Raw genomic sequence first — 288358 nt, 5'->3', positions numbered from 1 at the left:
AGAAAATGAAGAAGTTTTGGAAATAAAAGCTGAATTCAAAAATTCTGTACTCCACCAGCACTCCCATTTTCTAAACAATGCTCAAAGGAAATGCAATCAGAGATCAAAACCCTCACTCCAATCCCACGCATTGACTGCAAATCACCATTGGAAATTTTCTTTTCTTTTAACAGTGAGACACACAAAACATTACATTTTTAAAAAACAATTATGAAGAAAGAAATTAGTAGTATACTCAGCCAGCCTGTCATTCTAACTCAGTCATTTATTATAATCATGGCTAATTTGATGATATTTCAATTCTTCATTCCTATTGACCCACAATGACTTTCACCTCCCTACCTAATTTATCTCTGCTGTAAAAATATTTAAAGGTTCTGCTTTCCCTACCCTTTGAGGAAGAAAGTTCCAAATGCTCACAGCTCTCAGATTAAAAAACAGGATAAAACAAAAACAATAGGCAAAACCTTCTTATGAATTGTGACCACTAGTTCTAGATTCTCCCACAAAACATTCTCTCCATATCCACACTGTCAAGACCACCTCAGTATTTATATGTTTCTGTCAAGTTCCCTCTCACTCTTTTAAACTGCAGTGAAGACAAGCCTAGTCTGTTGAACTGTTACTCAAAGAAAACCCATCCATTCTTGATTTTGGTAGAGTAAACCTTCTCTAAATTGTGTTTATCACATTAACATCCTTCCTTAAATAAGGAAGTCTATACTATACACAGTAGTTCAGATGCAGCTCACTAATACCCAATAAAACTGAAGGTACTTTTCTATTCATCTCATTCCCATCCAATTCAAAACTATTTTTGGGATGTTGCTTATATCCTTCACAGTGAAGACAGATGCAAAGTATCAGTTTTATTTATCTTCTACCTTTTTTTCCCCATTATTAATTCCCCAGACTCACCTTTCCAAAAAAAAAATCAGAAAAGTACTCACTTTAACTCTTTTCTTCAAATAACATTTGAGATTAAATGATTCTTCCCTTCCATTGCTCCTGCTCTTCCTCTTCATAAGGAATGATGGAAAGAGTGACCATTTGAAGCATTTAATAACATGATAGCGACTGTGTCAAGAGTTGAATGAATATTCAGCAACAAATCCATGGTTTATACATTTATATTTATACAAAAAGGATTTGATGTTCCTCCATTTGATGGAAAAATAATATTATTATGTGCGATAAGATATTCTGTTGAATGGTCACATGCCTGAAACTTAATTCTGTTTTTCTCTGCAAAGATGTTGCCCAAGTATTTGCAGCATTTTTTTTGTTTTTCTTTTGCAAACTGTGGTATTTTTCTTTTGCAAGATGTATAAAATATTTCTACCCGAAGCAACAATGATATCACACTTTTGGTTCTCTCCCACTCTACTTAATAACATCGTGAATCCAAAAATATAGTAAAAGAGTGGTTGAGCCTCCCTTTTGCTCCTGGATTAAGGAAGAAACAGCACAAACTATTTTACTGATCTTTCGAAAAACAAATTCACCAAGTTTTAAATTTGAAAATAATTAGCATAATTTTGTCTCATCTGGCCAAGCAGTTATAATATTGCTACAACACAAACTTCTACCTGAAAATGTGCAAAATTGCCTACATTAGTCCTATCCACTAAAACAGGACAAATCCAAGTGAGCTAATCAGTCAGCCTATTCTTAATCATTAGCAAAGTGTTATGAAAATGGCAACAATAGGACAAATGATATTAAGCAGCATTCATTTAACACTGCCCTGACTATCTATGCTTACAGGAGGACCATTTGACACCAGACCTGCCACAGCATTTGCTCATGTACAATAGTGGAGATATGGAGGAGAATGACAGCCTTTGACAGCAAAGTAACTTGTCTGTTTGGCACCAAGGAACCCATGTAAAACTGACTCCAAAGTGAATGAGGGGAAAACTCCCCTGTATCTGGAAGCAGAATAGAAATGTTGATAAATGTGTAGAGACTAATCGCAATTCAAAGCTACCATTGTCAGAATTCCTTGGGGCAGCAGTTTTTGTTGTTTTAATTTCAGATGCTTCAGCAATGATCTTCCCAGACAAAAAGCGAGGCTGTCCACTGATAACTGCATACCATTCAGCTCCATTTTGCAGTTCTCATATAATTAAGTAGTCTATGTCCACATAAAGCAAGAGTAAAAAAATGTGTATATTAGCACCATACAAATATTAGGAGATTCTCACGTCTAACAAGTGCTCCTTGAAATTCAATAGCATTCAGTGCCATCACTGAACACCTAACCGTCAATATCCAAAAAATGCAATGATTATTACAGCAGGTTAAAGGCAAGGTATTCTGCAAAGTCATTTACTTTTTTTTTTGCAAAACAGAGCCTTTTACCTACAAAGCAGGTCTGGATTGTAAAGGATTGCTCGCCACTTCTCTGGATCAGAATCAAGTTTATTATCACTGACTTGCATGTGGTGAAATTTGTTGTTTTGCAGCAGCAGTACAGTGCAAAGACATACAATTACTATAAATTACAAAATAAATAGTGCAAAAAAAAAAGGAATAGCGAGGTGTTGTTCTTGGGCCATTAATAAATCTGATGGCAAAGGGGAAGAAGCTGTTGCTAAATTGCTGAGTGTGGGTCTTCAGGCCTGGATGGTACCAGCTGTAGCAATATTCAACGAGCTCAAAATCATTTGGGACATGAGTGCTGCTCTGTCATTAAGCAATCAACTAACTTGAACATCTAGTCTATTCACCTTTAGAAAAACTGTCCAAATCTATAAAATGAATAAATAAGAAAAAGCCATCTTCAAGGGTATTGCATGTTGGCCTTACCAATTATGGCTACATTCCAAAAATGAATTAAAGACTAATCTAAATTCACATTTTACAAGATATTAAGCAGATGAAATAGTAATACTTTAAACTATTTCTCAGAGTAAAATAACAGTCTTTTAAAATTCTTACATTCTTCATTTTATTTCACATTTCTTTAATTGAGCTTTGGAATGGCATCACCACAATAAAGGCAAATCAAATACAGAATGGGCCAAAAACAGAAACAGTGAATATACAACATGTGCAAAGTTAAAGTCATAGAGTTATACAGCACAGAAACAGGCCCTACAGCCCAATTTGTCCATGCCAACCAAGATGCCCATCTAAGCTTGTCCCATTTGCCTGTGTTTGGTCCATATCCTTTTAAACCTTTCTATGTACCTGTCCAAATGTCTTCTAAATGTTGTTACTGTATCTACCTCAACCATTTTCCTCTAGCAGCTTATTCCATATACATACCACTTTGTGTGCGAAGAAGTTGCCCCTCAGGTCCTTTTAAATCTTTCCCCTCTGACCTTAAACCCTCTGGTTTTTGATTCTCTTTTCTAGGAAATCGGCTGTGCATTCATCCTATGCCCCTCGTGGTTTTATGCACCTCTATAACATCAAATACAAGGTCAGTTATGATTTATAATATTACAGATCCTCCATTGTAAGCAATCTTTTGCTGCTCATTCAGTGCTAAATTTGGATAATTTCTTTAGAATTAAATGATTTTAACTTAAGGATATTTATGGATCTCCAGAATATTTTGCTTTACTTCGGACTTCTAGGCTGATACTCTCAAAAACTGTTAATATCAGTTTAAAAATGTAAGGGCACATATTTAAGTTTACATATTTGACACCATTCAACGTGCAATGTTACTCACCTGATCCATTTGTAGAAACCCAGCAAGTGCTCCAAACTGTACACAATATGTACATCACTTGGCCTTTCTTTAATTAGCAAATCAAAATATCTAGTTGTTTTTTGCTTTTGAAAGGAGCTTAAAATTGGCCCCAAAGGGACAATCAAGCATACCTTATTACATGGAATTTATAGTTAGATTAGAATTTTGGTTTCTTAACTTGTACTGATCCTTGCAGTGGCAAAGCAACAAACTTCATGGATTGCTTTCGTCTTAGTTGATAGACTATGAAAAAACAAACTTTTCAATTCTACAACAAACTATTTAATCCATTAAGTCTGCATCAGTGTTCTCTACTTAACCAATAGCCTCATCTCACTTCCCTTCTCACACGTTGTACATTTTATTATTCTTGTATTATTCTAACAGAACTTCCTATATAAAACAGTACCAGAATGAAGATATTACTTCTTCCAGATGGTAACATTTTCTGAAATATACAGGATGTCATTGAAGGATCCTAACAAACCAGTGACCTTTCTCAACTTCACCAAGCTGCACGGTGTTTCTAAATAAATCCAGAATCAAGCAATAGTCATCTTACCATTCTTAGTATAATCAATAAATGAATGATTATTTTGCTAATTACTTATAGGAGAAAATCTATAAGTATGTAATGGTTTACAGAGCAGGAAGAGAACAGTCAAATATGGAAAAAAGCTGAACAGACAGAAATCTGGTTTTCTTTGGAAGGGGAAATAAGGAGGTTATCTGATACACCGCTTTAAAATTATAGAATGGGCTCATACAATAAAAAAGTTGTTGAAAATCAAAGAAAATTGCAGATGCTGGAAATTTGAAATAAAAATAGAAAATACTGGAAATACTCTGGAGGTCAGGTAGCATTAATGGTAAGAGTAACATTAACTCTTCCCTCGGAGAAAAGCAGTTTCCAGTTGTAGGCGAATCCACAACTATCAACTATAAAATATACGATAATCACTAATAAGCTGAATACGGATTTCAACACAAGCATTTACAACGTGAATCAGAACAGGCTATTTAACTCCACGCCCGTGTTCTCCACTCAATCGCATAACCCATTGTCTACCTAGCGCTTTTTTTTAAGCAGCAAACCCTCCTCGGTGAAAAAGGGGAAGACATCCGAACAAAACACTCAATGGGAAAACTCATTCGCTGTCGGACAGCAACGACTGCATCATTACACGCAACACTTTCAGTGGAGACGTAAATTGAATTAACGAGAGCCCTTAATGCAAAATGCGAACACGCAAGACAATTATAATCCCCTCGTTAGATGCGCAGCTTCGCGCAGCCCTTATTCTTTTGTGTGGTGGTGGTGGTGATGGTACCAATGCCCATCTCCTCCACACGTCCGATACACACCCAGCTTCCCAGTGCGCAGACGCGCAGGAGCCTGGCAGGGTGCGGTGCCGGTGACGGAATTAGCGCGGGACGCGTCACGTGCCGGGAGACGCAGCGGACGCTCGTGCACCCTGTCCCGATCTCCGTCTCGCTCCGCACCCGCCATCTTGCTCACCGCGTGTTTCCCTCTGGGTCCCGACAAACACAACAAGGTTCGTGACCGGGCGAAGGAAAAGTTTCCTGTCACTGTAACCGACCGCACGGTCGTCGGCCCGATAAAATCGAGTTGCGACCCCTCCCCCCGCGTTAGCGGATTACGCGCGGAAGCGGGAGAGGAATCGAGAAACGCTGTTAACAAAAAAATAGTTTGGAGGTGGGATTTTAAAACCGGGTGGTTTGAGCTAATTTTGCGGCTGGTGGCTGTTCAAAGGCCACGCACGTTAGGCCGCGACCAGACTTAAGTGGAAGAGAAGTGTAATAACCTTGTGTCAGATCGATGTTGTCGTTTTCTGAGCTATCGGAACTGGTTGTATCACTGCTGTCGGTGAAGCCAGAGCGGAACTGAAGTTTTCGGTGTGCACCGTCCATTTGTCATGCCACTCAAATGCCTACCTCTCAGTTGGCTGGAAAATTAACTTTAAAAGTAAAGCAGAGCTGCGATAAGTAAACATAGGAGTCATCTATGTTTATGAATGAGAAGTTCTACGTGTGCAGGTGTTAAAGTTACTTAGATAACAAGTTTTGAGTGGAAATTAATCTTCAATTAACTGGCCTAGACAGCATGTAATATTTGCTATTTTGCAAAAAAATAATGCAAATGTAGAAACTTTGAATTTAGCATGTTTTTTTTTGCCTTCCCCTCCCCAGAGTATACACTATGAATCAGGAAAAATTAGCAAAACTGCAGGCTCAGGTCCGGATAGGAGGAAAGGTGAGATCATTGTTATGTTGTTTATCTAATGGAAGTCACTTGTTTATTGTCATGAGAAATTGTTCAGTTTTTGTTAGTGTTTGTGACACCATCTTATGGTATAATTTTTAAGTGCTATCACCAGGTTGTTGCCTATATTAATAAGAGATGTTACATGTAATCCTTGCCTTCGAAGCCTAGAACTGTAGTTACTGTTCCCAGTATTTACTGTTTTGACATCTACAGAGAGAGAAATAGAAGGTGTGTTTCATATCGTTCATCCCTTTTCAGTTCTAGGTGAAGGTCGTTGACCAGAAACATTAAGTACCATTCTCCTCAGATGCTGTTTGGCTTTTTGCATATTTCCAGCAATTTGCTCTTGGGTCAGATTTCCAGTGACCATGGAACTCTGCTTTTGCACTGGAGTTTTAAAGACAACTGTCATCAATGCACTGTGTCCTAACTGAGCTTCCTTTCTTACCGATCAGGAACATTAGTTTGTTCCTTTGTGTGTTCATGTATTTTGAATGTTGAATTTTTTTTGTGTTCTGGGCATCATGAACAAGATCAGCACTTATTGCCTATTCCTAGTTGTCTCTTAGAAGGTAGCAAACTGTTTTCTTGAATTGCTGCAGACCATGTAAAGAGAACTCTTAAAATACTCTGAGAAAGGCATTTCCAATAACTTTATCCAGTGATGATGAAAGAATGGAGTTGCGTCAGTTTGGTGTGTGACTTTGAGGGATATTTTTGATCTTTTTATTAGTTTAAATCTTGAGGTTATCCTTGCCGTTCATATAATTTAAAATAATATAAACTCTAATGATATGATAGATTTGAATGTAATGAGTATTTATAAGGTGCCTTTTAGGACTCTGCATCTTCTGAAGTGTTTCTCAGTCAATGAAGGTTTAACTGCTGCTGTCAGGAGTGGAACTTGACAGTTAATTTTCACACAAGTACAACAGACCAAGATAAAGGTTTTGGTCACATTGGTTGAGGAATAAATAATGGCTGGGATGCTGAAGGAATTCTGTTTAGGTTCAAAACAGCTAAGAGATATTTTAAGTACATTCAAGGGGACCCTCAGATATTTTTCATCTTCAGAATTTCATATGCAACAATGTAACTCTATCAGGGCTGGACTGAATTAGCTGGATTAAGTCCTCAAGGCTTCTGCCTTGAGCGTGAGCTACCATTGAGCAAATCACGTTTGACTTGCATGAGTTATGACAGGGCTCTACTATGTTAGATACCCACAGTCAAAAAGCGTTGTGGAATCATTTTTACCTTATGGACTGCAGTAATTTAAAGCACTCCACTGACAACTTCTTGACAAGGAGTGATGGATAATAAATGCAAGTTTCCCAAATCCTAATAATTACATCATAAAGCTACATAGAAGTGGAACACGTTGTGTTTTTTGACATGCTACAAAAAAATCTGCCCATGTATCAAATGTGACAACAGAAGAGGCTTTTTATTCGCTTCTGAGGTAATACTGCTGAGAAGGCCAGCACTTAGCGTCCATCTTTATAATTAAACAACAATTTGGAGGAATACATTTTCTTTATCAGAACAGTATAGTTGCCCTTGGACTAAGAATTGAAGACACAATGGTAAGACTCTTTGAAAGGAAATTTAATTTTTTGGCAGTATGTTAACCTGAATGACCATTCCTTTTCATTACTATTACTTCATACAAATAGATTCTGTTCTTAACTTAATGAAATGTTTTCTTATGGTGACTTGAGAGGATGTTACCTGTAAATTTAACAATAGTTAAAGCTGAATTAATATTATTTCCACTTTTTCAATTTTAGCATTTTTCCATGTCTATTTATTGACTAGAAAAGGGTTTCGTAGCCAAAAATACAAGTATTAGATTGAGCCTTTGGAAACTGGTGGCATTATTGTATAAATGCAGTTTGTTTTTTTTGCTAACCTGCACAACTACAATGAAAATTCACGTACAGCCCACACTGATGTGGCTCTCCAACATTTTGGGGACATGGTTTTAGGAATGCATCTCTATTGAGTTTATAATACATTTAACTTTTTGCCCTATATCTTCAGATCATTAGTGGGTTAAAAAATAATTTGTGTTTGACTCAATTTCATTGCTTTATATTTTGTTTGTAAAATTTCAACAAAGATGGAAATAGAAACATCAACAAATAGTGATGTTTATGGTAGTTCAACCATGGTAGAACTATGATGTCTGTAGATATGGTTCTACCATACCTATCTTCATTAAACAAACCAATCAATGTACAAGTTTCACTAGTGTAAATTTTTTTATCCAGCTCATGCCTGCCCAACATCAACTCCCTTGTAGTCCTTCCCAAAAATACCCACAGACATATTCACAGTAAATTTCTGTGTTCTGTGTTGTATATTCTGTTCTTGCAGTGATCAAGGTTACAGGAAATCACCTAAGATTCTTAAACATGCTTACTACCCAGTGATCTTAGCCAGAAAGTGTACATGCAGACTACAGATTACAGTAGGATTCGGGTTGGCTTTAACGTCCTGTATTTGAATTATTTTGTTAGCTCAGACAACAATTGCTACTTTGTTCTAGTATAAGATCGTTATGCATTGACTGCATCTACAGCCCAGTTTGGACCATTGTATGTAGTAACAGAGTAATGTCAATCTTGTGTAAACAAAAACATAACTACTCTGTTGCATGTCCACATTATAATTTGAATATCTTTCAGAAAGTTGAACATGTGGGATTCAGTTTGTAGTGCCAGTTTTGGAGTCTGATCAGATTGGGTTTGGTCAAGGAATGTTGACCAAATGGTTTGTTTTACCATTAAATATTATTTTTTAAATGAACTTACACGAGAATTTTGACATTTTTCATCTTTCTATATGTCTGAAGAGCCTTTTGCAACAATAAACTTCCATATTTTATCTACTAACACTTAAATAATTACTGTTTTTTTGTGAGTGTATCCCTTCGATAGATTCTTCCTTGTATTTGTTAAATTGCTTTCACCCAGCCTTGCACATAAGGTGAAGATGCAAGTAGAATGGGGTTAGGTGTCGAATCTGCTCTCTATTAGTACTCTGATGTAGGGTAGCACATTTTCCATTAAGTAATGGATAGTATTTGGTTTGATTTCTGCCATTTCACAAAGACGCGGCTGTTAAAATGCATCATAAATTTGACTGTTCATTAGCAAATGTGTTTTGGCTCTATTGCTTTGCTACTTTTAAAGTCTTTTACTCCTAATTGCAGCAGTCATGTTGAAAAAGTAGGTGTCTACCAAATAAATACCTTGGCTCTGCCCATTCAGAACTTTAAAGTCAAACTAAGCATAAATATTTTCCATTTTCTCTCCCTTGATGCAATTCAAGGTGTTCAAAGGTAATTCATTGTCTTTGTTACTTCTGGACCCTGGCAAGCCTTGGTAATTCATTGCCTTTGTTACATTACCCTCCTGGCAAGCCTTGTGTTCTATGCTATTTAAACTTTAGATTGTCCAAAATTTCAGTTCCCCTCCATGTGTCATTTTGCTTGATAACTTGCAAAGTGGTAAGCAACAGTGCTTTTAAAATTCTGACGTTTGCTTTCAGATTTCTATTTCCTATTGTCTTTTTCTATCTCTGTAATGTCCTCAAGCCCTACAACCCTTCTGACCTCTTGAACATTCAATATTTTAATCACTCTACCATTTACAGCAATACCCTCTACAGCTGGTGCCATAATGTATTGAATTTCCTCACTAAATATCTCTTTCTTTCCTCTTAAATGCTTCTTAAAGCCTACCTCTTTGACCAAGTTTTTTGTGTCATCTGCCCTACTATCTCCTCACATGACTCGATGCTAAGTGTTGTTAACGTTCTTCTGATCACCTTAATATGTTAAAGAGGCTACATAAATAAACTGTGTGCATGAGAGTATATTCAATATTTCTGTCAGTTTAAGGAGCTGGTTCTGTTTTCCCAAACCCATGTCCTACTACTCCATCTAAGGTTGTGAATTTTGTTTACTAGGCTGTGTTTAGATTTGACTTTTGATTTCTGCCTTTCAAAGTTCTTGACTCACTAAATATTGTGTTTATTTTATATTAAAGCTCTCCCTTTTATTAAATTAATCCAAAATTTCAATCTGATTAAGGATCTATTAATGATAATTACCCTGTATTATGAATAAGCTACAGGCATCAAAACATTTTTCTAAATGGAAGGTGATTGGGTCCAAATTTATGGGATGTGATTTTTTTTTTGGCAGTGATAACCTTGTTATCTTAACCTTGTAATATTTCTTATTGTTAAAAATCATGTATTCTATCTATAATCCAGAGAAGCTTCTTATATTTTTGTGAGTTTTTGGATGTGTTCTTTTGACCAGGAGAATGAAGTATGTGCAGTGTAAGAGAACTTGGAGCTATTATGCAATCAATAGATTGAGATTGCTGCTGTTCAAAATAGTTAAGTTCATATCTATGATTATCCGCCTTTTGACTTTTTAAGCTATGTCCTGTAAAGAACATTTTGTGGATGGCATTGAATATGGTCAAAGCGGCATTGGAAAAAGATTCCATGCAGCTTGTTAGGCTAAGGTAATTCTGACAGTTGCTGAACAAAGAATCTTTAAAATAAATGACTTCTTAATTACTCATACACCAATTCATTGCTATGCCCACTAAAACAAAATATTATTTTCAGTTTGCAAAGATGCTTTGCTTTAAATATATAATAATTGTGAAATGAACTGTTTGAAATTGGATATGAAGTTAAAAGGGTCTGCTAATTTTTAAACATTCAAGTGCTGTCCAGCTTGATTAATTTTCCATTCATTGCATTTTGTCAGGGCACAGCTCGCAGAAAGAAGAAGGTAGTGCATAGAACAGCTACAGCTGACGACAAGAAATTGCAAAGCTCGCTGAAGAAACTAGCAGTTAATAATATTGCTGGCATTGAGGAGGTAAGTTTTACATAATTGATTATCGGATCATTTTAGTGTGTGTGTATACACGTGTATAGCATATAATTCAGTGCAACATTAGGATGCTTTTCTTAACCTTATGCCTGTTAAGTAACTATTTTCCCAAATAAACCTATTATAAGTTACATTGATATTTCCTCTCTCACAGCTCTTACACTGAGGAGCAATGCAGCCAGTAATTTAGTATCTGCAATTGGTTCCTTTGGAGAAGCACTCAGCCCCCCCCCCCCCCCCCCCCCCCCATTGTAAGCTATTCCTGACATTGTGGTTGAAATGAGAACTTAAGCTCTTGCAAAAGCTCACATTTTAAGAATATACAAAAAAACTTGCAGCATCTGTAGAAAGGTGAAGCTAGGGTTAAGTCTCAGGTTGGTAAGATTATCTAGCAACAACCTGAGCTTTGCAGGTCAGGAAGTTTCCAAGTTTAAACTTCAATGTATGAGTTAGCTCGTCTCCAATGAGGTGGTACTGGAGTTATAATTTTATTGACTTCTGTGTTGATAATAGCCTATTCATAGTTTTCTTGCAGCCGTTCAAGTTCAGCTACGTAATATGTGATCGGAGTTGTATATAGACCAGATTTGGCTGTAGTTCACAAACTAAATTGGTTTCGTGTAACAGTTTGGCATTTCATAAGTAATTTTTTTGGTGCTGCCCCACAGATTACATTCCATGTATTCTTCCTTGAAACACATTGAGAAATGTATGAGTGGACAATTGAGTGCAGTTGAGCATTGATGTCTAATTGAGTAGCATACTGAATCATGGCCATTTGGCCAAGGTGCTTAAGGGTGCCTGCTATTTCTGCAACAGTACCCTCGCCAAGAATTTTATGCTTTCCAAAAATGGATTGGGAGAATATGTTAATTACTATGGCACATCTAAGAAATCAACAGTACCCAGAATTGCATTAACCTTTAGATTATCATAACTCCCTTCTGGACTCTTTTTAAAAATTTCTCCCCTTGGAGTGGAGGGTGATTTCTTTCACAGGGTTTTTTTATGTGGCAAGAGAGTCCAAGATTAGGATACCTCACGGTCTTCATCTTTTGTAGCCTTTCAAAGATAGGCCTGCATCCACCTGTTCTGCTCTTGCAGTCTTTTGTTGGGCAATGTTTTGTCTGGTATTTTTCCTTCAACTTTTCCTTTATGACTGACTCTACCTTGTGTGCAGATTTCTGACAATATTGCTTTTGGAATCTTCAGCATGTTGTAGTTTCTCTATTAAAGGCTTTTCTACATAGTAAAGTTTAATCACACCTGATGGCATTGATGAATCTAATGAAAATGAGTGCTTGTATATTCAGTATTATATTTGGGTCATTTATTCAGTGCAAACTCAGTGTCCTCCTAATTCTGCTTTCTGTCACTGTTCTGGACTTTAAGGGCTCCTCTGAATTGTAGACACTGATGTTCACACATCATCCCTTAGTGAGCTGTTGAGATCTTGTTTTAAATTGGTAAGCCCATCAAAGTTTTGAAAAGTACCTTGCACTTACACACTGGCAAATGCAGACAATGGGAGGAACTGATTTAAGGAATGAAATAATTAAAGGCTGTTAATTGGATACAAATATTGAGCAGTTTGTAAATTATAAAGAAATATAACTAGTGCTAGTCTCTAGTATTAGAGGAATAGAAAGTCAGGTTGACTAAGATTTCTTTTCTCTTCTGCAGACCATTGGCAATAATTATACATAGTAAAGCAGAAGATTGACATTTCCAATAGATATGGGGGGAAAAAATCTCTTTTTCATTACTTTTGATAAAGTATTTGAAATTCTGCAGTTTCACTTGTGGTAAAGTAGATTTGATTCAAGGGTTAGGGGAGTTATTAACAATGGTATTGTGGTTGGAGAAGGACATTGCTAAGAAAGATGTAAGATTGCTAAAAATGGAGACAAGTCTGAAGCATTCCAGTTCATATTAACCATTACCCCAATCCTCGTAGGGCTCAAATGTAATTGTCTTTTGCTGATGGCTCAGAAGAAAATCGCCAGCAAGGTCCTTATTATGGGTCAGCGCTTTCCTGGCTTCACCACCTGTGCATTGTATTGATTTCCTGTTGTACCTCTAGACTTGGCGCTGAGTCCAGAGGCAGAGCTTAGTCTCAGTGAGCTAACAGGACAGACAGATTTCATTTCTGGCCCCTTAGCTTGGTGTATGTGGCGCATTCAAATGAATGGGGTTAACAGCCTGGATGGAAAAGGTTTGTTTCTTTATTTTAGTTAATAATATCAATTGACTTTTTAAATTTATTTTTTTAATTAATCTATTTAATCTGTTTTTAATATCTCTGCTTATCAGAGACAATTAAAGTAGCTGAAAAGGCCTTTGTAAAAGCCATCCAAGCAACCTGGGGACTGAACCTTGGGCTGCCTTGCCAGTCAAGGACAGCTTTGTGGGATATCTGCAGCAACAAGGCTTGAACTTGATTTGGACCAAAGGAGTGAAAAGCATTTTAGAAACTGGGAGATGAACACATAACCAAAAAATAAACTGAAGTTACTTTGGAGTTTAATCATGTGCTAAAAGTCTTCATTTGTGTCAGGTGGTCACTGGAGCACAACTTGTGATAAAGATTTGTCCAGTTTCCTTCAATGACTTTTTTCTGACTACTTCCAGACAGGGTCTGGTAGAGATATGCTATGATGCCATTGTGGTCCCTTGTGAACCATATCTTCTCTGATCATGGTTAACTACCTCTTTGAGGTACGATATCAGGATGTCCTCTTGTTCAATGAAGTCCAAGCTTTAGAATACAAATACAGAATTTGTTCTGGCGAATGAGCTAGAGTATGGCCATGCAGTAGATAGGGTGGTAAAGAAGGCATATGGCATGCTTGCCTTCAGTGGTTGGGACACTGAGTATAGAGTAAGGAAGTCACGTTGCAACTGTCTAACTTTGGTTAAGCCGCACTTGTAGTATTGTGTGCATTTAAGACCTTCCCATTACAGCAAGGATGTGGAGGATTTGGAAAGAGCACAGAAGAGGTTTACCAGGATGTTTCTTGGATGAAAGGGTATGAGCTCTAAAGATCATTGGAGGCTGAGGGGGGAAGACCTGATAGAAGTTTATAAAATTAAGAGAGGGGTAGAAATGTCAATTTCTAGAAGACATGGATTTAAGGTGAGAGGAGGAAAGTTTAAAGATGTGTGGGGCAAGTTTTTTTGCACAGAGTGGTAGGTGCCTGGAAAAGGCCGCCAAGGATACTGGTGGAAGCAGGTACTGTGGTGACATTTAAGAAGGCATATTTTAAATAGATACATGAATATGCAGAGAACGGATGTGAGTCATGTGCAGGCAGAAGAGATTTAGTTTAATTTGGCATTGTGTTCGGCATAGGCATCATGGGCTGAAGGGCCTGTTCCTGTGCTGTACTCTTCTATATTATATATATAAACAGCTGTTCTGTTAACTTGTGTAGTAAATCCACTGTTCATTGTGCATGCTGTAATTTGGCAAAATTAGCTGTTAATGACCTGGACTTTGTTGTTAATGATGACAGAACTATTGCCATGAAACATACAGCAACTTAAAAATATCAAAATTGCTGTCAGTTATTCACTGCAGTTTAAAAGATTGTGCAGACCTGTTCCTTGTCATCAAAGGAAGCTGGTAAATTAATTAAAATTTGGATGTATTTAAGAACAATTATTGCTATAAAAGATCCTGAAAGATGCTGCAGTTTGTTATGTGGTATGACCGCATTCTTAATGGGCATTTAGTCGTAATTACTGTGTAGGAAATGCTCTGGCTCTTAATATTCCACAACTATTTTATGTCAATTATTATCTCCTGAGATAGATTTCAAGTGGATTTGAAAATTAATATGAATTTAAAATAATGTAATTAGTATCAAAATAGTTGAGATTCTATCAAAGTTTTAGATCATTGTTCTCACCTTTATTTCACACTCTCCAAAAAAAATGTTAAAATGATTGAAAAGTTGTTCTATTACTTTCCTGGTTTACTCCCTGAAAACTGCTGAATGAGCTTAATGACATCATTGTTGAATGAGTGTCAGGACTAAGGCATAAAACAAAGGCAGGTCCTTGAGGGTAACCTCTATTGCCTGAGCCACATGCAAAGTGACATAAAATAGAAATATTAGGAGAATTGATACATAGCTTAAAGCCTGTTGTGACCATCAAATCTGGGTTGAAAAGGAAGTGTACCAATGGAACAGGCTGTACCTGAACTAGTTTGATATCCTTGTCTGAGCAGCAGGAGTGTACAGAGATTCTTCTCAGCAAAATTATAAGGTCTTTATTAGTCACCCACGTACATCGAAACACACAGTGAAATGCATCTTTTGCGTAGAGTGTTCTGGGGGCAGCCCGCAAGTGTCGCCATGCTTCTGGCGCCAATGTAGCATGCGCACAACTTCCTAACCCATACGTCTTTGGAATGTGGGAGGAAACTGGAACACCCGGAGGAAACCCACGCAGACACGGGGAGAACGTACAAACTCCTTACAGACATGGGCCGGAATTGAACCTGGGTCGCTTGCACTGTAATAGTGTTGCATTAACCATTACACTACTGTGCCTGCCCCCAAGCAAGTAAGGGGGAGGAATCTATAAGAAATGTTAACTAGCTAAAAACAGGAAAAGAACATAATGAAGAGTAAGGTAAGAGAGGAACATTAAAAGTAAAGTAACAAATAGAGTTGATGGAGCAGGAGTCTAAAATAATGGATAAGCATAAAGTGAAAGGAAATACTATAAAACATGAATTAAATTGCATAAAGCAATGCACATTTGTGTCTGTATTAGAACAGGAAACCAGACATAATAGGAATACTGAGAAATGGCTAAAGAAAAACAATGAGGATTAAACATCGCAGATAATAAAAGGACAGGTAAAAATGGGAAGGTGGAGTGACGTTACTAGTCAGCAATAATAATGGCAGTAGAAAAAAGGAAAGCAGCTATAAGAAGGAGAGAATAGAATTCATATGGCTAGAGACACTTAATAATAGAAGGGAGGTGGAGGAAGAGGTATTGCAGACAACTTAGGGAAATAAATAAATGAGAAGAACAGTAATAAAGGGAGATTTCAAATACCCTGATATTAATTGGATAAAAGAAGTGGGTAAAGGGCATAAGTGAATAGAGTTTGCACACAATATACAGAATTCTTTCTATCTTGGTAATAGGAGTGAACCTTAGCAGATAAGAGAAGCAAATGTAGGGGACCATGTAGGTATTGTGACCAATGTAGCATGCTTCGAGATGATACTAGAGAAGGATGTAATTCTAACAAATACCTGGTTAGATTTTGATGGGGTGAAGATAGAAATTGGGGCAACAAATGAACAACAATCTTAGTAAATTGTGGTGTAGCACGATAATGGGAAGCACTTAAAATGATGTTCAACAGACTGCAGGGAAATATCTATACTATATTTATATATATTAGTTCATTCACTTTGGAATTTACCAGGGACATAGGACAGTTAGACATGACTTTGTCTGATGAGATGAGAAATGAATTTAAAATAGAAAGGCAAATTGTATCACATAAATTAATCCAGCTCAGAAGATTAAAAATTCCTGTTCCAGATTGATTGTATCCATACATTTAGAAGTAATCTGAGACTAAATTGTCAGAAGAAGCCTTGGTGCCAGAGGAATAGTTGATAGAAAACAAGGTAATTGTTTTGGAGAAGGGGGATAGGTCATGGCTAGGCAAATACAGATTAGTTAGTATAACAGTAGTGGTAGGATAAATAATGGAGATCCTTTTAAAGGAGAGAATAGAACATCAAAAATGAAAGTGAATAAGTAGCGTAGATTTCAAAAGGGAAGTTCTTGTTTGATCAAAGTCAATTTCTTGAAGATACAGAGTAGGCAATGGCCCCTGATAAGATGCCCCTTAATGGACTAACAAGGTCAGAGAATGTGGAGTCAGAGGAAATGTCACAAATTAGATTGCTAGCTGGCAAAAGGTAGCTGTTCACTGGAAGAAAGTAGATATTGTTCCACAAGGATCAGTGCTGGGATCACAGTTGTTCACAGGTTACAGGAATGATGTAGACTTTGGAATCAAAAACACAGTTTCTAAATTTGTGAGTTGGGGTGGGATTCACTGGATAGTCGATACTGAGGAGGACTGCAACAGATTACAGGAGAACATATTATAAGAAAGATACTTGAGAGGGTGCAGAAAAAATTTACAAGAATGATACCAGAAGTTGGGCAGGGATGAATGCACATCAGACAAGGATGAACAGCTTCGGTCTGAGGAAAGAAGATTGAGAGAAATTTAATGGGGTAGGTGCAGAGAGGAAGATTCCACTTAAGAGTAATGGCATAACTAGTGCCATCATATAATTGTCACAAAGAAATTTAATAAGGAATTTGGAAGAAACTTTACATAGTGAATGGTAAGGATATGGAACTAGCAGCCACAGAGTCATTGAAGTGAATATATGGAAGCATTTAAGGAAAAGCTAGACAAGCATGAAGGAGATAGAATAAAGACTTGCATTCAACAATTTGGATGAGGAAAGACAGGTTTAGTGGAGCATAAAATACTGGTATGGGGTGGTTGGGGCAAATCAACTGGTTCTATGCTATCTATTCTGTATAGTTGTGGCTGGCAGCAAGGATTCTGATGAATTACAGCAGTGCCAGAAAATGAGAATTCTACGCCACAGATTGCTTGATTTTTCTGGACAACTTAGAACGTAGAACAATTACAGCACAATTCAGGCCCTTTGGCCCACAAAGCTGTGCCAAACATGTTCCTACCCTAGAAATTACTAGGCTTACCCATAGTCCTCTATTTTACTCAGCTCCATATACCTATCTAACAGTCTCTTGAAAGATCCTATCATATCAGCCTCCACCACCGTTTCCGGCAGCCCCTTCCACGCACTCACCACTCTCTGAGTAAAAAAACTTACCCCTGACATCTCCTCTATATCTGCTCCCCAGCACCTTAAACCTATGTCCTCTTGTGGCCACCAATTCAGCCCTGGGGAAAAGCCTCTGACTATCTACCCTATTAATACCTCTCATCATCTTACACACCTCAATCAGGTCCCCCCTCATCCTCCATCTCTCCAAGGAGAAAAGGCCGAGTTCCCTCCACCTGCTTTCATAAGGCATGCTCCGCATTCCAGGCAGCATCCTTGTAAATCTCCTCTGCACCGTCTCTATGGCTTCCACATCTTTCCTGTAGTGAGGTGACCAGAGCTGAGTGCAATACTCCAAGTGGGGTCTGACCAGGGACCTATATAGCTGCAACAATACCTCATGGCTCCTAAATTCAATTCCCCGATTGATGAAGGACAATACACCACATGCCTTCTTAACCACAGAGTCAACCTGCGCCGCCGCTTTGAGCGTCCTATGGACTCGGACCCCAAGATCCCTCTGATCCTCCACACTGCCAAGAGTCCTACCATTAAGACTATATTCCGCCAACATATTTAACCTACCAAAATGAAACACTTCACACTTATCTGGGTTGAACTGCATCTGCCACTTCTCAGCCCAACTCTGCATCCTACCTATATCCCTCTGTAACCTCTGACAGCCCTCCAAACTATCCACAACACCCCCAACCTTCGTGTCTTCCGCAAACTTACTAACCCACCCCTCCACTTCCTCATCCAGGTCATTTATAAAAATCACAAATAGTAAGGGCCCCAGTACAGATCCCTGAGGTACACCACTGGTCACTGACCTCCACTCAGAATACGACCCTTCAACAACCACTCTTTGCCTTCTGTGGGCCAGCCAGTTCTGGATCCACACTGCAATGTCCCCTTGGATCCCGTGTCTCCTCACCTTCTCCATAAGCCTCGTACGGGTACCTTATCAAGCGCCTTGCTGAAATCCATATACACTACATCTACTGCTCTCCCTTCATCGATGTGCTTAGTCACATCCTCAAAAAATTCAGTCAGGCTTGTAAGGCAGGACCTGCCCTTAACAAAGCCATGCTGACTATGCCTAATCATATTATACCTCTCCAAATGTTCATAAATCCTGCCTCTCAGGATCTTCTCCATCAGCTTACCAACCACTGAGGTAAGACTCACCGGTCTATATTTTCCTGGACTATCCCTACTCCCCTTCTTGAATAAGGGAACAACATCCGCAACCCTCCAATCTTCCGGAACCTCTCCCGTCTCCATGGACGACACAAGGATCATCGTCAGAGGCTCCGCAGTCTCCTCCCTCGCCTCCCACAGCAACCTGGGGTCCATCTCATCCAGTCCCAGCGACTTATCTAACTTGACGCTTTCCAAAAGTTTCAGCACCACCTCTTTTCTAATATCTACATGCTCAAGCTTTTCAGGCCACTGCAAGTCCCTACTACAATCTTCCGGATCCAACACACTTTCCTACTGCTGCACTTGATAGGCCCTATCCTTTCGCATTTCATCCTCTTACTCTTCACATACTTGTAGAACGCCTTGGGGTTTTCCTTGATCCTGCCCACCAAGGCCTTCTCATGTCCCCTTCTGGCTCTCCTAATCTCTTTCTTAAATTCCTTCCTTTTAGCCTTGTACTCCTCCAGATCTCTAACGTTACCTAGCTCTCTGTACCTTTTGTATGCTTTTCTTTTCCTTTTGACTAGATTTATTATAGCCTTCGTACACCACGGTTCCTGTGTCCTTTCATGACTCCCCTGTCTCACTGGAACATGTCTGTTCAGAGCTCCACACAAATCCTCTGAATATTTGCCACATATCTTCCGTACTTTTCCCAGAGAACGTCTGTTCCCAATTTAATCTTCCAATTTCCTGCCTGAGACCCTCATAATTTCCTTTACTCCAAGTAAACACCTTTCGAGCCTGTCTGTTCCTATCCCTCTCTAGTGCTAATGTAAAGGAGATAGAATAATGATAGAATTCTTTCAAGTTCATTGCCAAGAAGTGAAATAATTAAATATATTCGAGAAAGAGTTGGATATTTTTCTTGGGGGCTGGGGGATCAAGAGATGTAGGGAAAATTTAGTATGGGGTATTGAATTTGAATGATAACCTGCAATCATATTGAATGGTGGAGCAGGCTCAAAAGGTCGAATGGCCTAATCCTGTTCTCTTTTCTATGTTTCTATGAACTGTTGTTTGGTCACTAACCAGAAAGTGCATACCAATCAAAACTGCATAATGAACAGCAATAGGCTTAGCCTGTGGTTCGTAAATCCACCAGTTGGAAAGAATGGATGTTTAGATGTTAGAAATGAATAGAATTGAGAAATAGTGGAGCTGCATGGATTTTTGCTTTTGGAAGAGGGGCTGTAAACTTGAAATATTGTGTACAATAACAAAAAAGGAATTTTATGCCATCCTCAACAATTGTTTCCCCTGACTAGCCCATAATATTGAAATTTATTATTTAATGCAAAAATTGAAAATAATGTATTTTCAGATAACTGCACATTTTATGAATATGTTTGTTTTTGTGCATACAGGTGAACATGATAAAAGATGATGGTCAGGTCATTCACTTCAATAATCCCAAAGTGCAGGCCTCATTATCTGCCAATACATTTGCAATTACTGGCCATGCTGAGACAAAACAGATTACAGAAATGCTTCCAGGCATTCTCAGCCAGCTTGGAGCTGACAGTCTAACAAGTCTTAGAAAATTAGCTGAGCAGTTGCCACGGCAAGGTACGTCTAAGAATTTTTCTAAATGGATTGGTATGCACAGTTGAATGTATTGTTGGATGCAACCAAGATCTTGATCCTACTTGAAAACACTTGATGGGTTTTCCAATTAAAGAAAGTGGTAAAAACTAGCTTTCTTCCAAAGAAGTACTAGATTTGTCCAAAACATTAGATCTAGTCTGTTTTGATGTACACAGTGAGCAAGCAATTAATTAAATTTGCAGCTTCAACTACTGGCTTTAAATAGGGAATATTTAATAAATCCTGGTGAATTGCAATAACCATTGATATATTTTGGGTAATATTTGAAGAGAACATTGGAAGTAAAGAGCTTGCATTTATATAATGGTTTTCACTGCCTTGGAACATTCCAAAGCACTTAACTACCAATTAAGTACTTTTGAAGAGTTGCTGTGTGAGAAGTGCAACAGCTGGTCTGTACTCAAAGTTGCAGAAACTGCAATGAGTTAATAATCCAGATGACCTCTGCAATTTAAAACATGTTTGATTTCTAATTTATCTCACTTCTGATGAACAGTAATTGACCTGGAATGTTTCTCTCTTGACACATGCTGCCTGTTTTCTCTGTATTTCCAGTAATTAGATTTTATTTAAGATTTCCAACATCTGGACTTGTATTTTTGCATTTAATAATCAGATTTGTTTTTATGAAGAAGGATAAACATTGATCAGGACACTGGGGAAACCACCTACATTCTGGATTAGTGCCACGAGATCCAAAGTCTAGCTCAGAAAGCAGACACTACCTCAGTCTAATGTTTTGTCTAAAAGACAACTGATTTCCCCCTCCCCTTTTTGTTATTTACCCTTTTATTAGTTTAAAAATAAAAATAAAGCAAGAGGCTACAGTCTTAAACTAATAAAAGAGTAAATTTTGAATGGGTTATGAAAAATTCTTCAAAATACTGCATCACCAGAGTCTATTGAAATGTTTTTCATTGTTAAGCTGAGAAACTTGGAAACAAGAAACCAATTAGAGTTACAGAGGCATTGAGTTATACAGCATAGAAACAGGCCCTTAGGCCCAACTTATCCATGTTGACCGTAGTGCTCACCAAGCTAGTCTCATTTGCCCACGTTTGGCCCACATCCCTTTAAACCCTTCCTATCCATATACTTATCCAAACATCTTTTGAATGTTGTATTGTACCTTCCTCAACTACTTTCTCTGGCAGCTAATTCCATATACACACCACCCTGTGCATGAAGAAGTTGCCCCTTGAGTCCCTTTTAAATCTTACACCTCTCACCTTAATCCTATGCCCTCTAGTTTTTAGTTTCCTTTCCTGGGAAAAGAACTATGTGCGTTAACTGTCTATGCCCCTAATGATTTTATACCGCTCTCAATTTCCTACGTTCCAAGGGACCTCTCCCCATAAACTCAGCCCCTCAAGTCCTGGCAGCATCCTCGTAAATCTTCTCTGTTCTCTTTCCAGTTTAATGATATCTTTCCTATAATAGGGTGACCAAAACTGTGTACAGTACTCTAAGTGCAGTCCCACCCAAGTCTTGGACAACTGCCACAAAACGTCCCAACTCCTATACTCAATGCCCTGAATGATGAAAGCCAGTGTGCCAAACGCCACCTTCACCATCCCCTATACCTATGATGCAGTTTTCAGTGAACTATGTACTTGTACTCCTAGGTCCCTCTATTCCAAAACGCTCCCCAGGGCCTGACCATTCACTTTATAAGTCCTACCCTGGTGTGACTTCCCAAAATGCAACACTTGGCACTTACTTGAATTGAAAGCCATATGCCAATGATCGGCCCACTTACCCAGTTGATCAAGATCCCTCTGTAATTTTTGATAACCTTCTTCACTGTCTAAATGGAATGATTTTATGATGGATTGGGATGGATCAACCTAATTGACTTTTCTTTTACTTGATTGTTTTGATGAGAAAAAAAGGATGGATTGATGATGCAAGATAAATTTTACCTTGATGGTATGCATTCTACAATAATGAGAGTAGTAGATAGGAAATCACAGGTCTTGAATGGAATATTTTGAGTTTCATTGGATGTTAATATATTGGAGACTGTAAGGCTGCCAGAGTAATATTTATGTTCAAAGAGGGGTAAGAAATGGTAATTAATATGTGAGATTTTATACTGATTTCTTAATTATTTCTCAATGATCTTTAATAGAACAACATTATTAAGAGAATTCCAGGCATGAAAGGCTTCAGTAATAAAGATAGCTTAAGATCTGTAGCTTTCTTCATTAAACCAAAGAAGCTGAGGAGATCTGATTTGAGATATTTCAAATTATGGAAGATTATTGGAGAAATGTATCTGCATTCATTGCTGACTTAAAAGCTTGTGGTTATAAATTTAAGTTCATTGCCTGTAGAAGAAATGAGAGGTTGCATGTTTTTTCATTAAATAAGTTTTTGACATAAAAAACCCAATTAGTAAAAAATGTAATGGGAAGTAGAAGTCATTATGAGTTTTACATGGAAAGTTCTTAAATCAAAAAATATTTTTATAATGAACTCCAGACATCACAAAGTTTTTTTTTATGTAGCCCGTGGATCGCTTTTTCTAGTTACAACTGATGAAGGAGAATATGTAGCTCTACTAAAGTCCACAAACTGTGGTGTGACGTTGGCCAAATAGTTTGTTTTGATTGAGGAATAAATATTTGTCAGGACGCCAGTGCATAACTCTCTTGTCCCATCCTTTAAAGTAGCACCATGGGCTCTTTGACATCTAATTTCATCAGAAGTGAGACAAAGAGACACAGATGTATTAAGTGGGTGGGCAAAAATCTGTAAATGGAGTATAATATGGGCAAATGTGAAAAGTGCCCATTTTGGCAGGAAAAATAGAAAGAAGCATAATATCTAACTGATAGATCACAGAACAATCTACGGGTTCTAGTGCATTATTCATGAGAGGCCCGTGTGCAGGTACACGGTCATTAAGAAATCTAAGAGAATGGTATTGTTTAATGCTAAGGGAGTTGAATGCAAAAGAAACATGTATTTCAGGTACATAGGGCACTGATGAAACCACATTTGAAGAAATCTGCAATATTTATTTCCTTAGAGTCATAGAGCTATACAATGCAGAAACAAGCCCTTTGGCCCAACTTGTCCATACCAACCAAGTTACCTATCTGAGCAAGTCCCACTTGCCTGCATTTGACCCATATCCCACCAAGCCTTCGCTATCCACGTACTTGTCCAAATGTCTTTTAACCATAATTGTACCCACCTCTTCTACTTCTGACAACTCTTTCCACATATCTACCACCCTCAGTGTAGTCTTATTTAAATGTTTCCCCTCTCTCCTTAAATTTATGCCTATTTAACTTTTTTTCTCAGGGGACAGTGAGCCTTTGGCACTCTTCCTGTAGGGCAACGGAAAGAGAGTTTTTGACTATTTTTAAGGCAGAGTTAGATTATCGCAGATAAGCAGAGTAGAGGTTGCGGTCAGATTAGCCATCATTTTATTAAATGGTGGAGCAGACATGAAGGACAAAGTGCCTACCAGCCTTCCTAATTTGAGTCCTCTTACGTAATTTAAGAAATGACCATGAAAATGCATTGTTACAATTCATAATGTCTGAGACATAAATGCATTTTGTTAATGTGTTAAGTTTGGTGAATACTGTTGAGTTAAGCATTCTTCTTTTATTTCTTGTATTTAGTTCTGGATAACAAAACGCCCAAAGCTGAAGACGTTGAAGAAGATGATGACGATGTCCCAGGTAGATGTGAATTAGAATTTACCTTGAACAATGCCTTGAAGTTATGGACCAGAGTACTCTCTCTACCTAGACAAATTTTGAGTTAAATTATCTTCCGTGTACATTAAGAATACAGAAATTCCTGGATATGCAAAAGTGTTATCTCTGGGAAGTGTTTTGTTAGGCAAGAAAGTGTTTGCATTACTTTCAGTATAAAAGCTTTGCATGAATTTCAGTTTTAAAAACTTTTGTCGTCACAAGCATTTGAAATAATAGAATATTTTTAACATTTAGGTACTAAGCTAAGATGATAAATGCATGAGGGGTTTTGACAGGGTGGATATGGAGCAGACGTTACCTCTTATGAGAGAACCTAGAACTATAGGTTTACTGTTCCAAAGTAAGGCCTTGCCATTTAACAGAGAAATGAGGTGAATATGAGAGAAATGAGGGTTGAGAGTCTTGGGAATCTGTTCTCTGAACCTTTGCTGAGGCAGATTTTGGATTAGCAAGTGGGTGAAAAGTTTCCATGAGTAGGCAAGAAAGTGCAGTTGAGGTTACAATCAGATCAGCATGATTTTATTGAATGGCAGAATAGGCTCATGGGGCTGAGTGGTCTATTCCTGTTCCTAATTTTCTCATTTTTGAGTAAGTGGTACTGGTTCCATTGGATGTCAAGCTGGTAGCTAGGACATCCTTTCCGTTGATGATAGCAGTGATAAATCTGAGCTTGATTGAGTTTGTTCTGTTCACAGCAAGGATTCCTGTTATCACTGTTCCTCTGTAGCTGATGAATGAGAATTAAAGATGGAAATCTTATCAGCTCTCTTCTTCTCGTAAAGCTGCTTAATACAAAGCAAAGAATTTTCTATCATGCAGCCACACCTAATAATGTGCTCCATATTGGTTTGTTGTCTTATTTCCTTGTAGTAGGAGAGCACCTCTGAAACTCTTCATCGTGATCTATTTTGGTGAAGTTGGTGCTATGTCATCTTCTTGCATCTCTTGTATGACTACTGTTATTAAAGCTCTAACAAATCCTCGTTTGTAAGCTCTTCACCAAGAGATTCCAATAACTCTTCCATGTTGTTCAGGTCTATTTAATCAAAGCCCAACTTCATTTGCCAGCATGACAAAATAGACTAGGGGATTTTTCAGGTTCATAAATCCGTGGAAGTTGTGTGAGTATTCTTTCCATATTTACTCCATACACCATATCCCAAACAGCAAAAAGACCGAGTACGGAAAGGAGATGGAGAGCCTAGTGGAATGATGAAAAGACAACAACCTCACCTCAATGTCAGCAAAACAAAAGACCTGGTCATTGACTTCAGGAAAGGGGGCAGAGCACACACCCAGTCTGCATCAATGGTGCTGATGTGGGGATGGTTGAGAACTTCAAGTTTCTAGGTGTAAATATCACCAACAATTTGTCCTGGTCCAGCCACATAGATGCTATAGCCAAGAAAGCACACCAGCACCTCTACTTCTTCAGAATGCTAACGAAATTCAGCATGTCTTTGATGACCCTCACCAATCTTTACAGATGCACCATAGAAAGCATCCTATCTGGACGCATCATAGTTTGGTATGGCAACTGCTCTGCCCAAGACTTCAAGAAATTGAAGAGAGTTGTGAAAGTAGCCCAGTCTATCAGGAAAATCAGTTTCCCCTCTATTGAATCTGTCTATATTTCCTGCTGTCTCGGAAAAGCAGCCAACATAATCAAGAACTCCTACCCAAGTCATTCTCTCTTCTGCCCCCTCCCATCGGCCAGAAGATAGAAAAGCTTGAGAATGTGTATCACCAGGCTCAAGGACAGTTTCTATCCTGTTGTTATCAGACTCTTGAACGGACCTCTTGTATGATCAAGATGAACTCTTGACCTCTCAGTCGACCTTGTCGTGGCCCATGCATTTAACTTGTCTATGTGCACTGCACTTTCTCTGTAACTGTAATGCTATATTCTGCATTCTGTTTTTTCTTCCTTTTGGACTACCTTGATGTACTTATGGATGACATGCAAACAAAAGCTTTTCACTCTATCTGGATACATGTGACAATAATAAACCAATTACCAATTGTTTCGTGGTTGCGTCAACCTAAGAGGCATTGATCTAGTCTATGGTAATTTGGTATTATACCTCTTCTAGATTTTCTGATTGGTGTGTTTGTCATTGTTGCTTGTCTTCAAAATGACTTGCCTCATTACACACTGCAAGTGGTGAACTTGGAGTGAAAGCATGCTGGTCCATGGGTTGTAACAAACTAGAGGTGTTAGGATGCCGAACCTGCATATTGTCAGCCATGCCGTCAGTGTTAACCAGGTGACAGGGCCATTGTTGATAATGAACACGACTCGGGTTGAGGTTATTCCTCAGACAATATTCAATAAAGGGGGAGAGAATATATAATCTTAATAGAGGTGCAGTCATCCAAGCTTTCTTTTGTTCATCACAAGGCTGGAAGATTGGGCTTTGAATATCCCTTTAGAGCCCTTAGGTCCTCTAGGTGGTAGATTAAGAAAAGCCAAAGGGTTTTCTTAATCTGGATAGGGTAGTTAAGAAAGTTTATGGGACATTAGCTTTCATAAATCGGGGGATCGAGTTTAAGAGCCACGAAGTGATGATGCAGCTTTATGAAACTCTGGTTAGGCCACACTTAGAGTACTGTGTCCAGTTCTGGTCGCCTCATTATAGGAAGGATGTGGAGGCGTTGGAAAGGGTGCAGAGGAGGTTTACCAGGATGCTGCCTGGATTAGAGAGTATGGATTATGAGGAGAGACTAAAGGAGCTGGGGCTGTTCTCATTGGAGAGAAGGAAGATGAGGGGAGACATGATAGAAGTATTCAAGATATTGAGAGGAATAGATAGAGTGGACAGCCAGCACCTCTTTCCCAGGGCACCACTGCTCAAAACAAGGGGACATGGCTTTAAGGTATTGGGTGGGAAGTTCAAGGGTGATGTCAGAGGGAGGTTTTTCACCCAGAGAGTGGTTGGTGCATGGAATGCATTGCCTGGGGTGGTGGTGGAGGCTGATACATTGGACAAGTTGAAGAGATTGTTAGATAGGCATATGGAGGAATTCAAGTTAGAGGGATATGTGGGAGGAAGGGGTTAGGTAGTCTTAGATGTGGTTTGAAGGGCGGCACAACATGGTGGGCTGAAGGGCCTGTATTGTGCCGTATTGTTCTATGGTTTAAAGCTTACAGTCACCCTGGGAATTTCCTTCAAGCGAATGAGTATCGTGAACTTTGCCATGCAGTCTGGTACAGTTTTTTTAGTTCTCAAGAGTAACATGTGTGAGCGCATTCTCATTCAAAAAGTGCTCTCTCATCCATGTTAAACACTGCTGAGGATGGTCGCCAATTTCCTTAACAATTTGTTTCAGCTCCTTGGGAAAATGTTCTGACTCCCTTGCAAGATGAATATTATGCAGGTTTGCATGTTCCCTGAAATGTTCAGGCTAACGATGGCTTGCCTTGACAATATCAGCCCTTTCAGAAAATTCATTACCTTCCTCACGTTCTTGTCATTTATGATCTTGCACTTTCCTGGATCTTCATTATACTCGGTGATGCATGCTGCTTGGACCTTCTGACCAGAAGCTAGCACCTTTAGTTAATATCTTCATTTCAAAATCTTTGCCCCAATAACATTTTATGCACTTCCAGGACAATATTTTGAGCACTAACTTCTATTTTGTCTGCATGTTTGAGGATTGGTTATACCATTGATGTCCACTAAACACTCATCATTTTCACTTCTATAAATTATATCCATCTTAGTATTATTGCTTATAGCTTGCCATGATTTCTTGTGTGCCATCCTTAGAACTCCAAGGGTATTTTGACACTATCTTGAAGGATGCACAGAATAAATTGCAATGAATCCCAAGAGCAGTCTGTGCACCACTATCTCAATGTAAATGTGATACAAGATGCATTAGAGAGAAGATTGCCACACTTCTGTTATAGCAAAAAAAAGCTTTGAGAACACATAGCCCAAGGAATGAATTGAGTTATTGCAAGCAGTTACAGGTTGAACGTTCATAATCAACGGATGCCTTTATCCTTATGTTTATATAATTGGCAACAGCCAGAAAATTCTGCCTTTGATCATTTTATTTTCTGTTTATTTCTGCATTTGCTGATAGCCATCTGAATTTAGGCATTCGTAATGCAAATTCAGTTTATTTGGGCTAAGGATTTAATTTCTGCTGTTTCCAGATAGAAATAACATACTTCATTCCAGCCTTGTGCTGTGATATAAGATGGACTTTTTAAATCTATTAGTTGAAAAAAGGGCATTAACGTCTTATAAAGAGCAAGACTAATTAAAGATGCAAGTAAATAAATGTTGGTGCAAGCATCTTTTGAGTGTATAAACTTGTATATTGACATTGAAGGTAATACATGGCACATGCAGCAAGTACCACCACATCCAAACTAGTGGGCATTTTGATTGGTCTTGAATTATGAAGATTACTTGGGCTTATAAACTATTGTAGTAAGCTAGGGATCTTATGTTTATGGTTGCTTTCTCCCAGGGTGGAGTTAAATCTGAGAATGGAATCTTGTCTACACCTAGCCCTTGCTTGATAAATGTGTATGTATGTTTGAGAAAGTAAGATGGTGAGTGTGCTGTAGCATCCTGTAGCTGCCAAGATGAGTTGCCCTCGCTTGTTCAGTTGGTAATTGGGGTGAGCGACCCCACCAAATACCAGTAATCTTTTTAAGATCAGGACAGCCAACCAAAATTGCAATCGCAAGTCATGGAGAACACTGATTTTATGTCTGCTGGTCTATAATCACTCTTGCATGGATTTTTGGTGGTTGTGCAGGGTTAATTGGCTATCCTGCATACTGCTGCTTGATGTTCATGTTTTGAGTTCATGCAATTTGTCACTTCCAAATGGTCAATCCATGTCTTATTTCCAAGTGTCCTTCAGAAACTTCGAGCTGGTGGGGTGGAATAGTCTGCTTTGTTCTGAGGTGCTGGTATTTCCTCAGTTACATAGAACTCTCCAGCCATCCACAGTGCATCTAACTAATTTTCCATTGAAGCTTTTCAGAGGAGCGTTACAACCCTGCTTATTTTCTTGCTAAATCTCCACACCACAGGCATTTCATCGCTTAAGCGTTCTCTAGAATCTCATCATCTTATGCCATATATTTTCCATGAGAAATGCAACAGTTGCCAGGTGTTGTCATGGCTGTTTTGATAGTGAATGCGGATGTTACCCAGATGCTGACTGGTTAAAAGAAGGAATTCTTAGACATTGGGACATGAGCTCAATGTTATATGATTCTGCTTTTATAAACTAGTGATGTTTGGAGCTGCTTAAAATTATTATTAATATATTTAAACATGTTTTTCAAATTAGACTGAAAAAGCCTTGATTATTGTTTTAAACGTGTATTTTTGTTTTGACAGATCTTGTTGAAAATTTTGATGAAGCATCAAAGAATGAAGCCAACTAAAAGCAGCTGGCAGACCGTAGACTGGGATAAAGACTGTACCAACGAGGAAACTTATTCCAAAGTTTTACTATATTAAAAAGTGAAAAATCACAAGTTTGCAAATACAGTGAACTAAGGCATTTTGTATTTTAATGATGCTGAATGTTCAGCATCTTTCAATTGGTTGAAATCACTTGTTTGCATTTTGCACTTAAAAACAAAATCCTTGGGTCTGAAGTTTGTAAGACTGAGATTTCATCAAAGCAATCGAAATAGATTGCAAATGCAATGGGGTGAGCAAGCTGGCGCAAGTCTTATTTAAGGTTTTCCCTCATGACATGCAAATAAAATAGATTGATTAACTTCTTGTTGTATACTGTGTGAGTAATTTCATTCTTTATTTGAACTGGACTTGCTGTTTAAGTTGCAAGCATTGATTTATTTTCTTCATTTTTAAAATGGTATTTTTAATTTTGATTATTCGCTAAAGCACATTTTCCTGCTGATCCCCAGGAATGATAAGGCAGTTCTATCTGTCATTCTGTTATTTTCATTCTGTCAGTTTTCAGATTGGTGAATGTGTATGATGACTTGCACGGCTATGCTATTGGCATTGTATCCGAGTCTCTGCCTATGTTCAGGACTCCATGGAATTTTCTACATTTTGTTCAGGAAATAACTCGCTATTCCATTGGTTGTATCCTAAAAAGCTTTCTATTTTTGATTAGTGCTAAATGGTACACTCTTCAAGGACATTGCCTCTGAGACAGATCTTAGCTAAGCATAGGCAGCACGGTAGCGTAGCAGTTAGAGTGACGCTATTACAGCGCCAGCGATCGGGGTTTGATTCCCGTCGCCGTCTGTAAGGAGTTTGTACGTTCTCCCGTGTCTGCGTGGGTTTCCTCCGGGTGCTCCGGTTTCCTCCCACATTGCAAAGATGTACGGGTAGGTTAATTTGGGTTTAAAATGGGCGGCGCGGACTCGTTGGGCCGGAAAGGCCTGTTACCACACTAAATAAAATTTTAAAAATTTAAAATACACCTGACATCTTTGGAAGTGCAGTCAGGGGTGGTGCTTTTAATGTTCTAGATCAGGGAAGCAGACCAATTAACTGATTGCTCAACCTGAGATCAATGTATTTAGAGTGATGGTGATCAAAAGTGATGATTATCAGTTCCAGGTAGTGCATTTAAGCAAATTTCAGGTAAAGGCTTGCATTTTCTTAATACTGGTTCAGTGAAATGTTGTAGTCAAGAACAATAAGGAGACAAGGCAGCTGCAGTTATTGGTCAAATGAAATAACAAAGCACCAGTGCCTTTCAAATGCAGACTTTTCTACTGTAAATGATTCACTCTTGTTCAGTCTCCAAGTTGTCATTTGACACTAATCATCTAATTCCCATTCATTTTTAGTATTATCCTGTATGCGTTATAAATTTTGCACAATTTAACTAAAGATTAAAGATATAAATTATGAAATGCATGGGGATTGTATGAACACATGGATCTCTAATCCATATTCATATATTTCTACACAGGCTGAGCTCAGTTTTGCAGGTCAGTTGTACAAGAGTGAAATGCAAATTAAGTCACATCAGTAAGGCTCATCTATAAGATTGTCTATTAAACAGATTGATTACTACTTTTTCTAACTAATTGATAAATCATTTCCGACTAAAGCTATTACTGTGAATTATGCATTGCATGTCATAATCTGAGCATAGTAAATTGACTTTGAACAAGTCACCTGATTTGTCTCTTTTATATTGGATTTAGAAGAAATTGAAATAGGCTTGCAGATGAGTTGCAGAAACTTATTTATGCTGTAAATTTGGTTTGGGCAGAAAATAGGCCTTTGGTACTGAAGTAGGTGTGACTTTGAAACAACATTTTAAAAAAATTATGTGTAAATGAATTTGATAACATGAGCTTTTGTATAAATCATGGCTGATGAACGTTACACTTCGTTGAGGAGAATGTCACAGTTGTGTTTGATTTTTGGGATCTCAGGAATGTGCTTTGGTTCTCATTGAGCAATGTTCCTTTGTATTCAAGTCCAATAAAAATATTCATCTAAGTAAAGGTAAGTTTTTAAATGCACAGTGCATATTTGTATTTAGTTACAATACATGAACAAAATACAATAATTTATCACATCATATATGCACCTTGCTACAAGTGACAATAATAAACCAATTTATACTTGTATAAAGGCTGACATTAACAATTAGCAAATAGTGCTGTAATTTCACTGTGAACAATTAGTATTGTTTAAATAAAATTGTTAATTTGCCTTGTATTTCCTACATAGTGCCTTTTACATCTTTTTCCGGTCTTATAAAGGATTACAGCCAATTAATTACTTTTAAAGTGCAGTTGTTTTGTCAGCATGTTAGAAGGCCAAAAGAAGAGTTTCTCAAACAGGGAAGAAGACAACTGATAGTTAATTTGTTTTAATAATTTTGGTTAAGGAAGGAATGTGGGCCAGGACCAGGAACTTCCTCTGAATTCCACCAGGATGGGTTTTCCTTCCTGAATAAAGATCTAGCATCACGGGTTAACATACCTGAAAAAAAATGCAATACTTTTTTAAAAATAAGGTTCCTCACATTGTCACAGGGTAGGGGCCCTTCAGCTCACCCAGGCCATGCTGACCATCTATGTTAATGCCAGTTACCTACATTACGACTATCTTTCTATTCCTTGCCTATTTATACTTGGGATTTAGGCAAACAGATCAGAGCATTACATTTGTCTTGCCTGCATATTCCAGATTTGTTTGTATACATGTCTAATTTTTTAAAAGTATATTAGAAGTAAGAGTGTAGCTAAGGAAGGACTAGGTCCCCTTGGGAATCAAAGGGGTAATCTGTGGAGAGGCAGAGGATGCAAGCGAGGTCCTAAATTAATACAGTTCATCGGTATTCACCAGGGAAAAGGATATAGAGGCTGGAGAGTTAAGGCAGGGGTATGCTGATATTCTGGAGCATAACTATCAGGAAGGAGGAAGTGTGAGGAATATTGGCACACATTTGGGTTGATAAAACCCCAGGGCCTAATGTGATCTATCCCAGGATGCTAAGATTGGGGCTCTGACAGATTTTTGCATCTGGAGGTAAGCTAATATCCCCTTATTCAAAAAGGGTAGTCAGGATAAGCCTGGAAACCACAGGCCAGTGAGTCTTGTATCAGTGGTAGAGAAGTTATAGAGGATTCTGAGGGACATGATTTATGTTCACTTGGTATAGCAAGGACTAATGTGGAGTCAGCATGGTTTTTGCAGGACAGATCATATCTCCCAATTCTTTGAGAAGGCAACAATGAAAATTGATGAAGGCAGAGCAGCAGAGGTAGTTCACGTGGACTTTAGCAAGGATTTTGACGAGGTCCCCCTCAGTAGGCTGGCCCAGAAGGTTAAGGCACAAGGGATTTGAGGTCTGTTGGCAAACTGGATCCAAAATTAGCTTTGCAAAAGGAGACAGTTGGTAGTAGTGAATGGGTGTTTTTCTGATTGGAAGACTAACAATTGATGTATTGCAGGGATTGGTGCTGGAAGCAACTTACAGTTTCATGCAAGTCTAAGTGCTCTAATTAGTAAGTTTGCAGATGACATGAAAATTGGTGGAATTGTAGATTGTGAAGAAAGATGTCTAAGAACATAGCAGGACATGGATCAACTGGAAAGTTGGGCAGGATGGTGGTAAATGCAATTTAATCCTGACAAGTGTGGGGTATTGGTTTATTCTTGTCACTTGTACCAATGTACAGTGAAAAACTTGTCTTGCCTACTGTTTGTACAGATCAATTCATTTACACTGCGTTGAGGCAGTACAGGGTAAAACAATAATAGAATACAGAGTAAAGTGTTACAGTTGCAGAGGAAGTGCAGTGCAGGTGGACATTAAGGTGCAAGGTCATAACAAGGTAGATTGTGAGGTCATGAGTCCATCTTATCATATACGGGAACCATTCAATAGTCTTATAACAGTGGGATAGAAGCTGTCCTTGAGCCTGGTGGTATGTGCCCTCAGGATCCTGTATCTTCTGCCTGGGAGAGGGGAGAAGAGAGAATGTCCTAGGTGGGTGGGGTCTCTGATTGTGCTGGCTGCTTCACCGAGGCAGCGAGAAGTATAGACAAGAGTCCATGGAGGGGAGGCTGGTATCCGTGGTACTGGGCTGTGTCCACAACTCTCTGCAGTTTCTTGCAGCCCCATGCAGAGCAGTTGCCATACCAAGCCGTGATGCATCCAGATAGGATGCTTTCTATGGTGATCGATAAAAGTCGGTGAGTGTCAAAGGGAACTGCTAAATTTCTTCAGCCTCCTGAGGAAGTAGAGGCGCTGGTGAACTTTCTTGGCCGTGGCATTTACATGGTTGGACCATGACAGGCTATTGGTGATGTTCACTCCTAGGAACTTGAAGCTCTCAACCCTTTTGACCTCAGCATCATTGATGTAGGCAGGTGCATATGCACCACCCCCTTTCTTGAAGTCAATGACCAACTCTTTTGTTTTGCTGACATTGAGGGAAAGGTTGTTGTAATGACACCATGTTACTAAGCTCTCTATCTCCTTCCTGTACTCCAACTCATCATTATTTGAGATGTGGTCCACTACGGTGGTATAATCTGCAAACTTGTAGATGAAGTTAGAGCAGAATGTGGCCACTCTATAAAGAGTAGAGTAGGGGGCTGAGGGTACAGCCTTGTGGGGCACCAGTGTTGAGAATAATTGTACTGGAGGTATTGCTGCCAATCCTCACTGATTGCGGTCTGTTGGTCAGAAAGTCAAGGATCCAGTTGCAGAAGGAGGTGTTGAGTCCCAGGTCTCTGAGTTTGGTGATGAGTTTGCTTGGAATTAGAGTATTGAAGCCAGAGCTGCAGTCAATAAACAATAGTCTACAATAAAATGATAAACAATAGGACACAGCTAGGGACACCATCTAGACCAGACCCTTTCTGCGTGTTCACTCTCCAGAAGTCTGATCTTGCATCCTCAACAGTGACCATGGGTTCAGGTGCATTGGAGGTTGTTGGGGTGGGCAGTGACAAACCGATCCCTTTCTGTTCAAAACAAGCATAGAATGCGTTAAGCACAGGTAATGCACTTTGGGAAGTCAAATTCTGGTATGACATATACAGTAAATGGCAGGGACCTTGAGGTGGAAGTTCATTGCTCCTTGACAGTGTGACGCAGGTGAATAGGTGAGTGTAGAAGGCATTTGGTATGCTTGCCTTCATAGGCCAAGGTAATAAGTATAAGAATTGGGACATCACGTTGCAACTGTACAAAACATTGGTTAGACGACACTTGGAGTGCTGTGTAGAGTTCTGGTTGTCACACCACAGGAAGAAAGTGGTAGCAATAGAGAGTGTGCAGAAGAGATTTGCCAGTATGTTGCCTGGAATGGAGAGCTGTAGTTATAAGGAGAGATTAGATAGGCTGGGTATATTCTCACCAAAATGTAGAAGGCTGAGGGGTGACCTTACAGAAGTTAATAAAATTATGAGATGCGTAGAAAGAGTCTGTTTCCCAGAGTAGGGGATTCTGGAACTAAATGGCACATGTTTAAGTTGAGAGAGGAGAAATTTCAAGGAGATGTGGGGTTATTTTTTTCACACAAGGGATTTGGACTTGGACCCCAAGATCCCCCTGTTCCTCCACACTGCTAAGAATCCTGCCATTAACCCTGTATTCTGCCTTCAAATTCAACCTTCCAAAATAAATCATTTCACACTTTTCCGGGTTGAACCCCATCTGCCACTTCTCAGCCCAGCTTTGCATCCTATCAATGTCCTGTTGTAACCCTTGACAACCTTCTACACTATCCACAACACCACCAACCTTCGTGTCATCCGCAAACTTGTTAATCTACTTTTCCACTTCCTCATCCAAGCCATTTATAAAAATCACAGGGCAGTGGTCCCAGAACAGATCCCTGCAGAACACCACTGGTCACCAACTTCCAGATAGAATGCGCTCCATCTACAACCACCCTCTGCCTTATATGGGTGAGCCAATTCCGAATCCACACAGCCAAGTTTCCCTGGATCCCATGCCTCCTGACCTTCTGCATGAATCTATCATGGGAAGCCTCATCAAATGCCTTACTAAAGTCCATGTACACCACATCCACTGCTCTACCCTCATCAATGTGTTTTGTCACATTCTCAGAGAATTCGATCAGGTTCATGAGGTATGACCTGCCCCTCACAAAGCCATGCTGACTATCCCTTATCAGACTATGCTTCTCTAAATGCTCATAAATCCTGACTCTAAGAATCATTTCCAATAATTTGCTCACCACTGAAGTAAGACTCATTGGTCTGTAATTCTCAGGGTTATTCCTACTCCCTTTCTTGAACAAAGGAGTAACATTTGCCACCCTTCAATCATCTGGTACTACTCCTGTGGCCAGTGAGGATGCAAAGATCATCACGAAGGACTCAGAAATCTCTTCCCCTGCTTCCCATAGTATCCTGGGATATATCCCATCCAGCCCCGGGGACTTGTATATTCTAATGTTTTTCAAAAGTTCTAGCACATCCTCCTCCTTAACATCGACGTGTTCAAGCTTATCAGCCTGTTTTATGCTGTCCTCACAAACATCGAGTTCTCTCTCACAGTTAAATAGTGAAGCAAAGTATTCATTAAGGACCTCCTCTACCTTCTCCGACTCCAGGCACATGTTTCATCCTCTACTCCTAATTGGTCCTACCTTCACTCCAGTCATCCTCCTGTTGTTCACATACAAGTAGAACACCTTGGGGTTTTCCTTAATCCTACTTGCCAAGGCCTTGTCATGCCCCCTTCTAGCTCTCCTAAGTCCATTCTTAAGCTCCTTCCTGGCTACCTTGTAACTCTCTAGAGCCCTGTCTGATCCTTGCTTCCTAAACCTTACATAAGTTTCTTTCTTGTTCTTCACTAGATATTCCACATCTCTTGTCAACCATGGTTCCTTCACCCTACCATCCTTTTCCTGCCTCAATGGGACAAACCTCTCCAGAACCCCATGCAAGTGATGTCTAAATAACCTCCACATTTCCATTGTGCATTTCCCTGAGTACATCTGCTCCCAATTTACACTCCCAAGTTCCTGCCTTATAGCATCATAATTCCCACTTCCCCAATTAAATACTTTCCCATACCGTCTGCTCCTATCCATCTCCAAGGCAAGGGTAAAGGTCATGGAGTTGTGACCACTGTCTCCAAAATGCTCACCCATGAAGAGATCTGACACCTGACCAGGTTCATTGCCTAGTACCAGATCCGGAATGGCCTCTCCTCTTGTTGGCCTGTCTCGATAATCATGGTTGTAAATGTTTCAGTCTTACCCTTAGCACTGGGCCCAGCCATCATGAAGGACGTGGATGTTCATCCCATGAGCTGTTTAATTATTCACCACCATTCACAACTGACCATGCTAGGACTGGAGAGCTTTGATCTGATTGTCTATTCTAGTGTGATTTTGCTTTCAAAAACATATTAAGTCCTGTGCTGCTAATAACTCTTCATTTTTTGGTTAATTTGTCAAAGGGAGTTTGAAAGAATTACTTTGTTTGAATAGAGGGGCTCTGAAATACCCTGCCTGCAAAAATGGTGGATGCAGAAACCCTCATCATATTTTAAGAAGTACCCAGATGAGCACTTGAACCATAATCTGTAGAACTATGGACAAGAGATAAGGGGTTAACTATAATTCATTTTTGGCCAGCATAAACAGAATCAGCCAATTGGCCTTATGAACAGTAAATTTCTGTGTTTCCATGCATTACCTACAGTGTGGCCTTTATAATCAAATATTGATTTCTCAAGCTATGTAGGAACTGCATGTTAATTCATGAGTAATTCTAATCTAAATGCAAAATCAAAACTGCAGAAATAAGAACAGAAAATGCTAGAAATTTTCAGCAGGTCAGGCAGCATCTGTGGAGAGAGAAATAGTGAACATTTCTTTTGGAAGTAATTCTAACCATTTATGCCAAAACTTAGTTTATATTCCTGAGCCACAGTAGAAGATTAATGCAATACAAGAAATGCACTATTCAACTGTACAAAGGCTCCAAAATCCATCCTAGATAGCATATTGACAAAATACCTAAGCAATCCAGAAGTAGCTGCCAAACTGAATATTTCCAGAAGCAGGAAAGTCTTCACTTGACACTGTTATAGCTTGAAACTCTTAGAAATGTTGTGGAACTTAGGCAGATATTGAAATGTAATTGTTTGCAAATCAAGAATTATAAACTGTACATTGGAATGATTGGATAAACCAATACATATTACTCAAGATCCAGCTGAGTTTCTACCTGGTCACAATCATGGCACATTCCCATACAAGGCAGGACCTCTCCTTTTATCTCCACACATCACTCCAGCCCCAAACATTCCTTCAAATCTGGATATGTACTTTGATCAAATGAATGTAAATTATTCACCGCTGTGTTGATGACACTGTTGTTTATACCAGAGGTGCACCACTGACAACTGGTGCTAGGCATAATTCTTAGCTTTGTTTGAACTATTAATTGCTTGCGCAGTGTATTACCTATCAAGGCACGAGGTGACCGGTCTCAGTCATCCGCTGGCGACCCAGGTTCAATTCCGGCCTCTGTCTGTAAAGAGTTTGTACGTTCTTTCCGTGTCTGCGTGGGTTTCCTCCGGGTGCTCCGGTTTCCTCCCACATTCTGGAGACATACAGGTTAGGAAGTTGTGGGCATGCTACGTTGGCGCCAGAAACATGGCGACACTTGCGGGCTGCCCCCAGAACACTCTATGCAAAAAGATGCATTTCACTGTGTGTTTCGATGTACTTGTGAATCCATTTATTAATCAATTGAAAAAATTATCTGATCTCATAACCTACTTGTTGACCAAATTGCAAGTTATGAGATCTATATACCAATAGTTCAGTTATAGGAACATAAGAACTGAAGCAAATGGAGGCCAGGTGGCCCATCGTGCCTGTCCTGTCATTCAATGAGATCATGGGTGATCCAGCCTTGGCTCAGCACCTCTTACCTGATCTCCCTTTCTCCCCACTCCCCTGGACCCTCTTGTAACTTAAGTGTCTGCCAGTCTCCACCTTGAAATTTTCATTGATGTTGCTTTCACAGCTCCCTGGGATAGACAATTCCAAAGAGTCACCATCCTCAGAAGAAATTCTTCTTCATCTCATCCTGAAATGTGTACTCCTTGTTGTGAAACTATGTCCCCTAGTAGTGGATACTCCCACGTGGTGAAATATCCTCAGCACCTACCCTGTCAACCCTTTCAGAATCTTTTGTGTTGCAATAATCAGCTCTCATTCTCCTACAATGAGTAGAGGCCTAAAATTCTCATTTTTACTTATGTCAACCCTTCATCCCAGGATTTAACTGAGTGAACCTCACTACACTGCTTACAATACAAGCTCCCTTAAATGTGGTGACTAAAACTGCATGCAGTACTTGAAGTGTAGTTTCATTGAACGACTTTTCTACTCCACATCCCTTGCAATTAAGGCCAAACGTTCCATTAGGCTTCCTGAACCTGGAAATTAACTTCTATGTTTTGTGCACTACATTCGTCAAATCACTTTGAAGTGCATTGTTTTGTAGGCTGGCTCCATTTAAATATTAATTTGCTTTTTCATTCTTCCTTTTCCCATATTATCTGCCAACTTCATCCACACTCACTTAATGCTATATCCTTTTGCAGGTTCTTTGTGTCCTCCTCATACCTGCTAATCTACTTATGTTTCATAACATCAGCAAATTTGACTACTCCACACTGTCCATTCATCCAAGTCATCAGCATTGATTATAAATAGTTGAGGCACCAACATTGATCCCTGTGGCACAATCTGAAAGTATCTCAATTATCCCAACTCTGTTTTCAGTTGGTTAACCACTCCCCTAACTATGCCAATGTATTACCCCCAATCCCATGCACTTTTGTGCAGTAACTGAAGGCTATACCTTTTAGAAATGCAAATGCATTATACCTAGTGGTATCCTTTTATCTAGCCTGTTTGTTACATCGAGCAAATTTGTCAAACACAATTTCTCTTTCATAAAACCATGTTGACCCTGCTTGGTTGTCCTTTGATTTTCTAAATGTTCTATCATGACCTCAATAATAGATGACAGTGTTTTCCCAATTACAGATGTCAGCTAACTTTCTGCTTTCTGTGTTCTTCCTTTCTTGAATAACGGCATTATGTTTGTGGTTTTCCAATCCTTTGAGACCTCTCCAGAATCCAGCAGATTTTGAAAGATTGCAACCAATAACTGCAGTCTTTAAGATCCTAAGATGTAGGTCACCAACTCCAGGGGAATCAGACTAACTTCCCTGATACTTTTTCTTTCATGAAAGAGATTAAGTTCCTCCCTATCCAAAGCCCTTTGAGTACTTGTTATTATTGGTAGGTTATTAATATCTTCTACCGTGAAAATCAGTGCTAAATAATTATTTAGAATCTCTGCCTTTTCTCTATTTCACATTAATTCCTAAGTCTCGTTCTCCATGAGACCAATGTTTATTTTAGCCAGTCCCTTTTTATATACCTGTAGAAGCTCTTAATGATTTTATATTATTTACTAGTTTGCTCTCATACTCCCTGTTTATAATTTTTTTTACTCATCCTTTGCAAATTAGTAAAAATTTCCTAATCATTTGACCCACCACTAATCTTCATAACATTTTATGCCTTCCACTTTGATGCTATTCATAACTTTCTTAGTTAATGACAGATCCTCGTCATAGACACTTTCTTCCTTCCAGGAACATACTTTTGCAGAGATTTATCTCTAAGTATCTGCTATTACTGATATTCTATTTTACCCTTTCATCCACTTTAGCCAACTCTGTCCTCATGCTATTGCAATTGCCTTTATTTAAGTTTAACATACTCATCTCACACACCAGTTTCTCTCCTCAAATTGAGTTCAATATTCTATCATGCTATGATTACTTAGGAATCCACGATAATGAGATCAAATGGAGCTTAAAAAACCTAAAGGTTTTATGATCTGCCACAGTCACTGTGGCTCAAATGATTGTTGTGTGCATTCAATTAGCCCTTTTATTCAAATGCTTAGTAATGCAAAAAAAAAATCTGGATTAAAGTCATGTCAGTAACTTTCATGGAAAGTGATTCAAATGTGCTCCTAATCTGCATTGATTACACTACCAATTTTCAAGTATGTTCCAATACACCTTTCAGGATTCTGGTTACTTAGAATAATTACATTTTATGGTCTTAAAGTAATAGCCATTTCTAGGCAACTCCACTGTACAGGATAAATTTCATATTCCACTGTATAATGCTGTGAGTTTTCAATTATTATGATAAGGGATAGAAATCTATGCAGTTATATCATCTGCTATACATTGAAAATTTAAGTACATATTAAAATTAAATTAAGTATACAGATAGCTATCAGATTACCGACTGCGAGTTTGACAATTTAACCAAGTAAACAATACCAGTGCTTTTCTTGCATTTCCTAATTGAATTGTTTTGTAAAGACAGTTGCAGCAGCACTTCAGTCTAGTATGATCATCTGAGTCCTTTACATGTTAATCTAATCCTTCTCCAATGACTGCTTGACCTGCTGAGTTCCTCCAGTATTTTGTGCGTTGCTCCCGGTTTCTCTTGTGTCTTCTCCAATGAATATTTGATCTTGGTCAGAAAGCGAGTCAAGGTCAGGGAAAGAAAAGCTAGGATCCTGCTACTTATTTCCTGACTCAACTGGGCTGCTAACTAGTTTGAGAATCAATGAGATTGTGAATACAAGTAGTCAGGTTATTTACCCCCTTCCAATCCACTGATTCATTGATTTCCTGCTATTCATTTTGAAGAAGATTCACAAGATCACAAGACAAGGGAGCAGAAGCAGGCCATTCGGCCCATCAAGTCTGCTCCAAGGAAAAGGGAAAAAGAAATGGGGTGGGAAAAAAAGAAAAAAAAGAAAAGAAAAAGAAAAAAAAAGAAAAAAACTATTCTAATCCCATTTTCCAGCCTTATCCCCATATCCCTTGATACCTTGACTATTTAGATATCTGTCTATCTCCTCCTTGAACACCCCCACTGATCTGGCCTCCACTGCTGTGCGTGGCAAGGAGTTCCACAATTTCACCACCCTCTGGGTAAAGAAATTTCTCCTCATCTCTGTCTTGAAACTGTACCCTCTAATTCTAAGATTGTGCCCTCTGGTCCTGGACTCGCCCACCAAGGGAAACAGCCTAGCCACATCTACTCTATCCTTACCTGTCAACATTTTAAATGTCGCTACGAGGTCCCCTCTCATCCTTCTGTACTCCAGTGAGTACAGTCCAAGAGCCGACAAACGCTCATCATACTTAAGCCCTTTCATTCCCGGAATCATTCTCGTAAATCTCCTCTGAACCGTCTCCAACGTCAGCACATCCTTCCTAAGATGTGGGGCCCAAAACTGCGCACAGTATTCCAAATGAGGCCTCACTAGCGCCCCGTAGAGCCTCATCAACACTTCCTTACTTTTATACACTATACCTCTCGAGATGAATGCCAACATAGCATTCGCTTTCTTAACCACCGATCCAACTTGGTGGTTAACTTTTAAGATATCTTGTACGAGTACCCCCAAGTCCCTTTGTACTACCGCACTATCAATCTTCTCTCCTTCTAGATAATAATCTACCCGCTTATTTCTGCTTCCAAAGTGTACAACTGCACATTTCTCAACATTGAATTTCATCTGCCATTTCCTTGCCCATTCTCCTAAACTGTCTAGGTCCCTCTGCATTCTTTCTATTTCCTCTATGCTCCCTACTCCTCCACTTATCTTGGTGTCATCCGCAAACTTAGCCACACAACCATTTATTCCATCATCCAAATCATTGATGTACAAGGTAAAAAGGAGCGGCCCCAACACCGACCCCTGCGGCACACCACTAGTAACCGGTAACCAACCAGAACGAGATCCTTTTATTTCCACCCTTTGCTTCCTGCCAACCAGCCAATGCTCCACCCATTTTGCTACCCTACCCATAATTCCATGACCTCTCATCTTATTAATCAGTCTCTTGTGAGGCACCTTATCGAAGGCCTTTTGAAAGTCTAAATACACAACGTCTACCGCCTCTCCCTTATCCACCCTACCTGTGATTTCTTCAAAAAACTCCAATAGGTTGGTCAGACAGGACCTCCCCTTCACAAAACCATGTTGACTAGGTCCAATCTTGCCTTGCGCCTCTAGGTATTCGGTAACCTCCTCCTTGAGGATAGATTCCAATAATTTTCCCACCACTGACGTCAGACTAATAGGTCTGTAATTGCCTTTGTGCTGCCTCCCACCTTTCTTATACAACGGAACTACATTCGCTATCCTCCAGTCCTCCGGAACCATGCCAGAATCTATCGATTCCTGAAAAATAATCGCCAATGCCTCCGCTATCTCTACAGCCACCTCCTTCAGAACCCGGGGATGCACCTCATCCGGTCCGGGAGACTTATCAGTCTTAAGCCCCTTTAGTTTTCCTAGCACCTTCTCCCTATTAATCTCAACTGAACTCAGTTCCAATTCGTGAGACTCCTGGCTAACGGGCACATTGCTTATGTCCTCCACGGTGAAGACCGATGCAAAATATTCATTCAATTCCCTTGCCATCTCACTATCATCCATTATAATACCTCCTGCACCGTTATCAATTGGTCCTATGTCAACCCGTGTCTCTCTTTTATTCCTTATGTATTTAAAAAAACTCTTAGAATCCTTCCGAATGTTGTCCGCCAGCTTCCTTTCGTAACTCATCTTTGCTTTCCTAATGACCTTCTTAGTTTCTCTCTGCAGATTTTTAAAATCGTTCCAATCTTCTGTTTTCCCACTAATTTTTGCTACTTTGTACGCCGCCCCTTTTGCTTTTATTTTATCCTTCACCTCCCTCGTTATCCACATCTGTGCCTTTTTTCCATTCAAAACCTCCTTTTTTCTTGGAATATATCTGTCCTGCATTGTCCTTATTTCCTGTAGAAATTTCTTCCATTTTTCCTCTGCCGTCCCTCCAGCTAACTTACTCCTCCAATCAATTTGGGCCAACTCTTCTCTCATACCTTTGTAATTTCCCTTATTCCACTGAAATATCGATACACCAGTTATCAGCTTCTCCTTCTCAAACTTGAAACTAAACTCAATCATATTGTGATCACTTGTTCCCAGTGGTTCCTTTACCTTTAGTTCCCTAATCACCTCGGGTTCACTACACAGCACCCAATCCAAAACAGCCGATCCCCTGGTGGGCTCCTCAATAAGTTGCTCCAGAAAAACATCCCTTAGACATTCCACAAACTCACTCTCCTGAGTACTACCGCCTTGCTGCATTTCCCAGTCCACCTTCATGTTAAAATCCCCCATAATTATCTTCACATTGTCACTCTGGCACACTTTTTCTATCTCAATCTGCAACTTATGGTCCACTTCCTGACTGCTGTTTGGGGGCCTATATATGACTGCTATTATTGTCCTTTTACCCTTGCTATTTCTTAGCTCCACCCATAAGGATTCCACCTCCTCTGACCCAATGTCCTTCCTTTCTATTGATTTTATATCGCTACTAACCATCATGGCCACACCTCCCCCTCTGCCTACCCGCCTATCCTTCCTATATACTGTATACCCCTTGACATTCAGTTCCCAATCACATCCATCATGAAGCCACGACTCAGTGATTGCAACGATGTCATATTTATTAACCTGTAGTTGTGCCACTAGGTCATCTACTTTATTCCTGATGCTACGTGCATTTAAATATAGTACGTTTAGACTGGTATCTGCTATTGATTTTATTGTACTTCTATTGTTCAGCAGATTATCCTGACTATCTACCTGTCCATCCTTCTTACTATCTTCGCTACCTACTATCTTAGACATGTTCGTGTAGACCTCATCCCCTATCCTAACATTCGGTATCCGAACATCCTCATCCCCGATCCTAACATTCTGTATCCTAACATCCTGATTTGTTGTACTTCTATTATTCAGTAAATTATCCTGACTTATCACCTGCCTGTCATTCTTGCCATCCTCAATGGATTCGTTTCTATACACTTTCTCCCTCACCTTAGCATCTTGTAACCTAGCATCCTGGTTACCATCCCCCTGCCAGATCAGTTTAAACCCTCCCCTACAACTAAATTAAACATTCCCGCCAGGATATTGGACCCTTTGGAGTTTAGATGCAACCCATCCTTAGCAAATAGGTCTTGCCTCCCCCAAAAAAGGTCCCAGGTATCCAAGAATCTGAAGCCCTGCCCCTTGCACCAGTCACTCAGCCACGCATTTAACTGCCAGAGCTTTCTATTCTTCCTGTCATTGATACGCGGCACGGGTAGTAGTCCTGAGATTACTACCCTTGAGGTCCTACTTTTCAACCTTCTCCCTAATGCCTTGTATTCCTCCTTCAGGACCTCTTCTCTTTTTCTACCTACATCATTGGTACCTACATGTACCAAGATTTCTGGCTGCTCACCCTCCCCTCTCAGAATATTCTCGACTCACTCCATTTCTTGTTGAAAAAAAGGTTTTTCAGCATGAAATGCATCTCTTATGTATCGCTGTCGCTAGAAACTTGCTCTATGACAGATTCTGGACATGAATTGTAATAGTCCTGATGAAGGGTCTCGGCCCGAAACATCGACTGTTTATTTCCCTCCATGGATGCTGCCTGACCTGCTGAGTTCCTCCAGCACTTTTTGTGTATTGCCCCAGATTCCAGCATCTGCAAACTTTTTTGTGTCTCAATTGTAATAGTATGTTAATTTTGGTTTTCTCAATGGCTCAATATTTTAAAATAGTATCCATTTCATAACTTCCCATTCTTTGGTGTAACCCCATCATCTGCGTCCTTTGCAAAGACACATGCTCAATATTCATTTTATATTTCAGCATATCCTCTGTCTTAACGGATAAAACATTTTCCCCTTGCTTACTGCTAACCTTTTATACATTTATAGAATATTTTAGGGTACAATGTAATGGCATTGCTAATATTTTCACGTATTCTTGCTTTTCCTTTCTCATTAACTTCTTCATTTCCTTCCCATAGTTTCCACAATCTTAGTAGTTATTAATTGAATATTGTTCCTGACATTTGTTGCAATCTTTTTTTTTCTGATGTCGTGCTCATTCTCTTAAGGACATACAATGTTCATGTTTTATGCTGAATTCTTTACTAAACATCTCCCACTGTGGTTTTATCTGAGATCGGTCTTTCCTCCTAGCATTAAAGTTAACTTCACTGAAATATAGCATATCAGAAAAGCTACTAAGTTTCTCTCTCTTAAACCAAATAGATAACTTGATTATGCTATGATCTCTGTTTGTTAAGGGGTCCTTTTGTATTGTATTATTAAATAATTCTGATTCATTACTCACTTAATATCCAGAATGATTTGTCATTCAATCATTCTGGATCTATTGGTCCAGAAAACTATCTTGAATGCTCTCCAAAAATTTACTACATTTCTGACTTAATGCATTCTTTTATTTCTGATCTATATGAAAATTAAAGTTTCTAATTGGAAGATTTTTGCTTTTTCTGTAGGTGTCTTTAGCATTTCATTTATTCATTGAATGTGGGCATTACAGGCAAGGTCAGCATTTACTGCCCATCTCTAATTGACTTGGAAAAGATGGCAATCTGCTGCCTTGTTGAATTGTTACAGCCCATATTTGTACATTGCTGTTAAATAGTTACAGGGATTGGACTAGGTGATGATTAAGGAACTGTGGTGTATTTCCAGGTCTGGATTGTTGCAACTTAAAAGAAAATTTGAAGAGCATGGTAATATGGGTTCTTTGTCCTACCAGATAGAAGATTTTTTGGGTTTGGAAGGTTATACTGAAAAGGCACTGGAGAGTTGCTATAGTGCACCTTGTAGGTAATAAATACTGCAGTGGAGGGTAAGGACATGAATAAAAAAGATAGCTGAAGTGTGAATCAAGCTGAATGTTCCACTCATTGTTGCATTGAGCCATCAAAATGGCACTAGTAAGTGTGATGGCTATGGGGAATCAAAATTTAGTCACTCATCTCAGAAAACCTTAGATCCTGCACAGATCAGCGGGCAGGGGTATTTGCAGACATTTTTAATCTCTCCCTGCTTCAATCTGAGGCTCCTACCTGCTTTAGGAAGACCATAATCATCCCGGTACCTAAGTAAAACAAGGTAATGTGCGTTATTGACTACTGTCCGGTGGCTCTGACATCCACCATCATGAAGTGCTTTGAGAGGCTGGTCACGGCACACATTAACTCCAGCGTCCCAGAAAACCCTGACCCACTGCAATTCACCTACTGCCAAAACAGGTCTATGGCAGACACCATCTCTCTGGCCCTACACTCATCTCTGGAGCATCTGGACAGTATAGACACCTACGTTAGACTATTGGTTATTGACTACAACTCCACCTTCAATACTATAATTCCAAGCAAACTCATCTCCAGACTCCGACCCTGAGACCTGAGACTTAACACCCAACTTTTCAACTGGATCCTTGACTTCCTGACCAGCAGACTGCAATTAGTGAGGATAGGCAGCAACATGTCTGCCATAATTATCCTCAACACTGGTGCCCCACAAGGCTACATCCTCATCCCCCTACTCTACTCCCTATACACTTGCGATTGGATGGCCGGATTCTGGTCTAACTCCATCTACAAGTTTGCAGATGATACCATTGTAGTGGGCCGTATGTCAAGTAATGATGTTGTCGGAGTACACGAAGGAGATAGAGAGCTTAGTGACATGGTGTCATGGCAACAACCTTTCCCTTAATGTCAGCAAAACAGAAGAGCTGGTCATTGACTTCAGGAAGTGTGTGGGGGGGGGGGGGGTGGTGCACCTGCTCTTGTTTACATCAATGGTACTGAGATCAAGAGGGTTGAGAGCTTCAAGTTCCTGGGTGTGAACATCATCAATAGCCTGTCCTGGTCCAATCATGTTGGCGCCAGGGCCAAAAAAGCTCACCAGCGTCTGTACTTCCTCAGGAGACTAAAGAGATTTGGCATGTTCTGTTTGACCCTCACCAATTTTTATTGATGAACCATTGAAAGCATCCTATTCGGATGCATCACAGCTTGGAATGGCAACTGCTCTGCCTGTGACTGTAAGAAACTGCAGAGAGTTGTGGAGACAGCTCAGCACATCATGAAAATCAGCCTCCCCTCCATGAACTCTGTCTATACTTCTCACTGCCTCAGTGAAACAGCCAGCATAATCAAAGACCCCACCCACCCACATCATTCTCTCCTCTCTCCTCTCCCATCGGGCAGAAGATTCAGGACCCTGAGGGCACATACCACCAGGCTCAAGGACAGCTTCTATCCTGCTGTTATGAGACTATTGAATGGCTCCCTAGTACATTAAGATGGACTCTTGACCTCAGAGTCTACCTCTTTATGACCTTGCACCTTATTGTCTACCTGTACTGCACTTTCTCTGTTACTGTAACTCTTTATTCTACACTTTGTTTCACCTTGTATTACCTTAATACCCCAACAGTATGCAAGGCAAGTTTTTCACTGTACCTCAGTATATGTGACAATAATGGACCAATTTACCAATTTATAAAAAACCAAACCACTTGTGACCACAATATTTATGTGTTTAGTTTAGTTTCTGGTCAGTAGTCAGCCCTCACTCAGGATTTGGCTTTTGTGGTATTTGGTGATGGTAATACCTTTTGAATGAAAAGGAATGGTGGAGATGATCATTGCCTGGTACTTTTAAGGCATGAATGTTACTTGCCACATTATTTCAAAACCTGAAAGTTATCCACTTCTCGTTGCATGAATCATGGATTAAGGATTTGCAAATGGGATTTCATGTTCACCATGTCAGCAAAAGTCCCATTTGTGGCCTGATATTGGCAGGGAAGTTTATTGACAAATCAACCAAAGAGGTTTGACCCTAGGTTGCTCTCCTGTGGAGCATCTGAAGCAACATCCTGTCTCTGACCATCACTTGATTTTTTTGGATATTTAGGCAATCAAGGGATATGGGATTAATGCAGGGAATCATATCCTTGTTGAGATTTAGCATGAACACATAGAGACAGGTGGAGGCTGTTTTTTCCACTTTGCAGAGGAAAAGTCCAGTCGAATGTCCAGGACAGTCACTTCCCTTTCACCTCTGACGTTCAGCTTTTTTGTCCATACGTAAGTCAAGATTAAATTGAGGCATGGAAATTGATGGACCTCATGGAATCAAAGTGAGCATTTGTAAACTGGTGAAAAATTGAAAAAATGGTATGTATTATACTTTAACGATGCAGTTTTTAAAAAGCAGATGCTCTGCATAGGCTCCTGAGCTAGTGCATTTGTTGGCTCGTCATTGCCATGACAGGTAAATCAGTTGAATTGCCTGGGGGTGTGTAGGGAAGAATTAAAATAGTAAAAACTCAGATGTGAATGTATAATCTTGAATTTGAAGGTATTTTATAGTTATTACTAATTTAGTTGATATTTATAGAAATCAAAAACTAATGAATCTGCTAATATTTTTATAACTGAAAATATCTGACTTTGCCAAGCAATTGCAATAACTGAAAAAGCACTTGTGAACCAAAATTAAAAAGAATCCAAGCCCTAATTTGGTCATTAAGAAAGGAAACTGAATTTGTCTAGGAGATTGTAGGAAAAACAACGGAATCCAAATAAAAGGAAAAATAGAAAAGGATTTAGTAATCAAAAACAAAATACTGAAAGATTAGCTTCAACTGCTAAGCTAAAAGTTTTGTCTGATTTATTTCTTTGAATATTTAGAAGAGGAAAAATGGAGAACTTATTGGCAACTGAATTTCAGCAAAAGTGTGAGATATTACAATTCTGCAGGAAAAATTATGTTGTGTTACTTGGAAAATAAGAATCTAAATGGGATAGAGTAGCAAACAGTTTTGGCAGTACAAATACATAAACTGATAAAGCTTGTGATTCAGGTTAATATCACCATGAAGCAAATCAAGCCATATTTCTGGAATGACAACATTGTAAAAATAGATAAATTATGTGAACCTCAATTGGAGTATTGTGCACAATTCTGGTTGCTACATTTCTAAAGGATATAGAGGCACTGGAGAAAATGCAAAATAAAATTTGCAAGTATGATACCCAAACTGTAACATGTAAGATGAGATATCTTTATTAGTCACATGTACATTGAAACACACAGTGAAATGCATCTTTTGCATACAGTGTTCTGGGGCCAGCCCTCAAGTGTCGCCACGCTACCGGCACCAACATAGCACGCGCTCAACTTCCTAACCCGTACGTCTTTGGAAGTCAGGAAAGAATTATAGATTAGGGCTTTTTCCTCCTGAAGAGATAATTGAGAGCTGACAATAAGGGTCTTTAAAAAAAATTGAAAGATTCTGATAGACATGGTACTGGAAGAACATTTCCATCCATGGGTAATAATAAAATTAGAAGCTCTGATGCAGGTCTCAACCCTAAATTGTTGACAATTCCTTTCCCCTACAAGTGCTGCTCGACCCACTGAGTTCCTCCAGCAGTTTGTTTTTTGCTTTGGTAACCTGTTGGTGTTTCGTGAGGTTGCAGAACTTGCTACTACAGGAAATGATTCTAGTATGGATGCATTTAAGAGAAAACTATGTAAGCACAACAGGAATAAGGGAATAAAGTGTTACAATGGGGAAAAATTGAAGGATGCTTATGCAACAAAAATGCCAACATAGTTTGGTTGAGTCAAGTGGCCAATTTCTGTAATGTACATTCTATGTTGATCTGTATTACTTATTTGTCATTTGTAATTTGTAATTTTTTTAGGTTTTTTAAAATCTTCTTTATTTATTTTTTTGCCAATCCATAATTGCCCTGGTGAAGCTATCTTGAACCGCTGCAGACTTCTGGCAGAAGTATCTTCATGATCCTGTTGGGTAGGAAGTTCCAAAATTTGCACTCAGTGACAATGAAGATAAACTTCCAAGATGGTTTGATATGCAACTTGAAGGGGAACTTCAGGTGGTAGTGTTCCTTTATTCTTGCTGTTCTTGGCAGAAAAGGAAAAAAAAATTACTTTAGGTTTTTATACTTCATCTATCTGCTTTTTGATTAAAAATAACAGTTCATTATTCAGAATGTTTGCTGCATATTAATTCATGAACTATTTAAATATCCCTTCAGCTAAATGTTGGAAGGAACTCATCATTTTGTGCTTCTCATATATTTCTAGATGTCTTTGCATTTAACATTGTTAATCTTCTAAATTGCCACCTCAGGTTGTATTGTGAACTGTTGCATCATGCTTGATCATTGTTGTGTTTCCTTTCATAGGTTTATCAGCTCATGGAAGAGAGTTTTATTTTGATATTGTTATATTGTTCTACACACATCTACTGCAGCTGAGGTTCATAACAGGATTATCTAAGAGAAAAAAAGTAATACATAGGATTACTTTCAAAGTAATAATTAGCCCTGTCTAAATAGCATGGAATGGAGAACCTAGCTACAGAATTTGTATTTCTATAGGGCTTTTCAACTGGCAGCAAATCAAGTAGTTCTTTTCTCAAGTCAAGTCAAGTCAAGTCAAGTCGAGTTTATTGTCATGTGCACAAGTATGGTGAGGTACAGGTACAATGAAAAACCTGTTTGCAGCAGTATCACAGGCATGTAGGTGCAGACAACACACAGAATATAAATTATACTTAATTATACAAGACAGTGAAAAGAGAGGAAAAGATGACTGTGCAATAACAAGACCTTAGTGCAAAATGAAAGACACAGAGACAAATCCATGGTAGTGGAAGAGGTGGTCCATAGTGTTCCATTGCAGAGATAGGATTAGGGTTGTGCCAGTTGTTTCTAGAACCTGATGTTTGTAGGAAAGTAGCTGTTCCTGAACCTGGTGGTGTGGGACTTCAGGCTCCTGTACCTCCTGCCTGACAGAAGCAGTGAGAAGAGGGCACGACCTGGATGGTGGGGTTCCTTGATGATAAACACCACCTTTTTGGGGCAGTGCCTACTGTAGATGTTGTCAATGGTGGGGAAGGCTGTTCCCATGATGGACTGGGCTGTGTCCACTATTCTCCGCAGCCGCTTGCATTCCTGTGCATTGGAATTGCCGTGCCAGGCCATGATGCAACCAGTCAGGACACTTTCAACAGTGTGTCTGGAGAAGTTTGTTAGATTACTTGGTTACATGCCAAATCTCCTTAGGCTTCTAAGAAAGTAGAGGCGTTGGCACGCCTTCTTCGTGATTGCATCTATATGCTAGTTTATCAGAGATGTTAACACCCAGGAATTTGAATTACTCTTTCCACCTCTGACCCACCAATGAGATCTCTCGACTTCCCCTTTCAGAAGTCAACGATTAGCTCCTTGGCTTTGTTTGTGATGGTGTTAAGCATGAGGTTGTTATTGTGGCACCACTCAACCAGATGCTCTATCTCACTCCTGAATGCTGAGTCATCACCACCCATGATTTGGCCAACAACAGTGGTGTCATCGGCGAATTTATAGATGGTATTGGAGCTGTTTTTAGCCACACAGTTGTGAATTGTAAAGAGAGTAGAGCAAGGGTACTGTACAAAATTTTGCAGCCAATGGGTGAATTTTTTCAACTTCACTAAAACAGATAATTGGGAAATTTATCAATGTTTTTGTAAAGATGGTTTATTGTCATTTGCTTTTTGTATTTCTGTTACTGTGATTCTCTTATTTTCTGTCCACTTTTTAACAAAAACAAAACAATAAAGGTTATTGGTTTATGTCCCATTCTGGACATCTGTGCTCAGAAACTTAGTGAGGGAAGACACTTTGGGGAGGTGTTATGTTTCAGATGAAGTTAAGATTCAATCTCCCCTCCTAGGGAATAAAAAGATATATTTTAGACAGAGTATTTGTTCCCAGTTGCACAGTTTCACATTCTTACCAACATCAATATTGCAAAAAGAGGTAACAATATTTAGAAAAGAATAATATGATTCAGCATGGATGTAAGAAAGGGAAATCATGTTTAACTAATCAATTGGATTCCTCTGAGGACAATCCACTATCCAATTGTTCAGAAATCCTGATGTCTTGGTATCAGGCTCACTGGGACCCCATCCCCATACTCTTGTTAAACTCTGCCCTGTTCCCCGTGCTTCTTTTAAATTCTCTGGGACCCCCTTTTCGCCGCTCCCTTTAAATTCACTAGGGCTCTATTTCCAATGTTCCCTTTAATCTCAGTGGGGTTTGTATCCCATCCTCTCTTTAAACTCACTTGGTTCAATGAAAAAAAATCATTATACTAAACAACATCTTAAAAAAAGTGGTTTGGGGTATTAATGTCAGTAATATCCGATAGTTTGGAAGATCTGCCGGTCTGGCTTGGGAATTTGATGGTGCAGACTGGCAGATATTCTGGGCAATTGCATTTATTTCTCCACTCACCACTCTTTTAATTGATTTTTTTTATATGTTACACGGTATGATAAATTGTCCAGTTAAACAGATAGGTTGAAAGGGAGCGCAGGAAGCAGGGCCACGACGGGTGAGAAGGAAACGCGAGAGCCAGGGCCCCAATGAGTGACAGAGAGCACAGGAACCAAGACCCTGCCAGTGGTAGGGAGTATAGGAACTGGGGTCCTGGTGAGTGAAAAGTCGTTGTGGGAACCAGGGCCCCGATGAGTGGAAAGAGTACACAGCGAACGTTATCTGATACGCCAAATGACAAACCATTGGGATTTCTGAACAGTCAGATTATCTGAGTTTCACTGTACTTAGATCAGGCTTTTTTCATAGGGTTCTACTCAGGCGATTTGCCAACAAGGATAGAGCACTTGGAATTGGGGTGCATGGATTGGCAATTAACAGACAGAAAGCAAAGACTGGGAACAACTGCACCTAATTCTTATGCTAGGTGCAATGCTAGTGACATAAGCCAGCTTCAAGACCGCACTGTGATCAAATTCCTGGTCACTTTTTATTCTTTCATCAGAAGCGCTTTGTCCAGAAATACGGATTTGATTGGCTGTTCCCATTGCAGGTAAATTTTTAAACCAATTGGAGTTGGGGATTCTGGTCCCGACTTGTCATTGCTCCGTGGTGATTGATCCGAAGATTCCTACTGGTGGGATGTTGGGAGAGAGGAGGGGGTTTCTGGAGACGAGGGGCGGGGATTGGTCAGATTGGATGGCGCGGCTGCGATTGGCGGTTGGAGGGATTGTGCTCGTATTTTCCAAACGTCAAGCGCGTGATGGATGACTGTTGAGTTGGTGTCGACGGTGGAGCTGGAAACGCTGCAGATCCGAGGTATTAGGATGCAGAGCGAATAAAAGCAACGGTTAGCGTGTGGTCGGCGACGTCTTCGAGCCGCTTTGGAAGCGATGAACCTGTGCTTGGGCAGGAAAAAAGCGTTGGCAGCGACGTGACGGTTTTAACGGTAAGGGTTCAGTTGGCCTGCCTCCGGCCTGAGGGCTTTGTGGGGAATGCGGCTGCCGTGGACCAACGTCTGCGTGCGGCTGTTTGTGAAGTACATAGTCCGGTGGTTCGAGTAGGCCCGGGACGCCGCAGTGGAGAAATAATCCACTGTTTTCCTCGTATTACCGCGGAGTCTTGTTTTGGAGGGTGCGGTATCGAGTAAACCACGGATGTGTTTGTTACTAGTTCGGGATTAAACTACCCTTGACTGAACCGACCAGGCACAACAGATAAAACTAAACCAATCGTTTCTTTTGAAGGATGCAAGATGTGTCTTGGAGTTTTTAGCACAGCGGCTGCAAATGGACCACACATATCTGACTCTTTTTAATTGACGAACCTATCTGTAAATGCCATTTTCATGTGTAAAAGCTGCTGTGCCCCTTTTGAAGAAATGTAGGTTTAATTAGTATTTTCCAAGTACAAATTTGCTGAGCATTTTCCCCTCTCCTCAAATGTGTCGCAGAATCATGTTATAAGTTTTCTCATTATTCACCGTATAGTTCCTGCTGTAACTGGTAAACAACGCTGGAGATGAAGATTGCTTGAGGATTTTTGGGTCCAAAAGAAATTAAATCAGTGGTTTCAACGTGTATCTTTACCAGACTGAGTGAAAAATTCTCCCGGCAACTTTGCTTGAAAATTCTGGGATTTGGTTGTCTGAAGCATGAGGTTCTCTGCTTTAAAAACCGAATACAATGGACCCGAAAGCAAAAACATAGCAAACGTTTTTTTGTCAAATTTCATCTTCCGTTATAGCAATCTTGAACGTATTATTTGCCAAGATTGTTATTTTCTTTTCTCCTTGTTATCGCTGGAAAGAAACCAAACTGTTTGTAGTAATCGGTTTTGTTAACAAAACAGATTGTTGTTACTATGGTAGTTTTGGGGCAGTGTGGTGCGGCTAAAATTAATCGGACTACTTCGTAGAAAGAGTATACAAGTTGTTAGCGTATTTAAATTAACTTCACATGAACTAGATGGGTTAGGTTTAAAAACAAATGGATTACAAAATTCAAGTTTTTGACTTTGAGTAGGTATTTCAAAGCTATTGGCGACTGTTTGAAATTACAAAATAAATTGGATTGTTAGAAGGGAAATAAAGGTGGCCATACATGTTTTAAATGAATAAGGAATTTTCAGTTGTAACTTCGTTCCTTTGTAAGGACACTTCAAAAGTGCACTTTATTTTTGTAATGTTGGGAAATGCGCAGCCAATTTGTGCGCAGCCAGGTCCCCCTCATACAATGACTAGGTAATCTTCATTGGTGATACAAGTTGAGGGGTAAATATTGATCACATTACAGGTCCTCCCCAGTTTATGAATGGCCGAGTTGTGCAGCAGGTACACATGAGTGTTTAGGAGACTGGCAATATGGATTTGCCAGATGCTACGGGTATCTTCTGCCATTGGGAACTTGCTTTGTGGCCACATTTCCGATTTGCAAACTGTTCAGGTTACAAACCATTCACAGGAATGGAACCCTGCTGTAACCTGGGGAGGATCTAATTATGAAGTCTCTTGCTTCTCTTTGAACAATGTTGTGGGATATTTTGTGTCCAGTTTGGGGTTGCAGATGGGTTTTGGATTAACTTTCTTCAAGAGACACTAGACTGACAGCCTAGATTATATACTTCAGTTTCTGCACTGGGGCAAGGGGAAATGTTTAGGAAATAACAAATGCTTACTAAGTGATTTTTTTTTTAGACCATCTTGCATAAATCAATGCAATAAATGTCACTTTTGATTCCTCAAAGTTAATTTCAGCAAAATTTGCTGCATAGATAGGATAATGAAGTGGAATTTTTAAAAGAGTATCTGCATTAATGTCACACTAATGAGTCTTTGCCTATTTTTAGCAATAAAACTTTGTAATTAGTTTAGTACAATTAAGCGCAGGAATTCAATTTCAATGCAGGACCAAATGAATTGAATTAAATAGAAAGGAAAGTTCAGTTCTGCCATGAGTGCCTTGGGATAGCCAGCTGTACAATTATCTTGAATCCTCCTAGAATCTATTATTGGCCCTTCCTATATTACCCAAATACATAGATGTGTTGGTTTTGTTTTTGGATTCTTACATCAGTGATGGGAAAGTTATTGGAAGGGATCCTGAGGGACAAGATGGATTTGCATTTGGAAAGGGAAGGATTGATTTGGACTAATTGGTGTGGCTTTATGCATGGAAAATTGTGTCTTATGAATTGGATCGAAATTTTTTGAAGAGCTGACCAAGAACATTGACAAGGGCAGGGCGGTAGATGTTGTTTATATGGACTTTTGCAAGGCCTTTGACAAGGTCTTGCATGGTAGGCTGGTCTGGAAGATTAGAACACATGAGGTTCAGGGCGAGTTAGCACATTGGATACATAAAAAAAAATTTGCTTGGTAGTCGGAGGCTGAGGGTGGTAGTAGAGGGTTGTTTTTCAGATTGGAGGCCTGTGACCAGTGGTGTTGCAGGAACGGGTGGTGGGTCCTCTGTCATTATATTAATGGTTTGGATGAGAATATAGGTGGCATGATCAGTAAACTTGCAAATGACACCAAAATTGGTGGTATAGTGGGCAGTGAGGATGGTTGTCTGCAACAGGTTACGCATCAAGGTTATGGAAAAGATTATGAAGTGGACAAGGGAATGGCAGATGGAATTTAACTTGGATAAGTGCAAAGTGATGTATTGAGGGAAGTTAAACCAGCGCGAGATATACACAGTGGATTTCAGGGCCCTGGAGAATTCTGTAGAACAGAGAGAGAACAAGTACATAGTTTCCTGAAAGTGGCAACGCAGGTGGACGGGGTAGTGAGGAAGGTGTTTGTCATACTTGGCTTCATTGGCTGAGGCATTGAGTGCAAGAGTTGGGACGTTATGTTACAGTTGTACAAAATGTTGGTTGTGCCTTACTTATTATGTGCATTTCCAGTCACCACACTATAGGAAGCACGTGGTTAAGATAGAGAGGGTGCAGAAGGATCCATGAGAATGTCTGGATTAGAAAGTTTGAGTTATGAGAAATTAGATAGGCTAGGTTGGTTTTTCCTGGAACAAAGGAGGATGAAAGGTGATATATGATAGAGGTATATAAAATCATGAGGGGGAATAGATAAGATGGATGGTCACAATATTTTTTTCTGCAGGGTAGGGGAGTTTAAAACTAAAGAGCACAGATTTAAGGTATTGTTGAAAGATTTAAAGGGGATCTGAGGAGCAAGTTTTATTCATAAAGCATGGTGGGTAAATGGAATGAGCTGCCAGAAGAAGTGATAGAGGCAGGTTCATGGAGGGAAATGTTTAAAAGATAGTTGGGCAGGTTCATGGACGGAAAAGGTTGAGAGGGATATGGGACCAGCTCAGGAAGGTGGCATGGATAAGTTGGGCCGAAGGGCCTGTTTCCGTGCTGGTCTATTTTCCCTTTATCCTTGTCTAGCTATACTGCTGCTTCAACCTTTTCTGCTAGTGAAAATCCATTCCATGCTTTTCTCAGATCTGTGCTTGACTTTTCCTTGTTGTTTTCCTGGCTGTACTCCCATTATCCACTGCATGTAAATCGTAGCTTATCCTAAGTTGCACCATATCTTGCTCATCCAGCACCCTGGGATTGGTCCTTTGAAACTTCAAATTTTAAATGCTCATTGTTACATTCATGGCCTAACTACTTGCCATCTCTGTAATCTGCTCTAGATGTATACCACCTGCCATTTTTCCCCTCCCTATAAGAACATGGGAAAGAGGATCAAAAGTAGATAGGATCAAAAATAGATCATTTTTCCCCTTTAGCCACCTTTGCCATTCAACTAGATTATGCCTGGTCTTCTACCTCAGTGCCATTTTCCTGCTCTATGCCCATATCCTTTAATTCCTCAAAATCTTGATCTCAGTTTTGAATGACTAAATTCTACAGCCCTCCAGGATACAGAATTCTAGATTCACTATCCTTTGAATGAAAGAATTTCTGCTCATTTCTATCCTAAATGACCTAACCTTTATTGTGATCTGTAGTAGTTGAAAGGAAGCATCTTCTTCGTATCTACTCTGTCAAGCTCTCTAAGAACTCTCCATCTTTAAAAGACGTCACCACTTGTTTTCAGAATTCAAGGGAATAGAGGATTAGACCTCTTCATTGACATGTGTGCTATCCCAGGAACTAGTTTGGTGAATCCTTGCTGCACTCCCTCCCTTGGTAAGAATATATTTTATTTTACATCAGGAGAGCAAAATTGCACACAATACTCCAAGTGTAGTCTTGCCAACGCCCTATTTAATTGTAGTAAATTACATCATGGTACCATCAGAAACTGTGTTTTTGAACCTGTCCATTCTTAATCTGCTGTCAGATCAATTTGTCAGCCTTCCTAATATTTACTCTTTGATGTACTCATTTTGCACCAACTAAACTGCTTTGGAAAGATTTTCCCTGTTAATTGGCACTGTGGAATACAATGTTAATACATTTGATAATATGCTGGAATACTACATTTTAGTCTGCAAAGGTGCTTTACCAGTAGTTGGATCATTCATGTCAAAATGGATTGCAAATCCAATAAAATGAATGGAGTTGCAAAGAAATAGTGGACTGACTATAGTTGTAACAAACTGTGTAGAAAATTATAATTTCCTTTTTGAATATTATTAGTGTTAAGTTATAAATAATGTTTAGTCGGAAGTAAGTTGCTCAGTATCCAAGTCATGTTTGTATAAAAGCTAGCCTAATATGTTGGGCATCAGGTATACAGATCGAGGTTTGAACACCAGCTCTCTGGCCCATGTTTGTACAGAAGTGCTTTTCTCCACATATAACCACTGTACTTTATGATCTGCCAGGCAGTAAGCATTTTATTGTAAGATGCATTTTGGGCTGCAACTTTTGATAGAATTGGTGCTGTTTCACAGAAACTGGTATACATATGATCTTCTGGTTTTATTTTTCTTCCTTTTTGTATATTTTTCTTTGATTTGGTCATAGCATCTCAATTTTATTGATGGACTATGTAAATGTGAATCCACATTTTGCAGTTTGAATTGTCTCAATTAAGTTTTTTTTTTGAGAATGTTCATTCCTTCACACAAAAATAAAAATTATTTCAGATTTACTGACAAAGTACCTCCTGCCTAGCATATAATTAATTGGTGGTTAAAGATTTGTGGAAACTCATTTGAATAAAATAGCTAAACTTATGGGACCATTCTGGAAGCACTGACCAAGTAAGTCACCATCTGCAGATCAAGAAACAGTTTTCTTTTCAGATTGGAGACCTTTCATCAGAACTGGGAGGGAGCTTGGAGTTTTAAGTTGCAGAGTAGGTAGGGGAAGGATAGAACAAATAGGGTGAAGCCAAGGTTGCCATGGGGATAAACTGTTTAAATAATCTGGTTGATGGTTAATGAGGGAAATTGGAGAGAGAGAACACAAAGGAATGCTTTAGTTGTAAAATAAAACATTTTAAATGTAACTTGTTTCCTCCCTTTCCCAGTTCAGACAAAGTGTCTTCGATTTGAAATGTAGCCTTTTCTCTTGCCACAGATACTGTCAGACTTGCTGACTCTGTTTTTCGAGTATTTTCTGTTTTTATTTCACATATTCAGCATTATTCTGTAGCTCTCTTTTTTAAAAAAAACACTTTCCTTTTTTTTAAACTTAAAAAAAATGTTTCTGTAATGCATGCATCTTAAATTTGTTTCCTGGCAACCATTGAAATTGTCATTCTTTTTCCAAATGTGTTTTAATTTGGAGAAAATCAAGGCAATTAAATGTATATGAAGTGTAACCAAAGATGGTAATAGGACTTGATGCATGGCACTTATTTACTACTTTACAAGTACACTAGCTTTATAAGCTGTAGAAGTAATTGCAGATACTGCATTGTCAAGTGTGGGGAAAATACTTGTGTTTTTTTAAATTACAGAACAAGAACTTGAGTGGAAATGGTGAAAATTTTTGGTTAAGTTGTATGAAGTATTTGATACAGTCAGTTCAGAGTTTGCTTTCATATTGTTACCTATTTATTCAGAGTATGCAATTCTAATTAATTGAATTTAAGTGTTGTTTTTGAAGCCTGAAGTTTCACCAAAGTTGCAACTCTGCAGTCATGTGAAAAGATTTACAAGGTAATTATTTTATCCCCTGATAATTTCGAAACATATTACTGGTGTTCTCTGTATTGGAGAATGCCTCCCTTTGCTTCCAAAAGAGCATTCTAGTAAATAACTATTCATGCTGGTTGGTATTTTGGCAATGTCTGTAATCTTCCACTAGAATTGGTGGAGTTCAGTGTATTAAGTTATGAACTTGCATTTTATTTATACAAGTGCTTGCTAAAAATGGTTAGTATATTGATACTTCTGGTATTTTCTTCATTGTGACCCTCTCCTTGATCCCCATGAGGACAGATAAGTGCCACTTATAGCGGTTAGCGTAATGCTTTACAGCACCAGTGACCTGGGTTCAATTCCAGCCACTGTCTGTAAGGAGTTTGTACTTTCTCCCCATGTCTGTGTAGGTTTCCTCCAGGTGCTCAAGTTTCCTCCCACATTCTAAAGATGTATGGGTTAGGAAGTTGTGGGCATGTTATGTTGGTGTTGGAAGCGTGGTGACACTTGCAGGCTGCTCCCAGAACACACTACACAAAAGATGTATTTCACTGTGTGTTTCGATGTACATATGACTAACAAAGATATCTTATCTACAGGGAACTTGGATTGATTTTGTTGTGCCATTCATGAAAAACACATCTAGAATGCTGATAATGATGGAGAGCCCCATAGTGTATTTATCACACTTCATGGAATTATTGCACAGGATGATTATAGAAGAGTAGGGGGCCATTCACGCCATCAAGCACTGTCACATGAACTTGCATACAGGGGCTTCGCAAGTTATGGAAGATCTGACTTGCAGAAATATGATTGCAAATTCTCCCATAAGATTTTTAAAGCATTTTTCAAGAATGGGAAAGTCAGTTAAATGCAAACATCTTCAGGCATTGTGGAATAGCAGTAGCAGCTAGTTAATTCAAAAGACAATTTAAAAAAAAATCACCTGTTTTAAGTATAACCTCCCTGTAGTAACCAAACAGATATATTGACAAAAAATTGCACTGAATTGTGGACACAGCTCAGTCCATCACAAAAGCCAGCCTCTTTTTCTCTCCTGCACACCACCACCGACCCTCTCTCCCCCCCCCCCCCCGGGCCCATGGACTCTGTCTACATTTCCTGCTGCCTTGGGAAAGCAACCAGCATAATCAAAGACCCCTCCCACCCAGGACTTCTCTCTACTCCCTCCCCCACTTTTCATCAGGTAGAAGATGCAAAAGCTTGAAAACATGCACCACCAGGCTTGAGGACAGCTTCTGTCCTGCTGTTAAAGACTCTTGAACAGACATATTGGGCGATAAAGATGAACTCTTGAGCTCACGATCTACCTTGTCATGGCCCTTGCACATTGTTGTCCATCTGCACTGCACTTTCTCTGTAACTAACACTATATTCTGCATTCTGTTATTGCTTTCCCTTTGTAGTACATCGATTTACTTGTTTTTGAAATGATCTGATGGATGGTATGCAAAAGTTTTTCATTGTATCTTAGTACATGTGACAATAATAAATCAACTACCAATGTAACCGCTGGTTCAGTGGGAGCCCGCTTAAGAGATTTGCTTTGGAAACTGATAAGGCAAATCTCTTCTATTGATAAACATTGTAATCCCCATTGTAACTACACAGGGGAAGGCAGTAAATAAATGTTCATGTTTGTTGACCCTCATTGATATTGTTCCTTTCTGACTTGGGTTTTAAATCAGTTTATGGACCATTCTCAGGAATGGAACCCTTGAGTAACCCTCGGTCTGTCTGTATTTGTTTTAAACAGGAAGTGTTTTTCTAAGCCTGAATGCGGGCTAAATTTAATTTTCCTTATCTGAAATGAAAAATTAGTGAAGTAATATTTTTAGCGATTATTTCAGCTGGTGCAAATTTCACTATGCTATTGGCAAAAGTAATTGTTTCACCAATTTTCCTCATTTTAAAAGACATTACTTCAACATGAAAAGAATAAAACTCCCTGAAACTCATTAGAAAGAAAAGTCTCAATTTTTTGTTTGAAGCAATTGCGTAGAAAAACACAGAACCATTTAAACATTTGTCCTGTCATGAGCAGCTGAAGATATTGAATCTGTCATCTTGGGAGTTTCAGTGAATCTTATTGAAACATAAAACAGGCTAGATGTTGATGTTTTCAGTAGTGGGCAAGTCTTTAACAAGAACACATAAAAGATGAGGAGACACAAGAGACTGCAGATGCTGGAATCTTGACCAAGAAACCAGCTGCTATAGGAACTTGGTGGGTTGAACAGCATCTGTGAAGGCGAAGGGATAGTTGACATTTCGGGTCAAGATCCTGTATCAAGATAGAGGTGGTCATTTAAAAAACACAAGTGTGTAGGAATTTCTTCTTGCAGTGTGTAGTGAATCTGTGGAATTAACTACTCCAAAGGGTTGTAGGGGTGTTTAAAGGCTTTTTATGTGGAATAGGCACAGAAGAGGAGATGTGGTCTGTGGCAGACCAGCCATGATCATATCGAAAGTGCAGCAGATTTGAATGACCAAGTGGCTGCCTCGTATTTTCTTGTGATTCACATTTTAATCATTGAATAAAAGCAGTGCTGTTAAGTTTCTGTCAAGTGGGCATATTATTTTAGTGGTTCAGGTTGGAGTATAATTAAAATAAATATATGGGAAAATTAAACTTATCAAATTGAACCTCTTTACTGTTTATGGGGTTCCAACAGATTTTCAAGTGGTCAATGTAAAATTTAAAGAGAATTGAGTTATCTATTTTGTCTTAAAGTAGTCCTCATTTGAACTACATACTCAAATTTTCATACAGACTACACAGAAGAAACAGTTGTTATTTTAATCTTGCCAATGTTTTGCCTTCTGATGGCATTTACTCTTTGTGAAGAAATAACATTGGCTCCATCATGTTCTTTTGTACTGAGTCCTGATGTTGAGAAATATCTGGCATTTTGCAGGGATATTAGGAAGGGTACAGAAATAGAATTAGATTTCTCAAAGGCCTTAAGGTGGTGCTGTAGGGTTTGGGGGACAGGTAACAAAATGAGTAGTTGGTTTTAAGACACAGCAAGCAGTAAAGTAAAAGGTAACAATTAATAGCAGCAGGTGGAAGAAGGCAAGATTCATTGCAGGGTCTGCACTTGTTGATAATTTCTTGAACAATTTGTCCTTTCAGAACTAAAATATTTTTCTAAATTTGTGCATACCAAGTTGTGGAATGGGAGGCTAATAAGAGGTTTCATATTGATACATTTTCAGAATGGGTATTTAATTGACAAGTTTTTAACCTAGCTATGTTTAAGGTGTAGAACAGATTAGAAAATTTGGATTGTTATCTTGGAAATGATATTTGGGGTGTAGGTGAAAGGATCTGGAGATTTAAAGCAAAATAAGTTAAAATAGTGGTGTGGGTTAATAAGGGCATTAAAAAGACAAGCAGCAGGTTCAGTGGGAAAGAAGTTGGCTAAATTAATGAAACTGGGTTGGACTTTAAGAGTTCTGCGTACAATACCACTCGAGTGGGTGCAGAAGAGATTTGCAAGAGTGATGTTAGAGGTTGAACCTACCAATGAAAGATTCATAAATGGGTCTCTTGACGATTGAAGGTGACTAGACAATATTAAAAGCCATTAAATATTTTGATAGAATGGACAGTGCTTATACCCGTGGAGGAGAGCAAAACTAGAGACTGGTAAGATGAGTAAGTCTCCAAGAAAACAAATGGAGAACTTGAAACAATCTAGTTATCCTAAATAAATCTTTTTAAAATTACTTTTAGTAAGCAGTGAGGAAGTGATGAAAAGGTTACACTGATGCATGAAGACTGAGGCCCAGAATGACTGTGGACCATGTGGCTTGTTTCTATTTTATTTGCACTCATGATGTGAATGACACAGGAAAAGCCAGCATTTATTGCTTGTCTTTCTTTATCCTTGAAGATGATGATCCAGCTTCTTGAATTGTTGCATTTTTGTGAAAGTACTCCAAACATGCAGTTGCTTATACCAGCATTTGGAGCCATAGATAGGGAATAAACAGTGAAAGCTCCAAATCAGGATCTATGATTATATTGCCATGAAATTCTTTTAATCCCTTTTAAGTTGGAATTCTCATGAACGTAAAATTTCCTTGTCTTGCTTGTGCCCTTTTTACAAAATCCAAATAAATTAGTGCTTTTACTGCTACCCTCAAGTTATTTAAATCTATATAAACTATCAAACCTGGGGAATTGGGTCTATATGATTTTGTTCATTGGCTAAACTTGTCATATCTTTGGATAAAACTGGCTTTTTTAAAAAAACTTTATTTTTGACAAGTACTTTGATCTTAATAGTTGACCCCAGTAGATTTGTTTTGCTGGTTTGCTTAATCTCTGTTGCTTGTTGAACACAACATGCCTACAATGTGATTCAAATTCTGGCAGCTATTGTTTGGCGATAACTTTATAAATAGCAACTGAATGTGACTTATCTTGGTTATTTTTTATAATAGGTGTGGCCCTGGCTAGAAGATAATACTGTTTGATTCTAATTCTGGTAGTTCTTTGGTAGTCTACATAGGTTCATATCTTTAGAAAGTCCTGTGTTTAGCACTGGTCCTATTGAGAGCCTCTTTTTTTTGTATGTGGTTTTCTACTTTTGTTGTGACATCCTTTTAGTGCATTTTCAAAAGATTTTGTTTTGAATCAAAATGTTCTTTTGCCTTGGGGGAAATGGCTTGCTGAATTCCTGATTTGCAGCCACCTCCCTTTGATCATGATTTCTGACCTATAGACATTATGCAGATTATGTAAAATGGTCTATTAAATATTGCATTTTTGTCTTTCCTTGGTAAGTTCTGGCCAATTTACTGTGACAATATCCTTGATATTGGATAAAGCTAGAGATTCAAGACCTAAAAGCCCTGGTCCTTAACCCTCAACTGCCATGAAGATGTGACCCAGTATAGTTTTGAATTGCTTTCTGTCTGAATGCATCAAGCTTCTCGTTGTTTATGTTATGGTACCTGCCAGATGCTAATCTGTTTCTTCTTGCATCAAAACCCACCTTCTTCATTATCCTAGGACTTGTTTGCAGGAGACAGGATCATTTCTTGACTGCTTCTATTTAGAATGTGAATTAAGTTCATTTTCAAGTTTATTGTCGTGGGCATGCATAACCAGAGTATAAATGCCACAAAAATTTGCAGCAATGCAGTAGATTAAAAACATGAATATAAATAAATTCACAAATTATACACAACTTGCATGACACAAAACAAATAACAATGACAGTGCAAGTTAAAGGAAATGTATAGTTGAGGTAGAATTGGGCCCTTTCAGGTTGGTTCAAGAACCTGATGGCATAGGGAAGAAGCTGTTGTTGAACCTTCAGGTTCCTGTACCTGCTGTCTGCTGGCAGCATTGAGAAGAGGGCATGTCCCAGATGGTGAGGGTCCTTGATGATGGATGTCATCTTTCTGAGACATTGCCTCTTGTGGGTGTCCTTGATGGTGGGGAGAGCTGTACTGTGATGGCTGCATCCTCCACTCTGTAGTCTCCTGTGGTCCTGTGCATTAGAGTTCCCATACCAGGTCACAATGCAACCAGTCAGAATGTCTTTCACAGTACATCTTTTAAAAGTTTGTCAGAGTCTTCGATGACCTGCCAAATCTCCTTAAACTTCTAAGTAGCACTGGTGTGCTGCCTTCGTGGTTACATCATTGTGCTGGGCCCAGGATAGATCCTCCAAGACGTTGACACCCAGGAACTTGAAGCTGCTCACCTTTTCCACTGCTGACCCTTTCAATGATGACTGGTGCTAGATCGCCTGACTTCCCCCACCTGAAGTCCACAATCAGTTCCTTCACTTTGCTGATGTTGAGCACAATATTGTTGTTATGATTCAATCAGCTGGCCTATCTCACTCCTGTACACCTCGTCACCATCTGTGATTCTGCCAACAACAGTGGTGTCATTGGCAAATTTGTAGATGGCATTGGAGCTATGCTTAGCCACACAGTTCTAGGTAGAGAGAAACTAGACCAGGTAGCCATGAGGTGTGCTTGTGTTGGTCAGTGAGGAGGAGATGAGGTTTCTCATCTCTATTGATTGTGGTCTCCCAGTGAGATATTTAAAAGTGGTGCTGATAACAATATTTGGAATCTTGTTGGTGGCCCGTAGGTGAATGTCCTGTGATTACATTCTACCTTCATAAATGTAATTTCTGGTTTGTACATGGGATGTTATCTTAGAGCTTAAATGTATTAACTGAGAGTAAATGGTCAGACCTCAAGTGGGGTTTGAAGATGAGTACTGTTATGTAGACTTCAATGCCATAATTCTATTTCCTATTCTCTCATCAGATATTTTGTCATAAGAACACAATAACGTTAGAAACCTTCTGGCTCTTCACGCTGGCTCTGACTTTCAAGATAATGACCAGTCTTTTACCTGAGTGTCATTTTTCAGCACTATCCCCATAAATCTTGACTCAATATGCATGCAACTATCTATCTGTTTTTTTAAGGTATACAACAACCCAGCCCTTGAGGATGGAGAATTCCAAAGATTCACCATCCTGTGTGAAGGAAGTTCTCTTCATTCGGCTTGCCCTTAATTCTGAAGCTCTGCCCCCTCTCACTACTCCTCAGCATGGGGAAACATCTTCCCTGCATCTATCCTCTCAAGTGCTTTAAGAATTGTATTGGTTTTATTGAGATCTCCTCATTCTTCTGAACTCTGGAGAATTTAGTCCTAATTTAACAAAACTTTGCAAACTCTTTCCCTGGAAACCACTTAATGAATCTTCGTTGCATTCCTTCGTGGCAAGAACATCCTTTAAGGATGCCAAAGCTGTACATAAGAATGCAGACGACTTCTCTCAAAGACCTCTGTACAATTGCAATACACCCTCTTTACTGCTGTATTAAAATAAAGATTAACATTGTATTTACCTTTATTGTGGCACCTGCACAACACCTTTCAGTCATTTGTGTACGAATGCAACTAGATTCCTTTTGAATATCAATACTCAGTCTCTCACTATTTAACAAATGTTCCACTTTTCTTCCATATGCACCAAAGCAGATAACCTCCATCTACCAATTTTTCCACCTGCTGTTTCTTACTCAGCTTGTTCACATAGTCTTGAAGGCTACTTTTACTTCCTCCATGCTTGCAGTCCCATTAGTTAGGTCAGCATACTTGAACATATGCTGTTTGGTTCCTTCATTCAAATTGTTGATAGATATTGTGAAAAGCTGGGGAATGAGCACCAATCCCAGCTGGCCAAGCCTAGAACAATCTATTTAAAATTTAGAACAGAACAGTAAAGGAACAGGCCTTTGGCATCATAGTCAGCCTAGCTAACTAATCCCATCTGCCCCTCCACATGGTCTGTATCCCTCTATTTACTGCCAGCTCACGTGTCTGTCTAAATGCCTCTTGAATGTTGTTGTTTTATCTGCTTCTACCACTTCCCCTGGTAGCACGTTCCAGGCACATGCCACTGTGCAATAAAAAAATTCTTGCTTTGCAAACCTCCTTAAATTGTCCCCTTCTCACCTTAAACCCATGCCCTCTTGCGTTTGTCATTTCCACCCTTGGGGGAAAAAGGCTTTGACTATCTATCTGACACTCTAGAGAAAACCATCTAAGTTTGTCTAACCTCTCATTATAGCTAATACTCTCCATTCCAGACAACATCTTGGTAAACTTCTCCTGCACCCTTTCCAAATTCTCCATGTGCTTCCTGTAGCGTGGTGACCAGAACTGCACACAGTAAATTTACTTCTACTCTTTGGTGTTTGTCTGATATTCAATTCCCAATTATTGCTGGTATATTAGCCCCACTGGTTCCCAATTCTTTGTGCTCTAATGTCATTGATTAACTTTTCTTATCGAACACCACCTGAAAATCCAGGTACACATTTATTGGTTTTGCCCCTTATGTATTCTCTTTTGCTCTGCCCCCTTACCAAGAAAAGTACCTTGTCTTTATTTTCTTTCTCCTTTGTCTTCTAACTATCCTTTAGAACTTTCTAATGAGAGGAAAATCTCACGACACAGCTGAGACTAGAATGTGGTGGGCCATTTTAAAACTAGGTTTTGGTATTAAAGCTCCAGCCGATGTCAAATTGTAATTCTGAATGATTAAAACTTGTTCATTGTATTAATTAGCAATTTTTCTGCCTTGCCTGTAGTAATGCAAGTTTTTTTTTACTTGGATACCTTATTATCAATGAATTGAGTTTGAGGTTTTGTAAGCCATGGATGGCATGGCCTTTGTGGAAAGTGAGTTTATCACAGACATTTCTGTGTATTGGGAGCAAGATGTCTTGATCAGTCGTTGATTAATTGATCTATGTTACTGCATTCACAGAATGTGGGGGTGGGGTTAATTAGCTATTGTCCATTTAAGTGACCCTGTTGTGCAGTGCTAGAATTCCCCTTTTGAGCCTGATAAAACTTTACCTTTTTGGATCTTTGAATAAGTTACTTGTTTTGATTGCATTTTCAGTCCAAGCTCTATCACCACTATTGGAATTGATGAGGCAAGGGTGGTGGGATCATAATGTTTCTTGAAGCCATGTGGTGGATTGTAGTTCAGAGTGGGTTTAATTGCTAAATAGTGTGAGGTTAGAGGACTGGCAAGTAGCTAATGTCCTTCCATTGTTTAAGAAGGGAAATGGGGATAATCCTGGTAACTATAGACTGGTGAGTCTTAAGTCAGTGGTAGGGAAGCTTTTGGAGAGGATTCTTGGGGGATATAGGATTTATGAACATTTGGAAAACCATGGCTTAGGGGCAGTCAGCATGGCTTTGTGCAGGGAAAATCTTTCCTTAATAACTTGAGGTTTTTTGAGGAGGTGACGAAGATGATTGGGGGTAGAGCTGTGGATGTTGTCCACGTGGATTTTAGTAAAGTGTTTGACAAATTCCCACTGAAGAACATTTGAGACTTGGATGAAAACATGGGTGGGTTAGTAGGTTTGCAGATGATACAAAGATTGGTGGCGTTGTGGATAGTGTAAAAGGATACAATGGGATATAGATCAATTGCAGGTATGGGCAGAGAAATGGCAGATGGTGTTTTAATCCAGCCAAATGTGAGGTGTTGCACTTTGGGAGGTCAAATGTATTGGGGCAGTACACAGTTAATGGCAGAACCCTTAAGTGTTGATATTCAGAGGGATCTTGGGTCCAAGTATATAACTCCCTGAAGGTGACTGTACAAGGTGATAGGGTATTAAAGAAGGCATATGGCATGCTTGCCTTTATTAGTCAAGGCATTGGTTCAAGAAGCTTTATAAAACTCTAAGGCCACATCTAGAGTATTGCATTCAATTCGGGTTGCCCCATTATAGGAAGGATGTGGAGGCTTTGGAGAGGGTGCAGAAGAGGTTTACCAGGATGCTGCCTGAATTAGAGGGCATTGCTACGAGGAGAAGTTAGATGGACTTGGGTTGTTTTCTCTGCAGCGGTGGAGTCTGAGGGGAGACCTAATAGAAGTTTATAAGATTGAGGGGCATAGATAGAGTTGACAGCCAACAACTTTTTCTCAGGGTCAAAATGTCTAATACTAGAGGGCCTGCATTTAATGGTGAGAGGGGGGTAAGATTTTTTTGTAGTGGTGGATGCTTGGAATGTGCTGCCAGGGATGGTAGTGGAGGAAAATACGATAGAGCTGTTTAAGAGGCTATTGGGCACATGAATATGCAGAGAATGAAAGGATATGGACTTGTGTAGGCAGAAGGGACTAGTTTTGTAGGCTTTTAATTACTAGCTTAATTAGTTTAGCACAATGTGGGGGGGGGGGGGGGCCTGAAGGGCCTGTTCCTGTGTTGTACTGTTCTATGTTACTAAGTGTTGGAGGGGAATCCATGGCTGAGAGGAAAAAACAGACTTGGAAATACTAAGAAGATGGCATGTTCAGAACTAATGAGACAGATTTAGAAACTTGGAGGAAAGGAATGGAATCCTTGCAAGAAACAAGATAGAGGTGGGTGTAATCAATCTTTGCAAGTCATAAGGTTGGAGTGAATACTGGTTGCTCGCCTACTTTCTGAAGTGGAGAGGGAAGTTGGAGACTGATTGCATTTGCTCTCATTTCAACCCTGCTTAGAACATAGTACAACATAGCCACAGGCCCTTTGGCCCTCTATTTGTCATTTTCACAATGGGGGGAAAATGACTTTGACTTCACCTCATTTCTGTCTCTCTTATGTCTTTGGCTTCATGTAGTCAGTCTCTAACTTTCAGTCAACTTGACTGCACTGCCCTTTCATTCTTTTCTATGTAAGGAGGTCTCTATTTTCTCCCAGTAGCTGTTTCTTTCATGTCATCTGAAATTTCCACCTTCCAGTATATTTCCCTTTTTTTTCAAATGTGTATTTCCCTCCAGCACCCCATCCTAACCTCCACATGGACCCCTGATCACATCTGTTTTGTGCTTTCACTGTACTCCCAGAAGAAAGATAATTATCCTTTGCACCCTATCAGCATTGAATAGATTATCTCTCCATTTTTAGCCACCAATAGACTTATTTTGCATTATTGCCCATTTCTTTCACTCCCAGTTTAAATGAAACAATCCTTTTCCACTTGGTCTATACTGCAAATATATAAAACGTTAGTTAGGCTACAGCTTGAGTACTGTGTAGCAAGGATGTGATTTTTTTTTTAAGATATATCTTTAGATAAGATAAGATGCCTTTATTAGTCACATGTACATCAAAACAGTGAAATGCAGCTTTTTGCATGGTGTTCTGGGGGCAGCCTGCAAGTGTTGCCATGCTTCCGGCGCCAACATAGCATGCCCACAACTTCCTAACCTGTACGTCTTTGGAATGTGGGAGGAAACTGGAGCACCTGGAGGAAACCCACACACCCGGGGAGAATGTATAAACTCCAGTGGCGGGAATTGAACCCGGGTCGTACTAGAGTGTATAGAGGAGCGAAAAGACAAACATCTGAAATAACTCTGCAGGTCAAGCAGCATCTGTGGAGGCAAAGAGAAGGTTCATGTTTTGGGTTGAGACCCAGCATTAGGGTTGAGAGGGAGGGGTGAGACAAGCTCATTGGTGATGGGTGGAATGGGGGGGGGGCGGGGGGAAGCATTGAGACAGGCTGGTGGGTGTGTAGAAGTCGACCCACGCTATGTAATAAATCAGACAACAGCAGAACCAAGGAGTGTACAAAAAGTCCTTTATTGTTTAATGCTAGCAGGAGTAAGGGGTACACAGGAGCAAACAACAGTGCTGCTCTTCCCTGCATGTGGCCCAACTCAAGGAATACAGGGTGCTAACAAACTTAAATACATTGTTCTCTGGTGGGTGTCCACCTACTGCACTGGCATACCCATATTTGGGTATGCTTGACTAGCTCTCATTACCATTGGTCCCAGACAAGTTAACACATCTTTCACAGACAGTCACAAACAACCCTGTTCTTGTGGCCTTGAAACTCAGGTTAGCTGATAAGGAGTGCTGATCTTCATGAGCAGGTGGCTTAAGCTATTTACCAGGAGAGAGAGAGAGTAACCCTTCGTTCACCAGAGCTCCCTTCCCATTGTCTTCTACAGGTGGAAGGTGGAACCAGATAAGGGAGGAATGATGGGCAGATGGAACCAGGTGGGGGAGGGGATAGGAGGGGTGAACCAAAGGAGAAGAAACCCAGGTGGATAGGTATGTAGCTGATTGAACCAGGGTGGGGCAGAAGGAGGATAACAAGTCTAGGTAATGGAGGAGCGAGGGATGGAAAAGGTGAGCAAAGAGAGAGAGAGACCCTGGGTGGACTGGTGGAAGAAGGAAAGGACCACAGGAGGTGAGGGTTACCTGAAATTGGAAAATTCAGTGTATGCCATTGGGTTGTAGGCTCCCCAAGTGCAATACGAGGTAGTGTTCTTCTAGTCTTGTTTCACTCCACTGTGGGAGTGGGGAAAGCAGAGGTGAAACACAACTAGAAGAACACCACTACAGTTCGGTGTGGGAATGGAGTGGGGGAGTTGAAATGATGTGCAGCCAGAAGCTCAAGATGGCTGTTGCAGATAGGGTTAAGGTACTATACAAAACAGTCGCCTGGTCAATGCTTGGTCTCGCTGATGTAGAGGAGGCCATGTTATGAGCACAGAATGCAGCTGATCGGCTTGGAGAAGACATGTGAATTTCTGCATTGCCTGGAATTTCTGTTTAGCTCCCTGAATGGTGGTGAGAGATAATAGGACAATGCCAGAGGATGGGGAGAGGTGGGTGGGAAGGAATGAGTAGACCAGTGGAGGCAGAGGAAATTCACCTGGATAATGTTTGGGGTGTAGCATTTTAGCCGTGAGGAGAGGTTGGATAGACTGGAGCAACACATAGAAAATGCTGGAGGAACACAGCAGGTCAGGCAGCATTTTTGGAGGGAAATAAACAGTCGATGTTTCTGGTCGCGACCCTTCATCAGGACTGGAAAGGAGAAATCTGATAGACCATGAAATAAAGGGAAGGAGGTGGGAAACCAGAGGGAGGTGATGGGCAGATTGTGGGGGAGAGGAAAGAGAAGGGGGCCACAGGAATGAGGGAAAATAAAGGGACGGGGGGAAGGAAAATAGGGGAGTAGTTACCAGAAGTTAGAAATCTATGTTGATGCCGTCAGGTTGGAGACTACCAAGTTAGAATGAGGTGCTGCTTTTCTAACCTCAACCTGGCCTCAACGTGGCAGTAGCGGAGGCCATGGATGGACATGTCAGTATGGGAATGAGAATTGAAGTGGCTGGCCACTGAGAGATCCTGGCTGTTGCAGCTGACAGAGTGAAGGTGCTCAATGAGGTTGTCACCCAATCTGCGTTGGGTCTCACCGATGTAGAGGAGGCTACACTGGATGCAATAAATGATGCCCTCAGATTCACAGCCAAAGTGCTGCCTGATGAGTGCCAGGAGGGTGGTTTGTGGGGAGGGACAAGGGATTGGAGGAGAGAGCAATCCTCGCAGAGAGTTGGGGGGGGGGGGGGGGAAGAGGGAAGAGAAGATATGCCTGGTGGTGGGATCCCGTTGGAGATGATCGAAGTTGCGGTCAATGATGCGTTGGATGTGGAGGCTCGTGGGGTTGTAGGTGAGGATGAGGAGAACCCCTCGGTGGGGGAGGAGATGTGGTGAGGGCAGATGTGCAGGAAATGGAGGCAATGCAGGTGAGGACTGCATTGATAGAGGTGGAAGGGAAGCCCTGTTTACTTGGGGGGAGAAAAGGACATCTTAGATTTCCTGGAATGGAAAGCCTCATGAGAACAGATGAAGTGGAGGAACTGAGGGAAGGGAATAGCATCCTTACAAGTGGTGTTAAGAAGAGATGTAATCAAGGTAATTGTGGGAGTCAATGGGTTTGTAAGAGATATCAGTGGATAATCTGTCTCTGGAGATGGGGAGAGATGGAGCAAGTAAATTTGAGGGCAGGGTGGAAGTTGAAGGCGAAATTGATGAGCTCAGCATGGGTGTAGCAAGCAACGTCAATATAGTGGATAAAGAGTTGGGGACCATTACTGGTGTAGGCTTGGAACATGGACTGTTTCATGTAGCTGACAAAAAGGCAGGCATAGCTGGGGCCCATGTGGGTGCCCATGGCTGTACCTTTTGGTTTGGAGAAAGTGGGAGGAGCTGAAAAGTTTTTGATGAGTAGCAGTTCTGCCAGATGGAGGAGGGTGGCAGTGGAGGGGAACTGGTTTGGCCTGCTGTCAAGAAAGAAGGAGAGAGTCTTAAGGCCTTCCTGATGGTGGATGGAAATGTACAGGGACTCTATGTCCATGGTAAAAATGAGGCGATCAGGGCTGGGGAACTGAAAGTTGTTGAAGTGATGGAGAGCATGCAGTGTCATGGATGTAGGTTGGAAGGGACTGGACCAAAGGGGACAAAATGGAGTTGAGATGAGGACATGAGTTCAGTGGGGCAGGAAGAGGGAGAAACAATGGGTCTACCAGGGCAGTTAGGTTTGTGAAGCTTGGGTAGGAGGTAGAAATGGGCAGTACAAGGTAGGAGAACTGAGGCTAGAGGCTGCATATGGGAGATCTCCAGAGGTGATGAGGTTGGTGATGGTCTGGATAGGCTGGGTTTGTTTTCCTTGGAGTGGAGAAGACAGGAAGGACCTGATTGAAAGAGAAAATGAGCATGGTAGTGAGAAACCTTTAGTGGTGTCTGTAAGGACGGGGTTTAGGTTTAATGTATGGGGTAGGAGATTTGAGAGGATTGGAGGAAGTTTTTTTTCCATTGAGCAAGGCTGAAATCTAGAATATACTGCCTGAGGAAATGTTGGTGGCAGATACACACTCTCAACATTGGGAACATCACCAGAAGTTCTTCACCATTGTTACAACTATTGTGGCATGGAAATGTATTACCAATCTTTCATTTGAAATACAATTAAAATTTTGGAATACTTAGTACCATACAAATAATTTCATCACAAAATCTTGAGATTGAAGAAGGGAATTATGGATGGGGAAAAAATTATTTTGTTAGTCATTCCCAAAGCTCTTGAATTAAAGAAAGATTGTCCCTTTATTGACACTGAGGTATTAGGTTTAATGTTAAGCTGAATTTAGTTTGTCTCTCATGACTTGATTTTATAATGTGGTGTTTTGACTTTTGGTAAGATGGCTTGACAACAGTTTGGTCTTCGGTGCAAATTGTGTATTGGAAAATATTGCATTTTAAAATAGTGGTTTCTCAGAAACACTGAATTTGGGGAAATATGAAGAACTGTTTTTGCTATGATTTTTACTACAGTGGGGGAATGCTGCACTAAGCTACAAACAATTACTGATAAGTATAAAAGTAACAAAAGATTAAATTTTTAACTGACAGTTACATTCTTCAAATTTTAAAATTGGTCTTGCATAGCAGGAATTTATATTTTTGAAACTTGGTGGTTCTGTATGGAAGTGCTGACACTTAGTCTTTTAAAAGTCAACAATTCGGGAATTGTGCATTTGCTGATTTTTGTTTTTGGAATGACCACTTATTCTGCCTTGTGACCTTGGTGCTGGTGCTAACTCTTGCCGAGTTTCCCCAGCAGAAGAGACAAGGAATCCTATGATCTATTAGGTAGGAGAAGTCATGGATTCCAACGTACAGCTGCCTTTTTAGCAGGCAGAAGGGGTGGCAAACTGAGTTATTTTGCTTTAAATTAATGTTTTTAATTTTGTGTATTTAGTTGCTTTTCATTTAAATTTTAATCATTTACTTCAAATTTAATAACTATCTCAATGTTTAAAGTAGTACATTAGCCTCTATTCTGAAAGCTTGCAAAAGTGGATGTGGTACAAAGCTTCAGGGGCATTTTGGGGCTGGGTTTTCACTGCAGAAGCCATACTGTTATCTTGACTATGCCTCCCTGGGATAACCAGGTAGGCTGAATGACCCAATTAGTACAAGAGTAAAGAAACTCTGGGCATTGGTACTGAGCCACAGTTTCCTTGTACTAATTGGGTTTTAGCAATCTGGTATTTCATCTCCAGTGGACAAAGCTTTCTAATGCTTATTAGAGACATGGTAGAATATATTATTGCTGTATTTGCATTCTTATTTTCAGCATTCCTTTAATCTCAGTGGAACTGCAAAGAGGGCACAATGGTCCATAGATTTACTGAACATGAAGTTGTACATCACAAAAACAGGCCCTTTGGCCCAACTGGTCCATACTGACCAAGTTGCATTACTAAACTAATCCCATTTCCTGGTGTTTGGCCCTTATCCCTCTAAACCTCTTCTATCCATGTACCTGTCTAAATGCCTTTTTAAATATTGTAATTGTACTTGCCTCCTACTGCTGCTTCTGGCAGCTTGTTCCATATACCTACCACCCTCTGCATGGAAAAGAAGCTTGCCCCAAGTCCTCTTTAAATTTTTCCCCTCTCACTTAAATCTATGCCTTTCTAGTTCTGGACTCCCCTACCCTGGGGAAAAGACTGGCTATTCACTTTATTTGTCTCTCATGATCTTATGAACCTCTGTAAGATCACCCCTCAACCTCCGATGCTTCAGAGGAAATAAGCTCCAGCGTATCCTGTTTCTCCTTATAACTCAAGGCCTCCAGTCCCAGTAACATTTCTGTGAACCTTTTCCAGATTAATGACCTGCTTTGTATACCCAGGCGACAAAATGGCACACAACATCCAACTGTTGTTTCACCAACATCTTGTACAGTTGCAACATACTAACTCAATGTAACTGCACTGTGTAATGAATTGACCTGTACGATCGGTATGCAGGACAAGTTTTTCCACTGTACCTCGGTACAAGTGATGTTAATATACCAATAACATGATGTCTCGACTCTTGTACTCGGTGCCCTGACCGATGAAGGCAAGGTGCCAAATGCCCTTTTACTACTCTGCTAACCTGTGTGCCACTTGTAAAACTATGTGAAAATATAAGATGATGGAACTGCTCAAGCAGAATCTATATTTAAAAAAAATAAACTGAGTTACCTGCCCCTCTGCCCTGCTTATTTTCCCACTTTTTCAGCTCTGATGAAGGATCTTTGACCTTTCCACAGATGCTACTTGTTCTGCTAAGTGTTTACAGCATTTTCTGTTTATTTCAGTTTTCCAGCATCCTGCAGTTTTCTGTCATGGCTTTAACAGACTTTCTTTTGGAGAAGGAATCCTTTTTGGTGCATTTGTCATGCTCTTTAATGATTTGGGGTTTGTTTTTTGATTACATCTGTTTGCTGGAGACGGTGACCAAAATTACTATATATTGGGAAAATAAGATTCTATTAAAGGAAGAGTTACAAGAGATGGAGGGTTACTTATCTTTATTTCAGTAGCTTGTGTGAATTTTGAAAGGCTGCTTTTGGGATTAGTTACTGCAGGGACCTAGGTCAGTGATGATTTGATGTTACAGGTGCCTTTGGTAGATTTCAGTTTGAGCAGAGGAGGTTACATTGAGCTGAGGCACTTAGTTTCTTGCATGTTCTTGCTGTAGAGCCTGGGTTTTTTGTGGCAGATTTGAAATTGCTTTGTTTTGTACCATAGGAGGAATGTAGCTACATTAAAACAAATTATCAGATATAAATAAATTGTACTTGCATTGGCTCAACGTTTTATAAAATTAGAATGGATCCAGAAATCTGAGTGCTATAGAATCTAACTCTGTAGCTCAAAATCACAGTGCACATTTTGTTTTGAAAACTTCATCTGTTTGGAAGTTCAGAATTTATTTAATTTGGACTTTGTTGGCATGACCATTTGCTGTAGTCAATTTCAGATTTTCCAGTGAAAATACATCATTGAGAAAAATGCATTTTAAATAAGCATTCTGATTATCACTGAATCTGTTTCATGGATTCTAAAATGTAAATCCATTGGATTCTCAACTTAAATATAAGACTGGGAAACTTTGAAGTCCCATCATTCAAGGTCAAACAGTCCTTTAAGTTTTAGTTAGGTCACGTATATAACTTGACGATATCCTGGTCTAAATTAACATTAAAATTGTACAATATGCATTATAATGCTTGGTGTAAATTGAATGGTGGGGAGTTGATGTCACATTCAGCATAAAATGGCATAAGTGATTTTTGCATTGCTTTGATACTTTTAACTTGACTAGAATAACCAAAAATACAGGGGGATGTTTTCCCAAATGACAAACACATTTTGGAATAGGATAGAAATGAACAACACTGAAAGAAAGGTAATAGTATGGTCTTTTATTTTGGCAGGTTTGGACAGACTGAACTTTGTACAGGGCAGTGAATATTAGCAGATGGAGAACTATTTCCAGGCTGAAGCATTTAACCTGGACAAGGTGTTGGATGAATTTGAGCAGAATGAAGGTATGTTCATTTCTTTTAGTTGTGTATTACTATTCTGCAAGTAAATTTTTATTGTAACTATATCTGCCCTTAATGACTTAAGGGTTCGGTGTTGAGCCTTTAGTCAGAATGTAACCAGTGTGCTTAAAGCTATCCAGGTTGCCTACAGCCCTCACTTCATTCCTGTAAATCCATCTTGCCATTCCCTAACAGTGCTGCTTATTGGTACCACCTCCTGATGCTCCAAGTAATTAAATACTTGCACAATGTGGAAAATCCAGCACTGAGTATCTGACTCACAGTATGAGGCAATATTTTCACTTGGTGCAATAAGTGTGATCTTTGGAGCTCTGCTGTAGGTGGGGTTTCCAGTATAGATTGGAAGGGATGGGTGTGGAATAGTGCCAGTGCTTTTAACAGTTCTACTTGCCTGAAACTTGTTAGTTTTCCAATACAAGCTGTTGTCCATGATGGTTGTAGGTCAGGACATTAATAGACCAGAACTGCATACAAGGATACAAAACAATGCAAAGACAATTGCATAGTGAGTGACTAGACTTGATATCAAGCTGATCTAATATAAATCCCACACTAAGTGAATGATCTCTCTTGTACCATGAGTGGCCAGGGGAACATATGAATATACTGCATTATATACAGACGACTGGACCCCCACCCTGCGTTACCTGACAGGGTTGGGGTGGGAGGTCAGTTTTCCTGAGAAAGTCCCTATTGTGATTTTTGTCTGTCTTTCTTCTCTCCATAATGCGAAGCCATGTCTTCAGCACATTAATCAAGAAATGCAAGTTGGAAAAAATCTGTCTTTTCTTAAAAAAAAGCCATGAGAGTGAATTTTATTCTGTATCTTAAATTTTTAGGTAATGAATTCTGTAAAGGTGAATTTCTGTTTACACTAATGGCCTTAATGTGGTAATTGCCTGTATTTTCAAATTGTTGCAATAAAATATATTTTTGAAGACAGAAGTGCCAGGGTTAAACTGAAGAAATCAAGAGAAGGGGAGTGTCAAAGTGATGGGATGAGCATCAAATTGATCAATGTTAAGTAGTCTTTTTGAGTGGGCCTTAATTTTGTTGTTGAAAAAGTGACGGGGGGGGGGAGATTTTGGATGGGTTAATAATTGTATTATCCAACAGTGCCTCAAAATTCTCTACAATTCCATGCACTTTACATTCAAAGAAAAATATCCATTTCTTTTTGTATTCCTCACATCACAGCTATGGAACAATCAGACAACTCGTGCCAAAAAGGTTTTATCTCCTTGTTAGTTTGGGATGGCATTGATTAATGTTAGGCTGCATGGTGTCCTCTGCCGCAAATTAAGTCTTCCTGGATTTGTATCTCTTTCTGTATGTGAATAAACACAAAACAGTACAGCAGGAGGCCATTTGCCCTGCAGAGTCTACGCCAGCTCCCGGGAGCAATTCTATTGGATCCATTTTCTCTCACTTTATACTGTACTGGTGCAACTTACTTGCACATGCCCATCCACTCCCCTTTGATTCATTTTGCCATTAACCTACAGTAAGGAGTAAATTAGTTTAGCCAATTAACCTACCAACATGTCTTTGGGATGAGAAGAAACCAGATCACCTAGAGAAAACCCACGTAGTAACAGAATGTACTAACTCCACATGGTGCTTGGTCAGGATTGAACCCAGGTTCCTGAAGCTGTGAAGAAGCAGCACAAATAGCTGCACCACTGTGCTGTAGATGACTTCATCTTGTAGCTGCCCACTTGTTATAGTTTTTCCAACAGTTGAAAATAGTCCATTATTTGTTTTGTACCATTAATTAATAATGATTAAATTTATCCAAAAGGTTCATATGGAATCTCATCTAATTTTTCGAAGTGCTTGTTCATTCATATTTGGCTGCTCCTGCTAGAAAGCTTCCTTGAGATTGCCATTTTGGGGTCAATGCAGAAAACATTATCACAAAGTATTTCAGCAGAGGTCTTATCAAGGTTTAAGTATTTCCCTATTGCATAATGACTTTTCCACTAAATTCTCTGCATTATTTTAATGGTTTTAAAAAGTTGAGGTCCTGCTGTACTGTGTACTTGCACATCTTAATCCTGACCCATCCGTTCACCACTCAAAATACAACTTTGTTTTTTAATCTGCACACTTGTCTAGTATTGAGTGATATCTGCCACTTTTATCTGCTAGATCAACTTGTATTTATTACCATGGAGTTTTCTTGTATGTTCAAATCTTATTATGCCTCCTCTTCTAATACTTCCTGCAAATTTGGATATTATCTCACTCTTTATTTGGATTGACACTGTGTGGTGAATATAAAACAGCCCAGTTAGAACCTTATGAGACTTAGTTACACACTTTCAATGATCCTGAGAGACTTCTTACTCTTTCTCCTCACTGCTCAATTTTGATCTATTTCTGCCTCTGCTCAATTCCACTCTTAATTGTCCACATTGTGCAACCTTGTCATAAGCTTTATGAATATGATGTACACTGTTTGCCCTTTCCACCATAGATACCATGATAGATGTGTGGCATTTTGGCTACAGCCATTCCTGGAAAGCACAGATCCTTTGATATACCAAAGAAAAATGTCTACCTGGCTAGATATGTTGCTGATGACCCTTTGTGATGGTGCCACATGGTTGGGCTGTTTTGACTGTTATATGGACGAAAATGAACAAGGTGAAGTTTGAGTAGTTCAGTTGAATCTTCACTATGAAACCAATTAAACTTTGAATGGCAGCATTGACATGCAACTCCATATTAACTGCAGCCAAATCAAGGATGTTTTCTCATGTTTTTTTTTAATATCTTTGACTTGATCACTATGTGGACAGTTCATTATTATCATGGCACCTACTGGAAGAGGGATAAGTCATCCAGGCTGTGAAGCTTATTCTGTTCAGTTACCAGCCAATCTGTATTATCAGTTAACTTGGCTAATGTGCAATTCTCAATTTTGTTTTTCAAGTTTCAATTGATTCTTTTATTTGTAGCCTTTGAAAGTGAACCAGAATTCCAGCTGACAATGGGGGAAAAATTGTATCCTGATTCATGCCTGAATGGTTTGATTTTAAAATGATGTACCTTTGGTTGAGGTTCCTCCTGCTTGGAAATAGTTTATCTACTCAATTTGTTTTGAATTTTCTTGCTACCTGTTCATAATCTCAAGCTTAAGTAAAATTCTTTTGAAATATTGCTTTCTCTTTCAAAGGCTATTGTGTTTCTTGAGGCTTGGCACCTAAAGTTGGCACAGTATATAATCCAGATCCAGCAAGAGCTCTGTATAACTGAGCCATCACTTAAATGTCTTTGCTCCATGACAGCTCAACATCCAGATTTTCATTCTGCGATCAATAATAGACAACTTTACACTTCCACACCTTGAACACTAATTACCGCTTCAATTTTTTCAATTATTTTATTTGTCTGAAGCCACATCTCTAACAGGATTTGATGTTCTATACCATTCCATTTCTCAATATTTATGAAAATCTTGTTACCTTTCTAGTCTTTATCTTATTTGTACAACTTGCTTTTTTTTTGTATCCCACTTCAGAAAAGGCAGATTACTGTTTTTCTTTTTACTACCTCTGTACTTGTGTATAGTATGATCTGTCTGGATGGCGCACAAGTTTTTTCACTGCATCTCTATACTTGTGAAAATAAATAGCAATGCCAATCTGTTCAGGTTGTATCTTCACGTAAATGTGCAATATTGGGATTCATCTATAAAACGTTTAGTACTTAGCTATCTTGCCAAAGATGTATTTTGCAATGGCATTAATATTATCATAATTAGATTGTAGAATTAAATTAAGCTGGTGCCAAGTTTTCCACAAACTGCTACCTAGCTTTGTGTTAGAATGCTTTCCCAGGAAAGCACCAATGACATAGTTGTTAAAAAGAGTCATAATAAAGATACTGTGCCCAATTGAAGGCTCAGTCCTCCGCAGGTGCAACAAAATAGTTAAAAATGATCTTGTTACAGAGACAATGAATGCATTCTTTTGGATGGGATGTTAATAGCCTCATTTTTTTTTAACGTGTGTATTTTTCAACAGCGGTGAGAGTTTTGGTTTCTGCTGGTACAGTTGCATATTGTCACCTTTCAGCTTTGGCGTTTTTAGAAATCGTACTCTCAAAAGGAACATTGGCTTATTTTATGTTCTCATGCTTCTACCTTTTGGTAAACGACTAGGTTTGCTTTTCTATTTGGTCTATTTCTATCTCTATTTGATAGCATTGTCATTTAAAATTTTTAGCAGTTATTATTTCACTGTTCTGCATGGTTGACTAGATGTAAATTTAAATATATCCCCTTTTTGAGTGTGTCCTGCCACATCTTTTATATGACATTATATTTAATTTGTGAATCTGGACATGGCTGGTCAGAGGCATTTGCAAAGGTCAAAGACCATTATCTTGGTCTTTAGAAAATAGAACAGTACAGCACAGGAATAGGCCCTTTGGCCCATGATGTTGTGCCAAACTAATTAAACTAGTAATTAAATACCTAACTGAACTAATCCCTTCTGCCAACAGTGTCCATATCCCTCCATTCTCTGCACACTCATGTGCCTATTTAAGAGCTTCTTAAACACCACCTATCATGTTTGTCTCCATTACCACAGCTGGCAGCACATTCCAGGCACCCATCACTTTTTTTATATATTTAAATAAAAAAGCAAACTAGCGTATCTGCTTTTGAATGCCCCCTCACCTTAAATGCAACCTCTCTAGTATTAGACATTTTGACTGTGGGCAAAAATTGCCCGCTGTCTACTTTATCTATGCCTCTGCATAATAAGTTTCTCAGGTCTCCTCCCAGCCTCTGCTGCTCTAAAGAAAAGAACCCAAGTTTGTCCGAACTCCCCTCATAGCACGTGCTCTCCAATCAAGGCAGCATGTCCAAAGCCTCCACATCCTTCCAATAATGGGGTGACCAGAATTGAATGCAATACTCCAGATGTGGCCTTGGAGAGTTTTATAAAGCTGCAACATAACTTGATTCTTGAACTCAATGCTTTGACTAATGAAGGCAGGCATGCCATATGCTGCCTTTACCACCCTATCAACCTGTGCAGTCACTTTCAGGGAGCAGTGGACTTGGACTCTAAGATTCCTTTGTACATCAATGCTGTTAAGGGTCCTATCATCAACAGTGTACTTTCCCTTTACATTTGATCTCCCAAAGTGCCACACCTCACACTTGGCCAGATTAAACTCCATCTGCCATTTCACTGCCCATATTTGCAACTGATCTATATCTCACTGTATCATTTGGCAATCTTCAACACTATCCACAATGCCACCAATCTTTGTATCATCTGTGAACTTACTAACCCACCCATCCACATCTATATATAGCACCAAAATAAGTCCCATTGACCACTACCCTCTGTCTTCTATGGGTAAGCGAATTTTGAATTCAAGCAACCAAGTCACCATGGATGCCATGCATCTTAATCTTTTGAGTGAGCCTACCATGAGGGACCTTGTCAAATGCTTTACTAAAATCCATGTAGATTACATCCATAGTTCTTCTATCATCAATCCCCTCGGCACCACCTAAAGAAAAAAAAAACCTCAATCAAGTTAGTAAGACATGATCTGCCCTGCACAAAACCATGCTGACTGTCTCTAATTAGGCCATGGTTTTCCAAATGCTCATAAATCCTATCCCTAAGAATCTTCTCCAATAGCTTTTTCTATCACTGACATGAGACTCACTGATCTATAGCTTGCAGGATATTCCTTATTTCCTCCCTTAAACAAAGAAACAACATTAGCTACCTGCCAGTCCACTGGGACTTTGCCTGTGGCTAGAGAGGACATGAAGGTCTTGGTCAGGGCCCCAGCAACCTCATCTCTTGTGTCTCAATAACCTGGGGCATATCCCATCAGACCCTTGGGTCTTATCCACCTTGTAAAATACTATAATGCTGGAGGAACTCAGCAGGCCAGGCAGCAACCGTGGAGAAAAGCAGGCAGTCAACATTTCAGGTCAGGACCCTTCTTCAGGACTGAAGATAGGAAAGGCAGGGCAGTGATAGGTGGGCAAGTGGGCTGGGCATAAGGTGGTGATGGGTAGATGCAGGTAAGAGATGGTGATGGGCAGGTATGGGGGAGGAGGGAATAGCAGATCCACTGGGGGATGGGTCAAAAGAGAGGAGGGGGAAAAAGGGGGGGGGGAAGTAGAAGAAAGAGGCTAGGAAAAGGAAGAAAAAAAAGATGCATGGTTAGGGGTGGGTGTGTGGAGGGTGGGGATTACTTGGTGGGAGAATTCAATGTTCATGCTGTTAGGCTGCAAGGTTCCAAGACACACAATGAGGTGGTGTTTTTCCAGTTTGCGCTTGGACTTCTGGCAGTGGAGGAGGCAGAGGACTAATGTATCTGTGATGGAGGGGAAGCTGAAGTAACTGGCAACTGAGATGCAGATCGCAGTTACAGATGAAGTGCAGGTGTTCTGTGAAACAGTCACCTAACTTGCATTTGGTATCGCCAATATAGAGGAAGCCACACTTGTAGCGCTGAGTGCAGTAGATGATATTAAGGGAGGTGCAGGTAAATCGCTGTCTCACCTGAAAGGACTATTTGGGTCCCTGGATATAGGTAGTGGAGGGGCAGATGTTGCACCAATGGCAGGGGCAGTGGAAAGTTCCTGGAGTGGGATGGGTGGGGAGGGAAGAGTGAATGAGGGAGTTGTGGTGAGAGTGGTCCCTGTAAAAGGCAGAAAGGGTGGGGAGGGGAAGATGTGCTTAGTGGTGGGGTCCTGTTGGAAGTGGTGGAGAATGATGTGTTGGATATGTAGGCGGGTAGAATGAAATGAGGACAAAGGGGACTCTCTCCCTATTGAGTCTGGGAGAGGTGAGAGCAGAGGTGCAGGAAATGGCAGAGATGTGGGTATGAGCTCTCTTGACCACAGTGGGGGGGGGGGGGCGGAAGAAGCTCCAGCATGATCTTGGCATTCTTGGAGCTGGACCTTTTTGAAAAGAGGCGAGTGTGTGTGTGTGCGTGCTTGTGAGTTTCACCTTGCAAGAGTCTAAACAAGGCACATTTGCAAATTGTTACCAGTTGATTTGCAGAATAATAGCAGCAAATAAAAGGAAGGTAGGTATAAGTGGAGAGGCCATTGTGTGAGTGGGCCAACATTAGAGTGGGGGACTGAGGCTTTGGTAAGAAGAGGCAAAGGTGTTCTTTCTTTCTTGCTTTGGTGTTTCCTTTAGTGCCAGGCCAGGGTAGTTAGAATAGCTCCAGGGTATGTTCAGCTTGTGAGATGTGGGAGTTCTGGGATACATGCAGTCTCCCTGAACTACATCTGCACGAGGTGCACCCAGCTGCAGCTCCTTACAGACTGTCAGGGAACTAGAGATGCAGCTGGATGACCTTTTGCTCCTATGGGATAATGAGTTCATAATTAAGAGCTACAGGGAGGTAGTCACTCCTAAGCTGCAGGAGGCAGATAGCTGGATGACTGTCAAGAGAAGGCAGGTAGTGCAGAGTTCACTTGTGGCTGTTCCCCTCAATAACAGGTTTGGATGCTGTTGGGGGTGGTGGGGGGGGGGGGGGGGGGGGGAATGACCTACCAAGGGAAAGCCGCAGTGACCAGGTCTCTGGCACTGAGCTTGGTTGTGTGGTACAGAAGGGAAGGGGAGAGAAGAGGAGAGCGGTAGTGATAGGGGATTCCATAGTAAGGGGGACAGACAGGAGATTCTGTGGATGTGAAAGAGACTCCTGGATAGTATGTTGCCTCCTGGGTGCTGGGGTCAGGGACATCTCAGATTGGGTCCACAGCATTCTGAAGGGGGAGTGAACAGCCAGAGGTTGTGGTACATATTGGTACCAATGACATGAGTAGGAAAAGAGATGAGGTCCTGAAGAGGGAATAGAGGGAGCTAGGTAAGAAGCTGAAAAGCAGGACCTCAAGGGTAGTAATCTCTGGAATGCTGCCTGTGGCATGTGCCAGTGAGGGCAGGAATAGGTTTATTTGACAGATGAATGCATGGCTGAGGAGTTTGTGCAGGGGGCAGGGTTTCAGATTTGTTGATCATTGGGATCTCTTCTGGGGAAGGTGCGACCTGTACAAAAGGGACAGGTTACACCTGAACTGAAGGAGGACCAATATTCTTGTGGGTAGGTTTGCTAGAACTATTGGTGAGGGTTTAAACTAGTTTGGCAGGGGGATAGAAACCAGAATGATAGGTCAGAGGCTGGTGCATTCAGTGTACAAGTAGATGCAGAGTGTAGAAAGACTGAGGAAGGATAAGCAGTTGAAAGGGCAAAATTGCAGTCAGTTGGATGAGCTCAAGTGTCTACTTTAATGTGAGAAGTATCAGGAACAAGGGTGATTAACTTAGAGTGTGGGTAAGTACATGGAACTATGATGTGGCCATTACAGAGACTTGGCTGTCACAAGGGCAGGAATGGCTGCTGGATATTCTGGGGTTTAGATGTTTCAAAAGGGATGGGGATGGAAGTAAGAGGTTGGGAAGTGGCTTTGTTAATCAGGGACAGTGTCACAGCTGTAGAAAGGGAGGACATCCTGGAGGGATTGTCTCCTGAGTCAGTGTGGGTGGGTGAGGAACAGGAAGGGAGTGATCACTCTATAGGGAGTATTATACGAACACACACACACACACACACACACACACACACACACACACACACACACACACACACACACACACACACACACACACACACACACACAGAGATTTTGGAGAGGTGAAAAAATAACAGGGTTGTTTTCATGGGTGATTTCATCTTGCCTAATATTGATTGGCACCTCCTTGGTGTAAAGGGGATAGATGGAGCAGAGTTTTAGATGTGTTTGACTAGAGGAGAGGCCATACTGAACCTGGTACTAGGCAATGAGCCTGATCCGGTTTCAGATCTTGGTGGGAGAGCATTTTGGAGATGGTGATCATAATTCCTTGACCTTTACCATAGCCTTGGAGAGGGATAGGAGCAGATGTATTTAATTGGGGGAGGGGGAATTATGATGCTATTAAGCAGGAACTTGGGAGTGAAAAGTGGGAACATGTTCTTGGAAGTGCACAGCAGACATGTGGAGGTTGTTTAGCAAGTACTTGCATGGGGTTCTGGATGGGTTTGTCCCATTGAGGCAGGGTAAGGATGGTAGAGTGAAGGAACCATGGTTGACAGACAGGGAATATCTTGCCAAGAGGAAGAAAGAAGCTTACCCAAGGTTGAGAAAGCATGGATCAGACAGGGCTCTGGAGAGTTACAAGATAGCCAGGAGGGAGCTTAAGAATGGACTTGGGAGAGCTAGAAGGGGGCATGAGAAGGCTTTGGTGACTAGGATCAAGGGAAAACCCCAAGGTGATCTACATGTATGAAGAATAGGAGGATGATTGGAGTGAGGGTAGGACCGATCAGGGATAAAAGAGGAAACTTGCCTGGAGTTGGAAGAGGTAGGAGAGGTCCTTAATGAATACTTTGCTTCAGTATTCACCAGGGAGAGAGACCTTGATGTTTGTGAGGATGGCGTTACAGCAGGCTGATATGCTAGGGCATGTCGACGTGAGGAAAGATGATGTGCTGGAACTTTAGAAAAACATTAGGATAGATAAGTCACTGGGACTAGATGGGATACATCCATGGTTTTTACGGGAAACGAGGGAAGAGATTGCTGTACCTTTAGTGATGATCTTTGCGTCCTTGCTGGCAATGGGAGTAGTGCCAGATAATTGGAGGGTGGCAAATGTTATTCCTTTGTTTAAGAAAGGGAGTAGGTGATAACCCTGGCAATTACAGACTGGTGAGTCTTATGTCAGTGGTGGGCAAATTACTGGAAAAGATTCTTAAAGACAAGATTTATAGGCATTTGGAGAAGTATAAGCTGATTAGGGACAGTCAGCATGGCTTTGAGGGGCAGGTCGTGCCTCACGGACCTGATTTGAATTCTTTGAGGATGTGACAAAGCACATTGAAGGTAGAGCAGTGGACATGGTGTACATGGGTTTTATAAGGTATTGGATGAGGTTCTTCATGAAGGCTTATTCAGAAGGTCAGGAGGCATGGAATCCGGGGAAACGTGGATTATGGATTCAGAATTGGCTTGCCCACAGAAGACAGAAGGTGGTGGTAGATGGAACGTATTCTGCTTGGAGGTCTGTGACCAGTGGTGTTCTGCAGGGATCTGTTCTGGGACCCCTGCTCTTTGTAATTGTTATAAATGACTTGAATGAGGATGTGGAAGGGTGGGTTAGTGAGTTTGCTGATGACACAAAGGTTGGTGGTGTTGTGGATAGTGTAGAAGGTTGCTGTAGGTTAAAACAGGACATTGATAGGATGCAGAGCTGGGCTGAGGAGTGGCAGATGGAGTTCAACCCAGAAAAATGTGAAGTGATACACTTTGGAAGACTGAATTTGAAGGCAGAATGAGGTTAATAGCAGGGCTCTTAGAATGTAGGAACAAAGGGATCTTGGGGTCCATGTCCATGCATCCCTCAAGCTTGCTGCGCAGATCGATAGGGTTGTTAAGAAGGCGTATGGTGTGTTGGCCTTCTTTAGTTGGGGTATTGAGTTCAAGAGCCATGAGGTGATGATGCAGCTCTACAGAACTCTGGTTAGACCACATTTGGAGTATTGTGTCCAGTTCTGGTTGCCTCATTATCAGAAAGATGTGGAAGCTTTAGAGAATGCAGAGGAGATTTACCAGGATGTTGCCTGGATTGGAGAGCATGTCTTGTGAGGATAGGTTGAGTAAGCTAGGGCTTTTCTCTTCGGAGAGGAGGAAGATGAGAGGTGACCTGATGGAGGTGTACAAGATAAGAGGCATAGATTATGTGGACAGTCAGAGACTTTTTCCCAGGACGAAAATGGCTAACATGAGGGGACATAATTTTAAGGTGATTGGAGGAAGGTATGGGGGGGATGTCAGGGGTAAATTTTTTATTTTGCAGAGTGGTGGGTGTGTGAAACGCACTGCTAACAGAGGTTGTGGGGACAGATACGTCAGGGACATTTAAGACTCTTTTTATAGCCACTTGAATGATAGAGAAGTGGAGGGCTATATGGGAGGGAATGGTTAGATAGATATTAGAGCAGGATAAAATGTGAGCACAAAATCGTGGGCTGAAGGGCCTGTATTGTGCTGTAATGTTCTATTATCCACCTTGGTGCTCTTTAAGAGACCCAATCCAACCTCTTTCTTTATATCAAAATGCCCAATCATATTACCACACTCCACACTGATCTCCTTAACCTCGCGTTCTTCTCCTTGGTAAATAGTGATGCAAAGTACTCATTTAGGACCTCACCCACGTCCTTTGTCTCTAATCACATGTTCCCTCCTTTATGCTCGAGTGATCCTACCCTCTCCCTAGTTACCTTCTTGATATATGTATGGAATGCCTTAGGATTCTCTTTAATCCTATCTGCCAAGGACTTTCATGGCACCCCCTGGTTCTCCTAATTCCCTTGAGTTCTTTTCTAGCTTTATAATCTTTGACTCCATTTTGATTTTAGCTTCTGAAACTTTGCATATGCTTCCTTTTTTCTTCTTGACTAAATTCACCACTTCTCTTGACATCCAAGGTTCCCTTACCTTGTCATCCTTCTTACTGGAATGTACCTGTCCTGTATTTGGTGCAGTTGGTCTTTAAACACCCTCCAAATGTCAGATGTGGACTTGCCCACAAACAGCTGTTCCCAATTAACTCCCTGGTTCCTGCCTAATATTCTTATAATTTGCCCTGCTCCAAATTAATACTCTTCTGTAAGGTCCCTACTTATCCTGGTGTTACGGACTCAGTGAAAGTCCCTTTAAGATAGAGAGTGTGTGTGTATGTGTGTGTGGGGCGTGCTTACGTCAATAGAAGATAAAGGACGTAATGACGTTGTTGAAGAAGAAGAAGAAGAAGAGAGAGAGAGAAGGGAGAGAGACACCAGCCTGCTTGTTTTTCTCTATCGATGGATGAGAAACAATAACTGTGTTTACCACTGAAATCCATGTATGGAAGTTGGAAGTAATCCGGTGGAGTTCACTTTGTTGCTGACCTGTAGAAGGAAACAGGTATTTGTGTGTGGACGACCACGGTTCGGATGCTTTTCGGGGTGAGGAAGTCACTACCGAGTAAACACTGAAGTGTCGTTTGGGTTCCATCGTGGAACATTTGGATTTCGTATGTACTCTCTCTCTATGTTTTTCTACATCTACATCTTATCTTCAGACAACGGTGGTTGTTGAAGAAGCCCTTGCTCATGTTTCACCTTATGGCTTGCGGAACTGAACTTTAAGAACCATTCCGGAACTGGGAGTTTTGGACTTTGTCACACACACACACGAAGAGTTTAGTTTTGGGGTTAACGTTCGAGGTTTAACATTCTTGAATTCTAACATACTAACATTTTTTTTAACTTTTATTTTACGTATTACCATAAGTAGTCATTAATAAAATAGTTTTTAACGCTGAATCATGCTCAGTGTGTTTCTTTTGTTGCTGGTTTGTGACAAAATTGGGGGCTCGTCCGGGATAGTTCCCAAGGTTAACGAGTGTCGTCTGGGATTGTACCCCAGATTGACGAGATTTGTTCGAGATTCAATCCAAAGATTTTTGAGGGAGCTCTGAAAAATTCTTTTTTTAATTGGCTTGTGTGTGTGGAAACCAGCAGCAATGGATATTAAGGCATTTTTGGAGTCACCAACCCAAAAGGGATTGGAGGTGGCGAAAAAGGATGATCTGATAAAGATTGCTACAAGGCTAAACCTTACAGAAGTAAAGCAGTCTATGAGAAAGGCAGATATTCAGAGACTGATAGCTGGCCATTATGTGGAAAAGAAAGTGTTTGAGAAGGAAGTGTTAAAACAGTTTCCTGGCAGTGAAATAGCAATTTCTGAGGCACAGGTGCAGCTGGCAAAGATAGAGGCTGAACGAGAGCAAAATAAATTAGAAGCTGAACGAGAACAAAAGAGATTAGAGGCTGAACGAGAACAAACCCAGTTAAAGATAGAGGCTGAACGAGAACAAAAGAAATTAGAGGCCGAACAAGAGGAAAAGAAATTAGAGGCTGAACAAAAGCTAACTCAGATGAAGATAGAGGCTGATCTAGCAATGAAGCAGATGGAATTGAAGAGGATGGAGCTGGATAGTGAGGAGAAGGAAAAACAGAGGCAGCATGAGTTACAAATGAAGCGTAGGAGTTCGGAATCTGATTCTGATGATGGTTTTTCAGCCAGCAGGGAGGTTCGATTAGTCCCTCCGTTTGAAGAAGATCAGGTTGATCAGTATTTCCAACATTTTGAAAAGGTTGCTGTGAGTTCAAACTGGCCAAGGAAAGGATGGGCTCTTATGGTACAGAGTGTGATTAAAGGTAAAGCTCAAAAAGCTTATTCTGCTTTGTCTGTTGAGGATGCAGCTGATTATACCAAGGTAAAACAAGCTATATTGAAGGCCTATGAATTGGTCCCTGAGGCTTATAGACAAAAATTCAGAGACTTGAGGAAATCTGCAGATCAGACTTATATGGAATTTGCCAATGGAAAGAGAATATGTTTTGAACGATGGTGCCTGGCTAAAAATGTAGATGGGGATTACGATAAATCGACAGAATTGATACTGGTGGAAGACTTTAAAAGATGTGTTCCAGCTGAATTAACAACATATTTAAATGAAAAGGCAGTGGAAACTTTACAAGAAACTGCTAGGTTGGCAGATGATTATGCTTTAACCCATAAATCCAAATGGGGACAACCTAAAACCTTTCAAAAGAGTTACAAAGACAATCCAGGTAAACCGGAGATTAAATTGGGAGGTAATCAAAAAGGAAAAGATGAAAAGAAGCCAGGGCTGGAGAAACCTGTTGAGCGTACTTGTTATTACTGTAGGAAACCTGGCCACGTGATATCTAATTGTGCCCTTTTGAAGAAAAAGAAGGAAGCTGGGCCCAATGCTTGCTTTCAGGCAATTAAAAATCAAGAAGGTTTAGGAGATGCTGTTAAAGATCAGTCCTTGCAAGAGGGAAAAGCGGAAAAGTTGGAGGAGGTGAGAAAAGAATTCCGTTCGTATGTATCAGAGGGTTTTGTTTCACTGAATGATGAGTCACCCCAGGTGCCAGTGAAAATTCTTAGAGATACTGGGGCTAGTCAATCTCTCTTGCTGGACAGTGTTTTAAATTTTGGTGAAGAAAGTGACACTGGTGAAGTAAATCTAGTACGAGGTGTTACAGGTGAGACCATGTCTGTCCCTTTTCACAGGGTGATTTTAAAGTCAAAGTTCGTAGAAGGACCAGTCGAGATAGGGATAAGACCTAGTTTGCCAGTGGAAGGAGTTTCTTTGTTATTGGGAAATGACCTTGCAAATGGAGAAAGTGATCCTGTGGTACGGTTAACAACCAAACCAAGGATTGATGAGTCTGAGGATGATACAGATGTTTACCCATCATGTGCGGTGACTCGAGCTAGAGCTAAAGAATTAGCCAAGACAGACAGTCCGGTGCAGTCTGATGTAGTTCCTTGTGACAGTCCTAAACAGGAAGAAAATTTTGATGCCTTATCTGAGACTTTTCTGTCTTCACTGGAGGATCAACATCCTTACAGTGAGCCTGAATTTAAAGATTTGTCTTTGTCAAGGAAGGATTTTATGGTGGAACAGACAAAGGACCCTGAGTTGACAGAATTGAAAGAAAAAGCTCTCTCATGTGAGGAGATTGAGAAAGTGCCAACTGGATACTATGTCAAAAATGGAGTGTTAATGAGGAAATGGAGACCTCCTCATGTTCCTGTTACTGAGGAATGGGAAGTTATTCATCAGGTTGTTGTTCCAAAAGTTTATAGGGATGAGATTTTAAACCTGGCCCATAGTATGCCTTTGGGTGGTCATTTTGGTGTGAATAAAACTGTAGGGAAGATCTTGAAACAATTCTATTGGCCTGGTTTGAGAAAAGATGTGGTGATGTTTTGTCAAACCTGCCACACATGTCAGATGGTAGGTAAACCAAATCAAAAACCCCCTGTGGCTCCTTTGAAACCAATTCCTGCTTTTGGTGAACCCTTTTCGAAGGTGATTGTGGACTGTGTTGGCCCCTTACCAAAGTCTAAGACTGGAAATCAGTATTTGTTAACCATCATGTGTGCCACTTCTAGATTTCCAGAGGCAATACCCCTTAGAAATATTAAGGCCAAGACGGTGTCAAAGGCTCTTGTAAAATTTTTTACCTTGTTTGGTTTGCCAAAAGAAATCCAATCTGATCAAGGTAGTAATTTTATGTCAAAAATTTTTCAACAAATAGTCTATGAGCTGGGAGCAAAGCAGATTGTATCATCTGCATATCACCCAGAATCTCAAGGAGCTCTGGAGAGATTTCATTCTACTCTCAAAAATATGCTGAAGACTTATTGCTTTGAAAACACCAAGGATTGGGACGAAGGTATCCATTTACTTTTGTTTGCCGTTAGAGAATCGATCCAGGAGTCAATCGGATTTAGTCCGTTTGAGCTTGTATTTGGACATAGGGTGAGAGGACCTTTGGAGTTGTTAAGAGAGCAATGGGTTAATGAGGAAGTTCACTTGAGTCTGTTGGACTATGTCCAAAAATTTAAAACTCGGTTGGAGAGAGTCTGCCAGCTAGCGAGAGAGAATCTGAAAACAAGCCAGATAAGAATGAAGACATATTTTGATAGACGTGCTTGGCCTAGGACATTCGCAGTGGGGCAAAAGGTGTTGGTATTTTTCCCTAGCCAAAATAATCCCTTGCAAGCTCGTTTTTCTGGACCCTATGTTATTGAATCTCGAGTGACTGATCTAACATATATAATCAAAACACCAGATAGACGCAAGAAAACACAACTCTGTCACGTAAACATGCTAAAACCTTATTATGAGAGGGATTCAGTTGTGGCCTTGGTGGATGGTGAAAAGGTTGTTTCTAGAATGCCTGATGTTGATGTTGAGGAAGGCCAATTTAGACCAAATATTGTTCCATCGAAACTAAAAAACCAAAATATCATGGAGAACCTTGAAACGAAGTTGGACCATTTACAAGTTTCACAAAAACAACAGATGAGAGAATTAATTTTAAAATTTAAAAATCTGTTCCCAGATGTTCCAAACAGAACATCGATAATTACTCATGATGTTGATGTTGGGGATGCAAAACCAATCAAACAACACCCATATTGAATGAATGTGGAAAAAAGTAAACTTGTTGATCAGGAAATAAAATACATGTTGGAAAATGATATTATTAGACATTCTAGTTCAAATTGGAGTTCGCCCTGTGTTATTGTACCTAAACCTGATGGAACTGTTAGATTTTGCACAGATTACAGGAAAGTGAATGCTGTAACAAAGTCAGATGCTTACCCTATTCCTAGGGTGGATGATTGCATAGACAGAGTGGGAAAGGCAAAATTTCTTACAAAGATTGACCTGTTAAAAGGGTACTGGTGTGTTCCATTAACAGATAGAGGAAGGGAGATTTCAGCCTTTGTAACCCCTTCTGGATTGTATGAATACAATGTTTTGCCATTTGGAATGAAAAATGCTCCGGCAACATTTCAAAGAATGATTAATTCAGTGATTCATGGGTTAAAACATACAGATGCCTACATTGACGACTTAGTGACTGGGAATGATACTTGGGAGGATCACATCTCTGCGTTAGAAAGGTTGTTTGAAAGACTTTCCAAGGCTAACCTTACAGTTAACTTGGCTAAAAGTGAATTTGGCCATGCCACTGTGACGTATCTTGGTTATGTTGTAGGTCAAGGCAAGCAAGCTCCTGTTCAGGTAAAAGTTCAAGCAATATCTGAGTTCCCTATTCCCACAGGTACGAGGACTGTTAGAAGATTTTTGGGAATGGTTGGATATTACCGAAAATTTTGTAAAAATTTTGCTGATATTGCTCTTCCCCTAACTAATCTTCAGAAGAAGGGAGTAAAGTTTGTTTGGACAGATTCTTGTCAAGAAGCATTTGAGAAGCTGAAAGCCATTTTATGCTACCATCCTGTGCTCAGAACACCTGACTTTGAAAAGCCATTTTCATTAGCAGTAGATGCCAGTGATGAAGCTGCAGGAGCTGTGTTGTTGCAGAAGGGTGACCTTGATGATATTGACCATCCTGTAGCTTACTTTTCAAAGAAATTTAATGAGCATCAAAAGAATTATTCCACCATAGAGAAAGAATTACTGTCGCTTGTTTTAGCCTTGCAACATTTCAGTGTATATGTTTGCACCGCTCAGAAACCATTGACTGTGTATACAGATCATAACCCATTGGTGTTTCTGAGCCGAGTCAAAAACAAGAACAGAAGGCTGTTAAACTGGAGTTTAATTTTGCAAGAGTTTGATCTCATGATAACTCACATTAAAGGCAAAGATAATGTGATTGCTGATTGTCTTTCCCGATGTTAAATGGGAAACATGTATCTGTACTAATCTGATAGTCTGTAGTTGTGTAGCATGATAATTATTAACATTATTAACTGTATGCGCGGTTAAAATTTTCTTGGGAAATTTTTTTTTTAGGTGGGAGGTGTTACGGACTCAGTGAAAGTCCCTTTAAGATAGAGAGTGTGTGTGTATGTGTGTGTGGGGCGTGCTTACGTCAATAGAAGATAAAGGACGTAATGACGTTGTTGAAGAAGAAGAAGAAGAAGAAGAAGAGAGAGAGAGAAGGGAGAGAGACACCAGCCTGCTTGTTTTTCTCTATCGATGGATGAGAAACAATAACTGTGTTTACCACTGAAATCCATGTATGGAAGTTGGAAGTAATCCGGTGGAGTTCACTTTGTTGCTGACCTGTAGAAGGAAACAGGTATTTGTGTGTGGACGACCACGGTTCGGATGCTTTTCGGGGTGAGGAAGTCACTACCGAGTAAACACTGAAGTGTCGTTTGGGTTCCATCGTGGAACATTTGGATTTCGTATGTACTCTCTCTCTATGTTTTTCTACATCTACATCTTATCTTCAGACAACGGTGGTTGTTGAAGAAGCCCTTGCTCATGTTTCACCTTATGGCTTGCGGAACTGAACTTTAAGAACCATTCCGGAACTGGGAGTTTTGGACTTTGTCACACACACACACGAAGAGTTTAGTTTTGGGGTTAACGTTCGAGGTTTAACATTCTTGAATTCTAACATACTAACATTTTTTTTAACTTTTATTTTACGTATTACCATAAGTAGTCATTAATAAAATAGTTTTTAACGCTGAATCATGCTCAGTGTGTTTCTTTTGTTGCTGGTTTGTGACACTGGTCTGTAACTGTCTTGAAAATTAAGGAGTTGTGGTCACTGTTAACTAACTGTTCTTCCACTGCTTCTGAAGAGTAGAGCTGAATGTGGCAGAATCATCAGTGAAGTGCCACATTTTGGTCCAAGTATTGGAAGAAATGTCCTTGATGTGGAAGCTGAGGTTGATTGGACCAAGGATTCTGCCCTGATTTAAGCTATGGATCTGAGATGATTTACTGCCAGAAAGCACCCTGTCATTAATATTTGTATAACTTCAGCTAGCAGAATTTTTGTGTTGACTTTAGTTTTATCATGGCTGCTTAATGCTGCACATAGTCAAATCCTACCTTGATATCTAGGGGAGTCACTGTCACTTTGTCACTGGAATTTACCTCTTATGGCTATGTTTGGATCAAGCTGCATTGAAGTCTGGAGAAAAATAGTCCTGATGAAATGCAATTTGAGTGTTGGAAGCATATTAGTGAGTAAGTGCATTCTGATAGCTCTGGCAGTACATTTCCATTCCTTTGAGAGCCGACTGAGAGTGACAACTAATTGGATTAGGTTTTCACTGCTTTTTGTGGAGTGAATGTACCTGATAATTTTGCACATTATTGGATAAATTAGAGTCACGGAATTGCACGGAAACCTTTTTGGCCCAACTTGTCTATGCCTACCAAGGTGTCTTCCTATAAGCTAAGTCCATATCCCTCTAAAGCTTACCAAATGTCTTTTAAACATTGTAATTGTATCCACTTTTACCACTTCCACTGGCAGTTTTTTTTCCATATACCTACCACTCTCTGTGTGGGGGAAAAACTTGCTCCTCAGGTCCCCTTTAACTCTTCCCCCTTTACCTTAAACCTGTGCCCTCCAGTTAGACTGTCCTATCCTGGGTGGGGGGTGGAGGGAAAAGATGACCATCTGTCTTATCTGTGCCCCTCATGATGGAGGAAGTGGTCCAGTTTGAAGGAGGCCATGTTCCTCACATGGGTGAGGAAAATAAAGGAGGCTAAGCTGATAACCAGTATTTTTTTTCCACACCATTGTGAGCTGACAGCCAATTAGAAATCTTGTGGCCTTGCACAATTTGCCAGAATGAGTAAAATAACTTGCTGGATTAATTGGAGGTGAATTGTTTCTGCTTTTTGCGTTGGAGTCCTTGCTCCTTGTGTTCTATTAAAAGCCAATTTATCTGGAGCTAGCATTCCCAGACAGGCACTTTGTTTGTGGAATTGGCATCCTGAGTTATTTTAAGTTACTTTATGACTCATAGAATCAGAACAGTACAGCACAATACAGGCCCTTCGGCCCACAATGTTGTGCCAACCTTTAAACCTCGCCTAATGCTATCTAACCCCTTCCTCCCACATATCCCTCTATTTTAAATTCCTCCATATGCTTCTAGCAATTTGACCAATGCACCTGCTCTGCCACCACCCCAGGCAGCACATTCCATGCCCCAACCACTCTCTGGTTTTTAAAAAAACCTTCCTCTGATATCTCCTTTGAACTTCCCACCCATTACTTTAAAGCCATGCCCTCTTGTATTGAGCACTGGTGCCCTGGGAAAGAGGTGCTGGCTGTCTACGCTATCTATTTCTCTTAATATTTTGTATACCTCTATCATGTCTCCCCTCATCCTCCTCCTCTCCAAAGAGTAAAGCCCTAGCTCCCTTAATCTCTCCTCATAATCCATACTCTCCAAACCAGGCAGCATCCTGGTAAGTCTCCTCTGCACCCTTTCCAACACTTCCACATCCTTCCTATAATGAGGTGACCAGAACTGGACACAGTACTCCAAGTGTGGTCTAACCAGAGTTTTGTAAAGCTGCATCATTACCTTGCAGCTCTTAAACTCGATCCCACAATTTATGAAAGTTAACACCCCATAAGCTTTAACTACCCTATCCACCTGTGAGGCAACTTTCAGTGATCTGTGGATATGAACACCCAGATCCCTCTGCTCCTCCACACTACCCAGAATCCTGCCATTAACCTTGTACTCTGCCTTGGAGTTAGTCCTTCCAAAGTGTACCACCTAACACTTCTCCGGATTGAACTCCATCTGCCACTTCTCAGCCCAGCTCTGCATCCTGTCAATGTCCCTCTGCAATCTTTGGCAGTCCTCCGCACTATCCACAACACCACCAATCTTTGTGTCGTCTGCAAACTTGCTAACCCACCCTTCTACCCCCCCCCCCCCCCAATCCAAGTCATTAATAAATAACACGAAAAGTAGAGGTCCCAGAACTGATCCTTGTGGGACACCACTTGTCACAGCCCTCCCATCTGAATGCACTCCCTCCACCACAACTCTCTGCTTTCTACAGGCAAGCCAATTCTGAATCCATAGGCCAAGCCTCCCTGGATCCCATGCCCTCTGACCTTCTGAAGAAGCCTACCATGTGGAACCTTGTCAAACGCCTTACTAAAATCCATGTAGACCACATCTATTGCACTACCCTCGTCAATTTGCTTGGTCACCTCCTCAAAGGATCCTATCAGGCTTGTGAGACATGATCTTCCCTTTTGCAAATCCATGCTGGCTGTCCCTAATCAGTCCATGATTCTCTAACTGCTCATAGATCCTATCTCTAAGAATCCCTTCCAACAGCTTGCCCACAACAGACGTAAGGCTCACTGGTCTGTAATTCCCTGGACTATACCTACTACCTTTTTTTTGAATAAGGGGACAACATTTGCCACCCTCCAATCCTCTGGTACCATTCCTGTGGACAATGAGGACTCAAATGCCTTACCAAAATCCATGTAGACCATATCTACTGCACTACCCTCAACAATCTGCCTCTATCAACTTTTTCACACAGAATAGTGGGTATGTGGAATGAGCTGTTAGAAGAAGTGGTAGTTTTGGGTACAATTACAACATTTAAGACATTTGGACAGGTATGTGGATAGGAAAGGTTCAGAGGGATGTAGGCCAAATATAGGGAAATGGATTAGTTCAGGTAGGCAACTTGGTTGGCATGCACAAGTTGGACTGAAGGGCCTGTCTCTGGGCCTATTACTATAACTGATTTTATAAATCTCTTTAAGGTCACCCCTCAGCCTCCTTCACTCTGGGGAAAATAGTTCCAGTCTATCCAGTCATTCCTCAAACCCTTTAGTCCTAGCAACACTCTTGTGAATCATTTCTGTGCTCTCTAGCTTAATCACATTCTTCCTATAGTATGGTGACCAGAACTGCACATTATATTCCAGGTGTGGTCTTAACAATGCCTTGTACAGCTATAAAGTGATGTCCCATCTCTTGTACTCAATGCCCTCTCTGAAGATGAGCGTGCCAATGCCTTTCTCACCACCTTGTCTACCTGTGTCGGGGAATCATGTATTTGCACATTATGTGCAAATTATGTATGTCTCTCCCACAACACCTGCAGTGACCTGTCATTTGCTGTGCAAGTCCTGCCCTGGTTTAACTTTACAAAATGTATCACTTCACACTTGCCTAAGTTAAATTCCATCTGCCATTCCTTTACCCACTTTCCAGTTGATCCACATCCTGTTGTAACCTTGGACAACCTTCACTGTACAGCACATCACCAATTTTTGGTGTCAACTGCAAACTTAATCAGTTAAGTATTGTAGCTACTGGAACTTCTTGGATAGAGGAATAGCTAGTTCTCTAACAAATCTTCACAAATCTCACATGAGTATGGCTATGTTCTCTGGTTAGTTATTTAATTATCCACCACCCTTCGTATTGGATGCAATATCACTGTAGATCTGTGATCTGATATATAGGTTATGGTATTCCTGGATTTAAGAAAAGATAAAGTACTACTTTATTTGATGTGGGTTTTAGACCATGGGCAATGGTTTGGGAGAATAGATAAATAGGCAGGTATTCTTTTTCTAGGTATGGTATCTTAAGCAAGAGTGGTGGAATGCTGCATTATGGGAAGTTCCACCTTGTGGATGAGACGTTTAGTCTGCCTTTGGCAGAGCAGGGGAGTTCTTAAGTCTTAACCAATAATATCTTTCAATGAACAACTAAAGTGGATAATAATTTATTTTGTCCCCACTGTTTGTAGGGCCTTTCTATATCATAACATTGATTGCTGGTCAAGGTCCCTTGGATTGCCCTGAAGTCTCAAAAGGTAGTTATGAACAGTAAATGACTGTTTCTACCCATCATATCAGCTAAGGGCTGTACCCCTGGAAAGCAAGGCAAATTAGGTGGTGAGGTGGATTCTTGTGGGTTGAGGCTGCAGAGTGGTAGAATTTTTTTTTGGGTGATCCAAAAGCAAGTTGCAGAAGCTGGTGGACAATCAGGATATGGGTTGGTCTTTTTTTGTTTCTCTTCTTGCATTCTTTTGGAAGTTGTTGTACATTTACCACCTCAGACCTGCACAGGATCAGCCATGATCTTATTGGTAGATGAGGCCTAAGGGATTGTATTATCTATCTCTGCTTTTAGTAAAGATTTAGCTTGCCACTTCTTTGTTGATCTGGGTCCAGTGCCTGTTCATCTATATGATTTGTACATTCCACCTTTCTAATAAATAGTTTTAAAATAATTAATCTGTCTGCTCCATTTCTGGCATATCACTCTTCTTGGTTTATCCCAAAATTGTCTGTTTAAACTAACAGTCATCGTGAATGTCTTTTCATAAATTCTGATCAGTGTACTTTCAGCATTTTGTGTTTTATTTCAGATTTCAAGCATTTGCACATTGTTTCCTCTAATCCCTAATTAAACCAGTAAAATCAAGAATTGGCCACTTTTCATTTGACCAGGAAGGTTACGAGGAGATCTAATAGTTACTCAAAATTCAGAAGTTTTGATAACGTATATCGGGAAAAGTATTTTCACTGGTGAGTTAACTATCAAGGGTGTAAATTTAAGATTATAAAAAGGATGAAGGAAAGTGGTTAAGAGAGATGCTTAATGCAGAAGCTTAGGGGGTGGTATGTCTTACGAAATGTGGTAGAATTGGAATCCAGAATAGGAATTAAAAGGGATTTGATTAAAAATTTGTAACTTATTAAATGGTTATAGGTATGAACAGGTCAATGGAATGTTGACAAATTTAGTAAAGAACTGGGGTAGGTGCAGCAGTGACATTTACATAAAACTGTAATATTTCAAATAGATTCACAAATGATATATAGTTTCTATATCTCAGCTGAGTTTTGGTCTTTCTAGTTCCAGTAGTTTAATTTTCCCAAATTTAAAATGCTTTTATTCTGTGACGTGAAAAATCAAATTTGACTGGACATTCTATGCATTAATCTTTTTGCATCAGTGAAGAAATACTTTATGGAGATTTAATGTTCAGCTGAATGACTGATCTTCATTATTACGACTCGTTTGTTTTGTTTAAAAATAAGGTCCTGGTTGATGCTGCATTTTAAATGTGTTAAATCATTTGTGTTATTTCAAATTATTGATCAGTGATTATGCTTGCATATATATTTTATGGGTCACTAATGTGTAAATGAGTAAGAAATCAATAAATGTAAGTTGAAATACCATTTTTGGTGAATACTCTTAGGCTCTGCTTTGGAGGCTTCTAATTTCCCCTGACCCGTATCCACCACCACAATCGCCAAAAGAGTACATAAAATTTGATGAGTTTTATGCATTTGACAATGTTAATAAAAGCAAACAAATACTTCAAGTAAGTTTACATTGGTGATAATGTCTCATTTTTTTTCTCTCCTTCCAGACGAGACGGAGTCCCCAAGTGTATTTGAGGCGAAGTGGAGTCAGATTTTGGATCCACCCTCTCACCTGTTGTCTTTAAATCCAGCCTTGTCTAATGTCAATGTGGGATCATTGTCCAGTGAGGTGCAAGCAAAACTAAAATGCTGTTCTTCACCCAAAGCAGAGATTTCAGTCTTTGGGGGAGGGGATCATTGCCTTAATGGAAATGATGCCACAGGAAACCTAGGACTTGATGTACATTGGATTAATGATGAAGGAGCTCTTGTGAATAACAAAAGCAATTGTGATCATTGGCCAAACTTTAAATCATCAGTGAAGCCTGCTTGTGAACATGAACTAACTCTTTCTGAAGATATGAATTCTTCAAGTATATTTGGGATAATTGTACAGAATTCTGACAGTCAATCAGAACAGTGTGGTGACCTTTTAGAGGAGGATAGCACAAATAGTCAAAATACATTAAATGTTAACAGTTTTTTGGTAGAAAACTCAAATCTGCAAAGTGGACCATTATTATCTGCTGTGAACTGCAAAACTGAGAAGGCTGTTAAAATGAAAAGTATTGAACAATTGAACACACCCTGTGCGGATGAGCCATCTGTGAAATCTTCATTTGAGAGTTTAAAGAACTGTACAGATTTAGAAAATGTATCACCTAATTCAAAAGAGTCTTGGCGAGTTGATGACTTATCAGTTATTTGTGAACAGAGTGAATTGTCTGGATTGGATGGTGCTGCTGATATAAACGAATTAAGTGATTCATTCTCTAGAAAAGCTGAAACAAATGATACAGTTACTGAACTAGAAGATGAGCTGACGCAGGTTAAAAATAATTTTGTAAAAAGTGCAGATGATTTGGATGCTTTAGCAAATACGCTGATATTGGGTGATCTGGATAATTTTACTGGTTTAAAAATAGACTCTGAAACAGCACAATCCCAACAATTTGGGCCCTGTTCTGTCAAGAAGCAGCCAAACCTGATTGCAGTACAATATAATTCCACAAATAATGGCAATTGTGGTAATGACGAACACCATTTTGAAAATGCCAACAGTGTAATGAGTATAAATGATGAAATGGCTGTTTGCCAAAAAACTAGTGACGTTTTGTTCATGCAGGGATATACTACAGACTTGTCTAACCATTCAAACAAAATACCATCTCAGACTGATGCAACAGTTGATCAGTTAACTCCACACATGGAGCAAGTTGGTCATGAAACACTGGAAGAAAATAATGGTGAGATTGTTTTAGATCAAACAAAAACAGTGACAGAATCTGCGATCCCAAGTGATGATTGGTTGCAAAGGTCAACCCCCTTGTGTGCTGATGTGATAAAGAAGGTGTCAACGTCTTGCTACTCGTGTGATGTATTAGACTCTCTGTCAATTCCTAATTCAACAGTGGACTGTGTTTCTAAATCTTTGCCTTTAAAAGAAGATTCAGTAACTGAAGAGAAGGAAAGAGAGGAGAGCAAATCAGAAAATTACTTCATTCAACACCAAGAAAGCAATGTGGTGGAAGCTGGAGTAGCTAATGATTTGACCGGATTAAGTATTTCTACAGATATTGCAGATCAGTTGAGAGACAACTATTTTAACACTCCCACTCCATCTGCTACAGTAACTAGTACACAGGATGATGCAGAAAAATTAGCTTTAAATAATGCACAGTCTGCTAGTATTCCATTTGGAGGTGCTAGACCGAAGCAACCTTTGAATTTGAAACTACAAATCCCAAAACCTTTGACCAACCAATTATTGAATGACTTGGGCTCAAATAACCCTGCACAAAATACAAAAAATAAAAATATAGGTTTCATTGATAGAGCAGAGCTGCCTGAAGATTCCTGTTTGTGTGCTTCGAATGGCGGTAATTCAGTTCCAGATTGCACCAGTGATGCTGACGACTTTGGAGTGTGTTATGCTGGTGATTCCAAAGATACCAACTCAGATTATGCTTTGGAGTCTGAAGATCCAAATAATGACCTGCGAATTGGACAGTTTCCAGGACCCCTCAAAAAGCCATTTACAAGTTTGGGTGATGTTGCTCCAGTATGGGTACCAGATTCCCAAGCACCAAACTGCATGAAGTGTGAGATGAAGTTTACTTTCACAAAGAGACGTCATCACTGCAGAGCTTGTGGAAAGGTGAGTTGTCTTTCTGGTTATATAAGAAACAAATTCAAAGCCTGTTTATATCAGGCTTGGAAATTGCTTAAGTGGTGAATGTCGGGGAAACTGCATGAAGGATGTATACCAATTTGAGGTGTTGTTAAATGCAGCTGTTTTAATCACCAAGAGGAAATGGCTTGTAGTGCTTTGACTCCAAATTGCTACCTTTTTTAAAAAGAAAGATGATGCACAAGAGCAGCACAAAGGGTGTCTGATGTTTGTTACAATTTTTTTTCTGTCTTCAATGGCATCCATGGGAATTCTTAGCATATGGTGGGTAATTTGAGTCTAATTAATTCGTAGCACAGTAAAACTTGGATATTCTGGTATCCAGTAGTTTGGCATCTGGTTCACTGGGTTCTATTTCCCACATTGCCTTTTAAACTCACTGGGCCCCCTTTTCCACACTCTTTAAATTCACTGGGTTCCTTGGAAAATGTATTATGCTATTGTGTAACATCTAAAATAAAGTGAGTTAAAAGTATGCCTGAATATTACTGGGATAACATCCAATAATCAGGAAGATTATGGTATAATGCAAGTCCTGAGGCTGCCAGATTACTGGAGTTTTTTCGGCATTTTAAGACTGCTGAAATAAGTGTTACATTGTCTGAAAGCAAAAGATTAGAAACCTTCCTCAGTCTTCTGGGTGAAATAGGGCATAAGCATACTCTACCTCCTGAAATTATTTTCCATTGACTTCAGTACGATTTAAGTTCAAAAACTGAGTACAAAGTACCAGCATGACTATATAGAGCATCTAGGGATGAATTTTTTAGTCGACTAAATGCTGAAAGTACTGAATAGATCAGGGAAAATCCATGAAAAGCGAAATAGAATTGATGTTTCAGGTTAATGATCTTTCACCAAAACTACATCAGCAGCATTTCATCATAAAATTTCTCTCTCATTTTTATTTATCCTTCAATGCTTTTTACCTTTATAACATTTGCCCTTCAGTCTATTACCATTTTTCTCATCTGCTTGACTATATGAGTTCTCTTCCTAATCTCCCACGATTACCAGCCCCTCCTAAACTATTTGTAGAGTCATGGAATAGTACAGCACATGACCCATGGTCTTGTATGCCTTAGCACCTCAAGTGCTCATCTAGATACTAAAATGTTTTGCCTCCAACCACTCGAGTAATATATTCCAGATTCCAACCACCCTCTGGATGGAAAAAGTTCTTCCTTGGATTCCTTGCAGACCTCTTCCACCTTGCCCTAAACAGATTCCTTCTACTTGTAGATATCCATTATTCAGAAAGGTTTACTACTATTGCCCTGATTTTTGTCTCATTATGTGCTATACTTCTATCAGGTTCCCTCTGTCTTCTATGTTCCAAGAAAAATAAACCCAACTTATCCAATCTCTTCCAGTTGGCATCCTGATGAATCTTTTCTGTACCCTCCAATGCAATCCTACAGTGTCGCGGCCAGTGCTCCAGCTGTGGCCTCACCAATGTTTTATAAAGCTGTACCATACCCTGCTGATATTCTATATTCTGGATCCCAATGCTTTCTTCACTGCCTTATCTACTTGTGCTGCCACTTCCAGGGATTCTTGGACTTGAACACCAAGGTCCTTGTGTTCTTTAAGGCCTGGCCATTTCATTGTGTACGTCCTACCCTGATTAGTCCTTCCAAATTGCATAACTTCACACCTATAGGATTAAATTTCATCTGCCATTGTGCTGCTCATAATATGAACTGAACGGTATGAACCTGTAGCGTACAACTCTTCTCCTCCCTATAAATCTGACTACTGACTTTTATGTCATCTGTGAACTTAATAATCATACCTCCCTACATTCATATCCAAATCATTAATGTAGATAACAATTAAGGGTCCCAGCATAGATCCCTGAAGTATACCACTGGTCACAGGCTTCTAATCACAAAAACAACTTCCTATCTTAATTGTATGCCCTCTAGTTTTAGACTCCTAGGAAAAAGGCCATGACCATCCATCTTATCCTTGCCCTTCATGATTTTATATATCACTAAGGTCACCCGTCAGCTTCCTCTGCTCCAGGGGATAAAGTCCCAACCTCTCCTTGTAACTCGAGCACAACTGTGCACTATGCTCTGTACATGGTCTCACCAATGATTTGTACTGTTGCAACATAACATGCCAATTCCTGTACTCAATGCCCTTACCAACAAAAGCAAGTGTGCTGCTTTCAGGGGACTACGTACCTGTACCCCTAGGTATCTCTGTTCTACAGCACACTCCAGGGCCCTACCATTTACTGTGCAAGTCGTGCCCTGGTTTGGCTTGCCGAAATGCAACACTTAGCACTTTTCATCTGCCATTCTTTGGCCCACTTCCTCAGTTCATCTGGATCCTGTTGTAATCTCAGATGACCTTCTTCACTTGGCCATTACACTACCAACTTTGTTATCCATAAGTTTATTAACCATGTTAACAACATTGTCATCCAAATCATTAATATACAGTGGCACGCAAAAGTTTGGGCACCCCTGGTCAAAATCTCTGTTACTGTGAATAGCTAAGCGAGTAAAAGATGACCTGATTTCCAAAAGGCATAAAGTTAAAGATGACACATTTCTTTAATATTTTAAGCAAGATTACTTTTTTTATTTCCATCTTTTACGGTTTCAAAATAACAATCTTCCTTGGAAAAGGCTTCTAGTTCTGTGAGATTCTTGGGCCGTCTTGCATGCACTGCTCTTTTGAGGTCTATCCACAGATTTTTGATGATGTTTAGGTTGGGGGACTGTGAGGGCCATGGCAAAACCTTCAGCTTGTGCCTCTTGAGGTCCATTGAGGATTTTGAGGTGTGTTTAGGATCGTTATCCTTTTGCGAGGAAGAATGGGCGAAAATCCCCCGAACAAGAATTGAAAGACTCTTAGCTGGCTACAGAAAGAGTTTACAAGCTGTGATACTTGCCAAAGGGAGTGTTACTAAGTACTGACCGTGCAGGGTGCCCAAACTTTTGCTTCGGGCCCTTTTCCTTTTTTGTTATTTTGAAACTGTAAAAGATGGAAATAAAAATAATCTTTAAAATATTAAAGAAATGTGTCACCTTTAACTTTATGCCATCTTTAGGTCACCTTTTACTCGCTTAGCTATTCACAGTAACAGAAATTTTGACCGGGGTGCCCAAACTTTTGTATGCCACCGTAGATGACAAACAACAGTGGACCCAGTACTGATCACTGTGGCAAACCACAGTCATGGCCCTCCAATCTGAATAACAACTCTCTACTACCACCCTCTGTCTCTTTCCAAGCTGATTTTTGTACCAATTGGCTAGCTTGCCTTGGATACCATGTGATCTAACCTTCAAGACTAGCCTACCATGCAGGACCTCTTCAAAGACCTTGCTAATGTCCATGTAGACAATGTCTACTGCTCTGTCCTTGTCAATCCTTTTGGTCACCTCCTCCTTTAAAAATGAAAGCATAATGAAATTTGCGAGGTGTGATCTCTCCCCGCCCCCTCCCCCCCCCTCGCCCCCTCCCCCCTCTCTCATGCAGGTAGTCCTTTTCCCTCAGAATCCACTCCATTAACTTTCCCACCACTGATGTTGGGCTCACTGGCTTCTGTAGTCATCCTTAAAGAAAAACACAACATTAGCCATCCTCCAGTCTTCTAGTACTTCACCTGTGGCTAAAGATGATGCAAATATCTCTACCAGGGCCACTGCAATTTCTTCTCAAGCTTACCACAGTATCCTAGGATACACTCGATCAGGCCCTGGGGATTTATCAACCTTGATAAGGTTAAGACTGCCAGCACCACCTCTTTTGTAATGTGGATATGGAATATTATAATTCATTCCTTTAATTCCTTAGCTTCCATGACCTTCTCCATGGTAAATACAGATGAGAAATATTCATTTATCTCACCTTTTTACTCTGGCTCCATACATGGGTGAGCATGCTGACCCATTAAGGGACTATTCTTTCCCTTTTGCTCTTCATATATTTGAAGAATCTCTTGGGATTTTCCTTTCTTTATTTTACTTGCCAAAGCCATCTCTTTTTGCCATTCTGTTTTCCCTCAAGTGTACTCCTGCATCCTTTGTACTCAAAGGATTTGCTTGATCCCAGCTGCCTATGCCTGACATATGCCTCCTTTTTTTTCCTGACCAGTGTCTCAAATACCCTTGTCAACCAGGGTACCCTAATCCTGCCAGCCTTGCCCTTCAACATGAATATGTTGTCCCTGAACTCTCCCTATCTCAATTTTAATATCTTCCCACCTGCTACATGTCCCTTTACCTGTAAGCAGCCTCTCCTGATCAACCTTTGCAAGTTCCTATCTAATGTCTTAAAAATTTGCCTTGCCTAAATTTAGGATTTTAATTTGTGGACCAGTGCTATCTTTTTCCATAACTGGTTTAAAACTAATTGAATTATGGTCACTGGTCCCAAAGTGCTTCTTCACCCCCCCCCCCCCCCCCCCATTCAGTCACCTGCCCTGCCTCATTTCGCAACAGGAGGTTGAATGTTGGGCCATCTACTATTTTAGAAAACCTTCCTGGACACCTCAAATGCTCTTCTACTGACACTTCAACCATTTGCCCCACTACATTCCAGAAGATTTCTCCTCCCCCCCCCCCCTTTCCTACTGTTCTCTGCACATTGCCTTGGGATTCAAGCCATAGAATATCAGAACACTCCATTTCAACTAGCCATTGCAAGAGTTGCAACAGGCCAGTTTTGCCCAAGAACATTTGTTTAGGTGTTATTTTTGTTTTCCTTTCACTGTAGGCAGTTTTACAAATGAAAATATATATTTGCAAAGATTCCAATACCAAATGGGAATGGAACCTTGGGCTTTAATATGATTACTTACCATAAAACTACATTTTTTTATCCATCCATGTATTTTTGTGACCAGATTACCATTTAAGATGATGGACCTTAATCTTTTAAGTACTTTATGTCCCTTTATTAAATCTCTTGGAAAATCAAAATGTATGTCAGTCTTCAATTTTTGCCTGTCCTTGTGTCATTATTAATCTACAGTGAATAATTCTCTGGTTCCTTTGCATCAGTCTCAATCCGTTGCCCTTTTGACATCAGTCAGTTGGGAGCCATCTATTGCATGATGCCAATTTTGGTATTCAAAAATCGTGGATTATTGGTTGAATGTATGTTGGGATATATTTTAAAAAAAAGTATAGTGATCTGTAGATGAAATTTTAACTTTTCACTGCTGAAATTGAGTTTGATCGTTTGTTTATGCACTGAGGAGCTATTTATGCCTTGACAACCAATGTTTTCAGCCCCAGAAAAGAAAATATCCTTGTTGTAAACAAGGACATTTAAACTCAGGTTCTCAGTTTATCACAGTTGCTGTCTTGGGTTTATTGTTAAATGTGCATTATGGCGGTCATCCAAAAATGTTGAACTTTGTATTCATGGCTATGGATTAATAACAAAATGTGTTTTAATGCTCAAGATGATCAGGATTTCTTTGAGGAATAATGAATTGTGGAGTCTATAAATGCTGCTGTGCAATTTGAAATTTGTCAATGCATGATCTCTTACTTGTACATTTAACCTGTAATGGATTAACACTGTTTATGGGTCCTTTAAAGATTCACTGCCCTCTATCTCATAATTATTTCCTATTAAATTGCCCTTGACTTCTCAAATTAATTGCCTTCAGCATAATATTTCAAACTAATGCAAAAATTTAAATGGTTTGTGCTCCATTTTTTTTCCTTGTTTAAATTATTTGCTTTCTAAATTTTGTACAATTAAATCCCTTTTTTGTACATCGGCAATATAGGATTTTTAGTTGAAATTGAAATAGTTGTGACAATTTGCATTTAATCATGTTCAATAGTGGGGATATTGGTCTGGGACAGAATACTGACTTTGGTTTACCTTTTTTGGTGAATTTGGAGGATTTTGCAGACAGTACTAGTGTTGTTTTTCTAGTGCTTTGGATGCTTGCTGTGATTAGTCCAGGTCTCAGAACCACGTCAGAGGGCAGGGATCACTGCTGCCTGGTCAACTACAATTCTGAAGTCTTGATATTCAAATATCCTTTTCCTCAATTAGCCAAAGGCTGTGCTGGTGCATTGAAGGTGGTGATGAATTTCATTACCAAAGTCTCTCTCCACTGAGAGCTGGCTTGCAAGATACGGATTTCTCTGCCTTTGTCAGAGGGCAGTGTGGTGCAGCAGGTGCAGGCTGTACAAGATTTCGGCATATTGAGTGTAAGGCCCAACCTCATGTATGCTTCATTTTCATGACTGATACCAGGCTTCCAAAACAAATGCTCTATTCCAAGCTCTGTCATGGAAAGAGATTAGCAGGTAGACAAGAAATGATTCCTGGATGTGTTCAAAGACATCTTGAAGAAATTCAACATCTTCACTGACTCCACTTTGAGCAGTCATGGGTCAGAAATTGCTCAGAGTAGTACTATTTGGGGTGGTATTAAGACCTCAAGGCCATGCATCAGGAGTACACAAAAGGCTCTAAGTGATAGGTGGAACACACAAACTACCCATCATCTGTTCCATCAGTTACCACTTATTCTTTTTGGTGGAAGAATCTGCTGTTCACATTGGCCTCATTAATCATCTCAGAACCTACAAAACTGAGTGGAAACAACATTAGTTTAATGCCTTTTTTTATGTACAGTGAGTAGCTCTTGAATTTCACACAATTCTTATTTTCCTGAAGTGACTGACTGCAACTTGTATATCCTGACCAAATCAGCAAAACGTGAAAGATCTTTTGTATGTTGCATTGATGAGAGTGTACCTAAGTTTGGTTGTATCCTTTTTATTTTTTTAAATAAAGTCCAGTATGATCTTTTCTGAGCTAAAATGCATGACCTTGTGCTGCCCAGGTTGAAGCTATTTCTTTTTTTCTTAATTTAGAGTTAATATTATTTCCTGCTCCTGTTCACACAGATTACTGTTTCTCCAAGTTGAGTATTATTTAAAGATTTAGATGTCTTTGTTGCCTTTGTTTGTCCAAATGATTTGATGTAGAAAGTTTAAAACTAATTTTAAAAAAACTTGTTAATCGAAGAATAGATCGTAATGTTAGCCTTTATCATGTAAAAGAAAGAAGTTGCACTGCATTTGTGGAGAGGCTTTGACAAACTTGATCTTGTGATTTTTGACATCTCATCATGGCGAACATGTATTAATAGAGCCACACAGCAACACCACACTTATCCCACACTAATTTTCTCTCCAGTCTCATCAACTCCCCTAAAATGCTACCACTCACCTAAGTTGATTGACATTGGGGACAATTTGCAATCAATCAACCCACATGTCTTGGGATGTGGGAGGAACCCAGAGCACCTAGGGAGAATGTGCAAACTCCATACAAACAGCACAAAGTGGGGATTGAATCCAGGTCACAGGAGCTGTGAGACGGCAGCTCCACTGGCAATGCACTTGTGCTGGAGAGATCAAAGTGCAGACTCAACAGAACTTTCCAGAGAAAGGTTGCATAACTTGCTGTATATTCCCTTGAATTTGGGGACAGTTCAAGGATTAGTTAATTAAGGTTTTATGTTATCTGCAAACCATTAAAAGGTTAATTCTATTCTTAATTGATCTCTTGTGCTAAACCTTGTTAAAATTCTTCTGGCAATCCATAGAGTCAATCCCTTATTTTGGAACATCCTCAACAAAAAAATATTGTAACTACATAAGCCAGAAGTGAAGTACCATTTATAGATTTGTATCTTCTATTTGAATTGATTTTCCAGTAACCCCATTCCTAATGATCAGTTCCAGTGGTTTCCCCACGCATAATTGCACTAATGCTACGCTGAATCTATTCTTAGATTAGAGCTAACACTCTTCAAAACAAAAGCAGTAACACCCTTAAATTGTTTCCTTTAGAAACTTCAGTGCATCCATTTCTTAAGTTAATAATTAAGCCCATACATTCCAAAATGTGCTTTTGGCAAACTGCATATTTAGATTCACCTGCTTGAGTTTTGGAAGAAACTGCTCAGAATTTCTGCTCATTACTATCCAATAACTATTAAATTTCATATGTTGATATGTGGCCCAATCTCATACCATGCTAGTGAAATAGTAAGATCCAGTTTTGAAAATGATGCCTATCCAATTTAATGCCTGCAACCTCAAAGAAATCAGAATTGTATTGTACTTTTCATGTTGTGTTAACCAGTAACATCACAACCCAAGAAGTGGTTGTGAATTGCCTTCCATTTCAGGAAAGGCACAATTGCAAGAACTGTTATGAAATAAAAAGACCTGGATGATCAAAGTTTTTAACCACTTGCTTGAACACCAAGAGAATGTTCCTGTTGCTCTTTGAGGGTAGGCCTGATCAAGGATAAAAGAGGAAATGTGTATCTGGAGTTGGAAGAAGTAGGGGAGGTCCTTAATGAATGCTTTGCTTCAGTATTCACCAGAGAGAGACATTGACGTTTGTGAGGATGGTGTATAACAGGCTGATATGCTGGGGCATGTTGATGTGAGGGAAGAGGATGTGCTGGAACTTTTGAAAAAACATTAGGATAGATAAGTCACTGGGGCTAGACAGGATATATCCAAGGTTATTACGGGAAGTGAGGGAAGAGATTATTGCAGCTTTGGCGGTGATCTTTGCATCCTCACTGGCCATGGGAATAGTGCCAGATGATTGGAGGGTGGCAAATGCTGTTCCTTTGTTTAAGGAAGGGAGTAGGGATAATCCTGGGAATTACAGACCAGTGAGTCTTCAGTCGTGGGCAAATTACTGGAGAAGATTCTTAGAGTCAGGATTTCTGGGCATTTGGAGAAGCATAATCTGATTAGGGACAGTCAGCATAGCTTTGTGAGGGGCAGGTCGTGCTTCACGAGCCTGATTGAATTCTTTGAGGATGTGACAAAGCACATTGAAGGTAGAGCAGTGGATGTGGTGTATATGGATTTTAGTAAGGTGTTTGATAAGGTTCTTCGTGAAAGGCTCATTCAGAAAGTCAGGAGATATGGGATCCAGGGAAACTTGGCTGTGTGGATTCAGAATTGGCTTGCTCATAGAAGACGGGGTGGTGGTAGATGGGTATTCTGCCTGGAGGTCTGTGACCAGTGGTGGTGTGCAGGGATCTATTCTGGGACCCCCTGCTCTTTGTGATTTTTTTATAAATGACTTGGATGAGGATGTGGAAGGGTAGGCTAGTAAGTTTGCTGATGATACAAAGGTTGGTGGTGTGGTGGATAGTGTAGAAGGTTGCTGTAGACTACAACAGGACATTGATAGGATGCAGACCTGGGCTGAGCAGTGGCAGATGGAGTTCAACCTCAAAGTGTGAAGTGATACGCTTCAGCAGATTGAATTTGAAGGCAGAATACAAGGTTAATGGCAGGACTCTTAACAGTGTGGGGTCCATGTCCATAGATCCCTCAGGTTGCCACGCAGGTCGATAGGGTTGTTAAGAAGGCGTGTGGAGTGTTGGCCTTTATTAGTCAGGGTATTGAGTTCAAGAGCCACAAGGTAATGTTGCAGCTCTGTAGAACTCTGGTCAGACCACACTTGGAGTATTGTGTTCAGTTCTGGTCGCCTTATTCTAAGAAGGATGTGGAAGCTTCAGAGAGGGTGCAGAGGAGATTTACCAGGATGGTGCCTGGATTGGAGAGCATGTCTTATGAGGACAGGTTGAGTGAACTAGGGCTTTTCTCTTTGGAGAGGAGGAGGATGAAAGGTGACTTGATAGAGGCATAGATCAAGTGAACAGTGAGACTTTTTCCCAGGGCGACAATGGCTAACACGAGGGGATGTAATTTTAAGGTGATTGGAGAAAGATACAAGGGGGATGTCAGGGGTAAGTTTTTTTTTGAGTGGTGGGTGTGTGGAATGCACTGCTGGCAGAGGTTGTGGGGGTAGATACTTTAGGGACATTTAAGAGGCTCTTAGCCTTCCATTTCTCTATCATTCAAGTGTCTATGTGGAAGAGAATGGTTAGATAGATCTTAGAGCAGGATAAAATGTCAGCACATTTGTGGGCTGAAGAGCCTGTACTGTGCTGTAATGTTCTATGAATAGTGCTGTTATCTGTGTCACGTGGGACCTTGTTATAAAGCCATAATGTTTGATTTGAAAGAGTACTACAGTTGTCCCATTGTAGTACTCTAGGGCATTCAAGTTACTGTAGTTTGGCTTGAAACTATAAGCTTTCTCACTTGGCCAATTGTTACTCCTGATCCACAGCCAACATTGAATCAAATTTCTGTGTACATTCATTTATAAAACACTCCTTGGCTAGGCAAAAAATTCAGTTGTGCACAAGTATAAAACTCCTACTACATTGTCACATTATACACTCCAAGATAGAATTTTAAAAGCAGAATGCCTGATTCAGCATTTTAAGTCCAAGTATTTCTTATGTTGATTTTTAAACATTGTTAATCAAATAAAGTCTAGAAATGTATGTAAACTGTAAAACCAAAATACTACAGATACAATCTGAAATTAAAGCAGAAAATGCTGAAAATACTGTGCTGGTTAGGCAGAGTCTGTGGAGAGAGAGAGAAAATTCATTGACCTGAAATGTTGACTTTTTCTCTGTCCATAGGTGCTGCCTGTGGAGCTGAATATTTCTGAAATGCATTTTAACTACCATTGTGATTGTGGAAATACCAACAATAAATAGGGCAGTAAATTAAAAGAAAAATCTGATAGAGAATTTGAACTTTGAAACCCCAAGTTTTGAATTAGAATAAAACTGATTTGAAAAACTACCTTTGCATAAAGTTGGGCTCAGATGAGAGTAATGATTGTCGGGACAGAGATTCCCGAATCAGAATTTTAATTTTAGCCAATAGCTTTGTGTATGTGTACTTTTTTTTTGGTATGAGGGGTGGTGTGGTGGATGATAGTTGAATAAATGTTTCCAAATAATTATATCACTAAGTGCTGCTATTGGAACCCAGAACTCATTAGCGTTCTATCTAGTTTCCTTTAATTTTGGCTTAATGGTACGCCACTGTCTTGGGTATATCAGAGGATAGTTTCATATGTCAGGAGTGTATGGAATTAAAATTGGATCACTTTAATTTGAGTTCAACTATTTTGAAGCAAATGGGATTGTTACGGACTCGGTGAAAGTCCCTTTAAGATAGAGTGTGTGTGTGTGGCGTGCTTACGTCAACAGGAGATAAAGGACGTAATGACGTCGTTGAAGAGGTCAGAAGGAGAGAGAGAGACACCAGCCTGCTAGTTTTCTCTATCAATAGATGAGAAACAATAACTGTGTCTGCCACTGAAATCCATGTATGGAAATTGGAAGTAATCCGGTGGAGTTCACTTTGTTGCTGACCTGTAGAAGGAAACGGGTATTTGTGTGTGGACGACCACGATTTGGATGCTTTTCGGGGTGAGGAAGTCACTACCGAGTAAACACTGAAGTGTCGCTTGGGTTCCATCGTGGAACATTTGGATTTCGTAATTACTCTGTTTCTCTACATCTATGTCTTATCTTCAGACACCGGTGGTTGTTGAAGAAGCCCTTGCTCATTTTTCACCTTATGGCTTGCGGAACTGAACTTTAAGAACCATTCTGGAACTTGGAGTTTGGGACTTTGCCACACACACACAAAGAGTTTAGTTTTTGGGGTTAATGTTCAAGGTTTAACATTTTTGAATTCTAACATACTAACATTTTTACTTTTATTTTGCGTATTATTATAAGTAGTGGTTAATAAAATAGTTGTTAACACTGAATCATGCTCAGTGTGTTTCTTTTGTTGCTGGTTCGTGACAGGATTAATTTGGAGTATTCGGTGATACCTGCAACACTGCCCCATTTTTGGATTTGGTGTTTCTTAGTGACTGTACTTAAAACAGAATTTTGTCTTTGTTATGCTTTATACAAGATCAAAATAAGCATAATGATAGAATTGGATTTTTTTTAAGTCTTGGATTACTTTTTAATCAATTAACTAATTTTTGTGCAAGCGCCTTTTGTGACTTTTTTTTTATTTTGTAGGTTTTCTGTGCAGCTTGTTGCAGCCTGAAGTATAAGCTAAGTTACATGGACATGAAGGAGGCCCGAGTTTGTGTAACTTGCCATTCTGTTCTGACAAGTTGTAAGTTTCTTTCCTTTATTCTGGCCTGTGGTGTGATTTATAAGGGATAATAGACACTATTGAAATAGACACTAATGTTATCCTTTCTAAATGTTTGGGAATTTTAGTCGTCTAAGTAGTTGAACTTCCTGTCTAAAAGTAGTATCTTAAGTTTGACAAAACTTTTTAAAGATCGGAACTGGAGTTTTCCATTTCTCCATTGTTCAATTAAATTGTGGCTGATCTGCACCTCAACTCCATTTTCTTTTTGAGCCGTCTTTGGCTCTTTTACCTAATGTCCTCCTGTAACAAAATTCTTGGTCTTGAAGGTTTCAATTAATCTAACATTCACAGCCTTTTGGAGGAGAGAATTTCAGGTTACTTCATGATAATTGCTTTCTGACTTAATTCTCAAATCCCTTAACTCTGTTCGTAAATTCTGCTTTCCCATCTTAACAAAGCTTCAGCTGGAGTATTGTGGACGATTCTTGGAAACCCACCTAAAATATAAAGGGCCTGGAGTTCAGAGGAGGTTTACTAGCATGTTAGCAAGATTGAGGGACTGCAGTTATGAAGAGGGGTTAGAAAAAGAGAGGTTTGCACCCTGGACTAAGACGTGATCTAATTATGGTTTTGAGTTGATGCAGAAAAAACAATCTGAGAGATCATAAATTCTTTTGCCAGTGATTTCTGGATATAAATGAAGATGAGAATTTTTCTTCCGAGTTGTTGGGATCTGAAATTCTTCGCTTGAAGTTTTCAATAAAAGGCAACTATTAAATGTGGTACTTGTGAATTACAAAGTGTGGCATGAGTATTTTAAAGAATCAGTACAAACACAGTTGGTGCTCAAAGTTTGTTAATTTTTCTTCACCTACCTATCAAATAACACTTATACTTTTTGAAACTGTCCAATAAGAATGCAATCAATTATCTAAATTTTTTGGACTGCAAGCTAATTTTATGCAATCTGTCATTTAATTCTTTAAGTTTTATTGTAGCATTATTCTTTAGGAAGCTAAAAGGACCCCATAGTTTCCCTCCAACAGACTGCCACAAACATGCTTTCGGGTTGCATGAATGTCATTAGTGCCATTTCTTTTCTCTTGTCTAACATCCAGTTACTCATATTGATGGTAAGATTTCATTATTGCCTCCATGTTTCTGTTCCAGACTATCTTTCTCTTCCTTTTCCTTTAGATTTCTTGTTGAAAGCCATAGAATAGTGTTAAAGTTGGATTTGATCCAAAGCTTGATCTTGGAGTCACAATGTAAAGTCCACTATTTTTATGTTCCAAATTGGCTGTAGCTTTAAGCTTGCTCATTTTGAAGGTAATTTTCATTCCAGAACCAGTTCAGTTGATACATTCTTAATAGTATAAACTTGGGACTAAATATACTGCATACAGTTTTTGTAAGAATTGTATGTTGGGGCTCAGTATTATATAGAGTGCTGTTTACTTGGTTTGCATTTGAAGATGTGCGCTGAGCTCAAGATTCATAATAAACTCCTGGAATCTTTTTTTATGCCAAAAATTATACATTTGCTCTTAATTTCAAGAAATAGTAGTAGCAACTTCACAAGTAAATTTAACTGTGGGAAACTGGTGTGTTGATTTAAGTTCCCAAATGAAATAAACCAAAGCACTCTAAATTAGTTTGTTCTAGAAATGAATATTTTTACTATTTTGGTGTCATGAGGTCATTCAGTTTTTTGGGTTAGTGGTAGTCAATGACAAATAAAAAGAAGCTGCCAAGTTCACTTGATTGGAAGTTCTAGTCCGTGGTAAACATTTTGAGTGATTTAATTTGTAGATTTGAATGAGGATATAAATGTTTGGTTTCTAAATGACTAGCATTTCTTGACTGAATGTATTTGCCTGACGATTGACAATGCAAGCTGTATCTTATACTTTTACATTAAACATATTGAACAGGCTCTGGCCAAGATGTAATTTGGTAGGAAGCTTGCAGGTAAATTATGTGAAGAAGTTCTTAGTTCCTGTGCATTTAAGTATACAATAATTTGAATGAAGTAATTGGTTCTATCGGTGGCTCTGTTGGTTTTAAAAAAAAATCATATAGTAGAGAATCCTTGTGGGTACAGTTAAGAAAGTGCAAGGGTAAAAAGACCCTGATGGGAGTTGTATACAAGCCTCTGAATAGTAGCCAGGATGTGGGGTACAAATTATAACTGGAGATAGAAAAGCCATGTAAGAAAGGCAATGTCACAGTGGTCATAGGGGACTTCAATATGCAGGTAGACTGGGAAAATCAGATTGGCACTGGATTCCCAGAGAAGGAATTTGTAGAATACCAAGGAAATGGCTTTTACAAGCACCTTGTGGTCAAGCCCACTATAGGGGAAAGGCATTTCTGGATTTGGTGTTGTGCAGTGAACCAGATTTGGTTGGGGAGCTTAAGGTAAAAGAACCCTTAGGAGGCAGTGATCATGATCTGATAGAATTCGCCCTGCAGTTAGAGAGGGAGAAGCTAAAATCAGATGTATTGGTATTACAGTTGAGCAAGGGTAGCTACAGGGGCACGAGAGAGGAACTGGCTAAAGTTGATTGGAAGGGGACCTCAGCAGGGATGATGGTAGAGCAGTAATGGCAGGAATTTCTGAGAGTAATTTGGAAGACACAGGACCCGGTACCAAAGAAGATCAAGGTAACATGCCTCAATGACTACTGACCAGTGGCTCTGACATCCACCATCATGAAGTGCTTTGAGAGGTTGGTCATAGCACACATCAACTCCAGTCTACCAGACAACCTGGACCCATTGCAATTTGCCTATTGGTGAAACGGGTCTACAGCGGATGCCATCTCTCTGGCCCTACACTCAGCTCTGGAGCATCTGGACAGTAAAGACACACATGTTAGACTATTGCTTATTGACTACAGCTTTGCCTTCAATATGATAATTCCAAGCAAGCTTGTCACCAAACTCCAAGACTAGGACTCAACACCTCCCTCTAACTGGATCCTTGACTTTCTAACAAACAGACCGCAATCAGTGAGGATAGGCAGCAATACCTCCGGCACAATTATTCTCAACACTGGTGCCCCCAAGGCTGCGTCCTCAGCCCTCTACTCCCTGTACACTCATGACTGTGTGGCCAGATTCTGCTCTAACTCCATCTACAAGTTTGCAGATGGTACCACCATTGTAGGCTGTATCTCAAACAGTGATGAATCGGAGTACAGGAAGGAGATAGAGCTTAGTGGAATGGTGTCATGACAATAACCTTTCCCTCAATGTCAACAAAACAAAAGAGCTGGTCATTGACTTCAGGAAAGGGGGCGGTGTACATGCACCTGTCTACGTCAGTGGTGCTGAGGTCGAGAGGGTTGATAGCTTCAAGTTCCTGGGTGTGAACATCAACAGCCTGTCCTGGTCAAATCACGTAGATGCCACGGCCAAGAAAGCTCACCCAGCACCTCTACTTCCTCAGGAGGCTAAAGAAATTTGGTTTGTCTCCTTTGACTCTCTCCAAATTTTACCGATGCACCATAGAAAGCATCCTATCTGGATGTATCACGGCTTGGTACGGCAACTGCTCTGCCCAGGACCGCAAGAAGCTGCAGAGAGTTGTGGATACAGCCCAGTGCATCACGGACACCAGCCTCCCCTCCTTGGACTCTGTCTTTACCTCTCGTTGTCTCGGTGTAGCAGCCAGCGTAATCAAAGACCCCACCCACCCGGGACATTCTCTCTTCACTCCTCTTCCATCGGGTAGAAGATACAGGTGCCTGAGGGCACGTACCACGAGACTTGGACAGCTTCTTCCCCACTGTGATAAGACTATTGAACTGTTCCCTTATACAATGAGATGGACTATGACCTCACGATCTACCTTGTTGTGACCTTGCACCTTATTGCACTGCACTTTCTCTGTAGCTGTGACACTTTACTCTGTACTGTTTTTTTTACCTGTACTACATCAATGCACTTTGTACTAACTCAATGTAACTGCACTGTGTAATGAATTGACCTGTACGATCGGTTTGTAAGACAAGCTTTTCACTGTACCTCAATATAAATGACAATAATATACCAATCATTTCATCCCAAAAAGAAGAAGCCTTCTAAAGGGAGGATGAGGTAACCGTGGCTGACAAGGGAAGTCAAAGACAGCATAAAAGCAAAAGAGGCATACAATACAATATTGCAAAAATTAGTGGGAAGCTACATGATTGGGAAGCTTTTAAAAACCAACACAAGGTCACTAAAAAGCAATAAGGGGAAAAAATATGAAATATGTATGAAAAGCTAGCTAATAATACAAGAGGATACCAAAAATTTTTTTCAGATTATATAAAGAGTAAAAGAGGCAAGAGTGGACATCGGACTGCTGGAAAGTGATGCTGGAGAAGTAATGGGGAACAAACTACTTCTGGATGAACTGGACAAGTATTTTGTACCAGTCTTCACTAGGGAAGACTCCAGCAACATGCCAGAAATTCAGAGTCAGTGGACAGAAGTGAGTGTAGTCACTACTACTAAGGAGAAGGTGCTTGGGAAGCTGAAAGGTCTGAAGGTGGTTAAGTCACCTGGACCAGACAGACTACACCAGGATTCTGAAAGAGGTAGCTGAAGAGATTGTGGAGGCATTACAGTGAACCTTCACGAATTGCTAGAGTCAGGAATGGTTCTGGAGGACTGGAAAATTGTTAATGTCACTCCATCCTTTAAGAAGGGTGGGAGGCAAAAGATAGGAAATTATAGGCTGGTTAGCTTGACTTCAGAGGTTGGTAAGATGTTCGAATCCATTATTAAGGATGAGGTTTCGGGTACTTGGAAGCACATGATAAAATAGGCTGACGTTAGCATGGTTTCCTTAAGAGGAGATCTTGCCTGACAAATCTGTTGGAATTCTTTGAGGAATTAACAGGCAGGATAGACAAAGGAGAGGCAGTGGATGTTGTTTACTTGGATTTTCAGAAGGCCTTTGACAAAGTGCTGTAAATGAGGCTGCTTAACAAGATAGGAGCCCATGGTATTACAGGAAAGGTACTAGCATGGATAGAAGATTGGCTTATTAGCAGAAGGCAAAGAGTGTGAATAGAGAGGGCCTTTTCTGGTTAGCTGATGGTGACTAGTGGTGTTCTGCAGGGATTGGTGTTGGGTTTGCTACTTTTCATGTTATGTGAATGAGCTGGATGACAGAGTTGATGGCTTTGTGGCCAAGTTTGCGGGTGATACAAAGATGGATGGAGGGGCAGGTAGATATGAGGAAGCAGGGAGTCTGCAGAAGGACTTGGGCAGGTTGGGAGAATGGGCAAAGAAGTGGCGGATGGAACACAGCGTAGGGAAGTGTATGGTCATGGGTGTATTTAAAGCAGAAGTGGATAGGTTCTTGAATAGAATGGATGTCGAAGGTTACGGGGAGAAGGCAGGAGAATGGGGTTGAGAAGAAATAATCAGCCATGATCGAATGGCAGAGCAGACTCAATGGGCAAAATGGTCTAATTCTGCTCGTATGTCTGATGGTCATATTTCTTAGATTTAGTTAATTAATATGTAAAATATTTCTTTCCCGGTCTGTATAATCCAAATGATCATTAGAGGGTTTTTGCCCAGTATTCTGTTCACCCACTTCATCTTATTAAATATTATTTATGTTTTTATATAAAAGTGAGTTCCATTTCCTTGAGAAATTATCACCATTTAATTTGAAGTAAATTCTGCTTTTTTTTTGTCTTTAAAGGCTTCAAGTTCTTGACAGTAATCTCATAACTCCATACTTGGTTTTGGGTCTTTGCATTTACAGGTCTCAAGGCTAATTGCCTTCATGTTCAGCACTTGGTTCAACTTCCTCAATTTTATAATAATACTTTGACCATAGAACTTTATTCCAAATTCAACAAACATTCATGGCATTGTCTGCAAATATTTCAGTCTATGCATTTTGCCCTTGGTTGTTTTGACACTTGAGTTCTTGTTCAAATAAGAGTTTGTTGATTTTTGTTTTTGTAATTTGAAAAGGTCAATGAAGTACAGAACTTGATTTACATGACATTGGTGAGGCAACACTTGGTGTATGCTATACAGTTTTGGTCACCAGTTATAGGAAAGGAATCATTGAGCTGGAAAGTGTGCAAAGAAGATTTATAAATATGTTACCAGGACTCGAGGGCCCTGAGTTGTAGGGAGAGGTTAGGCAGGCGAGGAGTTTATTCCATGGAATGTCAGAGACTGAAGGTGACCTTTATAGAGGTATGTAAAATCATGAGGGACATGGGGTGAATGCATAAAATCTTTTTCCCAGGGAAAGGCAACCAAAAACTAAAGGGCATAAGTTTAAGGTGAGAGGGGAAGGATTTAAAAGGGACCTGAGGGGTGGCAACCTCACACAGAAGGTGTTTATATGGAATGAGCAGCCAGAGAAAGTAGTTAAGGCAGGTATAGTATTTGGGTAAATACACAGATAGGAAAGATTTAAAGGGATATGGGCCAAATGCAGGCAAATGGGACGCGATTAGGTGGGCTCCGTGGTCAGCATGGATGAGTTGGGCCTGTTGCGGTGCTGTTACTCTGACTATGACTCTCTTTCCTGGGGAAGTTAAATTGAGTTCCAGTCTCTGTTTGTACAGCTAATTTTGTGGTTTCTGTTTTGTTTCTTTATCCTTTCAAACATACTGCTCACTTTAAAAACTTGTTGGGGATGTGTTTCTTTTTCTTTTAAGCTTCCTATGCTTTAACTTATGAGCATTTTGGGACCTACATAGTTAAATGTGGTTGTCAGTTGCAAATGTATTCTGCAGAGACTAGGGTATCCTGAAAGGTGTACAAAATGCTGGCTGGAATCTAAATTTGGCAGAGTTTTTATTTTGCACACTGTTGCAGTGATGAAAATATTTTCATCAACTGGATGGCATACTTGTTCTCATTGTGGTAAAATTCTGCAGTTAATGTCAAATTTTCCTGCAATTGTGCTACTTTTTATATTTAGAACACTAATTTACTCTATTGCTGTAGAAAGCTGCAAATTTGTAGGAACTACATATTGTTATGCAAGGTGCTGTTAAATCCCTTTTAATGTTCTCCAGCAGCTTATTTACCTTTCCACACAATTACAATTCTCTGACCAGCCATTCTTCATGGATGCAGCAGTTCTTTTCCTGATCAAATCCTATGTTGAGGCCCAGACCTTTTATTTTGGCCATCTTTGAGACACTTCAGTGCCAGAGCAAATTCTGGTATAAATTGATCCCACTCCATTCCCAGTGGAGCTCTTAATCTAGTGCGTGAGGAATGAGATGTCCAGTTCTTGCTTTTTTAAGAAGCCTCTATATCAATTGCTCCACCATTGGCAGCCACATGTTCAGCTGCCTCAGCCCTAAATTCTGGAATTTCCTCCCTAAGCTGCTTCCCTTCTCTAATCATTTAAAGTGAACCATGAGAGTTTTTAAATTTTTTTGTCTCTCCTAAATAGTAGATGCTGATAATGGTGTATATAGATTTGGTAGTGGTGACCTTATTGATGTTTTAACCAGTGGAGGAAAGAATTGAAAGTTGCTCCTGTGAATTTCCTAGACCTTTATATTTAAAGATGCTACCTTTTGATTGAAATTATTGCATGAAATCTGAAATATTGAGTGGGCTGCTATATTATTTAAGACTTTGGTATGATTTCTTGTCTGTAGACACTGGGAATGTTAATACTGCTGTCTGTAAGTTGGCTTAGAACTCTAGTTATCACTACTTTAGTTGAAGGATACATACATTTGTAACACTCGGTATACTATCCATTTGTTTTTTTTGCATAACAAATATGTATTTTAAACAAATTTTAAGAATTGATTTTCTCCAGCTCTACAGAAAATGAATTAACAGAATCTGAACTTGTTGCTAATTTCCATTTCATTTGGTATTCATATAATTTCCATTTCATTTGATGTATTCATAAAAAATCCTTTTTCTCAAGGTATCTCTCTTGTACCACAAATATGTGAAGTTTTTATTGTTATGTTTCAAATCATAATAGCTACAGATTCATTTTGAATTCTTCTGGTTTGCTACTTGCAGCTCAAGCTTGGGAGAATATGTTTAATGCCTCAGCTTCAAGCCCAAATCCCAATAATCCTGCTGAATATTGTTCCACTATACCACCATTGCAACAAGCTCAGGCATCAGGGACACTTAGTTCTCCACCACCCACAGTAATGGTACCTGTGGGAGTTCTGAAATATCCAGGCACAGAAGGTAATGCTAATTTTATACATAAGTATGTGCTCTGCAATACATGTGCAGGGAATTGACTTTGAACATCGTGAGCATATTTTTGATGGACATGATTTAACTGATTTATCTTGGGTATTTTTTTTTGTAAACTTTGATCCTTAAGTGGAGAATGTTTTCCTATTGGAGTATATTAAGCTATCAAGCAAATCAATAGTGTAATGTAGGAGAGGAGAATTTTCAGATGTTTCAGATTTTAAATTGTTCGCTTTTGCATAAACATTTTTGAACTTCATGGTCATAAAGTTCAAATTGCATTTTAATTGATTAAAATTTCCATGTGGAAATTCAGAACTTCATTTGCATGTTAAAGTGCTTAAACATATGACATGAAGAAGATGACTTGCAGCTTGTATTCAGTACATGGTATTGAAAGTAGTTTAACTTTTTGTGCTGTTCTATAATTGAGCTGTATTAAAATTTTATATTTGCTTCAGAATGATGTAAAAATATACTAAATTATTTTCAATTAATTTAATTAATAAACTTAAATTGTGTTGTTTCCATTACATACAGATACTTAAATATTTACCAAAAGAATTAAGTGTTAGTATGTCTATTTATAAATTTATCCATTGACTTCTAATTATCCATAAAGAACAATAAGTTACTGAGACCCTCCAATCATATTCTATGGTACAAAGCAATGGTTTTATTGTAAGATGCATTTAACTGTAGTGAATGTAGTATGGGTAACACTTGTATACCCAAAATGCATGAATGATCATGAGTTTATTTGTAACACAGATCTGAGTATGTTGTAACCTTGTTAATATAAGTGTTTTGGTGAAGAACACAGCCACAACAGAGAACTTTTCCAATTTAAGAACCATGTAAGCATCCAGAAATAATAGCTAAACAGATACTGAATATAGAGTTCATTAGCCTATAATGTGTCTCTCTTTTGTTATGAAAGAAAGCAATGCTGCAGAGAATGGTCATCATTTTTTAATGCTTAGCCACTCTGGTTTGAGGTCTACACTGGGGTTTAACTATAACTATTTTCCATATTTCTGCCCTTGTCAGCCTAAAACAGTTCCTAACAGACCTTTTATTCATAAACCTGGGAGCAGGAACATCTCCAGCAATGTAAGCCAGGTCCCAACATTTAAAAGAATAAATGGAACAAAATAAAGTTGGAAATCTGAAACAAAAACAGAATGCTGAAAGCACCCAGCAGGCCAAGATATATGAGTGGGGAGCAAAACACAGTTGATGTTTTTGGTCAGGGACTTTTCATCAGAACCAGAAAAGTGGAAAAACCATGGGTTAATTTGAACTGACAGGGAGAGCTGGAGAGAATAGAGGGAATGTTTGTGATAGAATGTAGACCAAAGCATTCAAGGTTATGATTTTAAAAACCAGCAGTTAGAAACAGAAGGAAAAAGAAGCAAATTTGAAACTGTGATAAAGCCACAAAGTACTACTATCTGAAATTATTAAATTCAACATTGTCTTGAAGTCTGCAATGTACCCAGATGGAAAATGAGGTACTACTACTCGAGTTTATATTGGGCATTTGTTGGAGCAGTGTAGGAGGTCGAAGTGGGGACAAGCTGGATCATTAAAGTGACAGATTGAATGTAGCCACCCAATCTGCATTTGGTTTCTCCACTGTAGAGGAGTCATGAGAACTAACTGTTGTACACTAAATTGGAATAAGCACTTCTCATGGAGGGACTGTTTGGGTCCCTGGATCATGGGAAGGAAAGGGGTACAAGGGCAGTTGTTTGGGAAAGTGCCATGAGCAGAGAAGATAGTGAGCCAGGGAGTTGTAAAAGTAATATCCTCTTTGGATTGCTGAAAGGAGAGGGGAAGATGTATCTGGTCACAGTCATACAGCATGGAACCAGGCCCTTCGACCCAACTTGTCCATGCCAGCTGTGTTGCCCAGTAAGCTAGTCCCATTAGCCCACATCTGCCTCTAAACCCCTCCTATCCATGTGCTTGTTTAGATGGCTTTTGAATGTTGCTAATGTGCCTGCCTCAACTACTATTTCTGGCAGCTCATTCCAAATATGCACCATCCTTTGCGTGAAGAAGCTGCCCTGATGCCTCTAAATCTCTCCCCTCCGATCTTAAAGTTACGCTGCCTTGTTTTTAGCACCCCCTCCCTGGTGGGGGGAAAAAAGACACTGCTTTTAACCTGTCTATGCCCTTCATGATCTTGTATGTGTCTCTCAGGTCACTCCTCAATCTCCTGTGTTGCAGGGAATAAAGTCCTAGTCCATGCAACCTCTCCTTGTAACTCAGGCCCTTGAGTCCAGGCAACATCCTGGTAAATCTTTTCTGCACTAGTTTTATAACACCTTTCCTATTACAAGGTGACCAAAACTGTACACAATACTCCAATTGCAGCCCCACCAACATAGAACATATAGACAGTACAACATCTCAAATGACTGCAACATAACTTCCCAGCTCCTGCACTTGATGCCCTGACTGATGAAGGCCAGCGTGACAAATGCCGCCTTCAGCCCGTTTTTAGGGAACTATGTACTTGCGCTCCTAGGTCCCTCTGTTCCATAACACTCCCCAGGACCCTACCATTCACTGTACAAGTCCTACCCTGGTTTGATCTCTCAAAATGCAATACCTCACATATTTTATCCGGATTGAAAGCCATTTGCCAATCCTCAGCCCCCATACCCAGCTGATCAAAATCCCACTATAATTTTTCATAACCTTCTACATTATCTACACCACCACCTATTTCAGTATCATCCGCAATCTTACTAACCATGCTTTGTACATTCGCATCCAAATAGTTTACGTAAATTACAAACAACCTAGGTTCCAGTACCGACTCCAGTGGCTCACCACTAGACCTATGCCTCCAGTCTGAGAAACAACCCTCGACCATCATCCTCTGCTTCCTACCACTGAGCCAATTATGAATACAATCCGCTATCTCTCCCTGGATCCCATGCGATCTAACTCTCCAGACTAGCCTGCCGTGAGGGACCTTGTCAAAGGCCTTGCTAAAGTCCATAGAGACAACATCAGTGCCCTACTCTCTTGGTTACCTCTAAGAACTCCAAGAGGTTTGTCAAACACAACTTCTTGTGCACAAAGCCATGCTGACTATTCCGAATCAGACCATCTCTCCAAATGTTGGTGGATCCTACCCCTCAGAATCCCCTCCAGCAATTTACTCACCACTGATGTTAGACTCACTGGCCTGTAGTTTCCTGGCTTGTTTTTGCTATCCATTTGAAATGATGGCACCACATGTGGAATCCCATTACGGTGGTAGAAATTTTAAAGGATGATGTATTTTGATTGTGGAGGTCAGAGGGGTGGAAATGAGGAGAGGGGAAACACTATTCACTTTCTGCTTGGAAGTAGAAGGGGTGAAGTCAGGTGCAGGAAATAAGAAACAATTGAGAGCCCTACCATCTGTGATAGAGGTAAGCTCTACTTGTGGAGGGGAAAAAGGAAGACATCCTAAAGACATTGGTGTGGAATCTTGTCATCAGAGGAGATATTGATAGAGATTGGAAAAGCTGGTAGAGTAGAATGGAGTTCTTAGAGTAAGCAGGGTGGGAGGAGGTGTCCAGTTTTGGAATTGTAATCCTGACTTCCATCTGGTAGAGTGGCTAGATTTTGGCAACTTGTATTTTTAAATAGGACTTCAGAATACTATTCCTTCCTAATTATTATTGGAATCTCTTACTAGTGAAATGGTAACAGTATTTAAGAGTGTAATGTGATTAGACAGTTGTGTCCATGATTTCATGGAGGGGAAATAATGTTTAACGTTTTGTTTAGAGAAGGTGTATACAATGGATATGGTTCATTTTATTTTCTAAAAGGTGTGTATAAGAGACCACAAAGGATAATTGCACCAAAGGGCTTATGTACTTCAGGGTAACATGTCTCTGGATTTGTTCATCTGGTGGGGGGGTGGGTGGGTGGCGCAAGTAGTGAATCAAAGGCTTAGGGATAAACTGGTCATTTTCATTTGGCAGATAGTAATTGGTGAGGTGCCACAGGGATCAGTATTGGGGCCTCAGCTTTTTTAAATCCATATTAATGACTTGCATGATAGGACTGTATTAATGTGTTCAAACTTGCTGCTGATAAGTTGGTAGTAAGTTGTGAGGAGGATTAATTAATGGCAAAAAAGATGGCAGAGTATAAAGTGGAAAATGTGAGGTTATTCTAATTGGTAGAAAGTGAAGTAAAGCAGAGTTTTATTTAAATGGCGTCAGTTAATTCAATATTGGAGCATTGAGAGAGATCTTGGATATCCTTACAGAAGAAAGTTCATATGTGCCTGTATTTAAAGGAAATATAATGTTGGCTTTTTTGGAAGGGGGATAAGTCCAAGACTAAGGAAGTCTTGCACAACTGTATGGAGTGTTGGTGAGACCACATCTGGATTGTCGTGTTTTATTTTTGTCTTTAAGAGGCAGTGGAGGGAAGGTTCATGTAATTAGATTCCTGGGTTGAGATCTCAATCTAATGAAGAAAAATTGAGTTGATTGTGCCTAAACTATGTGGAATTTAGAAGAATGAAAGGTGGTTTCGTTGTTTACGATTCTGAGGAGTTTGGGTTAAATGCTGTGATGATACTAATAGTAAGGAAGTCCAAAACCAGGGGCACAGTCTCAGGATAAGGGTTGTCCACATAAAACCGAGCTGAGGAGTTTCTATTGAGGGGTGTGGATCTTTGGCATTCTTTACCACATTGATCTGTGGATGGTGAAATGTAAAATATATTGAAACTGAGATTTTTGGATTACTGGGGAATGGGGATTATGTGATTAAGGGCAGGAAAATGGAGTTGGTTTGCTTAATGGCAGAGGGGACAATGTAGCCTACTTGTGCCCTTTTTTCCTTGTGTTCTTAAGTAATTTATTATTGGCTTCATCTTGTTAATGATGATTGCTACTTGATCTGAAGGTAGGCCTGAGAAAACAAAGGCTTATATTGGGGATAAAATAAGCTTTCATGAAGACTGCTTTCTGTTATTTTGCTGTCCTTTAGCTTTGACTGGTAGGGATTGGCTTCATTGGCCTGGATTTTGACTGACTAATGCATTTGTTTAGTGACTCACCCAAAGGAGCAACGGCGAGTCTGGTTTGCTGATGGAATCTTACCAAATGGAGAAGTTGCAGATGCAGCAAAACTGTCAGCAGGTGGGCCATCCATGACAGGATCTTTGACAGTATCACATGATCCTGGTAAAGAAGTTGCAACCAAACCCACAGCCTCTGAGGTAGGAGTATTTAAAAAAAAATACTCGAGTAGAGTTGATTCTGCTGTATGTAGAAAATGTTCTAGCTGTGGTTTTTGTGCAAGGAAACAGAAATCCCAACATAATTCTTAAATGATTAGGCATGTTTGCTTATTGATGAATTTTGCTATTTGGTATCTTTGTCAAGCAGTGCACTGTTCATTATCAGTATAGCAAAAGAACAAACAACTGCAAATCTGAAATTGAAAACAAGTGCTCAGTACTCAGCAAGGCAAGCAGTATCTTTGGTGAAAGAAACAGTCATCAGAACTCAAAGTTTAGAAACTGAACATGTTTTAAGCTGCAGAGAAAGCTCCGTTAGGGGGGATGATAGTGTAGAGAACAAAAATAGCTATGATGGGGTGGAGACTGAGAGACTGAATGATGTAGGAGATGGTGCTGGCTGAGAGGTGGTGATGGCTTATTAATTGCCAATAGGAGGAGATTGAGGATAGAGGAGAGAGGAAAGAATGAATGCTTGAACTGAGATACAAAACATTGCATTTGTAGAAAATCTGAAATCGTAGAGAATGCAAGAGAAATAACTATTATTGCAGGTTGATGACCTTAAATCAAGTTTGTATGCCTGGCAGATATATTTGATCACTTCAGTTATTTAAATTTATCTCTGCAGAGCCTATCCAGTGTGTTTGAAGCGGCAGACAAAATTTACAGCTTTTAAAATGCTTAAACTCTGGAACAAAAGAATTGGATGCAATTGTTTTGACATATTCCCTTCTGCATTGATGGCGGCTGATGACAGAAAATATGTTGTTCTTGTTTTCCATTTAACATCAATTCTCCAAAAATTTGACAAGCTATTCCCTTCTGACTCTGATCCATGGAAATGAAAGTCATGGATTTGTCACCCACTTTCATTTGTAGACATTGACATCTAAACGTTGTTAGTACTGGAGAACAAATTGCTGGAGTTGCAGTTGCTAAGTGGAGGGCTAGAAATTACAATTTCTGATTGTACCTGTTTTCTGGATTGAAGCCAATATAGAATACTCAGAACTCAATGAACTTGCAGTCAAAACCTTATTATTTTATTATACTTTGTAGTCATTGCTGAAAATGTACCATCTCCATTAAAGAAGAGTATTGAATTAGAGTGAGCATTGGAAAGATGCTCAGAGTATCATAGTTATACAGCAGAGAAACAGGACCTTCAGCCCGCCACATCTCTTTGACCATCTACACTAACCTTGTCTAAAGTTCATGACTGGATCAAAAAGCTTGCATCAACATAACAGGTTCAGAAGTTTTATTGGGATATGGTGACCGAATGATTTTTAAAAAAAAACTATTATCTGCACTGGGCAAATAGAGAATAATAGGGAAAGAGTTTGATCTTGTTTTTTTTAGATTTTGTTTGTGAAAGTGATATATTGCTATCTGCAATTTACTTTGGGAATGGAATGTGTGTAAGAAGCACACTCCCCCCAAATAGTACCAGAAAGATGGTGTCTACGTTTTAAGAAGAAATGACCATCAAGGATATCTTTTAAAATGTTAATTATCAACAGAAAAACATTGGTATCTGTACTAAATGGGCAAGTTTGCTGATTATTCAATTTAATTAAGCTTCATTTAATTTCAAGTTTATATGAACAAATCTAGCAGTAAAAAATGCTTGCTATCCTTGAGAATTAGGGATTTTGCACTATAGTTACAGAATGCAGTTTGTGAATGTAGCTAGGGCTATATAGCTTGGTGCTGAGGCTTTTTACTTTCACTTTCCTCTGATTCTTCTATTATGTTAAAACTGTTCTTGCAGCTACACAGCCACCTTCCATTCGAAACATTTTTTTCCTTTTTTTTTATCAAAACACCAGCTAATTTCAAACGTCTGTAATATACCTGAATGATGTGGATGTAGGTGATATTAGTTAGTACACAGATGACACAAAGGTTGGTTGTTGTTGGTGTGGAGGGCCGTTTTGGGCGTGTGATATTGATGTTGGTGAAATGAGCTGAGAAATGGCAGATGGTGTTTAATCCAGATAAATGTGAGGTGACGCATTTTGGAAATATAATGAGGCTAGGATATGCACCATGAATGGTAAGGTCCTGGAGGTTTGTCTTCCCTGAAGCAAAGGAAGTGAAGAGGGGACATGATTGAGGTATATAAAATTGAGGGATATAGGTGGGATAGACTGTAGGAAACTTTCCACCATATCAGAGGTGGACAAAGCTAGAGGACATAGATTTGGGGTAAAGGGTAAGAGATTTAGGGGGATCCAAGGAGAGACCTTTTTTATTCCAAAATAAACTTTATTCGTAATAAAATTATAAAACAGTGCAAGCCTTTACATTTCTTGCACAGATCATTCATTAGTGTTACCTTTTTGTACAAAAAAAAACAGCACCGAAGCCACACGTGTGGCTACCTTTTTCACCTAGAGAGTGGCAGTACTTCGAACGTACTGCCTGAGAGAGTGGTGGAAGCAGAGTTGCTGACAGTATTTAAGTGCAGATGAGCACTTAAATCGCCTCAGCATAGAAGGCTGTGGACCAAGTGCTAAAAGATGGGATTAATTTAGATGGGTGCCTGTTGCTAGTATGGATATAGTGGTCTAAATGGCCTGCTTTCATGCTGTATGATTTGATGGTTGTTAACCAGTTCCCTCTTACAGGGAACTCTATTCCAGTTTCTCTAATTCCTAGTAATTTTGGTTAATTCTACATGTGCAGTTTTTGTAAAACTCATCTGTACCCTCTACAAAACTTTAATTTTCTTTTAAGAATTTGACAAAATGCTCTTGAGATTAAGCCTTGACTTGTCTGTTTTTGTATGCAAGTTTCTAAATAAAGCCAAACATCCCATATCCCTTTTTAAAAAAAAAAGTTTATTGACATATGCTGCCATAACATTTTATGCATGTGAATTCCAGGTCTCTGTTCCAGTGCCCACATTTTCACTTAGCTTGTATTGCCCCTTGTTCTATTGCCTAAAAACCATCACCTGCCTTGTGTCTGCCTGTTTCACTACCACCTGATGTAAGTTGTCACATTCAGTGTTTTGTCCACTTTGAAATTGTGCCACTTTATTGCAGTCCATATCCTCATTTAAGGAGACACTGCTCCAGTCTGTAAAACAATTACCATTTCTTATGTGGCCATTTATCATACTCAGGCAAAATGTTGTGTTACTCTTGCATCTAATGCTGCAGAATAAACTGCATAATAAAGTTGCTTTGAATATTGCTGCCAAGCTTGTCCTTTGAATCTGCCTGTGACCTACCAAATGCCACTTTTTGTAATCTTTACCAGCTTTTTGTGCTTCAGGAATCTTGGTTTTCCAGATATTTTCTTTGCATTTTTTTTTCCTTTTGCATACCATTTAGAGTGTCCAGTCATCTAGGGTTCCCTCTGCTGGTCTCCCATTTCTTTTTGACCTTTTTGAAGTGCTTTCCCCAAAGCCATCTTTCTAATCTAGTTTTTTATTCAAGATTTTTATTTCGAGACTTTGCACGTCCTACAAGTCCACGTTACATCTTAAATCATTTTAATTAAGATCATCCCACACTTTATCTTATGGAAGTAGTATATCTTCACTTGCATAGATCTTAAAAGTTGTTTTATTGAGCAGTTTGTTGTTCAACGTCAACCTGAGATGCTGAATTTTAAACCATCTGTTATATTATTTACTCTAATGGTCTTTTAAACTCTGCAAAGTGCAGAGACCAAGGGATCAAAGTCCTCTCGGTCTAATTGAAGGTTTACGAATGTTTATATTCTGAACTATAGTCAAAATAAGCAAAAGATCTGTTTAAAATGACTTATCTTCTACTAGCCTTAGTAGAGTTGAACTGGGCAGCTTTGGCATTTAAAAAAAGTGTATCATAATACTTTCCCTCCTTGTACAATATTTCATCTATATTTTTCTGCTGAGAATCTGGAGCACCTTTATGTATGAAATATTGACCATGTAAATACATGGTCAAGAAGGGGAAGTCAGGAGAACACACACCAGTCCTCATTGAGGAGTCAGCGGTGGAAAGGGTGAGCAGCTTCTAGTTCCTTGGCGTCAACATCTCGGCGGATCTATCCTGGGCCCCACACATTGATGCAATCACAAAGAAGGCATGCCAGTGGCTCTACTTCATTAGGAGTTTGAGGAGATTTGGTATGTCACCAAAGACACTTGCAGATTTCTATAGGTGTACAGGGGAGAGCATTCTGACTGACTGATTGCATCACAGCCTGGTATGGAGGCTCCAATGCACAGGATCACAAGAAGCTGCAGAGGGTTATAGACTCAACCAGTTCCATCACAGGCACAACCCTCCCCATCAACAATGTGCTCAAGAGGGCAGCATCCATCACTAAGGACCCTCACCATCCATGATACTTGTTACTACCATTGGAGAGGAGGTATAGGAACCTGAAGGCCCACACTCAATGATTTAGGAACTTCTTCTTCCCCTCTGCCATCAGATTTCTGAACAGTCCACGAACACTACTTTGTTATTCCCTGCAGAGTCCGAGGAAAATGTAATTGCTTCCTTTTTTATTTGGCACTGTTTGATCTGCTTGATTATTTTAATTTAGTGAATTTCACTTCCTCCAGAGTTTCACTTCCATGTTTTAGTAAGCAATATTTTCATCTGCACGGGTCCTGCAAGTTCCTTTTTATAATATTGATAAAATTATGTGAATTTAGAAAATCTGAGTAGCTGTCATGTGGGCCAAATGTGTTGATGTCTTTCAAGCTGGTATTGAGTAAATAGGGATGCAGTTACTAAGCTGATAGAGATCTTCAACCCATTATAGGCCCATATGGATTAATGTTGCTATTTGTAGCAATTTGAGGTTATCTAGTGGGTGAGTTTTTGGCAAAACTGCTCTAATTATTGTTTTTATAATGTGATGAAAATGGTTGGATTTCTTTTTATTGTTGAGCTACATGACTCTAATTATTTCGCTTGCTCATTAAATTGTTCTTCAAATGAAAAAATCTATTACTTCCCTCATCAAAAATATTTTGATGATGGAGTAGTCACCCTTTAAATGAGATTGCAAAAGTTCCAGTTGTTCATCTCAAAGGATGGAGATCCCCAGCACTATTTGAATAGTGCTTATTTGAATTACAGAATAATTTGAAGCATTTATAATCAGCTGCAACATTTGATACCAAAACTGATTGTTCAAGGAGCTTTTGGTGTGATGATGTAGCTATGTTCATCTATGTAAGTTACTGTATAAAGGAATATGTGGTTTGAGGTACTAAAATTCTGCGGTTGTACTTTCTCTCTGTTTTTGTCCATCAAAGTTTGGTACACTATACAGAAACATAGTTTTATTATCTTGGTTACTAAAGACGTCATCCAATAAATCTTTTAAATTCCAAGTATAAAATAAAACATTCAGAGTGTATGTCACTTGGTTTGATTAATAATAAAGACTTTTCAATTTTCTACTGTTTCAGAATGTGGCTACATCATTGGGTAGTACAGCTCAGATCGGCAGTCCAGTTGGAAGTGCAATTAATTTGGTCCCAGAAAATGGGCTCCCACCAATTCTCATCTCTACAGGTGTCAAAGGAGGTAAGCGTGGCAGTACTTAAAACTTGTCCGATTTACTTTTGCTGTTGAGTCATTTTAAAAAAAAATGATAGCAGAGAAAGTCCTTTAGCCCATCCAGTCTGTGTTGGAGAAACAGCTGTCCAACCTAATCTCTTTCCATCCCCAGATTTGTAGCCCAACAGGTTATAGTTCTTCAAGTGCACATTAACAAAAGCTGCCTAAAATAGACAGTAGTTTAATTAACCATGAAGCTGGATAAATGATTCCATTTGCTGAGTTGAAGATGTCTTGCGATTTATGTGTTAAAAGATTTGTTTCTCTATCATCTTATAACCTTAACTGGCAGTATATTATAGGCACCCTCCCTCCACAACTCCCCCCCCCAATGTTATGGGGTGGGAGTTGTGTTCATAGAAAATGCTCCATATTGCAATTTGTTTTCCATAATGTGAAGCCATGTCATGTATGCATGTGTTGAGAAAGGAGAGTTGCAAAAAAGATGTTTTATTTACTTAACACTAATTTTTTGTAAGAGTGATTTTTTTTTCTCTAAATATATTATTTACTCCATATCTCAGATCTTTGGTTGTGATTTGTGAATGTTACTTGAACTGCTGTTACACAGGTTGCCTGGATGTGAAAATTATCTTGGGTTGAAGTCTAAAACTTAAACTGTTGTCTCGGTCGTAATGCAGAGTTACCACTTGTCATGTTTATGTTGAACTGTGATTCAACTACATTCAGATATTTATTTCCACAATAGATTAATTCCCATATTTGACAATTTGGAAACTGCTTTAAAAAAACACTAGAAAACATTATGCTTGCCAAACATTGAGTTCATATTTTCTTAACCTATCGATATACCTCATTTAATAAATTTAGGAGAGCCAAAGATGAATTGGGATTTGGAGTCTAGCTAGTTAAACAAGTGCTGCCTGTTGGGAATGGTTCTGAATCTTTGTCTTAGTTCTGAAATTTCTTTGATTTTATTTTGAAACTATCCTAACATTATGGATATCAAATTTTTTTTTTATTCTTCCTTATTTCCCCACATTCCTAACTTCATACATATTCTAGTGGGTTGGGTATGGGGAAATTAAGGGCTTAAATTTCTGAACATACGTGAAGCTATTTTCAGATTTCAGTTAACAATTCATGTAATACACTAATCATGATATCATTTTTCATAAATGTTTAAAAAGACATGTTTTTTTGTGCTAGATTATGCAGTGGAAGAACAACCCTCGCAGGTCTCTCTGATGCTGCAGTTGGAGGAAGGAGGCCCTGATCCTCTAGTATTTGTTTTAAATGCCAACTTGCTTGTCATGGTTAAACTTGTCAATTGTAAGTAATGTGTTTTTATCATTTCAGAGAAATGAAAATACAAATTACTTTTGCAGCCTGTATTTAGAAATTTTTAAGTTAATTTGTTGCCTGTGTACTTCAGAATCTTCAGTGGCACATACAAATTCTGAACTCTGTTCTTGTTACTTTGTATCTAGTTGCTGCTAGTGTTGTCACCTGTGGCTGGGTTAGTAGCTTCAATTCTCAAGAAGTGCAAGAGGCTTGAACACAAAAGTGTAGTCTCAGTTAGTCAAACAGTGCAGAAACAGGCTCTTGAGTCTGTGCTGACCATCAATCACCCATTTACACTGATCCCATTTCATGCTCCCCACGTTCTCATCAACTGTCCCAGATTCTACCCCTCACCCACACACTGGGGAGCAATTTACAATGGCCAATTAACCCACCTATTTTGCACATTCGTTGGGATTAGAAGGGAAACTAGAGCACCCACGGGAAACACACACAGTCGCAGGGAGAATGTGCAAACTCCAGATATGTAAATGGAACCTGGGTCTCTGGAGCCATGAGGCAGCAGCTCTACCTGCTGCGCCATCCCAAATGATGGGAGAGGAGCTGAAGAGGACAGTGCAGAAATGAAGCAGAACAGTGGTCCTAAGCTAATGAATCAGGTGAGAGACTGTTAGCTTACAAAAGGGAGCAAGGCATCAAATCTGATGGCTGCAGAAAATTTGTGTATTGCCCTCACAACCTTGCTGCAGGCAAAAGCTTCCTCCTTCAGTTTTTAGTGAGATCTCAGTCTAATGTTCGCTGGTTTGAGGCTGCTGGAGTTGAATAGCTACTACACTGGTGCCTGATGTAGGTGGCTGTAACTGAAATAGGTGGGTCAGGAATGCAGCTGCTGTTGAAGTAGGCTGTTGCTGTGTAGGACCAGGACTGAATCTAATACTACCTTCCCCCCTGTAGCTTGGTGAAGCTGCTACTGGTGTTGCTGGAATAAGTTTCAGCAGCTGTTGTTACTATGAGCTCTTGTTGCTGCTGGTGAAGTTGAGTGGGCTGCTGGTAAAGGTGGAGGAAGTTCCAGCTGATACTGTATTGGTGAAGCAAGCTGGAGCTGCTGCTGGTGAAGCTGCTAGTAAAGGCAGGGAGACTCTCAACTGTTGGTGGCAAGGCTGAGTGGGCTGCTGGTGTAGGAAGCTCTAGTTGTTACTGTACTGGTGAAGTGAGCTCTTGCTGCTGGGGGAGCTGGAGCTGCTGCTGGTGAACTTGGTTGCAGCAGCACTGCTGTCACTAGGCAGACGTCTGAGGTGTTGCCTTTTGGACAAGATGTTAAAGGGAGGTCTTGCATTGCTTTTGATGAATGTCAGAGATTCAATGGCATTATTTTGAAGAAGATGGATTGTTTTCCAGAGTACCAGTCAATATTTAATCCTCTGACTATTGCTAAAGAGATAATGTGACTATGAATCTATTGGTGAGATGTGATGTATATCACATTGCTTGTATGATGGTAGTTATAGCTTTTTTTTTAGCTGTCAAGTACTTTATGAATGCCTTGAGGTTGTGAAGGGTTCTATAAACATGCAAGTGTTTCTCTTTTCTTGCTTTTTTTCTTATCTCTGTCCCTCTTGTGCACTTTTTCTCTTGCTTTCTGGTGTGTTCTTCTTGTGCTCTCCATCTTCCTTGTGTACGATTTTTCTGTTAATGTGTTAACATTGCAAAAAGTAGCCATTCAAATCTGTAAGTCCCCAGAATTTACACAGTACTATACATAAATGGGAAAATCAAGTTCAAATGGTGTTGAATTTCCTGAGTCATGACTTGGCATTCCTCTGAGGTCCAGAAAATGTTGCTTAATTGCCTCTGCCATATCTGGTGTTGCAGCTAATCATAATGGGGAAGTTATTTCATTCCTTTGGAGATTAGAAGCTTGGTGTGAGACCGACATAGATTTCCTTTTGTAAGCTAGAATTTTGGTTTCAGTTTTGAAAATATCAGTCAATGTTTGTGATACTAAAAGAAAAGTATTAAGATGTTAGGCAGATTTTGAAACCTTGTAAGTATGAAAGTGAACCCCCAATTTCTAATGTGTTTGGCAATGGAATCTTGAAGCTGGTGGAATTGCAAAGGATGATCCATTGTACGTGCAGGATAATATTGTAGCAGGTATAGATCAGGAGAGCTCTATCTGTGCTCTGTCCAGGAGAAGGGCTGAGAGCAGAGGAGGCAGCAACAGTTGGTGGTCAAGGGCTCTGAACTATGATAGAGGGGAAACCATGGTTGAGGAAGAAGTAAGGTATTTCAGAGGCACCTGTATGTAAAATCTTATCATTGGAGCGAATACAATGGAGATGGAAGAATTGGGAGAATGGAATGGAATCTTTTCAGGAGGAAGAGTTGGAAGAAATGTAGTTCAAATAATTGAGTCTGAGCTTGTAGTTAGTGTTTGTTACGAGCATATGCCCTGAGCTGAAGGGAGATCCCAAGAAGGGCAAAATCAGAGATAGACCACTTGAAGGTGAGAGTAGGGTGGAAATTTGCAGCAAAAGTAATGATGTTCTTGCGTTCTGTATGAGTGCAGGAAGCAGTAGCAATCAGTCATTGATGTTAAAGAGTTGAGGGAAGGGCAGCAAATAGAATGGAAACAAACACAATTACACGTCCTCCACAAAAAGGCAGACACAGCTTTGGCCTGTGAGTTCCAATAGCTACTCCTTTGATCTTGTGATAATGAATGTTGAAGTTGTTGTTCAATTTGTGAACAAATTCAGCCCAGCAAATGAGTGTGTTGGGGCAGGAGAAAGAGTTGGGTCTCCGGTTTAGTTATGTTGGAATGAGTAAGAGTTTGATATTTTCAGTTTTGGATAATTATTAGGGTAACCCTAATATTTGTGGGGAAAATAATTTAATCCCTGAAGACCATCTATGGTTTCCAAACTAGCAACTTAAACAATTTGCCTATGTGATTTTTTTTTTAAATAGTCCTGAATTGTAGAAATTATTCTAAGTGACAAAACTTAACATTTGAAAATTAAGAAATGTACTTGTTATCATTTACTGGGTTTAGTTCAAAGTGGATGTATCTGACAATCATAACTTTTTCTCAGATGTAAACAGGAAGTGTTGGTCCTTCACTACAAAGGGAATGCATGCTGTGGGGCAGGCAGAGATAGTCATCCTCTTGCAATGTTTACCTGATGAGAAATCCATCCCAAAGGACATCTTCAATCACTGCATACAGCTTTATCAAGATGCTCTGGCAGGTATGATCAAGGCATGTTCCCACTATGTATTAAAATAATGTGGTTTGATGTGGACTTAGCGCATATGAGATCATGTGATCATTTAGAGTAGACCATTTTACAGGGCAGTAATCTATCCTATAATTTAGTGTTCACTTGACATCCTTGTGTTAAATTGTGCAGAATACATGAAGCTGAATTTTAAACACCACCTATTTTTTGTATTTGCACAGAATCCTACTGCCTCCTTGCTGCTAAATGATTTCGTTTTGCATCTTAACATTATTCTTCTGTCTGTAGGTAATGTTGTTGGAGAACTGGGTCATTCCTTCTTTACCCAGAGTTTTCTTGGCAGTAGGGAACATGGTGGATTTCTATATGTCACAGCTACTTTTCAGTCTTTGCAGGATCTGGTGCTTCCCAATGCACCATACCTGTTTGGCATTCTGATTCAAAAATGGGAAACTCCTTGGGCTAAAGTTTTCCCAATCCGTCTCATGCTACGTCTTGGAGCAGAATATAGATGTGAGTAACTGCATATATATCATTCAATTTGAGTAAAGAGTAAAGCGACGACTTCTGATTAATACATTCTTTTGCAGTTTATCCATGTCCATTGTTCAGTGTGCGTTTTCGTAAACCTCTGTTTGGAGAGACAGGACATACTATTATGAACCTACTTGCGGTAAGTTGTTCACATTTTCCAAGGAAAGCGGACTATTATGTCTTGGCGATCATTATATACAAATTGTAGAAATGATTTGCTAGGATAATAAATTATTGCCACTAGTTTGGCAATTTGAATGTTTACAAAGTTAAGACTTTTACTGATCTTTGACCTTGTGGGTAAACTCTCTTAACTCGTTTCTTCTGTGAGAACCTGTAATATATCTGGGATCATACGCTGACACACAATACTCAAATGTCATTTGCAGATTTATATAAAAGTTCAAATCAGGACGGTACAATAAACCACAGTTTAGGAAGTTCACCAAATGGCCCGTGTGTAACCAATGCTCTTAAATACTGCGGACCTTGTGTTGGAAGTGGTGAGCTGGTTTGGAAGGGCATTTGGTCAATACAGCAGATGGTGAGGAGTATTATAGAAAAGAATTCTTCCACCAGAGTTCAATGACATGCACATCTAAAGGTGTTACTTGTATGAGAATGCAAGAAACAGAAGAGGCTAGTCAGCCCCTCAAGTCTGCTCCATCATTCAATAAGGTCAGGGCTGATCCAATTTTGGTCTCAATGACATTTTCCTGTTCTCTCCATACTCAACTTCCTTGTGGTTTAAATACCTATCAGTTTCTAACATGATTAAGTTCATTGAATATATTTAAGGTGCAGGTTAACTAACATTATTGTTTTTGTGCATACTTTTAAATAGATTTAATTCTTCCAGATGAAATGTAATCTGTTTGCTAGTGTTTAAAAATGATTTACATTAACCTTTTGCATCTTTGCTTCAGAAAGGCAATAATGCTTTCAATAGATTTCATGCTAATAAGGGTTTAAGAATTGTGACATATGCTCTTTAGAATTATTTTTGAATATCTGTTTATTTTCATCAGATTTCTTAAGTTTTTTGAGAATGTGATGAGGGTAGAGCAATGAATGTTGCCTCCATGGACTTTAGTAAGGCATTTGACAAGGTCCCTAGTGGTAGTCTGATCCAGAAGATTAAGATGCTTGGAATCCATGGTGACTTGTAGTTTGGATTCAGAATTGGCTTACCCATAGAAGATGGTAGTTGTGGAAGGATGTTATTCTGGTTGCAGGTCTGTGACTAGTGGTCTGCATGGATCAGTGCTGGGACCTCTTTTGTTTGTAATGTATATAAATGACTTGCATGAAAATAGATGGGTCGATTAGTAGGTTTGCAGACAGCACAAAGATGGGAGGAGCTGTGGACAATGAAGAAGGTTGTCAAAGGATGCTGCAGGATATAGATCAGTTACAGATATGGGTGGAGAAATGGCATTTAGAGTTTAACCTGGGCAAGTGTGAGGTATTGCACTTTGGGAAGTCAAATGTTTGAGGAGGGTAAATAGTTAATGACAGTACCCTTAATAGCATTGATGTACAGCGGGATCTTGGGGTCCAAGTCCATAGCTCCATGAAAGGGGCAACGTAAGTGGATAGGGTGGTGTATGGCATGTTTGCCTTCATTGGTTGGGGCATTGAGTTTTAGAGTCAAGAAGTTACGTTGCAGCTGTTTTTAAAAAAAAAATTGGTTAGGCTGCACTTGGAGTATTGCGTGCAATTCTGGTCACACATTGCAGGAAGGATGTGGAGGCTTTGGAAAGGGTACAGAAAAGGTTTACCAGCATGCTTCCTGGATTAGAAGGTATGAGCTATAAGGAGAGGTTGGACAAACCTGGCTTGTTTCCTCTGGTGTGTCCAAGGTTTTTAAAGTTATCAGAGGCATAGAAAGGATAGATGGTCAGAATCTTTTTCCCAGGGTAGCGATGTCAAATACTGGAGGGCATACCCTAAAGGTAAGTTTTGGGGGGGGGGTGGAGGTGTGGAAGTTTAACGGAGACGTGCAGGTTTTATTTGCAGAGAGTGGTCGGTGCCTGGAATGTGCTGCTAAGGGTTGTGGTAGAAGCAGATGCAATGGTGGTGTTTAAGAGGCTTTTAGATGGGGAATGAAGGGATATGGATCATATCAGAAGAGATTAGTTTAATTGAGCATTATGTTCAGCACAGACATTGTGGGCCAAAGGATCTATTCCTGTGCTGTTCTGTTCTATTCTATGTTCTAGGATGGATTTCAGCAATTTCTGAAATGTTGGCAGTAGTTCTATTATGTCCAGTTTAAGTTCATAAGTAGTACCAGCTACAAACAAATTTAAATCGTTCTTAAATTCTGTTAATACATGAAACTTTTTGTTTCATTTAGGATTTCAGGAATTACCAATACAAGTTACCTGTGGTGCAAGGACTTGTAGTTGACATGGAAGTGAGGAAGACGTGCATCAATGTTCCTAGCAACAGATACAATGAGGTATACCAAAGTTTTTCGTACATTTAAGTGAACTTGCAAGTCCCACAAGTGTTAAATCCACATCAGAAGTTGAAGCTTTATTTTTTTTTTCTATCTATGTGGTCGATACTTATGCCAAGTAAATGCTTTAATTGGTTTACTCAATATGGGCCACTAAGATTGCGCTATAATATTCAGCATTTTGCAATGCAAGTTGATTCACAAAATTCAAGTGCCCTCCTGGATAGGGATTGGAGATGCTGTAAAAGCTCTTTCAAGAAGCAGCTCTGTTGTGAGGGAACCAGATTTGATTGAAAGGGTTCAATAGCCCTTTCATTCATTCATTCTTTGTGAGGGAAGAAGGAAAAATAACAGCAAATTTTTCTAATCCTTGAACAAGCTGGAAGGTGAGATGTGATCCAAGAATTGATGCAATGCATTTGGGATTTGCATAAATATAAAATTAAAAACAAATGCTAGAAATACTCAGCATTGTGGGGGGGGGGGGGGTGGGAGATTGTTGAAGTTGATAACTTTTCAACTTGAAGCATCTGGTGTTTCTCTCTCCTCATGCTGCCTGACTGCTGAGTTTTTCTAACACTTTGTTTTTATTTCATGTCTTCAACATAAGTATTTTACTTTTATAAAACAAAGATTGGGATCTAATCATTGCTGATGACTTTTGTGTCAAATGATCAGTGCTATAGATTGTGTTCAGGTTGATGTATAAATGGGCAGTCAGACAAAACCTACATGTTGTAGTGAAGTGTGATTATAACTGAATTTTTATTATCCCACAGAAGATACTAAATATTAGATTTGTATTGCTGCCTTGTATTCTGTTTTGAAACTCTCAAACGTCTTTTCACCACATTTGGATATGAGCTGCCCTATGTAGCTTGTGGCTTAAAAGAAACCTTTTAATGAAGATGGAAATTTCTATTTTGGCAATGAATTGGATGCACAAAAAAAGTGAAGCAATGATTACGTTCTACTTGGATAAGTATTGCTGAATGATATGCTTGGGACTTAAACCCATTTTATAAATGCTTTGAAGATAGTAAAGGGAGTTTTCTGAAAGTTTATAGATTAAAACAGAAGGTAAGGGCTAATATTCAAAGTCAATAGGCAGTTGATGAGTAATGTATTGTGGAAAAATTGGTGTTGAAATCTGATTACAATAAGTAGGGATCAACTGAATAAATGAGTAAAAGATGTAGATTGTAATAGCCACATAAACTCTGGAATAGTGTCTGAGTAAATATTTGTAATTTTTCGAAAGTATTAGCATGCATTTAGACTTTAAGTGGGATGAGATCATGATGAGAAGGAAATGGTGTCTTAACAGTAAATGCAGCAGCTTGTGGTAGGAAAGCAGAACTGCATCATTTTAAGTAAGCTAATTGAACTTCAAGTTGAACATTTTTATCATCCCATCCTCGCATCACTAAATACCATGTATTCCATTGTGGTCAACATAGCCAACATTTACTTGAAGCATTTAAATGGTCAGGGATCCTTTTATACTAGTCATTCCAATGTTTGCGAAGCAGATACTAATCTGTTAATTTTATGGATATGCAACTCGCATAAACATAATTTACCTGATCTTGAAATTAACCTGAAGCTTGGCACTGAGTGCAGTTTTGGATTTTGTGCTTTAGCTCAGTTCACATCTGTCATGTGTGCGATTTTAAATTCTATTTTTTGCACAAGATAATGTGTCTAAATGGTTATGGAGTTTTGATGCTTTATAGAAGGTTTATAATGATCTGTCTCTCCTTGTTGTGGGGCCCTTTTGATGAAGATGATGAAAGCAATGAACAAATCCAATGAGCATGTATTAGCATTCGGAGCTTGCTTCAATGAGAAGGCAGATTCACATTTGGTGTGTGTTCAAAATGATGATGGGAACTACCAAACACAGGCCATAAGTATCCACAACCAGCCGAGAAAGGGTATGTGCACGTGAAGTTGCCTCATCTTTCCTGATTTTTTTTTTTAAACACTGCTATTTCAACATGTGATTTATTTGTGTAAGCATCCTGGAACTACTATTCCAAATGTTTAGATTATAACTGTTCAAGTCATTAAAAGAAAAGCAGTTATTAACTCCTGATAGGAATAAATGAACTTTGAGATGATTCACAATTAACAAAATTGACATTTCTATAATTCTGTTTTGCAGTAACAGGAGCCAGTTTTTTTGTGTTCAGTGGTGCTCTGAAATCATCTTCTGGCTACCTAGCCAAATCTAGCATTGTTGAAGGTAATGATACCCAAAAGTTTGCAACTAAGTCAAAGGTCAATTTTAGCAGTTTTTGAGTAGATTTGGGATCCATTACTTCTGAGATTGATATTTTAACAAATATGCTGGAACATAATGTGTCCTGCAACAATCTGAACAAAGGTTCTGATGATCTAAATCAAAAGATGCGAGTTCTATATTACTAATACAAGGATTATTGTTACACAAGGATACAAAGAATATTCTACAATTAAGTATTTGATTTGGGGAGAGTAAAAACACTTGTGTTTTGTTTTCTTAGCTCTGTTCAACATTTCTTATGGGTTACTCTTTTAAAATCTTGTTGTTTTGCAATTGGTAAATTGGTAAATTGCAAAAATGTAAGATGTGCTACTTATTATTGCTCTGCTGTATGTTGTATTTTCAGATGGTATGATGGTGCAAATCTCAGCTGAAACAATGGATTCTCTGCGACAGGCAATTCGAGAAATGAAAGACTTTACCATAACCTGTGGCAAAACAGATGCTGAAGAACCACAGGAGCATGTTCACATCCATTGGACAGAAGATGATAAAAATATCAACAAAGGGTACTTGATTTCAAATTCTTGGTTGGGGATGAGAAAACAGAATAATTTAATTGTGCTTTGTAAAACTAAGGTAGTAGAATATCTTCCATTGAAGATCAGGGATTTGTGTGGATCAGTGAGGCATAATTCTAACTGCAGTAGGAAATGATAAAATGTTGTAAACCCCTCTCTGCTTCCTGCATGAAGTTGCTGTACACTTAAGAGCCACAAGAAAGTAGAAGTATAGGCAAGGGTCATTTGCCCCTGGGCAGTGATGTTTCAGATGGCTGTGCATTTAATTCACCATTTAGAATTACCCATTATTTGAATTTTCTTGTTTAGCAGATGCTTGAGTGTAGATTAGAGCACTCAAAATCTGTTACTGCTTTTAGTGTGACAAGTTCATTAAAATGCAGATTGTATATATGCTTGTAATAGAGGCACTTGTGTTTGAGTTTTCAAAATTATTACTGGATTAATTTAAACTTTGTGATTCAAAATTGTAGTCTCATCAGTCCAATTGATGGCAAATCCATGGATGAAATTGCAAGTGTGAAGATATTTCATGGGTCAGAATTCAAAACGAATGGCAAAGTCATTAGATGGACAGAGGTAATGGAAAAAATGTATTCAAATATTGTTTCTGGTCACATTTTGCGTAATTTTTGGATGTCGAAGAATGGGCCCCACTTTTTGTTAGGGATAGAAAGATGAATTGCTGCCTTCTGTGCTCTTCTCCTGCCAGTCAGCATTGCTTTTTGTGCTACACTATCACAGTTTTGCTTTAACCTAACCCCCCTGCAGATGTTAATTACCAAGTCTGATTCTCATGTCCAGAACGCTTGTATAAATAGTAAACAAAACAAGTTTCAGCACAGATATTGAGCCAGTCTGAGAAAATTATTGGTAACCCCTGTTATATATTATATTGTTTGCTATTCATTATTCTTGTCCTCTTACTCCAAATGGTTTTTTACCTTAGTCATGAGTCTAGTATGGTATCTTTTAGTGAAGGGGACATTATCCTTTTCTACTCTCGCTGTGTGATCATCCTTTTTGGAAGATGACATTGCCATAGGCCTATCCCTCATTGCACTTGATCAACTCACAATGTTTATATCTAAATTTCCTTTGAAGTAGTGGTGAGCCAACAGCTTGAATCTTGTTCCACAGTAAAATTCCAGTTATTTGCACAGTATTGTTGAGAGTTCCAGTATTTTTACCCAGAGATAAAGAATCGTCAGTCCTGTGCAGAGTCAGGATGGTGTGTTACTTGTGATCCCATGTTCTGTAGCTGTGGCCTTGTGTCTTTTTTAGATGATAAAGTTGGGAGATGTTGAAGGATGTTGGAGTTGTTGCACTACGTCTGGAGATATGGTGTCCTGACAGTAGCAAAAGAGAGGCCTAGACTTTTACTGCCACATTCCTGAAACCTCTACTTGCTGGCTGCAGAAACAACCTGCTTGAAGTTACAACAGCTGAATTTGGAAAGTTGATCCTGCTTGGCCCAGAGTTGGTCGACAATTCTCTGAATGACAACAGGGCCTCAAATGACACAATGGAGTAATGTGGTAGAATCTGAACAAACTCTGCCCATAAAAGTCTGGAAGCCTTTGACAAGATGGCAAAGCTCCATATTCCACTTTTGCTGTCAAAGCCTTCAAAATTATATTTAAAAAAAAACTATTTAAAATAATATAAAAAAATGAAAAATACTAAAAGCATTTAAACAATTTAAAATATTGAAGATGAAACAAATCATGAATAATGCCCCTTTTGTTTCCTGCTGTTATGAAGAGTGGGCACAGGATGAGAACGGACTCCCAGACACACATTTGCCAACTCCCTCCCACCCCCTAATAAATATTACCTCAAGAGAGGAAACAACCGCAAGATTCAGCTCCAACTGTTCAAGAGCTCAGTTGCAGAGCATAGCCAAGAAATGAGGAGTTCATTGGTAAGCTGGTGACCTCTCAGATTGTGTGGGAGTACTGGAACCTACTGCCACTTCCAGCATAATGTTAGCCATTGTATATTGATAGTGGTGAATGGAGTGCCAACCAAATAGGCTACTTTGTCTTGGCAAGTACTAGGCTTTTTGACTAGTGGAGCTGGATTAATCCAGGCAAGTAGTAACTGGTCTGTTTTTACTCCTGATGTGTTTTGCAGATGTAGATGGATTTGGTGACTCACTTGATATAAAATACTTAGTACAGTTTCTGCAGCTTTTGATGCTGCAGTAATTGTTTTGTTTATCCTCTAGATGTGGGTGGTGCTGATAAGGCCAACATTTATGAATAGTCTGGAGTTTTATTTAGCCCAGAACGGGTAAGTATGGCAGATTTTTCTTCCCTAACTGAAGCAGTGAGGTATTTATTGACAATCTATGGGTTTCATGATCACTAGTTCTTTATAAAATGACTTGGAAAATTTTAAGTTACCTGCATTTAAATGGAGGATTTAAACTTGCACCTTTGGATCATTAGCACAAATCTCTGGATTGTTTAAGTAACACAACCACTTTGATACCATACCTATGGCTGAGTCTAATAAAGTTTCTGGTTCAGTGATGAACTTGACATTGTTAATTGTAGGGCATTCAGTGATGGCAATCCTAATGAACATTGAATGCAAATAGATGATATGATATCATATTTGAATTTGTCCTGTTTCCCTAAGGGCAATTTTTTATTTTTGGAAGATGCCATTATTGGCTTAACTTTTTCTGAGGCACACCCTTGGGGGGTGGGGGTGGGGGGGGTGGAAAGAGAAGAGTAGAGGAGGATGATTTGCTTTCATTCCAGTTTTGTATTTCCCAGATGTACCACCTTTTTATTTTGATTGGTCATAGGCCAGGGATTCCAACAGGTTGCTGAAGATTTCCTCAAAGCCTCCTTGTGGGAGGGGGGTGGTGGGGGGAGTACATCTTTTGAAGCATTTACTGTGTTCTGCTGGTAACCATGTACAAACATCCAAATTGGGAGAAGGAGGTAGCCACTCAGTCCCTCAGGTCTGTTCCACCATTTAATAAGACTGATCTGATAACCTCAACTCTGTGTTCCAGGCCACCCATGGTGACCTTTCATTCCTTCCTTATTAAGAATCTGTGCCTCAAAAATATTCAGACTCTGCTTCTATTATGCTTTGAGGAAGAGTTCCAAAGATGTGCAACCTTCAGAGAGAATTTTTGCCTCGTCTGTCTTAAATGGGTGAACCCTTATTTTTAATCAGTGACTCCTGATTATTGATTCTCCCACTAGAAAAAGCATTCTCTCCCTATCCATCTTGTCAAGACCCTCAGGATATTGCACGTTTCAATCAAATCCCATCTTACTCTTTCAAACTCTGGGGGGATACAAGCCTATTCTATCTGACCTTTCCTTATAAGATAACCTCATTTCAGATATTAGTTCTCTGAACTGCTTACATTTCTCAATGTGCAGGAGAATAAGGAGGACACTCTGCTGTTAATGAGACATCGTTCTGAAGATATGAAAGTAGTCCATTTGGACCTTTTCCTGTTAGTGGGAGTAGATCAATAGAGTATCTTTGTTTTGCAGATGCAGAGTTTTTAAGAGCTCATTCTTATTTCAATGAAAAAGTTGCTAACAACTTGGAGCGTGGCCTGTTAATATGCACATATAAAGCTTTATCCTTGTATTGCAATTTGATGACGGGTCAGAGTGACAATGGTTCAGGAATGGAGGTAATGTAGATCGAGTAGTTTCCTATTGGTCCTGTAGATTACCTCTTCACCAGTGAGAAGCTTGTTGAAGGTGAGATGCAATATTGTGATGAGCAAGATTCAGAAAACAGTGATGGCACAGCCTTGCTTTAATCCCATTTTGCATGGGATTGGACCAGAAAGTTAGAATCATACCTTGCATGCAAATGTGGAGATTAATTTCTAAAGTTAGCCAAATTTGAGTAGGATTCTTCACCACTCTCTCAGTTAATTGAATCAAAGGCTTTTATAAGCTTGGAAAAGGCCATATATAGGGATTGATATTCCAATGTGTTGATGCTAATAACAGTCTACTGGAGCAGCATCTGGGGGCGGGGACGTGGAAGGAATTGACGATGTTTTAGGTCGAAATGCAGATGGTAGTTTTGTAGCTGTAGTCCCACAGCTTGGCTAAAGGTACAGCTGCTTCTGAAACATTGTTTTCATCAGTACATCTGGGATGTAGTCTGGTCCTGGTGGCTTTGCAGTAGCTGGTGCTGAATCCAAATACGATATGCAGTGAACTCATTTGTTTCAAGACTGGCCTTGAGGAGAATGAGATGAATCATCCATTTGCTTTTCCTGGCTGAAAGTACTTCATCCTTGACTTTCACATTCACTTGCTGGGGAGCCATTAATGAGGATAGGAATGCTTACGAAGTTGTCTCATTTGCTTAATTGTCTGCCATCATTCATGACTAGATGTGCTAATGTCTGATTTTTTTTTTAAAAAATTATTATTAGATTTAGCTCAGTCAATAGCATGCTGCTTGACATGTGAATGGTCCTGAATTGCATCTACATTAGGTTGCACCTCTTTTTAGGAATACCTGGTGCTGCTCTTTGCATGCTGTTCTGTATTCCTTGCTGGAATGTAATTAGTTCTCTGGCTTGGCGATAATAGTGAAGAATACACGAGATCATCAGAATATGGATTGTGATGCGAGGTAATTCTGCTTCTGATTTGCCAGCAGCTTCTCGCATGTTCTCTATTTTAACTCTTCAGTTGTGATCTAAACTATTATGTTCAGCACACTGGTATTGCTCTTGGCGTAGATGGAACTTTGTGTCCACAAGGACTATGCAATGGTCAACACTGTAAGGGACAAATGGTGGAGGATGAGTTGTTAGGTTTCCCTACTTCCACTGCATGTTGGTTACTCAGTCTGACAGCTCTGTCCTTCGTGACTTGGGTGACTTCCTGTGGTACTACTGAGCCATCCTTGGGGCATTGATGCATGACTACTCCCATCCAGAATACATATTTGCTTTTCTCAGTATTGCTTCAATGTGGAAGTGTTAATAGATTTAATAAATGGGCAGATGTAAGGACATCCACTTTGGAAGATACAATCCCTTTCTATCTATAAGTGGTGGATGCCAAAAGACTTGAGGGAACTGTGCACAGAAAATAATCAAAAGCTAATGGAATGTTAGTCTTTGTATGTAGACTGGAGTTCAAGAAGGTAGAAGTTGTGTATACTCTGGAAGGACAGTTCTGGATACCACACGAAAGGGAAGTACTCCTCCTCTTAGAGTGCAACATAGGGCACAGGTATAATTGTTATATCTGTAATTTGTAATTAAACCTATTGTATTCACTGGTATTTAAATGGGAACATGAAATTTAATCTTGAATTTAAGGTATTGAATGGAACTCGGGGTGCATTGAAACTATTTCTACTGCTTGGGGATTCTGGGGTTGAGGGGAATAGACTTGAGAATGCTAGATATTTCAGGAGAGAGAAATCTGTGTTTGGCCCATATTCCTCTAAACCTTTTCTATCTATGAATGTGTTTAAATGACTTTTCAACATTTGTACCTGCCTCTACCACTTCCTATGGTAGCTTGTTCCATGTACCCACCACCCTCTGTGTAAAGTTTCCCCCCTCACCTTGCCCTATGCCCTCTCGTTTTAGAGTCCCCCTACTCTTGGGGGGAGAAGACTGACTATCCACCTTTCCTATTTAAATTTAGGACATGCTTTTGATATGGCAATTGTTGCTTGCTCATTTAATTATAACATTGAGATTAGTAGATTTTTGGGAACCAAAGTGTTAATGGCATGTTGAAATGACAGGTATATGGAATTGGGTCACAGATCGCCCATTATCTTCTGAACAGTGGTACAGGCTGAAGGGGCTAAATAACCTGCTCCTGTTCTGATATTCAATATGGAGCAAGGATTCCTCAGCTGAGTGGGGGCAATAGATGGTAAACTGTAAGAGGATTTCTTGCCTGTGTTTAATCTGATGCCATTAAACTTTTGAGGTGCCAATTGCATGATGAGTGCTCCCAGAGCTATTGTTTCTGAACAGTATGCTATGACACTGATCTTTAGTGTCCATCCTGGAATGTTGGGTGAAAAATTGTTGTGCAACTGTGACTCGCAGGCTGTGTCTTGATTAGTCAATGGGACAGGTCTGTCAACTGGGATACAAATGCCCATGTTAGTATTGAGTATTTCACAAGGTTGGCTGACTGTGTCCAAGTCCAATGCTTTGGTCTATGCTAGATGGTTCATTTAGGTATGTTTTGAGGTAGCAGTTTGATACAATTGGGTGAATTTCTAGACTATTTGAGTAAAGTTAAAATCAGCCACATTGCGGTGCATATATAGTCACAGGACACAGGTAAGGTGGAAAAGTTTCTAAAATAGAACAAATAGATAAAAGAATTTTATTTCTGTAGTGCATCTTTTGAGAAGATTTGAATACCTTTCATTGCCATTAGCATTGAGTTAATTCATGTGCAGTTCTCTGGATTTGTGTTTTGTGGAATTTCTCCTGTTTTAACTGCTTTTTTAATGCAAAGTCTTGATGTGCTCTACGACTTCCAATGTCATGCTCACTTAGTCTGTCTCCCTGGGAAATGGAAGGAAAGCAATGTGTATTTATTTTTTTGCTATTCCACTGTCATTACTTAAGAGTTTATCTTGTGGATTCTTCAGCAATCATATATCTAAATTTTCTTGTAGGTGATCATGCTCATGAGGGGATTACAGTTTACTATTTGGGGGCAATAATTGCATTTCCTCTTGACTGCTTGAGGGTCCTGCACATGCTATTGAATGGAGGCTTGAATGCAGGGTTTTGGAAATTGACCTTGATTCTTCCAACTATGGCAGTTAGCTGTTATAGACCAAACAAAAATTCAAATGTTTTTAAAGATTTTTTTGGAATCCTTTTACCTATGGCTGTTGAAGTTGGACAAGGAGTGTTTGTGATAGAACTAAGAACATCAAATCCTTGCACTGGGAACTCTCAGACGCCCAGGATAAATGGTGGCACACCACCTTGCAACCTACCCCCCTCCCCTTCCTCCTCCTCCCCCCCCCCCCCCCCCCCCCCCCCGGCATTTCCTGCCCCATCTGCAGAAGAGTGGTTTCTACTTTGCTGTCATCAGTCACCCACGTATTCAGGAAATTCTGTTTATTCGCATCATTGTTAAATATCACACCATCAGATACCAAACCAAGTCATCCTCTGTCCCAAGAGACTGCCTTAAAGATGATGATATACTGCTTTGGTGAGGTGGGGTACAGGTTCTTCAGGTTGTTGAGAGCCTAACCTGTAATGCAAAGCTGCAGTAGATTAATAAATGATTTGATTAGGTGTTATGAAATTTTGTTTTGGTGTTGCTCAATTTGTATATCAAGGTTTTCTATCTTGGATCCTATTTATCTGAGAATTTGCAGTGAAGGGAGAGTAGTAGTGAATGTCTAGTATCGTAAGGTATCTTTATTAGTCACATGTACATTGAAATGCAGAGTGAAATGCATCTTTTGCATAGTATTCTGGGGGCAGCCTGCAAGTCTTGCCAGAGTTCTGGTGCTGACACAGCATGCCCACAACTTCCTAACCTTTGTCTTTGGAATGTGGAAGGAGACTGGAGCACCCAGAAGAAACCCATGCTGACACTGGGAGAACGTACAAACTCCTTACAGACAATGGCTGGAATTGAACCCCAGTCGTTGGCGCTTTAATAGTGTTATGCTAACTGCTATGTCCACTGTGAACTTTGAGTTTGCTATAGGGGGCTGGTTTGTTCATTTGCATAGTGGGGGTGGGGCAGGGAAGGAGAACAACCCTGGTTAGGTATCTGATAGTGTGATATTGAACAATGATGTTCATAGAATTTCCTGAATAGAATATCTTGTTGGGAGTCTGGGTGGTGCAGTGGTTTCTGCTACAGCTAGGGAATGTATTCTGAAATATTCATACTGATGTGGTTTGATATTCCTTGGTGGTGTTACTGCTCTGTGAATGACACTGGTCTGGATGCAGCAACCTCAAGTCCATTTTTGTACTTGTCCTGCGTAGGTACAGCATTCGATGGTCATTATTTAATAATTGCTAGGTTGTACAAAAGGTTGATTTTATTCTTTAAAAAGCCACTCATCTCTGAAACACGGTAAATCGTTTTGCCCTGCAAGCTCCATGGAATCCTGTGAAGTCATTTGAGATTCTGCAGTACCATACTTGTATCTTGCTAGTTCATAGCATCTTTCTTGCAGTGACATATTTTAGCTGTCAAAGGTGCTGTGAGGCATTTTCCTGCAGCTGTCTTAGTAACCCACCTGCTTAGAAAACTGTCATTCTACAGTTCAAATCACCTATAGCCCTACTCTCCTTGCCAATATCTCTGTAATATACTACAGCCCTAGAACTCCAAGATCAGTTTACCCTCAATTTTGGCTCATATTTTTAAATCTAAAACCAAGGCCCTGGAATTCCTTCCTCTTGAGAAATTCCTAAAGACCTACTACCACATCAAAGCTTTTGGTCGTGTGTCCATTCATCTGTGTGTGATTGGTTCAAATTTTGTTAGCGTGCCTATAAAATGCCTTGAGGTTTTAGGTAAATGTAAATTTTAAGTTTATGAATTGAATTCCATTTCATTTAAAGTAATTAATTAATCTTTTCTTGTTCAGGTATTTTTCCTGCAGAGTGAGGAACAGCCCAGTGATCTTAGTGACCCAGCAGATCACAGCAAACTTGCAGAAAATATGGCTAAGGCATTTTGCTTGGCACTCTGTCCCCACCTTAAACTGCTGAAAGAAGATGGAAAATCAAAACTGGGACTCCGTGTCACACTAGATTCAGACCAGGTACTAAAGTTTAAATTTTGTATTATGTCCAAGAGACAAAGTTCTAAATTGCTGTAAAAACTGGTACATCTACCTTCTGGCTATTTTTGGTGCTAAAATTAGTGCTGGAAAGGAGGTGTAGTGTTCATTTAAATCAATTAAGCATTATAGGTTTTGACTTTAAAATTTGATCTGAATTTTCACACTTAATTTTTTGCAATTTCATTGCTTCAAAGTTTAGTAAAATAGTGCATTATTTATAGAATAGGGTCTCAAAATTTTCACTTTGATCTAAAGCTTCTTGTGGAAAAGCTAAATGCATTTTAAACCCAAGGAAGGTGCATTCCTAAAATTCTACTTCTTGGGGGGGGGGGGGGGGAAAAGAGTCAGAATAATGACTTGTACACCAACCTTGGTCTTGCACAGTGCATATTGTTTACAAAAAGAGCTCAGTAGTTGATGTAGGATTGTGAAACTCCACTTTATTAATTTCTCAGATTGCATTTTTCATGAATTAAGCAGAATCATTGAGAGTTTGTGAAGGATAAATGGGGTGCTAGGTCTTAACCTGCATCACACACTTTAGATGGCTCTCCAATCTGGTATAGTTTTGAATGGAATTAGCGGAAACTGGAGTATGATGACAGTGGGAACAGAATGAAGAGATTTAAACAACTGACGTGAATATTGATAACTAATAAATGTCCTTTTTAAGGAAGTCAAGGTTAACTGTATTAAATGTAGTTCAGAGTACTCTTTTATTTATGACTTGCCACTGGCTAGAATTGAGTACTTTTGAGTGCAAAATGTCTCATTTGGTTCAATAATGTGAAGGAAATTCATTTTGTAACTGTTTTGTTGGTGTCAACCTACTTCCATAAATCTCTATTTACTTAATCAGGTTGGATATCAAACTGGTAGCAATGGACAACCCCTTCCTTCACAGTACATGAATGACCTTGACAGTGCTTTGGTTCCAGTAATCCATGGTGGAGCATGTCAGCTGAGTGAAGGGCCAGTTGTGATGGAGCTCATCTTTTACATCCTGGAGAGCTTCTCCTAGAAACCTGAAAAAGCTTTTCCATCTCACTGGTGTACATTACTGACTAAAAACCATTTGCACTTTAAACTGTTGGTATGATAAAACTGAACTGGTGCTCCATTATTGCTGAATCAACTATGCACCATGGGCCATTGTGGTTAATGTAATGCAGGTCAGGTTACCTGTCTTCAACTTTCTATAAGATGTGGACTTATTCTTTTGGTCGACTGAAGCTGTTCTGAAGCATGAATGAATTTTGATTTCTACTAGTTTACATTGTCTGAATTGACAGCATCATTCTTCAGGATTCTGAGGCTAGTTTTCAATTTGAAATAAAATAAGTACACATGGTTATAATGACACTGTCACATGAGAATATAGAAATACTTTGACCTCAGTATCACTACTTCCCTGACACAATCAGCAGTTAATATATTTAGGTTGTATATAATGTATGTCTGAAGTTTTGAAGCACTTAACCTATGCCTTGTAAACCACATAATGGGACATTGTGGTAATCTCTAGCCATGAAATAAAGGTAGTGTATAAACAAATTATTCTAAAAAACTTTTAATGACTTTCTCAGCCATACTGCATTTCGTATCAGCTGTATTAATTGTATTTGCTGGTGCATGGGCACCTCAGGTAATACTGTTCATATATACAGGGATTAGTTTTTTAAAGCCTTCATGAAAAGAATCTGCTTCAATTGGGCTATTATGGGCAGTCTCCAAATAGAGGAAAGTATCCTTGGTGCCAGAATTAAGCAGAATCTCGGGCAAATGAACTCCTGTAAGTAAATGTAAAATGTGGTTGTTTAAAAGCCAAATACACTGTATATTTGTTTTCTTGCATTTAGAAACATTTGCGATTCAAGAATAGTTAATATAAGGTAAATAAATGTTTCCTTTATTTAAAAACAACTGTAGTATTGGCTTTTTAAGAATCAGTAAATGTTATTAGCTTAGTTCAGCCTCTTTCCTTCAACTGTATATCACTGAGTGGAAATGTGGTTTTACCTTGCATATAAGACGTACAGAATCATTGTACATCTAGGTGAAATGCTGTTTCATTTCCTTTTAGTTTTTCTATTGGCAGTAGTCAAATGTGCACTTTAGAAACTGGTTACAAATAAATGGTTTCCTAATAAAACCTCTGAATACCAATTAAGTATTTATCACATTAAATACACAACAGCAATAAAGTATTCTTGCATAAATCCTGTATGTCTTTTTGTTAACTGTATTCTGAAAACTTGTATGCAACAGGTATGAGTGAGAACAGGGTAAGCTTGCACTATAAAGTTTTTTGTACCTTTTTTAAAATTAGAAAGTTGTTATTCATTAATTCAATTCAAATCAGTAAAGAGGAAGAAATAAACACTGTCCTTTGAGCATGTTGTGTTGCACATGGACAATGCCACAAATTGGAAATTTGACATAAGTGCTGGAATGCTCATCGATGCAGACAAACAGTTCATAGTCTAGGTCCATGACCTTCCATCAGAACTGATGCCCCATCTAATGTAAACAGGGCCTCTTTCTGCTTTATTGGTGACAGTTCTCAAAAATAAGATTCATTTGCTTCTCCCCCTCCTTGCCCACCATTAAAAGGTAAATTTTCACAGCAGGTGTCTGGTCTTTTGCTTGTCAAATTTATGTTGCTTCAGCTGCTCTAGAATGACTTGGTGGTGTCTATCTTTAAGAAACTTAACATTCTTTCTGGTCTCCATCCTATTATAGACATTCCTTTTATTCTCTCCACTCCACTACAATTTAAAACACTTGTTTTCTCACTTTTCCAGTTCTGATGAAAGGTTTTGGGTATTAACCATACAATTTCCCTTTTGATATGGTAAGCTAAATAGTCAGTTCTCATCACTTCACTTATGCAATTTCTGAAAGGTCTGCACAAAGCAGTATTCACATTTTTTTGTGGTTTAAATCAAGTTCTAACTAGTTACCTATTGGCTAAGAGCCAATGTTTCAGTGTACTTGTAGACACCAAATTCACTTTTGTTAATTAATACCTCAAAAATAATTTAAATTGACCCTCTTAAATTTTTGCGCACTGAAAGGATGCATTAACCAAAATACAATGTATATAAGTATAACAGCTTTAAGTTCACATGTAAAAATAAGAACCTTGTATTGATTATTTGAAAATACCAACAATCCATAAAACTACTCTTAGCTACTTCTAGTACTTAAACTAATTCTCATATGTTGAAATAGATTTGATAGGAATTTAATTAGAATCTACAGAGCCATTCAGTTTCTAAGTGCTGGGATGAGCAACAAATGTAAATTCTGTGCAACCACATCCTCTGACTGAGAATTAAAAACTTGTTACACTCTTTTCTACCTTGCTTAGCAATACCAAAGCTTAGGTGCTAGGATTCACATGTGGAGCTTCACACCCCAGCTGTTATGTTCCGAGTGCATTTTCTACCATGTCAATCATCTCCTGCACCATGAGTCCATGGAACTGAAGTGAAAACAAGTCTTCCTTAATTCTGAGGGGACTGCCAAGAGGAATGCTTTAACAACTAGAATTATTAGTCTTGTTTATGTATTTTAAAATGCAAATGAACCAAGATGTAATTAAACCTGGCTTTGTATTAGATTAACAGCTGATAACTACACTGATGTAAATTTCAGTATATTATGTTATAATACCTGATTTTAAGATTATCAGAACAAAAATAAATTGTTAACATAATGGAAACAGACATCCTCACTTAGAGGAAATTTGAGTACGCAAAGGCTCTCTCAATAACCGAATAAAAGTCAAATTAATATTTTAAACACATTTTCCTTTCACTTCTGCTTCCAGACAGTTTTCAAAACAGACTAACTGAAAGAGAAATATAACTCATTTACCATCTTGTCTGAAAATCTAAAGTGCTTTGTGATTCTAGGTACTAAAATACAAGGAGACAAGTTATAACTTTTTAAAATGCAGCAAGTTTATCAATAATTTATTTTTCATAATATTTTTCTACATTCCTTTGCTGACTCATTACATTACTAGTAGCTTTGTATTTTCAAATTAGTAATGAAATACAGCATTGTGTATTTCATATCATCTTTGGCTTTGTATGCATATATTGGCATTCCCAATAGCAGCAATTCATACTTGTATATTCTGTTCCTTTCCGTAGCAGGCGAGAGGTGCATAGATGTCATGATTTGACCTTGGGGGGGAAAAGAGAACCTACTGCATTACTGTTTTGTTAAATTAGTTTTGTCTAATATTTTTGTGTATCAACACTGTGAATGAACATTAACATAAATTTGTGTCCTCATTTTAGTAATACTCTCAAAACAAACTAGAATGCAAATTAAAATAAATGGCATGTTTACTGTGCACACAGTTACTGATTTGTAAATTGAGCAGCAAGTTCTGTAGTTTAATAGGTATGCCAGGACTTTTGTGGAATTTGCTGTTCAATTGATGCCTCTCTGCTGTTGGCTTCTCCCAAAATTATACCACCACCTCTTAGCTTACCTGTTATTTTTAAGAATTTGCTGGATTGCATGTTAGTTGCACATCAAGTTTGCAACGTAAGTTAGGACTGACAGTTCACAGCATGGTGTAATGCCAAACAATCTCCCTTGTTGGAAAATCATTACTTTGGCTACTTGATTTAAAAACATTACTTTTTTATTTGGACTATTGTTAACTTGTTCCTTCAATACATATTTTCCTTTTCTATTACACATTTGATTTTAATATACCCAAGTAACTCCTATTTTTCTCTCTTGTTCCCTCATTTTCATTGGATCAGGAGCTGCATTTGTGTCATCATTCATTTAGGTCCCATGTACTGTGAAGACAAACACTGCAGATGCTGGAATCTGGGATGATAAACAGAATGCTGGAAGAACTCAGCAGGTCAAGCAGCATCTGTGGAGGCAAAAGGTGCATGTTGCTGTTTCAGGTCAAGACCCTGCATCATGAACAGTCCCAATTTGCAGCATCTGAACCTGCAACATCAACAGGTACCTTTTGCCTCCATAGATGGTGCTTGATCCACTATGTTCTTCCAGTGTCTGTTTTCTTTGTCTCAAATACCTTTGTAGCCCTTAATGTGCCATGTGTGGCTTGTACTACTAGCAAGTTATGGTATGGAAAAACCGAACAATCCTGTAGAAAGTTTACAAGTATGCTGCTACCAGATATGACTCAAACTAAATTCCACTCTAATCTAAATAAGTCTATCCTGGCTGTTGATAATAGTTATGTAAAGGTATCTAGTAAATATTCTGCAAAACAAGACTTCTGAACTTTTCATATACTCAAATGTGCTATCAATTTCTAAAGTCATGCACAAGAGTAGTGCAACTTGGGTACAGTGCATGTTTGAACCTTCAGCCTAACACATCTTTTAAAAAGTTGCTCTTGTTCTAGGCTGAGACACCAAGACCAGGTACAAGCAATATACAAATAAGCAAGCAACATGCATGATTTAAATTCAGCAGTCCTGCATCTAGAGAAATATAAAAAGTAGTTAATAGCATTGAATTGTACTTTTCATTCCTCCTCCAAATATTCTCAGAGGAAAAATTACCTGTATGTTCTCACCGGGTGGTTGGATCTAGAATCAGCCAGTTTTCTGTTGTAGTTTGCATATCTTGACCATTGAGTGGTTCTCTGATCTTAACTTTCAGTTCCAACCGACCACCGGTTGACTTTCTGCCATCAAAAATCTAAGGATAGGACAACAAGTGCTCTTCAGAGAAAAATACTACAGAATGGAAAGAATCTACAAGATTTATCACAACTTGGCAACTTTTTAAAAAAATAAAAGTAAGGCAATCAGACATGCTGCAAATTAAGTTTAGAATGAATAGCATCTGAAATATTGTTAAAGTTGACCTATAATGAAAAAGGTTTAATTGCATTAAATATTCTTGGGAAAAAATAGAAGCTCGAAATTATAAAGCTCTTTCAATTCAAAGTGCACATAAATAGAATTTAATCAAGTTGCACAAAGCAAATAATCAATTCACCAACAGCAAAAAAACAGGCAGGACACAAGTCAGTCTTAGGCTCATCTGTAACCTCAGCTAATTAGTCTTACACACATACACCCACAATAAACAGACTTTACTATGAATATAATCTCACAGAGTGAGAACAAAGAATAATTGCAATTAAGGAACCCATAGTGTTAAATTCATTCGCAATTAAAATAGAAATGTTTCAAAAGAAATGATGCATTGGATGATACTTGCTACCTCTCTGGCTGATCTCCAAGAAGTTAGGCTAATTTTTCAGGCCTTCAAAACACCCATGGTTATAATCTTTACACTAGCTTTAAAATCACATTTGTTAATTTCAATGTCAAACACAGGGCGAGTTGCATATTTTAGTTTTAATTGAACAAAATTTTCTACAATATTAGCTCCTCATGGGATTCAGAATTGGCTCACCCATATAAGACAGAAGGTGGTGGTAGATGGAGCGTATTCTGCCTGGAGGTTGGTAACCAGTGGTGTTCTGCAGGGATCTGTTCTGGGACCCCCCCTCCGCTCTTTGTGTTTTTTATAAATGACTTGGATGTGGAAGGGTGGGTTAGTAAGTTTGCTGATGATACAAATGTTGGTGGTGGTGTGGATGATGTAGAAGGTTGCTGTAGATTACAACAGGATATTGATAGAATGCAGAGCTGGGCTGAGAAGTGGCAGATGGAGTTCAACCCGAATAAATGTGAAGTGATACACTTCGGGAGATCGACTTGGAAGGCAGATTATGAGATCCCTTAGGTAGAACTCTTAGCAGTGTGGAGGAACAGAGTGGGGTCCACATCCATAGATCCCTCAAGGTTGCTGCGCAGGTTGATAGGGTTATTAAGAAGGTGTATGGAGTGCTAGCCTTCATTAGTCAGGGTATAGAGAGCTGCGAGGTGATGGTGCTGCGCTATAGAACTCTGGTCAGACCACACTTGGAGCATTGTTTTGTTCTGGTTGCCTCATTATAGGAAGGATGTGGAAGCTTTAGAGAGGGTGCAGAGGAGATTTACCAGGAATGTTGCCTGGATTGGAGATCATGTCTTATGAGGATAGGTTGAGTGAGCTAGGGCTTTTCTCTGAGGAGGATGAGAGGTGACTTGATAGAGGTGTGAAAGCTGATAAGAGGCATAGATCTAGTGGTCAGTCAGACTTTTTCACAGGGTAACAATGGCTAACACAAGGGGACATAATTTTAAGGTGATTGGAGGAAGGAATAAGGGGGATGTCAGGGGTAAGTTTTTTTACACAGTGGTGGGTGCGTGGAATGCACTGCCTGCAGAGGTTGTGGGGGCAGATATATTAGGGACATTTAAGAGACTCTTAGACACATGAATGAAAGAAAAAGGGGGCTATGTGGGAGGGAAGGGTTAGATAGATCTTAGAGCAGGATAAATGTCGGCACATTGTGGGCCGAAGGGCCTGTACTGTGCTGTAGTGTTCTATGTTCTACTAGGAATGAATAATGTTTTGTAAAACACCTGATGTGAAATTGTGGCGGTATTCTATTTTAGAGTGGCTTTATCTTGAATTCAAAGCTAGTTGCTTCACTTTTGGTCTTCGGTAGAATACATTGTTTATGAACCTGCAGTACAGACTTGTACTCTTCCATGGTGCAACAGAAATAACATTTGCAGTTTCAACTTGCACAATGATTTAACAGATCATGGGCACTGGTACCCTAGATTTGACTGTTGTTAGTTTATTGCTTTGTGGAAAGCTCATAGCCAAATCCAGTTTGGTCTGAGCACATGTTTATTTAGCAGGCATCACTGGAAGAGATTAGGAGGAGAAATGATTTTTTTCTATCACAGTGTACTGGAAGTCAACAGCAGCAAATCTAGTGAGATCAGCTAACACAAGACATGACAGGAAACTAACCTATCTATGATCTTTCCAAGTTATAGTTCAGTTCTCAAGAGCTTTTCTTATGGAGAAAATTCCCAAGCTAAAACATTAAAAAGCTTTAGGAATACACAGTAATGAGAGTGACTTTTAAAATGCAGAACTACAAGTGTGCTAAACAGTAAAAAAAAGTGCAATAGATCTAAGCACCACCAAAACCAAAGGCTTTGCAGTCCAGCCACATCCAATCAGGAAAGCTGGAAGTCAATTAATGTGTGGAAGGAGGCAATGTCAAGAGAAAATCCTATTCTTTACAAGTGCCAAAAGGTAAGGCATAGGCCAATGATTTGTAACCATCTTCAGCTAAAATGATGACCTCTGATTTTGCCCAACACCACTGCTGTCTGGAGCATTAGATTCAGCATAGAGCAGGGGATGAGACAGCATTTTGGTTAGATTGCTAAAGATTTCAGCTTCTGAACTGGCCATTCTCTAGCCCAACTATTCAGCTACAGTTATAATACTGGTAACCAATAATGTGGAAAATTGACCAGGATAGTCATGCCAACAAAAAGCAAGACAAATCCATTCTGGCAATTAACTCCAATCATCAGCCAAGTGATGGAAGGTACAGGCAATCCTCATATTATGGCCATTCGGGTCATGGAAATTCACTCTTGCAGAATTCCCAAATCACTACCCAAAAATTTGAGATATGAAATAAAATTAATTCTCATGGAATTTAAGTGAAAAAAGTACATTTTTTTTCTTAACCCACATTTCTTTACTCACTCACAGATGACGTGGCTTTGTGTTATGGAAAATGCAATATCACATGATCACAAGACAAAAGTAGGCCATTTAGCCCATCGAGTCTGCTCCGCCACTTCACCATGAGCTAAACTATTCTCCCATCTAGACCCAATTCCCGGCCTTTTCCCCATAATCCCTTGATACCCTGACTAATTAGATACCTATCAATTCCTCCTTAACCACCTCCAATGATCGGGCCTCCACAGCTGTATGTGGCAACAAATTCCATAAATCCACGACCCTCTGGCTAAAGAAACTTCTCATCTTTGTTCTAAATGGGTACCCTCTAATTCTAAGACTGCCCTCTTGGCCTGGACTCACCCACCAAGGGAAATAACTTTGCTACACCTACTCTGTCCAGTCCTTTCAACATTCGAAATGTTTCTATGAGGGCCCCTCTCATTCTTCTGTACTCCAAATGAATACAGCCTAAGAGTTGACAAACACTCCTTGTATGTAAGCCCTTTCATTCTGGGAATCATCCTCATAAATCTCCTCTGAACCCTCTCCACCATCAGCACATCCTTCCAAAGATAAAGGGGCCCAAAACTGCACACAGTATTCCAAATGAGGTCTCACCGGTGTCCTATAGAGCATCAACTTTACTTTTATACGTTATTCCTCTCGAAATGAATGCCAACATAGCATTCTCATTCCTTACTGCTGATCCAACCTGGTGGTTAACCTTTAGGGTATCCTGCACAAGAAACAAGTCCCTTTGCACTTACAAATTTTGAATTTTCTCCCCAGCTAGATAATAAACTGCCTATTTATTTCTTATTCCAAAGTGTACAACCACACATTTCTCAACATTGTATCTCATCTGCCATTTCTTTGCCCATTCTCCTAAACTGTCTAAGTCTCTCTGCAACTTTTCTGTTTCTTCAACACTTCCTGCTCCTCCACCTATCTTGGTGTCATCTGTAAACTTAGCCACAAAGCCATTTATTCCATAATCTAAATCATCGATATACAGTGTATAAAGAAGCAGCCCCAACACCAACCCCTGCAGAACACCACTAGTAACTGGCGGCCAACCAGAACAGGATCCCTTTATTCCTACCCTTTGCTTTCTGCCTATCAGCCAATGCTCCACCCATTCCTGTAATTCCATGGGCTCTCATCTTATTAAGCAGCCTCTTGTGCAGCACCTTGTCAAAGGCCTTTTGAAAATATTGATTTTTTTTTCAGGAATGTAACCCCCCCCCCCCCGACAAAATAATGTGGGGGTGTCACCTGTATCGTCAATAGTGCTATCAAACTGCACTTGCTACTAACAATTCAGAGTTTGGGTTTTGCCACAGTTATTTGGTTCAGATCTGAGTACAACCTTGATCCAAAGATGGACAAAAGAGCTGAATTCCAGGGACAAAATGAATATGATTGTCCTTGACATCAAGGTAGCATTTGACCAAATGTGGCATCAAGGAGCCTTGGTTAAACTGAAGTCAATGGGAATAAAGGGAAAACTTTTCCACTGGCTGGAGTAATACGTAACACAAAGGATGATTGTGGGAAACAATCATTTCAGACATCTGTGTGTCACTTCCATGGCTAATGCCTGAGGCACGACCATCTTCAGCTGCTTCATTAATAAACTTCCTTCCAACTTAAGAAGTGGGGATGCTCACAGGTCGCACAATGTCCAATTCCATTGGCAAATCCTCATAAAATGAAACAGCACTTGCCTGCAAGTGGCAATACACATCTTGACCCAAAACATCGACCATCTCTGCCTCCACAGATGCTGCCTGACCTGCTGAGTTTCTCCAGCGGTTTGTTTTTTAATTCAAACACATACGATAAATGGCAAGTAATATCTATGTCATTCAGACGCCAGTGAAGAGCTTGGCAAGAGAATCCAACTACATACACTTTATATTCAACAGCATTACTCTTCTACCTTCAATATCAAGCAAAATATAAATACTGGAGCTAGCTACATGAGCAAATTAAGTACTGGACATTCAGGAATCACCAGGCCCCTCAAGCTTGCCCCACCATTCAGTATGGTCATGGCTGATCCAATGCTGGTCTCAACTTCTGTGTCAGTTACCAATCACCCTCAATTCTTTGATCTTTCAAATATTTTTCTATCTCCACCTTAAATGTATCTAATGATCTGGCCTCCACCACCCTCATGTCTTGATGGGCAAACAGGAGTCACTCACACAGTGTAGAAATTTCTTCTCTGAGGATGGTGAATCTCTGGAATTCTCAGCCCCTAAGTGAGGAGTGTTATGGAACTCCCTGAATGAATGCAGCTCCATTATACCCAAGAAGCTCAATGCCATCCAGGATAACATAGAACTCTCGATCTTTGTTGTTCATTCCTTCTAGTACCAATGCAGCATGGCAGGGGTGCTTACTATCTGTAAAATGTACTGTTGCTATTTGCCAAAAAACTTATTCAAAAACATTTTCCAAACCCAAGAACCCTACCTCCCAGAAGGACCAGGGCAGTACACACATGGGAATGCCACCACCTGCAACTTCAATAGCAAGGGAACACATTATAGTGAGTGAGAAGTACACTGCCATTTCCTCAACAATGCTGGGTCAAAATCCTGGAGTTTCCTGTCTAATAGCACTGCAGAAGTAGCTTCATTCCATAGATGCAATTGTTCCAAGAAGGTGGTTACACTGGAATACAATAAATTAGTAACCTACCTCCACGATTTCTCTGACCTCACATTCAGTTTCTAGCTTGTCCAGTTTCAGCTGTGCAGTTCCAACTGGTTTGTCACTCCTGAAAAATCCACTAAGAAAAAAATCAAAGCAATTAATCTTGTATGACAGAAACAACCTTGCAAAACATAGCAATCTCTGCCCTAAGTTAATGTACTGGTATGTGGAACTGTACCCAGAACAGAAACAGTGGTAAACCAATAGAGAGAATGAACGTTAAAGGACACTTTCAGGGAAGAAAGAAATAACCATGAATTTACATTAGGTATAATAGGACACAGATTTGCAAATGCAGTCTCCCTATAGTGAATGCCCGATCTGAACTAGGTTAATACAGGTGATTAGGTCCTCCTTCATAACAGGAAAAGGAAATGGCTGGCAAACAATCATTCTCTGTGCTTTGCTGATGGTGCACTATATAGTTCAATTTGAAACCACCCTGGAAAGAGTCTCCAGCATATTCACTGTTCAGATCATTGTGTGCCTTGGAGAAATGAAAGATACAGCTTCTAGGATTCTAATTTCATTCTAAAGAAAACATTAGCAGAATTGAGGAAATCTATTTTAAATAAGCACATCATTTTGCAGTCAGTGGCAAGCTCTCCATGCTAAGATCAAACTTGCCTCAATCACATTCGTCAGCATGATCTTGCTGTCTGGAGGTAGCCAGATCCTCAACAGTGAGGCCCTCCACAGTGCCACAGTCTTCACCATGTTATGTGGGATGGCCGGGGGGGGGGGGGGGGGGGGGGGAGGGTTGGTGGGGGGGAAGGTGGTGGATTTGTGAGGGAAGGTTGCAGCCAAAAGGAGCCTTGCCAGTGACAGGGTCATGGATAGGAAAAAATCAGAGGGATATGGGCCAAATGCAGACAAATGGGACCAGCTCACATAGGCACCTTGGCTGACATGGATGAGTTGGGCCAAAGGGCCTGTTTCTGGGCTGTCTAACTCTGACTTTATGAAACTGCTGAAAAACAATTTGACAGGCGGCCAAGACACACCCATGGGCTAGCTGGCTAATAAAGATGTCAAGACATAGTAAATGATTCTGACATTCAGGATTAAAAATTAAGCTATTAAAAAATTCAAAATAATTGATGAATTTAGGGGAAAAACTGAACCTAAAACTTGCTTCACTAGGTTGAGCAGATACCTCAGTGGAAACACTGGAGAACTGCTCAACAATTGGCAGGAGATTCAGGGCATGCATATTGCAAAGAAATCCTGAACCTTCTGGAAATCAGCTACTGAGTGTGTAACAGTCAACACTTTCCTGCAAAATATACTGTATATTTATTTATTAGTCACATGTACATGAAAACACACAGTGAAATGCATCTTTTTGCGTTACTGAGAATGTGCTGGGGGCAGCCCATAAGTGTCGTCACTCTTCCGGCGCCGACATATCATGGCCACAGCTCCTAACCTACTGGTCTTTAGAATGTGGGAGGAAACTGGAGCACCTGGAGGAAACCCATGTGGACACAGGGAGAACGTACAAACTCCTTACAGACAGCGACAGAATTGAACCCAGGTCGCTAGTGCTATAATAGTATTATGCCAAAATTGTCAAATAAAATCATAATTGCACAGATCTACACAACACAAACAATATAAAGCTCAAGTAAACTTCTATTCCTTTCCAAAGTAGCGCACAGATTTCTCGTGGCAGACTATATTTTATAACATCTCTGTAAGATCACATAAAACAGATACATGTGCAGTGTTAGGCAAACTGCTACTAAGATTCTTACCCCTTATGAAATACTTCAAACTTAATTCCTTTGGTTTGAATTACTCGTTTAAACCCACGATGATTTCTGTTAATATTGAGCACAAAACTCTCATTATATTCTGGAAGAAGAAAAAAATGACTGTAAAAATAGACACAGTACACACTGTAGTTGAAACATGACAAAGGGTTGTAAAAGGCATATAATGGTTGAGCTGTTACCACAAACAGGAGTGGTGTTTTACAACACTGAAATCAACATACAAGAATCATCCTCTTTACATCACTGCCTTATATATAAAAAACTAGTAACAGCCCATTACAACTATTCTAAATGGCAGCCCTTATGAATCAGAATCAGAATTATTATCACTGACTTATATGACGTGAAATCTGTTGTTTGCAGCAGCAATACAGTGCAAATACATAAAAATTACTATAAATTACAAATATAAATAAATAGTGCAAAAATAAAGGATAATGAGGTTTATGGGTTCATGGACTGTTCAGAAATCTGATGGCGCAGGGATGAAGCTGTTTCTGAATCATTCAAAATTCATTTATCGTACACAGAACAGGAGGCAATTCAGCCCTTTGCAGCAAACTGAATAGGCTATTTACTCAAAGTGATCAAGGTTGATTTGTAATGTAACTTCACACACCTGCCATTTTCACACTTCTACTAATACTTCTGGTTAACAAAAACCTATTCAACATCTGATTTAAAGTTAACAATTTGACAAGAGAATTCCTCATTTCCAACAACCAATGACTGTAAAAAGTGCTTCCTAACTTGGTTCTGGATGGCTTTTTTTGTTAAAAACTAATCCCCCTCTGCCTCTTCATTTTCCAATCAGTTGAAATAGGGTAGAAAAAGAATACCTGTTAGTTTCTGGTAAACACCTTGAAAACTTCAATATAATCCATTAACCTTCCTGATTCCAAGGATACACTTTGGGAGATCGATTTGGAAGGCAGAATACAAGGTTAATGGCAGGACTCTTAGCAGTGTGGAGGAACAGAGGGATCTTGGGGTCCACATCCACAGATCCCTCAAGGTTGCCACGCAGGTTGATAGGTTGTTAGGAAGGCATATGGAGTGTTGGCCTTCATTAGTCGGGGTATTGAGTTCAAGAGCTGCGAGGTGATGTTGCAGCTCTAGAACTCTGGTGACACCACACTTGGAGTATTATGTTCAGTTCTGGTTGCCTCATTTTAGGAAGGATGTGGGAGCTTTAGAGTGGGTGCAGAGGAGATTTACCAGGATGTTGCCTGGATTGGAGATCATGTCTTATGACGACAGGTTGAGTGAGCTAGGGCTTTTTTCTTTGGAGAGGAGGAGGATGAGAGGGGACTTGATAGAGGTGTACAAGATGTATAACAGGCATAGATCGAGTGGACAGTCAGAGACTCTTCCCACAGGGTGACAATGGCTAACACGAGGAGACGTAATTTTAAGGTGATCGGAGGAAGGTATAAGGGGGATGTCAGGGGTAAGTTGTTGTTGTTTTTTAACAGAGTGATGGGTGCGTGGAACGCGCTGCCTGCAGAGGTTGTGGGGGCAGATACATTATGGACATTTAAGAGACTCTTAGCTCCCCATTTCTCTATCATTCATGTGTCTATGTGGGAGGGAAGGGTTAGATAGATCTTAGAGCAGGATAAAATGTCGGCACAACATTGTGGGCCAAAGGGCCTGTACCGTGCTGTAGTGTTCTATGTTCTAAATCTCCAGGACCACTATATCCTTCCCAAGTTGTGGCGCTCAAAATTTCTCACTGTATCAGAGTTGGGATGTCATGTTGCAGCTGTCCAACTCATTGGTCAGGCTGCATTGGATACTGTGTACAGTTCTGGTCACCACACTGCAGGAAGGATGTGGCAGCATTAGATAGAGTGCAGAAGAGATTCATTGAGCTGTTGCCCGAAATGGAGGGCTTTACTTATAAGGAGAGATAGAATAGGCTGGGTTTATTCTAAATGGAATATAGGAGGCCTTGGGTGACCTTATGAGGGGCAAAGACAGGGTAGATAGTCTTTTTTCCCAGGGTGGGGAAGTCTAAAACTATAGGGTATAGGTTTAAGTTGAGAGGGGAGGAATTTAAAGGAGATCTTAGGGGCAAGTTTTTGACACATTGGATGGTGGTTATATAATCAGAGGAACTGGTAGAGGCAGATACAATTACAATGTTTAGAAGGCATTTGAACAGGAAGGGAGTAGAGGGATACAGGCCTAATGCTGGCAAATGGGATTAGTGTGGATATGCATCATGGTTATCCTGGACATGTTGGGCCAAAGGGCCTGTTTCTGCATTGTACAATTCCATCACTCTGTATTCTGAATAGCTGTATTGTGCCCTAGTAGCCAGCATTCCATTAAACTTGTTGAATGTTTTCTGTACCTATCCAGGACATCTTTATGATCTACAAACATGCACACATTAGTACCTCTGAACTTGCACTTTTCACAACTTAGAACAAACTTTTTGTTTAAAGTCTTTTTTAAGGATAGAGCGAGAGCAGGAGAGTTTAAAAGAGGTAGATCTCAGGGGCTTGTTTGCGAATTTCAATTTACAGGAATTTAAGATAAGTTTGCTAATTCTTAGTTAATTGTAAGTGGATTGGCTAATTAACAGCAGGCAATAAAAAGCTTGGGTAAGGTTTTATATTACTATTGATCCTTTGTACTTGATTCACTGGAGGCAGGATGGCAGTGGAATGCTCCTGCAAGATATGGGAAGTCATGGAAAACTCACAGTCTCCCTGATGACTACATCTGTGGCAAGTGCACCCAGCCGCAGCTCCTGACAAACTGGGTCAAGGAACTGGAACTGGAACTGGAATTGGATTTGGATGTACTTGGGATCATCTGGGAAGCTGGTAGCATCATAAGCGAGACTTTTACTGAGGTGGTCACACCCAAGGACAGGCTTCAGATAGATGAGTAACCACCAGGAAAAGTAAGGGGAGTAGGTAGTCCATGCTGGGTTCCCCTGTGGCCATTCCCCTCACTAACAGGTATACCTCTTTGGATACTGTTGAGGGGATGTTCTTTCAGAGGTTAACAACAGTAGTCAGGTCTCTGGCACTGTGACTGGCTCAGAGGGAAAGCCTGCAGTCAGATAAGATGATAGTGAGAGAGACAGACAAGAGATTCTGCATCTGTAGAAGAGATGCCAGAATGTTGTGTTGCCTCCTGGGTGCTAGGGTTTAGGATGTCTTTGAGTGGCTGCAGAACATTCTCTGGGAAGGGTGAACAACTGGAGGTTGTTGTACATGTTGGTACAAATGACATGGGTAGAATGAGGGATGAGGTCCTGCAGAATGAGTATTGGGTGTTAATTAAGAAGTTCAGAAGCACGACCTTGAGGGTAGTGATCTCCAGATTACTCCCAGTGCCACGTGCTAGCAAGGTCAGAAACAAAAGGATAGGCCAGATAAATTTATGGCTGAGGAGCTGGTGTAGGGGAGCAGGGATTTTCAGGTTCTTGGACCATTGGGATCTCTTCTAGGATAGAGGTTACCTGTACAAAAGAGACTTGAACCAGAGAGGGCTTACACTAAATTGGCGGGGGGGGGGGGAGGAGAGGAGGGTGGCACGAGCAGGAGCAAGTCATGGGATAAAGCAGTAGCCATCAAGAGCAGATTTAGTAATCAGGATAGCCAGGGGCACAGTAAAGGCAGGGAAGGGAATACCCAGTTAAACTGCATTTATTTCAACGCATGAGGTTTAACAGGTAAGGTGGATGAACTCAAGTGTGGATTGGCTCTCAGGACTGAGATGTTATAGCCATAACAGAAACATGGCTGAGAGAAGGGCAGGACTGGCAGCTTAATATTCCAGGATACAGATGCTACAGTTGTGACAGAAGTACAAGTAAGTGAGGAGGGGGTGTTGCCTTTTTGATAAGGAGGACATAACAGCAATACTTAGAGGTGATATTGTTGGGGTAGGGATCATCCAGTGAGGTCAAATGGTAGAACTTAGGAACAAAGGGAGGGGTCACTCTTGTGGGGCTGTATTATAGATCCCCCCCCTCCCCAATAATTGGTGGGAACTTGAGGAGCAGGTGTGTAAAGAAATTGCTCATAGTTGTAGAATAGGGTTGTACTAGTGATAGAATTTAATACCCCTGCATTGACTGCGTCACCCAGAGTGTTAAGGGCATGGACAGGGTGGATTTTGGGAAACCTGTCCAGGAAAGTTTCCTGAGTCAACATATAGAGGACCCTACTTGGGAGGGTGCAATACTGGACCTTCTCTTGGGGAACAAAACAGGACAAGTAACCAAAGTGGCAGTCAGGGAGCACTTTGGCTCTTGTGACCATAATTCTATTAGTTTTAAGACAGTGATGGAAAAGGATAGGATGAGTCCACATTAGGATCCTAAATTGGAGCAGGGGGAACTGGGCAGGATCTAGCAGAGGTTGATTGGGTGAGCTTGTCTGAAGGGAAAGGAATGAATGGCAAGTGGGAGGCTTTTAAAAGTGTGATATCAAGAGTCCAGGGGCAGCATGTTCCTGTTAGGGTGAAGGGGAACCCTGGCTGATGAGAGATATTGAGGCTCTGGTCAAGAAAAAGCATACATTGTATTTAGTAGGGCTGTGACGATTGAAACCTTTGACTTTGTGTGTGTATGTATGTGTGTGTGTGTGTGTGTATATATATATATATATAGATGAATAAAATTAAGAATACTCTTGAGGGGGAAATTAGGAGGGCAAATAGAAGGCATGAAATCTGGCAGGCAAGGTTAAGGAAAATCCCAGGTGTTTCTATAGATATATTAAAAGGGTGGCTGGGGAGAGAGTAGGTCCCCTTGGAGATCAGCAGGACTGCCTAGGCCTTCAGCTGCAGGAGATGGGTGGGACTTTTAACAAATATTTCTCCTGTGTTTGGAGAAGAAAATCATGGTTGTTCAAGCGATAAGGGAAACAAGTGGTGATGTTTTGGAGGACAGTTGTATTACCAGGGAGGAGGTATTTGCAGCCTTGCAGTGCATTAAGGTGGATAAATCCCCTGAGTGGTTCCTCAGACTTTGTGGGAGACTAGAGAAGAAATTGGAGGCCCTTGCGAAGATATTTGCTTCACTGTTAGCCACTGGTTAAGTTCAAGACCGGAATGTAGTTCTGTTGTTTAAGAAGGGTAGTAAGGACAAGCCAGGGAACTACAGGCTGGTCAGCTTGACATCAGCAGTGAGGAAGTTACTGGAGAGAATTCCAAGGGACAGTATCTACCAGCATTTTGTATAGACAGTCTAATTAGGAGGAGTCAGCATAGCTTTGTCTGTGTAAAGTCTTGCTAGATGAACCTTTTAGAGTTCTTTGAAGAAGTAACCGAAAAGGTAGATGAGGGTAGTGCAGTGGATATTGTCTGCTTGGACTTTAGCAGGGCCTTCAAGGTCCCACATGGTAGGCTGGTCTGGAAGGTCAGGTCCCATGGAATCCAGGGAGAACTAGTTGGGTGGATTCAAAACTGGCTCAGTTAGGAAACAGAGGGTGGTGCTTGAAGGTTGTTTCTCGGAATTGAGGCTGGTGACTAGTGGTGTGCTGCAGGGGTTGGTGTTGGGACTCTTGTTACTCGTTATTTATATAAATGATTTGGATGCCAATGCACAAGGCTTGATCAGTAAGTTTGCAGATGACACGAAATGTGGTGGTGATAGTGAAGGCGGTAATCTTGATCAGTTAGGGAAGTGGGCCAAGGAGTGGCAAATGGATTTCAATACAGAGGTGTGAGGTGATACATTCTGGAAAGTCAAACCAGCACAGGACTTGTACTTCTAGGTCCCTCTGTTCCATTACACTCCCTGGTGCCCTACCATTCAGAGTACAAGTGCATAGTTTGTTGAAAGCGGTGTCATAAGTCGACAGGGTGGCCTTCATCAGTCAGTATATTGAATATAGGAGTTAGGACACTATGTGCAGTTGTACAAGTCGTTGGTAAGGCTGCACTTGGAGTTCTGCGTATAGTTTTGGTCACCCTGTTATAGGAAAGATGTGGTTAAATTAGATAGTGCAGAAAAAATTTGACGATGTTGCCAGGACTAGAGGGCCTCAGTTGTAGGGAGAGGTTGACTAGGCTAGGTCTTTATTCTCCTGTTTCAAGGAATGAGGGGTGACCTTAGAAATGTTTAAAATTGAGAGGCACAGATAAGGTGGACAGTAAGTCTTTTTCCCCAGGGTTTGGGAGTCCAAAACCAGGGGGCATAGATTTAGGGTGAGAGGGGAAAGATTTAAATGGGACCCTAGGGGCAACTTTTTCCATGCAGAGGATGGTGAGTATATGGAACGAGCTGCCAGAGGAAGTGGTTGAGGCAGCTACAATAGTATCATTTAAGAAACACTTGGATAGGTACATGCAGAGGTGGGGCTTAGGGGGATATGGACTGAACACAGGAAACTGGGACTAGCTGGGTGGGCACCATGATTGGCATAGACTCATTGGGCCAAAAGGCCTGTATCACTCTGAGTCCAATGTGAGTGATTTGACATACATCTAAATGGAAATTAATTTGCCCTAAGTTTGTCCATTTGCTTGATGTATTAATATTCTTAAATGTAGTAGCTCTATCTATACTGCCTAAAATGCCACCTCTGTGTTTGTCATCAGCAGACTAGGATGAGACTTTCTATGTAACCCTCTATCATCTACAAATATATTGAATAATTGCTTCCCTAATGCACACCCTTTTGGAACACAACTTATCACATCCTGCCAACATCAACAGATGCCTATTATATCTACTTTGTTTGGCTAATTATCCAGCCAATTCAATAATTGTTTTCAGTTCCATGATCATGTGAAGGACTCTACCAAACGACTTCCAGAAGTTCATTTAACTTCCATTTGGGTCTATGCCAGTTCTATGCAATTAATTCCACTCCCTTTCTTTTTCCCTGACTTCTGTAACTTTATTCCTTTTGAGTATTAACCTTAGTCTCTGGAAAGTTATTCCTGAATCTGATCCCATCATCCTTTCAGGCAGTGATTCCAGATCTTAACATTTTGCATTTTGAATGATTTCTTCTCCTCCCCCACCACCCACCCACACCTCCCCCCCACCTCACTTCTTTAGTCCAAGGAGAACCACAATTTCTCCAGTCTGGGTTTTTTTTTGTCTTTCTCAAGGATCCTTCCATTTACTGTATACTTTCCTCTTATACTTGACCTCCTATAGTGCAACGCCTCGCTTGTTTGGGTTAATCTCCATCTGCCATTTCTATCCATATTTCCAACTGATCTATATCCTGCTGTATCCTTTGACAACCTTGCTCACTGAGTGCTGGTACCTCTGTTTGTGATGTATGTAATTTGGATGAAAATGTAGGTGGGCTGATTAGTAAACTTGCGGAGGACAAAAATTAGCAGAATTGTGGATAGTGAGCAAGGCTGTCAAAGGATACAGCAGGATATAGATCAATTGGAAATATGGATAGAAATGGCAGATGGAGATTAACCCAAACAAGCGAGGCGTTGCACTATAGGAGGTCAAGTATAAGAGGAAAGTATACAGTAAATGGAAGGATCCTTGGGAGCTTTAGTGAACTGAGGAATCTTGGGATGCAGGTCCATAGCTCCCTGAAAGTGGCAACATAAGTAGATAGGGTGATAAAAGGCATTTGCATTTAGACAAAAATCAGACAATCTGGAAAATCCTGAGAGGTCATAGTCAGCAATCTGGCATTTAGCAATGACAAAGAGGAATTCCTTCAACCACAGTAGTGATTCTTTGCAACTCTCTACACCAGATTACTGCGGATGCTAGCTCCATCTTTGAGGACATTCAAAACTGAAGGCAATAAACTGGTGTGTTAAGAGGTTCACTGATGTGGAATAGTGGCACAATGGAGATAATACAGGTCTGCCAGTCTTATTGAATGGCAGAGCAGACTTGATCAATCTATGACACTATCCTCTTCAAGTTATTATTGAATACAATGGAGGAAAACAAGTTGGCAAATGGAGTTTTGTTGTTTTAATGTGAAAATTAGATGTTTTTTTCCCCAGAAAGCATCTTGCAAATCTGACAGCAATATTGTGCAAGTACTGCCGAGAAAGATCAAGCTAAAGGGACATTCTCAACAGAACACACTTTACATGTACAATCTAATCTATGAATTTGTTTAACAATTAATCTGGGCACAAAATATACACAATGTAAATGGACAAGAATTATTGGAAGAAGTTAAAGGTTGCATTATGGCCCCATAAAATACTTTTGCACATCCCCCAACCCCCCCCAAGCTACACATTTCAGATTCAGAATATATTTAATCAAAACTGATATGAACATGCAGCAATTTCCCAATAGCTGAGAAAAGCTACCCATCCCGTACCTGGACAATTGGTATTCTTTATCACAGCCGTTTTGTTTCGTTGGGCTTGCTCCTATTTTCAAAAAAATGCTGTATTTTATGGTCAATCTATAATTTAAATTATTTATACAATTTCCTTATACAAGAAGGTACATTTTGTACATAGTACAATAAAATATTAGTATTTACTTGCATAAAATTTAAAAAAAAATTCAAATGTTTATTAACACTGCAAATTGTTGCATTTTCTGGATTTAACTGCACTTTGTAATTTTATATATAGGAAAAATGTCGCTTAACATTGTCTATATTTCATAAACAAGTTTACTTACTGTACTAGGATACTGAAATTCAAACTTTACAAATGCATCAAGGTCATGTGCAGCCACACCTGTGTAAAATAAAATAAATTTTGTTTTCTGGTAGAAATTAGACCCCACCTTATTCACAACAAAGTAAATTCAAGTTAATTTTATTCAGGTGATTTGGTTGATGTTTTTTTTAAAACTATACATTTACAAAAGCAATTAATTCATTAAGCCAAGTTTATTCAAAGCCCTTTTACGCAAGGGGACTACATACATTTGTAATGTGCACAATTTAGCAACCAGTTAATAAAATCATTGCATCAAAATAAGTGAAAATTTCTTCACTGCAATCAAAGAAAAGCAAGGTGATATTATTAGACATGGCTCTCTCAAAAACCAGATGATCTTTGCTTAAAGCTAATTTGCTGTTACGATAGTGGTTTAAAAAAAATTGATTGGAAGGATTTGCATATGGAATTCAGGGAAAGACAGTAATGGATTTGAAAGCTAACAGCACATTCAATAACTTTAGAGAAGAAAGGAAAGATGGGGTGGTTGATTGGAAGGACGGGATAGTCAAAGGTTGTTGGCTGGAGAAGTATGATGGCACATTTACAGGAGACAGGAATCACAGCTGGTGAGAGAATGAGTTAAAAATATCAGGCAATGTGGAAGTTCAGAAGAGAGGCTGGGTGGTCAGTAGTTTAGTTGAAATGGAGCAGAATATGGGTGTCCTAGACAAGATGTACTCACAAGGCAAAGGGAAGCACTAAGAGAAGGGAGCTAATTTAATCTCTCCACCATAAAGACAAATAACTCCATGAGCTTCTCCCTGCTGATTGAAAGTTATTTCCATCTTATTTATCTGGGCTGAACTAAACATTGTTAGAAAAGATAGCAAAGCAAAATATTTTGTGCTAACATTTGTTGCTACTGAGTGCTTTCAGCTTATTGATGTACACTAACATCTTCTTGTGGGTGTTGCTGCTGTTCTGCTGAGCCCTACTTTGCCTTACCTGAAGGAGCAGGGAGATTTATTCCTTTTACAATGAAGAGAAACATTTCAGTACTACTGATGTCTGAAAATATCCTGTAAAATAGAAGACTTTGATATAATTAATGGCTTTTTGAACAGGAGTAACTGGTGCATGAATGACAAATAGGATAACTTAAAACTTAATCTAATAGACAAAAAAAAAGAGGGAAATAGTACAAAAATAATATACCAACTTTTAACTTTTTTTTCCATTGCACCCACTTTGAATTTTTTACCTAGGAATTAACAATTCTTTTTATCATCTTTTGACATACTCATTAAAATCTCTTTGACCAAGCTTTTTGCTCCAGTATCTCATGGCTTATTGGCAATATTTCATTTGATAATGATCTTTGAGGTTTATCTCTACATTTAATGTGCTAATATGACAACAAACTGTTGTAGGGTGATCTAAAAAAGAACAGGATACTATATGATTTGCACCATGGTGTCATGTGGAGTGTGGTTCAATACTGGAAATGCAAATTGCTACAAAATAACTTCATGGGGAAAGGAAATTTGAGGAAAATTGGGTTGAAAGGAGGGATATCCTTATCAGAATACTGGCTGCAATGCACATTTAAGTGGGCTTTCTTTTTCTCCCTCTCAAAAGTACTATATCCCTGTTTATAGAGGAACAATTTTACAATGATAAGCATTTCAGTGGTACTGCTGTCTGAAAGTATCCTGCAAAATAATTCACTTATTAAACTTCAGATGGAACATTTTATTTTCATAAATGAGAAAGGTCCTAAGATGATTAGTCTTGGGCTATCAGTCACATTCTAAGACATCCTGGTGTCTATTTCTTTACTCTGCCCCTATCTTTTGTACTCACCTCTACCAGAATGTTAGGTGATGGAAAGCAATTAAAAAAAAACTTGTTCTCAAGTATAATGGAGCAACACAAACGAGGTGGAGGAACTCAGCAGGTCAGGCAGCATCTAACGATCAGTCCTGATGAAGGGTCTCAAACCCAAAACTGTCCATTTCCCTCCATAGATGCCGCCTGTCCCGCCGGGTTCCTCCAGCTTCTTTGTGTGTTGCCTCAGATTTCTAGCACTTGTAGTCTCCTGTGTCTGTGTCTCAAGTATAGTGCTACCAAAGCTATTTGTTGCTCATCGTCATTTGTCCTCTTAAAGTTTATCAGTAATCCAAATCGCTATAACAAGAAAATGCTTCCAGAAACTAAGGAAAAATGGTGCTGCCTTTACAAAGGTTTAAGTAGAATATCCTCAGAGACATTACTGTCAGTTTCAACAATCACTTGTCTCATTCAAAGACAAAATTTACTTTTTTAATCTAAGAGGTGTTGCAATTCAAGTAGTTACAAAAACAGAGATCCATACCTTACAGTTTTAAATGTCCTCTCCTCAAAGTGGTATTTTGGTGGATCCAAGCCTTGAGCTTGCCCAAGTTTAAGTATTTCAAGATTTTTTTTACAATCAACAGCCATCTTTTCAAATCTACGAAAACAGCAATGCAGATTTTCACATGTACTATATGCAACTAGTAGTGAAAGCATTTAAAATTTCTTGTTGTCAGCATAAGAAAACATAATTCATGCAAGGATACCGCTAAACAAGTGTGTGTACATGGTCTGATTCTTTTAGACAGAACTTTTTTCCTGTTTTTATTGGAAGTATTATTTTATTATTGGTACTTCTCTGACTATGTCAGACAGTTACAGAACTGCATTTTTAATTACATGCTCCAAATGGGGCAAGGACAATGTTTGCACTTACTTTGTAGTCTCAACCACATTGCCAAGGTGTGTAAATTGCTTGGAATATGTCATACATTTCTAGATTTAAAAGAAGAAAGATTTAATTATCAAATATGAAAGGGAAAGGTTACCAGGGAGGCAGAAACAATACATGGCCCAAAATATATCTAACAATGGAATTTTCATATTACAGTTCAGCATACTTTGTCCATCCCTACAACCAAAAAGAGTCATGCATTTGTTTATAAAGTTGACATTCTGCATGTGTTTTTATCATCTTTAGAGTTTAGAAAAATGAGAGGTTATCTCAATGAATTGTACAAAATTGTCATGGGTCTTGACAGAGTTGTAAACTCATCCTCTGGGTGACGGGGAGAACAGGTATTGTAGATACTTCACAAGGCAACACTTTGTAATGCAGTCCATTGACTTACATGCAACAATAGGACAAACAATAATGTAATACTGTAAAAAAAAACCTTCATGTTTGCACTACATGACATCAAATACCTCATACTGTTCTTTCAGCATGTTTGTAAGGTATGTATATACTTCGTCGATCTTTGGTGAAATCTGCGCATCTTTATGATGAACTATTATAAAGTCATTGTCACTTTCTTCATCCTCCGGGGGGGAAGGAACCTGAAAAAAGGGGAAAAAAAACATGTGCTGTATGCTCTATGTTTATTGTAGCATATGTGTCTCAAAGAAAATACAGACTGTCCCTGGGATACAAGCACCTGGCTTATGGACAGCCCTACATATGAACAAGCTTCCATAATATTATTAAATACAAATGTCCAAAATACATACATATTTTTAATTGGTTCTATGAATGGCAGAATTAGTTTCCTTTCTCCATTTTTAGTAATTGGTTTTTCTTATCAATCTTATGCGCTTTTGATGCCATTCATCACAATACTGTGGAGGTAGAGTTACTGTATTGAGTAATTTTTGTGTATTTTCAACTTACGGACAAAATCAAACTTCAGAAGTCTAAGAAAACGGAACGCATTCGTTACCCCGGGACAGCCTGTATACTTGACGACAGTATTGTCATTTTACAATGGAAGAGATAAAAGCCATGCAGAAATCCGAATGCCTCCATAGATAATAGCTGTGATGATTGGAAATGATTACACAAAGTGGTGCAACTTTATGAAGGCATTTGAATACAAAGTTTGGGATCTTGAAATCATTTTGCTTAGGCTCAAATAGCCAATGAAGTTGACTGAAGTTAAGGTTATCATTATGTGCAACATGTTGTAGTAGAGATTCTGCGCCACAGCACCTTAAGTCACATGAATTTGTGGGATAGACCTGATACAAGCATTGGAGAAAATGATCCAAGTGATAAACTGACAAGAATTATGGTAGTTGCAGACAAGTACGGGAAGTAATATTAAAAATGGTAGTTTTGGTGATGGGGTTTAAAAGGCTGAATTCAAGTTCGAGGATGGTAATGTTGGCCCATCAGGTTTAATTTGTAAATGATTGTCAAAAATATATAAATGCTGGCAAGTGCCAAAAAGATAACTTCACTTGTGTTAATAATGAGTTGTATTAAGTTTATGACTGGATGATGTTAGTCAGGCATAAACCTAGTCCTGGAGCACTCTTGGAGACAATACTGAGCAGCAGAGTGGTAGAATTAGTATCATAACTGCACTCTTGCAGCTGCTGTGGACATTGTGAAGTTCCATCATGTGAATGATGGATAGCAGGGAACCAAAGATATAAATCTGAGTAAATGTTTCACGCATTCATTGTCCTTTGCATGAAGTGATCAAATTTAAACTGATGGTGCATCTTCACTCTCAAGACTGATAATGTTTGGACTTTGCGGAGTACATTCATTATTTGAATTCCCTGTTATTCCACATTTATAGTTATACAGCACAGAAACAGGCCCTTCGGCCTATCTGGTCCATGCCGACCAAGATTCCCATCTAAACTAGTCCCTTTGCCCCTGTTTGATCCATATCCCTCTAAACCTTTCCTATCCATGTACCTGTCCAAGTGCCTTTTAAGTGTTGTTAATGTACCAGCCTCAACCACTTCCTCTGGCAATTTAATTAGCTGGGATTCTGTATGGCAAACCTTATTATCTGAGAGTATTCTGGACTTGGTTGATGAGATTCTGCATAGCACCAGGGCTTCATATGATGTATATGTTTACAGGGGTGGGCCAAAATAAGCCTCACCCACAAAACTGCTAAGAAAACCTTGGACATACAGCGAAGTCACAATCTTTGACACACAGCTGTATACCAAAGCTGTCTATTTTTCAAAACTAACAAAAACAATGCAATTTAATATGTCAAGTTAAAAAAAACTGGTTTATCTAAAAACACATATTCAAAAATGTTATTTCAAACAAAATTACTGAAGCACGTTCTTTGCTTTTCTTCCTTGTAGCTGTAAAAATGTAACCAGGTTACATCTAGTGAAAGACTTGTGAGCAGATTCAACATTATAAATGCTGAGGAGTCTGAGCAAGTACATGGTCTGCTACAGGACTGTAGGGTCCAGCAACTTCATGACTTTCACATTAGATGATCATGCACTGAAGTCCTAAACTTACTTGCTTTTAGCAGGAAGACTCATTACATTTCCTGGCTCTGAAGTATTCTTGCCCCAGAAGTATAGTTTATTTCTGGCTCAAGAGTTTCATTGATTTCAACAAATAATTGGGAGTGAATGCATCTATAACTTGTGGGTCTCAACAGTTGTAGACTTTTCAACCACTCATCTTAGTTCAAATGGTTTAAGCTAAATGGCAAGTTGGTTATCCTTTTCTGTATTGCTTCGCTTCTATTCCTCAACAGCTTTGTGCCAGCATTGCAATCAGAACTGTACACTGTACTTCAGGCGTGACCAAACATATATCCTATTCAAAATCATTAGTTCCTGATAATGTGGTCTAATCAACCGGCTACAAATAGAAGAACTGATAACATTTCCTGTTTGCAAGAGCACCCCGGACTTTTGGTTTGAAAGCACGTATTAATATCCTCAGATCCTCCTCCTTACTGTATTCCTGCCACTGGCTTACAGTATGTTGATTGGTTTCCTTTCTTACTAACTTACTTTGGCCTATCAGTTCCATGCCTGCTCCGTGTTCCATTCCTCATTCCCATTTCCCTGAAGCCTAACAGCTTTTTCTCTCACACGCCCATCTCTTTTCTTTTGATCCTTTTCCACTTACCTACACTAAGGGGTAGCGAACCTACCAACACATCTTCAGCAAGTCAGAGGAAACTGGAACACTTGGGGGAAATTCACATGGTCATGGGGAAAATGTGCAATCTCCATATGAATAGCACCTGAGGTCATCATGATAGCCTCCTTACCTCCTGTTTATTTTTGGGATCCATCAACCCACTTCTCAGTTTACAAACTGCTGGAGAAACTCAGCGGACCAAGCAGCATCTGTTGAGGCAAAGGGTCATTTGATGCAGAATCTCACCCTGAAACGTTGACCATTCCCTTGCTTGAACAGATGCTACTTGACCCACCAAGTTCTCCAGCAGTTTACTTTCTGCTCCAGATTCCAACATCTGCAGTCTCTGGTGTCTCCACTTCCTAACCTATCCCAATTTTCAGAACTCATTTTCCGTTTGGTGTCACCTGTTCACTTAGACAGCCTTATTTCTGCCTTCAGCTTTAAATGTGGCAAAATGTCCTGTGCACTTCATAAAGCAGGAAGGAATAGGGGAACATAACTTTTTGGGAAGACCAAATGCTTAATTAAAGAAATTGCTTTTAAGAAAAGTCTTGGATGTGAAAGGTAAAGAAATGGCAGAATTTAAAGAGGGAATGTCACTCAATAGGATCTAAGCAGCTGAACACAATGAACGGATAAGCCGAGAATAAATACTACATCTTTTCGCTTATTATCACAAAATATGTTAGAAAGGACAGTGGTATGATAACAAGAAGTTAATCTACAAAATTGGCTATCAGCTTTGCTTCACCTTGGAAATATCAACTGGTTTCCCATTTTGGACAGCCAGGATCAGTGGATCAAAGCCTTTGGCAGTTCTCAAGAAATGTTTTGCTTGTTCCAGGTTGTCCTTCTGTTTTGCCTGCAAAGCAGCTTTCATGTACTGCTTCTTTCGATTTTGAAGAAATTCCAGTTGTTGTTGTTCTGCAAAAAGAGCCAGAGCGAGTGATCAGATGAAATATTACAGAACTGAGAATTACTAGTGTCAAAGTTTCAGAAATACTATAATTACCAAGGAAAAGTAAAACTCTAGAATGTTAATTTAAACACTATTCTTGTGGATTTTCTTGGAAGTCCATTAAGCGACATCTCAATGGCAAAATTAAGGGTGTACAAATCCCTGCTCCTCACTCAACTGGGAAAAAGGACATTACTGAGTGACACTCTACAAGTCAGGCAGCAGCATTTCATTCAAGTCATTTAGAGACTAGGCTTTTTGTGCAAACAAAAGGACCCCAGCTTACTTTGGTGCACTTGTAGTCATTAAACTATACACTTTAAAATTATGTTGCTGGAGTGAATAAAGCAAAAATATACCGATTGTACTTTGCTGAGTCAGGTGATCCTTTGACAATGGCTTCTTAATGGGTTTCGGGGATTGCCTTTCCTCCGTTGCCGCTGGCAAAGTCAGAGTTGTCTGCGCTACATGGTCTGGGAGTTTTGTTGGTCTCTTTGCAACTGGAGGCTGAGCAGCAGATTGAGGAGTTCCACTCTGAGGGAAGGTCACAACATTTTTTAAATGTTCAGGTATATTATAAAGCAAATGTTGTGCAAACTCAATTCATTTCTACAAAATGAGCAAATTGATATCTCAATTGAAATGAAAAAATGCAGAATTTGTAAACCCTGTGTAGTCCATACCTCAGCATTTCAAAATCAGAATACATACAATATCAATTCAAATAGAGGTCTGAGTCACTCCTGGATCTTCTATGCATAAAACAATAGGCACAGGAACAGGCCCTTCAGCCCACGATGTTGTGGCGAACTAATTATGCCCAATTAAACTAATCCCTTCTGCCTGCACATGGTCCATATCCCCCCCCCCTCCCCATTCTCTGCATATTCATGTGCAGCTAAGAGCATCTTAAACACCTCTATCGTATCTGCCGCCGCCACCACTCCTGGCAGTGCATTCCAGGCACTCACCACTCTGTGTGTAATAAAAACGTGCCCCGCACATCTCCTTTGAACTTCCCTACTCTCACCTTAAATGCATGCCCTCTAGTATTTGACATTTCAATCCTGGGAAAAAGATGCTGGCTGTCTACTCTATCTGTGCCTCTCATAATCTTATAAACTATCAAGTCTCCCCTCAGCCTCTGCCATTTCAGAGAAAACAACCATAGATTGTCCAACCTATCCTGAAAGCACATGCCCTCTAATCCAGCAGCATCCTAGTAAACATCTTCTGAACCCTCTCCAAATCCTCCACATACTTCCAATAATGGGGAGACCAGAATTTTATAAAGCTGCAACATAACTTCCCGACTCTTGAACTCAATGCCTTGACTAATAAAGGCAAGCATGCCATAAGCCTTCTTTTATCACCCTATCAACTTGTGTGGCCACTTTCAGGGAGAGAGGGATCTTAACATCAATAGTGTTGGGGGTCCTGCCATTAACTGTGTACTTTCCCTTTACCTTTGATCTCCCGAAGTGCAACACCTCACACTTGCCCGGATTAAACACCATCTGCCATTTCTCCACCCATATCTGCAACTGATCTATATCCTGCTGTATCCCTTTGGCAGTCTTCTACACTATCCACAATGCCACCAATCTTTGTGTTATCTACAAACTTACGAACCCACCCATCCACATATTCATCCAAGTCATTTACATTGTTATGGACTCAGTGAAAGTCCCTTTAAGATAGAGAGTGTGTGTGTATGTGTGTGTGGGGCGTGCTTACGTCAATAGAAGATAAAGGACGTAATGACGTTGTTGAAGAAGAAGAAGAAGAGAGAGAGAGAAGGGAGAGAGACACCAGCCTGCTTGTTTTTCTCTATCGATGGATGAGAAACAATAACTGTGTTTACCACTGAAATCCATGTATGGAAAAGTTGGAAGTAATCCGGTGGAGTTCACTTTGTTGCTGACCTGTATAAGGAAACAGGTATTTGTGTGTGGACGACCACGGTTCGGATGCTTTTCGGGGTGAGGAAGTCACTACCGAGTAAACACTGAAGTGTCGTTTGGGTTCCATCGTGGAACATTTGGATTTCGTATGTACTCTCTCTATGTTTTTCTACATCTACATCTTATCTTCAGACAACGGTGGTTGTTGAAGAAGCCCTTGCTCATGTTTCACCTTATGGCTTGCGGAACTGAACTTTAAGAACCATTCCGGAACTGGGAGTTTTGGACTTTGTCACACACACACACACGAAGAGTTTAGGTTTGGGGTTAACGTTCGAGGTTTAACATTTTTGAATTCTAACATACTAACATTTTTACTTTTATTTTACGTATTATCATAAGTAGTGATTAATAAAATAGTTTTTAACACTGAATCATGCTCAGTGTGTTTCTTTTGTTGCTGGTTTGTGACAAAATTGGGGGCTCGTCCGGGATAGTTCCCAAGGTTAACGAGTGTCGTCTGGGATTGTACCCCAGATTGACGAGATTTATTCGGGATCCAATCCAAAGATTTTTGAGGGAGGTCTGATAAATTCTTTTTAATTGGCTTGTGTGTGTGGAAACCAGCAGCAATGGATATTAAGGCATTTTTGGAGTCACCAACCCAAAAGGGATTGGAGGTGGCGAAAAAGGATGATCTGATAAAGATTGCTACAAGGCTAAACCTTACAGAAGTAAAGCAGTCTATGAGAAAGGCAGATATTCAGAGACTGATAGCTGGCCATTATGTGGAAAAGAAGGTGTTTGAGAAGGAAGTGTTAAAACAGTTTCCTGGCAGTGAAATAGCAATTTCTGAGGCACAGGTGCAGCTGGCAAAGATAGAAGCTGAACGAGAACAAACCCAGTTAAAGATAGAGGCTGAACGAGAGCAAAAGAGATTAGATGCCGAACAAAAGAGATTAGAGGCTGAACGAGAGCAAACCCAGTTAAAGATAGAGGCCGAACAAAAGCTAACTCAGATGAAGATAGAGGCTGATCTAGCAATGAAGCAGATGGAGCTGGATAACGAGGAGAAAAAGAGGCAGCATGAGTTACAAATGAAGCGTAGGAGTTCGGAATCTGATTCTGATGATGATTTTTCAGCCAGCAGGGAGGTTCGATTAGTCCCTCCGTTTGAAGAAGATCAGGTTGATCAGTATTTCCAACATTTTGAAAAGGTTGCTGTGAGTTCAAACTGGCCAAGGAAAGGATGGGCTCTTATGGTACAGAGTGTGATTAAAGGTAAAGCTCAAAAAGCTTATTCTGCTTTGTCTGTTGAGGATGCAGCTGATTATACCAAGGTAAAACAAGCTATATTGAAGGCCTATGAATTGGTCCCTGAGGCTTACAGACAAAAATTCAGAGACTTGAGGAAATCTGCAGATCAGACTTATATGGAATTTGCCAATGGAAAGAGAATATGTTTTGAACGATGGTGCCTGGCTAAAAATGTAGATGGGGATTACGATAAATTGACAGAATTGATACTGGTGGAAGACTTTAAAAGATGTGTTCCAGCTGAATTAACAACATATTTAAATGAAAAGGCAGTGGAAACTTTACAAGAAACTGCTAGGTTGGCAGATGATTATGCTTTAACCCATAAATCCAAATGGGGACAACCTAAAACCTTTCAAAGGAGTTACAAAGACAATCCAGGGAAACCAGAGATTAAATTAGGAGGTAATCAAAAAGGAAAAGATGAAAAGAAGCCAGGGCTGGAGAAACCTGTTGAGCGTACTTGTTATTACTGTAGGAAACCTGGCCACGTGATATCTAATTGTGCCCTTTTGAAGAAAAAGAAGGAAGCTGGGCCCAATGCTTGCTTTCAGGCAATTAAAAATCAAAAAGGTTTAGGAGATGCTGTTAAAGATCAGTCCTTGCAAGAGGGAAAAGCAGAAAAGTTGGAGAAGGTGAGAAAAGAATTCCGTTCGTATGTATCAGAGGGTTTTGTTTCACTGAATGATGAGTCACCCCAGGTGCCAGTGAAAATTCTTAGAGATACTGGGGCTAGTCAATCTCTCTTGCTGGACAGTGTTTTAAATTTTGGTGAAGAAAGTGACACTGGTGAAGTAAATCTAATACGAGGCGTTACAGGTGAGACCATGTCTGTCCCTTTTCACAGGGTGATTTTAAAGTCAAAGTTCGTAGAAGGACCAGTCGAGATAGGGATAAGACCTAGTTTGCCAGTGGAAGGAGTTTCTTTGTTATTGGGAAATGACCTTGCAAATGGAGAAAGTGATCCTGTGGTACGGTTAACAACCAAACCAAGGATTGATGAGTCTGAGGATGATTCAGATGTTTACCCATCATGTGCGGTGACTCGAGCTAGAGCTAGAGAATTAGCCAAGACAGACAGTCCGGTGCAGTCTGATGTAGTTCCTTGTGACAGTCCTAAACAGGAAGAAAATTTTGATGCCTTATCTGAGACTTTTCTGTCTTCACTGGAGGATCAACATCCTTATAGTGAGCCTGAATTTAAAGATTTGTCTTTGTCGAGGAAGGATTTTATGGTGGAACAGACAAAGGACCCTGAGTTGACAGAATTGAAAGAAAAAGCACTCTCATGTGAGGAGATTGAAAAGGTGCCAACTGGATACTATGTCAAAAATGGAGTGTTAATGAGGAAATGGAGACCTCCTCATGTTCCTGTTACTGAGGAATGGGAAGTTATTCATCAGGTTGTTGTTCCAAAAGTTTATAGGGATGAGATTTTAAACCTGGCCCACAGTATGCCTTTGGGTGGTCATTTTGGTGTGAATAAAACTGTAGGGAAGATCTTGAAACAATTCTATTGGCCTGGTTTGAGAAAAGATGTGGTGATGTTTTGTCGAACCTGCCACACATGTCAGATGGTAGGTAAACCAAATCAAAAACCCCCTGTGGCTCCTTTGAAACCAATTCCTGCTTTTGGTGAACCCTTTTCGAAGGTGATTGTGGACTGTGTTGGCCCCTTACCAAAGTCTAAGACTGGAAATCAGTATTTGTTAACCATCATGTGTGCCACTTCTAGATTTCCAGAGGCAATACCCCTTAGAAATATTAAGGCCAAGACGGTGTCAAAGGCTCTTGTAAAATTTTTTACCTTGTTTGGTTTGCCAAAAGAAATCCAATCTGATCAAGGTAGTAATTTTATGTCAAAAATTTTTCAACAAATAGTCTATGAGCTGGGAGCAAAGCAGATTGTATCATCTGCATATCACCCAGAATCTCAAGGAGCTTTGGAGAGATTTCATTCTACTCTCAAAAATATGCTGAAGACTTATTGCTTTGAAAACACCAAGGATTGGGACGAAGGTATCCATTTACTTTTGTTTGCCGTTAGAGAATCGATCCAGGAGTCAATAGGATTTAGTCCGTTTGAGCTTGTGTTTGGACATCGGGTGAGAGGACCTTTGGACTTGTTAAGAGAGCAATGGGTTAATGAGGAAGTTCACTTGAGTCTGTTGGACTATGTCCAAAAATTTAAAACTCGGTTGGAGAGAGTCTGCCAGCTAGCGAGAGAGAATCTGAAAACAAGCCAGATAAGAATGAAGACATATTTTGATAGACGTGCTCGGCCTAGGACATTCGCAGTGGGGCAAAAGGTGTTGGTATTTTTCCCTAGCCAAAATAATCCCTTGCAAGCTCGTTTTTCTGGACCCTATGTTATTGAATCTCGAGTGACTGATCTAACATATATAATCAAAACACCAGATAGACGCAAGAAAACACAACTCTGTCATGTAAACATGCTAAAACCTTATTATGAGAAGGATTCAGTTGTGGCCTTGGTGGATGGTGAAAAGGTTGTTTCTAGAATGCCTGATGTTGATGTTGAGGAAGGCCAATTTAGACCAAATATTGTTCCATCGAAACTAAAAAACCAAAATATCCTGGAGAACCTTGAAACGAAGTTGGACCATTTACAAGTTTCACAAAAACAACAGATGAGAGAATTAATTTTAAAATTTAAAAATCTGTTCCCAGATGTTCCAAACAGAACATCGATAATTACCCATGATGTTGATGTTGGGGATGCAAAACCAATCAAACAACACCCATATCGAATGAATGTGGAAAAAAGTAAACTTGTTGATCAGGAAATAAAATACATGTTGGAAAATGATATTATTAGACATTCTAGTTCAAATTGGAGTTCGCCCTGTGTTATTGTACCTAAACCTGATGGAACTGTTAGATTTTGCACAGATTACAGGAAAGTGAATGCTGTAACAAAGTCAGATGCTTACCCTATTCCTAGGGTGGATGATTGCATAGACAGAGTGGGAAAGGCAAAATTTCTTACAAAGATTGACCTATTAAAAGGGTACTGGTGTGTTCCATTAACAGATAGAGGAAGGGAGATTTCTGCCTTTGTAACCCCTTCTGGATTGTATGAATACAATGTTTTGCCATTTGGAATGAAAAATGCTCCGGCAACATTTCAAAGAATGATTAATTCAGTGATTCATGGGTTAAAACATACAGATGCCTACATTGACGACTTAGTGACTGGGAATGATACTTGGGAAGATCACATCTCTGCGTTAGAAAGGTTGTTTGAAAGACTTTCCAAGGCTAACCTTACAGTTAACTTGGCTAAAAGTGAATTTGGCCATGCCACTGTGACGTATCTTGGTTATGTTGTAGGTCAAGGCAAGCAAGCTCCTGTTCAGGCAAAAGTTCAAGCAATATCTGAGTTCCCTATTCCCACAGGTATGAGGACTGTTAGAAGATTTTTGAGAATGGTTGGATATTATCGAAAATTTTGTAAAAATTTTGCTGATATTGCTCTTCCCCTAACTAATCTTCAGAAGAAGGGAGTAAAGTTTGTTTGGACAGATTCTTGTCAAGAAGCATTTGAGAAGCTGAAAGCCATTTTATGCTACCATCCTGTGCTCAGAACACCTGACTTTGAAAAGCCATTTTCATTAGCAGTAGATGCCAGTGATGAAGCTGCAGGAGCTGTGTTGTTGCAGAAGGGTGACCTTGATGATATTGACCATCCTGTAGCTTACTTTTCAAAGAAATTTAATGAGCATCAAAAGAATTATTCCACCATAGAGAAAGAATTACTGTCGCTTGTTTTAGCCTTGCAACATTTCAGTGTATATGTTTGCACCACTCAGAAACCATTGACTGTGTATACAGATCATAACCCATTGGTGTTTCTGAGCCGAGTCAAAAACAAGAACAGAAGGCTGTTAAACTGGAGTTTAATTTTGCAAGAGTTTGATCTCATGATAACTCACATTAAAGGCAAAGATAATGTGATTGCTGATTGTCTTTCCCGATGTTAAATGGGAAACATGTATCTGTACTAATCTGATAGTCTGTAGTTGTGTAGCGTGATAATTATTAACATTACTAACTCTATGCGCGGTTAAAATTTTCTTGGGAAATTTTTTTTTTAGGTGGGAGGTGTTATGGACTCAGTGAAAGTCCCTTTAAGATAGAGAGTGTGTGTGTATGTGTGTGTGGGGCGTGCTTACGTCAATAGAAGATAAAGGACGTAATGACGTTGTTGAAGAAGAAGAAGAAGAGAGAGAGAGAAGGGAGAGAGACACCAGCCTGCTTGTTTTTCTCTATCGATGGATGAGAAACAATAACTGTGTTTACCACTGAAATCCATGTATGGAAAAGTTGGAAGTAATCCGGTGGAGTTCACTTTGTTGCTGACCTGTATAAGGAAACAGGTATTTGTGTGTGGACGACCACGGTTCGGATGCTTTTCGGGGTGAGGAAGTCACTACCGAGTAAACACTGAAGTGTCGTTTGGGTTCCATCGTGGAACATTTGGATTTCGTATGTACTCTCTCTATGTTTTTCTACATCTACATCTTATCTTCAGACAACGGTGGTTGTTGAAGAAGCCCTTGCTCATGTTTCACCTTATGGCTTGCGGAACTGAACTTTAAGAACCATTCCGGAACTGGGAGTTTTGGACTTTGTCACACACACACACACGAAGAGTTTAGGTTTGGGGTTAACGTTCGAGGTTTAACATTTTTGAATTCTAACATACTAACATTTTTACTTTTATTTTACGTATTATCATAAGTAGTGATTAATAAAATAGTTTTTAACACTGAATCATGCTCAGTGTGTTTCTTTTGTTGCTGGTTTGTGACAACATAAATCACAAACAGCACTTCTAGTTGTGGACCTCCAGCCAGATTAATACCCATCGACCACTACCTATTATATCTGCTCCAGTTTACCCTCCTACAGGGTTAACAATTTGATTTTGCTTTACATTCATTAAGAATGCCCACTTATCATCAACAATAGAAATTTGCATGTATTCCTTTTACTACATAGGACAGTCAAAATGTGCCAACTTCTGAAGTGGGTAAAGGGATTGAATTCTCTAAGATTAAAATTATTCTGAAACAAGGTAAAATTAACAACATACAATTAACGATAAATGCAAGAATAATTCATAGCAAGCCAAATCTATTTCTTTGAAACACATGAAAAAGGACAGAAGATCAAATGAATATCAAGCATGTCAAATTCTGATATAGTGAACTCTACACACATTAACATCATGCAGTTTCATAAGAGGGGCAAAAAAAAAGCCTTCAAGACAAATGTACAGGAAATACAACTCTGGAAAATTCCTTTGCCATCTCAAATTAATCATGTAAAATCCAGAGGATCTCAAATGACTGACAGGACTAGTTCCTGTGAACTCCCAATTCCATACTACCTTACATAAAATAAAACTTAAGTTTGCAGGAATTCACTCTGTCACATTAAAAAAAACCCAAAGCTTAACCGTATTCTAATAGACAAGGAGCTCTAGGTTTTAATCAAGAAGACTTCCCATGGAATTAAAAACAGAAAATACTAGAAACTCTCAGCAAGTCAGGCAGCATCTGTGAAAAAGAGATACATGGTTAATATTTCAAGTTGCAGACCTTTCATTCTTGCTCTGGACCTTTTCTGGAATCTTCCAAGAATATCTGGCAAACTTATTCTGAAGGAACTAGTGTTTGTAAGATGCAAAAATAATTCTTAAGATACCAGTTTAAAATTCTGCACAAAATCTACACTCAATGCACATACAAGCAATCTACAGTATTCTAGGGATCAAAAAAGAATTCTAAAATAAATGCTTCTTCCTGCTATCTAACCTGCTTTGCTTTCAGTACCCAGTTTGCAAGATGGACTTCTTTTGCACATTTAGCTCCAATAATCCATTTGGTACTGAATTCATTTACACATTATTATACACACATAAATTATACTCCTTTGAGACGAATCTGATGAAAAGAACCATAGCCTAATACTAAATTAATAACTAAAGGTCTCTTAAATTAGGCATAAATCAAGTTGCCTTCCTCTAGGTCTTTCCAGATTCTTTTCATACTGCTGAGCTCAATGATTAAGCATTTAAATGTGCAAGATAAAGCAATGAGGCCATCCTGTTTTAAAAGGCAATATAGAAGCTAGTGATAGGAAATCACTTCATGACAAATAGATGTTGAAAACTCCAACAAGGACTTTAATGATTTAAAGATACAGGCTGAAAAGGAACCTGTGGGACTAGAAGAAAATGGATAACATTGTTCCATTTCCAGTGCCTTGAAAACTCCTTTCTAAATATGGTTGTATGGAAATTCCTGCCTGTTATCAAAGTTAACCTACAATATCTTTGTCGTAGTCAGACCCTGCAATCTGACAAGGCCCCACAGTCAGCTCAGACAATCAGGATGGTGGAACTAGTCACTCCCCAAAAGAAGCCGTCAGTGATTGATTGAGAGGAGCTGCAGTCAGCAGTGAACCAATCAGTCACAGGGAGTTATTTCTCATGGGATTGTTGGTGGATTGACTACTTGCAAGTATAACACAGGGCTTAGCTTACAGCAAGGACAGGTTAAGAGTCAGAAAAGGGATCCTAGTGTCAGCTGGTATGTTAAGGATGCTGTAATCTCTCAAGCTCAAATAGAGGCTTTTCACTGAAGAATAAGGAATTCTGGTTTGTCATTTATTAATAATCCCTGGTCAGGATTTCCCAGCCAATGGTTATCACCTTACTCACCTATTGTAGACATACAGGGCGGGAAAGACTCCAGTGTGCTAGACCAATGTGTGGTGCTTTGATGTTTTTCATATTGATCTGTGCTAACACTGGAATGATGTATAGGCTTATCCTAAGGAGAAATATAACTGTTCAGAATTGGAGAAATCTTATCGTTACAGAAAGGCAGCTCTTGGTTTCCACTTTAAATTGTGAATATCAAAACTAAAATAGCGGTATCTTCTTTATATCTGTAAAAACTGAGGCCCATGAATAGTAGTTTTGTTTTAGAACATCAGAACTTCAATATTAGAGAAATTGGTGTCTCCTCGCCTTCCATTCAAACCCTTTCAGATGTACCTTTCCAACTACCCACAAAATGCTTTCTCCCACCCTTCTTTACTGAGTGACTGTTCTAATGGAGACACAAGAGATTCTGCAGATGCTAGAACCTAGAGCAACACACACAAAATGTTGGAGAAATTCAGCAGGTCAGGCAGCATCTATGGAGGGAAATAAACAGTCAATGTTTCAGGTCAAGACCCTTCATCAGGAATGGAGAGGAAGAGGGCAGAAGCCAGAATAAAAAGGTGGGGGGGGAGGAGCACAAGCTGGCAGGTGATGGGCGAGTCCAGGTGAGGGGGAGAGGTAGGTAGGTGGGGGAGGGGGGGGGGAGTGAAAGGGAATGATGTGAGAAGCTGGGAGGTGATTGGTGGAAGAGGCAAAGATCTGAAGAAGGAGGAATCTGATAGGAGAGGACAATAGACCATGGAATGAAGAGAAGGAGGTGGGGAACCAGAGGGAGGTTTCTGCCCTCTTCCTCTCCAGTCCTGATGAAGGTTCTAACCCGAAACGTTGACTGTTTATTTCCCTCCATAGGTGCTGCCTGGCCTGCTGAGTTTCTCCAGCATTTTGTGTGTGTGTGTTGGTGACTTTTCTAATGTCTTGTATGGAGATTGCTTCCCATGATTTTCCTTTCTTTCACACTTGCTCTTCTACCTTGATCCAAATATGCCAACCTCCAAATCCCCATCATAACACCACAGAAAAATTGACAATAATATACAAATAGTATGCAAGTGTGCTTTTCTGGGTGGAATGGGTGCTCAGGGAAAGAGAATCTTTCCACTCCAATTCTCAATGGAATATCTTGGCCAACATCTAAAGAACCGTCATTTTGGAAGAATACTGGAGGATAATAAGCACCACACCTTCCTTTCAGAAAAGAGAAAATGGAATCAGTAAAAGCAATGATTTAATGGGTTTGATTATATCTACTACCTCGTCGTCATCCTCCTCCACCTCAACTTCTGCTGCAGCTAGCCTGGAAGCAGCTTGAAGTGTTCCAGAAATGCCAATGTCTCCAGATGTTCCTCCCACTCCTGGTATGGCTGGAAATCCTACAGAAAGTCAACGTAGCAATCTTAACAACAGCAGTTAACAATCTGAAAATTCTTTGCTAGTTTCACTGCCCATTGGTTTCACATCATTTTGTTGAAGCAGGCAGGTTGACCCACTCAAGATTTTCAGTACCCTTTTTTTAAGCAAATGCTCTCCTTCAGGATCTCCCGCAACACCAACGAAGTAAGTCAATGAACTGTGCTGGAAAGTACATCCATGGTTTCCCTCTGCAGAATAGCATCCAATTTTAACTTACTACTACACCTTCACTCAACTGTACTTCAACAATAAACTTACTGAATTATTTAAAATTACATTTTCAGTAAGTTTAATCAGCTAGTGATTAATGACTGGTTTGCCATTAAATGTTCATGGTGTGAAATTTGTTCTGAACAATAGTGCCAAAATGGATTTATAGAATTAAATGGTGGGTGATAATTAGAAGCAGCCAAAACTTTTCTGTTAATTTTGAAGGATTATTTAGTTATCCTAAAGAGGTAGCTTCAATTTGCTCCATGGTTTGGTGCATTCATTGTCTAAATTGTCTATACTCTGCATTCAACAAAAACTAGTCAAGTTCTTTACAAATGCAATATAAAAGTAACAAAGAAAAAATCCACTTTTATTTTGTAAGCCTTGATTCAACAACAACATTGTTAACCCAGTCTTACATTCAAGTTCCACTCCAGAGTTCCACTTAGTAAGTATTCTAGTCTAATACTGCAGTGCAGCACTGGGTGAATTAGCATCTTTCAGATGAGAAGTTACAGAATAGTCCCATCTGTCATCTCAGGTGAAGGTAAAAGATGACACTCGAAGAAAAGCAGACAAGTTCTCCCTGATGTCCTGACTAATATTTATCCCTTAAAACTAATTGGCAAAAACTTATTTGATGAATATCTCACTGCGTATGGGATTTAGCAGTAATCACACTTTAAAAGTACTGCATTAATAATATTGTGCTTTGGGACACTGGAGATCATGAAAAGAATTCATACAAATGCAAGGATTGGTAGTTTACAAGGGGTAGGAAAACAGGAATCATGGGGAGAGTCTTTTCCTTTAAAGGACTGCTGGGAAGATGGTAATCAATATTTACAAAGTAGATGGTACAACACTTCCGACACGTTTGTACACAAATGTGCAAAAATTTTAAAATTGTACATGTGAAAGTTGAGTAAAGGCTGTATTTTCTGTAGTTTACTTTAGAAATACACCATTATTGCCAAAACTTGTTTTTACATGGATGTCACTACTTTCCTGCTTTCTGGTATTTCCCAAAGGAGAAACTACACTGGGAGCAAGTACGAGGTGACTTGAGGCTTGTTGCAGAAATTTAAGTAGATCATTTCACTTTGCTTTTTTTAAAAAAAGAAAAAAAAATCCAACTGTTGCACTGCTTTAACTTAGTGTTCTTTTCATCTCCTGTGATTGAAGGGAATTCCAGTGTCAAGTCAATGATCTGTATGGGATATCACATTCTCAGGAATCTTGATGAGGAGGAGTTGCCAGGTATTGCATAAAAAGGGCCTGCCCACTTCAAAGATGGGCTGCAACACTTTAAAACATTTGCTTGCTGCATTTGGAATTATAGCTGCTGCCATTTTCATCTCTCCTGATTAATCTTTATGTTCTTGCCCCATCCTCATTCCCTTTTCTCATTTAACTTCTCCTGCCTCCACTCAGTCTTGCTTCTATGCCACTTTCTTCCCTGTCCCATGTCCTGAAAATGTGGGTGTTTAATATTTATTGAGTCTCTAACATTTTTAGTTCTGAGGAAAAATCACCAACTTGAAATGTTCAAACTCTCCACAGCTGCCAGACCTGCTGATCACTTCCAGCATTTTATTTTACTATTATCTACACTTGTTTGTGCTTGTGTGCTTTCAAATTACAGTGTAGATAAAACTATTTTCCATATTAGAGCAATATTCTATATTACAGAAAAGTTGCAACTGATGTGATCATTTTGCTCATGGGTTTGGTTCTTTCTGTGGAATAAATGAACCCACAATGATAACAATGTCACAGAGCCGATCCCATTGTTACTAGTATTATAAGCAATATTAAAATGTTCCAAGCCAGAGTATTTCCTTTGGGCTGTTCAATCCCCAGTATGTAGTTCACTTTGTGTATAATTTGCAACTTTGTGGATTTTCTGAATTTGCTTATTCCCAGGTAGGTCAGAAGAAAGATAAGCAATTTTTAATGCAGCAAGTTGTTACTCATGGGTACACTTTTGGAAAGGGTGGCAAAAGTTTAACAGTAATTTTCAAATGGCAATTTGATATACTGTATACTTAAAAATTGAAAAAAAAATGCAATGGAGTGGGAGTAAATAGATGACTCCCTCTACAAACTCTGATTCTAGTACAAAACCAACAAGGTGAAGATTTCCATGCCATAGCTTCCACTCTTGTGTATTATTATAAGGGACCATGGTTTACAAGAAAGCATCCACTAGGCATCTTGAGAAAACCAACATCCCGAAGGAACGGGGAATGCATACTTGATCAGGAAATTTACTTACAAAAATATCAAATATAGAATAAAATATTTTCACTTGTGGTGCAGTCCAAAAGTAAAGATCATTACTAAAATATTATTATTAATGGAATAGGGAACTCACAAACTTTTTTTAATCCAGAAGTGATTAAGAATATAGGATGTGCCACAAGGAGCAGTTGAGACAAAGAGCAAAGATATTTAAAGGGAATTGAGATTAGCACATTCTGAAACAAAAAGAAAACAGGTTATGCTGAGGCTAAAAACTTATTGAATCTCTAACTTTTTTTAGTTGTGAGGAAACATTAGATGAAGAGGTGAAGAGTTGACAACATAGACTCATCATCTAATGTTTCCTCACAACTAAACCCTGTGGAGTCCCTGTAGACTTTCATTTGAGAGGGGTATATGTATGCCTGTGCAGTTACCTTTTAAATAAAATATAGACACTTATATTTGTTTCAATACACTTGTTTTTTGTGTTGAAGAATGTGGAAATAGCAGACTCAATACTGCACAAGTTTTCAAGCCAACTTATTAACAAACTCTGAATTTCCGGATAATTTGATTTTGGCAACCAATGCGCCTACCCAAAATAGACAGGCAGCTAATATATAGGTAATAATTGGTCTCAGATTATTTTATTAGGATTCCATTCCTTACCCACCAAACCATTCCTATCTGTGCCCACCCGAGTGCTTCCAATTAATGGGAAATAGAGAGGCAGCAGCCTTGAAGAGGTTCTAAGCTATTCAAATGACAGCTGCCCAAAAGCATGGGAGATGCTTTTTATACAAATTTTATGTAAATTCTTCTTGCAGAGGGTGGTGAATCGCTGGAATACTACAGAAGTTTCTGGAAGACAGATCACTGGAGTCTTTAAAGAGGAAGTAAATATATTTTTGAAAGATCAGGGAACCGAAGGCTGTGGGAAACTGGCACAGAAGAGGAGACAAGGCCCGAGACAGATCAGCCATGATCATATTGAATGGCAGGGCAGACTTAATGGGATTGAATGGCCAACTCCTGTTCCTGTTTTCTTATAAGCCTTTACAATGTGAAAGACTTTTCACATTTGTTGCATTTTCTGTTACAAACACCACACAGAAGATCTAAAAAGTTTTTATTCTTAATATTTATAAATGCCTTGCTTTTAGGATGTTGATAAGTCATTTCAGAGTCAGGCACCGAGTTTACATTCCATCCTTCAACTTGAAGAATTGCCTATCAGGGTGCATATTTTATGCTGGCCACATTACCAGTTTCATTACCTTGAAGCTTTGGGATCAATACAAATCGAGTCTCATACCAGCTTCTGTAGGTGACTGGCTTACATGCCCTGCCCAATGAATAATACACAGAACAAACGTACCAACCATCTTTTATATTTTCTGTTGTGACATTAGTTCTTTCTTAGTTTAATCCTCTATCTACTCTTCTCCCATCTTCTATTTTCCTCTTTCAAATATTTAGTAATAGCAGAATCACTTGGAAGGGGTATCAAGTAACTTTTTATGCAGTGAACAGTCCCCATTCCTTCAATCTTCCACACTTAAATTGGTAAATGTACAGTACAAATAATTTTGCATTACCATTACAGTCCATTACAAAGTCAATTCCTGCAGCATGCAAAAATATAAATTTAAAAATAAGCTTATATGAAGGTAAATCTTGTTATATTTAATCACGTCAGGCAGACAAAAACACTTAATATTACTACACTCTTATAAGCTGCATGTAGTAGTAAGTCACAGTTGGACAAATGCACCTGCTCAAATGAATGAAGATTGTATACATAAACATTTCTTCAAATATACAATACTTGCCTGGGGGTACTGGAAGATCTCCAAAATCCACTTTTCTTCCAGCTTTGTGTGCTCTGATGGCATCTTGGTATTGCTGAATAATAAAAAGGTAGAAATTCTCAATTATGCATTTCACCAAGATGATGTACATTTTCAATTGATCAATATCAAAATAATTTATGTACATTGAGCTCTTGCATACATGGATGTATGTCCACATATCTGTAAAGAGTAAATCCCATTTTGAAGGTGAGTTCCAAATATTTAATGTTAAAGCTGGTCTCCAAGATTCCTGTTGGGGGATGGAGGGTTCTTTCTGTGTCAAAAGGCGTATTATCAACCCTTTTATAATGTACACAGTTCTCAAACATTGCACATTAACTTGGGAAAATTTGCAATGACTCCCTTGCATTCTTAGACAAGATCTAAGAAAAAGCCTGCTGACTTTGTTTTCACATAAATCACAATCTTATTGATTGTTATTGATATAAATATCACAATTCTTCTTTACTATTAATTATTGAAATATAGAATTATTAAAATATAATCTATGTCTCATTAAATCTATACTTATCGTTTCTTGAGCTATAAATGCATGTGTCAGAATGAGGTTTCACTGGCTACTTAACCCCTTAAGGATTTTCAGATTAAGTTATGTATGAGGGGCAGGATATCCAGTAGATATAACAAAGATGGTGTGGGTGATTTTGCACTTACCATATTAAATTGCCTGGGATCTTCATGGTCACCTTCACAAAGATATATTAACCATCATCCAAAAACTAGCGAGCCATCACATCTATTATCTTTTCCATCTAGATCTAATAGTTGCCATCAAATTTATCATTATAATAGTTGCCATAGTATCTTTAAGACATTGCAGGTCTTATCACATAACGTCTATTAGAGCTAAATTCATTCACTTTTTATAATTTATTCCAGGAACTGGGGCTTCACTAACAAAACATTCAGTGCTCCTCCCAAATTGCCTTAAGAATGCAATGTTCAGTGCTTAGTCACATTGTGAAGGTACACCATAATGTCAGTGCCTAGTTCAGTCTCGATTCATCCTAGTAGGGTTTTGACACAGCAGCCTAACACAACTGAATTGCCAGAAAGGCATTGAGAAGACCTTTACAAGTCAACCACATTGCTCTGGGTTTGAAATCATACATTGCCAGAGCAGCTAAGGACAATGATTCCCTTCATATCAGTGGACTCAGACCTCCACCAGTGTACAGTCAAGGTATAGTTGGGTCACTTGGTAGTTGTGTTTGCCAATTTGTGGCCATGGAAGAAATTAAGAGATGCCCTTACAATCTCCTGTGAAGATCCACATATCCAATGTCAGTTAGGAAACTGCTGTGGGAGGTAGGCTCAGGCCTCAGCTGGAAGTTTGAACTAGTCACATGTCAACTTGGATTGACCATCAAGGGAAAAAAATATCTAGCTACAATTCTAGACAACACAGGATACCCAGTTACTTTTTATATTATGCGAGGTTTAAAAAAAGTGGTCTGAAATTGCAACAAGTCTCATGTCTTACATTGACTAAGTCATACTAAATTTGTTCAGCTTTCCCCAATGAAAAGGCAAATGAATGAGCTATATGAGGGTCAGAATATACAGAACAGATAACAAAGAGGGTTTAATCAACAGCTTCTGCACCTCCCATAAATAAAATGGCTTTTGTTGAGTGTGTAAAAGTATGCGTCCAATTGTTTCACGGTCATCAATGTTAGGGAACAGCTCACCAAAATGATGCACACATGAATATTTACTGATTAGATAAGATAACCAAGGGCACCTGGGGTACCATACCTTAAGCAAGAAATCAACATCTTCAAGATGATATTGAAAAAAGGACTGAAGAAATGCCCCAGAATCAATGTACCTTTGCTATTCTCTCATGCATCCTTGCTTTACGATCATTTCCATTAGCTTTAGCCTGAGTTGCTGCTGTTTTGTACCTCTCCATTCTTTGATGTAGAGCTTCCAGAATATCTCTGGGCGGTGGCGGTGTGCCTAGAATCACAAAAATATGTCCCTGCTATAGTTAAGAATTTCTTTTGAATAACTCATCAGATATTAAAGGATTTTACAGCAAACAATGATAATTTGTTCATGTCAATTAGCAGCGTTTTCTCCCCAACCTCCCTTGGTCAATTGTCACAACTGCCCTCTTCATCCTTCTAGGTGCAGCATTAGCTGTCCCTGGTGCTGGTTACTCCTTCTCTCCAACATCTGTTGTTGGTCATCTAGCTTGTCCAGCCCTTCCAGAATGTTGCTAGTTTCAGCAGATCTCTCATTCTTTAAACTCTGGTGAATACAAATTTAGTCAACCTAATCTTTCCTCACGTGGCAGTCCTGCCATCCAAGTATCAGTGTGGTAAACCCTCACTACGCTCCCTCCATGTTAACTACATCCCTTCTTAGGAAAGACCAAAGAATACAATATTCCAGGTGTAGTCTTACCAAAGCCCTGTATACATCATTACTCCTGTATTCAAAACCTCTTGCTATAAAGGCCAACTTACAATTTGGCTTCATAACTGCTTGTTGCGCCTGCAAGTTTGTTTTCTTTCACTGGTGTAGAAGAACACCCAATTTTTTTTACATCAACACTTCCCAATCTAAACATCATTTAAATAACATGCCATCTTTGTTTTTCCTACCAAAGTGACTAACTTCACACTTATCCATGTTTTATGGCATCAGCCAAGTTTTTACCCACTTGCTTAATGGATATGTCAATGGGAAAGGAACACAGATTTAAAGTGATGGGCAAAAGATTCAGGGAAGATAGAAGGAAATCTTTTGTTTAAATTAAAGAGAGTGGTTATCATTTGCAAGGCCATCCATAGGGAAGTGGGACTGACTAGATTGTTCTAAAGAGAGCTAGGGTGAGCTAATGGACTGAATGGCCTCCTTTGGTATCACAATAGATCTATGATTCTGTGGCAGTGCAGGCTTGGAGTTACCTGGCCTCCCACAGATTCAAAGTGGTATAACAAAATTCCAGGAAAGCAAAACCGCTCACAATCTGTTCTTCTGCTACATATTCAGAGTTTATCCTATTATTTGTACAATTCAGAAACCATACCCAAAAATGCTTACAGCACAATCCAAGTTCAAGCACATGAAAATTTAACAATACAAAGGACTCTGACTCCAAAGCTCACCGTAGGATAGAAATCGTACATCATACTATTCCAACAGTTTTAAGACTAACTAGTTAAGAGTTTCAAAACTCAGAACATAACCTGATTTTTCTAAGATGAATTTACTCTCAGTCTTTTGTTAATTTTGTGAATTTATGACAATGGAAAAATGATGTCTAGGAAGTCTTAACTATTTCCGCATGCAGTACATAAGCAAATGAGCTGTTGACCAATAGCTCAGGAACATTAAAATGTTAGTTTAAAGACACCAAAGTTTCAACATTAATTTCATCCCTTCTTCTCAGTGCCAACTGCACCTCCTAATTTGGGACAGCCTTATTGTGACTTGCACTAAACACTGAGCCACCCAAATCTTAGAAACTTAATTGCAAGCTGTGCTTCAAAATTTAATCTATGATTTTTTTTTTGAAATGTCATTCTTCTCATTTATACAAAAAAAGACATATTTCAAGAATACCAGTGCAGAACATTTACAAAGCATGGCTAACTTATCCTACCTGCTTCTATGTTGCCCTGGGGTTCTGTTTTAGGACCTACTTCTTGCTGATCAGGAAGAGTTACCGTACTGGATGGACCTGGTGATTTGTCTTGGGTCGAGGTATCTGTCAAAATATTTGAATAAACTGTTACACATAAAACCAGAGTAAAGGTAGTATATCACTTTATGATATCTAATGGTTTTTCTATTCAATTTGTGGTTAAAAGCATAAGAAATATTTAATCTGACAGGTTAAATAACCAATATACTGCAAGGATGCAATAAACGTTTCTAAATTAATAATCAGCCAGGAGCCAGATTGTGCTGTGTTGAGAGTTCTAAATAGGTGTAAATAGCCAAATAGCTGTGTGTGAAGAATATACCTTTTTACTTCCTATATAATGATTTGTTCTAGTTAGTTAATCTATTAATTATGACCAACTGTAAAAACTAATTCAAATAGTCAGTACTATTTCAATCATGAAACTGCACTTACATGATCTGGAGAATTTTTGTTTTCTCTGGCACAGTAGTCAATGTGACAGGAGTACCATCTCGAGGATGGATCTGATAACATCTATTTGGTATTTCAACGAAAGGCTAGTTTTCCTTGTTTTCTTAAATGTTACCAAATCTCAGTTGGGCAGAGTCACCTTAAGAGACCTCTGAAGAGGCCTGCATTTGATAATGAATAATACAATGTGACTACCTCAGATTAGCTTTGCACCAAATTAATACGAACTATTTAAGTGATCAGTGCTGGAACACAATGGTCACTATTTTGTGCATGCAAATACATTCAAAAATGAAGCAGAGGGATCCAGTTCCTCCCTCCCCCCAAACTACAAGCTGCTACTAACATAAAATAACTTTTACAACTACAAAAAAAGATACATTTCTACAACAGCTATATATAATATATAAATATATAATATATATAAAAAAAATATATATATACACACACACACATACACACACACACCTGTTAGAGATGATGGCAAATTACTTAGATCCACTGGCTCCCCATCGTGCAAAGCCTTTATCGCAATAGCAAATTTCTAAAAAACAAAATAACAATTTACACATTTAAATCTGCCTATTATATGTTTAAAAAAAGTGCACTGTTTTAACAGTCCAAAATAATTACATCTGTAAATGAAGCTATAAGCATAGCACTACATTACAAAGAAATCCAAAGTAAAAGAGTCTTTGGAAATTATATGCCCTGAAGGCTTAAATAAAAATTAAAGTTGAAGACACCACTAGGATTAAATCCACAACATAAATAAAAGCAATATTTCAGATTTCCTTCAAGTCCACAAGCAGCAGCTAAGGCAGGTAGAAAACCAAACTGCACAGAAATCAGCATTACCCAATTCTTCTCATATTGGGCGACTTGTGTAAACAACATGCTTTCCCGCAGGACAGATGTCAGACATCCAATGAGGCATGCATTCTAACATTCTTAGAAGATTTTGAACAACTATATCTTTTAATGCTGTGGATTGAGAGATTTATTAACTATTTCTTGATTTATTATGCATGAAAGTTTTGGAACTGACACATCAAAACCTTTGCATGTCACAAGAACTTTTAATAGGATTAAAAATAAATGTTTAATTGGCTTGACTGCTTTTTAAATTTAACATCAAGAAAACTTTCCATCTGAACCACCTTCAAATTCTGATTTTATTTCAGATGATGCGCTGTTTTTGAGCTCTGGCAATTTCAAAGTGCAATCTGCAGTGGTAGAGCACTTTTCTTTCCAAACTAAAAAATACAAATTATTGTGAAGTAAACAGGTCAGATCAGAGTTTAACTGCCAATTGCTTATTCATGAATCTTCAGAAAATAGAATATGTTCACTAGTTTGAAACAGCAGGAAAAGTGCCTACATTTTTAGACTATTTCACATTTGTAATGGTGACTTTTGCTAGATCGACCATTTTTCATTATTCAAATATACATTGCATTAAACCTGCTCAGTTCTCAACACCACAGCTGATTTCATTTGTCACATAAGTGTGCTACTTCCCAGGTATCTAATTAATTTTGCCTACTAACAAACACTCCACTACCATTAAAATAGTCTCTGCTGACTAGAACTTCAAGATATTGTAAAGCTTCTCAAAAATTGTTTCTATATTGGTCAAATATCAGCATATCTTCATCATCAAATGCTGCCACAACATTTTACAAATCAATGGATTCACCAAAAAAAACCAAAAATGTTACTTTGCTGATTTTCACATATTCTAGAGCAGTTGTGATGTCTCCTTGTTGCTTTGCTCTCAGTGCAGCCAATTTATATTCTTTCTGTCTTCCAATTAACAACGCTTTTGTCTTTGAATCATCAGACCCTGCAAAATGTTAAAAAAAAAGACTTTAAAAATCATTATATAATTGATTTATAGCAGGACCAGTTTCAGACAATTACTTCCAGTGATTTCCTAATTTGGTTTAGAGCTTAATCTAAAACTGACTGCAAGACTGATTTGTATTTTACCAAATTAGTCTATCTATTTATTTCAGCAGTACTAATGATCTTTCACATACTGATAGGTGAGTCACGCCTGGCCAGGTGATTCACCTATCAGTGGGTGAGCAATTGGGGAACAGTGACCACAGCTCATTAACTTTCAGGATAGCTATAGATTAGGATAGGTATGGGGCTAGTGGGGAGGGTTTAAATTGGAGCAGGGTTAATTATGAAGGCATAAGGCAGGAACTAGGTAGAATAAACTGGGAACATTTTTTTGCTGGCAAGTCCACGTCGAGCATGTGGAAAGTGTTTAAGGATCAAATACATAGGGTACAGGATAGGTATGTCCCGATTAGAAGGAAGGACATGCATGTCCAGAGAAGTAATGAACTTAGTCAAGAAGAAAAAGAACAAGTATGTAGAGCTTCGTAAGTTAGGATCAGACAGAGCACGTTAGGACTATAAAGAAGCCAGAAATGAACTTAAGAAAGGAATTAGGAAAGCCAGGAGGGGTCATGAAAAGTCCTTAGCAAGTAGGATTAAGGAGAATCCAAAGGCATTCTATACCTATGTCAGGAATACGAGGACAACAAGGGAAAGGGTAGGACCACTTAAGGATAAAGAAGGGAATCTATGTTTGGATGCAGAGGATGTGGGTGAGGTTCTGAGTATTTCTCTTCAGTTTTTTACCCAAGAAAGGAAGATGCAGGACACAGAAATTGGAACTGAGGGCATAAGCATGTTAGGGCATTTAGAGGTCAAGGAGGAGGTAGTGTTAGGTCTTCTAAACAGTATTAAGGTGGAAAAGTCCCCGGGGTTTGATGGGATATACCCCAGGTTATTGTGGGAGGCGAGAGAGGAAATTGCTGGGCATTGACCAGTAATCTTTGTGTTCTCCTTGACCACAGGTGAGGTCCCGGATGACTGGTGAGTGGCTAATGTTGTTCCTCTACTTAAGAAAGGAACAAGAGAAAATCCAGGGAACTATAGACCAGTGACTCTCACGTCAGTTGTAGGGAAATTGCTGGAGAAAATTCTTAGAGATAGGATATACGAGCATCTGGAATCCAATGGCTTGATTAGGGAAAGCCAGCATAGCTTTGTGCAGGGCAAGTTGTGCCTTACTAACCTGGTTGAGGTTTTTGACAAGGTGATGAGAGAGATTGATGAAGGTAGAGTTGTGGATTTAATCTATATGGACTTCAGGAAGGCATTTGACAAGGTCCCACATAATCAGTTACTCAAGAAAGTTCGGATGCATGGGGTCAGTGGAGAATGGGCTGTGTGGATCCAGAACTGGCTTGCCTATAGAGGACAGGGGGTAGTGTTGAAGGGACTTGCTCAGGCCGGAGGCCTGTGAGTAGTGATGTTCCGCAGGGATCTGTGCTGGGACCTCTGCTGTTTGCGATGTACATAAATGACCTGGATGAGTATGTTGATGGATGGGTTGGTAAGTTTGCTGATGATACCAAGATTGGCAGAGTTGTGAATAGTGTAGAAGACTGGCGACGGATACAGCGTGATATAGATCAGTTGCAGATGTGGGCAGAGAAATGGCAGATGGAGTTTAACCTGGCTAAATGTGAGATGTTGCACCTCGTAGCACTAATGTTAAGAGAGAGTACACTCTTAAGGGCAAGACCCTTAACAGTGTTGAAGAGCAGAGAGACCTTGGGGTGCAAGTCCATGACTCATTGCAAGTGGCTACACAGGTAGATAGGATGGTTAAGAAGACTTATGGAATGCCCGCATTTATTAATCGAAGTATTGAGTAGAGGAGTCAAGAAGTTATGATGCATCTCTATAGAACTCTGGTTAGGCCGCATTTTAGAGTATTGCATGCAATTCTGGTCACCTCAATATAGGAAGGATGTCGAGGCTTTAGAGAGGGTGAAGAGGTTTACTCAGATGCTGCCTGGATTAGAGGGCATATGCTATCAGGAGAGGCTGGACAAACTTGGGCTTTTTTCTCTGGAGCAGTGGAGGATGAGGGGTGATCTGTTGGAAGTGTATAAAATTACCAAGGGCATAGATAGGGTGGACAAGCAATATCTTTTTCCCATTATTGAGCGATCCAATACCAGTGGGCATACATTTAAGGTGAGAGAGGATAGGTTCAGAACAGACGTGAGGGGTACGTTTTTTACTCAGAGAGTGTGGGTGCCTGGAATGCGTTGCTGATAGACTAGTGGAGCAAATTCACTGGGGGCTTTTAAGAGGGGCTTGGATGGGCACATGAATGAGGGGAAAAGAGAGGGATATGGACATTCTGTAGGTAGGAGGGAATAGCTATGTCGGCACAACATTGTGGGCTGAAGGGCCTGTTCCGTGCTGTACCGTTCTATGTTCAGTGAAAACATATGTATCAAAAAGAAACAGAAGAATAATCTTAATAAGAGAAGTTCGAAGTGTTCATTCCTTTTACACATTATGCATAATTTCCTCATTGCATACATCACCTAATTTATTAACACCTAGGATGTGAATATCAGTTGTAATTGGCCCAATCTTGTTGCCCGGTCACTCCACTTGGAATTATTGCCTATGGGCCTCATGACTGCACATACCTCTCCTGGATCTGGAGGGCCAACTTTGCTGGCGCTCTGCATTTCAGAGATATTTAGCCTGAAATGACCAACAGCTGGCACAGTGGGGCCTAGGACATTATAAAAGCTGACATACAGAGATATTTAACAATTAAAATGAAAGAAAATAATTCAAAAATAATTTTAAAAATTAAGAAGATTGAAGTTAACCAACAACACCTCAAGAACTTATAAATAATTTAAAAAAGTAAAGCAAAATACTTTAAAATGTAACCTACCTTGTCCTTTGCTTCCTAATCAATTTAACCTGGTGCAGGGTTTAAGAAGTGATTTCCTAGTATTATGCTGGTGACTGGGCTTGATCACTAGACTCCATGGGAGTCCAGTAGCTAAGTGAACTGACATAGATGGCCTTCCAAATCTGTTAACAAGTACCAGACCTGCAGCTACTGAAATGGCAGAATGAAAGCAGTTCCATTTGATACAGTACCTGTACCATCATCACTAACTGCCGCAGTGGTCACATCACTGATCTCTGACTGAATGGTAGTTGCAGGCTTTTCAAGAACATTGTGAGATTCTGGCACAGAAGACTCCGCAGGTAACACAGTCTCAACAGGTTTTGCTGATATTGGTGTTTCTTCAAGCATTTCAGCAACTCTACCTTCCACATTTTCAGCTTCCAAACTTTCTGCATTTAAGCTGTCAGGTTGGAGTACTGGAGCACTGCTTTTACCAGTGGCCACTGGGGGAGGAATTTCTGCTTCCTCTATCATTTTACCTTTCTTTGCAGAAGCCAGCATTGTCTGCAAAGTCTGTTGAAACAAAAGGAATCATTTAAAGATTGCATACATAATGTTTAAAAAAACTATAAAATTCACGATTTCTGACAAATTCTTCGAAAGGTTTTCCAAAAAATAATCAATCTATTTCAGTGAGAGAATATCCTCTCAATATTCTTTTGAGAAACCACGTTTCTGGCAATAAACAGTTTGTTCAGCAGATTATAAAAAGGAGGACCACACTGAACTCTATTTTTATATTATATAATTATATAACTAAAAATGTTAAACCAAAAATTCTCCTTTTTAGCTATGAAAGTACACAGAGTTATTGCAAAAAATAATTCAAAGATATGTTAAAATGTGAGCACACCAAATTATGTAAGAGAACAGCTGGAGCATTGCTAAAGAAACATTAAATCCTACCAAAAATGCTGCCCTAATGTGAATTTTATTTCAACTTCTCTAAATTGCTAATTTGCTAAATGGAGCCTCAGAGCTTAATTTTTCTTTAAGCCAAGATTAGACAGAAATAGATTTCACAATTTGGCTGTGTTACGTAAACATTGTTCCCATCAACTGACGCTAAAGCATTGCTGACGACAATCTACAGAAAAGTCTGAACTACCCGAGCTTGAAAGTTACATGGAAATTGGAATACAAATTACTAATAAATCATACCTTTAATCCTCGTTCATATCTTCTCATTTTTGAGGTTTCCCCAGTTTGCTTTGCATTATTAATTGCAACCCTATACATCTGAATTCGTTCTTCCAGTGTACCTTGCAATCCACTAACATCCATAGAAACTGTACTTGACTTGGGGAGAGAGAAAAAAGAATATATTGATCTGATCACAAGCTTGAACATAGAATGCATGCCACAGAAAAGCCATTTGCTCTAAATGTTGGTAGGCCATTCGCTCTAAGCTTTCTTGGACTCCAATTGCTTGTTCCCCAGCAGTTACCATAAAGCTCTATTCCCTTGTCCCCCATGTATGCAACATCCCTTCCTTTATTCATATCAGGACTATCTACTTCAACAACTCCAAGTGGCAAGATGTTCTTAATATACTTATAGACTCTCTTAGGATTCTCCTTTATTTATCCGCCAAAGCCTTCTCGTCCTCTTTTTGCCTTCCTGATTTCCCTTTTAAATGTACTCCTCATCCCTTAAACTCCTCGATCCCAGATGCCTATACCTGACATATGCCTCCTTTTTCTTGATCAGATTCTCAATATCCCTCATGAACCAGGGTTCCCTACACCTGCCAGCCTTGCCCTTCACTGTAACAGGAACATGCTGGCCCTGAACTCTCCCTATCTCACTTTTAAAAGCCTCCCACTTGCCAGACATCCCTTTACCTGCAATCACCTCTCCTAATCAATCTTTGCAAGTTCCTGTCTAACACCATCAAAATTAGCCTCGCCCTAATTTAAGACTTTAGCTTGTGGACCAGTCCCATCTTTTTCCATATTTATTTTGAAACTAACAGAATTATGGTCACTGGTGCCAAATTGCTACCCCACTGACAATTCAATCACTTGCCCAGCCTCTTTTCCTAACAGGAGGTTGAGTGTTGCTGCCTCTCTAGCAGGGCCATCTACATTTTGCATTCTACTCTTCAAGAAATCTGCCCCAATGTGCAGTTCAATAAACTTATTCGATTTGTAAGTAATTCATTTTCAATTTTTGTTTGTGTCCTTTGGTTGTACCCTTACACTATATAACTGCATGATAAAATCATCACTGCTTGCTTCTGTGACAAATTCAGGAAACGAGGCAAGGCCTAAATCTTTGCAGGAATTTTTTTTTAAACAAAAGAGTTGTTCTATGATTTCATGAAATGGGTCAATTTTAGGTATTGATACTATTAGAATCAATTGTGCGATTCAAATATTTGTAATGACTTCTCTTTTGAGTAAATTTATTCAGTACACCATGTCCTGCCAGATCAAATTTTATAACCACTTTTATAATGGATGTTCAGGGAAAGTTGTATGACTTATAATGTAACCAGTATAAAATAAACATTGGGCGAAGTTGAAAACTAGACAAAGGCCTCTTGGAAGACATAGTAGCTTTATTTTGTTATCATCTAAACTGAAAACAAATCAGGCAAATCATAACTAACTCAACTTCGCTTATAAATTAGTACAATTGATGATGACAATATTATAATTTAGCTTTTGGTGTTATTCCACTGGTATTCACTTGCTGGCAATTTTTGTTCCTCATTAAAAGCCATCTTCTGTCACAAGGTGGTCTGAGACTGCAGAAGTCTTATTATGCACCAACCACATTTTATTCTCCTACCATGATAATTAAACTAGATATTTCTGAAACTGAATTTTTGTAGTCTTTTTTAAAAGAACTCAATGAATATCTTACAAAACATTTGCAATACAACAAAGATTTCTGAAACTAAAGATTGTCTGTACTCTCTAAATAACACTGTAATTGGTAAAGCCAAATATAATCTACTGAGGTGCTGCAAATAAAAGCACATAATGTATTATCAAGTTTTGTTTTTAATTCACAGTGTTACAACAGATACAAGAATAATCCTTCCTTTTTAACTTAGAAAGGCATTGTTTACCTGAGGCTGAGATACAATTTGTTGCTTTATTGATACTGGCGTATCTGTGGGAAAAGATGAATTTGAAGATTCTTCCTCCTCATCCCCAACCACGTCCTTTAACTCTGCCTTAATTATAAAATAACGTGTTATGTAATTTAAGCAAATTGCAGTACCAAAATATTTTTATTCTGCACATTACCCAGTTTACCATAATGCAATACATTACTACACCACTGACAAATTAACAGATGCAAAATACAGCTTGTTTAGCAGAAACAAAATTTACACTAGAATACTAATATTTAGGCATTTCTCACACTTTAGTTGTTTGATAGGTAAACTGTGGATCCTCTGTGCAGGTTTAGATTTGTGAAAATAAAAACACAAGGAATTAATGGACTTAATTGTAAGAGATGCATCTTGCAGTGGTTATAAAGGTTTAACTACCAGACGCAATGTTACTAAGATAACTACTTTCTGGTTTCAAAAGTTATTCTGCGAAAAGAAAATCATCCACAACTTTCAAGCATTTATATACTTTTGAGGATATACACACTTTATGCACAAGTCATTGATATTCCATAATTGTAAACTGTTTACCAAAATAATCACCAAATGGATAATAAAGATTTTTAATTATAGTTAGCTAATTAGCCACATTAGCTACTACTTTGATTTATTACAATGACTTCCTACATCATCTACTGGTTAAAGCACAACATGGCAGGATGTTGAGCCAGCATGTCTGTGTAGAGTTGGGGATTTGGGGGGTCATAGCTGTACTCCAGGTCAGAGAATAATGACCAGCTGTGATTTCTGTTTATGAACATATCTAATAACTCATTTTGGATAACTGCAACTATGTAAATTTCATGGTTACATTTGGCTACGACATCACATTTCATTGAAAGGCTTTCAGGCAGTCATCATCCCAATACACAAAATATTCATAGTAAATTCAAAAATAGTGAAAGGAGAATTAACTGGAGGGAAACCATTTAAAAAAGGAATACTGCATCTTTAAATAATAACTGGTACTCACGTATAATGCAAATTATTTAGAAATAACTCCAACAGCAAAACTGAATTCCTTCTATTACAAGCTCTTTAAAATGAAACCCAGAAAATATTGGAAATCCTCAGGAGGACCAGCAGCAATTTAGTAAGTGATCTTTTATCAAAATGGGAAAATATAGATATGAACAAATTTAAGATTTGGGGAAAGGAAGGAGAGAATAAAAGGTAATAATCACTGACAGGTCTAATAAAGGTTAGTTACCCAAAATGTTAACTCTGTTTCTCTTTCTACCAATTTGCCTGCCCTACTTTTCTAGCATTTTCTAGTTTTATTCATACTTCCTGCATCATTGTCTTTTTGTTTTATTTTAAAAAAAAGTTTTGTTCAGAAATATTTAAACTGAGTACTTCCTAAGCAGAACGGGAAGTTAAGAATTTGGGCAGAAGGGGATTTTCCTGCAAGAAGGTTAAGGAAATGGTGCTATTAACCTCTAATAATTATAGCTGGTCATTTCTTTAGAGAGGAAGTATTTATAATTTGGCCTAGTGCTTTAATGCAAGGTAACCTAAAAATTTCAAGTAATATATTATGTGGGTTAAGCTGTGGTTCCACAGGCTGCATGAATGGATTGAAGAATATAGGAGTCTCTGTTCTGGAACAATCCTGAGTGAACTGCAAAAAATGTCTCTGAATCACCCTGGCTGAGATTCTTCAAGCAGGAATGTGAAGACACAACACTAGCGACAGGTGGGAGTGTCTGGAAACCTTGCTCCAATCCTCAGTCACACATTTTAGGGGGTACAAGATCAGAATAGGGTTGGTGTGACCATTAGTGTACAGAGTAAGGGAAAACCAATTAGTATGGAAAATAACAATCCATTGAAACTATCCAATGTGTGATAAAGACTGTCAGACGGAAAGCCAGAATGCAGACAAGAAACAGAAGGCTGTCTGCAGAAGCTGTCCAATAATCAGAAAATGTGGTTTGATCATTGTAGGTAAAAGGAAGCTTAAAGGATATAAAGTAAATAAAATAAGCACAAACAAAACCACACAGCCAGAGCACTGGGTGGAGTGTGTGGCCTAAACAGACACTCTTTATACAGATGTGTGGAGTTCAAGTTGGATGAACTGCAGGAGCAAATTCAATGTTAAGGTTATGATATTTAGCTGTCACCGAGACCAGAGTTGCAAGATGGTGAGCCATAGAACTAAAGGTACCAAGTTACATCTACTGAAGAGAAAGGAAAATGGTAGCAGTCTAGGTTTTGTCAGTGATTAAAATGGAAATCAGTTCAATTGTGAAGGAGAATATAGCAGATAAGCAGGCAGTAGGGAACTTGTGAATAAAATTAAGAAAGGAAAAAGTTGTATGTAGGCTTGGTAGCAGGTTATATGGATAACTGAAGGAATAACACCGTTAGAAGCAGCCTTAATATACACAAAGACTCCCCTCCCATAGCTCTCTGTGGCAAGGAGCGCCAAGGACTCACAATCCAGAGACAAAAAAAACTTTCCCCACCTCGGTCTTAAATGTGCCACCCATTATTCTGAGACCATGCCGTCCGGTTCTGGGATCTCCCATGAGAGAAAATATTCTCTCAACATTTACCCTATTGGACCCCCAAGAATGTTATATTTTGATAAGATGTTTCTCATTCTTCTAAACTCCACAAGTCCCAACCTGTTTAAGGTTTGAGAAACAAAGGATGCTGAATCTAGATGAAAAACACGATGATCCATGGAGAAAAGCAGGTGGTCAATGTTTCGGGTCAGGACCCTTCTTCAGGACTGAAGATAGGAAAAGAGGAAGCCCAATATATAGGAAGGAAAAGCAGAGCAGTGTTCCTCCCTTTGTGCTGCAGTTCTCTGCATTCATTTCATGTTATTTTGTTCTTCCTTCCAAAATTAACAACTTAGTATTTTCCTATATTGTATTCTGTTTGTCAAGTTTTTTGCCCCCTTACTTAACCTATATCATTCTGTAAACTATTACCCTCTTCACAATCTGCCTTCCCACCTATTTTTGTGTTGTCCACAAATCTGGCTAGAATACACACAATTCCTTCCTCGAAGTCATCAATGCAAGTTATATGCCTTCTTCATTACCTCATCTACTTGTGCTGTCAGCTATCCTTGGACTTGTATACAGAGATCCCTCCGTTCCTCAATAATCCTTAGGGCCCGACCATTCATTGTGCTTGTCATTCCCTCATTAGGTCTCCAAATATGCATCATTTAGCACCTACAAATTCCATCTGTCATTGCTCTGCTCATCTCATCAAATGATCAGTATCATCCTGTAACCTACAACTATCCTCCTCACTATCAACACCATCAATCTGCAAACTTATTAATCATACCTCCCTCATTCATATCGGAATTGTTTCTGTGTAAAACAACTAACACCGATCCATGTAGAACACCACTGGTCACGGGTTTCTAATCACAAAAATAAGCCTGCACCATCACACTCTGCCTCTTATTACCAAGCTAGTTTTGAATCCAAATTACCAAGGATCCCATGGCCTCTAAACCTTTGTCCAGGTCCAACGGCCTTACAGAATTACATATAAACCACAACAACTGCACAATCCTCATCAATACATTTTGTTACCTCTTCAAAAAATTCACTCGGTTAGTTAGACGGGGTCTCCCCCTAAAAAAGCCATGCTGACTATTCATTAATCTCTGCCTTTCCATATGCAGATTAATTCTGTCCCACAGGTTTTCCAGTAACTTCCCGTACACTGATATTAGGCTTGCAGGCCCATAATTACCTGGCTTATCCCTGCTGTTCTCCTTGAATAAAAGCACCACATTTGTTGTCATCTGGCACCCTACCTGTGGGTAGCAAAATTTTAAAGTTCTGTCAGGACTACAGCACTTTTCTCCCTTGACTCCCATTGCAGCGTGGGATACTTCTCATTAGTCCCTGGGGATATATCCATTCTAAGCCTGCTAAGACATCTAATACCTACTCTTCTTTTAATAAAGTATTCTAGAATTTCACCCCTTCCTTGAATTCTCCAACAGCGATGTCTGCATTTCATTGTTTATTTTCTCCCTCATCTTCTTTGTCCTCCTTTGCTAGATCAGAGTCATAGACTCGTACAACACAAAAACAGGCCCTTTGGCCCACCACATCTATGCTGACCATCTTGCCTACATTAGTTCCCTATCACTCTATGCCCTGCTCATTCAAGTACCTGTCAAAATGCCTCTTAAATGTCATTACTGCTCCTACCTCCACCACCTCCTCTGGAAGCTCATCATAGACAACCACACTTTGTATGAAAAATTTACTCCTCAGATACCATTTAACCTCCTCCCTCTCACTTAAACATATGCCCTCTAATTTTAGACACCATCACCATGGGAAACAGATTCTGGCTATCTACCTGTCTGTGCCTCTCATAATTTTTATATACCTCTATGATGTCACCTTTTGGCCTCCTTTGCTCCAGGGAAAACGGACCCTGCCTACCCAATCTCTCCTTATAATTCAAGCCCTCCAATCCAGACAATGTCCTTGTGAATCTATTCTGCACTCTCTCTAGCTTAATCACATTATTCCCAAAGTGTGGCGATCAGAACTGCACACAATACTCCAAGTGTAGGCTAACCAATGTTTTGTGCAACCGTAACATGACGTCCCAACTCTTGTACTCAATGCCCCGTCCGATGAAGGCGAGCATGCCATACGCCTTCTTCACCACCCTATCTACCTGTGTTGCCACTTTCAGTGAACTATGTACTTGTATCCCAAGATCTCTCTGTTCAACAACACTCCCAGGGTCCTGTCAATCACTGTGGATGTCCTGTCCTGGCTTAAATTCCACCTGGCATTCCCTCATCCACTTTCCTCCATTTCTCGTATTTCTGGTCTCTCCCTACCTCCCCTCACCCCCAGCCAGAACAAAATTAAGAGTTCCCCTGGTCCTTACCTTTCACCCAACCAGCCTCTGCATCCATCACATCATCCTTCATCATTTCCACCAGCTACACAGGACTCCACCACCAGTCACGGCCTCCCTTCCCCATCCCTTTCTGCAACTCCCTGGTTTGCTATCCCTCACCACCCACCCCTTCCATCCCCAGCACTTTCCCCTGCAAACTTTGGAGATGCAACACTTGCCCCCACACCTCTTCCCTCACCATAATCCAGGGATCTAAACAGCTCTTCCAGATTCACATGCACCTCCTCCAACCTTGTCTACTGCATTCAATGCTCTTGATGTGGCCTCCTCTACGTTGGCGAGACCAAGTGTAGAATAGGTGACCACTTTGCAGAGTACCTGCTTTGGTCATTTCCCACACCAACCTGTTTACCCTTGGCCTTCTCCACTTCTAGGACGAGACCAAATGCAAATTCAGAAGAACAAACCCCTCATACTCCGCCTGTATAGTCTACAACCCAATGGTATGAATTTTCTAATTTCAAGTAACCCGTACCTCCTGTGCTCTTTTCTCTCTCCTTCTGATCTACCCAGGTCTCTCACACACGCCCCTTTTTCCAAACCCTCCCAGTGCCCCCAACCCTCCCCTGCCTGTAACCCAGTTTCATTCCCTACCACCACCCCCACCCCACCCAACTAGTTGCATCTGCCCATCATCCCTCCCTTATCTAGTTCTACTTAACAGATGCCAGAGAATTTTGGATCCAGTTCACCAACATACCTTGGATCCACTGCACCTTAACTTTTTGGACCAGCCTACTTGTCAAACAGTCATACTAAAGTCCATATAGACAACATCTGTATGGACTTTCATAAGCCTTGCACTTGTCAATCCTCTTGGTCACTTCTTCAAAGAACTCAATTAGATTTGTGAGACATGATTTCCCACACGCAAACCCTTGCTGACCATATTTAATCAGTTCTTGCTTTTCCAAATGCAATTAAAACCAGTGTCTCAGAATCCCTTCCAATAACTTTCCCATCAGTGATGCAATGCTTACTGCTTTTAGCCTGTAGTTCCCTGGGTTATCCCTGCTGCCCTTCTCAAATAACGGCATAACATCAGCTATCCTCCAATCTTCTGGTACCTCAGTTGTGGCTAACGAAGATACAAAATTCTCTGCCACCTCCTCCCTCGCCTCCCATAACATTCTAGGATATACCTGGTTAGGCCCCGGGGATTCATCCACTTTTCATCCACCTCCAACACTTCTTCCTTCATAATGTTGATATGCTCCAGATTCTGAACTTATCCATACCTTCAGGTCTACTTTCACTTTCTTGTATGTTTTCTCTCACACTCTCTCTAACATGCTTGGTTAGCCATAGTTGGTTCATCCCTCCCTGAGAACCTTCTCCTGACTGGGATATATTTTTTGGCAGAGTGTCATGAATTACTTCCTTAAATGTCAGCCATTGCTTGCCTGATGTCTTCCCTACTAATCTATCTGCCCAGTTTAGATTTTCTAACTCTCCTCATTTTATTGTAACTCCCTTTATTTCCAACTCAAGTTTCTCCCTCTCAAACTGAATAAAAAAACTACTTCATGCTATGATCGCTACTTGGGGATCTTTTACTTTGAGGTAATTTATTAAACCTTCCTCGTCACTCTTTACAGGAAAAAAACTTAAATGAAAGCAGAAGAAAACTGAAAAGAAGTGCAGATTCTACTGGTTGGGAAAGATACAAAGAACAAAAAGGTAGCAAGGCACAGTAAGAGTCACAGAAAAAGGAGAATAAAAGGAAAAGTGTAAATGATATTAAGATCAACAATTAAAAAAGCTTAATTATATTAGGAAAAAATTGTTGGTTGGGAGTAATATATGTCCCTTAAAAAAACTTAGTTATGTTGCAAATGAAAATAAGGAAATTGGCATCTTGATGAATTATTAATTTCTATCAGTATTTAATAGGGGAAAGGGGATAATAATGTCTACAGATAATATATGTGGAGTTTCAGAAGGTATTGCACAAAAGTTGCTGTTAACTAAACTTGAAGTCTGTGGAATTAATGCAGAAGGGATATTCAAAATGTACCAGTGTGATAAATGGTGTTAAACAAAGATCCATGATGGGCCTGCAGTATTTACTTCTAAATTATTTACATAAATAATGTATTTGGATGTCACATAGCCAAGTCTGCTAATAACATGAAGATAGCAAAGAGAGATATCATTGTGATTTAATGTTTTTATCTACCACGCTTACAAAGGGATATTAAGATTAAGCAAAGGGGCAAAACTATGGCAAATGAGTCTTAATGTAGGTAAATGTAAAGTCTTCTACATTGCAGTTAAAATGAACAGTATGTTATACATGACAAAAAAGGAAGTTCTTAAAGATATGAGGTACAAGGATCAGTAAAACATCAGGAACAGGTACCGAAAAAATATTCAAAAAAGGCTAACGATCTTTAAAGGGCTGGAGTACTGCAGTTGAGTACTGAGGTTATGCTGCAGCTGTACAAAGCCAGAACAAAACCACAATTGGAGTACCTCGAATAGTCCTAAATACCATATCTGAGGAAGGATAGTTTAGTTTTGGAAGCATTTCGGGAAACACGTATCCTTATGGCTCAAACCAGAAGGAAAGATCACACAAACTGAAATTGCATTCCTTGGAATTTAGCAAGTGATTTAGTTGAAGTTTTTATGGCATTAAGATATTCTCTCCACAAACTCTATTTCTGCTGATGGAAAAGGACTAGGAAGCATATATTTAAATTTAGGGCCAGACTCTTTAGATTAGAACACAAAATCACTCGCAAAGAGGTTGGTAGATGCTTGGAATCCTTTTCTGCAACGGCAATGGCTGCAAGGTGAATTGTTAATTTTAAATCAAAGTGGAGTTTATTATCATCTGCACAAGTACAAGTATGCACAGGTGCAATATCTATCGAAATATGAGATATATAGATATTTGTCAAAAGTTATTAATGGATACAAGAACAAGGTTAATATGTGGATTTGGGTCATAGAGAAGCCACGATCGAACTGAATGATGAAACAGACTGGAAGAACAAAATGGCCTACACCTGCTCTTATGTTTAAGATTAAATTTATTAAAATTAACTTCATAACAATGTTAAGAGAACAGTGGAATTAAATAACATTTATATTATCACGGGCCTTATGTATGTACTATACTTACGACATAGGATGCTATTCAGCCCATTATGTTCACGCCAGATCCCATGGGAGTAAACCCACTAGTTCTAATCCCCCGCTCATTTCCCTGTGTCCCTGCAATTTATTTTCTCTCACACATGCCCTTCTACTTCCCTTTTGCCCCTAACCTGCATTAAGGAGTAATTTACAGTGACCAATCAAGCAAGCAGCACATTCTTGGGATGTTGGAGGTAACCAGAACACCAGCAGGTAGTCCACACAATCGCGGAAAGAACATGCAAACCATACAGACAGCATTTGAGGTCAGGATTGAACCTGGGTCCTAAGAGCTGTGAAACAGCAGCACCACCTTGCCTGGACAATATTCAACAACACAAATTTGTTTTAAGAGCTAAGTTATCTTACTATAGTTATTTTATTCCTTTCTAAGTAACAACTTACCAAGAGTTCCTCATCATTTTCAAAATCATCATCATCGTCATCATTTTCATCCACATCCTTCATGCATTCTTCAGCCATTTGTTTTATATGGTCCATTGGCAAAGGCACTGTGAGTAGAATGTACTAGATCAGAGATAGGTCTAACTTATTAAAATTCTTCTGTCCTCAGATTATAACTTATTAAAATAGTTGTGTATCTGGCACATTGGCAGATAATGAATACTGGAGAACTGCTTTATGTCCCAGCTGTAGGAAATATAAATCAACAGTGAATAAGTGGCATATCCTGAAGGTTGATTTATACACCAAAGGAAAACACTAGTGCTATTCATTTTCTCTTAGAATTACAGAACCATAGAACACTACAGCACAGAAAACAGGCCATTCAGCCCTTCTAGACTGTGCCAAAATGGTATTCTGCTAGTCCCATTTACCTGCACCCAGTCCATAACCCTCCAGACCTCTCCCGTCCATGTATCTATCCAATTTATTCTTAAAACTCAATAGTGAGCCCGTATTCACTACATCAGATGGCAGCCTGTTCCATACTCCCACCACTCTTTGAGTGAAGAAGTTCCCCTTAATGTTCCCCCTAAACTTTTCCCCTTTCACCCTAAAGCCATGTCCTTTCGTACTTATCTCTCCTAGTCTAGGTGGAAAGACCCTACTCGCATTAACTCTGTCTATACCCCTCATAATTTTGTAAACCTCCATCAAATCTCCCCTCATTCTTCTGTGCTCCAAGGAATAAAGTCCTAACCTGTTCAATCTTTCCCTGTAACTCAACTCCTGAAGACCCAGCAACATTCTAGTAAATCTTCTCTGCACTCTTTCAATCTTACAAATATCCTTCCTATAGTTAGGTGACCAGAATTGCACACAATACTCCAAATTTGGCCTCACCAATGTCTCATACAACCTCACCATAACATCCCAACTCCTATACTCAATACTTTGATTCAAGAATGCCAGGACGCTAAAAGCCTTCTTTACAACCCTGTCTACCTGCGACGCCACTTTCAGGGAATTATGTATCTGAACTCCCAGATCCCTTTGTTCCTCTGCACTCCTTAGTGCCCTACCATTTACTGCGTATGTCCTACCTTGATTTGTCCTTCCAAGATGCAACACTTCACACTTGTTTGCATTAAATTCCATCTGCCATTTTCTGGCCCATTCTTCCAATTGGTTCAGATCCCTCATAAAGCTTTGAAAGCCTTCCTCGCTGTCCACTATGCCTCCAATCTTAGTATCATCAGCAACCTTGCTGATCCAATTTACCACGTTATCATCTAGATCATTGATATAGATAACAAACAACAATGGCCCCAGCACAGATCCCTGAGGCACACCACTAGTCACAGGCCTCCAGTCTGAGAAACAGTCATCCACTACCACTCTCTGTCTTCTCCCACACAGCCAATTTCAAATCCAGTTTACCACCTTTCCATGGATACCTAGTGTCTGAACCTTCTGAACTAACCTCCCATGTGGGACCTTGTCAAAGGCCTTACTAAAGTCCATGTAGACAACATCCACAGCCTTTCCTTCATCTACTTTCTTGGTAACCTCCTCAAAAAACTCTACAAGATTCATTAAACACGATCTACCACGTACAAAGCCATGCTGACTATCCTAAATCAGCCCTTGGCTATCCAAATACTTGTATATCCAATCTCTCAGAACACCTTCCAATAATTTACCCACTACTGATGTCAGGCTCATTGGCCTGTAGTTACCTGGTTTACTTTTAGATCCTTTTTTAAACAATGGAACTACGTAAGCTATCCTCCAGTCCTCCAGCACCGCACCCGTGGCTAAGGACATTTTAAATATATCTGCCAGGGCCCGTGCAATTTCTACACTCGTCTCTCTCAATGTCCGAGGAAATATCTTATCAGGCCCGGGGGATTTATCTACCTTTACTGGCTGTAAAACAGCAAGCACCTCCTCCTTTTTAATTTCTAAATGTTCCATGACACTATTGCCTGTTTCCCTTCCTTCCATGTCCACTATGCCAGTTTCCTGAGTAAATACTGATACAAAAAAACTGCTTAAGATCTCCCCCATCCCCTGAGGCTCCACACATAGACAACCACTCTGATCTTCTAGGGGACCAATTTTGTCCCTTACTATCCTTTTACTCTTAATATACTTGTAGAAACCCTTCGGGTTTACCTTCACATTATCTGCCAAAGCAACCTCATGTCTTCCTTTTGCCTTCCTGATTTCTTTTTTTAGTATTTTCTTACTTTTCCTATACTCTTCAAGTACCTCATTTGTTCCTAGTTGCCTATACCTGCTATACACCTCTCTTTTTTCTTAACCAGATCGCCAATATCCCTTGAAAACCAAGGTTCCCTATGCTTGTTAACTTTGCCTTTAATCCTGGCAGGAACATGCAAACTCAGCACTCTCAAAATTTTGCCTTTGAAGGCCTTCCACTTACTGAGCACATCCTTGCCAGAAAACAACTTATCCCAATCCACTCTTCCTAGATCCTTTCTCATTTCCACAAAACTGGCCTTTCTCCAATTTAGAACCTCCACCCGAGGACCAGACCTGTCCTTATCCATAATTAACTTGAAACTAATGACATTATGGTCACTGGACCCAAAATGCTCACCTACACATACTTCTGTCACCTGACCTGCCTGGTTCCCTAATAGGAGATCAAGTATTGCATTCTCTCTCGTTGGTACCTCTATATATTGATTTAGAAAACTTTCTTGAACACATTTGACAAATTCCAAGCTATCCAACCCTTTCACAGTGTGGGAGTCCCAGTCAATATGTGGAAAGTTAAAATCCCCTACTATTACAACTTTCTGTTTCTTACATCAGTCTGCTATCTCACTACACATTTGTTCCTCCAATTCTCTCTGACTATTGGGCGGTCTATAATACAACCCTATTAGTGTGGCCACACCTTTCCTGTTCCTCAGCTCCACCCATATGGCCTCAGTAGACGAGCCCTCCGGGCTGTCCTGTCTACGCACAGCTGTGATATTTTCCCTGACTAGTAATGCCACTCCGCCCCCTTTCATCCCTCCCCCTCTATCATGTCTGAAACAACAGAACCCCGGAACATTAAGCTGCTAGTCCTGCCCTTCCTGCATCCAAGTCTCACTAATAGCAATAATGTCATAATCCCACATACCAATCCACGCCCTAAACTCATCTGCCTTACAATACTACTTGCATTGAAATAGATGCACTTGAGAACATTTCTATCACATACAAACCTTTGATTTCTGTCGATACCTGCAGTCCTCGCATGACGTTTTCCTTCTCCACATCACTATCTGCTCTAACACTCTGGTTCCCCTCCCCCTGCAAATCAGGTTTAAACCCCCCGGAGCAGCACCAGCAAACCTATCCGCAAGCATGTTAGTCCCCCTCCAGTTCAGGTGCAAACCGTCCCGTCGGAACAGGTCCCACCTTCCCTGGAACAAAGCCCAATTGTCTAGAAACATGAAAAGACTGAAAGTCCTAAAGCCAGCGTTAAAGTATAATCTGCCAATTTTATAGTTTTTTAAATTTTGTATAACTTGCCCACTTTACAGACTTTGACATTTTCTAGGAAACGAAGCTGTGATTAGTAGTTTACAATGCAGATTCTTTTTAAGCAATGAAATGCAGATCCATTAACTTTATCAATACCTTTTAAATTACATTAAATATTACAACATTTTGAACCAACAGTGAACATTCGATTTCCTTAAAGGTAAATTGTAAAAGGGCACCAGGAAGCAAATTCAAAGACATAGTCTGATGTAGAAATTCACACATTATTAGAAAATCATTTAAATTTTGTTCTCATAGTTCACATTTGCATTCTAAACAAGGGCTGACACGAACAAGTTAAAATAATTTGCATCTATCCTGGACCTGAAATAAGAACCTTTGCGCACAATTATTGGAAGATACAATTTAACTCATCACTTCTTCCCCTTAGCCATCTCCCCTTCACCTTCTGCCAAAGGGTATTCACTGTGGCGTTTAGTTGGTTTCAATCATGCACCACCCCATTCTCTATTCCTTGACATCTAGCCTGACAAGAGACCAAAAAAGCTTGTGTGGCAAACATGACGGCTTTACCAATGCCATTTCTGACAGATACATGAAGCTAAAGTTGCTTTCAGAAAAGAACATAACAAGTACACAAATTAAAAAAGTGCCCTCTCACACATTCATGAATCTTATAGTAGAAATATTAATGCCTACACATTATCTCCTGTTCCAGTATTGTCCAACAGAATGCCACATGAATGGCTACAGTAACACTGTTTTAGCTAACTATGATTACTTTAGTAGAAAACATTTATTATACATCAGTTGGAAGTGTAATTCACAAGTATCTTTCCTGAATACATCTATCACTGGCATGGAATCTTGTAATATTTCTCATTCACCAAAATTGGAACCAATTAATCAAATAGAGTACATCATAATGTAATTTCAAGAATTTTGTCAAGCAGTCATGAACAATACTTAGATTTCTATGGAGTGGCACTGAGAATATTGACAAATATAACAAGACAGACGTGCTCTTGCTCTCCATCCAAAACATGTTTGGATGATGCTTGTTTTTTGCCAAGATATGCTCTTTTATTGTTATTATCATCTTTGCTTAATTCCCCCCCTGCCCCCCCCAACTGTTCCGTTGACAGTGGTTCGCTGCCAATATATTGCAACTGAAATTTACTGTTTTAATTATAGTATTAATTAACCCATAGGCAGTTAAACAAGGAAGTAATGTACCCAGAATCATCAAAAAACACTCATTAGAAGAGACTTTTTTTACTCCCACAATTATCTGCTTCAGGATCTCTTACCAGAAGCTGCCGTAACGTTAAAGACTGTAGCAAAGCATCAGAACACACACCAACGACTTCTATATAGCACCCTTAATGTAGCGAGAACATCCCAATGAGCCTTACAGGAATGTTGGACAAAAGACTGATCCCAAACCAAGAAAGATGACATTAGGGTAGACAACCAAATGCTTGGTCAAAGAGGCAGACATCAAGGAATGACTTAAAGGGAGAATAAGAAGTACTAAAGTGGAGCAATCTAGTGAGTGAATTCAAAAATTTAGGCCTTGCAACCTGTAGGCTCTTATGATGAAGCTATTATATTCTGAATACTCAACAGACTGGAGTTGAAGAAGAAGTGATGTCTCAATTATATGGCTACAGAAAGGGGGGGGGGGGCGAGATCTTAGTGAGATTTGAAAACAAGGATGAGAATTTTAAAATTGAGACTATTTGATTGAAAGTCAGTATGAGTCAACAAGTACAGGGACTCTGGGTGAATGGGACAGTGAAAATTAGGACAAAAGCAGTGTTTTGGATAATCTCAAATTCACGCAGAACAGAACAAGGGGGTCCAGACTATTAGAGGCCATTCTTCCTTTTAAAAGTTAATCAATTGGAATTCAGTATTTTCTCTGGGCAATTTTACCTAATATATTTTCTTTTCTTTTCAGCTCTTTAGCAACATTCATGTCTTAAAACATGAAAGCAAAATAATTTAAAAAAATTAATAAACACAAAATGCAAAAGAACAGATTTTGTCTATTTTTTTTCAAATGTATTTCTTGATGCACACGCAGAGGACGTGGCTGATTTTAGCTTGATAGGTTGACACTGCTATCTAGCAGCTCCTCGGCAAGTGGTTTCCATATTGTTATTTAAGATATCTGACCAAAAGGTTTAAGTGCAAGTTGTAAATCCAGTCAACCACTGTCATTTGTTATCAGTTACATCATTAAACTATCTTACCTATATTTGACGTGTTTAGAACGGTATGTCTCCATTTAAACTGAAGGCGGGAAGGTGCTAAGCATCTGCAGTTGATTTTTGTCTCCATACACAGCTGCTGGCCACTTAAGAGATTGCCTTGTCAGTTTCCAAAGCAAATGTCTTATATGCTGCCCACCGCCCCCCTCCCCCCCCCCATGAATGAACAGCTGCAGTTCTCATCATGATTGTTGAGAGAAAAACATCCCATAGGAACATGTAACATGGGATTCAATGGAAAATAGGGTTTTGCATTATAGAAAATCGTGATATGGACAGTTTTCTAGGAACATAATCCCTCCAATAAAGCGGGGGTTGCCTGTACTTCTTTTAAGGACAGCTCAAGGCCATGACCAAATGATCCTAATTTTAAAATGCTCATAAATTAGACAGGATTTTTAAACAAAATTTTCATTAGAAAATTAAGTGGTTCCATAACATGGGCCATTAATTAACATATTTTTATTTTTAAACTGAGAATATTCATAAAGTTACAGCAATTGTGATTTAAAAATTAAAAGGATAAACAATAAACACAGATAATACTAACTTTTTTCTTTGGATTTTGATTTAGTGACTGCCTTCACTCCAGTTATTTCAGCTAATTCTGCTTCCAGATCACCATCGTCACCATCTCCTTCAGTAATCATGTCTTCACATGAAAAGTCTACAAATAGGCCAAGCTGCATTTAAAAAAAAGTAGAGGATCAGTTTCATCAGGTTCCTAAACCGATGACTATGAAACTAAAATTTACCACTGAGATCATTTTTGAATATATGCAAACAGTAAATTTAATGACTCTTCTCACCACATTGTCACATTCCTTGTATAAAACTGCATATCTTCATTTGGTTAATAGTAAACATCATCAGAACCATGACTGTTAACAAGCTGTAATGCACATGTTAACAAGCTGTAATGCACATGTATTGAATAAAGATTTTTACAGGATGATCCATGCTACAATCCATTCTTGAAATTCAAAGGATATTCAAAAATCACCCTAGCTTCACAAATATTCTTTGGATTTTATTATTTTTTCAAGTTGGCTACAGAAAAATTGCATGATGAAGAATTTATGCAAATTTATATAATTTATATTGAGCTGACTTGACAATTCAGCGAACATGGAAGTGTTAAAATTACTAGTTCCCTGTTTCTATTGTTTTTACAGATAATGTTCTCTGGTTCAATCCTGTTTCTTTGCTGCCGCTTTTGTATACCTGACTTAAAGAACGGTTAATCCAGTTTAAAGTTAGTTAACCAGTCTAAAATTTGTTTCAAAAACATACTTCATTCATTACCAGCTATGCATGAAGGATCTGACAAGAAGTGTCCTCCCTGTAATCAAAAGCTGTTCTTCTGCACAAGTATTTATTTTAAAGAAATGAAGGACAAGTGGTAAGGCACAGTCCAATTGTTTGGAACGTTTCACGGCACCTTGGCCAGTCCAACCCTTAACAATACCAGTGACAGGCTGAACCTCATCACTCAATGAGACTTGATGTTTGTGCACAGCTTGATGTGGCCACACCCAAATGTAGCTGTCGGGATGAATGTTATGCCAAATACATTTTCCCTCCCCCTTTTTGCTGGAGATTTGTATATCAGGACCTTTTTTCCCTTACAGCGTAGGAGACTGAGAGGTGATCTTACAGAGGTGTATAAAATCTTGAGGAGCATATGGTGAATGCACTCAGTTATTTTCCTCAGGGTTGGGAAATCAAGAAATAGAGGCATAGGTTTAAGGTAAGAGGGGAAAGATTCTGTAGGAAACTTGAGGGGCAACTTTTTTTAACACAGAGGGTGGTATGCATGTGGAAATGAAACTGCCTGAGGAAGTGGTTGAGGCAGGTACAACAACAACGTTTAAAAGACAGTTGGACAAGTACATGGATAGGAAAGGTTTAGAAAGTTACAGCCAAACACTGGCAAGTGGGACTAAGCTTGGATGGGCATCTTGGTCGGCATGGACAAGTTGGGCTGAAGGATCTGTTCCGTGCTGTATGACTCTATATCTCGACAGAAATGATTAATTTTCAATTTCTGGATCAAAGTGCAGGAGTGGGGCAGGGATCACACCAGCATCAATGTTCATCAGCACAAACAGCATATCACATGATGACCAGCTTCTTTTCCACAACTGAGAGGAAGTGCCACTCCCACAATCCCTTGGCTATACACCACCCATGCACCAGCTTCTCTATGCCACTATCACAGCACCTACAGGTAATTGGACCTGATGGTGAAGTGAATAAAGGCTTGGTGAGATCAGTTGCCAAAGAACATGACCTTAAAGATAACTATTTTGCTTTCTATCTTCTTCTGAGGATAAGAAATTGGCTTACACATGCGAATGAACTAGAACCTTAACCAGGGATGTGCACGAATGGGCCTGGACAGTAATTGTTGATAATAAGATCTATGTGTGATATTTCACAGCTGGATTCTGTTCTAACCTCAACCACAGGTTTGGATGAGGATAGTACACGGGAGTCTATGCATCACAAAATATGACCTACCTCCAAAAGATAAAGTGCTAACCAAATGTCAACCACCACGACATCAAATGTACCTAATGTTTAGATATAATATTGTGATCTATATTAACTGGAAATATTACCTGCACCCGTTTGCTGCCTTGCTTACCAAACAGCAGACAAATGAAAAAAATGATAAATACATTTTTGATCCTGCATTCAAATCCAGTTCATAAAAATTGGACATGAACCATCAGCATAATATACTGCTCTTAAGTAAAATGTGTTTGGGTAGTCTCAATATGGTTCCAAATAAGCACAATCCATACTGACGATGTATAAATATAAAATAAAAACACTGCTGTGGAAAATTGCTGGTGCAAAAAGTATGCTCCTCTCGGGTTGAGTTTGAGGCAGAATGTCAAGGCAGTCTCTGAATCAATTATATATCATTAGTGATCTAGAAATGTTTGATGCTGGAGGACATGGGTATACCTCTACTCTTAGCACCACCTTTCATCGACTTGTTGAGTACAAGCGCATACATTGATCCAGCCGACAAACAGCGACACAGATTCAACATTCTGGAATTCTCTATCAGATATCAGGGAGCATTACTATCACACGGGTATTTATAATTCAATAACAATCTTCTCAGGCAACTGCTGACGGTCAATTAATGTAGCCCTGCCAGACACTCATGTCGCTCGATGTAAATATGATTCATAAATGGATATGTTTACATTTTTTTCTGGCCAGTTTAATAACATTCCAACCAACCGTAAAAGCATACATTTTATCTTTTTACAGTCGGGCTAATCTGCAAGGTTTAAGCAAGATTTGAAACACAGCAGAGGCGCCGCACACCTAATCGTGACATATAAATATTTACTGAAAAGATCTTAGAAGTTTGTTGGAAATGAAGTCGCACAACCTGTCCGAGGCTGCCGCAAAACGTCATGAGTTACTAACACCACGTGTTTCACGGACAAAACTGCAGCAAACCCACCCACTCAAGTCTGTAACACACATCCCACCATTAGCTACCCCCTCCCGGTCTCCGGTCACATCGCCGACCGCTGCTGGAAACACCGGTCCAACCCTTCCCGGTCTCATTACTCGCCTGTTTAGCTGCTGCTGCGCCCTGGCCTTGGCCGCTGGTTTCCTTTTGGGTTTGCTGTAAACATGGTACATCCAACAGTTTGCCTCAAGGCCTCAGAAACTTGCACGTCGAGAGTACTTTTTTTAAAAACTAGTAATCACTTTATTAACTGAACGCTGTACAAGTGGAGGAGTTTGGCATCACCGAGAGGCTCAGGCCGCCGCCAGCCGGGGCGCCACCTTCACCCCACGACAGCCCGAGCTCTGACTGCCGCGTTCACGCAGACTCACAACGGCCGTTGTTGCTCCTTTCCGGTCCACTGACCCTCGTTGCTCGATGGCCGTGCTGAGGTTGCACCGCTTGCTCAGCCTCAGCAAGTTGAACAACAAACTTAGTTTGTTTTCGTTGATGGATTAACAGGAAAACGCAATTTACACTTATAACTTGTCTCTTTTTTTAAATGTCCTCCGTCGTCACAAAGCGTTTCAGAGCCAAATAGTTGTGAACTTATAGACGTTTGTTTTGCAAACAAGTGCATTTGTCAATTTCTCACATGGTAATTTCGCAAACAGCACACCGGGCGTTGTAACATTGGCTGGGCAAAGAGCAATTCAACGTTTCAGTTTTTCGTTCTTTTACGGAAAAGTGCGCCTACTTAGAATTCCAGAACACTAAGGCCGAGGGGTGGTGGGGAATTGGAGGATTCAAAGCTGAACGCTAATACCAGCTGCAACGCTAGTTTCAACGTGAAGAATTATTTAAGACACATTTTGTCAATTTAAAAACTCAGGGTTATTTCTCCCTCTGAACATCAAAAGAAAAAATGGTGTAAAAACATAATTCAGTTGTAGCAGTGCCGAAAAGTAAGAAAACAAATATCACTTTTCTCAAGCAAAATCTAAGATAAACAACTGCAGTTTGAAGGTACGTTGAAGATATTAGCCTTGAAATTGGAATTGAAATTGGAACATAAAGGAAGTGGTGCATGACACAAGGTGCAGTACCTCCATGGATGTGTATGCAGGAGTTATGATTCGTAAGTCTCAAAGTTATGACATCAAAGTTGTCGGTGATGTGGATAGCGAGGAAGATTATCGGAAGCTGCAGCATGATATGTATCAGATAGAAAGTTGAGCGGAGCTTTGGCGATGGAATTTAATCCCCACAACTGCGAGGTGATGCATTTTGGGAAATCAAATAGGGGCGGTAGGACATATACAGTGAATGGTAGGGCACTGAGGAACGCTGATGAAGAGAGGAACCTTGTGGTTCAAGTTCATAATAGGTAGAGTGGTGATGACATATGGTATGCTTTCTTTCATAGTTCTGGGCGTTGACTATAAAAGTTAGGATGTTGTGTTGCAACTTCACAAAGCAACTAGTTTGATCGAATGGAGTAATATATGCAGTTCTGGTTGCCGCGATATAGGAAGGATGTGGTTGTGCTGAACGGAGTGTAGAGCAGATTCACCAGGATGTTACCCAGATCAGAAGATTTATGGGGAGAGATTAGCTAGGCTAGGTTTGTTTTCCTTGGAGCCAAGGGGTGACCTAATAGAGGTATATAACATTACGGAGCATAGAGGGTAGATAGAATCTTTTGTCCCATGGTAGTGTATAGGTGATACACCTGGGCTTTTGCAGCTTTCTGATAGTTTCATTTTCACCACTGCTGATTATTTATTCCAATTATTTAATTAACAGAATTTAAATTTCTAATTTTCTGCGGTGGCATTTGGACTTTGTCTAGGCACCTGGATTCCTATTACAATAATTTAACCAATATGCTATTATACCTTTGATGCACTGTAATGGTTTTTGATGATTTGATTAATGTGAAGGCAAAATCTGCATCCAGCCCAGATTAGTCCTGGGCCACAAGTAGACACTCTGAACAAAGGTCTGATCTAGTATGATCTGCTCCAATAATTTGTTTTAAATAAAATTACCCTTTAAAACATTGACATACTATCAATTATTTGCAAAAAAAAGCCTTCAAAACTTCAGAGATCCCATGTGTGCAGAAATATTTCCAAAATTCATTCCTCAAAGGCCAGCTCTGATATCAAACTTCTAAATTCCAGGGATATCAACACAGCAATCTCTCCTTGTGATTTAAGACTTCAGGTTTTGATAAACACTGCATTCTCTCTAGTATATCCTGCTTGAGTTATGATTTAACCAGAGATTTTGTGTAACTTCTACCCCTTTATTTCCAAAATCAGGAGTACAAAGTGAAAAAGTCCTTAAGTTTTTTTTGTATTATCAATGGGATTGTAACAATCTATATGTACATATGATTCCCTGAGCCTGGCCCAAGTCATCACTGAAAAAAACTCTGTTCCATCTCGCTCCAAAGTAGATGATATCATTCTTGCACACTCCAAAATCCACTTGCCACATTTATATCTTTTGCATAATTATCTTTGTTATTACACCATTTGAGAAGTTATCTTGTCTTTGAATCAATGGAAGATTTTGGTTCTGTGGACATTGTAAATATGTTGGAATGAAAGGAAATGTGGGATTGGGAAGGGGATAATGCAGATATTTTGTACATACTGGAACTCATTCATTTACTGTTGCCACTGCCTTGTCTATTTGAACTATTCAATGGTGTTCCCTTATGAGACTGGTGGTCTTCCATTTGTATTGTCTGCAACTTGTGTGACAGCTATACAAGTATACTTGCCATCAACTGAGGTTTCATGCCAACTTATGAACAACTCAATTTTTTTCTGTCTGAAAAGTAGGCTGGGTGGACTTGTCTTGGAATTTTTCTACCAGGCATCTTTAAGGTTTTCACTTTAAAAGATTTTATCTGTTTCATTTGGACAGTGTAACTGATTAAAAACCCTCACTGCTTCCAGAGCCACCAGCTACAGCTTGAAAGACTGACAATATAGCCTTTTTATGGATAAGGTTCCATCATCCCATTAATATGTCAGGTAAGATTAAACTACTAAACCTTTCTGTCAATAGGTGAACTCCAAAAAACCAATAATGTAGTAACAGAAAAGCTGAAAGAAAGCTTTCATTTTTGATTACTCAATCTTGGCATAGCCAAGGGAAAAATTAAATAACCAACCAGATTATACTGTTTTCATGCATTATCAGCAACTCAGGAACAAGCCACATAGATGCTTGGTTAAAGAATAAGGTACATTATGGGAAGTAAAAATGGTGAGATGAATTGCATTTTTGTCTGAAAGCTAAATTTAATATTTGCAGCCTTGCATTATTTATTGAATAATCACAAAGCAAATTTGAAATTTCTTTATTATAATAACTGCTCAAATAAATTACCCAAAAACTTTTCACTGAAAACCTAAATTTGTTAAAAATTTTAATATTGATTAAGAATTACAGGGTTAAAATAACAACATGCATGTCAGCATACTGAACATTTCGTATTGCGGAACATTTACAAATTAGTCTTCTTTTAAAGCATACATTACATCATCGTGGCTAACATTCAATCGAACTCTCAAGTGAAGATCATTTTTACTAGACTCAACTAGTAGGAGCCGACAAGCCCCAAGTCTTGTACAAACCAACATAGTTTCAGAGATTGTTGGAGGCTGCAGACCTTCTATTCTGCATAGTCCAATATGCTGCTGGTAGATCTGCAAAAATAGTAAAGGGAACAGTTTATAAAATGTTTTGCATGTTCAATGTTGGCGGCTTTAACTACATTCTACAAAGCAGGATGTTTTATTGGGACATGTTAGAAGGACGAAACACTTAGTTTCAAATGAATAATTAATTAGTCTTTAAAGTTCCACTTCAGACCACCAATATTCTTGATATGATTTTTATACAAAATATGAAAAGCAGTTTGTAAGTTTATAGCTGTAAAACAAAACATTTTGATTTCCTATCACTGCTGCACTTGTTATTGGCTTGATTATATTTTCCCCTGCCACCAATCCCCCGATTGTCAGGAGGGTCAGCAAACTCCAGGCACTAATTCTAAAACTTAAAGTCATTGGAAATTTTTTCATTCATCCTCGCAACCTCCAAGGAAGCCTTTGACAAAGGCAAAGTTCTGTCTCCAGCTTGAAAACATTAGAACAGAAATAATTTAAAAAATAGTCCAATTAACCTCCTTACCTTTCTACCCTACAGTACCACAATCCCCATTTAAATGAATGGGCTTGAGAATCCTTCACCAGGTTTAAGCTGGTGCAGGATCAGAGAACAGATGCTTCACTGTAAATGCTGGGAAATCTTAGTAAGCTCTTTATCTGCTGTTGAACTCCTTTGGAAGTCCTGTGGTGGAGCACAGTGAGGAAACTGCTGGCAGAGCCTGCCAGCAAAAACAGGATTTCTTTGTTCACAAAGGAACCACAAAACCTACTGGCACATATTCTGAGAAAAGCCAACACACAGTGGGGAATTCCTGGCATCTACTACCAAAATCCAGGCCAATTAATTGCTGATTTGCTCTCGGTTTGAGAACTAACTTCTTACATGTAATGGGACATTATACTGACTGCAAAATGTTACTGGATTCACTCCCTCACGTAAGTAAAAATGTGAATGTATTTCCAAAAACTTTCAAAGGATTTATAGAGATTGCCAAGAATTAAGGTGGTCTACGCAATGTTAAAAGATTGTGATATCGTTGTACTCATGCTCAATTATACTAAGTTTTGCTTCCTTCTGTTCATGTTTTTTTTAAATTAAACTTAAAACAAACATTTCTCAGTAAGTATTGTGTGAACATTTTAAACAGCATGTTTTATAATCACCTGCTGAAATGTGGCTTCTTCCAGACCAAGCCTTTGGAATTCAGCAAGCACTGCTTTCATAAAAATTTGTTCCTGGACAGATGCATTCCTGTTATGCAGACACAACATATTAAATAAAAGGAACTGTATGTTTTTCTTTGGATCTAGACCTCAAACTAATATTTAATCTTTTAAATAGAGTGTTGGAAAATAAATCAGAATATTAGTCTGCTAATTTAGAGCAGATTTGCAAATAATTATCTTGGCTGCACCAATGCAGAACCAACATGGAAATCCACTGTGCTCATGTTTATAAACAAGCAGAGCATCTGTGCCATCAGGTTTGAAATATCAAATAATTTTTTGTATTGGGATGAAAGGTTATTGAGTGATTTGTATTCATCATTCCTTTATATTTTCAGGCTGAGTTGTGAAACTTGAGTGTAACAAGAACTTGTATTTATATTGGCCCTTTACCATTCTCAAGGTGCTTCACAGGAGTGCCACAGAAAAATGTTGGTACCACTCAGATATAGAAATATTAGATCAGATGACCAAAAGTTTGGTAAAAGTAAATTTTAAAGATAGAGTGAAAAAAGGAAGACTTGCATTTACATAGCTCCTTTTACATCCAGATCAGGAGCTCCAAAAGCAAATACTTTTGAAGTATAATCATTTTCATAATGTAGAGACAGAGTGAGTGGTTTAGGTTCTCCCCATAGTCCTTCCCTACAAAAGCATCAATAATGCAATCTGAATGTTGAAATGGACTTGTAATGTGTTAGGATAAGGGCCACATGATAATGTTACTATTTAAAATACCCAAGATTTCAACACATCTACAGTGAGCAAAGATATAGAGACAACAAGGAATCTAGCTACTTACCTTATAGCAGTTATGTATGGAGAGGAAAACATTTCATCGAGAGCTTGTAATACATGAGGCATTCCTACAAGGCTAGACGCAGCTTTCTGACTCACTGAATATTCACATATTTCAGCAGCTCTCCTGCAAATGTCCAGAGCACGTCTTGCATCACCAGACAGAGCTGCTACCTGTAAAATAGAAAAAAGTTACTAACTTTACCATTGCAATGCTCAAATCAAATAAAGTGTCAACAACTCTTATTAGTGGTCGCTCTTTGTCACTCTAATCCCACCATCTCCAGCAAAGTCTAAAAAAAATTAGTTCATGTTTACTTACATTCATCAGCTTCCAGTTTTATTAAACCAGATGTCACTCACCTTTCTGCCCACCAGCTGAATTGCATCATTCTCAAATGCCTTTAGTCGGTTGAGTCTGGAAGAAATAATTTGCTGCAACTGTTTGTAGGTGTATGGTTGGAAGGACATTCTGGTCAGTCCCTACATTTAAAAAAAACTTTATTATCTCAGTAAAGCTACATAATAAAATGGTGTAATGCCAACAGTTAATGAAGTTTCATTTGTCTCTGAAGAAGGAAGCAAACCAAAGAAGAGGCAATTTGTATGTTAATTAAGATTGAATTCACAATAGTTGAAAATATCGCACTGAATTACAGTAAAGAATGTAAGAAATACGAGCAGGAGTAGGTCATCTGGCCCGTCAGGCCTGCTCTGCCATTCAATAAGATCATGGCTGGTCTGGCAGTGGACTCAGATCCACCTACCTGCCTTTTCCTCATAACCCTTAATTCCCCTACTATGCAAAAATCTGTCTAACTGTGTCTTAAATATATTTAATGAGGTAGCCTCTACTGCTTCCCTGGGCAGAGAATTCCACAGATTCACTACTCTCTGGGAAAAACAGTTCCTCGTCATCTCCGTCCTAAATCTATTCCCCAGAATCTGAGGCTATGTCCCCTAGATCTAGTCTCACCTAACAGTGGAAACAAGTTTCCTGCCTCTATCTTGTCTATCCCTTTCAAAATTTTATATATTTCTATAAGACCCCCTCTCATTCTTCTGAATTCCAGCGAGTATAGTCCCAGGCAACTCAATCTCTCCTCATGGGCTAATCCCCTCACCTCCAGAATCAACCTGCTGAACCTCCTCTGCACTGCCTCCAAAGCCAGTGTATCTGTCCTCAAGTAAGGAGACCAGAACTGCATACAGTACTCCAGGAGCAGCCTCACCAATACCTTGTAGAGTTGCAGCACAACCTTCCTGCTTTTAAATTCAATCCCTCTAGCAATGAAGGCCAACATTCCACTTGCCTTCTTGATAAGCTGTTGCACCTACAAACCAACCTTTTGCGATTCATGCACAAGCAGTCCCAAGTCCCTCTGCATAACAGCATGCTGCAATCTTTCACCATTTAAATAATCTGATCTTCTATTTTTCCTTCCAAAGCGGATGACCTCGCATTTACCAACATGTTACTCCATCTGCCAGACCCTTGCCCACTCACTTAACCTATCTATATCTCTCTACAGACTTTCTGCATCATCTACACAATTTGCTCATAGTTAATTTAGTGTCACCAGCAAACTTAGATACGCTACACTCGGTCCCGTCTTCCAAATCGTTAATGTATATCGTGAACAGTTGCGGGCCCAGCACTGACCCCTGCAGCACCCTGCTCACCACTGATTGTCAACCAGAGAAATACCCATTTATCCCCAATTATCCCCTGTAATTGGTTAACCAATCCTCTATCCATGCTAATACATTTGCCCCAAATCCATGCATCATCTTAAGGATGTCATTTAGGCGGCACCTTATCAAACGCCTTCTGGAAATCCAAGTGTACAACATCCACCTGTTCCCCTCTATCCACTGTGCTCGTTATATCCTCAAAGAACTCCAGTAAGTTTGTCAAACAGGACCTGCCTTTCCTGAATCCATGCTGTGTCTGCCTGATGGAACCACTTCTATCCAGATGTCTCGCTATTTCTTCCTTAATGATAGCTTCAAGCATTTTCCTGACTACAGACATTAAGCTAACTGGCCTATAGTTACTTGCCTTTTGCCTACATCCTTTTTTAAACAGTGGCGTGACATTCACTGTCTTCCAATCTGCTGGGACCTGCCCAGAGTCCAGAGAATTTTGGTAAATTATCCCAAATACCTCTACTACAACCTCCGCCATTTCTTTCAGTACCCTGGATGCATCCCATCAGGACCAGGGGACTTGTCTACCTTTAGACCCACTAATTTGCTCATCACTACCTCTTTAGTGACGGCGATTGTATCACGGTGGAGGACACGTCACATCCATAACATCTCTCTTTGGCATGTTAGACGTGTCCTCCACCGTTAAGATCGACACAAAATAGTAATTCAAGGACTCAGCCATTTCCACATTACCTAGTATTAACTCCCCTTTCGCATTTTCCAAGTGACCTATGTTCACCTTGGCCACCTTTTTCCGCTTTATATAATTATAAAAACTTTTACTACCTGTTTTTATATTTTATGCTAGCTTACTTTCATAATCTAATCTTCTCTTTCCGTATTGCTTGCTTTGTGGTTCTTTGTTGCTTTTTAAAGTTTTCCCAATCTTCCAGTTTCCCATTACTCTTGGCAACTTCGTATGCATGAGCTTTTAGCTTGATGCCTTTTTTTTTATTTCCTTTGTTATCTAAGGCTGGCTCTCCCCACCCTTACTGTCCTTGCTTTTAATTGAAATATACTTTTGTTGAGTACTGTGAAAAATCTCTTTGAAAGTCTTCCACTGTTCCTCAACTGTCCCACCATATAGCCTGTGTTTCCAGTCTACGCTAGCCAACTCCTCCCACATCCTGTTGTAGTCTCCCTTGTTTAGGCATAATACACTGGTTTTAGATAGAACTATTGCACCTTCCATTTGTATGAGAAATTCAATCATACTATGATCACTCTTTCCAAGAGGATCCCTAACCACAAGATTGTTAATTTTACCTGTCTCATTGCACAGGACCAGATCTAGGATAGCATTTTTCCTTGTAGGTTCACTAACATGCTGTTCAAGAAAGCTATCACGGTTGCATTCTATGAAGTCCTCCCCAAGACTGCCTCGACCAACTTGATTCACCCAATCTATGTGGAAGTTAAAGTCCCCCATGACAACTGCTGTTCCATTCTTATATGCATCAAATATTTCTTGGTTTATTGCCTGTGCCACTGGAATGTTATTATTCGGTGGCCTATAGACACTCCCACCAGTGATTTTTTTTTCCCCTTTACTAGCATTCACTAATTTTCTGTATATAGTTATATGTACTTCACCAGCCTGCTTGCCACGCGGTTCATCATGATTCCTTTCTGGCAGATCCATTGTATTAGCTACTGCCAAAACCACTAATTTTGCCTGTTTCGTGTGGGCCAGTCAAACAGATGGTACATAACATTCTGCTTCCGGGTCCATAAACGATCAAGCTAAGAAAAACACAAAGTGAACAGTCAGCTTGGGTATTAGTTACAAAGTGAGGTCAAAAGGCACGTTGACTATCTTTGATTCTTGCTTGATATTGAACAGCAACATTGGGATATGTAGGTAAAAGAACTACATAATTTGGAATGCATGCAATAACAAAAAACTGCATTTATGGGTCCATTCCAGATTGTTTGAAGGACAGTTGTGAAGCTGAGTATAAGAAAGAACTTGCATTCATATAGTGCCTTTAACATTTCAAGGTGCTTCACAAGAATGCCACAGACAAAATATAGATTCAATATATCTGGTCTGTGGTTAAGTCATTTCTCAATGTTGTGAAAGAAAGAAGTCCAAAGCTATTGATTAAGCAGTGAATCAACAGCAATCTATGGACAGCAATATGGTGTAGCTTGGAAATTATGTTTTCATGAATATTGCTGTACATATTTTTTTGCTGGTGGGAACAGTAGCACTGTGGTTATGTCACTGGACAAGCAATGTAGATTCCTGGACTGCATACAAGAAATTGGAATGCGAACTCCACCATACCAATTGAGAAATTTAAATTCAGTTAACTAAATAATCAGAATAAAAACTAACATCGGTAAAAGCTACTGGAATGTGGTAAAATCGATTTGATTGAATAATGTCCTGTAAAGAAGTGAGAACATCAACCCTTACTCAAAATAGCAACAAGCCACTCAGCTGTACTAATGTCAAAGCATTACAGGAAAAAAACGGGCAAACCACTGGCATTGAATTAGGCAATGGACTAAGAGATTGTAAAAGGTCCGTTGCCATAAAATCCATTCACCAAATATTTTCAGGTCATGTCTAAACTGGGACAGGTGTCCTACAGACAAATTAACCTCACATAATTGTAATTCTAAAGATCATACATTTCAGCAAACATCCATCACAATCCCTGGCTGTCCCGTCCCACAAAAGATGATGGCGCAGTGGTACACAGTCAGGAGAGAGTAGTGCTTGCAAGTCCCCAATTGACTCGAGTAGACTCTGATATCAGTCCAAGTACAAGAACCTTCTTGCTGATTACTACCCTACTTCCTTCCTCTATTGATGAATCAGCTCCTCCTTAACATTTGAACATTACTTGCAAGAGGCATGGAAAGTAGCAAGGACAGAGAATATACTCTTGATTAGGGGGGCTTCAAAGTTCATCACAAAAATGACTCAATAGCACCATCAGTGATTAGGCCAGCTGCATTCTAAAGGATGTAGCAACCAGGCTGGATCTGCAGCAGGTGGTGAGTGAAACAAGAGGATTATCTGTACTTAACCACATCCTTTGAAATGCATCTATTCTTGACAATACTGGTTTAGAATTACCACCACAGAAATAAAACCCTGTCTTCCCAATGAGGATCCTCTATGTTCTGTGACAATATGCCAAATTGGAAATATTCAGAATAGGTCTAAGTGGCCTTAAAACTAGAGATCCACAAAACTGTGAATTCTCAGTAATAATTGTGCAAAAACATTCTATAATCTCATGATCCAACATATTCCCTCTTTCTACCAATACCATTATGCCCAGGGTTGAACCCTGCCTCAATGGTTATCGCAGAAAGAGCATTCAAGAAGCAGCACCAGGCCTACCAAAACATGAGATGCCAAGCTGATGAAGCTACAAAGCAAGACCTTCTATGCTAACACTGGAGGTAGCATCATTAAATGGAGCCAAGTGATCCTGTGACCAACAAATCAGATGACAGTTTTGTACTCCTGCCACATCCAACTGCAGTGGACAACTAATCATCTTGTGGGAAGATGCAGCTCCAACCATATCTGCACCAATAATGGCAGTGCCACAAATGGAACAGGGTGCAAATCTTGCAATCATCCTCAGCCCACCTTGAGAGGACAACCATCCACTTGTCCCCACCAAGCCTGCCACATGATATTGAGAAATGGCTGTATATTGCAAAGGCAATAGCATACCATTGTTGTATACAAAAAACACATGTTCCACAGCAAGTGCATTTTTAGCCACATTACAACACTGATATCAATGTGACAATGTGGAAAATTGCACCAATACATCCTGCCTTCAAAGTATACAACAAAGTCTATCTGGTTAATTATCAGACTATCACTCACCAAAATGATGGAAGATATGGACAACAATGCTTTGAGTGCCACTTACTCACCAATAATCTGCTCAATGATACTCAAGTTGGTATTTGGTTAGAACAATTTAGCTCCAGATCTCATTACAGGCTTAGTACCTTACCAAATGGAGAAAAGCAAAATTCAAGAGGCAAGATCAGAGTGTCTGACTTTAACATCAAGGGAGCAGTTGGCACAATATGACATCACTGAGAGTAAAATTGAAATTATGGAAATGCATGGTGAAACTCTCCACTGGATACAGCCATACAAAGCTATGGCTGCTGGAGATAATCTTTTCAGCCCCAGGGTATGCTGAGAAAATTCCACAGGACAGTATCACAAGCACAATCTACTACTTCATTAGTGACTTCCCATTCATCTTAAAGATCACAGATGGGAATGTTCACTGATGATCTTGCAACTGGTCAGAAAATGAAGCAGACTGTGTCTACATGCAGCAAGAGCTGAACAACATTAAAGTGTGCTCCGGATAGAAACAGTTGTGCCAACAAGTGTTTGGCAATGACAGTCCTGCTACCTACCATTGATATGTTTGACAGATAACCTGATTTGGGTACTGCCATGGGAAATTACTGGCTCCACAGTTGTCTGAAGAAGCACATAGTTTTGACTAAGCCAGCTAATGGCAGTAGCTTACCAACTGACCATTTCTATAGCTAATTGTTTAACTTAGGGTTTTTTTTTGTTTTCAACCAATCCTTTGTGTTGTTTCAACTTCTCAAGTTAAGCTACAACCAGTATTTGAGCACACCAGCACTTCCAGTGGTCTTCCTTTTTCCTTAACCATGGTTATTCCTCCTTCAGTTAACAGGGCTCTTCACCTCATCTGTTCCATTTCCAGCACTTGCACAGTCACACTCCCTCCTCTCACCTTCAGCAAGGAATCACTTCCCCCTTATCCATACCTTCCAGTCCACCAATCACCATATTCAAAAGATCATCCTCCATAATTCCTACCACCTTCAATAAGACACCACCACCTGACATATCATCCCTTCCTTTCCCTTTTCAGCAATCAGAAGGAACCATTCTAGATGACATAATATTGCTCTGTTTCTACTGAGAAATTTTAGCCCAGTTTTTTCTCTTTTTTTTGTTTGTTTTTTTTGTAATATTGTTTACAATTTTTCTTATTGATTTAGGTTTTTTTAATTTATATAATAAATCTTTATCTTTCCTTTCTTTTGTATTATATTCATTTACTAAGAGATCGTTGGATCTACAGATTTTTTTTTATATTTTATTGTTCTTTATGATTATCTATGCTATGATTGTTCTCCTGATCTCTTTGTATTACATGTATAAATATTGATGCTATATATCAGTCCGTATTAATTTGAAAACTAATAAAAAGATTGAAAAAGAAAGAAGGAACCATTCTGGTAATCATTCCCTGTTCACTCTTCCTTCTCGTGGCACTTTTGAATGCAAATGCAGAAGATCCTCACCTCATCAACCAGTAACACTGTGGACTCCCTCTTTGGTGCTGGCGTACCAAATCGCTTCTCCAGTAATGCAGCAGCATGGTCTGCAGTGGCTTTCTGCCCTGTCAATAACTAGCAAGCAACAGGGATAAAATTGTAACTTCTCTGCATACAAAAATAGAATAAATTGCATTTATCAATTCTTTAAGCAATGCTTAAATTGCAGATAAATATAGACATTCCATCACTGGAAAACCTCACATGAAAGACCAGTTAATCTGTTCTGATGGTCTTGGTTGAAGGAAAATGTTGGCTTGGATAGCAAAAGAGCTCTCTTTATTGTAATGTTGAACCTTTAATAAGCACGTGTTTTTGGATTGATATTTCAATAGTATCACCAAAACACTCCCTCAGTAATGCTTATGAGTTTCTTCAACTGGGCTTCCAGCTGAGCCTAGCTGACACCAAACCTTCATAATTTATCTTGTATGGAATAAAGAAATATACAAGACATATATTCTTAAAAGTCATATATGAAAGAATATTTAGAGTGACCAGTGTAAACCTTGAGCTCTATGTGTTCAGCATGCCTTGGCAAACTGAAATACCTGGTCAGTGTGGCCAAATCAGAAGGTCAAATTTAATCTCCACTCCAGATGTTCAGTAATCTCAACTAATACTTTCATATAACAGTGAGGGGAAATTTGATTGTCAAAACTTCTGTCTGTCAGATGAGTACATGAAGCACAGGAACAGGCCCTTCGGCCCATGATGTTTGCGGCAACCATGATGCCAAATTAAATTAACCCCATCTGCCTGCATATGATCCATATCCCTCCATTCTCTGCGCATTCACATGCCTGACTAAATGTCTCTTAAATGCCACTATCGCGTCTGCCTCCACCACCACCACTGGCAGTGCATTCCAGGCACCTACCACTTTCTACGTTAAAAATTTACCTTGTATATCTCCTCTAAATTTACCCTCTCTCACCTTAAAGCTATGTCCTCTAGTATTTGACATTTCTACCCTGGGAAAAAAGACTATGACTATCCCCCTTATCTCTGCCTCTCATAAGTCTAAATACTTCCATCATTAGGGAACTATCTGCTAACGCAGAAGATTCTTAGGCACTTCCCGTAGGAGGAGATAAGTGGCATGTGGGGGGTGGTGGGAGGTGATAAATAAAATTCAGAGAAAAGTGATACCGTATTCTTTCCAACATACCCCCTATTATCAAACGGGTTATCAGATTTTTTTTATATCTGCAGGAGATGTTTCTAGGTTGATGTGGTGCTTCTGAACTTTCTAAAGGCCTTCAATAATGTGGCACCCAAGAGATTATTGAACAGAATCAGAGTGCAGGCTAATCAGGGTATGGTGTGGACTGAGGACAGGTTAACAGACAGAAAACGGTAGGAATAGATGGTTCACTTTCATATAGGCTGTGACTAGTGCAGTGCCACAAGGGTGTGTGCTGGGGCCCCAGCGGTTCACAATCTATATCAATGATTTGATGAGGGAATCTAAAGAACTCGAGTGCAACCCTAAAGGTATCTTTGCCTAATTGTGTAGAACTTTTTGTGGGTCTTGGCCCAAAACGTCGACTGTTTATTTCCCTCCATAGATGCTGTCCGACCTGCTGAGTTCCTCCAGCACTTTTTGTGTAATGCTCCAGAGTCCAGCATTTGCAGAATTTCTTGTGCCTTTGGAATATTGTGTATGGCTCTGGTCTCCCTACATGGGGAAGATGTATTTGAAGGATTTTTTTTTACAAAAGAAATGCAACAAAAATTCACCAGATTGTCCCCAATGGTGTATGAGGTTAAACAGACTAAGCCTGCACTATAGAGCTTTGAAGTATTAGAGGGGATTTCATTGAACCATACAAAATTCTTAAAAGGCTTGACAAGGTTTGAATGAATCAGGAGCAGGAATAGGCAATTTAGCCCCTCAAACCTGCTCTGATATTGAAGATCATGGTCAATCTGATCTTAACCTCAACTCCATATAGCCACCATATCCTTCCCCCCTTTGCTCATCAAGTATTCATCTATCGCTGCCTTAAAAATACTCACAGTTTCCACTGCCCTTTAAGGACAACAGGTCCAAAGACTGACCCTCAGAGGAAAAAAATTTCAACTCATCTGTCTTAAAGGGGCAACCCCTTATTTTAAAAGAGTGACTCCCACCTCCCCGCGTCAAAATTCTCCGAGGAGAGGAAACAGATTCTCTCCACGTCTACCCTGTTGAGACCCTTCAGGAGGGTTCTTGTATATTTCAATCAAATCTCCCCTTTTTAGAACATAGAACAATTACAGCACAATTCAGGCCCTTCGGCCCACAAAGCTGTGCCGAATATGTCCCTACCCTAGAAATTACTAGGCTTACCCATAGCCCTCTATTTTACTCAGCTCCATGTACCTATCTAACAGTCTCTTGAAAGACCCTATTGTATCAGCCTCCACCACAGTTCCCGGCAGCCCATTCCACGCACTCACCACTCTGAGTAAAAAACTTACCCCTGATATCTCCTCTATACCTACTCCCCAGCACCTTAAACCCATGTCCTCTTGTGGCCACCAATTCAGCCCTGGGGAAAAGCCTCTGACTATCTACCCTATCAATACCTCTCATCATCTTATACACCTCAATCAGGTCCCCCCTCATCCTCCGTCTCTCCAAGGAGAAAAGGCCGAGTTCCCTCAACCTGCTTTCATAAGGCATGCACCGCATTCCAGGCAGCATCCTTGTAAGTCTCCTCTGCACCCTCTCTATGGCTTCCACATCTTTCCTGTAGTGAGGCGACCAGAACTGAGCACAATACTCCAAGTGGGGTCTGACCAGGGACCTATAGAGCTGCAACAATACCTCTTGGCTCCTAAATTCAATTCCCCGATTGATGAAGGACAATACACCATATGCCTTCTTAACCACAGAGTCAACCTGCGCAGCCGCTTTGAGCGTCCTATAGACTCGGACCCCAAGATCCCTCTGATCCTCCACACTGCCAAGAGTCCTACCATTAATACTATATTCCGCCAACATATTAGACCTACCAAAATGAACCACTTCACACTTATCTGGGTTGAACATCTGCCACTTCTCAGCCCAACATTGCATCCTATCTATATCCCTCTGTAACCTCTGACAGCCCTCCAAACTATCCACAACACCCCCAACCTTCGTGTCATCTGCAAACTTACTAACCCATCCCTCCACTTCCTCATCAAGGTCGTTTATAAAAATCAAAGAGTAAGGGTCCCAGAACAGATCCCTGAGGCACACCACTGGTCACCGACCTCCACTCAGAATACGACCCTTCAACAACCACTCTTTCCCTTCTGTGGGCCAGCCAGTTCTGGATCCACACTGCAATGTCCCCTTGGATCCCAGGTCTCCTCACCTTCTCCATAAGCCTCGCACGAGGTACCTTATCAAACGCCTTGCTGAAATCCATATACACTACATCTACTACTCTCCCTTCATCGATGTGCTTAGTCACATCCTCAAAAAATTCAATCAGGCTCGTAAAGCAGGGCCTGCCCTTAACAAAGCCATGCTGACTATGTCTAATCATATTATACCTCTCCAAATGTTCATAAATCCTGCCTCTCAGGATCTTCTCCATCAGCTTACCAACCACTGAGGTAAGACTCACCGGTCTATAATTTCCTGGGCTTTCCCTACTCCCCTTCTTGAATAAGGGAACAACATCCGCGACCCTCCAATCTTCCGGAACCTCTCCTGTCTCCGTGGACGACACAAAGATCATCGTCAGAGGCTCCGCAATCTCCTCCCTCGCCTCCCACAGCAACCTGGGGTACACCTCATCCGGTCCGGGCAACTTATCTAACTTGATGCTTTCCAAAAGTTTCAGGACCACCTCTTTTTTAATATCTACACGCTCAAGCTTTTCAGGTCGCTGCAAGTCCCCACTACAATCCCCCAGATCTTTTTGTGTGGTGAATATTGATGTAAAGTATTCATTAAGTACCTCCACTATTTCTTCTGGATCCATACACACTTTCCCACTGCTGCACTTGATAGGCTCTATCCGTTCACATTTCATCTTCTTACTCTTCACATACTTGCAGAACGCCTTGGGGTTTTCCTTAATCCTGCCCGCCAAGGCTTTCTCATGTCCCCTTCTGGCTCTCCTAATCTCTTTCTTAAGTTCCTTCCTTTTAGCCTTGTACTCCTCCAGATCTCTAACATTACCTAGCTCTCTGTCCCTTTTGTATGCTTTTCTTTTCCTTTTGACTAGATCTATTATAGCCTTCGTACACCACGGTTCCTGTAGCCTATCATGACTCCCCTGTCTCATTGGAACATGTCTATGCAGAGCTCCACACAAATATCCCCTGAATATTTGCCACATATCTTCCATACTTTTCCCAGAGAACGTCTGTTCCCAATTTAATCTTCCAATTTCCTGCCTGAGAGCCTCATAATTCCCTTTACTCCAAGTAAACAGCTTTCTAGCCTGTCTGTTCCTATCCCTCTCCAGTGCTAACGTAAAGGAGATAGAATTATGATCACTATCACCAAAATGTCCACCCACTGAGAGATCTGACACCCGACCAGGTTCATTACCCAATATCAAATCAAGCACAGCCTTTCCTCTTGTAGGTCTATCTACATACTGTGTCAAGAACCCTTCCTGAACACACCTAACAAACTCCATCCCATCTAAACCCCTCACTGTCTGGAGATGCCAATCGATATTTGGGAAATTAAAATCCCCCATCACAACAACTATGTTATTCTCACACCTTTCTAGGATCTGCTTCTCTTGCTGCTCCTCAATAACCATGTCACTATTGGGCTATTTTCTTCTAATCTCCAACAGATACAAGCCTAACCTTTCTCATGCAAGACTGCACCTGGAGCACTGTGTAGTTTTGGTCTCCATATTTAGAAAAAGATGACAGTCCAGCGAAGGTACACTGGAGTGATTCCTGGGATGAAGGAATTGGAATAATAAGAATGATTGAGCAGGTTGGGCCTGTAACTCAATGGAATTTACAAGAATAAGAGGTGACCTTATTGCAATATGATTATGAGGGGAAATTGATGGGGTGCATACAGAGAAGATGTTGCCACTCGTAAGGGGTATCTAGAACTAGGTGGCATAGTTTTAGAATAAGGGTTTTTTTTGTTACAAATGGAGATGAGGAAGAATTTCTTCTCTCAGAGGATTGTGAATTTCTGGATTTCTCTACCCAGAGAGCTCTGGAGGTGAAGTCACTGAAAGTATTCAAGGCAGAGACTGACAGACATTTAAACTGTGATGGATGTGGAGAAAGCAGGAAAGTGGTGCTGAGGCCAAGACTGGATCGGCCATGATCTTGTTGAATGATGGTGTAAATCTGAGAGGCCAACTGGCCTGCTCCTGCTTCTTGTATTCTAATCCAAACCGTCTTTGAGCTGCTTCCAAAACATTAATGTGTTTCCTTAAATAGGAGACCAATACTGTACACAGATGCGCCCTCACTAATGCCCCTTAAAGTGCAAGCATAACCTCCCCACTTTTGTGTTCAATTCCCCCAGGAATAAACAATAATACTGTAAACTTTCCTAATTTCTTACAGTAACTGTTTACCAGCCTTTTGCAAATCAAACATGAGGACACCCAGAGTACTCTGCATTTCAGAATTCTGCAAACTTTCACCACATAGATAATATGCTTCCTTTTTATTTTTTTGAACAAAAATGGATAATTTCACATTTTCCCACCTAATATTCTACTTGTCAGACCTTTGCCCACTCGCTTAACCTAGCTAATTTCCTATGTAACCTTGTTTTGTCCTCCAGCAATCTATCTTCATGTCATTGGCAAATTTAGCAACCATTCATTTACTCTATTTATCCAGGACATTTATATAAATTTTAAAAAGTTGAGGCTCCAAGCACGATCTCTGTGGTACACCAATCATCAGGACCAGAGCTGCTACCTGTTAGCAAGCCAATATCCTATCCACGCCAAATGTAATTTCTAGACCATAAACTTCTATTTTCCACCATAACTTTTAATGCACACCTTATCAAGTGCCTTCTGAAAATTTAAGAACAGGTGTGGAGTTGACGCTTTGCCGGATGGGGTATCTAAACCTAGGGATCACAATGTCAAAATGAGGGGTTAGCCGTTGAGGCAAGGAAATTTCTTCTCCTAGAGGGTAAAGAATCATTGGAATTCTCTACAACCCAAGATATTGATAGACTTTAGAATATTAAGGCAATAAAGAGAAAGGAAGTTAGTACAGAAAGGTGACATTAAAATAAAAGATCCACGATAATCTTTCTGAATGGCAGAGAAGGAACGAGGGAAAAGTTGACCTATTCCTGCATAATAAAATTTGCCTGCAAAATAATGGGACATTCAAAGAATAAGAAACACTACACATATTAACAAATAGTTCTCTCTTCAAGCCTAATGCATTTGTTATTTAACTTAACAACACTGATTACATATTGGCATCAAAATTAGGTTTATACCTTCAATATCTGTACGTAGCATTGGTGAGGGTCTGTAAGCTTCATTCCATTGATTTCTATGAACTGGAAGGATGGGAGGTTTTTCCTGCTTTGCTGCTTGCTGTAGACACCTTATCACCTCATGTACTGTTGCAGTTTTTCCTGTTCCTGGCACTCCGGAAATATACATACATCTGTGAAAGTTCAGATGTCATTTGACTATAGAAGCTTAAAATTCATTATACTTATTTTCCTGATCCATGAAACAGAACCACCAGATGGATAAAATTAAACATGAACTGAAAGTCTGAGTTGGTATGCAATCATCAAAGATGTGCTAGATTTCATAGGGTAGTTAATGTACCTTTCTTGGTTTTTATTTTGTATTTTCCGCAGAATTCCTTACTGAAGTTTTGTAATTTAGGTTCTCTTTCTTTCCCAATGCAGATAATGGCAGGGCAGTTTATTCCCACCAATAATAGGCACATTGACCTTCAACAGCAACGTGGATTTTACTTCAACTTGCCTTCCCAGCAATAATGTACCTCTGATGAGCTGTTTCATCCCAAATGGATGAAATATATAGCACAGAAATGGGCCCTTACGGCTCACCTCGTCCATGCCAATCAATAATCCCATTTGCCCACATTAGGCCCATATCCCTCTACTCCTTTCTTATCCAAGTACCTGTCCAAATGCTTTTTAAATGTTGTAATAATATCTGGCTCCACTACCTGCTCTGGCAGCTCATTCCAAATATTCACCACTCTCTGTGTGAAAAACTTACCCGTCAGATATACTTTCAATTTCTCCTCTCTCACCTTTAAACCTCTGCCCTCCAGTTCTAGACAACCCTGCTCTGCGAAAAAGACTCTCACTGTCTATCCTCTCTACTCCCCTCATAATTTTGTAAACCTCTATAAGGTCACCCCTCAGCCTCCTACTTCCAGTGAGAATGAACCCAGCCTATCCAATCTCTCCTTATAACTACAGTCCTCCATTCCAGGCAACATCCTGGTGAATCTCTTCTGCACTCTTTCCATTACTACCACATCCTTCCTATATTGTGGTGACCCAAAACAACACAATATTCCAGTGTAGCCTAACCAATGTTTTGTATAGTTATTGCATGACATCCCAACTCTTATATTCAATGCCTCAGCCTATGAAGGCAAGCACCAAATACTTTTTCCACTACGCTACCCACCTGTGTCGCCAGTTTCAGAGAACTATGGACCTGTACCCCGAGGTCTCAACATACATCAACGCTCCAAAGGTCCCTGCCATTTACTCTTTATGTCTTAACAGAATTTGATCTCTCACATTACCTCACACTTGTCTGGATTAAATTCCACCTGCCCAAATTTCCACCTCATCTATGTCCCACTGTATCTTCGAACAACCTTCACAGCTATCTACAAATCCACTAGTTTTCATGTTGTCTGCAAGATTACAAATCATACCCCCAACATTCTCATCCAAGTCATATTTATTTATTACAAACCACAGAAGTTCCGGCACCGATCCCTGTGGTATACCACTTGTTACAGATGTCCAGTCAGAAAAACACCCACCCCCTACTACCCCATGCCTCCCATCACCCTATCAATTTTGGATCCAGTTCACCAACATGCCTTGGATCCATTGTGCATTAACCTTCAGACCAATCTACATGAGAAACCTTGTCAAAAGGCTTACTAAAGTCCATATAGATAACATCTACCACCATGTCTTCAATCTCCTTGGTTACCTCCTCAATAAACTCAGATTTGTGGGGCATGATTTCCCCTGCACCAAACCATGCTGGCTCCTCCTGATCAGTCCCTGCCTTTCCAAGCGAACAACTTCCTTACCACTGATGTAAGACTCACCAGCCTGTAATTTCCAGGCTTATCCCTCCTGCCCTATTTCAACAAGGGGACTGCATTAGCTATCCTTCAGACTTCTGGTATCTCAACCCTGGCTAATGAAGATGCAAAAATCTCCATCAGAACCCCAGCAATCTCCTCTCTTGCTTCCTTTAGCATCCTGGGATAAATCCCTCTCAGCCACAGGGATTTATTGACCCTACAGGCTCCAATCTTTCTAGCAATTCCTCCCTCCTGATACAGATATGCTCCAGAACATCAGCGTTCCCATCCTTTAACTCTCCAGCCTCCACGTCGTTCACCAATTTCAGGTAGCCTACTCCCCCTTTCCCTTTTCTCTTTCCTCCTGATATACCCCAGTTCCTCCTACACACACCCTAACCGCCCCTCGCAACCCCCAATCACCCCGTTTCTTTCACCTACTCCATCTGCCCATCACCCCCACACTCCTCCCATTGGGTCTCCTTCTCCCCACTGTTTCCATCCGCCCACCCTACCTCTCTTATTTGGATCCACGTTCCATCTTCCTTTCCTATCATATTTAATCATCTGCAGCCCTTGGTTGCCTCCACCTATCATCTCCCAGCCACTGTCATTATTTCCACTCTTCCCTCCTCCATCTGACTATCACCCCTCCTCATCTGGATCCACCTATCACTTGCCAGCTCTTGCTCCATCCCTTCCCTTCACCTTCTTGGATGGTCTATCTCCTCTCTACTCTTTCAGTCCAGGTGAAGGGTCTTGACCCGAAATGTCAATTGTCCATTTCCCTCTACAGATGCTGCCTGACCTGCCGAGTTCCTCCAGCAGTTTGTTTTTAGCAACAATCTAACACAGTCACTCAAAATCATCCGTGTCTTTTTTGTCACTATGCCCAATTAAGTCTTGTTTCATCAGCAGGACAGTTGCACCAGAGATGGCAGTAAAGCAGTGTACATTCAGGAGGATTTAGCCCCTAAGTTCTCGACATCAGCTGGAATCTCATGGTGTTAGGCTGAATATGGGCAAAGGAATCTCCTGCCGAGTACCACTAAGCACTGACTCTCAGCTGATGAATTAGTCCTCCTCCACGTTGAATGTCATTTGGAAGAAACACCCAAAATATCAGGTGCACAAATTATACGCTGGATCTGGGATTAAAATGTCCATCACCAAATGTGGCAAAGATCCAAAGACCATAACTGCTAGGTTGGTGCAGTGGTAGATAATGAGAGACCAAAATCAGGGGGAAAAAAAAATACTTTCAATAAGAATAAATGTTCCATACCCTCCAGTACCATCAATGACTTTGCTCTCCACAAAGTTGTAAATGTCTTGAAATTCTTTCTCTCTACAGGGTAGGGACTCTGGAACTGCAGACACGTGCAATCTTAAAATAAAACATGCAGAAAAACAATGAAAGCATAACAAACTGTCTTCATTTACATAAGGAGTGAACTGAAGGACTGGGAATCAACCAGCTTGTTTCTGTTGACACCCATGCCTGGAATATTTTATCATATCTACCTATCACAAAATCTCTATCCAATATTTTAAAAGCTCCTTAATTTTAGCTTCTGGAATGAGATAATTAAAGATTCTAAAGGTGACCAAAAGATAGAAAATAAGTGTAAATTCTGATTTATACCACGTACATCATTTTGTTAGCCACATTATAGAAAATATGAAAACAACTACTTTGACTAGCAATTTCAATGTTGTTCTAATAGATTCTCAATAACAAAAATAATTGTAATAAAAGATTCTGTAATTTACAAGAAATATTAGTCATTTTAAACATTAAATTATACAACAAATTGCTTTGACCAGGTCATTCTTAGCTTAAGCTGCATTTTGAAGCAAATGTTCGTTCTATAGCCTTACTCAATTGCCATGATAAAGCTCTACATTTGTCTGAATGAGATTAACTGCAATTAGAAGCCAACGTGGTAATTTTAGGAATTCCACTGTTGAGCAATGAACAAGCCTGTTTTTTTTATAAGAACTTATTCATCTGTGAAGATCAACAAAAATAATTGTACTCATTACCTTGCCCTGGCTTCTTCTAACACACTGACAGGCTTTTTAGCCAGCTGGGTTCTCCTAGGAATATGGGGAGTAGGATGGCAAGGTGTCCTTGGAGTTCTAGGTGTTCTTGCTCCAGGCTGGCAATAGTTTTAGAAAGGAAACAAAAAACCAACATTCTGGAATGAAGACATCCGCAGATACAATTCTGGACAGCTTTACTACACAGCCATTCACTTGAATATCTGCCCATTCTCGTGTTTAAAATGTGAATAATATATTAATTCCAAATAATTTGGTATAGAGAGGAAAATGGTTAGTCATCTTGAGTAACATTGCTTCGTTAAACGAAATATCTAGGTTATACTGGATTTCATTGAAACTTATTATTTTTAGCATGTTTTTGAAATTGTAAACAGATAATGGATAATACAATTGAACTGCATCGCCCAGAACATTTATACAAAATCTAAGTCATATGAACAGCCACTTGAATTAAAGATGAATTAAATTATGTGAAGTGACTTTGGTGGGAAGCTCTGCATTCATTCCCACAGAATCCAGTTGGGATGACGCTGTTTGGATACTTAGTTGACTATAATTAACTGCAACACACATTACAAAGGTAACAATATATTCACTTGTTTTTATTTGTGTATAATCCAAGACAAAATAAATATGAAGTCAACATATGTCCGATACCTGCTGGTTAAGTCTTTAATTGTAACATACCAGTTTTGCTGGTGTCTTTGGTGTTTTCTTTGCAGATTTCTTCCTAAATGCTGAATCATCATCATCTTGCTCCTCATCCTCACTACTGCTTTCACTGCCTTTCTTATTGACCGGAACGAATTCATTTTCAGAAGACTCTTCACTATCCTGATCACTTCTGTAATCAAAATTAGGACATTTGATTACAAATAAATTTACTACACTGAAACTGAAATTTACTGTAGCTGAAACTCATTTTGGAATATTATTAGTGCTCAGTAGTTAAAAGTAGAAAACATGAACTCCTAAAAGATAAAAGAAACATGCACAGGCTTTAATTTAAATCAAGGATTAAAGAATGTGCAGCTTGCTAAAGCAGCAGAGAACTAAACAAAGAAGAGGATAAAGTCCTTAATGTCATATCACAGATATAAATTGGCATCCAAGGAAATTGATCCTAGAACATTATGAATATGCAATGAAGATGAACAAGAAGTCCACAGGAACATAAAAAAAGTAATAACTTAAAAGTATTAAGACTCCATCCTCCATTAAAGTAACTCCTCTCAGCATTACTATCACTTGCAGCCTTGTCCATTTATTTTTGCTTTCCACATTATGAACATTACATGCTTTTAATAGATCACGTTCAGAAATAATTTCATTTTATGATGGAAGCTTATTTCATTCAAACATCAGATTTTCTACAAAAATTAATAGGTGGTTTTAAAATTATCAGCAGGTAAAGACAATGCATAGCACTAACTGACCATGCATTATGGTCTTGAAAATGATTTTCACCTCACCAAGAGATCAAGATTACTACCAATGTTGTAAAGCATACACAGCAATTCTTTTTAAACACAGAAAGGAAATCTCAACCAAGATCAGGAGTTAAAACTTACTCAAAGTAATCCCCATGGAAAACTGCACACTGGCGTACAGACTTTCTATGAGACCTTGGAGTATCGCTAATATTTTCCACCTGGCTTTTCATTCTCTTTGGCCTATAATAATAAAGTAAACAATTACAAACTGTTTGGGACCAATAATATTTCATGGTATACATGACAGAAGGTAATAGTGCATCTTTGACAGTAGAAAGGAGCATGGAATGCATTTTACTCAAAGTGATATCTCAACAAAAATTATCTAGAGGGTCTATTTCCATCTATAGTTTAATGAGACAAATCATAATGGAATTTGCTGCAAAGAGTAATTGAAGCAAATACCATAGATGCATTAAAGGAAGTTAAATAAATATTTGAAGAAAATAATAGGATACACAAATATGGTTTGCTGAAATAAACTGGGAGGAGGCTCAAATGAAGCACAAACACTAGAACAGACCAATTTAGCATATTACCTTGTTTCAGTGTTTTAAGTTCTCTACTGATTAATCAACTCATACATACACTTTGATTCCCTACGAACGTAGGATGATTACATGACTTTTCAAGTTTTGAGTGCTGCAGGTAGTGTAGCTACCTCACATTTGCAGCATCCCAGGTTCAATTCTGATCTTCAGTTTTGTCTATATGGAGTTTGCTTCTTCTCCCTCTAACTGCATGGGTTTCTCCTGGGTGCTCTGGTTTCCTTCCAATATCCCAAAGGCACTCTGGCTACTGTGTAGGTGGATGGCAGAAAAAGAAAGGGAAGTAGAAGGATATATGAGAGACAACAGGTTTCAGGGAAATAAATGGGAAGAATATCTTCAGAGCAGACATCTAATGATCTCTACGTTTAAGGAGATACGAATGTTGTTACAGCTGTTCAAAACGTTGGTTAGGCTGCGCTTTGAATATTGTGTTCAGTTCTGTCGCCATACTATGATTAGGCTAGGCAGGGTGTAAAAAAGATTGGAGGACTTGAGTTATAAGGAGAGACTGGATGGGCTGGCTGTTTTCCCTGGAGCAAAGGAGGCTGAGAAATGACATGACAGAGGTAGATAAAATTACGAGAGGCATAGATAGGGTAGATAGCAAGAGTCTGTTTCCCATGGTAGGAATGAATAAAACCGGAGGGCATTGATTTAGGGTGAGAAGGACAGAGGTTTAAAGGGGATCTGAAGGGCATTTTATTCCACACAGAGCAGTCATCTGGAATAAGCTGCCGGGGAGGTAGTGAGGCAGGAACAGTAAGAACATTTAAGCAGCACCTGGCCAGTTACTTGAATGAACGAGGCAGAGAGGGATTTGGAATTAGTGCAGGTAATTTGTATTATTATAGATAGGCACATTGGTCGGCATTGACGTGGTGAAGGGCCTGTGTTTACACTGTACAACTCTATGAAACAAAAATTATGTTTGTATTTAGCAGAAAGGAAGATTGGTGCGGTTAAATAAGTTTTAGTTCATTCTCTCAGATCCTAGGAGTGACATTAAGGGGTAGAGAAGAGCCCTGCCGGTTATCGAAGTTACAGGGCACTGGCTGCACACCTGGCCCACATTCCATTCATACCCCTGTGATCCCAATCCTGATCTCCGGCTGGACGCCTAGCCCACGCTCCCATCCCTGGCTCATTTAACCAGACCTGGTGTACCAAGGTGATCTCTACCAGCACAGTCTTTGGCTAATTGACAAAAAGGGTATTTGAAGAACAAGACTTCAAACCAGGGACAAAACTCATGGGTCTACCGGGCAGCAGCGATCCCTGCCATCCTATCTGCTTTCTGAGACCAGGACTAACTGCAGCAAGCACTTCAAAGCACTGAAATGACATCCTCAATGATATCTGCAAATCCTTCAAAATCCACTAGAAAGACAAGTAAACCAACTTCTGCATCTTCCCTCAGACCAACATTCCCATCAATGAAGTCCATATCACACTTAATCAGCTCCACTGGGCAGGCCACATCAGTTGCAGGCCTGACATCAGATTCCTAACACAGGTATGCTAATCCAAGCTTCATCACAGGAAGAGATCACCAGGTGATGGAGGAAAGATTAAAAAATGTGCTCAAAGCTTGCTTGAAAATAAAATGCAACACCCTCACTGAACTCCTGGAAATTTTTGCCTATGACTGCTCAGAGATGAGAAGGACAATTAAGAACCTCAAGTCCATTCAATGGGAGAGCATGGAGACCCTACTTAAGCATCGGAAGGGCAGACTACTTCCCCCCCGCCCCCCCACATCAGCCACCATCTACCTCATCAGTGAAAGAGCCTACAGTTCTCACACTGCCCTTCGCAGTCACTGCAGAACCTCCAGAAATGGAGTGGAAGCAAGTCATCCTCAGTGCTGAGGTACTCCCCAAATCTAGGCACCATGCTTAATGTTTAGGTCAGGATAGGGCAGCATGGTAGAGCTGTTGCCTCACAACTTCTACGACCTGGGTTCAATCCTGATTTCCAGTGCTATGTGTAGTTTCTATATTCTATCTGTGACCGCGCAAGTTTCCTCCAGACACTCCTGTTTCATAGAACATAGAAAAACTACAGCACAATTCAGGCCCTTCGGCCCACAAAGCTGTGCCAAACATGTCCCTACCCTAGAAATTACTAGGCTTACCCATAGCCCTCTATTTTACTCAGCTCCATGTACCTATCTAACAGTCTCTTGAAAGACCCTATCGTATCCGTCTCCACCACCGTTTCCGGCAGCCCATTCCACACACTCACCACTCTGAGTAAAAAAACTTACCCCTGACATCTCCTCTAATATCTACTCCCCAGCACCTTAAACCTATGTCCTCTTGTGGCCACAAATTCAGCCCTGGGGAAAAGCCTCTGACTATCTACCCTATCAATATCTCTCATCATCTTGTACACCTCAATCAGGTCCCCCCTCATCCTCCGTCTCTCCAAGGAGAAAAGGCCGAGTTCCCTCAACCTGCTTTCATAAGGCATGCTCCGCATTCCAGGCAGCATCCTTGTAAATCTCTTCTGCACCCTCTCTATGGCTTCCACATCTTTCCTGTAGTGAGGCGACCAGAACTGAGCACAATACTCAAGTGGGGTCTGACCAGGGACCTATATAGCTTCCTTCCATATCCCACAGATATGACGATTTTTGTACTTTAATTGGCCACTGCAATTGGCCTCTAGCGTGTAGGTTTGAGGAAAAAAATCAGGGAAATTGGCAAGGATGTTTGGAGAATAAAATGGGGTTAGTGTAGGATATGTGTAAATGGGTACTTGATGGTCATTGTGGACTTAGTGGCCATGTTGTATTACTCTATGATTCTACCATAAAATGCATTGTAATTCCTGGGCTCTGGAAAAAGCTGATCATCACTTTCTCTTATGTTCCTAACCCAAATTCACAATTGTTGTGTTGGCAGAGTTGCACCACCTTGCTACTGGTGTCGAAAATTCTTCAGGCCTGCTTTGTGTCAGAAGGCCTTCCTTTTCTCATAGCTGGGCCAACCTATCAATACTGGGCACAACTGGTCTCTCAGAAGATAATTCAGAAGTATTAGACACCGAACATGATCAGTAGATGGTACAGCCTCATTATCTATTGAAGTGCGCAATATTCAAGCATAGACAGAGTTTGGCCAATGCACAAACATATAATGGTGCTATCATTGCTGTTATTATCAATAAACCTTCAGCTGAAATCCTACGCAATTACTTTCTAGTTGCTGGTGCACTCTTGCATCTACCAAAAGACTCAGAAATTTCACACAGCATCCTTCAGTGAAAACAGCATTTTAAACTAACAAACACTGACAATTTACTAGTAGGCTTATTAATTATAACAAAAGCTAAACAAATCCAGACGTCATCAGCTGATTACGAACCACGCAGTCCAGTAAACAAATTCTAAACAAATGTTAACGTGACCAAAATTTCAGAGATGGGATGGCACGTATAATTTAGCCAAATCCTTCTCTGCCAAGATTGTTAGCATGGGAATGGCAAAAACTGCTTTTAGAAGCAGTAGGAACTGGAGATAAACAGGTTAAGATCAAAGTAGACATTTACATCAATAGAAACAAAATGTTGAAATACTCAACAGGCCAGGCAGCACTAGTGGAAAGAAAAATGTTTCAGATTGAATATCTTTCATCATATATAGGTACTTGGATAGGAAAGGTTTAGAGGGATATGGGCCAAATGGGACTAACTCAGGTAGGCAACTTTGTCGGCATGGACAAATTTGGTCGAAGGGCCTGTTTCCATGCTGTTTAACCCTATGACTTTAAAACCGAAACATTAAGTCTGCTTCTCTCTTCACAGCTTATGCCTGAACTGAGTATTTTCAGCATTTTCTATTTTTAATGAAAAATCAAATGAAATGATTCCAGATGTACATCAACATATATTTTCCAATCTACTCAATAAATAACTCAATGCTGTATACATCAACATACTGTGCAATTTACCTGAAAACATCAATAATTTCTCCATTACTTCTGGGTGGACTTGAGTCTTGCTGTTTCATTTTTGAATTTTTAATAGGAGATAACTGCACAATGTCAACTTGATTATTCAAAGCCCTTCCAGTCTTTACAAGAGGTGAAAGGACAATATTTTTCATTGTCTGACTCTGCAACCCCTTAGAAGGTGAATGAGGATTATCTGAAACACCACTGAAATCTACTTTGCGTTTCACAGCTCGAGGCTTCTCCTCCACCGGATGAAGTTTCCCAGGATAACCATCTTCATCGTCGTCATCAAGGAGTTCAGACAAAATATCCATCTCCATCCTTTTTGAAGATTTTTTGACATCTACAATTTAAGATAAATATTTTCAATCAATTTTAAATTATAAAAGGTCTTGTTGAATCAAGAAAAAAAAAAGCTGATATGAAAGTCTACATAAAAGAATTCTTCCTTACTAGGATCAGAGGAAGCCAATTCCTCAGATAAATTCTCAATTACGGGGGCCAAGTGAGGAATTAACTCCTTCTTACAACTCAGCCACATTACTTACCATTATGCAAGGTATTCTTTATAACCATGGAGTTACTGCTTTTCACCTTTGTGATCTCTGTACTCTTCTTACTTTGGAAGGTGTTTTCAGCAGTCATCTTGACCATATCACTTTCAGACTTGCAATTGATGTCCATATGGTTTGGGTAAGAATTCACATTAGGCTTCTGTGTGCGCCTGGGCAAGGAATCCAAGTTTTTATTATCATGAATAGGCTTAAATGAATTGGCGGCAATCCCAGAGAATGCATCTCTAGGTAGCTTATTAAATCTCTTTCCATCCCAGTTCAATTTAACAAAGAGAGCATCGTCACCAGGTTTGGATGGAGGAAATGGTTCATCTGGAGCAATCTGGTATACCTAAAATTAAAGAGTTTACAATTTTACTATCAGAAGGATTAAATTCAGAAAATGTCTTACAATACTCATCAGATCATACAGTATCCTTGGCAAGAGAAACAGAGCTAATGCTTAATGTCAGCATTCTTCTAACTATTCTGAAAGTGGCATTCATTAATTCAATATTTCTCCCCACAGATGCTGCTGAGTATTCCCAAGATTTTCCAGATTTCCACCGCTCATAGGGCAAAGATAAAATATTATCAGAGCTATCCCTACTTGAAAGGCCCACCTGTGCATCTCTAAAGATAAACAATAAATGAATAATGGATTATAAATATCTCTGAATCATCAGTGGCCTTTTCCCCACGTCAAAAATGGGAATGTTTGCTGAGGCTTGCAGTGTTGATTTCTATTCACAATACAAATGACAAAGCAGGCTGTGCCCATGTGAAGAAAGAGATCTGCATAATAATCAGGCTCAGGATGAAGCTAGAAAACAGCCGCCTCCCCTTGACATGTAATGCCATTACCATCATTGTAGCTCCCACTATCAACACCTTAGAGGTTACAATTGACCAGAACTCATTCCGAACTCTTCCCCAATCCCACCTCCCAAAGCCTTTTAGCCACCTGCAAGACACAAATGAAGAATGCAATGCAAAACTCTCCATTTCCTTTGATGAACATAACTAGCGACAGAGAAAGCTCAATACCATCCTGAATAAGGCTACCTTGATTGTCACCACATTCAGCATCAAAAACATTCACTCTCCACCACCAACACACTGTGGCTGCATTTTCTACCATCCAACTTGCAAAGGCTCTCCTAATATTAATATGTACTAATATCTCCTAAAGCCACGACATCTGCCACCTAAAAGGACAAGGTCAGCATGTCACCATCCACACATTTTCTTCCAGTCAAAAACCTCCTGAGTTGGGCATATACCCTCATTTTTAAAACCACTTAGGCAAAAACCACTCCCTGACAGCACTTGGAAGTATCTTCATAACAAGATCTGCAGCAAGTCACAAAAGCAGTCACCACCATTTCAAAGTAATTAGTGATGGGCAGTAAATACTGACCTTGCCGATGATATCTACATCCCACAAATGAAAACAAAAATATGATTTGCCCAGTTAAACTTTTCCAATACCGCAAACTGAACTGAAACAAAGTTCTACAAGGTGAAAACTTCTGAACAACAAGAAATTTCAAATACTAGTTCTATTAGAAAGTTTGATGTCATAGTTATTATTTGGCACAAGTAATAGACAAAAATATACAAAAGAAACCAAAGTGGATATAGGGATGAGAGGCTCCAATGCACAGGATCACAAGGGTTGTGGACTCAGCCAGCTACATCACAGGTACAACCCTCCCCATCATCAAGGACATATACAAGAGGTGGTGCCTCAAGAAGGTGGCATCCATCACCAAGGACCCTCACCATCTAGGACATGCCCTCTTCTCATTACTACCATCGGGGAGGAGGTACAGGAGCCTGAAGACCCACACTCAATGATTCAGAAACAGCTTCTTCTCCTCCACCATCAGATTTCTGAACAGTCCACGAACACTACCTCTTCAATCCTTTTTTGCACTTTTTTTTGCAGTTTATAATAATTTTTATGTCCTTACACTGTACTGCTGCAGCAAAACAACAAATGTCATGTCACATAGTCAGTGATAATAAATCTGATTCTGACTGAAAAATGTTCGGGGGGGGGAAAGAGGGGAGGGGGATGGAGGGGGAGACTAGCCTGCTAGTCTGTATCAATGGATGAAAAACAATAACTGTGCCTGTCACTAGAATCCATGTACGGATTTTTGGAATAATCTGGTGGAGTCCACTTTGTCGTTAACCTGTAGAGGGAAGCAGGTATTTGTGTGGACAGCCACATCTCGGATGCCTTTCGGGGTGTCAGATACTTCGGAACAAAGCAGTGGATTTCACTTTGTTGTTGACCTGTAGAAGGAAACAGGCATTTGTGTGGACAGCCACGATTCGAGTGCCTTTTAGGGTGAGGAAGATGCGGTGGAGTGGTCACTGCTGAGTAAACACTGAGGTGTCGTATGGGTTCCATCGTGGAACATTTAGATTTCGTAATTACTCTCTTTTTCTCTCTACATTTTATCTTCAGTCAACAGTGGTTGTTGAAGAAGCCTTTGCTCACGTTTCACCTAACGGCTTGCTGAACTGAACTTTGAGAACTACTCCTGGACTTGGAGTTTGGGAATTTGCCACACACACACTACGAGTTTAGTTTTGGGGTTAATGTTTAAGATCTAACATTTTTACTTCTAACATTCTAACATTTTTACTTTTATTTTTCTTATTATCAGAAGTAGTTATTAATAAAATAGTTTTTAACACTTATACATGACGCAGAGTGTTTCTTTTGTTGTTGGTTTGTAACAGGTGAAATATTGTTTAGCGTCAGGTCAAAAAGTGAAGCACTTCTGACAATGCAACACTACGCTGAAATCCAAGGCTGGTTAAATTATGTGCTGAAGTCCTACCTTTACACACTTAAGAAGGGTTTCAGCATTGATCTGATTATCACAGTCAGAGACTTTGTACAAGAAGATCTCATTGGGATGAGCTTCTCTTCCCAATAGCTTCTGCTTTGTTTTGGGTATTTCCTCAATACGAATAAACCATTGGACAACTGCATACTTAGTGGGAGGTTGCTGTGTACCTGATGAGGAAAATAGCTTGTCACTTGAAATATATGGAAAACAAAAAACTTCAGCATCATCAAACTGTACATTAAAACATGGAGGAAATTTAAAATTGAATTATTTGCAACATCACACAACACTGCCATGAAGTTAAATTCCTACTATCCATGCTCATAATTGTTCTCTTTGCCAGTACAGTTTATGCACAAAATATAATAAATATGACAAATCCACATTCAACTGCATAACTTTCAATACTGCAAAAGAATGCTGCATTCTGGGTTCAGACAGACAAAAGACAAAAACTGCTTTCCGTGAAACTAACATTTGATACCCAAGTGATTTTTTTCCAAGTGCAAACATTTCTGAAAAAGATGTTTTTTTCAATTCAGTATGAACTTACCAGAGGCTACACAATGAGACACGTCCTTACCATCCTCATACAATTTTAGCAACTTAGCTACATATGGACGATCCTCATCATCACTCTTGATTAAAACAAAATCTTTGATTTTGATGCAATGAATGATGGAAGTTCCTTCATATTCTATCCGAATGGCTCTGAAGAAAAGATATTTTGGATGTAGAAGAAAAAAGTTATTTTTTTCCTCAACATTTAACGTGTAAAATTTTACAAAATATATCTGTAGAAAATTTCTCCTGCATGTCCAATGGATATCATGCTTCACTTCCACTTTATAGCATGCAAAGGATTAAAGATTTAGAATTACCCATTTAATTATATCTTACATTTTGAGACAATGTGTTACTATTATTTTTCTACGCTTGAATGAAATGAAAAGATAGTACCAGCAATGGTGACCATAAAACTACCAGGGTACTGTAAAAACGCATTACGGTTCACTGATAACAAGGCTGCTAGGATGTTGCTCATGTCACAAACTACTCACGTCACCCCCACATCAGTCACCTTCTGCCCCATCAGGATATATTTCTGTGGGTCTCCTTTTTGGTCTCATCAGCCACCTCAGAACCCACAAATGCAAAGTAAAAGCAAGTCATCCTCGATCCCAAACCACTGCCTAACAACTTTATCCAGTCTGGCCTATATGTAATTTCAGAGCTCCAGGAATGTGGTTACCACAGTGTCTATGCTTGCAAGTTGTCTTGTGATAAACGTGTTCGATCTGCTGAGCATCTCTAAATTAAAATGCTGATTTTTCATTATATTGTACATTATATATCAGATTATACCTAAAAAATATAGTCAAGTATATCTGAACAGGAACAGTCATGGGAAAGAAATTGCTGGTGTGAATCCATATCTTTTAGAACATCAGAATGGAGCGTTAAATTATCACTGCCAATTCCTCAGGTCAGGGATGATCTTTAACAGAGAATTACTGACTGGTGCCAAGATAACTCAGGAGCCCTATAATAGAACCAGTTACAGAAGGTACAGGCATTTCTTTGCAAGTCAACTACCTGCCATCAGGAGATTCTAAACTATTTTTTTCTCTATTTTCAGCTTTCAGTAGTAGGCCACTGCCTCTTGCAGGATTAAGAACCACTAAAGCCAATCAATTATTGGCTGCTTCCAGCTTGTAATGCCTGCACCTGTTTTCTCAAGATATAATGCCCTGGTAGTATTTCTTCTGACCAATTGCACTTATTTCTGCAACTCTAGTAGATGTGAAGGCAGGAAGTCTCTGCAGCACTATTTTCAGTTTAGCAGAACACATTAGAATCAACTGCCACAATATTCAGTTTTCCATGTGGACACTTAAAAGTTCATGTGCTTGAAGACAAACATTTTAAAGGATTTAACAATGGAATGTTCAGCTTGGGTGTGATGTTAAGTTTTAAGTTAACTTTATTTGCTGAAATTCACAAACCAGGAGGAGCCCTGATTTCATTCCCAATATGTGCTCTGTTAGCTGATCAATTGAAGCTCCTAGATCAATCTCAACTGTAACACACTGTTAATGTTCACTTGGAAGGGTTACAGATGAAAAATGGTTCAAGATAGTGGCTAATGTCTGGGGAACACAACTTAGTGAATCAACACCTACAGCAATATATAAGAAAAATTTAAGTGCCTTGATTTTGCAAAATTGAGTTGTAAATATAGTTTCTTCTTCCCTTATGACTTTACTATCAACTGCGAAGTGTATCTGATTTATCTGATGTACTGTATCTGATACATGGGTTTAATTGTCAACGCTCACTCAACTGATCACACTAAGAATTCTGCAAGTAGGATGGGGGAAAAGAGCAAGATTAGTGCGGGTTGCAAATGACAATTCTAGATTTTGGAACAGGTAACAAGATAATCCAATACTTCAAAAATTATCAGGACACCAACTAAACGTGTCTACCCCTCCTTTCGCTACTGATCACATCGGTTTATAGATCAACACGTCAAAATGGACAGGCATAGTTATACAGAAGAGACCGAATATGGAACCCACAACCACCGGAGGTAGATTAGGCGACAACCCAATTTAGGCAGAAACTAGATGAGTACACGTGGAAAATAATGAATTTTGATGGGAGATGGAGTTAGATGAAGAGGGCTGTGAAGAGACAAGTGAGAGTATAAACACGGAGTTAGACTTCTGAAGGCAATTACCTATTTTTGTTGTAAACTACCTCTGATCTTACCAATTAACATAAAGCTAATAGATGGTTACAGACGACGATTGAGCCCGATCGTCGGTACTCTGTGAAAATTCCAGTCATATCCCCCAATAAGCAGATCCCAAGCAAATAACACGGGGCGAAGAGTATGCGCAGCAGCGTTTACTCACTTATAAATCAAATCCTGCAGTTTACGATTTCTACGAGCAGGCTTCCCTCGCCAAGTGTATAGTCGTCTCTCACGCACTCTGCACCTTGAGGGATATTTGCTCATTTCAGGGGCAATGCGGCAAACTTCAGGTTGTTGAAAACACGAAATTGACGCTACGTGCGCCAGCAAAAGTTGCGAATAAAATAATCTCTTTTAGAAAGAGGGTATTACTTTAAAAATCGAATTTCCACCAGACTTTGGAGAAAGTTTAAATATTCTTTTAAGTTAAAAAGGTCAAAGCTGCAGCCGATGCGCTGTAACTTTTCCGAACGTGCAGCTCGCTACATTTTCGCGCCATTCCGGTCAGCTGGAGCACAGCAAAGCCTTCTGGGTGCAATGAAAAAAGTATCCCGAGTGAATATTATGCTCATTTGTGAAAAAGGTCCCTGATCACCTATTTAAGAAAAACAATTTGCTATATTTCAAACAAGGATAAGGAAATAAGGATACTTCAAACTGGTCTTATAATTTGTATTTCGTTCTGTTTTATCCCTGTTGTTAATTTTCCTGTGAGGTTTTTATCTTAGAGACTGCTCATCCGGAACTAAAGGTCTTCGATCTGAAACTAACTTTACATATATGCTGCTGGCCTGCTGAATGTTTCCAGCATTTCTGTTTTCATCCCTGAGTCAATGCCGTGCATGTTTTTCTTGTGGTTTACGACGATCATCTTGAAACTTTGGAGCCTCAAGAATAAGGTTCCGCACTCTTGCTAGGACTGGCAATTTTCAACTCTGACGTTACTCAGCGTCAGGTGGTGTGTCGCTGAAATGCTCATCCATGCATTTATCCCCTCTAGCCTTAACTATACCAATACATTCCTATCCAGCCTCCCTCATGTATATGCGTTAATTCTGCTGCCCGCGAATAAATTATGTTCACACATTACCATTGGGCTTGAAAGGGATCAGTCAATATTCTCGTACTACTGAAGGTTTGTGTGCTATTTAACCAACAATATGGAAAATAGCTCAGATATGCCCTGTCTGCAAATAAACAGGAACAAATCTGACCAATTGCATCCCAATCAGTCTGCACTCAATTCAGTACCAGAGTGATAGAAAGCGAGGATTTGTTGTTTAGGAAGCCATCTGGTTATTACTGAAGGAAGTTGGAGAGAGAAAACACAGGGGCATGTAAAAGCTGTGAAATAAACGTTGGAGCTGTTGCAGAGAACTGAAATCAAAAGGAGAATGTTGGAAATGCCCAGTAGATCAGACAGCGTCTGTGAAGAGAGAAAAAACTGACAGTAGATCAGACAGTGTCTAGGAAGAGAGAAACAAATGAGTTAATATTACAGCAGAACTAGCCAATTCTGATTCAGAGAAAGGAATTTGTTCAAAGGTTGCAATGTGCCTAGATGAAAGATAAATTGCTGCTCATCAAGCTTATGTTAGGTTTTGTGGGGACAGTGAAGATAGCCACAGAAAGATCAGAATGGGAGAGGGATGGAAAATTAAAGTGACAGGCAACTGATAGCTCAATGACATCTCTACAGATTGAACAGCTAGCTGTTTCATGGTGCAGCCTTGTTTTCTTTCAAACTGTCCTATCCATTCTTCCCACATTTTAGAAACTTAGAATTTCTCAATTTTGCAATTCCAGTGAAGGGTCTTCAACCTGAAATGTAAGCACTGACTGTTTTTCTTCGTGGATATGATCCCTGATCTGCTGAGTGTTTCAAATATTCTCTTTTCTTATTTTGAATTTCTTTAAATATCCTTTAATCAATTGGCTCTGCTAATGCATTGAAGGTGAATTTTGTCAATGACTGCCTTTGCTGAGAGGTGGGCCTCAAAATTTGGAAAGTGATACACATTTTTCAGGGTTTCACTGCAGACCTTAGTTGTTGGAGGATCATCTTACAGCATCTCAAGGCACTGGAAAGATACCACCAACATTGTATCTGCAAAGTCTTACAAATAAGGTCACATAAATCATTGTTAGTATCCTCCCCCAGGCCAACAACCCCCATTATTGAGGCCATAGTTCCTTCAATCGGCCAGTTGGGCAAGCCATGTTATTTGCAGGCCGAATGCCAGACTCCCAAAACAGTCACTCTGTTCTGAGTTTGGTCATGGATAGAGATTACCAGGTGGACAGAGGAAAAGATTCATGGATGTGCTCAAACCCGCGAGAAGAAGTGTAACGCAAAGGCGCTCTAGGTAGTGCTGCTCCCTCACGGCTCCAGTGACCCTGGTTCAATCTTGACATAAGTTGCTGTGTATGTGGAGTTTGCACATTCTCCCTGTGTTCACATGGGTTTCTGCCACACCACAATGAGGTGCTAGTTGGTGGTTAATTAGCTGTTGTAAATTACACCTCGGGTTGGTGATTGGTGGGGAAATCTGAGAGCATTAATGGGTATGTGTGAGAAAATAGGCTACAGGGAAATAAGTGGGGAAATAGGATTGCTCTGAGAGCTGGCATCCACTCCGAAAGGCCTCCTTCTATGTCATACGGAAATATGAGAACACGAGATTCCTGGCAATCTCTGGCCCAGACTACAAAATGAGCATTCAGGATGGCATTGAGAACCTCGAGCCACGCAATGGTAGCACGAAGAAGCCCTGCATAAGGCTGAAGGAGTGCAGCACCTCACAAACTACCCACCTTTCTGGTTCATCAGTCAACTCCTTCCCCATCTGAGGAAGTGTTTGCACTTCCCATACTGGTCTCGCTGGCCCTCAGAGCCCATTACACCGGAGTGGTTGCGTTATCCCATTCTGTTAGACATAGAATTGAGCGCTGCAGTTGCATTATCCGCCGGGTTTTAGAGGGACGTTACACACACAAAATGCTGGAGGAACTCAACAGGTCAGGCAGCATCTATGGAGGGAAATAAACAGTCAACGTTTCGGGTCGAGGCCCCTCATCCGTACTTTGCGTGTGTGTGTGTGTGTGTGTTGCTCTAGATTCCAGCATCTCTTGCGTCTCCGTTTGGAGGGAGGTTCTGTGTGCGTCAGGCCTCCTGGACGCGGGGGGGCGCTGCAGCTGCGTTACCCGCCGGGAGAGGGAGGTTCTGTGTGCGTCAGGCCTCCTGGACGCGGGGAGGCGCTGCGGAGGCGCTCGGGAGTCACCGCCTCGCGGAGGCCGCTGGGATTGCGATGGCGAACCGGACGGTGAAAGATGCGCACAGCATCCACGGGACCAATCCGCAGTATCTGATCGAGAAAATCATTCGCACTCGCATCTACGAGTCCAAGTATTGGAAGGAAGAATGTTTCGGGCTTACAGGTATAGAACGGTGGAGGATCAAACGGTCAGATTAAAGCCGAAGCGCTGTTGGGCCGCTACCTCCCCGGCTGTACTGGGATGGTCGCCGGTTGGTTGCTGTCGGCTGAGGGGTGAAGCCGTTGCTTGTTTACATCGGCATTCTTAAAACAACCTTTGCAAAAGTCTTCACTTTCTGCTCTTTGATCTGGTTCATGAGGCTGGAAAACCTAGACCTGGTGGTGTGGTGGACAGCGAAGAAGGTGGTTACAACAGGATCTAGATCAACTGAGACGGTGGGCAAGGGAGTGGCAGGTGGAATTTAACTTGGACAAGTGCAAAGTGATGGATTTTGGGGAGTTAAACCAGTGCAGGATTTGCACAGTAAATGACAGGACCCCGGAGAGTATTGTAGAATAGAGAGACCTAGGGATATAAGTACATTTTTCCTTGAAAGCGGTGACACAGTTAGGGTGGTGAAGAAAGCGTACAGCATGCTTGCCTTCATTGGGCAGGGCACTGAGTACAAAAGTTGGGATGTCATGTTACATCTGCACAAGACATTGGTGTAAGCACACGAAGTGTTGTGTGCATTTCTGGTCGCCATGCTACAGAAAGGAGGGGATTAAGTTCAAGAGGGTGTAGGAAAGATTCACAAGGATGTTGGTGGGACTAGAGGACTTGAGTTATAAGGAGAGGCTGGATTGGCTGGGACTTGTTTCTCTGGAGCGAAGTAGGCTGAGGGGTGACCTTTACAGTTTTATAAAAGGGCAACATTGTGGGCTGAAGGGCCTGTATTGTGCTGTACTGTTCATAGATAAGGTGGATAGTCATGGTCTTTTTCCCAGGATAGGGAAACTAGAGGGCATAGGTTTATGGTGAGAGCTGAAAGACTCAAAGGGGACCTGAGGGGCAAGTTTTTCCACATTGAGGGTGGTGGGTATATGGAACAAGCTGCCACAGGAAGTGATTGCAGGACCAATTAGAACATTTAAATTACATTGGACAGGTTCATGGATAGGGAAGGTTTATATGGATGTGGGCCAAATGCAGGCAAATGGGTCTAGGTTAGATAGTATCTTTGTCGGCATGGATAAGTTGGGCCGAAGGGCCTGTTTATATACAGAGTTATACACTACAGAAATAGGCCCTATATAGTCTCGAAATAGTGAGGATATAAAAGCAATTTGTTTGGTACAAATTCATGTCAGAAACAATTGATAAGTTAGGAAAAGACAAACATTTTAACTGTGCAATTTATTAAGATTGTATGAGATACTGTTTGGAAAAAGTGAAGACTGGGCTAATTTGACAGAGTGGGGTCAGATTGAGGCTGACAGAGGTCTTTTTGATTAACTACTAAGGTTGCATAAACAAAATTAGTTTCACTTGGGCCTTGGAAATGCAATGCATTTTGAAAGGGTAAGACATGTCAGTGGTCTTGCACTGGTGCCTGCAAGAAATGGGCTGTGTCATGAGGGAAGCTGTGTCATTCCAGAGCTCCTCTCAAATCCTCTGCTTCCCGGATTCAGACCTACAATGGGCTCCATCATGACCTTTGCCCCAGTATTGGTGGCAGAGTCTTAAATTACTTTAGCCTGGTTCTTTGCCTTTTTCTTCTTACTTTGCTCCTGATCTCAGTTCTGTTTTCCCTACTGTGGTGAAATATTTTATATGTGAAAGGAATCATATTATCTATCTGAATATCTTAGCTTGCACCACAAATAATCTTGACATTCCTCCTCAGCCTTTTAAGCTGATGCTGAACTCCTCAAACCCTCATTTTATGTCTTCAACCTGTTTTCTTTGCATCATTGAATAAAGATAAATCAAATAAATGCTGCTTACTGTTTCTCCTCAAATCTTTGCCATTTACCCTTCCACTGCAAGGATTGCTGGTCATGATGGCATCTATTACTATGTGTACAGTTTGCTCAACCATATTACTTCAGCTGCTGACCTTGTTTAAACTACATGCATAAAGATGTTGGGTCTTTCCTGCAGGTCCTCTGACTGAATCTTAGTCCTCTCTGTATGTCCTCCTTCATTCACCGCCCCGCCCCTCCACTTGAACCAATGGTCATGTATGCTGACAATTATTTCTACCTCACTACCACCTTTCTTGACCTCTGAACTGGCTTTAAATTGACAGACTGCTTTACGAGCATCCAGTGAACAGGGGTTACCTCCGACTAAATATTGGGAAGACCAAAACTTTTGTTTCTGCTTCTTGTCACAAATTTCATTCTCTAATCACTGATTCCATCCTGCTCTCTGATGTTTGTTCGAAACTGAATCACATTGTTTTGCTGTCCTGGCGTTGTATTTACTCCTAAGGTAAATTCTGTTCAAATAAGTCTATTTACTTCCTGTGCCATTACATTCTCCTATTCTGCCTCTGCCTGAGCTCACCTGCTTCTGGTCATCATTCATGATCATTCATGCTTTTGGAATGGCTGAACATTAGGTATAACAATGCACTTCTGGCTGGCCTTCTTACATAAATGTGAGATTATCCAAAGCTCCGCTGTCCTTGTCCTAACACTCACCAAGTCTCCTTCACCCATCACTCCATTGCTTCCTGACCTCATAGCTCCCAGTAAAACAGGACTTGATTTGTTGAAATCCTTCTGTGGTCTCACCCTTTCCTTTCTCTCTAATCTCCTTCAGTCCTATATTCTCTGTGTTATAAGTTCTCCTCTGTCTGGTCATCTCTAAATTTAATTAATTTACCCATGACAATTGGCTCTTCAATGCCATGGTCCTGTGCTCAGGAAGTCCCTCCATTGATTTCTCTGACTCTCTATCTCTCCTTCCTCCTTAAAACTTTATGACCAAGCTTTTGGTCATCTGTCCTAATAGATAGTGTCAGCATAGTGTCCAACGTTAAACATAGAATGTTGCAGTACAGGTCCTTTGGTCCACGATGTTGTGCTAACGTTTTATCCTGCTCTAAGATCTATCTAACCCTTCTGTCCCACATAGCCCTCCATTTTTCTATCATTCATGTGCCTATCTAAAAGTCTCTTAAATGTCCCTAATGTATCTGCCTCCACCAACTCTGCCGACAGTGCGTTCCACTCACCCACCACTCTATGTAAAAAGAAACTTACCTCTGACATCCCCCCAATACTTTCCTGCAATCACTTTAAAATTATGCCCCCTTATGTTAGCCATTGCTGCACTGGGAAAGAGTCTCTGACTGTCCACTGGATCTATGCCTCTTATCATTTTGTACACCTCTATCGAGTCACCTCTCATCCTCCTTCTCTCCAAAGAGAAAAGCCCTAGCTCACTCAACCTATCCTCATAAGACATGCTCTCCAATCCAGGCAGCATCCTGGTAAATCTCCTCTAAACCCTCTCTGAAGCTTCCACATCCTTTCTATAATGAGGTGACCAGAACTGAACACAATACTCCAAGTGTGGTCTAACCAGATGTTATAAAGCTGCAACGTTACCTCACAGTTCTTGAACTCGATACCCCGACTAATGAAGGCCAACACATCATACGCCTTCTTAACAATCCTATCAACCTTGAGGGACCGATGGACATGGACCCCAGGTCCCTCTATTCCTCCACACTGCTAAGAGTCCTGCCATTAACCTTGTATTCTGCCTTCAAATTCGATTTGAATTTGTGTAGAACAGGTTTGTGTAGTAATATTCTGATTCTTGCTTTTGGACCTTTTGGAAAGGTGCTTTATAAATACACTTTATTGTTGTCAATGTGTACTTTTCCTCTGCCTTACTTTTCATCCGTTGTTGCAGAATTGCTGCCTTGCAACTTTGCAACTCTTCCCATGTCTTTTATGAGTAATCCAATTGTTCCTTAAGTTTAGTATTTTGAATATTAACAAATGTATGTGGTTTCCAGAAGCTTTCATTTTGTGCAAATTTTGGCACTGCATTTTGTTTCCATTCATGTGCCAAGTATATTTTCAGATCAATTGCACATGTTAAATTCTGTTTTAGGTCAAACTCTTCTGCACATTAAATTGTTAATTCTGTTTTTCTTACAGTAAAATACTCAGTAGATCAGGCAGCAACTGTATCTATGGAGAGAGAGAGAAAAACAGTGATGTCTCAGGAAGAAAATCTACAGATTTTCAATATTTTCTGTTTTTATTTCAGATTTCCTGTATTTGGAGTTTTTTGCCTGTCTAGTGCTTCTCTTTCTGTAAGCCAGTCAAGTTCAGTGTAAAATGTTTCTGAATAACTTTTATTCACAGAGAAATATGCATTCAATTTCACAGAAGTTGTTCAGTGCTGTAGATGCATTGTAACAAATTCCTTTTTACTTCTTAGCGGAATTGGTTGTGGACAAGGCTATGGAACTGAAATACATTGGTGGTGTTTATGGTGGGAATATTAAACCTTCCCCATTCCTTTGCCTGACTCTCAAGATGCTCCAGATTCAACCTGAAAAGGATATAATTGTTGAATTTATAAAGAATGAAGATTTCAAGTATGTATGATTTTCATTTAACTATAATGCTTTTAAACCTACTGAGTCCATCTTTTCCTTATCTCACTATAATCTTATTTCACATAATTGCGACATACTATAAACATAATCCTGCTGGAAAATGTGCACATGGAGACATAGGAGAGATGCCATTCTTGGTTACGTTACCTGCTTAAACTCTTAGATGGAGATCGTTAGTTTGAATGGGGAAAGCTCTGCTTGTGGAATTTTTCTCAGCATAAGCTGGTTCCTTTAGAACAGAGGAGTGAAAATTGTCATACGTCCTTTTCCTCACCTCACGCCACACATTTCCTCGGAAACATGACAAAACTGTTGAAAACAAAATGTGATATTTGTTACTGTGGGCTAACTAAAAAGTTAAATGTTGGATATTAATTGTCATCTATTGCTCTCAAACCCTATAGCCTTGCTATAATATTTTATCAAGTTTCTCTTGTGCATAGTCTTCTAGCACAGAGTCAAAGCTCTTCAGTGTCCAAGGTTTGCTAAATGAAGCAACATGACTTTTAATAGGTGAAGCATTTATTAATTGGTTTTCATTACAGGTATGTTAGACTGCTGGGTGCCCTGTACATGCGGCTGACAGGCTCTGCTATTGATTGTTATAAATATCTGGAACCACTTTATAATGATTATCGGAAAGTGAAGAGACAAAAAAGGGATGGAGGTAAAATAAATTTAGTAATCTGAGTAAATTTGTTTTGAATAATTGTACTGAAATTTAGAGAAGTTATGTTAGACTATTGTTCTTTGATCACTGCGTTGACATGATATTGTTTTAGTCACAGTAACTTGGTGCTACATCATCTTTTAACTCTATATTTACAAGTATTCATTCTTAAGTAGTGATTTTCCATGTATTCAAGGTAAATTATTGAAATAGTCATCTTGAATCTAACAGCTAAACTATTACAGAAATTGTGTGCTTTTAATCATGATTGATCATGCTATAAAATCATTTGCCTCTTTAGTGCTTTACTATTAATATGGTGTTGAATGTCAGTTATGAAATTGTCTCAAACACGTTAGAATCTAAATCTCAAAAAATAGAAAATTTATGAAACAGAAGGCCATTTGGTCTGACTGTCAAGTACACATTTTAAATGTGATTAGGGTTTTTGCCTCTACTACTCGTTCAGATAGAGAGTTGCCTTCCCCTATCGCCCTCTGTGTGAAAAACCTTTTTCCTCATCTACTTAATTTGGCTACCAATTAATTTAATTCTATCCTCTGGTTTTTGGACAATCGGCTAAGGGAAATAGCTTGTTTTTTTGTTTATCTATCTAGGGCCATCACAATTTTAGAACACAGAACATTACAGCACAGTACAGGCCCTTCGGCCCACAATGTTATGCCGACATTTTATCCTGCTCTAAGATCTATCTAACCCTTTCCTCCCACATAGCCCTCCATTTCTCTATCATTCATGTGTCTATCTAAGAGTCTCTTAAATGTCCCTAATGTATCTGCCTCCACAACCTCTGCCGGCAGTGCGTTCCACGCACCCATCACTCTCTGTCTCAAAAAAAACTTACCCCTGACGTCCCCCTTGTATCTTCCTCCAATCACCTTAAAATTATGTCCCCTCCTGTTAGCCATTGTCGCCCTGGGAAGAAGCCTCTGACTGTCCACTCGATTTATGCCTCTTATCATCTTGTACACCTCTATCAAGTCACCTCTCATCCTCCTTCTCTCCAAAGAGAAAAGCCCTAGCTCACTCAACCTATCCTCGTAAGACATGCTCTCCAATCCAGGCAGCATCGTGGTAAATCTCCTCTAAACTCTCTCTAAAGCTTCCACATCCTTCCAATTTATGGAGACTTAATTGACGAGTTTTATACTCATCAATTAAGTCTCCTCTCAGCCAAAGAAAACAACCTACCTTTTCCAATACTTCCTCATTACTGTAATTTTGCTTAACTTGGTCACCAAAACTGTACCTAAGTTTTGGTTTATTAATTTTCCTTTCAAATGAGTTGGTCAATATTTGGAGCCAAGTAGTACCGATCAATGTGTTTACTTTTGTGTAAGGGTATAATAATATAAAATGAACACAGGTTTGCTGTACAAGCACAGTATCCTGAAGGTGCTGGAAATCTGCAAAGTATTTCCAGGATTTTCTCTTCTTTTGTTGCTCTTTGTTTTGCTGTATTATTTTACCTTGTATTATCATGTTTTTTTCTTCAAGAGTTTGAACTAATTCATGTTGATGAATTTATGGACGAGTTACTGCACGAAGAGCGAGTTTGTGATATCATTTTGCCCAGACTTCAGGTACAAATTATTTTATTCTGTCGCATTGAACAATACCTAACTAAAGACATGAAGAGTTTGACTCTTCTTTCCACTCACCTCCCCCCAACCCCCCCCCCCCCCCCCCCACCCCAAGTGCACCACATTCCCTTCTGTCCAAGACCGCAACCTTATTGAAAAGTTAGGGATCACAAATGTCAGGTGAGATGAGGAATGGGCTTGGAATGATCTCAGCAGCCATTTGTGATTAAATAGCTTGTCAACATTCTCTCTCAATACTCTCGCATAAAGGGGCGGGGGGGGGGGGTGGTGGGGGAACGTCAAAGCATCATAAGGCTGTTCTAAAACATGGGACCAAATTCGCCTAAGAGTTAGTACTTCCAAAAAAAAGGAGAAAACATTTGGAGGTCACATGATTTTATTGATTGGTGGCCCTATTACAGTAGCGAGGAATGGAGGGCAGTGAACCATTTTTTCTCATTACTTCTTAGAACAAAAACTAGTTCTCCTTGTCATGAGAATTCCGTCTCTGATTTCTGCTGAAATGAACTTAGCCTTTTTTACTTTTGTTTATTAGTAGATTTAACCACTTGCATTGTGCATTTGACCCCATCACAAACTGCACCATTGCTGCATTCTTGGGATAGATTAGACTGTTCTGAAACCCTAGCCTCCTGTTGCATGCTGAGCTGAGTTTCTGACCTTGTATCCTCTCCCTATCCTGGTATCAAGCTGGTGACAAACTGCATATGATTTCCTTCCACATTTAATACATTAAAGGAGAAATTCTACATATTTAGTAAACCTTCAAAATATGGTCAATCCTCTTGTCTTCATTTCAAATCACTTTTTAAACAGCGTTAAATGCTGGAATCATCAGCAAAATGCCTCTATCTGATCTTCTGACAGATTATCATTGGTGCAATTGAAGCTGATAGGGTGAAAAAAAACTGCATTGAAACTGACAGCTGAATAAGTTTTGGCTGTGATATTCTGTAATGAAACAGCTTGCTATTGCTTTCTGTTTGGAGTCAAAAATGAAAATTGCCTCTTGCAATCTTATCCCTCTCAAAAATAAAAAGAATCTGCTTTACGATTGTAACATAATATTTTTGTAATCAGAAATTCCCTTACGTAGAAGTCTATGGCTAGAAGGGTAATAGCAATAATGGCCTGGATAAAATGCAGCCTATTTTCAATTTCTTTGCAAATGATGACCCTTCAATAAATGAAGCTGATGTTCACCAAATTAAGTCTTCAATGCATTTGAAGCACCCCTTGTCCGTGTTACGAATTGTACAGCTATAAAACTTCTTCTGTACTTTAACTGTAATGATTGCTGTGAATCTGATCATCTAGAAACGTTATGTGTTGGAAGAAGCAGAGATGCTGGATACCCGAGTCAGTGCGCTGGAGGAAGATATGGATGATGTAGACACAAGTGAAGATGAGGATGAGGATGATAAGGTGTGTATATACCTAATATTAAACAGATCATAAACCCATAAAATAATTTCAGTATAGGAGGAAGTTGTTCTGCTTATTGAGTCCATTCTAGTGCCACGTAAGAAGAATACTGCAAGCTCTAAGCCCCCACCTCTTACTTCTGTAAATGTTTCCTTTTAAATACTAAGCAGCTTCATTTTGAATGCTGCATTTAAATCTGTCTCAATGACTACCCCTGTCAGTGCATTCCAAATCCAAACTATTTGCTGTTTATAAAATCTTTTCCTTGTGTTACTTTTTTAGTTCTTTTGCCAGTCACCTTCAGTCTGTAACAAAAACAGAAAATGATGGAAAGACTCAGCAGGTCAGGCAGCATCTTCAGAAAGAGTCAACATTTTAGGCTCTGTTCCTTTGACCAACTTGCACAAGTTAGCTAATTCTTCTCCCAGCCACCCACACAAGTTAGTCAGTTAATCTTCCAATATACCTTTAGAATGTAGAAGGAAATTGGAGCACCTGGTGGAAACCTACACAATTCCAGGGAGAGTGTGCCAACTCCATGCATACAGCACCTGAGGTCACTGAAGTGGTGTGGCAGCAATAGTCTGCTCTGCTGCCCCTTTTACTCCAGGACCTTCAGTCACGATGAGAAGCTATTATGTGGCACCTTACCAAATGCCTTTTAGAAGTCCTTGCATACTGCTTCAACCGCATTTCCATAAGACCACAAGACGTAGGAGCAGAATTAGGCCATTTGGCTCTTCAAGTCTGCTCCGCCATTCGATCATGGCTGATTTATTTTTCTTCCTCTCAAATCCATTCTCCTGCCTTCTCCCTGTAACCTTTGATCCCCTTATTAATCAAGAACCTATCAACCTTTGCTTTAAATATACCCAATGACTTGGCCCTTACAGCTGTCTGTGGCGATGAATTCCACAGATTCACCACCCTCTGGCTAAAGAAATTCCTCCTCCTCTCTGTTCTAAAGGGACGTCCTTCTATTTTGAGGCTGTGCCCTCTGGTCCTAGACTCTCTCACTCATCCTTCTAAACTCCAGCGAGTACAGGCCCAGAGCCATGAAATGCTACTCATATGTTAACCCTTTCATTCTCAGGATCATTCTTGTAAACCTCCTCTGGACCCTCTCCAATTCCAGCACATCCTTCCTTAGATATGGGGCCCAAAACTGCTCGCAATACTCCAAATGTGGTCTCACCAATGCCTTATAAAGCCTTAGCATTACATCCGTGCTTTTATGTTCTAGTCCTCTCGAAATGAATGCCAACATTGTATTTGCCTTCCTTACTACCGACTCAACCTGCAAGTTAACCTTTAGGGAATCCTGCACTAGGACTCCCAAGTTCCTTTGCATCTCCAATTTTTGAATTCGCTCCCCGTTCAGAAAATAGTCTCTGCCTTTATTCCTTCGACCAAAGTGCATGACTATACACTTCCCTATGCTGTACTCCGTCTGCCACTTCTTTGCTCATTCTCCTAGCCTGTGCAAGTCCTTCTCAGACTCCCTGCTTCCTCAACGCTACCTGCCCCTCTGCCTATCTTTGTATCATCCATAAACTTGGCCACAAAGCCCTAAATTCCATCATCCAGATCATTAACATATAATGTGAAAAGTAGCAGACCGACCCCTGCGGAACACCACTAGTCACTGGTAGCCAACCAGAAAAGGCCCCCTTTATTCCCACTCTTTGCCTTCTGCCAGTCAGCCACTCTTCTATCCATGCTAGTACCTTTCCTGTAATACCATGGGCTCCTATCTTGTTTAGCAGCCTCATGTGTGGCACCTTGTCAAAGGCCTTCTGAAAATCCGAGTAAACAACGTCCACTGACTCCTTTGTCTATCCTGCCTGTTACTTCCTTAAAGAATTCCAACAGATTTTTCAGGCAAGATCTCCCTTAAGGAAACTATGCTGACTTTAGCCTATTTTATCATGTGCTTCCAAGTACCCCGAAACCTCATACTTAATAATGGACTCTAACATCTTACCAACCACTGAAGTCAAGCTAACCAGTCTATAATTTCCTGTCTTTTGCCTCCCTTTCTCCTTAAAGAGTGGAGTGACATTTACGATGTTCCGGTCCTCCGGAATTATTCCTGTCTTTAGTGATTCTTGAAAGCTCACTACTAATGCCTCCACAATCTCTTCAGCTACCTCTTTCAGAACCCTGGGGTGTAGTCCATCTGGTCCAGATGACTTATCTGCCTTCAGACCTTTCAGTTTCCCAAGCACCTTCTCCTTAATAATAGCGACTACACTCATTTCTGCCCACTGACCCTCATGAATTTCTGGCATGTTGCTGGTGTCTTCCACAGTGAAGACTGATGCAAAATACTTAGTTCATCTGCCATTTCTTTGTTCCCCATTACTATCTCTCCAGTGTCATTTTCCAGCAGTCCAATGTCCACTCTTGCCTCTCTTACTCTTTATATATCTGAAAAAAATTTTGGTATCCTCTTTTATATTATTGGCTAGCTTACTTTCATATTTCATCTTTTTTCCCCTTATTTTTTAGTTGCCTTCTGTTAGTTTTTAAAAGCTTCCCAATCGTCTAGCTTCCCACTAATTTTTGCAATATTGTACGCCCTCTCTTTTGCTTTTATGCTGTCTTTGACCTCTCTTGTCAGCCACAGTTGCCTCATCCTCCCTTTAGAATGCTGCTGCTTCTTTGGGATGAACTGATCCTGCGTCTTCCAAATTACTCACTGAAACTCCTGCCATTGCTGCTGTACCATCATCCCTGCCAGGGTCCCCTTCCAATCAACTTTAGCCAGCTCCTCTCTCATGCCTCTGTAGTTACTTTTACTCAACTGTAATACCGATACATCTGATTTTAGCTTCTCCCTCTCAAACTGCAGGGTGAATTCTATCATAGATTGATCACTGCCTCCTGAGGGTTCCTTTACCTTCAAGCTCCCTAATCAAATCTGGTTCATTGCACAACACCAAATCCAGAAATGCCTTTTCCCTAGTGAGCTTGGCCACAAGCTGCTCTAAAAAGCCTTCTTACAGGCATTCTACAAATTCCTTCTCTTGGAATCCAGTAACAACCTGGTTTTTCCAATCTACCTGTATATTGCAATGCCCTATGACCACCGTAACATTGCCCTTTTTACATGCCTTTTCTATCTCCTGTTGTAATTTGGAGGCCTGTATATAATTCCCATCAGGGTCTTTTTACTCTCGCAATTTCTTAACTCTACCCACAAGGGTTCTACATCTTCTGATCCTATTGTCACTTCTTGGTAAGGATTTGATTTCATTTTTTTACCAACAGAGCTGCCCCACCCCCTCTGCCCACCTGCCTGTCTTTTCGATAGGATGTGTATCCCTGGATGTTTAGCTCCCAGCTGTGATCTTCTTTCAACCACGACTCTGTGATGCCCGCAACGTCAGATCTACCAATTTCTAACTGCGCTATGAGCTCACCTACCTTATTTTGTATACTTTGTGCATTCAAATATAACACCTTCAGTCCTGTTTTCACCACCCTTCTTCTCAAGTTTGTCTCCGTGTTGCCTGAAGTTAAATTCTTATCCCTTTCTGAACTTGCTGTCTTATTCTTTATTCTGGAGACTTCAGTAACCTCTGCTGCACTCTTGTTCCCTTTTACTTTATTCATACTTTTCCAGTCTGTTGAACGCACCACCATTTCCATCATTGTCCATGTCTATCATTTCTTGAAAAAACTATGTTGAGATAGGCTCATTTTGCCTTGAGAGAGCATGAACATGGATTTGTTCATCAATCCACACTTGTCTTTAATTATTGTTTTTAAGATTTTCCTAACCAATGAGGTAAACTGACTGGGGGCAATTATCCACCCCTGAATTTAGATGTTTGTGAGATTATGGCCAGGGTGTCTATAATTTTCTCCTTTGCTCCCCTCAGCAGCCTTGGATGTATCCCATCTGGACCAGCTGATTTATCCATTTTAGTGCAGCTAGGTTTTCCGGTACCACCTCTTATCAATTTAGAACTCACCCAGAATTTAATTTACATCTTCCCTTGCTGAGATTGCAGAAGCATCTTCTTTCATGGTAAAGAAGGATGTGCAGTGCTCATTTAATACTTCAACCATGCCCACTGCCTCAATGAGTAAATTTCCTTTCTGGTTTCTTATTGCCCTACTTTTCTTCTTGCAGCTCATTTCCTGTTCATATGCCTAAAGAATATTTTTGTGTTCCCATTTATACTTGATGCCAGTCTTGTTTTATGCTCTGTCTTTGCCTCTCTCATTTCCTTTTTCACTTCTTCTTGAACTTTCTTTAAACAACCAGGTTCTCACTTGAATTATTCTGGCATCTGGCAAATGCATGTTTTTAAAAAAAGGCCAGAGCTCCATGGATGACTGAAAAAAAAATCATTCAGGCTGCTCTGGGTTTAATCGCCCAACTCATCTCCCTCATGAGAATGTATGTAACTTGTAGCCGAAATATCTCTACTTTGTTTACAGTTTTGTCTGCCAACTCTTGATTCTAATATATTCGGGCTAGATCTGCCATCATCACTGCAATGGGATTGTTTTTACGTTCGAGTGGTTGATATCCTTTTCTCTATCTATTCTAAACCTTATATAATGCTCACTGTTTCCCAAGGGTTCCCTCCCCCACTGATACTTTCTCTAATTAGTGTGGCTGATTTCCCAGGAAGAAACCCTTTGTTGGGTCAGAAACATACTGATTAAGAAAGTTCTCCTGAACACACTTCAGAAATTCCAATCCCTCTTTGCTCTTTATGTTATTGTTATCTTAATCTATGTTTGGACAGTTGAAGTCCCCATTTTTTTTAAATCGCTTTTTCACATCTTTGCAATTTCCTTACAAATTTACTCTTCATTATCCTTTCCACCAGTTGGTGGCCTGTAGAGTAGTCCCTGTAATGTAATTGTACCTCTATTTATTCTTTATTCTGAACTGATGCAGGCCTCCGCTGGTTAATGAAGCGTTAGGTTTCTAACAACCTTTTGTTATGTAAAAATTGGTATAGTAGGAGGTGCAGTAAACTCTTAATTTTTGCAGGGGATACCAATTGACACAGATGGTAAGAAAAGTCAGAAGCCAGTCGATCTATTCTCAGTAATGATTCAGTCATTTGAAAGCAAGCTACGCTTGTTTTGACAAGCTGAGACATGCATTCTGAAAATTACAAGTTATTCATCCAACAGCTTTTGGTGCCAGATGGAAGAGCGCAGGTGCTCAAGGGAGTTTGTTCCCCATTTTAAATAGCTTGTTTATCTCACTGACCTTTTCCCATTAACCCATTCCAATAGTCTGTTAATGTTACTAATTTTCACAAATGTGTTAGAAAGATAGTCTACAGGTGTGTTCCCTCACCTTGGCAGTGAAGAAAGCCTTTTTTAAGGTGACAAATTAAATTAAATTAAATTAAGCCCTAGTTGTTGTGAAGATTCATGAAATTAATGTTTACTAAGAGGGTGGGCGTGGGAGATGTATAGATTTTGTCCATTATTGTTCAGCTGCTGCAATATTCTCCGTCATCAAGACTGCCACCTGTCTTCTGTTCTTCCTTTTCCGATTTTTCCTGAGCACCTTCCATCTTGGAATTCTTGGAATCGTTAGAAGCGATTACTGCTTTTATTTTTAAGCCAAACCTCTCTCAAGTCTTTATTGCCTAAATAAAATTGCCTACAAACCACATGTTTTTTTTCAGGAGGACAAGTTTATTTTCCTATTGTGGCATATTTAACAGGAGCAAGGTATTAGGCAGAAAATAGGCTGTTTCATAACATAACTTGATCAAATCAGTCTTTTTCTCAGCATGTCTGAGAAGTGAGATCTCATTAGTTATGCTAAAAACAACTTTTCGATAGTTATTAAGATGAGTATTTTGCTGTCAAGGATAGACTGATGCATTGATATGTTAACTATACTATTGAACTAAAATTCCATGACATATAGCTATACTTTGTTGTTTTATTGGAAAAAAAGGAGAAAAAAAATTTTCACATCTTGGTTTATTTTAAATGTGTTTTGTTCTTTTAATGTCTGTACTTTTACCACAGTATTTGTAAAGCTTCTTAAATGATTTCCACACCCTGCACCTGCTATGACTCCAAACACCATAAACCAGGCAACATTGTAGTGCAACTAGTAGAGCTGCTGCCTCACAGTTCCAGCATCCCTGCTTCAATCCTGACTCCTGTTGCTGACTGGAGTTTCTATGTTCCCTTTGTGACCATATGGATTTCCCCTAGTTGCTCTGGTTTCCTCCCATGTCCAAAGATGTGCAAGTTGGTACTTCAGTTGACCACTGTAATTGTAAGTGGTAGAATTTGGGAGAAGTTGATGAGAATGTGGGGAGAATAAAATGGGATCAGGTTAGGATTAGTGTAATTGGTGCTTGGTTGTCAGCATGGACTTGGAGGGCCAAAGGGCCTGTTACTGTGCTGTGTGACTCTATGCACATGCTGTTCTTGGCATTTCTGTACGGAGTAGTTTAGATATTGTGTACGTTAACAATTTATTTCAACTGTATCATTTCCTTGATTAAACAGCACGTACATGCTGTTATTGGAGTTATTTTTGTGTAATTTTTAATCTACAAGTATGTATTCAGTGCAAGCACACGTATAAATCCCAATTTACATTTATCTTAATTTTTCCAAGCAAGTGAATTTATATTGCATGCTGTAACCTCCAGGGTGACAGAATGCCAACACCAGAACCTCCACGGAGAGGTTACCGAGATCTTGATCGGCCTCGAAGATCTCCCTCTCCACGGTACAGGAGAAGCCGAAGCAAGACACCAAGACGGTAAGAAAGCTGCTGCTGGCTTACCTGTTCATTGCTGAATGAAGTACAAAGTGCTGGAAATTCACAACCAATTCAAGGGCATATGAAAGAATAGTTGGATGAGTATTTCAGCTGTACGTTTCCCTCGATTTACTAATATTTTATTTACAAATTTTCACTATAACGCAATTCTCCCTTCAAGAGGTGTGCCCTTAGTTTTTTATTGCTGTAATGACCAATGTTCAATGTTAGCAATAAACAGCAATTGAAATCTCAGTGGAGAGTGACAGAGCTGAACAACTATGTCAACAAAGATTAAATCCCACAGCTGCCTAAGAGAGTGGTTGGGGATGGGGGTGTGTGAGTTGGGGGGTGGGGTGGGCAGGGGACAATGGAGTTCATGGAAGGATCGGCAAGGTAAGAGCTTATAAGAGTTTGGGGAGAAAGACTGAGAGACCCCAGAGGAAGAGGTAGCAAGAGCCATGGTAGATGAAGAGAGAACTATTGAAGTTGGAGGAGAGAGGGTCTGAAAGTGTACATTGTCTTTATTATCTTTAAGATTCAATTGTTGATAAAATAATAGTTTATTATTTAAGATATTATATTTTAGGTGAATTTGATTAAAATTCTTGTGCTCTGGAGCACTATCATAAATTTTTCTTTAAAACTAATGGGAAACAGTTGTTCGAATATCAAGTTCTCACTTCATGCAGTGTTTACAGGAATTTAACCCTTTCGTAGGACTAGGCATACCTGTATTTGAAGACCTTTGAGTATTTCTAATCTTTTTTATTTCAGCTGTACTGCATTTGAAGTTTTCTCTTATTTTTCTGTAGATTCTTTAGATTCATGACCATACAGTTGTCCCCAGTAGTTTGAGGTCAAATCTTCTTTAGAATACATTTGATTAGCTTTTTAGCATTTTATCTGGAGAGGTGAAGCTTACATATATAACAAATTATCTGAGAAGAATGGCTTATACAATGAATTCCAGTTGGAAGTAATGTAAAAATAGTGGATTGTATATTTAACTTTGGGTCATGTTAAACAGATTGTTCAAAAATAATCAATTTCTTAATCTTTCAATCTACAGACGAAGTAGGTCTCCCAAAAGAAGAAGGTATGTATATATTTAAATTTCTTTGTCATTTTTAGATGATGGGGGGACCATTGTTTTTAAGCAGACTTATTTCTTGTTTTACTTTATTGTTTTACTGAAGCCCATCACCACGTCGTGAAAGGCATCGCAGCAAAAGTCCCAGACGTCATCGTAGTCGATCCAGAGATCGTCGTCACCGGTCAAGATCCAAGTCTCCAGGTACAATTCTTAGCTTGTTTACAAATCAATGTCTTGCTGTTTAAATCTTGAAAATTAAGCTTTTATATAGCCTGTAGGTTTGGTGAAGATTGTCATTAGATTTGACTTCATGTGCTTTCTCAATTTACTGTTGTACCAAAGGTTGGACATTCTTTAAGACTGCACTGTACTTCTGCTCCCATTCAGAGCAATGATAGGGTTTCATTTGTCACCATCTTCCACCCCAAGAAGCTCTCTTTTTCAGTGATTTCCACCACCTTCAGCAGATGCCACCATCAGATATGTCTTCCCTTCCCCTTTCAATATTACAATGGCACAGTTCATTTTGTAGCTCCTTGATTCAGGCATTCATCTCCACCCACACTCCTTCTCACGGACTCTTAATGCGACATTTAAGCTTTTACCTTTTCCCTTCCCAAGCAGTCTTACAGATGAAGCAGTGATTCACTTGTTGTGCTTCCAATTCAGTATATTGCACATGATGCTCACAATATGGTCTCCTCTACTTTGCAGAAACCAGTGCAGATCGTGTGACCAGAACACCTCTGTGTGGTCCGTAGGAATAATCCTGAGCTTCCAGTTGTCTGTCACTTTAATTCTCCATCCCACTCTGACTTCTGTTTTTCCACCTCCTTCACTGTGCCAGTGAAGCCCAATGTGAGCTTGAGGAAAAATATTTGCCATCTCGGCTTACTACTGCTTGCGGGAATCAACGTTGAATTTAACAATTTCAGTTAGCAGCCTTTCCAGTTTGTGTCAGAACGTGGCAATTGTGGTTTGAAAGAACGGAATGTTGGGGGATCCTCTGCGGCTTGGTTGAAGTGAGTGAGGATGTGGGCTGGTTTGGCATTTTGGATTGTAGACCTTTTTTGTTGGGTGCAGTTATGCAGTGATTGGTTAGAGTTTGGATTGTGCTGTTGGATGAATAGTGGAAGCTTATTCATTTGTGGTGTTCAAACTGGTACTGGATAAGTATTGAACATGAAAACAAAAATCCAGGGCGTTTGGGAGAGAGCAGGGGAGTGCGGCTAGCTAGGTTGTTCTTGCAAAGAACTGGTAGAGCCTTCTGTGCTGTAACCGTTGGTTTGATTCCTTGACTGTATCTAAAATGCTCAGGTCACCTTATCCTATGGAAAAAATAACTAATGCTTTGATAGAGTGTTTAAATTGAATGGAAGGGAAAAGCACAAAAATAGATGTTTGAAGGGGAAGTAAACCCATGAACATAGGAAATGAGGTAGAATGGTTGAATGGTTAAATGGACAAGATAGCAGATTGAGGGAAGGGAAATTTGAAACACCAAACAAATTCAAATAGTTTTAATTGGTGCACAGTATAAACACAATTGAGAAGTAAGAGTCATTGAATAAATAGGAAGTCACTACATCAAAACAAGTGTAGCAAAAGGACCACAGTTTTTAAGTATTTTTTCTATTTTGAATAGTTTTTGAGAGGGCAGCCTAGTATGGAAGAACATGTGCAGGAAATGTCTTTGCACTTAGGATAAAAGTTCCTAATGTGTGTAAGTATGGGTGTGTAGTCATCATGTTACGGATTAGTAACCCAAAGGCTCAGACTAATAATCATGAGTTCATACTCTGCTGTGAGAGTTTGGAAATTTGAATTCAGCTTGTTTTTAGAAAAATCTGCTAGTAACACGACAAATGAACATCAAGCTGTTGATGGATTTAAAAGCCTAACTAAAGCAGAGGTGCCCTTATCCATTTTATCTGCTGTGACACTGATTCGCACCAATGTGGATGACTCTAGAACTGTTCTCCAAAGTTAGTTTTTTGATTTTTCTTTATGTAATAATTTTTACAATATTACATGCTAACCTTTTGGAGGAAATTATCTGGTCAGATTTTCTTGTCGTATAACATATATGCTTCTATTACTGATAGTTGTTACACTTTTCAAATAGGTCATCACAGAAGCCACAGACACAGAAGTCATTCCAAATCACCTGAAAGGTAGCATTAGTTTCAAACAACTTTCTCTTATAAATCTGGATTAACTCTGTGCATTATTTCTAATCACTTCTACACTGTTCTTAGATCAAAAAAGAGTCACAAGAAGAGTCGCAGAGGAAATGAATGAAGGTTTCACAAAATCACGAATATACATTTCCAGTGGATCACGAGACCTGTTTGTAGATAAAACGGCTATGTTAACAATTTTTGTCTTTGGTGTTACTTTTAACATGTTATTTGCAAAAATTCCATATGACCTAAGAGAGTGCTATGGTAAAACTTTTCTAAAGTTTTTGGAACAGGCAGATATTCACACTTCTGTTTTTTGTGAATAGTAAGAATGTTAAGTACTTTTTTTTAAAGTTACTTAACAATTTTTATTACTGTTGAATTTGATAATGTTTTGGTTGTAAAACAAGGAGCAAATTCATTTTTTTTAAAACTAATGTTTGGAAGATGACTTAAATGAGGCAATGGTTATGCAAAGATTCACTTAAGACATGACTTATTCTATTTCCGAGTCTGTGATTGTTAACAGTCAAAGTTCACGCTGTTATAAGAATTAAAAGCTAATACTGCGGAAAATATTATTGCCATTAATGTATTGTACAACTAAAGCACATAAGCATTTGTGTATATTAGCTGGCTAACCACAATGGTTGTCCTCATTGGCAAAATACAAATTAACAATTTTAAAAGGATGTGTTGGAAACATTTTGTGATAATTAAAACCTTTGATAAATACATACATTAAACTGGAGTATCGTTGTTGATTAGGTATTTAAATTTTCTCTTTGTGATTTAAATCTGTGACTATTTTTAGCCAAATAGTGAAAATGTCAGTTTGGAAGAGTTCAGCTGGTCCAGGAAGTTGTACCATGCATTCTGATTCCAACCCACCAGGAGTTATGAGAAAGGGCAAAAAAAAATCTGTTAAGAACCTTGACCATTTCTTGGAGAAAAACGTCTGAGAAATTCCTCTCCTACTTCTAGAGGTAGAGATTCCCAACGTGAATTATACCAACTCTTTGTTTATTTGAAGCACTGTGACCACATAATTTCTGTAAACAACTTATTTGTAATTGAAATGCAGATTTTAGCTCTACTAGTTACCCTTCATGGTTATTGGTACAACATTAGCTCCTGTCCCTTTATGAACTGACTCTCATGAATTGCTATGTATGTGAACATTATTATAAAGCATGATCTGACTTCAGTCATGAAAAATGCTCTGACCTCTTCTGCAATTTAAATTGTAGGTACATTTAATAATATGCAATTTATCCTGTCGATCATCAAAAATTGGTAAAAGGATTTGATAGAAAACTTCTGGGAAGGATAGGTTAGGATGAGATGACTGACTAATGTCAATGACTGTTTAGTTTGAGGTTCAATGGGCCAGACCAGAGATTTAAACACAATATAAGTAATGGGTGACCTCAATCAAACCTGTAAGTATTGGCCTTCATTCAGCTGTAGCACATTTGTCTGGATTCAAACCCTTGGAGACTTGAGCACATAATGTAAGCCTGTCATCGTCGTGGCTATCCCTCGAGGTCGAGGATGATGGTCTTCGTTCTGTTGATCTACTTATGGGCTCAGAAGTAGCCCACAGAGCGAAGACACCTGTGCGTCTATTTGTTTAACATGTACTTGATGTTGCACTACAAAAAGCACACGATACTTCACAAATCAACCAACTGATTCCAATGGCATGGAAACCACAACGATTGGAGCTGATGGATTTGTTACAGCCTTCATCCGCCTTCACAGCTGTTGAATTCGAAGTGACTTCATCCGCCTGTTCCACCGTTGAGGTCTTAATGTAAGCCTGTAGCAAAGTATGGTTGGATGTAAAAGAATGCCGTGCAGCTATTTAAAATGAGATTTTGTTCTGGTGTCCTGGACAATGTTGTATTCAACCAACATTACTAAAGAAGTAATTTTTTTCCCATTGTTGTGGATATCAACAAAAGTAGTTAATTTCCTGTGAATTGTTTTAGGGTTTTGAAAGATATTCATGATTGTTCTTTAATAAATTCAGAATTTGTTAAAAGTTCTGAGATTATAGAGAAAAAGATGCATCATGGAACATTGACTTCTCATGTTACTGTAATATTAGAAGTCCATTGTTGACAAGCTAGGCAGAGGATTTACAAAAACTGAATAACTGCTGTTGGCAAGAAGAAAAAGTAAATCTAAAGTTTTTTTCCCCCTGAGGTTTGTATATTTTAAGATGGTAATAATGACAAATTTAAAGTAAGAATGACAAGTATATACCAACTGTGACTTCGGGTTATGCCATGAGCATTACTTGCTGTGACTGAACTGTTACTCAGTCATGCCAAATGTTGAGGTGATTTTTTTTCTAGCTTTAATAGATTTCCCCCACATGATCTTATTTGCTAAGTTTCAGGCTACAATGCGTTGTGACTTTGCAGGACTATACTGCTGTGTTGGTCTTGGTCTGAAATGCAGTCCATGCTGTTTCTTCTCCGGTCAAACATTGGAAAGACTAAAGCCACTATCTTTCACCCTTGATACAAACTCTGCATCCTTGCTAAACATTTCAACCCCTCCTTGGCGCATGTTTTGGGTTGGAACTGATGGTTCACAACTTTGGTCTCTATTGTTTGAACCTAGCTTCAGTTCCCCCCAAAAATCTACTTCTGACTTAGTCCATCACTTTGTCAGGGATGTAAAATATTACTATCTACTTTCAAACCTTCACCATTGACCTTGTCAGTTTCATACATTGCCAATGTTCTCTTGGCTTTT

General features: G+C 39.6%; 5 protein-coding genes across 11 annotated transcripts; 3 read left to right on the top strand and 2 right to left on the bottom strand.

The window, feature by feature from the left end:
• Nucleotides 1-5105: 5105 nt before the first annotated feature.
• btf3l4 (basic transcription factor 3-like 4) lies at nucleotides 5106-30103 on the top strand. 3 transcript variants are annotated; one of them, XM_052012001.1, is made up of 6 exons: nucleotides 5106-5262; nucleotides 5918-5981; nucleotides 10789-10902; nucleotides 20363-20564; nucleotides 24242-24301; nucleotides 29716-30103. In XM_052012001.1, exons 2-6 carry the CDS (start codon nucleotides 5928-5930, stop codon nucleotides 29760-29762), a joined length of 477 nt encoding a protein of 158 aa, XP_051867961.1. In that variant the 5' UTR covers nucleotides 5106-5262; nucleotides 5918-5927; the 3' UTR covers nucleotides 29763-30103. The 3 variants fall into 3 exon arrangements, with proteins under 3 accessions (XP_051867961.1, XP_051867962.1, XP_051867959.1); XM_052012002.1 differs by lacking the exon at nucleotides 5106-5262 and adding an exon at nucleotides 5274-5423; XM_052011999.1 differs by lacking the exon at nucleotides 5106-5262 and adding an exon at nucleotides 5668-5764.
• Nucleotides 30104-53855: 23752 nt separating this feature from the next.
• LOC127568351 (zinc finger FYVE domain-containing protein 9-like) lies at nucleotides 53856-155446 on the top strand. Its single transcript, XM_052011992.1, has 18 exons — nucleotides 53856-54146; nucleotides 77933-78046; nucleotides 101932-104081; nucleotides 116065-116164; nucleotides 124178-124354; nucleotides 129445-129614; nucleotides 135067-135184; nucleotides 136388-136510; nucleotides 139579-139734; nucleotides 140014-140238; nucleotides 140316-140398; nucleotides 142619-142723; nucleotides 144510-144660; nucleotides 144891-144971; nucleotides 145378-145540; nucleotides 146026-146131; nucleotides 154178-154354; nucleotides 155235-155446. Exons 2-18 carry the CDS (start codon nucleotides 77977-77979, stop codon nucleotides 155394-155396), a joined length of 4317 nt encoding a protein of 1438 aa, XP_051867952.1. The 5' UTR covers nucleotides 53856-54146; nucleotides 77933-77976; the 3' UTR covers nucleotides 155397-155446.
• Nucleotides 106775-228990, bottom strand: cc2d1b (coiled-coil and C2 domain containing 1B). Of its 5 annotated transcripts, none has more exons than XM_052011994.1 (24): nucleotides 228710-228989; nucleotides 225656-225788; nucleotides 219302-219408; nucleotides 210773-210880; nucleotides 208855-208992; nucleotides 207882-208206; nucleotides 204599-204723; nucleotides 203346-203421; nucleotides 202383-202487; nucleotides 200598-200728; nucleotides 198725-198797; nucleotides 194274-194392; nucleotides 183401-183575; nucleotides 182835-183007; nucleotides 179368-179499; nucleotides 178877-178935; nucleotides 178481-178597; nucleotides 177112-177185; nucleotides 176120-176178; nucleotides 175809-175860; nucleotides 167491-167590; nucleotides 165719-165809; nucleotides 159963-160087; nucleotides 106775-107105 (listed from the first exon to the last, which is right to left on the bottom strand). In XM_052011994.1, exons 2-24 carry the CDS (start codon nucleotides 225753-225755, stop codon nucleotides 107003-107005), a joined length of 2667 nt encoding a protein of 888 aa, XP_051867954.1. In that variant the 5' UTR covers nucleotides 225756-225788; nucleotides 228710-228989; the 3' UTR covers nucleotides 106775-107002. The 5 variants fall into 5 exon arrangements, 4 of the variants coding, with proteins under 4 accessions (XP_051867954.1, XP_051867957.1, XP_051867956.1 ...); XM_052011997.1 differs by lacking the exon at nucleotides 106775-107105 and adding an exon at nucleotides 155429-156165 and having other exon boundaries at nucleotides 159949-160087; XM_052011996.1 differs by lacking the exon at nucleotides 106775-107105 and adding an exon at nucleotides 155585-158571 and having other exon boundaries at nucleotides 159949-160087.
• A 2999-nt stretch (nucleotides 228991-231989) lies between these two features.
• orc1 (origin recognition complex, subunit 1) lies at nucleotides 231990-266797 on the bottom strand. The gene is given in 20 exon segments (XM_052011885.1): nucleotides 231990-232314; nucleotides 233443-233530; nucleotides 234308-234477; nucleotides 234667-234786; nucleotides 237610-237639; nucleotides 237641-237696; nucleotides 237699-237759; nucleotides 241360-241467; nucleotides 247835-247912; nucleotides 247914-248007; nucleotides 250949-251050; nucleotides 251710-251825; nucleotides 252418-252574; nucleotides 253302-253403; nucleotides 257728-258073; nucleotides 258279-258636; nucleotides 261143-261321; nucleotides 261708-261865; nucleotides 264076-264443; nucleotides 266730-266797. Coding segments are annotated over 19 exon segments (2622 nt in total). The 5' UTR covers nucleotides 264180-264443; nucleotides 266730-266797; the 3' UTR covers nucleotides 231990-232119.
• A 275-nt stretch (nucleotides 266798-267072) lies between these two features.
• Nucleotides 267073-286326, top strand: prpf38a (pre-mRNA processing factor 38A). Its single transcript, XM_052011883.1, has 10 exons — nucleotides 267073-267353; nucleotides 271638-271797; nucleotides 272364-272485; nucleotides 274007-274092; nucleotides 275431-275538; nucleotides 282198-282310; nucleotides 283383-283409; nucleotides 283510-283607; nucleotides 285532-285580; nucleotides 285665-286326. The coding sequence occupies exons 1-10, from the start codon at nucleotides 267224-267226 to the stop codon at nucleotides 285705-285707; spliced, it is 936 nt and encodes a 311-aa protein (XP_051867843.1). The 5' UTR covers nucleotides 267073-267223; the 3' UTR covers nucleotides 285708-286326.
• The last annotated feature ends 2032 nt before the right edge of the window (nucleotides 286327-288358 follow it).

This window comes from Pristis pectinata, chromosome 3 (assembly GCF_009764475.1).
Source record: "Pristis pectinata isolate sPriPec2 chromosome 3, sPriPec2.1.pri, whole genome shotgun sequence".
Classification (NCBI taxonomy): Eukaryota; Metazoa; Chordata; class Chondrichthyes; order Rhinopristiformes; family Pristidae; genus Pristis; species Pristis pectinata.
Note: the sequence above shows the minus strand (reverse complement) of the source record. Positions and strands in the feature narration are given on the sequence as shown.

What these genes read in the sequence shown, in the direction of transcription:
- btf3l4 (XM_052011999.1), top strand. Translation starts at nt 5,733, where the DNA reads ATGTTTATGAATGAGAAGTTCTACGTGTGCAG. An exon ending in ATATTGCTGGCATTGAGGAG is followed by an intron (nt 10,903 to 20,362) that starts GTAAGTTTTACA and finishes TTGTGCATACAG; the next exon opens with GTGAACATGATAAAAGATGA. An exon ending in TGAGCAGTTGCCACGGCAAG is followed by an intron (nt 20,565 to 24,241) that starts GTACGTCTAAGA and finishes TCTTGTATTTAG; the next exon opens with TTCTGGATAACAAAACGCCC.
- LOC127568351 (XM_052011992.1), top strand. Translation starts at nt 77,977, where the DNA reads ATGGAGAACTATTTCCAGGCTGAAGCATTTAACCTGGACAAGGTGTTG. An exon ending in CTAGCAACAGATACAATGAG is followed by an intron (nt 142,724 to 144,509) that starts GTATACCAAAGT and finishes CTTTTGATGAAG; the next exon opens with ATGATGAAAGCAATGAACAA. An exon ending in CAAATCTAGCATTGTTGAAG is followed by an intron (nt 144,972 to 145,377) that starts GTAATGATACCC and finishes TTGTATTTTCAG; the next exon opens with ATGGTATGATGGTGCAAATC.
- cc2d1b (XM_052011994.1), bottom strand. Translation starts at nt 225,755, where the DNA reads ATGATTACTGAAGGAGATGGTGACGATGGTGATCTGGAAGCAGAATTA. An exon ending in AATATGTGAAAATCAGCAAA is followed by an intron (nt 203,422 to 204,598) that starts GTAACATTTTTG and finishes TTTGTTTTTTAG; the next exon opens with AAATTTGCTATTGCGATAAA. An exon ending in AGATCTTCCAGTACCCCCAG is followed by an intron (nt 194,393 to 198,724) that starts GCAAGTATTGTA and finishes GACTTTCTGTAG; the next exon opens with GATTTCCAGCCATACCAGGA.
- prpf38a (XM_052011883.1), top strand. Translation starts at nt 267,224, where the DNA reads ATGGCGAACCGGACGGTGAAAGATGCGCACAGCATCCACGGGACCAAT. An exon ending in GAGACAAAAAAGGGATGGAG is followed by an intron (nt 272,486 to 274,006) that starts GTAAAATAAATT and finishes TTTTTCTTCAAG; the next exon opens with AGTTTGAACTAATTCATGTT. An exon ending in ATGAGGATGAGGATGATAAG is followed by an intron (nt 275,539 to 282,197) that starts GTGTGTATATAC and finishes TGTAACCTCCAG; the next exon opens with GGTGACAGAATGCCAACACC.